At 37.5% G+C, this 288,358-nt stretch overlaps 8 protein-coding genes and 2 long non-coding RNA genes across 13 annotated transcripts in view; 5 read left to right on the top strand and 5 right to left on the bottom strand.

Annotated features, from left to right (window-relative positions):
• LOC588109 (transmembrane protein 65) overlaps positions 1–13,857 on the bottom strand; it is a 35,945-nt gene extending 22,088 nt beyond the window's left edge. The window contains exons 1-5 of the mRNA XM_787810.4: positions 13,330–13,857; positions 12,268–12,327; positions 10,890–10,957; positions 10,292–10,346; positions 9,487–9,529 (exon numbers count right to left, since the gene is read on the bottom strand). Coding sequence (XP_792903.3) covers positions 9,487–9,529; positions 10,292–10,346; positions 10,890–10,957; positions 12,268–12,327; positions 13,330–13,702 — 599 coding nt within the window. The 5' untranslated portion in view covers positions 13,703–13,857. The remainder of the gene's footprint in view (positions 1–9,486; positions 9,530–10,291; positions 10,347–10,889; positions 10,958–12,267; positions 12,328–13,329) is intronic.
• An 826-nt stretch (positions 13,858–14,683) lies between these two features.
• LOC593102 (UDP-glucose 4-epimerase) lies at positions 14,684–32,412 on the top strand. Its single transcript, XM_030982772.1, has 9 exons — positions 14,684–14,760; positions 19,027–19,169; positions 23,417–23,532; positions 24,768–24,881; positions 25,868–26,047; positions 26,907–27,087; positions 28,183–28,346; positions 29,089–29,203; positions 31,474–32,412. Exons 2-9 carry the CDS (start codon positions 19,046–19,048, stop codon positions 31,518–31,520), a joined length of 1,041 nt encoding a protein of 346 aa, XP_030838632.1. The 5' UTR covers positions 14,684–14,760; positions 19,027–19,045; the 3' UTR covers positions 31,521–32,412.
• Positions 32,413–37,820: 5,408 nt separating this feature from the next.
• LOC593119 (O(6)-methylguanine-induced apoptosis 2) lies at positions 37,821–44,911 on the bottom strand. The gene is made up of 9 exons (XM_792609.5): positions 44,759–44,911; positions 43,856–43,977; positions 43,096–43,197; positions 42,198–42,374; positions 41,749–41,860; positions 41,240–41,343; positions 40,576–40,640; positions 39,518–39,708; positions 37,821–39,060 (listed from the first exon to the last, which is right to left on the bottom strand). The coding sequence occupies exons 1-9, from the start codon at positions 44,835–44,837 to the stop codon at positions 38,984–38,986; spliced, it is 1,029 nt and encodes a 342-aa protein (XP_797702.1). The 5' UTR covers positions 44,838–44,911; the 3' UTR covers positions 37,821–38,983.
• A 9,461-nt stretch (positions 44,912–54,372) lies between these two features.
• LOC763165 (nuclear inhibitor of protein phosphatase 1) lies at positions 54,373–63,382 on the top strand. The gene is made up of 7 exons (XM_030982771.1): positions 54,373–54,401; positions 56,093–56,157; positions 56,389–56,541; positions 58,054–58,280; positions 59,442–59,583; positions 60,383–60,447; positions 61,199–63,382. Exons 1-7 carry the CDS (start codon positions 54,376–54,378, stop codon positions 61,553–61,555), a joined length of 1,035 nt encoding a protein of 344 aa, XP_030838631.1. The 5' UTR covers positions 54,373–54,375; the 3' UTR covers positions 61,556–63,382.
• Positions 63,383–69,380: 5,998 nt separating this feature from the next.
• LOC105441767 lies at positions 69,381–74,140 on the bottom strand. The gene is made up of 2 exons (XM_011673210.2): positions 73,697–74,140; positions 69,381–70,324 (listed from the first exon to the last, which is right to left on the bottom strand). Exons 1-2 carry the CDS (start codon positions 73,827–73,829, stop codon positions 69,771–69,773), a joined length of 687 nt encoding a protein of 228 aa, XP_011671512.2. The 5' UTR covers positions 73,830–74,140; the 3' UTR covers positions 69,381–69,770.
• A 2,775-nt stretch (positions 74,141–76,915) lies between these two features.
• Positions 76,916–86,183, bottom strand: LOC574667 (UPF0573 protein C2orf70 homolog A). Its single transcript, XM_796718.5, has 4 exons — positions 85,942–86,183; positions 85,236–85,509; positions 84,622–84,734; positions 76,916–78,555 (listed from the first exon to the last, which is right to left on the bottom strand). Exons 1-4 carry the CDS (start codon positions 86,010–86,012, stop codon positions 78,399–78,401), a joined length of 615 nt encoding a protein of 204 aa, XP_801811.1. The 5' UTR covers positions 86,013–86,183; the 3' UTR covers positions 76,916–78,398.
• Positions 86,184–86,511: 328 nt separating this feature from the next.
• LOC592857 (radial spoke head 10 homolog B) lies at positions 86,512–158,557 on the top strand. Its single transcript, XM_030982770.1, has 18 exons — positions 86,512–86,781; positions 98,677–98,752; positions 99,708–99,776; positions 100,223–100,396; positions 104,516–104,722; positions 105,152–105,328; positions 106,621–106,768; positions 108,443–108,579; positions 110,770–110,956; positions 111,537–111,648; positions 131,655–131,832; positions 139,957–140,118; positions 142,050–142,217; positions 142,630–142,746; positions 153,004–153,097; positions 153,843–153,983; positions 155,245–155,399; positions 157,219–158,557. The coding sequence occupies exons 1-18, from the start codon at positions 86,561–86,563 to the stop codon at positions 157,429–157,431; spliced, it is 2,736 nt and encodes a 911-aa protein (XP_030838630.1). The 5' UTR covers positions 86,512–86,560; the 3' UTR covers positions 157,432–158,557.
• A 5,101-nt stretch (positions 158,558–163,658) lies between these two features.
• On the bottom strand, positions 163,659–251,778 carry LOC584048 (eyes absent homolog 1). 4 transcript variants are annotated; one of them, XM_030982767.1, is made up of 15 exons: positions 250,247–251,778; positions 226,438–226,562; positions 213,132–213,207; positions 207,280–207,449; positions 206,737–206,862; positions 205,541–205,623; positions 204,868–205,027; positions 198,697–198,920; positions 197,358–197,441; positions 177,360–177,449; positions 169,656–169,714; positions 169,119–169,279; positions 165,345–165,459; positions 164,704–164,926; positions 163,659–163,817 (listed from the first exon to the last, which is right to left on the bottom strand). In XM_030982767.1, exons 1-15 carry the CDS (start codon positions 250,252–250,254, stop codon positions 163,737–163,739), a joined length of 1,785 nt encoding a protein of 594 aa, XP_030838627.1. In that variant the 5' UTR covers positions 250,255–251,778; the 3' UTR covers positions 163,659–163,736. The 4 variants fall into 4 exon arrangements, with proteins under 4 accessions (XP_030838627.1, XP_003730081.1, XP_030838629.1 ...); XM_003730033.3 differs by having other exon boundaries at positions 198,697–198,923; positions 250,247–251,777; XM_030982769.1 differs by having other exon boundaries at positions 198,697–198,863; positions 250,247–251,777.
• Positions 166,094–169,007, top strand: LOC105439159. Its single transcript, XR_004063694.1, has 2 exons — positions 166,094–166,458; positions 168,578–169,007. It is a non-coding gene; the product is annotated as an uncharacterized LOC105439159 (long non-coding RNA).
• LOC115922958 lies at positions 205,380–207,474 on the top strand. Its single transcript, XR_004063695.1, has 2 exons — positions 205,380–205,619; positions 206,733–207,474. It is a non-coding gene; the product is annotated as an uncharacterized LOC115922958 (long non-coding RNA).
• Positions 251,779–288,358: the final 36,580 nt, after the last annotated feature.

Raw genomic sequence — 288,358 nt, 5'->3', positions numbered from 1 at the left:
AACCTCCCAAAGCCACATCCCCCAACACACAGGTGTTATCATATATCAGCTGGTGGTAAAAGGGTGTTGTGAACCCACATCACACAGCTCTCTCCACTCTTCTCAAACATGACAACCTCCCCCTGCCTCTCCCCCCCCCCCCCCTCCCCCCACAGATGTAATCATATTTCAGCTGGTGGTAAAAGGGTGTTGTGAACCCACATACACAGCTCTCTGCAATCTTCACAAATATGACAACCTCACCCCTACACACAGGTGGTATCATATATCAGCTGGTGGTAAAAGGGTGTTGTGAACCCCATCACACAGCTCTCTGCACTCTTCTCAAACATGACAACCTCCCCCTGCCTCCCCCCTTCCCCCTACACACAGTGTTTATCATATATCAGCTGGTGGTAAAAGGGTGTTGTGAACCCACATCACACAGCTCTCTGCCATTTTCTCAAACATGACAACCTCCCCCCTGCCACCTCCCCCCTACACACAGATGTAATCATATTTCAGCTGGTGGTAAAAGGGTGTTGTGAACCCACATCACACAGCTCTCTGCAATCTTCTCAAACATGACAACCTCCCCCTGCCTCCCCCCTCCCCCCTACAAACAGGTGTTATCATATATCAGCTGGTGGTAAAAGGGTGTTGTGAACCCACATCACACAGCTCTCTACACTCTTCTGAAACATGACAACCTCCCAAAGCCATCCCCCAACACACAGGTGTTATCATATATCAGCTGGTGGTAAAAGGGTGTTGTGAACCCACATCACACAGCTCTCTCCACTCTTCTCAAACATGACAACCTCCCCTGCCTCTCCCCCCCCCCCCCCCCCCTACACAGATGTAATCATATTTCAGCTGGTGGTAAAAGGGTGTTGTGAACCCACATCACACAGCTCTCTGCAATCTTCTCAAATATGACAACCTCCCCCTACACCACAGGTGTTATCATATATCAGCTGGTGGTAAAAGGGTGTTGTGAACCCACATCACACAGCTCTCTGCACTCTTCTCAAACATGACAACCTCCCCCTGCCTCCCCCCTCCCCCTACACAGAGGTGTTATCATATATCAGCTGGTGGTAAAAGGGTGTTTTGAACCCACATCACACAGCTCTCTGCACTCTTTTCAAACATGACAACCTCCCCCTGCCTCCCCCCCCCCCCCTACACAGATGTTATCATATTTCAGCTGGTGGTAAAAGGGTGTTGTGAACCCACATCACACAGCTCTCTGCAATCTTCTCAAACATGACAACCTCCCCCTGCCTCCCCCCTCCCCCCTACAACAGGTGTTATCATATATCAGCTGGTGGTAAAAGGGTGTTGTGAACCCACATCACACAGCTCTCTGCAATCTTCTCAACATGACAACCTCCCCCCTGCCACCTCCCCCTCCCCCCCTACACACAGGTGTTATCATATATCAGCTGGTGGTAAAAGGGTGTTGTAACCCACATCACACAGCTCTCTGCCATCTTCTCAAACATGACAACCTCCCCCCTGCCACCTCCCCCCTACACACAGATGTAATCATAATTCAGCTGGTGGAAAAAGGGTGTTTTGAACCCACATCACACAGCTCTCTGCACTCTTCTGAAACATGACAACCTCCCAAGCCACATCCCCCCACACACAGGTGTTATCATATATCAGCTGGTGGTAAAAGGGTGTTGTGAACCCACATCACACAGCTCTCTCCACTCTTCTCGAACATGACAACCTCCCCCTGCCTCTCCCCCCCCCCCCCCTCCCCCCCTACACAGATGTAATCATATTTCAGCTGGTGGTAAAAGGGTGTTGTGAACCCACATCACACAGCTCTCTGCAATCTTCTCAAACATGACAACCTCACCCCTACACACAGGTGTATCATATATCAGCTGGTGGTAAAAGGGTGTTGTGAACCCAATCACACAGCTCTCTGCACTCTTCTCAAACATGACAACCTCCCCCTGCCTCCCCCCTTCCCCCTACACACAAGTGTTATCATATATCAGCTGGTGGTAAAAGGGTGTTGTGAACCCACATCACACAGCTCTCTGCCATTTTCTCAAACATGACAACCTCCCCCCTGCCACCTCCCCCCTACACACAGATGTAATCATATTTCAGCTGGTGGTAAAAGGGTGTTTTGAACCCACATCACACAGCTCTCTGCACTCTTCTCATACATGACAACCTCCCCCCTGCCACCTCCCCCCTACACACAGATGTAATCATATTTCAGCTGGTGGTAAAAGGGTTTTGTGAACCCACATCACACAGCTCTCTGCACTCTTCTCAAACATGACAACCTCCCCCTGCCTCCCCCCTCCCCCCTACAAACAGGTGTTATCATATATCAGCTGGTGGTAAAAGGGTGTTGTGAACCCACATCACACAGCTCTCTGCAATCTTCTCAAACATGACAACCTCCCCCTGCCTCCCCCCTCCCCCTACAAACAGGTGTTATCATATATTAGCTGGTGGTAAAAGGGTGTTGTGAACCCACATCACACAGCTCTCTGCACTCTTCTCAAACATGACAACCTCCCTCTGCCTCCCCCCTTCCCCCTACACACAAGTGTTATCATATATCAGCTGGTGGTAAAAGGGTGTTGTGAACCCACATCACACAGCTCTCTGCATTTTCTCAAACATGACAACCTCCCCCCTGCCACCTCCCCCCTACACACAGATGTAATCATATTTCAGCTGGTGGTAAAAGGGTGTTTTGAACCCACATCACACAGCTCTCTCCACTCTTCTCAAACATGACAACCTCCCCCTGCCACCTCCCCCTACACACAGATGTAATCATATTTCAGCTGGTGGTAAAAGGGTGTTGTGAACCCACATCACACAGCTCTCTCCACTCTTCTCAAACATGACAACCTCCCCCTGCCTCCCCCCCCCCCCCCTACACAGATGTTATCATATTTCAGCTGGTGGTAAAAGGGTGTTGTGAACCCACATCACAGAGCTCTCTGCAATCTTCTCAAACATGACAACCTCCCCCTGCCTCCCCCCTCCCCCCTACAACAGGTGTTATCATATATCAGCTGGTGGTAAAAGGGTGTTGTGAACCCACATCACACAGCTCTCTGCAATCTTCTCAAACATGACAACCTCCCCCTGCCACCTCCCCCCTCCCCCCTACACACAGGTGTTATCATATATCAGCTGGTGGTAAAAGGGTGTTGTGAACCCACATCACACAGCTCTCTGCCATCTTCTCAAACATGACAACCTCCCCCCTGCCACCTCCCCCCTACACACAGATGTAATCATAATTCAGCTGGTGGTAAAAGGGTGTTTTGAACCCACATCACACAGCTCTCTACACTCTTCTGAAACATGACAACCTCCCAAAGCCACATCCCCCAACACACAGGTGTTATCATATATCAGCTGGTGGTAAAAGGGTGTTGTGAACCCACATCACACAGCTCTCTCCACTCTTCTCAAACATGACAACCTCCCCCTGCCTCTCCCCCCCCCCCCCTACACAGATGTAATCATATTTCAGCTGGTGGTAAAAGGGTGTTGTGAACCCACATCACACAGCTCTCTGCAATCTTCACAAATATGACAACCTCACCCCTACACACAGGTGGTATCATATATCAGCTGGTGGTAAAAGGGTGTTGTGAACCCCATCACACAGCTCTCTGCACTCTTCTCAAACATGACAACCTCCCCCTGCCTCCCCCCTTCCCCCTTCACACAAGTGTTATCATATATCAGCTGGTGGTAAAAGGGTGTTGTGAACCCACATCACACAGCTCTCTGCAATCTTCTCAAACATGACAACCTCCCCCCTGCCACCTCCCCCCTCCCCCCTACACACAGGTGTTATCATATATCAGCTGGTGGTAAAAGGGTGTTGTGAACCCACATCACACAGCTCTCTGCATCTTCTCAAACATGACAACCTCCCCCCTGCCACCTCCCCCCTACACACAGATGTATCATAATTCAGCTGGTGGTAAAAGGGTGTTTTGAACCCACATCACACAGCTCTCTACACTCTTCTGAAACATGACAACCTCCCAAAGCCACATCCCCCAACACACAGGTGTTATCATATATCAGCTGGTGGTAAAAGGGTGTTGTGAACCACATCACACAGCTCTCTCCACTCTTCTCAAACATGACAACCTCCCCCTGCCTCTCCCCCCCCCCCCCTACACAGATGTAATCATATTTCAGCTGGTGGTAAAAGGGTGTTGTGAACCCACATCACACAGCTCTCTGCACTCTTCTCATACATGACAACCTCCCCCCTGCCACCTCCCCCCTACACACAGATGTAATCATATTTCAGCTGGTGGTAAAAGGGTGTTGTGAACCCACATCACACAGCTCTCTGCAATCTTCTCAAACATGACAACCTCCCCCTGCCTCCCCCATCCCCCCTACAAACAGGTGTTATCATATATCAGCTGGTGGTAAAAGGGTGTTGTGAACCCACATCACCAGCTCTCTGCAATCTTCTCAAACATGACAACCTCCCCATGCCTCCCCCCTCCCCCCTACAAACAGGTGTTATCATATATCAGCTGGTGGTAAAAGGTGTTGTGAACACACATCACACAGCTCTCTGCACTCTTCTCAAACATGACAACCTCCCCCTGCCTCCCCCCTCCCCCTACACAGAGGTGTTATCATATATCAGCTGGTGGTAAAAGGGTGTTGTGAACCCACATCACACAGCTCTCTCCACTCTTCTCAAACATGACAACCTCCCCCCTGCCACCTCCTCCCTCCCCCCTACACACAGGTGTTATCATATATCAGCTGGTGGTAAAAGGGCGTTGTAAACCCACATCACACAGCTCTCTGCCATCTTCTCAAACATGACAACCTCCCCCCTGCCACCTCCCCCCTACACACAGATGTAATCATAATTCAGCTGGTGGTAAAAGGGTGTTTTGAACCCACATCACACAGCTCTCTACACTCTTCTGAAACATGACAACCTCCCAAAGCCACATCCCCCAACACACAGGTGTTATCATATATCAGCTGGTGGTAAAAGGGTGTTCGTGAACCCACATCACACAGCTCTCTCCACTCTTCTCAAACATGACAACCTCCCCCTGCCTCTCCCCCCCCCCCCCCTACACAGATGTAATCATATTTCAGCTGGTGGTAAAAGGGTGTTGTGAACCCACATCACACAGCTCTCTGCAATCTTCACAAATATGACAACCTCACCCCTACACACAGGTGGTATCATATATCAGCTGGTGGTAAAAGGGTGTTGTGAACCCCATCACACAGCTCTCTGCACTCTTCTCAAACATGACAACCTCCCCCTGCCTCCCCCCTTCCCCCTACACACAAGTGTTATCATATATCAGCTGGTGGTAAAAGGGTGTTGTGAACCCACATCACACAGCTCTCTGCCATTTTCTCAAACATGACAACCTCCCCCTGCCACCTCCCCCCTACACACAGATGTAATCATATTTCAGCTGGTGGTAAAAGGGTGTTTTGAACCCACATCACACAGCTCTCTGCACTCTTCTCAACATGACAACCTCCCCCCTGCCACCTCCCCCCTACACACAGATGTAATCATATTTCAGCTGGTGGTAAAAGGGTGTTGTGAACCCACATCACACAGCTCTCTGCAATCTTCTCAAACATGACAACCTCCCCCCTACACACAGGTGGTATCATATATCAGCTGGTGGTAAAAGGGTGTTGTGAACCCACATCACACAGCTCTCTACACTCTTCTGAAACATGACAACCTCCCAAAGCCACATCCCCCAACACACAGGTGTTATCATATATCAGCTGGTGGTAAAAGGGTGTTGTGAACCCACATCACACAGCTCTCTCCACTCTTCTCAAACATGACAACCTCCCCCTGCCTCTCCCCCCCCCCCCCCCTACACAGATGTAATCATATTTCAGCTGGTGGTAAAAGGTGTTGTGAACCCACATCACACAGCTCTCTGCAATCTTCAAAATATGACAAGCTCACCCCTACACACAGGTGGTATCATATATCAGCTGGTGGTAAAAGGGTGTTGTGAACCCACATCACACAGCTCTCTCCACTCTTCTCAAACATGACAACCTCCCCCTGCCTCCCCCCTTCCCCCTACACACAAGTGTTATCATATATCAGCTGGTGGTAAAAGGGTGTTGTGAACCCACATCACACAGCTCTCTGCCATTTTCTCAAATATGACAACCTCCCCCCTGCCACCTCCCCCCTACACACAGATGTAATCATATTTCAGCTGGTGGTAAAAGGGTGTTTTGAACCCACATCACACAGCTCTCTGCACTCTTCTCATACATGACAACCTCCCCCCTGCCACCTCCCCCCTACACACAGATGTAATCATATTTCAGCTGGTGGTAAAAGGGTGTTGTGAACCCACATCACACAGCTCTCTGCAATCTTCTCAAACATGACAACCTCCCCCTGCCTCCCCCCTCCCCCCTACACAGAGGTGTTATCATATATCAGCTGGTGGTAAAAGGGTGTTTTGAACCCACATCACACAGCTCTATGCACTCTTTTCAAACATGACAACCTCCCCCTGCCTCCCCCCCCCCCCCTACACAGATGTTATCATATTTCAGCTGGTGGTAAAAGGTGTCGTGAACCCACATCACACAGCTCTCTGCAATCTTCTCAAACATGACAACCTCCCCCTGCCTCCCCCCTCCCCCCTACAAACAGGTGTTATCATATATCAGCTGGTGGTAAAAGGGTGTTGTGAACCCACATCACACAGCTCTCTGCAATCTTCTCAAACATGACAACCTCCCCCCTGCCACCTCCTCCCTCCCCCCTACACACAGGTGTTATCATATATCAGCTGGTGGTAAAAGGGCGTTGTAAACCCACATCACACAGCTCTCTGCCATCTTCTCAAACATGACAACCTCCCCCCCTGCCACCTCCCCCCTACACACAGATGTAATCATATTCAGCTGGTGGTAAAAGGGTGTTTTGAACCCACATCACACAGCTCTCTACACTCTTCTGAAACATGACAACCTCCCAAAGCCACATCCCCCAACACACAGGTGTTATCATATATCAGCTGGTGGTAAAAGGGTGTTGTGAACCCACATCACACAGCTCTCTGCCATTTTCTCAAACATGACAACCTTCCCCCTGCCACCTCCCCCCTACACACAGATGTAATCATATTTCAGCTGGTGGTAAAAGGGTGTTGTGAACCCACATCACACAGCTCTCTGCAATCATCTCAAACATGACAAGCTCCCCCCTGCCACCTCCCCCCTCCCCCCTACACACAGGTGTTATCATATATCAGCTGGTGGTAAAAGGGTGTTGTAAACCCACATCACACAGCTCTCTGCCATCTTCTCAAACATGACAACCTCCCCCCTGCCACCTCCCCCCTACACAGATGTAATCATATTTCAGCTGGTGGTAAAAGGGTGTTGTGAACCCACATCACACAGCTCTCTGCAATCTTCTCAAATATGACAACCTCACCCCTACACACAGGTGGTATCATATATCAGCTGGTGGTAAAAGGGTGTTGTGAACCCCATCACACAGCTCTCTGCACTCTTCTCAAACATGACAACCTCCCCCTGCCTCCCCCCTTCCCCCTACACACAAGTGTTATCATATATCAGCTGGTGGTAAAAGGGTGTTGTGAACCCACATCACACAGCTCTCTGCCATTTTCTCAAACATGACAACCTCCCCCCCCCCCCCCCCCCCCCTGCCACCTCCCCCTACACACAGATGTAATCATATTTCAGCTGGTGGTAAAAGGGTGTTTTGAACCCACATCACACAGCTCTCTGCACTCTTCTCATACATGACAACCTCCCCCTGCCTCCCCCCTTCCCCTTACACACAGGTCTTATTATATATCAGCTGGTGGTAAAAGGGTGTTGTAAACCCACATCACACAGCTCTCTGCCATCTTCTCAAACATGACAACCTCCCCCTGCCACCTCCCCCCTACACACAGATGTAATCATATTTCAGCTGGTGGTAAAAGGGTGTTGTGAACCCACATCACACAGCTCCCTGCAATCTTCTCAAATATGACAACCTCCCCCCTACACACAGGTGGTATCATATATCATCTGGTGGTAAAAGGGTGTTGTGAACCCACATCACACAGCTCTCTACACTCTTCTGAAACATGACAACCTCCCAAAGCCACATCCCCCAACACACAGGTGTTATCATATATCAGCTGGTGGTAAAAGGGTGTTGTGAACCCACATCACACAGCTCTCTCCACTCTTCTCAAACATGACAACCTCCCCCTGCCTCCCCCCCCCCCCTACACAGATGTAATCATATTTCAGCTGGTGGTAAAAGGGTGTTGTGAACCCACATCAAACAGCTCTCTGCAATCTTCACAAACATGACAACCTCACCCCTACACACAGGTGGTATCATATATCAGCTGGTGGTAAAAGGGTGTTGTGAACCCCATCACACAGCTCTCTGCACTCTTCTCAAACATGACAACCTCCCCCTGCCTCCCCCCTTCCCCCTACACACAAGTGTTATCATATATCAGCTGGTGGTAAAAGGGTGTTGTGAACCACATCACACAGCTCTCTGCACTCTTCTCAAACATGACAACCTCCCCCTGACTCCCCCCTCCCCCCTACACACAGGTGTTATCATATATCAGCTGGTGGTAAAAGGGTGTTGTGAACCCACATCACACAGCTCTCTGCACTCTTCTCAAACATGACAACCTCCCCCTGCCACCTCCCCCCCCCCCCCTACACACAGGTGTTATCATATATCAGCTGGTGGTAAAAGGGTATTGTGAACCCACATCACACAGCTCTCTGCACTCTTCTCAAACATGACAACCTCCCCCTGCCACCTCCCCCCCCCCCCCCCTACACACAGATGTTATTATATTTTAGCTGGTGGTTAAAGGGTGTTGTGAACCCACATCACTAAGCTCTCTACGCTCTTCTCAAACATGCAGGGGTGATAGTGAGCACTAAAAAAAAATAGGTTTTTTGTTTTCCCCTCATCCACGCCCCCCTTGAGTAAAAATAAAAAAAGAGGATTCGCGGTGAAAAAATGGCATACAACAACATTCCCCCCTTTTCGAGTAAGAAAATTGGGACAAAATTGGGAAAAAAATAGGGCAAAACATGGAAGAATAGAGAAAATAAGAGGGAAATCGGGAAAATCAGGATAACATAGGGAAGAAAGAAAAAATTGGTAAAAAAAAAAAAAAAAAAAAATCTGGAAGAAAGAAAAAAATTGGGAGAAAAGCAGGGAAAAATATTTAAAAATCGGGAAACCGATTTAAGTCGGGTTTTTATCAGGCCTGTGATGTGGATTTCATGAAAAGTCTAATTGAATTTTCGCTTTTGAATACCGGTATATTTTATTTTAAGGCTACAAATGGCTCTCCATAATTTTTAAGTCCAACTTAGAGTCAAGTTCGACTAAGGATCTTTGTGAAACACCCCCTGGTGTACAGTATATAACATTGCAAAACTCACCCGATCCCTGCCACATCAGAAATCATATTTCCAAAGGCTGCAGCTGTATATACATAAAGTGAGAAAAGAATTAAATCACTTCTTCATATCAAACAATCATTGATGTAATAATAATCCAACTGGATTGTCTAGCTATTAACATATTCATACAAAATTATGTAAAGCACAATGACAAATATTATCCATAAATGTAAGCTTCTCTTTTCTGAGACTATATACTTATTGAGAAGGGGAGGCATGAAGGCTCAGTGGTAGAGCAGTGCATGGTCTCGTAACCAGGAGGACCCAAATTTGAAACCAAGTCGATGTGCTATACTGCCCTTTTGTAAGGCATTAATCCAGCGGAGAGAACTGAAAGCCGTCGGTCCCCTGGTTGCTTACTTAAAAGCATGTTTTCTGAGTATACAGGTTGTAAATAACCATCACTATCATATTAAAAGAAAGTACAACATGTTATCTATACTAAGGATTGTAGAAATGTAGGCCTATGAAGGGTTATGTTACTACCGGTAAATGGTGTATACCGAGAGAACACTACTTACAGGCAAATTTTAAACCAAGAAACTGAAAAGTCTACAAGTGTCTACAAGTATCTAATTTGAAAGAAAATCTGTATCAGGAGCGAGATCAAATGAATTTCAACTAAGAGACTATGTACACTGTATGCTCTACCGGTAATTCATCCACAAAGGCTCTATAATATAGCTGCAAGAGACTTAATAGACTGGTATTTAAGTGTCAAAATTACAGTCTGTGCCTGCAGACTAAAATATCCTTGTGTACAAATGAAGTAAGAAACACTTACCAGCCATTGTAGATATACTCAGTGCACCTCCTATCGTCACATCAATGTAATCACCCTACAGTAATACAAATATACGATTTGCTGGATTTATTTAATTAATACAGGTTCAATGCACTTCACTCCATATAAAGTGAGGATGTCACATATATGCAGAAATACAGCACTCACCAGTCACCAGTAATAATGCCAGAGAGAATGAGTCGCAAATTACATGCACATGTAGTAGTACCAAGGTAGTGGTCCCTGAAATGGTAAGTCCTTGGTTTAACATTGGATGAAGAGGGGTCTAAAAAGTGAGAGACCTCTATAATCAGGATAACCGTTAAATCTGTTATTTCCCTAACATGAAAATATTACAAGACTCTACATGTATGTCGAGACCCTGACCTTTATGTAGGAAAATAAAAGAACTTTCTGAATTTTATTGTATCAAGTTACACTTTTTAGTTGATTTCATGCAAACAAGTTATATTTACACTAAGATTGGTCCCCTTCAAGAGAGAGAGAGAGAGAGAGATAGACAGACAGATAGAGAGAGAGAGAGAGTTAGAGAGAGGGAGAGAGGGGGAGAGAGAGAGAGGGGGGATGTATGACTTACTGCAATGATCATGATGGCATTGTCAAAGAATCCAAATCCAATAAATGGCAGGGCATTGCTGAAGGCAACTAAAATAGAAACAAATAGAAAGAAATTAATGTAGGTACTTAAAAATTACTTTAAAGGGATCCTGTAACTTTGTCTCAGATTCTGAAACAAAATCCTGAATTTAGCTCATGCTGCATTCATAATTATAAACCTTTAGGTCAGTCAGTAACCCTGTGACTTTTACAAGCCGATTGTCTGTCTGATTATCAAGGTATTTATGATTGGAATTACAAATCATAACACTACAGTCTATTGGGAAAAACGAGTATGGTAAAATCGGTCACTCAAAGATTCTTACTTTTTTGAGGCACTTCTTCAATATCACATTATATCACAGACACTGATAACATGTAGGGTCGTGCATCTCAGATTTAACATTGTTAAACGATGCCTTTAAGAAGCTCTACCACAGGCCATCTTTAAAAAAATATTCTTACAAAAATTCAAAACACAATTAAATTCAACTTCTCAAATATCTAAATACCTCCCATCATGATTCTACCCTGGCTCCAACCCTAAAGAGGATCAGGTTATTTGCTGTTCTCAGATTTACTGGTGAAATACTGAGAACACATTTGTGGAGCTCAGGTACTATTAACACATGCAATTATTTTAAGATTCTAGCACAAATATAGCATGTCCATGTAATTTTGAGCCTACAAAATTTGATGTATAAGACCCCAACAGGCTTTGGCATTACATTTTGATATGATAACATTTAGGTGACAACCTGTAGTTTCTATGTCAAGATTGGGTTAAGGCCTAGCATAATTAGTTACCTGTATATATATATATATATATATATATATATATATATATATATATGCCCCTTTAGCTATTCAACACAGATATATATCGGTAGTACATGTTTGTCACTCGTGAAAGAATGCGAATCATATTTTATGTAGTGGTCACATTTTTTTTCTCAATATTTTTGCAACTTTCAATAGAACAATAAAACACATACGATACTTACAACAAAATATATGACAAACAACTGCAAAATAAAATGATGCAGGAATACAAATCAAGTCCATAAAGAAGAAAAAAACACTTAAACCAAATATTTAATCACAAAGAAATTAGGGTTCAGAATAAATGAATAAATGAATACCTGTACCCCAACCCCCACATATACAAGGACATTTCCCACACTGAATAGCAGTGAGAAGAGAAGAGAGAAAAGAGAGAAGTGAGGAAAGAGAGAAGAGAGAAGCTGCATCTGCTGTTATTCTTCAATTAAAAAAAAAAAAATAATAATAATAACATCGAGATGATGTAATAATTTTGATGCTATGATACAGGCTCAGTCAGAGAGTGTAATACTCACCTAGTCTTAACTGCTGCCGAGTTGGATTGGGTACACCTGCTGCCTCTGGAAGATCTGTATCTGCAATAGCAATGGAAAGCAAGATGCAAAATAATTAATAAAACAAATTCCTATGCTTGATATGATAACCTTAGAAAAACTGACTTTTATGTCAGTTGCTGCATATACCGATCTGACATAGAATTTTGAGATCAGGATATCTCCAGAATTCTTTGACAATTAATTTTCTAGTTGCACCATGTGTACCGTAGTCAAAAAAATTGCCGTTCATTTGGTAGTAATTGAAGTCAAAAATTTGTTGTGAAATATAAGAAAAAATGGATAGAATATATCACATTTCCTAATAATTTTAAAATCTCTGCGAACTTTGGTCACCCCGTCATACATTATATGGTTTAGCGAGGGGAGGTTATGCAATGACGTTTAGGTGTGACAGCTTCAAGAAAATGGAGAGATGAGCTGAAAGTAAGTCCTTACATTTTGACGTCTTACAATTATTCTCATATTTGACTCATACATAATAGACCCTACATCATCATGTAAAACTATGGGAAAAATTTTCACCCAATTCCAGCGAAAATCACTAGACCTATAGACCTAGTTAATCCCCCACCTTTGCACATGCAGCAAGGGTCACCTGCAGTCATGTAGGAGAAAAGTTGACAAATTAAAGAATTCCCAATTGAGACTCGAGTCTAGATGGTTATTCCTGTCAGGCTCTGTTCTCCCTACTCCGGGTCGGAATTAAGTACCGCTTTCGCGTTCCCAAAATCTCTGGTAACCGTAAAGCCAAGGCAAGGGGTATTTTTCATGGCCCGTAATCATGGTAAAATGGACACAAAAATCCAGCCCATATTGACTTTACACACCGAATGTGTATGGGGTGCTTTCAAAGGTAGGGACGAACATGCATAATACGCTTTCCCTAAATAACTAAATAACACTGAGTGGGGGGGGGGGGGCGGGACCGAGTCTCCATGCCCTCACACATCACAGCTCATACTCGAAATCACAAAGACAAGTTACACGCAAGATTTCATTCAAGTGGCAACACCGACTTACCTAGATTAGTTTCAGTACTGGTTTCTACTTTCTTTACATTTTGATACTTCAATAATTCAGCTAAAAGTGTTTCCCTCTCCAGGCTCCTCAAATTCGAGATAAACTCTTGAGATCTTTTGGGCAGATCTAGCCTCCTATTCCGAAGCCGAGTTGAATGTGTGAACTGAAAACGTTTATGAACATTCAAGCCCGCGACTGGATTCACAAATAGACTCTGTTTTTCACTCAATACATTCCATACGCTGTGTTTTCTCAATCCGGTAACTGTAAAATGTCCAGAAAGACAGTGGATGTGGCATTTTAATACTGATTTACACGTAACATTTCCAATCCTGCCTGCCATACTCAGGATAGGCCTACTTGTTACTGCCATGGGCGCTGCATTTTTACATTATTGATAATGTGCGATGTTTGACGAGTGATGGCGCTGTGTGTATGATCGAATCTCTTTGTTTTCTCATCGGATATCACTATCTTCTCTGTTTAGTTCTGTAAATCTTTCTCCTCTTTCTTCTTTTCCCCTTTTTCCTCGTCTTCCTCCTCATCCTCCTTCTTCTCCTCCTCCTCCTCGTTCTTCTTCTTCTTCTTCTTTTTTTCTTCTTTTTCTTTGAACTTCTTTGAACTTCTACTACTACTACTCCTCCTCCTCCACCTCCTCGATCCTCCTCCTCCTCCTTACTCTCTCTCTCTAAAAAAGAGTGAATTTTCACTCTATCTTCACTTTCTTGGGAGTGACGTCCGTGATCACTTGTTTAGGAGTGAAGATCGATTGATTTTAGAGTGCTCTCTAAGAAGAAAAGAATGAATGTTCACTTTATTTTCATTACATTTTCATTCTCCAGAGGAGTGACGTCCATGCATGATCACTCGATTTTTTTTAAGATAGATATCCACCACCCCCTTTTTTTTTTTTCCTCGACCCTCTTCCTTTTTTCCTTTTTTCCTTCTTCCTTTTCTTCTTTTCCTTTTAATGATGAGAGGAAAAGAGGATACATATTAGATGGAACAAAGGAGTACGTGTCAAAGTACAAAGGGTAGTTCTCAAAGTTGAAAATGGGGCACTTCTTACAAAGAGGCACTCACCAGGGATGAAAAAAGGGTACTTATGAGAATGGGAAACGTGCATTTGTCGACGGAAAAGGGGAACCCATTATATTTTAATAGGGGGATTAATAATAGGATAAAATTAGAGGCATTTATGAAAAGGGGAAAGGTCTTTTATTGAATGAAAGGAGAACGTATCATTGTTAAAACGTCAAAGCTGTCCAGTCACACAATTCGCCACTTCAACGCCACTGCACTGTCGAAGACTAGCATAAATGCATTTTATGCACGGAGCGCGCGACGCGACTACACATAAAGTACATGCACACACTATATCGGTCGACCGTAGAGCTGAGCTGAACAAACTAACTTTCCATTGAAGAGAGGGTAAGTTAGTATTTATATGTGTAATTAGGATTTAAGACATATATTAACGTTAATAAATATGACTAGAATCTTAATGTTACTGTAGCACCAGTGTTGCATTCAATAAAGATAAACTAGTTTATGCTACATTTAGTATTATTAGGCCTAGATCTATGCCCAGGCCCAGTGCAGTCGCAATCGAGTAGTCAACGTGTACGTGGCCACTTGTGCTGCCGTGGCTGCCGCCGTGCGCTGCTGGTACTTTCTTCTTCTTTGCTTGGCTCCCTCCAGTTTGGAGAACTGCATGCAGTTGGTGCATGTTGCAGGTGTTGGTAGTAGTAGTAGATCTAGTAGGCCTACTCATAGACCTATAGATCTAGTATACAAAGAATTGGTTAGTTTACAGGGACATCACATATGATAGTGGAACGTTGAACGTGGAGGTCAAGTGCGAAACTGTGAGAGATTGTGAAGTAGGCCTAGACGTCTAGTCTATATCGCGCGCCCAGTATTCGGTCACTCAAGCCATCACTCATATTTGAAATTAAATTTGTAGTATTGTACCTCCTTCATTTGGCAATCTACCCATCAAAAAGACAAGAAAATTAGTCCTCTAACAGGATTTCAAAGTTACTTAAACATAAAATGTAGAATGATGCTAAGCAAAATATTTCTGAGAGAAGAAGTCAAGAAGGAGCAGTTTTCTGCCCAGTATTCGGTCGTGCCTCCCACTCCAGCAAAGCGTATTATTAGAGAGTCCATGCTAATGCGTATTGACCTCTAGCACTGCACTATGTGTAATAGACAGCATTTGCTCACATTAATAGTCAATACACTTATAATACACAAATGCACACAATCATGCCGATGCAGCTGTCAGGGGCCCGTTCCACGAAGCCAACGACAAGACAGTCATAACTTTATCCGCCAACTACGGAGATGTCGCTGATCTTCCTATACCGTTTCACGAAGAGCCTAACTAGCTAAACATCTTGTGAATTGATAATATCGGCGAGATGAGGAGCCATGACATAGCCTTAGTCGCAATTCCAGCGGATTAAAAAAAAGTAGTTTTAGGAAAACTGCAATTATTTAAATGAATTTGGATTAAAAAATATTGAAAATGGTACCAGAAAATAAGAGATGTAATATACCCTAAAATTTGAGTAAGTTATACCAATTACCAGAATTACTTGTAAAATATAATAATGAGTGTTTCATTTCATGACCGGTGAATCAGTTTTGTTTTTTAGATTCTTTGTTTTTTGTTCAGCTGCCTGATTTGTGCAAGTTTCGTGGCTCATAAATTATTTTTGAGATTATTACAGCTGTTGAAACGGCTTTCTGACCGAATACTGAAAATTGACCGAATACGGGGCGTGCTACCCTATTACTATTTTATGGGGTCCAGACAACTCGCCACAAAGACAACCCGCCCCAAGACAACCCGCCACAATACCCTGGACATCCCGCCACAATACTCTGGACAACCCGCCACAATACCCTGGACAACTCGCCACAGCCTTTTCGGACAACTCGCCACACTTTTTCCTATCATGATTTCTAGATCTAAAATGAAATGAAATTGTCATTTTTCATGATTTTCGTGCTTTTATAAACACAGTCATTACAAAGAATAAAGAATAAAGTTGATTTCCCTAATTGTAACAATAATATATATTGAAATGAAATTGTCATTTTTCATGATTTTCGTGCTTTTATAAACAGTCATTAAAAAGAATAAAGTTGATTTCCCTTGTAACAATAATATACTTTTGATCTAGAGGTCTATAACAACTGCATTTTTCTGTCCCAGAATTTTGTTATGGTAGGATACTGGAAGCACTGGCGTACTGATGGGGGGGGGGGGGGGGGCAGTTGACCCGCGAAATAAAATTGGAATGTGGTTTATTTCTAGATTTTCTGGGTTAGTTTCGTCAGAGGCGGCATTCTTGGTTGGGGGGGGGACACTGTGCCCCCACTTTTCCAGGTTCCCCTAAAGTGCCCCCTTATCCTTTGTACATGTCCTTTTCCCTTCTGATAATTTTTAATGGTAGGAATTCATGGAAGGATAGGCCTACTGGAAGCACTGGCGTACTGATGGGGGAGGGGGCAGTTGACCCGCGAAATAAAATTGAAATTTTGTTTATTTCTAGATTTTCTGGGTTAGTTTCGCACTTTTGCCCACAGTCAAAGGCGGCATTCTTGGTTGGGGGGGGGGGGGCACTGTGCCTCCATTTTTTCAGGTTCCCCTAAAGTGCCCCCTTATCATTTTGTACATGTCCTTTTCCCTTCTGATAAGTGCCTACTTTTCTTTCTCAGATGTTTTAATTATAATGTTACTCATAATTACATAAAAGAACTTTTCAGTCTTTCTTCATTAGATTGTCTTTAATATTCATCATGTAATTTTTCAAATGGGACCTTATACTTTTAGCTCGCTTGCTCGAAAATCGATATTCAGTCCATCACACCAAATTGCGAAGTACGTTGCTTAAACAATATGTTGTTGATTCTTGATTCTAGTGATTCTTGTTGCAAGCGCAAGGAAAATCATCTTTATTCTTTAGAACAGCTCTCAAAATACTCACAATTTCCATGTTTCCTGTCATAACTGTGTTTATAAAAGCATGAAAATCATGAAAAATGACAATTTCATCTAAGATGAGGGATTTTAGATCTAGAAATCATGAGGGGAAAAAAGTGTGGCGAGTTGTCCGAAAAGGCTGTGGCGAGTTGTCCAGGGTATTGTGGCGGGTTGTCCAGGGTATTGTGGCGGGATGTCCAGGGTATTGTGGCGGGTTGTCTTTGTGGCGAGTTGTCCAGGATTCCTATTTTATTAGTAAGGCTCTAAACTCTAGTCTAAGCCTAACTAAGAATGTTGTTGGAATTGTAAGTCTAAGCCAAGGCAGTAAGGGGTTGATCCAGTCGAAAACAGAGGTGTGAGAGCAAAAGCCAAGAAGTAAGGTTAGTTTTGTGAAGCATTCACCCTTCGTTTTCGTATTAAAATAATGCGTCTCATAGCATCTTGGCCAGTGAGAGAAAAAATTGGTTCAGTCTATGTACATGTATATGATTTAAATAAATGATATCATTGGTTGTTCTGCTGAGACTACTTTTGGCTCTACTGAACGCCTTTATATGGAGAAGGGTGACAAATGTCAGTTTTTATTAAAGAATTCCCCATATCAGATGTTCGTTTGTGTCTCGCTGAGGAGGGGGGGGGGGGGTTAAAGAGCATTCAGTTTTGTCTACTCAGCACACCCACCCCCCTTGAGCAAAAAGAAAGAAAACAAATTGAGGGGGGGGGGTAACCCGACCCCCCCCTCCCCTCTCCGTACACGCCTGTGCATGCACATTAATTGTACATACTCCGTGGCAAAAAGGAAGTAAGCGAGGGAAAGGAAGGGCAATGACAAAAGAGAGGGGGGAGCCTTTGGCCCGGTTCAAATTCAGTTCTCTTTAAGTTATTAGACCCAGTACTGATGATCATAATTTTATCTACCATGTGATTGCCATGTGAACGCCACACCAAATAGCACCTCATTTTTGTTTATTGTTATAAAGAACTTATTGGCATGCACTCAGTAGATTTTCATCATGTGTTTGATCTTGTTATTGAAAACAAGATCAAACACGTCATCATAATCTACAGAGTGCAACCAAAAATTTCTTAACAACAATTGAAATTTCTTTCAGGAAGCCTAACAATAAAAGCTGTTTTTGATTCAAAGAGCATCTTAGAGACGATGAACAAAATAGAATAATAATACAATGTCGCTACGCGTGAGACCGTTCACTTCTATCTCTCCTCGCCACATAATCCGAACAAAAGAATCAACCAAGGGGAACTGCTAAACGAATTTATCATGAGTCCTTGAACAATTAATTAATACTGCTTGTCATAGTATTAGTGAGGAGCAGCAAAGGACGATTGTCGCTACAAGTCAGAAATCTTTGCTTGGATTGCTTTTCCCTCAAAATTACCATGAGATATCAAGCTACATAGAACTATGATCGACAAAAAAGATATTGTCTTGAAAACAGTCAGAAAACATTAGGAATAGGAATGTATACTTTCAAAGTTATGGCAGCTGTGTCAACAGTGCGAGTGCTTGTCGCAGCCTTAGACTGTCTTCACATTCACAGTTTGACTACTCTAACGTAGACCAGTCCAAAAAGTGAGTGAGAATACATTTAGGGTTGTACATGTAGTCATAAGAGGAGTATCTTTGTCTTTTAAATCTGTAAGATAATTGGACAATTTTTTTTTATCCATTATGCTAGAGATACTTTGAAATCCAGAATGGCAAACTATACTGTACTAGTGACTGGTGGAGCAGGCTACGTTGGCAGTCATGTAGTTGTTGAACTCCTCAATCAAGGCTACACACCTGTCATCATTGATAACTTCTCAAACAGTATTAAAGGTAAGAGCTCTCTCATTTTATCTGCGGTCATTTTCTTAACTGAATTCCTAAATTCAACCCTGATTTAAACACTATTATTTACCTGACCTTAACCCATGTATGGATCCAGCCGTTATGAAGGGGGGGGGGGGGGGCAACGTAGTGATCCAAGAGACACATCAGCACCATTCCGTACTTGAGCCAGCAAGGGGATATCTGTGGGGGGATGCTCCCCCCCCCACACCCACCCTCAGGTAAAAATGCAATTCTGTTTGACTCAATCTGCATGATTTTGTGCACAATTTTTGCATATTTTTAGTTGAAAATCCACTTATCCATTTCCAATATTTTGATATAATTTTTTTGTGAGAGAAGTGAAGTTTTGAACAATCTACAGACTTGAGATTTTTAGTTGGGGTGGACCATTGTTGTAACAAGTTGAGTCATTGACTAACTTGAATCTGGACTGGAGTAGACTGGAGTCACATTTTCTATGACTTGACTTTACTCGAGTCGGGATACTACATGTAAATGATTTGACTTGACTTTCACTTAACAATTTGACTTGACCTAAGTCGTAGCAACTTTATGTGAAATTGTCAACTCTGTGACATATCTTGCGAGCTCCTCTCCCATTTGCTCGGTACAGAAAATTTCATAAACTTTCATCTTCTTAGTTGTTGATGAAGGGATAGATTTGTTTCATACAGGGGTTGTAGAAAAATATATTTGCAATTGTTATATCATTTTAAGGTGAATGTATAAAACTGAAAACTTTCTTTAGGGAAACTATAAGCTTTTGCAGTTTTTTAGTACAGGGGAAATGAGAGTGGAGCTTGCCAAATTCTAAAATTCAAAGCTTTCTTATTTTTAATCAGTTTTTGCTCGAACTTTCACTGACCTGTTCCTCTCATTTTTCTGCTTAACTATTAAAACCAACTTAATATCATGGTGGTCTACTATCCACACGGTCTGATATTCATTTTTCTACTTACCATTTGGTCTAATGACTATTTAGGCTAATGATCATTTGGTCTAATCTCCAGCAAGTCGACTACACATTAGGTCTGTTGTTCATTTAGTCTAATAACCAGTTAGTCTAATTCCCATTTTGTCTACTCTCCATATGGTCTAATAATCATTTAACTATAAATGATAATCATCAAATGATTTTTAGACCATATAATAAGAACAAATTACTATTAGCCTAAATGGTTATTAGACCAAATGATAAGTAGACAAAATGATTATTAGACCATGTGGATAGTACGCAGGCTGGGTGTAGACCACTTTGCAATAGACCAATTGGGAAGTAGACCAAACAGCAATTCACTGAGTCAGTTTGGTGGTGTGATTGAAGTGTATGAGGGAGTTGAGCATCAAGCCTTGAAAGAGTGAATTCCTACACGGTAAGGTGTAGTAGGACTATGGTTTGTCTATTCAGGGGATGTTTCACAAAGATCTTAAGTTAAACTTATCTCTAAGTTGGATTTAAACATTATGGAAAGCCATTAGGATCTTTGAAAATATTTTGTAAAATTTTCTACTGTCGAGGAGATTTCATGTTCTTAATGTAGAATTTATGAAAAGTCTGAAATACTTGAGGTTTTGCTTTTGAATATATTTTATTCTAAGGCTACAAATGGCTCTCCACAATTGTTAAGTCCAACTTATTAATAGGATTTTTGTGAAACACTTCCTCTGTGTGAAAGGCACTGTCAAGCAGATCCTTTGTTCTGTGAAGTATGGGCAACATCTTTACATGATGAACAAATACCTGTACCCCTGATATATATTCTAACTGGTACCCTCATAGAGTGATTTACATGCTTTATGATTTTGTTTTGAGTAGGATTGTAATATAGACCTACCAGTAAGCTGTATAATTCTCAGTAACTCATTAAGTTATCAATTGAAGTGCTAAACTCCCTCTTTTTAGCATTTCTGGCTGTAGTCTTATTGTAGCTTTGGCTATCAGTATATTGTTCATATTCATTCATCCTTAGTCTAATGTTTGATATTATAGCTAGTAGGTGCTAAACTTCACCCCAAACAATGTACATGTCTATGTAAATACCTAAAGTACATTGTATATAACAAATATTAATAGGGCACTTCCTTAGGTTGGTGGACATGACCTAAATATTCAAATTTTATATTTCTCTTAACTAGCATTATTTTGGGTCCTTGATAACCTGTAAAATCCTGTGCAAACATGTCTTCAGTGGTTTACTTTTAAAAATGCAGGATCAAAATACACGCCTGTAGAGTTTCTATTCTCCCAAAGGTGCATTACAGAAAATAATAGAAGTTTAGATAGGTTTTGCATCTATTCAGATTTGTGATATATGTTACCTACGGTATACATGCATTTTAGATTGTGTGTATCCATATATCCAAATATATATCCAATACCTGAAACATCCAATACCTGAAACATCCAACATTTTCCAATGCATGGGCATTCATGTTGCCTGATATGTTTTGACATTTTATGTTGGAGAGCCTATATGTATACATTGTGATAACTAAATCTGATTTAGCTTCTTTTTTTTAAAGTAAGGAGCTAAAGATGTAACTAAATAGTATACCTCTCCAAATGTAACGTGAATAACCATGGAATTGTCAATAGCTTTTTACTTATGAATGGAAAAGTGGGTTGCTTTTTTACCATTTTAAAAAGTAGGTTTGGTTTGAAGATTATTACCCCCCCCCCCCCCCCCCCCCCCCGCCTGTTATGCTTCAATATGGTGTCTAGTGCGTTGACACAATTCCCACGCCCAAATTGGATATTGGGTTGAGTACCGGTACCAAAAAAATCTAACATAGTAATAATTGGGGTGGAGAATATATATGAAGGAGCTGGTATTGAAGAGCTGGCTTAGCATTTCAGAATTAATTCAAAGAAGTGCTTGAGTTAAGATACTTAGATATGTTTGCTTTTTAGGTGTGGTTCCACTTAAGTACTGTACATGTAGGTGTGCAGTGATCTGCGAATGAGGAATCAATACCTCTTTTCAGCCAGCTTCCATGTATTGACATTTCATTAATTCAGCTTCATTCAGGAGAAAGGTGCTGGAAGAAAAAATAATAGAATTTGAGCTAATTTCATTTTTTGAGAAACAATGCCACCATTCAAGGACAAGTTGAATATAAGTGTGAGAGTCTTAATAATTTCAGGGATAATCTCTTTGAAACAAGAATGACTTGATCCATCATGGCCAGCACTCATCTTGCTAACAAGGTTCTTCACAAGTTCAGGCACTAGTTCAGGTACCTCATGTTGTACTACTTGAACAAAAGATATCGACTCAGAAACCCGATTGTCTAGGAAGTCAACAAATGATCGATTAGAATTAGAAAACATTTCAGCCAGATCATGACCAATATCAGCAATTTTTCTATTGTCTTCTGTTATATTTCCTTCAAATCATATTTTTTTAGAAATTTGTTAATCTGGAATTAACAAGTTGTACCTGTTACATAGTACTACATTATTTTGAAAGTTGATTTTATTTTCCCTTTATTAAAAATGGATGTATTAACAACATAGTTTGAAGTCTCCTCGAGTGGTTGTGCAATTGTTCAGCTAACTTCGATATAGGAAATTATATTAGATCACTAATGCATCATTAGTGCATTGATGCATTGCTTTAGTACATGTAGGTTTTCATCACAGGGGCATGCCACGTGTACCAATCTAGCAAACACTTTAGTGATATGTTTACTCGCCATTTAGGAGGTAAATAATACAGCACCATCTGTTTCAATCCCTCTCTCATTCCAACTCTCTCTCTCTCTCTCTTATTGTTTGTCTCTACCTGTGAACTTTCTCTTCCAAAATAATCTTACATTTTTGTTTATGCCTCTCTCTCTCTCTCTCTCTCTCTATCTCTTCTTTGGGGGGTGGGGTGGGGAGGGTTGTGTGTGTGTGTGTGTAATTGGGTTTTTACAAACGTTAATCAATCAGATATGATCTGTGTCTGCTCCTCATTTATTCTCTTTCAAAATCACCCTGCATCTTTTATTCCAAGTTATGTGGGTTTTTTCTCTCTCTCCCTTGATTTTCTTTTTTTATTATTTTGCATGTTGGTCTGTCTTTGCCCTCTCTTCTATTCTCTTTCAAAGTCCCCCTCTCTCTCTCTCCCTCTCTCTCTCTCTCCATCTTTCTGTCTTTCTGTCTTTTGCTTTTGCTTTGTTTGAGCTCTTTTCTTCTATAATGCTGGTATAGAGGATGATGTTCTTTTCATATTTTGTGTTTCTTCTAGGATCGGGTAGCAAACCAGAGGTGTTACTAAGGATAGAGCGCATTACTGGAAAACAAGTCACATTCTATGAAGGAGATATACGAGACAAGCCAACTCTTCAAAATGTCTTTAAAAAGGTAAACTTTCACCAAATGCTCTTTTAGAAAGATCTCATTACATGTAGAGCTCAAATTGAGTTCTGGTTTGACTTTCTTTCCAACAAAGTTAATGAATTGTGAAGGCATATTTTTTCTCTCTCTATCTGTTTTTAGTCACATGCTTGAATTTGTTTAAAGGCTACATGTATTAGCAGACTGCAGTCAACATTTGGTAGAAAATTACCCAACTGTTGAGTTTCATTACACATACACTTTCAAATTTTACAATTTAAACGCCTTTTAACTCTCCCTTTTTTTCTTTTTCTTTTGTATTTAAATACATAATTTAAGTCACCCCCATAGACATGCAAGTTAAAAACATTAGTTGCACTTTTTTCTTCAATGTGTATATTATTCTCAGTAGCCTTGTGCACAGCTTTCCTAGGATTTTCACTAAAGACCAACATTGTCAATATTGTTTAAAATCTTTAAGTCTTCACACCCATATTCAACCATTTAAGTCTTGAGCCATATTCAATGAAATGCTCATGCTGTAGTTTCGGCAACATCATGTATGTCTGCCCTATTTGTCAGTACACTAACAGTGTAAGCTTTCACTCATTTGTAATACCATTTTTGCAATGTAAATTTTAGAATTTTTCATTTTCATTAAATGTTATCATTAGTTCAACATCCGATCCGAAAGGCCCATTATGAGTGTCTTACTCAGTGGTATATAGGGGTTGCAGAGGGGCATGTGCCCGGGCTGCACTTGAAGAGCTGCAATAGCAAAAATGGAAGAGAAAGAGAAAAGGAAGAAAATTATCATGACCCCAAAATGAATGGATTATAGTTTGACAAAAAAGCATTTGGTTTTATGATAAATGTCCAAGTCTGAAGAAATTACATTACCTCTTATTAGATCAAGGTAAAGCACAGGAAATGTCTCCTTTTTGAGATAGTGTCAACAATGTGCAAACATCTGGCTGAGCCATGAAAACACAGATTTTTTAGCAAACCATTCTTTAGAAACTAATTCAAATATAGGGAATAAGCATACATGTACCGGTAGTTGCATATTGAAATCTTTTGCAGGTTCATATTCAATGTTTGCCAAGGTATTCTTGGTGATATATTGTTAAAAGCAATCCAGGCTCACTGATATCTCTGTATATTTTAATGTTTTCTTTTTTGCTTCTAGATTTTATCTGATTGGGTAAAATAAGTAACTATTCTTTCTCTCTCTCTCTCTCTGTTTCTCTCCCTGGTGATAGCATTCATTCACACATGTGATACATACTGCTGGAATGAAGGCAGTAGGCGAATCCATCATTATGCCTATTGAGTATTACAACTGCAATGTGGGAGGAACCATTTGCCTTTTAGAAGTAAGTAAACAGTGATATCTACCTCACTCTCATGCAGAGTATACCCCCCCCCACCTCTTCCATTTTCTCTCTCTCTCTCCCCCTCCCCCTCTCTCTCCCTCCCTCTCCCTCTCCCTCTCCCTCTCTCGCCCTCTTCCTCTCTCTCCCTCTCCCTCTCCCTCTCTCGCCTCTTCCTCTCTCTCTCTCTCTCTCTCTCTCTCTCTCGCTCTCGCTCTCTCTCTCTCCCTCTCCCTCTCCCTGATTATAACATTTATTCACACATGTGATACATAGTACATACATGTAGTACATAGATACATAGTACATAGCACATAGATACATAGTACATAGCACATAGATACATAGTACAGAGCACATAGATACATAGTACATAGCACATAGATACATAGTACATAGTACATAGATACATAGTACATAGTACATAGATACATAGTACATAGTACATAGATATATAGTACATAGATATATAGATACATAGCACATAGATACATAGTACATAGCACATAGATACATAGATACATAGTACATAGATACATAGTACATAGATACATAGTACATAGATATATAGTACATAGTACATAGATACATAGTACTGGCAGTAGGAGAATCCATCACTATTGAGTACTAATACACATCTTGTAGTCGTAGTCCAGTGGTTTAAGCACTTCACTTGAAATGCAAAGTTCTTAGATTTGATCCTTGACATGGCACTAATGTCCTTTGGTAAGGTACTAATCTACATTTGTTAATTATCTGGAAACTGATCAGGCCCCTTGTCTTACATAGAGCAGTGATGGATCCAAAATTATTGTAAGCCCCCCCCCCCCCCCCCCCCATCAATCACAACTTACAATCTCATTAGGACAGCATTGCTAGTGATATCATAGTTGTGATAAGTTCAAGATTAATTGATCAATACAACAGATAACTTATGCATGTACTCTGCCTAACCAGATTATATCCCTTGGATGTATATTTTTCTTCAGGTGATGAAAGAGTTTAGCTGTTACAACATAATATTTTCAAGCTCAGCAACAGTGTATGGCCCACCTGACTTTCTACCTATAGACGAGACACATCATGTTGGGCGTGGTATCACAAACCCATATGGCAAGACCAAATATTTCATCGAAGAGATACTGAGAGACCTAACAACGGCTGACAAAGTGAGTAATATTCTTTACGGTTCTTGTAGTATGTCCCTATTATTAACTTAGACATTACATACACTGGCAATCAACCATTAAGGATGGTCATAATGAATATGCAATCATGATATAGGCATTGTCGTGAAATAGGGAACCATAATTCGCTCCACACAGTAGGGCTTCATTTTGTCTCGCACATTGGTCTCTTCTTTCCCACTCCATGTGTGTGTAAATGAATGATTGGTTTCCCAAACCATGATATATAGCCATGATATACTATATACCCCTGGTTTGTAAATCACATCATGTGGGCCAGATAGACCAAACAGTTTGAGTTGGCTAGAAATACATTGTAGGTGTATCAAGTAACACAAGTGATTTGATTCAGCCCATCAGACAGGGATGTCTTCTTTGAGTCTGCTCCAATTTACAATCTACTATCACTGCTTTAATGTTTGCATTTTGAACTTCTAAGCTCTTCTCGTGCATTAAAGCTCATTTATTGTGAAGTTACTGTGACAAGTTCAAACTTCTTTTCCTATTTCCTATGAGCTGTAAAGCGTTTCCTAGGCAACGCTCCTGGTTACTGTGCAGGCGTTGCTCAGTATTTTCAGTAAAGTGCGTTTTCTTTGCTTCATTGTGACATCTTTCTGATGTCCACAAACTTTTCACCAAGATATTTCTTTGGGCTGTAAAGCGTTTCTAAGGTAATGCGCCTTGTTTACTTTCTTGTAAACTATTTGCGTGTTGCCTTGGAAACTCTTTAAAGATTATAATTCTTCATTTTTGTCAGACTTATTATATGATATATCTAAATTTTTATTTCATATGTAAAATAAAACTAACAGACCAACCATCCGATTGTTTTTTTCCACAGAACTGGAATGTTGTCCTTTTACGTTACTTCAATCCTGTTGGTTCACATAAGTCTGGGCTCATTGGAGAGAATCCTCAGGGAATACCACAGAATCTGATGCCTTTTGTCTCTCAGGTAGCTGTAGGGAGGAGAGAGAGTGTGAAAGTCTTTGGGACAGACTACGATACACCTGATGGCACAGGTAAATTACATCAACACACATTACTAGCACAGTCAAACCTGCTTTAGTGACCACCTGTCTACAAAGGCCACATTTTGTTATGTTTCCATTGAAAATAGTTTTTCATTGAAACATGTACTAAAGAAACTTATCTACAATGACCACTTTTTGTGTTTCCCTTGGGCGGTAGCTACAGAAAGGTTTGACTGTATTTAGTTCATGTGGCCTGGGCTGGAATTATTACAATCTTTCAATAATAGTCAAAGATCATGCGAGGCTGATAAAAATTATGATTTTACTTCAGCTACATAAATGTTGTATCATACAAACAAACATTACTACAGGGATCAACAAGAACCGGGACATGGGGTGCCAAAGTCAAGACCCCTAAAATTTCAACATTTTAACATAGGACTCATGCGTACAGACACTGATAGTTTAATCTGCATCCCCTCAAAAAAAGCTAGTGTAGAGCCCTTCATTAATAAATTAAGATTTACAGTTTTACCATGAAGCAAATCTATCTCAAAGATAGGAAGGGGGATTAGTGAAAGATGGTGAAACTCGATCCGTAATGAGATCATGACAGAGATTATCCATCCTCCTTATTATAAGTAGCACAGGAGGGTTTATTGTGAGCCTCAGCAAATTCCTCAAAATATATATGAAATCTAGATGTACAGGTAGCCTATTGCACAATTCGTTGAATAAAGACTTCAAAAGATGTTAGGAAGATTATTTGGACTTGCTGGAGTGAGATTCGATATGACATGGTTTATCAATTTAATCAAGCAGTCATAAAGCTGAATTCTGTTTGTTTTGTTGAATTCTTATAAGATTATTATTTAATAAGATTTTGTTAAATATATGTAAAATTGTAAATGTTAATAAATACAGGAATGATAAATACTCAACCTAATTTTGAAATTATTATGATGATTACTGATTAGATTACAGTAGGCATTCCCATACAGACCGTTGATGTAATCCACTGGAGAATTAATGAGTAAATATTGATTCAGCTCTGAGCAGAGTTATTATGCTGTCAAGATGTTATTACATACAATGTCCCTTTGACTAGAGAAACGTTATTAACCTCTTTCATTAATTTTGCAGGAGTACGAGATTACATCCATGTATTAGATCTGGCGTCTGGTCATGTAGCAGCTGTGAACAAAGCTTCTGAGGGATGCGGTCTGAAGCTTTATAATCTTGGCTCAGGGAAAGGATACTCTGTGCTGGATATGATCAAAGCTATGGAGAAAGCAAGTGGAAAACAGGTAACATTTAGTCTGTAACATTTCCTTTTTATGTTACTGTTGTTACACTACTGTGAATACCCTCGTCTTGCCTAAATAAAACCTTTCTTTAAAGACCGTCAATACTACTGGGCCAGAAGGGATTAGACCACACAGCGAGGTCACTGACAGGTGGCTGTGTCATTTACTCAGCTCTCAACTAACATAAGAAAAAGAGGATCATGGGGGACCAACAGGCACCGAGGGAGCAAGTAGCTACAAGTAGGACAGTGGGGCTTTAAAGGTTTTTACAGGGGGTATTTTTTGTCATGACAAATACCAAAAGTGAATTTTCTCCTTTTTTTGTACAAAATTTAATGGCATCATTTAACAATGTTAATCCGAGATGCATGGCCCTACGTATTATCAGTTTATGTGACATGGTGTAATATTGAAGCCCTAAAAAATTGCTCTTCAAAATGATCATGAAGTGCCTCAAAATAGTAAAAATCTTTGAGTGACCGGTTTTACCATTCCGGGTACTCATTTTCCCCAATAGACTGTAGTGTTATAATTCGATTTCCAATCATAAATATCTTGATAATCAGACAGGCGATCAGCTTTTAAAAGTCATGGGGTTCCTGACTGACCTAAAGGTTTACAATTTTCATTGCAGCATGAGCTAAATCCAGGATTTTGTTTCAGAATCTGAGGCAAAGATACCCGATCCCTTTAAGCGTACCATTTGAGTAATTGGGTATTTTAACTATTTTTGATATGACAGATAGCGTATAATTTGGCAGGAAGAAGAGAGGGAGACATAGCATCCATGTATGCTAACGCAACACTAGCAGAGACTGAGTTACACTGGAAGGCTGAGAGAGGGTTGGATGAGATGTGTAAGTAGCACTTCTTCAATATATGTATGATCAGACACCACCAAACCACCAAAACCAATGGAAGTGGAATTGGTCTGGATGGTCAAGCGTTAGTTTTTAACATTTCCTGAAAGAGTCTTCTATCTTCTATTATCGGGTAATTCCATAAATTAGGGACCCACTTTGTGACATTTTTTGTGTTTCACTTACCCTACATAAGGAACCCACACATATTTGTGGCTCTGAGTAAAGACTTAAATAGTGGAGTGAGATTGTTAAGTGATTCTAGGTTTGAGAATGCAATATTATGCTTGAAAATCACTTTACAACTTGAAAGCTGATGTCTACTCGTTAGTTTGATACCAAATTCTTGCAGTGCCACAAATCTGATGATAAATAAAATGTGAGCGATTGTGAAAAATCCATTCTGATAAATGTACCCAAACTTTTGGAGGGCAGTGTATGTTTGTCTGATCTTGAGTTTGGAAAAGGAATTTTCATTTCTTTACAACCCTGGCTACTTATCATGATCTCCCATAAACTTTGATATTGGACAAGCTGTTTCATTAATGCTTGGACAAAATAAAGAACAGGAAGTGCTTAAATGGCGTGCAAGTTTTAAAAAAAGGACAATTTTGATAATCCCTTCACAGAAATTTCTAAAGAGTTCTATTGCTCCTTTTGTCACTTAGTCTTGAGAGTCAGAGTCCTTAAATAGACAACAGACTATGAATGTGCTTTTGTCTTTGAAGGTACTTTTTCTTTGAAGTTACTGTTTTAAGACTGGACCTTCTTGTCTTTTTCCCATAGAGTAAGAAACATCCAGTTGTGATAAGTTACATAACAGTTTAAAGCCGAGAACCCCTCTTTTATCATAAAGTCTCAACTAAGAAATATATATATATATATATATAGATATCTGGTGTATTTAGGTGGTTTTGCAGTGCTGAGTCTCAAACAAGGCTTGTAAACTGCACCTTAAAGCCAGGGCTTCTTTAGTTTCCATGCTAGCGATGTGGCTGTGAATAATGCATTCAAAATACAATGACAATGGTAGATTCATTGAATAGAGGTGAAGGTTCAAGGAAGCGAAATGTCATTCACAGAGTTGCTTAACCCTAATAAAGCCGGGGGGGGGGGGGGGGGGCCATTATGGCCCCCCCCCCCCCCCCCTCCACGATTTTTCTGATTGCTCGAGAAAGCATATGGATGGCGCCCCGCCACTCGCTGACTTTTTTCTTTCGAGTCTTGCGCAACTTTTAATTTTTTGAAAATCGGACCTACGGTTACAAGGTCACATAACCTTTTGTCTTTGCATGTCAGCCCGAAAATCGCTTATTTTCGTGATTTGTGTACAAAACATATGGAAAAGTCATTTTTCCTAAAAACAGATCAAACATGGGTTATTGGGTCTTGTTTAAAGTTTAAGTGGTTGTTTTGGGTGTCAAAATAGTTGAATTGTAGTAAGAAATGAAATAAAACAACAAAAACAATGAAATACATTAGTTAAAAAAACAATAAAATACATAAGAAATTATCAAAACAAGGGATAACATAAGGAATAAGCTGGCTCTTCCAAATGTTCTTGTTGTATTATTATTCAGAATGGTCTAATGAATATATGTAGTGAAAAAGAATGCCTAATCATGAATAATATATGATTTATGGGTAAAAATGTGAGTTTTATGACTTTATTTGCATAAATTACCATAAATATGCAAATGAGTGAATTTTTCAAAAAATTGAAATTATCATATTATTCTATACACTTCACTTGACATGCGTGCAAATTTTCGCGGCGATTGGCCGCTTTGCGGCCGAGATCTTAAGGGGGGGCCATAATGGCCCCCCCCCCCCCAACCATACTAAGACCTCAAATAGCCCGGCCTTATTAGGGTTAAAGGTAGATCAGATTTCCAGAAAATGCTTTGTTGTAGAAATGTAAGTGCCAATTTGCGTTAGGTCAAAGCTCTGTTGTGAAGGATTACACATGTCCTTTTGATCCCAAGATGTCCTCTATAGTATAGATCATATTTTAACCCTTGTTTGTTGTTGCTCAGAGCACATCCAGTATTAGATCATTTGTAATACCCACACAAACTATTAGGCTCATCATAATAAGAAATATCTCTGCAAGAAATATGTTTCATTTATTTCCTTGTATGTTCGCTCAAAAGGAAAGTGCATAGTCCTTTGGAGTGCTGCAGTTACAGAGTGCACAGTTGACAAGAATTCTCTCTCTCTCTCTCTCTCTCTCTCTCTCTCTCTCTCTTTCTCCATTATATTTACAGGTGAAGATCTATGGAGGTGGCAGTCTAGCAATCCAAATGGATATTGAGTCAACTTTGTTGACATTGGCAGTGATTATAAAGGCTTCCATGTAGCAGTGACTTACAAGTTACACTACATTATTCTGTGTCAAGGTTATTTAAGCATCATTAAGTATTCGCAATTTATTAACATCAAGCATCCATTAGAAAATTATCATCATTTAATAGGAAACTACACATAACAGAGCAGTAGATAGGAGTCAAAATATTTATTTGGTTTTCTGAATAAGAACAAAATATACATGTACATGTACTGTATGCTCTGTAGTGTGTAATCAGCCAAATAAGGGTGAAGAAGGATGACTATATAAAGTCAGCTTTTGGACTCAAATGAATTTATAGTCATAAATACATAGAAGATCAAATATCAAAGATATAAAATGTATAAATATCAGTTATATGACATGAAGTTTGTGAGATATGTGGGGACTTGTTTCAATGTAACCAATTTGGGCAATGTAATATTGAGAGAAAAGGGGTACTGTACGTCACCTTCCAGTCTTCCTCTTTATATGTGTTTGATAGAGCATGAGTAATTCTTACTGCTACCTCTTAATCTGAAAACATTGTTGAACCAATCCAATTGATAGCCCCTTTTTAATAGTTACAAAGCACTTCATTATAAATATGAGCCCCTTTTATAAACTGTGATAATCCACCTATAAAAAAGACTACTCTGCTATTTTTTATTAAATGCATTTAGTAATCCATGTTCTGCAGTAAAATTAATAAGCTTTCAAATGTTTATTGAACTGAACCATTGATGTAGCAGTCTATAGTTTGGTTATTGTCAAGAGGTTTCTAATTTGGACACCAGCTACAAAAGTTCAGGTATTAGTTTTAAAAAAATTAAAAAATTAAAAATAAAAATTGAAAAATAAAAACGATCAGATGATGAAAGAAAAAAAACCTATGATACTATAAAAACAGAAACTTTTGCAATATAGTTCAAGTCTACCAATCACCTGCAAAGATGATTTTGTATAGCAAATCAACCTAAAAAACAACTTTACCTGGCATTCTATGGGTTAAGGAGTAAGACTGAAGTAAAGAATAACAACCCTGCGAAAAGGGCATGCACAGAACCTAAGTCCGACCGAGAGAAGGTTAAGTTCTGGGGAGAGGTGAAAAATAATTTGTGAGCCTTATCATTGCTGTTATGCAAGTGTGGAAGAACATCAGAGAAAAATTGTTTCCTGAAAAACATGGCTCTTCAAATGCCTCCACAATCTAAAAATGACAAGTAACAGCTTAAAAATGGGGCCCGATTTTTATGCTACATGTTTGTCCAGTCCCTTATACATCTTTCTGTGAACAGTGCTTGTTACTTTACCAAGACTTGGCCAAATTTCTTATCATTTTGATGACTCCAGAACATTGCAGTACACACCAATGCTTATATTCTACATGATCAACTTTTTCTGATTAATTCCACATTGTTTCTTTCACAATGCAATCGCGTGACCAGAACCCAACTTTCTCTTTAAGGACAGCCATTATCACAGCAATAATTTGTTTGTCAATCTCCAAATTGAGTGTTGTGTCAATTATGAATCAGTTATATTACAGCTTAAAAATTGCACTTATCTGAACTGTTAGGAAAGTTCATGCATACAAAAGTTTCTAGTGTTTCAGTAGCTGCTTAGTGAGGAGTTGGTTTGTATTCATGTCATTGTGTTTCTGAAAGAAACTATATCATTCTAACGTCTCGCTAGTATCATTGACTTATGAAGCCTCAGGGAATGAGATCATGTAATAATTACTAGTCATCATGTTCATACCAAATATACCCATATCTGTCATTCATCGTACATCCAAGTAAAGCAGAGATTTAAGGTATAGACTGAATTGCCTCCTTTTCAGCAGTGAATTATTTGTATATCTGGCTCAGCATATTGAATGAGTTTATTGTCAGGGTTTCTAAGTTCAGGGATGAGATTCCTACGGCGAATGATTTCCGCCAAATTTGACATTTTAAGACGGAGGGGGACCTCACTATCTTAGCAGCTTTTGGGAGAACAAATATTTCTCAAATTTAGCATTTAAATGCAAAGAAAATGTGTCCTTTTACGCACCGGTAAATATGTTTTTTCTGCGAAAAGGGGGGGGGGGGCTTCTATTCCCACCAGGGACGTTGTCCCTGGACCCCCTTTTAATCATCCTCCTTTGGGGGAATTTCTCTGTCTCATCCCTGTAAGTTATAACATATACATATGTTCTCCCCATTGATCTTATGCTAATAAACCTGTATATATATATATATATATATATATATATATATATATATATATATATATATATAAATATATATAACAGATTTTAAAATATTTAAAAATATTAAAAAAGAGGATTGCAATGCACTATTACATGTACCTTGGCAAAGGTACAAGTTTCCACTCTAAATTTTGGGGCACTTAACATTTCATCAATTGACAATGATGCATTACCTTACAACCACATTTTAATCATCTCTTATATTTGCTGCAAGTACGTGGATATTATATATTATTTTTCTGTTTGTTTGTTTTACCTGACTGCTAAGAAAGCATGTGTATTCTTGTAGTTAAGCAACCAGGGGACTGGCAGCTTTAAGTCCTCTCCGAAGGACTTGGTAATAAGAATTATGCTTTACCATAAGGACAGAAGGGCATTGACTTGGTTTTAAACCCAGGACCTCCCGGTTACAAGAACACTGCTCTACCACTGAGCAACTGAAGATGAGCTAAATTTCATCTAAATGTCATTGAAATGGCAGCATTCAGAAATATTTACAGAAAATAGATAAAACACAACTTGTCTCAAAAGTTATTTCCAGTCTGTAATTGACAAGATTTTGCTCAAATTCTTTCTTTCATTGTGAATAGCTCATGTTAATAAATTATGCTTCTTTAGGTTGTAAGTGATAGTGCTCATGGTTCTTAGTATTGAACAAACTCTTATACGATATTTAATGTTTTTAGATCATTATGTGACCTTTGTGTATAACAAAGCAATAGATGATTTGAACAAACTCTTATTACGATATTTCATGTTTTCAGATCATTATGTGACTTTTGTGTATTAAAAAGCAATATATATTATGGGATTTAGATTGATTTTGGAAGTAATTATATTGATGGTGAAGTTTTGCTAATCACCTCAGAACCTTGAATTAGATGTGATTAAATTAGTTGTTTAGTTACCACTTATCTGTTTATTTGCTTTTTTTATGATGAGCATAGTGTATCAAGATATTTGATTATACAATCAACGTTTAATTGATTATGGAGGCTGAAATGTTTTTAATATAAATATATGGAATTGATTATATTTAGACATTTGTATGCAAAATATGAAGAGGAAATTATAATTGTAATAAAAAATAATGATAAAGCAATCTGTAAACACGTCTACAGTGTACTATTTATCTGTGTGTAAATTTTACAGTACTTCACAATACTACTCATTAAAGCCTCTGAATTACAGCTTAGAATCACCCCCACAGTCAATGAAAAGCCCAAATCTGTCGAACATGAATAATTGCCAAATTTAACTCTAAATCAGTAAGGCAGCTAAATGAGAGCAAGAAGTCCTGTAGTTCTCTGGGTTTTTTTTCTTTACTACACACTGCTCTCTGCAAAACATTCAGAAAATCAACATTTTAAACATCTCGACCAATCAGATAACAGGAAATGGACAGGGTCAAAATAATAGAATAGCCTGAGAGAGAAAGAGAACCAATGACAATGATTGAGAAGTGAGAGTAGGGAGGAAAAAATAGAAATCTATACAGGTGAGTGAGGAAGAAGGGAACTAAGTCCTGAATAACAATGAAGTCAAGGATAAAAGAGGCAATGATTAAAATAAGAAGATGAATTTAGGATATGGAGATGAGGGAATGTATGTAATCAAGAAAACCTCTGGCCTTTTCACAGAGTAGCAGGCCCACAAATAATCCACAATTTATTATTTTTTGTATTTGTAAAGCCATTAGGAACCTACATTTTAAAGATTTCAGGTCATCGTATCCTATGCTATCGCGATTTCTTCTCAAATCTGATTGCAGTTATAGTGTGCTTTGAGCTTTTTAGTTACATATCGTTAACAAGTATTTACAAGCCAGTCTAGAGAGGCTAGCATGAAATATGCCCCCATTCCTTTCCAAAGTAATTTAACATTGACATTGACGTGTGGAACCATATTCAATCTGGCAGCTTGAACTGGTTCAGTCAAATCTTGGCACAAAACAAGTCCAACCTGCTTCATTTTAAGACCACATTTTTTTGTTTCCCCGGAAAAGTTACTTCAGGAACCGGCTCAGTAAGACCACCTTTATCATCTCCCTTGTATTCATATATACAGGTTCTACTGTATGAAGAAGTATGGTATACATGTACACAACTACATGTAAAGTGGAACAGCTTTGTTAAACAATTAAGGTCCGTATAGGTAATTATTTTGGTATATTGGGAATCTTGTTATATCACCTTTTTTCTTTATCAGGATGAAAAATCTCAAAGAATGTAAAGAGCGGGTACCTGCAAACTAACCTTGTAACAGATACCTAGCTAGTTATATCATAATTTTTATTAACATAATTAAAGGTCAGCATGTCAATTGAATTAGCTTCCTATCCATTGAACTCGGTACAAAGAAGGATTAACTAAATGAACTTGGTCAGTTCATTGCAGGCATGTCTTGTCTTTTAATCTTACATCCCGGTAACATGGAGGCTAGGCCTAGAGAGCTCGGCTTTTAACTCCCGTTATTTGGAATGAAAGAATAAAGCAGATCAGTTTGGAGTTCTCCTCTTTTAAAGCCCCACTGCACTACTTAAAGCTTCTTGCGCCCTTTATATAGAAAACAATGCCCAAGTGGTGACCGTTGGTCCCCCATATGGTCCCCTTTTTCTCATGTTAATTGATTTGATGAGAAAACCACCTGTCAGTGACCATGCAGGGAGGTCTAATCCCTCCTGGCCAAACTAGTGCAGAAATACACTGACTAAACTAACAAAATAAAGGAAAAGTTTATTTGCATAATACTAAACAGTAGGTTTTAATTGAATAAAAAGATAATAAAATACATTTTCCATTTATTTGCAAAGGAAGATTTGTCAAAGTATCAGTGTAGTTCAATCACAAATTCGACTTTTGTGGTAGGACAAAGTTGATTGTTGTATAAATAAGTGCTACTTAAGGACGCAGGGAGAGTGATATGAAAATAAATAATCTACACCATGGGGAAGGAAGAAATCAGTAAATAATTCTCTTCTTTAACCCATACAACAAAATTTCACCAAAAAAACCTAAATTAGAATTAAATATATGCACATGGTCGTCCAGATATAATTAAACAAATTAGACAAATGAACTGTAACATGTTGTATTATATTTTCTTTTATTATTCTTCTTTACAAAATCCAAAATACATATACCGGTATATATATAAAAATATACACACATGTTATATGTCCAAATATATACACATAAAAGTATATACACATTTATCATAAATAGTCATGAATTGAAGTACAAAAAGAATGACAATAACATAACACAGAAGTGTGTGGGACACTTTGGTTATGTATAAACGTGAAATATTGCTATCTCATCTTACTAACAGAAGAACAATGTTTCTAAGGCAATTTGAACGGAATGGATGTTGTGCTAAATGCACATGTGTATTATTAATACAAAACTATGACAGTAATCATGTTCTTTGATTTTCAGATCCTATGAATACTGAAATTTATTTGTTCAAACAAAATATATTTCTCTTGACAGAAGAAAATATGAAGAAAACTGAGCAAATACTACCAATCTGATCACCAAACCTGCTTTTGTAACAAAAGCTTATAGATGTTCATGCGTGGGTATATATTCATTCGTGAAGTAGGCAACTTGGCAATCACTATACAACACTGAGCTAACAGGTATTACGCTCCTGTGCGTACATACGTGTGCTGCCCTCTATATACCCACGCAAGAGCAACTTTAAACTCAGGGTCATGTATGAATTTGAGTACAATCCGGACCTAGCTGTGACTTCAACATCAAGCCATTTTGTTCAGTGTATCGCATACACTACTGGTGCCTCATTAATAATAATAATAATACATATGATTTATAAGGCGCCAAATCCACTAGATAGTCAAATGCTCAAGGCGCAGCTTGTGCAAAAGATGAAATACATACATTCTACTGATTATTCATGTATTACCGTATACAGTTATCTCTGCATAAGTTGACTCTGGAGGGACCAAACAAAATAGCTTGAAATTAGGAAATGTAATGTTTTTCATATATAGTTTGGGAAGATTTGACTTGTGTGCCTTCAAGTTTATATGCAGAGTTAACTGTACACTATACATGACTAGAAAGATAATGGGCACTTATACTATGCCATCTTTCAACAAAATCTGTCAGGTATTTAGATGCTGGAGTTCAGAGAATAAAGCAGCTCATGCTCTCATTAGAAATGTTTGCCTGGATATTTCTGGCAAGTGTAGAATACACTTGGAAATATATTGTGGGTCATGTATCCTTTGTAATGTAGGGCTGCTGTCTGGGCTACTTACATGTAAGATTGAATGGAATCACATTAGAACACTTGCGCTAATAAAAAGCAGACCTTTGTTTTGGAGATGAGAAATTATTCTGAGAGCCCATCTAAACACAAAAATAGAATTACTAGATATCTATTGATAATAATCTGAGCACTTCTACATGAATAGTACTTCTTCTCAGTTCCATTCACAATGTTCTCCCATGTAAAAATTCAAAAATAAAAGTAACATGTCACTTGTTTCTTGCACCATTACTCTTCATGTCGTCTCCAATTTTGTTGATTTATTGCATCATAAAGGATAGGACATTACCAACACATATAGTTAGAACACTAATGGACTTTGTCAACAGGTCATTTCAGATAGTGTGTATAGTGTATATATTGCTCATACAGCAATATTTTTAGAAGAGATTATATCCATGACACAGGAAAATAAATTAATTGTAGATTTTTTATGATAAAGCTCTGTCTTCAGTGTTCAAAGTGTACAAAAATAAAGCTATGCAATTGAATTTAAGGTCTGCATGAAATGTGTCTGAGATTTAGATAGCTTCACTCATTATATTTCATCTTTGATCTCATACTTCTCTCAAAGCATTTAATGAGTTATAATACTTCTGTAGCATCTATCATTATAGATGTACTCATTGAAACGTATCAAGCAGATCAGTTTGTCACGTGTAGCTCAGTTCGTACCATCCCTGACAAGAGCAAGTATATATTCAGCCAGTATAGTCCACTTGTCAGTGAGGTATTCCAGCACTCGTTATCAGTGTGTCATCTGATCTTCATGCATTTGATCTGGATGTGCAGGTTTGTTCAAACCAATGCAGGCCAAACAAGTTTGTATTTGATGCAGAGTATCCATCAATCTTGTTTTCTATTATAGCTCTGAGAATGGTTGATAGTTTGATAGATCACTTCATGGAAGAGCCCATTTAGTCTGAGCGTTGTAGAGGAAGGATTGCTTTTTGTTGTGAGTCTGTGGTCTGTATGTAGCTGCAGGAAGATAGACAAAAAAAAAAAAAAAAACATGGTTAGAGACCTATTTCAATCATCATTCAAGTTATTACCTACATTAAATTATTATTTTGTTAGTACTTACAATTATGAAGGAGTCACCAATGTGATATATGTGGTACTTACATATAAGTATCTTCTATGTTTAAAAAGATTAATACTTTTTCTTAGAGATCAAATATATCGACAGACGAGAATTTGTTTCAAAACTTATAATACCGGTACTAACGAAACCATCTGTACAAAATCACTCAGGAAACAATCACCTTGAGATTGGAAAATGGGTAATCTAACTTTGGTTCTGTGTATGCATACTCAGAAGTTATTTTAATGTTGGTTGGGAGTGTCTTAAAACTTACAATATCTCTTCACGTGTAATAGATCAAAATAAGAAAATTTAAAAGAATGTACTTAAAGCAAGCCATGGATTACTAACCTGGTCCAGGGAAATCTGTATTCTGAGTTTCTCCGTTCCATCTACTGGAAGATGATACAAACACTGATCCTGACATGTAATGTTTAGCAGGTCCTTTATAGTTGACTAGCTCATAGCTACCTGGACCTGGATCTGGTAGAGGAGGAGGAAGGGGCATGGCTGGGGCGGATATACACAGGTAGTGCTTCTTCCTGCATGCATCAAAGGGAAATAATAATAATAATAATAACTAATAACTACTTATATAGTGCTGTTCACAAGAAATTTATATCAAAGAGCTTTACAACATTGATGCAAGTAAAGCTAAACAGAGAAATGACAAGAGAACAAAAGTGAAATTATAAAACATAATATAACAAGGTAAGGTGACAATTTAAGAACTAGGTTGAATATGCCTTTTCCATTAGATTGGTTTTTGATTTTGATCTAAACAAAGTAATATCAGAGATGCAACAGATGGAGGCTGGAAGAGAATTCCACAAACGTGGAGTAGCTAGAGCATGAAAAAGAAAAATACAACAATTGTTGTTAAAATAACAATATCTTAAAGAAATACAATCTCCACCTTGCAGATTATTCTCATGTCATGTTTGCAGTTTATAGCAATTATGTACAATTCAATTCATGTGGATTTTATTTAAGTTATTTCCATTGCTGATCATGTGTGGCACTCTAAAAAAATAAAAGAACCTTAAAATAATGTCACAATCAAGAATTTACTAGCACAATTTGCTAATGTATCCTATTTCTTCTTTATAAAAGGATTGATATTTCAATTCAAGAGAGTCTTTCTAAATTGTTCCTTATTTTCTATGAGAAAGTCTCGGCATGCATTTGAATAGCATCAACCAATTAAAAAGTTAAAGATTACATACCATTTATGACAGAGGAAATGTAGAAATTAATGCCTCAAGAATGACATTAAGTGATTACAGGCCTTGCCTACTACAAGTACTTTATAACATGGTATGTCAATTGTAAAAACGTATATTGCCTTCAAATGTAAAATCCGCACAATATGATGCGATACAACACTTTTCACAAATAAAGAAACTTACGGAAACAATGTTTTTGTAGCTTCCTCTACAGATTCATGAGGATGATAATGGCCTGGACCAGGATTCTGAAATAAAAGACAAAATAATCAGGGCTGAACTCTTAAAAAACATGAAATATCTTGACTGAGACTTAATATTAATGGAGTGAGATGAAATTTGTTTGTCAGAGCTGATAAATTGAACTGCTGCTTAATGCTGAATACCCTATCAAGGCCACTTTGTACTGGGCAGTAACAGAATCCGCACAGAGCCTTCATGGCATGATTTTGAATGGCACGTCCAAGCTAATGTTACACTTAAGACTGACATACATGTAATAAATGTAAAGTCATTGCTATTATATGAACATTATATGAACACCCACAGAAAAGAAGAAGAAGAAAAGAAAAACTCTTGCACATGAAAGGCGCACACATCAGGAGAATGTTGGTAACACAATAACTCTAAAGTTTGGATCCCTGCAACAAGAGACTTCATCAAGCTTCGCATAATAATAATAATACATTTATAAAGCGCAGAAATTATCCAACATTGAGTATATATTCTTAAGATTCTTTGATGTGCTTAGATTTACATACATGTACATTAGTTCATACTCCAAGTTTACGTTTGAATTTTTGTTTGTGGACCATCCTTTAATAGATTTTTAATAGTATTTACTTACACGTGTATTGTTTGGGATGAATTCCCTGTTTGATGTTGACTTGAAGCTGCTCATGGGTACTTTAGGTGCCTCTTTGGTCAGGGTTTCATTGATTGTATAATGGCCTGTATGGAGAGAGTGATGGAGAGAGAGAGAGAGTGAGGGGGGAGAAAGGGAGAGAGAAAGAGAGAGCATGTCATTAACCAAAAGAAATACAAAATAAGCATGATAAATACAAATAACAAGCATTAGTAAGGTCTTGCAAATTTGTATTACATCAATACCATTTGATAACATTTTATCTCTTTTGGGGCCAATGAACGTTCTGCTTTGATATACTTGATTATAGTTTCAATTATGAAAATCGTATTTTCTGTCCAAGAATTTGTACAACAGTGTACAAATAAAACTCTCTCCATACCAAAATATGTTTTGGTGAAATAAAGGTTTCAATTATTTTCTTTATTACTATTTATCTTAGATCAAAGCTAACAGTGTCTCGTTGCCATGTGAATGAGAATTTTACTTACAAGGTGCTGGCGCAACACTCTGTATTTTGTTGTAGTCAACTCTTCGAGATGTCGATTTGAAGGATGCTTGAACTTGGCTTCCATAATGTCTCTTCATTGTGCTGTCAGAAACCTGGTGAGATGACGTGAAAGATAAATGCTTCATTCAGATATGATGCAGTAAACAATCTTGTCCTACAAAATTATCATACTGCAGCAGTAACAGAGTATCAAGAAGCTTGCAGATCAGCGAGCAAAAGCTTACCAAAAACAGATGTTTTTTTATTTTTTTTTATTGGGGGGGGGGGGGGGGGTTACTGATTTAATTATTTTCCTCAACATTTAATTGCCAATCAGACATCTTTAGGAATATAAAGTTCATCTTATATTTATTACGGTTAAATACATTACATAAATTATAAAAACAATTTTAATTCATACAAACATGAACATGATATTAAAATTCTTACCTTATAATGATTTGGAGCAGGTAAGCTTGATTCCTTATCTCTAGGTACAGCAATAGGTGTGTGGAAGCTACTCGTTGCTGTTGCATTGTTGAAATCTTTCTTCGTAGTCAACATACTCGGTAAGGCATAAGCAGGACCAGGACCAGGGGTAGTCTTGTGTCTTTTAGCTCTCTTCTCCTACATCAAATAAATTTATACATTTACAATCTCTTCATTTTGTTTTTTTCATTTCCTTTCAAGGGATCTTACTCTTAACAATGTTTAGTCTCTGTTTTCAGCAAGGGATCTTCCAATTGTCATGACAAACCTGCAGGTTTATTCCAACTAATCATTTAGCTAATGTTAGCTCGTATATGGCTGCTTACAAAGATAATTTACATAAATGTCTGAGTGATCACTAATGAAAAGGGTTTACAGAATATTTCATGTAATTCAGATTTGTAATGAGACACATATACTGTATAATATTAAAAGAACAGTTTTAGAATACAAGGCACGATAGATTCAACAACAAAAAAGAATACCACTGATTTCTGTCTGCATGAAGAAAGCCCATATAGATCTAGATCAATAAATTAATAGGCTATTCTTGCTTAATCAGTACTTAGTTAAATATTTATTCACCACATGTAAAGTGTAAACAACATAAAGCGTACAAATATTGATTATATGAATACTATGGGGGGGGGGGGTAACAAGGATTTGAAGAAATTTCAGAAATTAATTGTACAAACAAATTGCATTTTATCCTGTATAGACAACATTTTCATGATACAAATTGTAAAATATTTTAACAAATTTGAGCTGTTCCACATGTAACACTATTCATGAAACCACAAGTTATCATTTCAAATTTTACAGTAGATATGTGCTGGGCTACTTGGATAGAGAGACTTACCTTGGATACGAATCCAACACCCATTCCTTTCTTTGAGAAAGATGGTTTAACAAGGATAGGTTTGTTTTGTTCAACGTATGACCCAGGGCCAGGATTCTCATTCTAAAAGACAAACGATAACATTCAATACTACATTAATTCAACTTCTTTTTCTTCATTCTATACAGGCAAATCACATACAATAATAACAAATCAAATCAAGTGTGAAACGTTACATGACAAAACTTGATGCCTCTTGCTTTAATATAGACAGTTGTGTTTTTGAAAAGTTTAATAAGTCAAAGCATGTGATCATGAACACCCTGTACATTTAGGCTGCATGAACATAAAGTTGCATTTATTATTTTCCAGTTGAGTTTCAATGAAATTTCTCATGCAAGAAATATTGTACACTGATATCCTAACTGGTCTAGATAAACACTGGCTTGTTAAACAATTTCATATAACCTGACATCCACGCATTCTGCACTACGTCTTAAGTCGCATACTGACAATTGAAATTATATCTTGGAAGACGACCGGGAGACCTACAGGACTTCCTCACTCCCGTATAAATCGATGATGATGATGATGATGATGATGTTTCATATTGATCGATCAATTAAGGGAAATAATGACAATTAGGCTCATAACAGTCATCCACACACCTACTAACGAACCTACTTTTGAATAGAGCTACATGCATGTACATGTGTATTTAGTATGAGGTGCAACAGGAAAAAGGGTGCACTGTACAGTTGATCAAACTGATTATACTTACAAGTGTCATGTCATGGTTGAATCTTTTAGAAGTAGCACCGAATCCTCTTTGATCAGCATTGTTGGTGACAACAGTTTGGTATTTACTTGGAATGGAAGACGTTGCTGCTATTACTCCTTGACCTGGAAAAAAAGTGAAACAAATGATATTTTATTGACATTGACAGAATGATGTTTCTCTACAGACAATTGTCATGTCAATTACATGTACATATATGTCTCGCTGTCACTGTAGCAACAACTTAAAGTAAAAATTGTTTTGGAATGAGCTTGATTTGCTGAATGTAGATTCTAGACTAGATTCTAGACCTAGATTCTAGAGGTAGAATAGATCTATTAATAAATCATGACTTTTTATTTTTATTTGACAGTTGTTCACAGGGGAATATGATCCACAAGATTAGAAATAGAAGACAGAAAACACGTACACAAGCGGAAAAGTGAAATTTAGGTCACAAATATTCACAAAATGGACAAAATCGAGATTTATGAAGGGGTAACCAAAGTTCGCGGAGATTTCGACAACATTATAAAATGTGATAGATTTCTCATATTTTCCACAAATTTATTTATTTTAATTATTACCAAATGGACGGCAAAGTTTTTTACTACAAATTGGTTCAACTGATCCATCAAAAATAAGGTAATATCATAATTTGCAAGGCAAGATATCATACAATCAGTTGGTACCACTTTTTTTCTTACATCGGACATCGTTATCGGGTACCGCACCATGCACAGGCCATGTACAGTAAGTACCGGCCGGACGAGAGGGCGGGCCGAGCGGCATGCATGGTGGAGCTGGAGAGCCAAGTAAACTGGATAAATTATAGCCCGACGTCTCCTGAAAATAAACCATTCTTTGATGAGATAATAATACATATTTAGTCTGAGTGAAACTAACCTTTATACAATCGTCCTGATCGTACAGACCCTGCAATTCTTCTGTAATTAGGATCAAGAACTTGCACACAATCCGCCATTTCAGTACGAAGTTGGTATTCTTGTTTGATGTGTTGCCTTCAAGCCGAAGCTGTAGTTGATTTTGCCCGGCCGTGTATTGTTTACGACGTTGCTAGGATCGATGCTAATGCATCGTCAAGTCAAAACTCAACTTAAAATTCGGACTCGGTCAATCGATGACTCGACCACTCAATGTATTTGTATGAGTAAACTTCCATATTATCTTCATCTGACGTAAAATATGCATTTCTTATAAAATATTACAACATTTTGTAATGGATGAAATACTCTGTTTACATTTAAAAATATTCGACTACTCCCCCAAGGGCCCCAAGGCGCTACTTTGAAAGGGACGGAATTTTTACATACATGAGTTGTGTTGGTCGAGATACCTCAGTCCCGCTTGTTCGTCGATTATACTTCACCAAAGTTTCATTTACCAGTAACACTCCATAATGGGGTACATTCCCTCCCACTGCACCCCAGCTGTGGATCGGTGCATCTAAACATTAATGTCAGATCCAAATTATTTTTAAAAAGCTGACAGAGGTAAAAAGTGCCAGATGTAAAAATGCCATTTGTCCAAAATATCTGAGGTAAAAGTATCAGAGATAAAAATTCAAGAATTAACCAAGAGCCAGAGGTATAGGATAGAGACATAGGCCTATAATTATGAGGGGTAATACATTGTATGCCATGCAGCGGGTAAAAACAAATGCCAGATGGTCATGTATAAAAGGCTCTTCTCCATTAATTTCGATATACATGTTCAATTATTTCACCTTTCCTTTTCCCTAATTCAACTTATTCATATGAATGCCAATGCGTCTACATTCTTGCGCGGTTTAAGAAAAAAATACATTCCATTTGTGATGGATTACCAAACAGCTAATGTCATGAGCTTACCATCATAAATGATGCGTTATTGTTGATGTTTTCATACCACGAAAACGAAATATTGTTTTAGGTGTCGTTTATAGGCCTCCACGAAGTAATCTAAATCTCTTTATAGATGAAGTTCAGAATATTCTGTAAAATCCACTCCTTAATATCAAGACAATTTTTCTTATGGGTAATTATAATCTGAACTGGCTCCCTTGCGATGGAAATAACTGTATTGATGACTTTTTGAACCCGTTGGTGTCCTTTTGCTTGATGCCTTTAATCACTAAGCCTACAAGAGGATAATTCCTCTACTCTCATTGACAATATTACAATCCATTCCAGATGCTGGCATCATAATTTCTGATCTGTCTGACCATTTTCGACATGATTATTCGACTGAAACATGTCTAATTCATTTGACTGATTATTTGAGGAGAGAAACTTCCCAAGGGCGCTTTGTTGGTATGGTGCTCCTTGATCTGCAAAAAGCTTTTGATACAGTTAATCATTTCGTCTTATTGAAGAAGTTACAACTAATGGGTTTTGATAAGGCAAGTTTAGATTGGTTTAGATCCTACTTATCTAATCGGCACCAAGTAGTGGCCATTCATGATATTCGTTCCAAACTAATGCCTATAACTTGCGGTGTTCCTCAGGGAAGCATTTTAGGCCCAATTCTATTTTCAAGTTATATAAATGATATGTGTATTTGTATAAAAGACTTCAAACTATTATTGTACGCAGATGACAGCGTACTACTCTATTCAAATCCTGACCCTAAATATATTGAGGAAAAGCTCAGTGAACAGCTGTCTACGTGTGTCGATTGGATGACTGATAATAAGCTTTCTTTACACTTGGGAAAAACAGAAAGCATTTTATTTTGTTCTAAAAGTAGTTCTAAAAAGTCATTTGAATTCAAAGTGACACACAATAATCAAGCAATCAAGAGAAAAGAGTCTGTGAAGTATTTAGGCATTGAGTTGGCTAGCGCAATTTCATTTTCATCTTTAGTAGAATCAGTTGTAAAAAAAGCAAATTCTCGTCTGAAATTTTTGTACAGATATCAAAGTTGTATGGATTTGAAAGCAAGACGTACACTCTGTTTTGCTCTTATTCAATGTTTATTTGACTATGCTAACCCTGCATGGTATAGTAACATAAACAAGTCAGATCAAAAGAAGTTGAAGATTATACAGAACAAAATGGTGAGATTTATCAACTGTTCTGGTCCAAGAACTCATGTTGGCTACAGCGAACTTTCTAAAGCTGGTTTTCTTGAAGTCGACCAAAGATCAAAACAACTCGTATTGCATCATGTGCATAAAATATATCATACTAGGTCGAATCATTATATTCGATCCAACTTCGATCTTGTTACTGACGTACATGATTATAATACAAGAAATAGACGATTCAACTTTAACTTACCTGAAAGAGTAGGTAGTATTGGAAATTCGTTTTATTACAATGCCATAAAACATTGGAATTCCCTTCCCAATGGTGTAAAAGAAATAGGAAACTATGATCATTTTAAGAGGAAATTAAAGGAATACCTAATACTTGACAGTCAGAGAAGAGAAGTGAATGACATGTTATATGATTGAAATTTTTATTCTTCTGTCGGTTCATACTTTTTCATGTTGTATATACTTATGTTTTCGTACGTTATAGAAATTCTACAAATTCATCATTATTTTCCTCTTCTTCCTTCTCCTCCTTTTCTTCTTCTCCTTCTTCTTTTTCTTCTTGTACTTAATATCATTTCTATCATCAGTTTATAAAAAATGTTGTTATTATTATTATCTTTAATAAGTAGTTCTTTTAATTTTCTTATCTGTCTGTAAATATTACTATTTTAACTTATTAATTTTATACATGTCTGTAAGGGACCCCACTGGAAATAAGCTCTCGAGCTTTCGTGGGTTATCCTGTTCAAGCTGACTTTTTTTGATCTGTTATTATTGTATATTATTGTATGTTGGAAGCTTGTCGAATAAAAATCAATCAATCAATCAATCAATTCCTATATAATTATAAATATATATCAATATGCCACTGAGCAAACCCTCTTAAACACGTTCGTAGGAGCAATCCCGAAAATATTGTAATGCATAAGGAGCCCTGATTGCAACTGACTGGAGTGATGTTATACTTGGTCAAAATGTTGATAGCTCTTTTGATTACTTCTTTAGCAAATTGTTATTGTTGTATGATGAGAATATACCTCTAAAGGGATAGAAGAAATTGCAGGAAAATCCCCCGAATGCCAACAAGATCGCTATTAAAATCAATCAATAAGAAATAAGTTATATTATAGATACAAGACAACTAAATCAGAACAGTCGTGTATGAATTACACTAGATATCGTAATACCTCAACTACAATTCGTCGCTGTTTTCACGAAGTGACGGTAGTGAAAAAAATTGCATTCACTTTGCGTTACGATTTTCCTCACTACCGTCACTTCGTGAAAACAAGGACGAATTATACGATTTTTAAAGAAAAATTACTATTCCATTCAATTTCAGGCAACTTGAATCCCGCCTTGATATAAAAGAAACATGGAAGGTTGTGATAATATCTCCAACAGTCTAGTTAAAAATGTAGCAACAGGAATTGTACAACCATTAGTGCATATTTTTAATCTGTCAGTGATTAACCCATGAATATAAAAGTTGCCAAGATTGTCCCTATTTTTAAGAAGGTGACCCAAAATTGTTGACGAACTACCGACCCATTTCCCTATCAACATCTTTCTCTAAAGTTCTTGAAAAACCTATCCACTTGAGAAAGTTTCTGTAAAGTTTCTCAATATACGAGTAATATTGTTCAAACTTTCAATTTGGCTTCCGTGACAAACATTACTACCACCCATGCCAGTGGCGTAGACAGGTTCGTACACCTGGGGGGATGACTCAGGGGCGGATCTAGCTTTTTGCTAAGGGGGGTTGACCAATAATGACGATGCGGAGCATCGTCCACGAGCCGCGAAGCGGCGAGCCGATTTTTTTTGGGGTGTTTATTTGAACCCAGTAAGTGATGTTTTCCTGGCATCTATTAACACAATGGAGACCATAAAAAGCAGTGCATGATAACGTCTTTTTAAATCAAGTAACAGTTAAATACAGTTATATCCAGAGTTATCATGTGTTTGGTTAAGTTACCAGATGAGTTGAATATCTTCTCACAATATTTGCACTTGAAAGGGTTTCTCTCCAGCGTGCGTTCTTTTTTCTTCTTTTTTTTTTCTTTTTTTCTTTCTTTTTTTCCCTTTTGTTTTGTTTGTTTTTTGGGCCGCCCAAGGGGGGGGGGGTTTAAACCCCCTAAACCCCCCCCCCCCCGTAGATCCGCACCTGTTTAATCTTGTGGTTATCTTGTGGTTTCCAAACCACAAGATAACCACAAAATACTTGTAAGATTTTCTTTGTTTTACCGTCTGAATTGGCTTTCACCGTGTGAATGCGGCTAATAACAACAAACACAATTACAATAATGATGAGGATTATTATTATCATCATCATAATTATTATTATTATTAATACTATAATTGTTATCATTATTATTATTACTATTATTATCATCATTATGACTTATTTAGGAAGCAAATATCATTCCCCAAAACCTGGGGGGGATGATTGTACATGCCATCCCCCCCCCCCCCCCCCCACCTTGTGAGGTGGGGGGATGCATCCCCCTCATCCCCCCGTTGTCTACGCCCCTGACCCATGCTATACTGCAGGTTCTCAAGTTTATCAGTAAAGTTTCTAATGCTCTGGACAACCAATGCACACATATTTTTGGATTACTCTAAGACATTTGATACAGTACATCATAAAATGTTGTTATATAAATTATCCTCAGAGCATTTTTACTTATTTTGTATTCTACTTTATTCTACCTTAATATATCAATATGGTGTGCTTAATTGCTTGGGGCAAATCTCTCTTAAAACGCATTTAGATAAGAGAGTATTCTTTTTCCAAAAGAGGGTAATTAGAATAATCTGCAATGCTGACTTTCGTGCTCATACAAATCCTCTTTTTAAAAATCATAGAATATAAAGGTAGGATATATTTATGGCTCCTTAATGTATGATCTCAACTCAAGACGTGTCTCTGCTTTCCATTTACCCCATGCAAGGACAAAGTTTACTCTTAACACTTTAGTTTGCACTGAACCAAGGTTTTGGAACTCTCTTGAGTCTTGACTCAAGTATTAGTTAGTCATTCTGTCTGTATATCTGTCTCGTAAACTGAAGTTATATTATTGAGGATATTTAGTTGATTCTTAAACGATGCTCCAAATTGTAAAGCTGCCGTAATTTATATTTCAACATGACTAGGAACTGCCGACTTACCTTTTCATTTTTCTTTTCCTTTCTCGTCTGTAACTATAGCTTTTTAATTTTATCGGTTTTTTCTTTTCTTTTTTCTTAACCTTCAGAGAGGAGAGAGAGGAGGGACATACTTTCAGTGAAAATAATTATGTCCTTTTTCTCCCTCCCCCTCTCCCCCCCTCTCTCTCTCTCTCTCTCTCTCTCTCTCTCTCTCAATCTCTCTCTCTCTCTCTCTCTCTCCCTCTTAATTTGTTACTAAATGGGGGGGGGGGGTAAGAGCACTTTTTTTTTTGGTCCCAAAAAAATTCGCAACGACTCAGCCAGGGAAATTTGAACATTTGGCAGACCCATATTTCGTTCAGTTAGGGGGGGGGGGTAAAAACACGTGATTTTTACCTTTTTTAGGGGTTGGCCCCCCCCCCCCTGGCGGTCAAGGGGGGGGGGTGCAAATTTTTAAATTTCCGAGGACCAAAAAAAAATGTGCTCACTACCCCTCCCCTCATCCCCTCATCTTGTATGATGATTATTGTTGTCTCGCCGAAATCTGACTCTCTTAATTTTCATTTATGTATTACATGTAATTAGGAATAATATGATTATTTAATTATGATCATTCCATTCCCTGCTCTCTCTCTCTCTCTCTCTCTCTCTCTCTCTCCCTCTCCCCCTCTCTCTCTCTCTCTCTCTCTCTCTCTCTTCCTTTCTCTCTTTGTACCTCCCCTTTTTTTCCCCATCCCCCCCCTCTCTCTCTCTCTCTCTACTCCATTCGCATTATCACTCTCACTTTCATGAGCATTAATATACCTTCCCCTGCTCTTGTCAGTGGCGGATCCAGGGGGGGGGCCCGGGGGCCCGGGCCCCCCCCCCCCCCTTGAGAAAAAAATCATGTAAAATCACGTGATTTTTACCTTTTTTGGGGGTTGGGTCGGAAGCAAAAAAAAAAAAAAATTGTGCTCTGTACCACCCCCCCCCCCCCCCCCCCCCCCCCACTGAGCGACTTTTCGGCCGGCGCGATTTTCAAATTTTCGGGAGCAAAAAAAAAAAAAGTTGGGCCCCCTCCCCTAAGAAATCCTGGATCCGCGCCTGGCTCTTGTTTATCTTCTGCTAGTACATCCTTTTACGTAATGTACCCGAACGCAATATAATTCTGCTGTATTGTCATTATGTTACAGATATATTTACTATGTTTCGTAATACTATTGTACATGAATCATAATTTACATCACTGTACCTTTGTAAATTGACCCTTTCAGCCTTGTGCTGCTGGTCGATCGTTATAATTATACCAATAAATTAATAATAATAATAATAATAATAAATCTTGGACCTGGTGTCCCCCATTGCCTGCACACATGTCTGATAAGACACCATTCATAATTTGCTGTGCAACACCCATTCACAACATAAAATGGCCATAAGTTTTCTGTGATGGTTGGCACACTTCATAGACTTCATTTAAAAATACTTTTCAAGAGCCACCCCTAAATATCTGCATACACCTCAACATTCAGTGAAACTTGTGTTTTTATATCAGAGCAACATTTTACGATCAAAATTGGTTACCTTGGTCAATTTTGCCAATTTTCTCGGAGAAAGAGCACATTGTAGTCTTCGAAATGAATTGGATATATGCAGTAGTGTTGTTAAAGGCCACAAATGGCGCTATAGCAATATTGGAGCCAACACGGACAGCCAGAGAAGGGTTCAAGCTTGGTGGTCTCCAATTCCCTGCGGTCTCCAATTCCCTGCACCTACCCTACAAGTAAATATTCAATCATGAAAAAATACAATTATACAACATACAAATCGTGTAAATATCAAAAATATAACACACAAAGTCAGCTAGGGGCGGCGAGTCTTTTCATAACCGAGGGGGGGGGGGCGGACGAAATGCAAGATTTTTTTTACAATATTTACTAGTACATTTTGAAGGAGATAATGCGAGGGAGCGTAGCGACCGTGCGAGAAGATTTTTGCAATTTTATGAGTCTAAAGGCTGCACTGTTGGACCCTCAAGAGCTTAAATAATTGTTGCAGTCTTTAGTCAGTATTTGCTTTACCTTTTTTTTTTTAGGGGGGGGGGCTCTTTTACACATTTCCGGGGGACGTCTCCCCCCCTAAAAAAACTTAAGGGGGACGTATCCCCCCGGATCGCCGTCCCTGTTCAAAGTACAAACAACGACAATGCTATATTTCGTTTAAAAAACAATTTTTTTTTTAAATTACCTTGGCCTTATTTAATAACATAATAATATATATATAATATGTTGAGGATAAATTATTCTAGCAAGATTGTTATATATCGCAGCTTTGAATACGTAGCTTGAAAACGATAAAGAGCTTGGAAAATAAGACTTTTACTTATATTAGGGCCAATGATTTATATCTATACCTGTCTTCAACGGTGTCGATTTGTATCCGTGGTTGGGGGGGGGGGGATGATAGGTGCCAAAATATTTTCGGCAATGGATCAAAGCAACCAAGAGGTAGAAGCGTGTGGCAGGTTGCACCCCTCCCTTACAAGACTTTTTCAAGTCACCCTCAATAAAGATAAAAATTCCGAGAATATAGGACCCATGTGGGTCCCACATGGCTTGTAACTTTGGTAGCGAATCACTTACAGAGCGCGCGAAGCGCGCGACCTAGGGGGAATGGGTGCAGAGAGGGGGTTTTCCCGTCCCGCGCAAAGCGCGGAAGCTTTAATGTTTTATTAAATTATTAGAGAAAGAAGACGATTCGTTGTACCGTTCTCGACTCTTAATCCTTGTCTAAATTTAGTTTATTTTGACGTTTCATTAAATTATTAGAGAAAGAAGACTATTCGTTGTACCGTTTTCGACTCTTAATCCTTGTTTGAATCAAGTTCCCCTTCCTCCGCGCGTAGCGCGGAATCTCTGACATTTCATTAAATTATTAAAGAGAAGAAGACGATTCGTTGTACCATTTTTTACTCTTAATCCGTTGTCTGAATTCAGTCCCCCCCCCCCCCCCCTCCCGCGCGAAGCGCGGAAGCTTTATTGTTTCATTACATTATTACAGAAAGATGACGATTCGTTGTACCGTTCTTGAATCTTAATCCTTGTCTAAATTCAGTTTTTTTTTACGTTTCATTATATTATTAGGGAAAGAAGACGATTCGTTGTACCGTTCTCGAATCTTAATCCTTGTTTGAATTCAGTTCCTTTAAGTTTCATTAAGTTATTAGAGAAAGAAGACGATTCGTTGTACCATTCTCGACTCTTAATCCTTGTTTGAATTCAGTTTCTTTTGAAGTTTCATTAAATTATTAGAGAAAGAAGACGATTCGTTGTACCATTCTCGACTCTTAATCCTTGTTTGAATTCAGTTTCTTTTGAAGTTTCATTAAATTATTAGAGAAAGAAGACGATTCGTTGTACCATTCTCGACTCTTAATCCTTGTCTGAATTCAGTCCCACCCCCCCCCCCTCCTCCCGCGCGAAGCGCGGAAACTTTGACGTTTCATTACATTATTAGAGAAAGATGATGATTTGTTGTACCGTTCTCGACTCTTAATCCTTTTTTTTTCCTACGTCCTCTTCCTTTCTTCTTTCTCTCTCTCTCTCTCTCTCTCTCTTGGGCCTGCGTTTTTTTTTTCTCGTTTTTTTTGTTTTGTTTTGAGGGGGCAATCGCCCCCCTGGCTTAGCGCCTGTATCCTCTCTGTCTCTCATTATCTCTCTCTCCCACTCTCTACTTCTTTTTTTTTTTTGCACTTTTGCGCTTCGCGCTTAACATTTAGCTCGTTGCTTTTCAAAGCTGCGGATTTGCATTTGGCGCACTGCATTTCTATAATGCCGTTGATTGAATAAATTGAATAATCAATTCCTGATGAAGCCGTATGAGCGAGAATTCCATTTATTCTTGTCTCATATACGGTTGTCTCATTTACATATGTTTTATGAAAATGAGATAGCAAAATGTGTATATTGATGGTCATCTTGCGAGTAATAACCATTAACTACTCTCTTCGGGCTCTCATCATTAATTTTTCTCTTCATTTTTTTTTTTTTTTTTTGATGGTGAATTATTGGGGGGGGGGATGATTGTACAGGCCACCCCCCCCCCCCCACCTGAAATATTGGGGGGATATATCCCCCCATCCCCCCCCCCCCCCCCGGGATCGACACCCATGCCTGTCTTACAAAATGCAATCGCATATCTTTTTTAAGACAGGCCCCAGATTGTTTTCTGATTTTAGCTGATGTACCTTACTAGATATATACTACTTCTCTATGACCTTACTCAAACAAGAACGACATGGGCGCCGTAGATGGCAGCAAATCGAAACCCAGTAGCGTTCATCTAGCTTGTCAACATGGCGAACTTCGATGTGCCTTCATGGTAAGAATGATGTCGGTGTTGAGCGTGCATATTTTCGCTTTGCTGGTTGAAGAATTCCCGTTCAATTTAATGTATGATGTGTTATTATTCATGGATGTTTGCATAATTGCATAAAGCGGTACATTCAAAAGTGAACATGATTTTTGGTTGACGGGCCTGGGCGACCAGGTCCCAGCAAATTGGTCATTTTTTGATGCAGTGCAGTGCAGTGTATCACTGCAGTGAAATCTGTATGCGTGAGGCAATCATGATCTTTCCTCATCCACTACTGTAGGCCCATATATGATAATTTGTGTATGTGGGAGGTGGGGGGGGGGGGGGGTCTTTTGCCCTTAGATTTAATGAATAATATCAAATAGCTTGCATGGTTGATAATATTTTCCCAACACAAGTTGTAAAAGATTCATGAAATATTGCTTGTAAACTTCTGCATATTGCTATGTTTAATTACATTTTTAAATCAACTGTCTGGATGTCAGGGGGGCCTGCGCCTAGCCTAGGCCGCGCAGGTCCGAGAATAAGGATCGTCCGCACAAACTAGGATCGTCTCTGTGAACAAAGACAGACGCGTCCGCACTTCGCTGACGATTCTCATTTCCGTTCCGCGCGTATGCGATGCGAAAAACTGGTTCAGCAATAATTTTCTTAATGCATTTTACATTGACTTTGTATGTAGATCTAGTTTGTACAGAGACTTTCTTGTTACGAGTGATAAATCCTTGGGAAGACGGACAACTCATGAAACTAAACGGTGAACTGGGGGTATTTTATTACATGGAATCCACGGTTCAGGAACCCAAAGCCCACAGAGCCCACGTCTGCAAAATGCGGACGATCCTCATTTTTCAGGACCCATTTTATCGGGTTAAATATACAAGGATATCCTCGTCTTTGTGGATGATCCTTATTCTCGGACTATAGTGCCCCTACTGGGTATACACAACCTGTCTGTTCAGACACACAATGTCTGGGAAAATATCGGTTTCAAATTTAGAGCCGAATTGATTACAATTTTGTAGCAACTTTAGAATACCCCTCCACAAAAATTTACTAGGGGGCCGTTTCTCAAAACCATCATAACTTCACAAGTCTAACTTCTTGGACGTCTTTCGAAAAACTGGCCCCAGACATTCGTCAATGGAGCTACATCTAAAGACTTTTTTAAAGTAACACTAAACCTAGTCGTAAGGGTCATTCCCAGCAATTCACCCAATATGGTTTTACCGGTAACCCAACCATTTAAACCGACTGAAGAGGCCTGAAGCCATTCATCCTGTTCACACTTTAGGCCTATATGAACTTCTTATTCTATTTCTATTCAAGTGCTGCTGACATTTAGGATGGATATATGACTAGAAAGAGCTACTAGTATATTATTGTAACTAATCATTAAAGTCTCTAAATTGGCTATTTGGTGTAAAATTATGAATATACAAATTCACATTTTCTTTCACTCTGGTTCATTTGATAACAAATATTTTTTTCAACTAGGAAGGAATAGAAAATATGATTAAATGTTGCCAATTTGAGGAGGTAAAACTGATGAATTTAGTAAAAAAGAAAACACTGAACTGTTTTACATGTAGGTTAAGAAATAGGGTCACATAAGTGTTATTAAGAAGCCTTTTTAACCATTTCATACATGTACATGTACAGTATATGAAACATCATTGTGATTGTTTGATTTCTAGGGCTGGTAAAGCTCCTGCTGGACTGCATCTTGATGTCATGAAAGATGGCAAGATGATAGAGGTGAGTAAATTGTCTTGGATGATTGATGTTAACCTTTGATATTATTGACGAGGTCTAAATCATTGGCCAGCTTTCATTAGTCTTCAACTGATCAAACATGAATTTTAGAGAAACATACTTGTATAATTTGGGATATCTGAAGTAAAAATTGTTAAGAAGTAGAAATGATATGTATGGAATCAGTTGTATTTGCATCCCTTTAAATATTCAACATTCTCTCTCCTTTTTTCTTCAGAAATGATGGTTGATGAGAAGAACTGTTATTACTTTGGACGTAACTCCATCGTGTGTAACTTCATCCTTGATCATTCGTCATGTTCCCGTGTTCATGCTGCACTACTCTGGCACAAGAATCTTAATAGATCATTTATTGTGGATCTAGGAAGCAGTAAGTAATTCAATGAAGAGGTTCATCTGATTGGGTGTACAACTGAAACAAAACAATAACCAAGGACAAAAAATGATGTCAATATACCTCTTAAATAGGCTGTAAGTGTTCTGTAAGTTTCTTCAGATCAATGTGTGGGCTTTAATACCTCAATCATGCTGCACCACAGTACATGTACATGTCAACTCCAAAATTACTGATTTCTTGGCCATCGGGGTGATTAATTTTGTTGTTTGGTCTGTTAGTCTTGTTTGTGTGACTATGGTATTATGTACATGAAGACTCTTGGTTGTAATATTCAATTGTCTATTTTAATAGATGACATGTTAACATTGTGCCAAGGCATTGGTCAGAAGAAGTGTGCTAAACAAAGCTCATCTGATGATTTTAATTCACTGATTTCTTGAAAATAAATCTTTGCAATAATGTGCTCTGTTTTCTACCAGTAGCCTCATGATCAAGGCGTTTTATACTGTCTCTCATTGCTAGTAAAGTAAAGCACCTTGAGAAGACATCAAGGCGTTGAATGTTAAATATGAGGCTTGACATTCAAGCTACAGCGTATTCTTGTTTTAAGATAAAAGTATTAGCTTTCCTTTGTTTAAAACTTTTTGATGAAGGAAGGATGCAACCCACATAAATTTTGCCCTAGAATGCTTGCATTTTCCAAAGAGAGTCAAAATGACCATCTTACAATGTAATTATTATTGTAAAAGGACTCCACACTAACATTTTTGGAAAGGGTTTTGATTAAACTTTTTCCAGTCTGTATGCATTAACCCTATGTGAAAAGTTCTAAATTTGGGAGGTCCAGACTTGGATTTCAGGTGCCTTATGTCTCCCCGGTGTTAAGCAGTGGAATGTTACAATTCATATTGGTGCAATTCGAGGGGTCAGTGACACAAAGACTTAACTCTATTTTGGCCATTTTGAGAAAAAGTGGTTTATGTGTCACTGAGCACTTGGGCCTTAACGAGTTAAGTCTATGTTTCACTAGCCATTGACTTCGATGGGGTGTTGGGTGGAGTTAAGTCACTGTGTTTCCTGGAAAGCCCACATTTTTCTGAGCATTTTGATATCAAAAACTCATTTTGGCAAAAATATGGAGTTATGTCTTTGTGTCACTAAACCCTTGAATTGTTCTTCCATTGTTAGAAAAGGTTGTATTCACTGTTATCATGGTTATTATTGATGAAGAGGTGTCGTGGTCGAATGGATATGTCACCGTGACCGGACTGTCTATCACAAAGTCCGTGGTTCGAGTCCCGCCGCGGCACTAATGTCCTTTGGCAAGACATTGATCTACATTTGCCACACTCAACCCAGGTGATGTAAATGGGTACCTGGCAGGAATTAATTCTTTGAAATGCTAGAGCATCGTTATGGCAGCAAAGCTAAAGCCGGGGTAATAATCTCAAAGTTTGAAGCGCTTAGTGATTGTAAGAAGCGCTATATAAAAAAAGACTGAGTATTATTATCATGGTTATTATTGATGTTATTCTTCTTGTTCAGCTCATGGAACCTTCCTAGGTTCAATCTGTCTTGAGATCCAGAAGCCTCAGCAGATCCCTGTAGACAGCGTGATCAGGTTTGGTGCTTCATCTCGCTCATACATCCTAAGAGAGAAACCACAGACCACTGTATCTGTTACAGTCAAACCATCTGATAGTGATGTCCTGGATAAGAATGAAGATGACATGTCGAGTGGTCTATTAGGACTACCGGAGGAAGAGAATGATGTAAGTAGCCACAAGTAAAAAAAACAGGAGTATAATGGTAGACCATTTAAGCTACATGTACACACTTTGTTTTCTTAGGATTAAAGTGCTTTACATGTAAATGAGTGTTTTAGGACAATTTCATGGGAACATTGCACTTTGTCAGAGCATGTGAATGGGTTCATTATATGATCTATTAGCACCTACATTGGGGGTGGATGTATATATCGTACAAAGCTGTCAGGCTGATTATGATAGATGCATGAACAGCCTTAACAAGAATAGATAGATCCTGTAATGAACGAATGAAACATCAATCATTTGTTTTATACCAAATCCTTGTTATTTGAATATTATATTTGAATTATATTTGAATACAAATATTAATTTCATGAACGTTTCATGTCACTATTACTGACAAATAAACCCCAAGTTTAATAGGCTTATTTTAGCACACACAGAAAAAAGTGCACTTACCTCTACACATGTCAATGTGCAGAGGGACGCACGCACAGTGTAAGCGCATAGATCTCTGCACACACACAGCGAGTAGTCTATTCACATGTCACTTAAGTAATATTGTGTTTTTAATATAACCATGTGGAACTCGTAACATACCGGGTAAAGAAAAAAAATACATATTGGGAATTTGAACACTTTAATTTACCATTAGGCAAATTTTTTAGTGCTAATAATGTGACACAGAAGATGTTTTATATTATGAAGTCCTTTGCTACTATTATGTACTACTATGTAGGGTGCTGTCATCGGGAACCAACGTACAGAAGTTGTTTGTTGTTTGTTTTAAAGGGGGGAAAAAGTAACTAGAAAAAAAGGCTTAAGCTCAGAATACATCAACCATTTTTCTGCTGCTTTTTTAATTTACTCTTTTCTCTCTTGTGTTAAACAAGGTACTTGTTAAAAAGATAAAATTGAAAACCATCTTCTTTTGATAGGATTAAAACATAATGGTTATCAATTAGCTTGTTATAATAACTCTTGAAGATTTTAAGTCATTGAGTTAGATTAATTTATTTATAACTTAGAAATAATGAACATATATTTGTGTTATTGCTACCCATACAATTTCTGAGCTGACTTGAAGGGATGGATTGTAGATTGTAGATAAATGTACGTTTGATGTAAATATGTGCTGTCATGAATTATTTCATTTTTCCTCAGAACCTGACTGAATTCAATACTGTACATAACAAGAGGATAGGAGCTATAGGCTTTGATGAAGCCCAAGAATCACAAAGGACCAAGAGGAAAAGAAGACACTCACATGTCTCTTTCGGAGAAGAAGATGAAGTTATTAATCCAGGTAATGTATTAATCCATTGTTGCCTATGGGAGCCGTATGGCTCCTGTGTAAACTCCTTAAAGGGCGATCCAACCTTTGGAATAATTTCATCGTATAAGAGCAGAAAAATAAGAGAAACAGAATGGCGAAAGTGACATAAATCAGACAAATATTAAGAGGGTAATGAATTTTTGAAATATAACATTATTTTTCTATGCGATTCTCAAATTTGCTCTTTGGTCAGAGGATTTGTGACATAGTCCTAGACAACTTCTGTTGTCTGTTGTACAAAAAGATCTTTGATTTCTGGGTTTTTTTTTCCCTCCCATGTGCCTGCACTCATGAAGTATATGGATAGCGTAGTGTTATAGATTATCTCAAGAGAAAAGACCCTCCTGAGCCGTACAGTTTGAAAAATTTACAGTTTGGTAATTTTCTGCAAATGGGATAGTTGTCCCGCATTAGTAACATTAGTGACATTACCAATGCAGCCAAAAGCCCATAGGTGTCTAAAAAGTAAGGTGGTCCAGAGTGTGCCTAGGCAAACCGCACCATATCTTGACAAGCGCCTGAACGCAAAATGATCTGTAGCATAGCATGTACCAGAAGTGATCGAGCATGCCAAATTGCAAACGTTGTAGTTGTACCAAATTAGTAGGCCTGGACGTTTGCAGAATGAACCACCTTGCACCATACGCACTGGAGCACCATTGGTTGGTAGAGTACGATTCGCTTTCAAAATCGCTTGAACATACCCTAAGATGCCTTTACCTTCACAGGACTATACTTCTGTATTTCCAATTTCTTTTCTTTTTTACAGAGGATGTAGACCCATCGATTGGCAGATTTAGGAATCTTGTATCTGTATCAGTGATCCCGATGAAGGTAACTTCTCAATGTGTATGGCATTTAAATAAGGCAACAAATCATTTAAACAAATTTAATCAATGTATCTTGGAATGGAATGGTGGTGCACATCTCAATAATGACATAACTTCCATGAACACACTTACATGTACATAGTTCTGTGTTGGTTGATTTCTTAATATAAGATTCTCATATAAAGCAAAAACTATTTTGATATGGGCACCAACGTTTCATTCCAGTTAAGAAATTGGCAGCTCTGTGACGTGTCTTACGAGCTCCCCTTCTATTTGCTCTGTATTGATTGACTTCCCCTTTCACCATAGATTAGAAATTAGAGAAGTTTGATTGCTCAACCAGCCCCACTCACTTGTAACCTGTAATTTAGAAGAAAAAATGTCAACTGTCCATATGCAGATTACAATAGTAATACATGATTTTGTTGAGGCAACTACAATACAGATCCGTCATCCCAGTTCATACATGGATGCTAATTCTGTGTTATTTGAGTTTTAATTGAGTTTCAGTCCAGTCAAAATGCATAACATGTATGTAAAACCATACAAAATCTGGCTTATGATAATTTTTATTATTCAAGCAATTTTAATCTTCATTGCAGACAGTCAGATACATGTATGTAGTTGGAAATTGAATGATGCTTTGGGAGGACTTGAAAATATTGTTGTTCTCGTTATTTTGTTTGTTGGTTTTGTGTGGTTGGTTTTTCCGCAGCTTTTCTAACAAAATTCACTTCCTTTTTTAACTCTTACAGAAGAAAAAGATGGAGGATTCATCCGGTCTTGTTGGTGATCCGTCAGTGAAAACAATGCAAGGATTTAACTATGGTCCCAATCTTTATGATAACTTACCTTTGTCAAGTGGTGATCCTAACTCAGAGACACCTTTATCACCATCATCTATGACTCCGTTTGGATCAAGTAGTACCCTAGGACTGTTCAAACCTCTCAATCTGGCTCCAGACGTAGAGCAAGCACCTCCCATGCCAACCATAAACATTGCACCTACACCTGTACCTGTGGCTAGCATTGGACCAGTAGGACCCAAGAAGAAGAAGTACGCCAAGGAGGCATGGCCGGGAAAGAAACAAGCGCCCTCGCTCTTGTTATAGTGAGAAGATCGCCATGGCAACAGACTGATTTGTAAATGGAATTCATCATTTCTTGGCGGGACACACTCTTGTCATTTGTTTCATTCAGAATTGTTCTTGTTGATGCTGCAGTAAGGAGTGTACATTGCGCATGTGAAGGTTTTGTAAAATGTGTATTATTTGTATGCCATAGGAGGTATTATTAGAAATGGTTCAATCAATTTCAAAATAGCAATTTTGATTTTCAAATGGTGTAAGAGTAACCAGATACTTGTAGCTAGTCTTTCTCTGGGACATCTTTCAAACTACATGTAAGTCGGTCAGGAAAAATAGGAAAAACACTAAGCACATTAATCAATCTCACTGGAGCTAAATATTGATATATTGCTGTTCTTTGTGATACGTTTGCATACTTTTACTACTGTATGATTTAGTCTGTATACAAACACAAGGTTTAACCCTTTAAGGGGCAGTGGAGGGGGCAGGATCAGCCCGCTTTCCCATTTTCTAGTTATCACGATATCTCAATAACAACTTGAGGTATGAACTTCAAATTGGTGATAGTGTGTATCAACTTAAGAAGACAATCTGATAAGATTTTGGGGTAAGCAGGTGAAAGGTCATAGAGGTCAATATCCACAAAATGTCATTTTTTGCCGTGTTTTCGCAATGTCTCAGGTGCGAGTTGAGCCATGAACATGGTACTAGTGTACATCACCATAGTGAGACAAAATGATTAGATAATTGGGTAAAAGAAGGTCAGATGTCAAAGGTCAGCAAGTCATGAAATTAAAGATTGTTTTACCTTGTTATGACCAAATCAATGACTATTCTAAGCTATTTTAGTTGTGAACTTAAAACCTGTAACTAGTATGGATCACTTTAGAGGGACAAGTGATCAGATTTGTTGATTGTCAGGTCAAAGATCATGAAGGCCAATCAGCATAATATATTAGTATAGGCTTTTTGCTCTCATCGTGATATTCCAAGAATAATTCAAGCCAGGATCTTGCATTTGTCTTGTTTTTAGTAAGTTTTGGGACAATCCATCAGATGTAATGTAATGCTTAAAATAATCTTTAAAAAATCTTTAAATTTAACGAACTCTTTCTTTTTTATGATACCAGAAATCTATCTAGTACTTGAATCACAAATTGACTCGGCAAAAAGCCTTAATTATCTTTCCTACTTTCCAAGACACCCTTTGCAACCATTTTTGACTGAATAAGATTATGAGGAATGGCAGATGTGAACAATTTGTATTGTGCTTTGAATTCATGTTAGCAACTGTCCTTATGTATGTGTCATCAAAACATACCTGAATAGTTACTTCTTAGGCGGTATCGATTTGGAATTATTTTACAGTTATCTTTATTAGCAGTGGTACAAAATAAATTTTGTGTGGCACATACAGAATACAGAGATTTTACAATCCTACAAAGTGAAAGGCATACTGATGCTCACTGTGTGAAGGGGGTTATAATGCAGGAATATCAGATTGAAGGCTATTGCCTAATTTCAAGTTCGGTTTCCTCTCTGTTTTAGGCTTTATATTGCCCAGAATATTGGAGCTCTAACCTGTCTCAGGCTATTTTCAGGCTTATTGAATTAAACCAAGGATATCCCTGCCCAACCAATGCTACATTCAGCTACACAATGCGTAAAATTTGTCATTAGAGTTAGTAGTTTGTCTCATATTCTACAACCTTTACTTGTGTTTAGTGTTGGAATCTATAGTGTAGTATTTGGGGCTTGTTATGTACATGTATTTTAAACTCTGTAATATTTGCTTTTGCCACAACAGGTTTGTAAAAAAAATAATAATAATAAAGATGTTACAAAGTGCAAGATTTTTAGTTACAGTAATGTTGTTTTTTATGGAGGTTGTCATTAGTTTCATATGCTTAAAATACCACATACTTATAGAAATTGCTTATTTTGTGCAAACATTTCTTTACTCACACAAAATCATTAAAACACTAATGAAATTGGAATTACCTAAAGTGTCCACATGGTTATTAGTGCAATAAGTTATCTCTTAAATATAAACAAAACTCGTTTTATACCCTTCAAACACCCCCAATGTACACCAAACAGCAGATATGACAATTAATTTATTGATTAATACTTGCCCTTAAAACAAAAAAGTAACTCTAGATTTCTCTGAGTGATTTATTGATGAATGTCTAACATGGAATGGCCATTTACATAATATTACAACATCTATATCTAATGGTGTAGGAATTATCTATGAAATGAAAACAATTTTAACTAAACAGATTCTGTTCGTATTGTATAATTCAATGGTACATCCATATATTAATTATTGAAATATTGTTTTGGCAAGTTGCATAAACAAAACTAAATCCCATCTATTTTTTTGAAAAGAAAAAGCGTCCTCCGCCATTCCACAACACGTTTGTTATAAACTCTACAATCCATTCTTATCTGACACAAAACTCAGAACTGAACTTTCATTTGATAAACCCCATATTGCTAATTGCTTAAACCTAACGGACACCATGGCCCTGACCTATGGAATAGTCTCCCAAGTACTGTTAAATTATGAACTATGATCTATTCTTCCAAGGCTAGCATGAAGCGTAAATTGTTATCAGCATACAATTACAAATAATAAAAGTCAAGGTTTCTAAACGCAAGCACTCGCGCACACAGTTGCACATGCACATACATAAACAAGAACATAACACGTTTCACAAAAGACATAATTATACACAATTAAAGTTGACTCATTTCATTTTAAGCCTTTTTAGAACATCCATTTCCTTCATTATGTTGCTGTTATAATTAATTTCTTTCTGATTATATATAAAGGTATTGTATGTTTGGTCCCCCATATTATAGGTTCCTTTCCTGAGGCTGCCATCACGTTCCCAAACTCTAGCTTAAGATGGCGATCTCCTGCATTTTTCAACTATATTTTGTTTGTTAATGTATGATTATTTAATTGATTTATACTATGATATGATTTAAGATGTATTTTGACTTGTGTTAATAATTACAATTATGTACCTAGTTCGTATATTTTCCCTTGCCAACATCCAATGCAGTTTGCAAAACCATTGATGTAGCCCTTTGTTAAAGTTGACAAAAGCACTGTGCCCAGAATGTATAAAGCCTAGTATTATAATTCATGGTTGTTTGAATGAAACAACTTTAACCTGTGTCTGGAGATTTCGATATACAGTGCGTCCCAGAAAAAACGAAACCGAGAATTATCAATGGTTTATCATAACTTAATCACAATTATAATTGATAAATGACACATATTTGTTAACCGTAGATCCTCTTTCATTTGATGCGACTCATATGATACACATTTCATGCATGAGTGATTAAAAACAACTGGAAGAGAGGTTACCAAAAAGTCATTTGATAGTTCTGATGGACTCATAGTTAATTTAGATAGTTTGGTTTGGTAATTTTTGCTCAATCAAGCTCCACTTGACCCCCCCCCCCCCCCCCCCCCCCCATGAACTTTGATGTGACCTTCTTGGGTTTGAACTTTCATTTGCACTTGACAGTGTTTTCATTAGAGCCAGACCAATCCAATTCTTGTTTGGAGGCATTTCCTGAAATGAACCTTGCGCAAACATTAAGATAACAATTCTGTCGTGAATGGATGTGAGAAACATTGCTTCTCACTTGAATTTGACAGGAAATTGAATATGTTTGCCATTTACATCGCAAATTATCTTTTCAGTAGTAACTTTCACTGAATATGTAAGAAAGTTTAAGGACAAGTATTATAGCAGGCATGATTGTTTTGCCAATCAGGGTACTAGTTCAGGAAAACTTTTGGACTTGTTTCCAAAATATTTTCATATTTAAATGCCTAAGGTATGAACTTTCCTATACTTCTTCTATATTCATCGGTGAGGGGTTGTGCCTGCATATAAGGAGAGAACTACCTTTCTGACTATTCATCATATCTAACAGTAACTTGTAGTGTCACTTGTCCTAATCATGAAGGTTTCTAGTTCACCGTCTCTTTAAAACTTGGCCAGCTTAATGAAGCAAATACATAATGGTAAAATTCCATGATTTCATATGAGTTATAAAAAATGATAGTAATAATAGTAATAATGATAATAATAATGACATGAATTAGATCAATATATATTTATATATAGTGCAGCTACTACATGTATATGAATATTCCCTTCTTGGCTGTGATGGAAACAAAAACTAACAGTGCTACATTGAAGACACACGACCAAAATCTATTCAAAAGCTTCTGAACACAAGTGCATTTTTTAACAAAACTTTGCAGAAAGCAACAGATGATGCAGTCTTCAGAGAGCCAGTCGAGCATTAACATGTTATTACTTTAGAGATCCCTTCTGGCTCACTAGAGTCAATATGTACTGAACAGTCCTTTTTTATAATTATTTATTGTGACAGCACAATACCTATGTAGAAATGTGTAAAAACCTGTCAAATAGCTTGATCCCCTTATCAAACTGACAATAGGAATTTGTATATAATAAACTGTATTATACATTTGGTACAAAATAGTTACATTGTTTTACTTATCTATGTTTCATTGTGGAAGATATAGGGATGTGTATGTACACTTGGGGTGATATTCTCGAAAGCGGACTAACTTTAGTCCATGGTTTAATCCACCGACTAAGTATGGAATGCCAAGTGTCCATATGAATATATTTTTGAAATAATTTGATATGTCCCTCAATTACCATGATAACATAATTATATCATAGTTATATTGTTGTTTATTAATTATTTTATTACATTTTATTTTAATTTAGTTACAGATTAAATTATTCAAAAACATATTCATATAGACACTTGGCATTCCATACTTAGACGGTGGATCAAACCATGGACTAAGGTTAGTCCGCTTTCGAGAATACCACCCTTGAAGTTTATATTTGTGAGAAAGAGTTGGGTAGCTCATCCCCCCCCCCCCCCCCCATAAAGATGAATGGTCTGAGAATGTACATTTTCCCATTTTCGTTTGGTTTGGGGACCGCTCCCCCCCCCCCCCATTTCCCCCTCCATTTTGCCATTATGTCTTTGTACAAGTATATATTATTTTTTTTGCTGTTGTTCTTCTGTTGCCTGCTTGCTTGTTAGAAAATTTTGTCCTGTTCCTCCATTCAAAACATTGTAGCGTCGACCTTGTGTGCCTACTACATCGATCACATTATCTTAATTGACTCATTCAATAAGATCTTAGCGAAACTTGCTAATGTCTTTCAAGTACCTAGTAAGAGAAAGCACCTTAATAATAAATATATCCACGCCACGAAGTATGCAAGCACTTGGCGCTACTTTTGAAATTATGAAAAGAATTCTATGTCGGTAACATTACAAATATCTAAAAATATTTAACCAAACATGAAAAGAAGCTCGCATGCGTATGCCGTGAACCATTTTTTCCCTTTTTTTTCTTTTCGTTTTTCTTTCTCACATAATGTTGAAAAAGAGAATTTCTATGACAATGGGTGAACGACATTGCCATGACCTTAATGCCTTCAGGATCGGAGTAATTCAAAAGGTTCGGATTTTATCGAGGGAACTTTACCCCGTGTGAAACTACTCTGCTTCCATTAAAGGACAGATCGACTATGACTGGCCTTTGAATGAACCGTACTCTCAATCTCACTTTCTTTCCCCTCCCTCTCCATGTCTTGCTTGGCTCTCCTATACCGCCTCTGATACATTCTTTTGTAATTGTTCATTCAAAGTCATTACTACTCTCGTGCATCTCTTGTCATTAGATGTATATTGCATGACCTGATATGTGTCGCAAACATGAAGTTGCATGTGTCTTCGATATCTCATCTCAAGAACTATTAATACCCCTCAGAAAATTGGAAACTCAATTTTTATCGATTACATCATCAATAGTTCGTTTAATAAGTGTGTTTATTCCTAATTAAGATTATACCATATTTTGTATGATTTGCGGCCATGCATGGAGTAAACAGTATATTAAATTACGTGGCAGGCCGGGTCAATAGTGAAAAGTTGCAGAATCCACAAGTAGACACGGGTAATGTTATGCAGAGAACTCTTCTTTCTTTGACATAAGTGTGATTTTTCGTAAATGTCTGTGGGGCTAAATTATAAAGAATCTGAAAATGAAATTCTTGCACTATGGTGACACGTTGGGCAAGATTAGCTTCTATCTGGTCATCAACTTTCTGAGGCAGCATGCATCATTCAACAAATGTTGAAAGCAGGAATTCTATAATAATATGTTAAAGCGCCTTTTTTTTCGACAGAGATGAATTCATGTGAAATGAAATGTATTTCGTGCTTGTTTAGTGCTTGCATGTTTATTCAACGTTATACTTTATGCATGTTTGTATTATTTCAGAGTGTATGTTTCTCATCTGTAAACACAACAGCCCTTTACTTTTCAAAGAAAGAAGAATGCACAGCCGAACAAGAGCAGTGCATTTTCCAACTTTTCGCTTTTGACCTTACTACTTATTATGAGCTACAGAAGATTCCATGCCTGGAAATCCCCCCGAAATTGGTTAATTATTTCTTATTAATATTTCATCTTCCCAAGTACAGCAGCACCCCCTTCTCGGTATAAGAGCAGCCTTTCAAATCGGAGTACCTGGGAATTTAAACAAAATTAAATAGATGTTCTTCAGCATTTCTGGTGCTCCAGAAGAAGGAGCTGAAGGATATCCACGAGGAGCTGGTGGCAACATAGGGAACAATGCTTGCCTACTCCACAGTAAAGAAATGGGTAGCTCTCTTCAAAGTCGGGCTATATGAACTAATTGAACGCTCCTCGTATAGGCCTACGAATGTACCTGCCATAACCCGGATTTCATAGCTGTCTCAAAGAGGACGTACATGTACATGTAAGTTTATTCTAACTGTTCATATTAAACTTTTCAATGTGATTTTTATGGCTTATTCAAATTGCCTTAGATAATAAACAGAACAGATAAGAAAAAATTATCGGTAACACGGAAAATAGTAAGAATATTTTGAATGTTTTATTGTTACGGTTTTTCACTAATATGGGAATCTCATGCAACACAAACGATATCAAAATAAGCATTTCGCACAACACAATTTTCTCAATGTCATGAGTCATGAAACTTCTTTAAAGTTTGACTAAATATAAGTAGGCCTACAGGTTCGTATAAAAATATAGTCCAACAATATAAAACAGCAAAAACAATTCTCTGCAAAGCGATTAGCGATTTTCCCTCGATATATCATTCTCGGGCAGGTGGGGGGGGGGGGGGGGGGGTCTTTAAAAAAAAAAACGGCTCACTATTGGATTGTGTAAGCAATATTGTGTGAATTTTAGACCTAACAAATTCTTTATTTTTTCTCATATATATATATATATATATATACTTTTCAAAACTGCGAACTAAAGAACAGTTGTGATTATGATGCATTTAAATGCTAATTGTATTGGAGGAGCTCGCGCCTTTGAATGTTTTCTGAAACAGATATATGGCGCCATACAAATGCTGTTCATCATCATCATCATCATCATCATAGAGAGTGGAAATGTAAACATCATTAGGCAGAGGGTAATACTTAGGACGATAAAAGGCTGTCGCTAGCGTGTGAAAAATTATTGGTATTCTACATTCGTTCACTTGTTTGGTCTGAAAACATGCTTTTATGAAAACATTCCCACAAAAGGACCTATTTCCTACTTTCTGAATGTCATTCCTTGGTGATTTTCACATTCTTTTGACTTGGCTTGTTCAAACAATTTAGAGGTAATTATTCCTCATTCTAACTGAGAAGGTTTCAAACTGTGTAGGTAAAAGCCAGTAAGCCCCCCCCCCCCCCTCCCCCGCCGCCCGCTACACATACGATACAATTTATAGAAATCAAGCAACTTCGCGCGAAAGAAAACAAAAACATAGCGTATGGAAAAATACAAAATCAAAGTTTAACCCTATCGAAGAAAGATTATTCTACATTTTACTGCTCTATATTATATCTGATGTTTTTTTCATTCTCTGCTACACAATAACTATGAAAACAATTTTTTGTTGTAATATTGGTAATGAATATTTTTTCATAATATTGTTAGAAAGTAGGCATAACAATAATGAGCGTCGATAAGTGTTTCTACATTGATGCTGAATCTACTGCTATCAATTATCTAATCATTTAAGGTGCTAACAAGTATCTCAAAAAATGCCTCCCTTCACTTTTTATACGTATTAATTTATTTTTGTTTTCATCTTTGTCACTCATTTCTCCTTCGAACCTTACTTTTTCTTCCTCTCCTTTTAGACTTCCCATTTTTTCTCCCTTTTTTCTTTTCTTTCCCTTTTTTCTTTTCTTTTACATTGTCATCATCGTCATTTGCATTTGCTATGTTAACTGAACATTGATTATTAACTAACTTATGAAGTAGCCATTCTGTAAAATGATGACAGTTATTCCATAAGAGATGGTATTCATGTTGAGCCTGTTGTATAGCAGCCATGTCTTCGGCCTCCTTCATAGTGCACTTACTCTGTCCAATACGGGTCCATGTAACCGGACAATCCTCAGCCATCCTCCCGACACCTCCCCTTGCATACATCAAGTCATTACCCGGGCCAAACTCAAAGCACTTGCCACGGAAGAGAACGAGAGAGTGATCGAGACTGTACTTGTTGATGTCGACATCGTCTAAAGTTTCTCGTCGTCGCCGTCGTTTATCTTCTGGTTCGTCGGAGTGGTATGATGATTCGGGTATGCCGCACCAGAAATTGATGAACTCCACAGACCCTTGCCATACTTCCAAAAACTCTCCTTTATGCAGAAATGGAAAAATTGAAATATACATTGATTTGAGAAATTATTAGGTTTAAATGATTTAAGGCATTATTTTGCTACAATTCATTGTGATTATTAAAAAAAAACGTCAACACTCACTATTTCATCGTTCTCACTTGCTGTATATACTCTTCGAAATCAGTTATTATCTAATCGTCACAACTAACTATCCAACCTTCACCACTATCTCACTCTTTTCATCCCTGTCTAACTCATCGTCATCTCTATTTATCTCATCGTCACCACTTTCTATCTGCTCGTTATCCCTATCTACTCATCGTCACTACTATCTAACTCATCGTCTCCACTATCAACTCATCGTCTCCACTATCAACTTATCGTAATTACCGTCTAACTCATCCAGGGGCGTACGCAGGATTTTTTCAAGGGGGGGGGGGGGGGGTTTTGCTCCCGAAAATTTGAAAATCGCGCCGGCCGAAAAGTCGCTCAGTGGGGGGGGGGGGGGGGGGGGGGGTAAGCGGACACTTTTTTAAAAATTTTTTTGGAGTCCAAAAAAAATCGCAACGACTCAGCCAGCCGAAAAGTCGCTCAGTGGGGGGGGGGGCAAGCGGACACTTTTTTTTTTTTTTTGGTCTCGAAATTTCAAAATTTGACATTTCCTTCGTTGGGGGGGGGGGTTAAGGTCACCTTTTTTAGGTTAACCGTGGGTATAATTTTTTTTTTTTTTTTTTTTTTTTTTTAATAATTAAAAAAAAAAAAAAAAAAAAAAAAACCAAGGGGGGGGGGGGGGGGGGTTTTGGTTTTTTTTAGGGGGGTTTACATACATAAAAATACCAAGGGGGGGGGGTTTGAACCCCCAACCCCCCCCCCCCCTGCGTACGCCCCTGAACTCATCAACACCACTATCTAACTAATCTTCACGAGTATCAATTTCATCGTCATCCCTATTTATCTCATCGTCATCCCTATCTATCTCATTCTTACTACTATCTAACTCATCGGCTCCACTATCTAACCTATCGTCACCACCATCCAAACCATCATCACCACTATCTAACTAATCGTCACGACTATCCATCTCATCTTCGTCACTTTCTATCTCAGCTTCATCACTATATATCTCACCGTCACTATTTACCCATCATTGCTAGATCTTCATCTATATCTATCTCGTCGTCACCATTATCTATCTCATCGTCACCACTATCTAACCCTCGTTATCCCTACATATCTCACCGTCACCACTATCTCACTAATCATCATCACTATCTAGCTCATCTTCATCTACATCTATCTCGTCGCCACCATTTTCTATCTCATCGTCACCACTATCTAACCCTCGTTATCCCTACATATCTCACCGTCACCACTATCTCACTAATCATCATCACTATCTAGCTCATCTTCATCTACATCTATCTCGTCGTCACCACTTTCTATCTCATCGTCACCACTATCTAACCCTCGTTATCCCTACATATCTCACCGTCACCACTATCTCACTAATCATCATCACTATCTAGCTCATCTTCATCTACATCTATCTCGTCGTCACCACTTTCTATCTCATCGTCACCACTATCTAAAACATCATCATCACTATGTAGCTCACTGTCACAATTTACATATAATTACTAGATCTTCCTCGCTATCTACCTCATCGTCATCTCTATCTATTTCTTCGTCACCACTATCTATCTTATCTTCACAACTATGTAGCCCATCGTCACCACTATCTTACTTATCGCCACCACTATCCTACTTATCGTCACCACTATGTAGCCCATCGTCACCACTATCCTACTTATCGTCACCACTATCTTACTCATCGTCACCACTATCTATCTTATCTTCACAACTATGTAGCCCATCGTCACCACTATCTTACTTATCGCCACCACTATCCTACTTATCGTCACCACTATGTAGCCCATCGTCACCACTATCTATCTCATCGTTACCACTATCTTGCTCATCGTCACCACTATCTTACTTATCGTCACCACTATCTATCTCATCTTCAACACTATGTAGCCCATCGTCACACCTATCTTACTCATCGTCACCACTATGTAGCCCATCGTCACCACTATCCTACGTATTGCCACCACTATCTTACTCATCGTCACCACTATGTAGCCCATCGTCACCACTATGTAGCCCATCGTCACCACTATGTAGCCCATCGTCACCACTATCCTACTTATCGCCACCACTATCTATCTCATCGTCACCACTATGTAGCCCATCGTCACCACTATCTTACTTATCGTCACCACTATCTTACTTATCGTCACCACTATCTTACTTATCGTCACCACTATCTATCTCATCGTCACCACTATGTAGCCCATCGTCACCACTATCCTACTTATCGCCACCACTGTCTACCTCATCGTCACAACCATCTGACTGACGCATCGTCAACCCTATTCAGCTCACCGTCACTATTTACATATCATTACTTAATCGTCATCACTATCTATCTCAGCGTCATCTGTATTTATTACTTTGTCACCAATATCTATCTCATTTTTAGCGCTATCTATCTCAACGTCATCACTTTCTAACTCATTGCACCACTATCGTACTTATCGCCACTACAATCTAGTTCATCATCGTCATGCCTTTCTAACTCATCGTCACCACTATGAAGCTCACAATCATCACTATTTACTCATCATTATTATATCGTCATCACCACTCGTTAATCATTGACTACGACTTCATTTGGATTAGAAATTGAAAGAGAGTAATATTTGGACTTTCATATTTGTATCCTTTTCCTAATTGAGATTCTAAATTGAAATATCGACATTTTCGGGAAAGTTTGGGCTTTCCGCCATGTTTAGTTGGCTAAAAGGCTCGATCGACTCAAATTTGAGATACCACACAACTAGTCACTATCTGCTAAACGACTGACAGCCCATTCCCCGAAATTTAAAACAAATACTTAAAGATTCCTTTGTACCTCTATAAGGAAGAACTTACATATTTAATTTGTAAATATAATCCTGCTGCAGTATCATTCAAAATCCGTTCACATTCAATTCATGAGGGGTGCCTTGGCCATATTGAATGCTGAATCTATTATTAACCAGAATATTCTAATATAGCAATGTTGAAATTCGAGTGTTACCGCATATGTAATTATTTTACTAACGGAATTGCGGGGGAAATACTTTTCCTCCCTCTTTTAAATTTAAGATGATAAATCTGTCCTCATTTCCAGCGCCTGTATATGGATATTTGATATTTCCTATCATCAAAATCGACAACTTCATTATGAGATTCAGCAAAATAATATTGACGATTCTTTCGGTGTCTACTGTAGTTATTGAATAAAAAATATCAGCAACTTTGATGAAATGAAAAGAAATGATTTACCATCACCATCGTAGGAGTTGGGTTTCAATGTAGAGTCTGTACTCATTGAAATGCATCCGTGTATGACAGCGATCGTAATCATCGATGTCGTGATGAACATCGCTAGTGACATCGTGCTCCTGTACGAAATCATTGTCGTTGATGAGGCAGTATAACTTGATTAAGTTTTTATTCCACTCGGTGATATTATTCTCAACCAAATCTGGAGTTGAAGTTGATTATTAAATCATATAATCTTATGCCACATATACGTATCACTATGCAGGTATGTAGAAGGGCGTTAACGGAGAAACGTTCCTGTGCATGTAATATAAGAATAATACCACAATCAAGGTAAATAAATGACTCTTGTAGTCACCATACCGGTCTCACACTCATGAACTCATGAACTTTTCATTACCTCTCTCTTAATGAAAGTGCGAATAGTTTCTAGGAGTTTGATTGACCCGAATGGCAAGCTCAGAGAAGCTCTAAGCTTTCTATTCTGTTTGAGAGGGTAGGGTGCAACTTCCATAGTGCATAGCAGGGGCGGATATAGGGGGTCGGTCCCCCCCCCCCCTTGGGCGGCCAAGTGAAGAAGAAAAAAAAGTGGGAATTTTTTTTTTTTAAATATTTAAAAAAGTAAAAGAGTAAAACGGCACAATTTTGGGAAAATCCATGAGCCACTACTGGGTCAACCCCCCCCCTTGCAAAAAGCTAGATCCGCCCCTGCATAGATATGGCAACAAGTCTTCATGGATTTTGCGCGGGTCGGCTAATATTGTGCTGGGACGTTCTTGGTAATCAAATGCAGCAAACCAGGCGCGGATCCAGGATTTCTTAGGGGAGGGGGCCCAACTTTTTTTTTTTTTTTGCTCCCGAAAATTTGAAGATCGCGCCGGCCGAAAAGTCGCTCAGTGGGGGGGGGGGGGGGGGGGGGGCGGAGGTACAAAATACAATTTTTTTTTTTTTTTTTTTTTTGCTCCCGAAAATTTGAAAAAACACGCCGGCCAGAAATTCGCTCAGTGGGGGGGGGGGGGGGGGGGGGGGGGGGGGGGGGGGGGGGGGGGGTAGTGAGCACATTTTTTTTTTGATCCTCAAAAAAATTTCAATTTGCACCCCCCCCCCCAAAAAAAAGGTAAAAATCACGTGATTTTACATGATTTTTTTCTCAAGGGGGGGGGGGCCGGGCCCCCCGGGCCCCCCCCCCCTGGATCCGCCACTGAGCAAACATCTTTTTCATCGCTTGAGGTAATGGGAGATCGTTAATAGTTGAAATTCAATGCACTAAAACGGACTCTCTTGTCGATTATTCCTCACTCTAAAAAGCAAAGAATAAGACTGGATGACGCCCCCCCCCCCTCACTGGGGTCTAAGTAGCACAAAGTGCACTGTTATCTTTCTATTTAGATTATATGTATTTAACTATTCCCCCGTCTTCTCTCCACCATGCAACGCTCTTCCCCAACCCCTATCTTTCTCTTCTCTCTCACATGGCTCTCCCCATTGACATCTTCTCTCTCTCTCTCTCTTTCACTCTCTCTCTCTCTCTCTCTTCCTCTCTTTCTTTTTTCTATCAGTCTCCATATCTCACCTGTCCCTTCTTTCGTTTTCCTCTTTCTCCATATCTCTGCCTCTCGTGTTCTTTCTCCTATCCCCTCTTTCTCTAGATCTCTAGTTGCGCTCTTTGTTTCTCCCTCTCTTTAGGCTCACCCCCCTCTCTCTTCCTCTCTTTATCCCAATCTCTTTATCCCTCCCTCACTCATATAGCCTCTCTCTCTTACTTCTATGATAATATAACTTAATTAGTTTTTCTCCACCTTTTGTGATATCGCAATAATTATGAAATATAATGCATTTGCTTTCATCAGAGGGCGTCCTAAAGCTTCGTTAGGCAAGACAGAATGTGCATCATGTCCAACCGGTCCATATATGCGTATAATTGGGCCGGTTGATGTTTATGGAAAATGGGAAATAATTGTCACTGATTTTGGCCATTTGTCAAAACTTTCCACCACTCGAATTTCTTAGAAATGTTGGCATGTTATTCGGTGCATTTTTATGATACGTTTCTGTTGTAATAAGTGGGAGTTTCCTTTGAAGAAAGACTATCAGTTTGCGTGATTGAAAAAAAAAATCACTAAACGCGATATAAATATTGACAAATTCCTGGACAATTTTTTTAGCTGATGGAGGGGTTTATTTCGTAGTCTATTATCGTAATATGGATTTATTTTGAGCCAAAGCCATAAATTCGTTAACTCAACTTTTTATAACCTTTTATGATGAAACCAGATTTTCATAGCTATTTATATTCATAATAGATTGTTTAATGTAAAAGAAAAAATGAAACTCGAAAACAAACGGATTTGTGAAAAAGAAATATAATTCCTTGCTTTTCATAACGCCGCATTGATATGCTTTCAAATGATTCATTGATGAAATTAATCCATACACGCTTTACTGAGCCAAATTATCTTGATAGGGGCATATCAAAACCCACTTGAGTCAGATTTGGGTTAAAGAGTGAACATGGTTGAAAACGTTACTCTATCACACGCGAACATGATATACCATATATATGTATAAGCTTTAACACCGAATGATAATATTGTTTTAAAAATGAGGGCAAAATTGCCATCATCCTGAACTAAAGGATAGAAGAGATATGGTCGATGATGAGGGTAAAAAGGGCATATTTTATACTTGAATGGGTCTGCAATCGACATGAACAGTAATGTTAGCATTTATTTCAGAACTGCAACTTTTTTTAAAAGAGCAAAGCAGACAGTCTGTTGATATTTTCACAAAAAACCTTTCATCTTGACTTGTTATAATGGGGAAAAGTGTGGTATAATGGGTTAGGTGGTGTCTAATGGGCATCTGAGGCAGAACATAAACCATCAGAATATGTAATTTTTCCTCTCAGGCCGGGTGGGCATCATTTTCAATCGAAATTAGAGACAGACAGACACACAAAGAGAGAGAGATAGAGAGAGAGAAGAGAGAGAGAGAGAGAGAGAGAGAGAGAGAGAGATATTTATCATGATCGTCATCATAATTATCCTAATCATTATCATCATCATCCTCGTCATCATCATCATAATCATCATTATCATATTTGTCGTCATATTGTCTTTACATTCATCACCATCATCACCATTATGATTATTATCATCTTCGTAATCATCACATCCATGCCCAATGCTACAAGACTATTATGACCGTTCATGGTGACACATTGTTACAATCGTACAATATTTTATTTACAAGCTCATTCTAAATAAACAATACGATGCATCAATGGCATTGCTTCTGAAGAACTACAAAATGACAAATTGAAAATCTGCATAATTTCCTCTTCATAATTGATTTGATAGCATTGGACGGAAAAATAAATCAAGCTCGAATTGGCATAATGTACTACATACAATCTAAAGTTGGTACAATGCACATGTATTGCACATTAAACGAAATAACCACACTTTAGGATAATGGCAAAGAAACATCGGGTAGAAATATTGTATATTAAACAATGATGCATGTTATCATTTGAGTATGAATCCTAGATATACATGACTGGAATAATTTTAAGTATTGAAATGTTACCAGTAGAAATTAGAATAAATTCAGATTACTATATCGCATCAAACAAACCAAAACATGGAAATAAAATATTACATACAACTATCAAGGAATTCAAACAAGTTCAAAATCAATTAAATATTATTATTGCATTGCATTCAATATCGATTAATTCCATGGCAATCCAATCAGCATAATTCCCAATTTGTCTTTGTTATAACCAAAATAATCATTGACATATATATTCCATCTAGATTGCAAAACTCAATTCTGTTAGGATGGAATAATATCTATAAATTCAATATCAGAAATAAATATATCAAGGGGTGATTTGTACGCAAAGAAACACTAACACACACACCCACACGCACAATCAGTCGTACATTTTTCATTATAACCTCAAATATACATGTACATTCTAATATAGAATCAGTTATCCTTTTTATTATTTATCTAATTTCTATTTTTTTTTTCAGTGGTAGGTCTAAATCGTTTGAAAATACTCAGTTCAAAAAGATCATGCAAAGTTATCTTAAAATTCTAGACTTTTGAAATGGTAATGAAAGACTTATTCATTGCTTTAAAAAAATGCGGTGTGTGTATGTGGGTGTTGATATGAAGAAGTAGATTCTTACAAATAAAACGACGCCCCTTCATCTCAAATACAATCACACACAAATAAAATAATGTTTCTAGGGTAAAATCATTGCAGCTTTAATACATACTGTACATCTTATCGCTCTATATACTGGCTCTGGTATTTAGCCGTTTGTTTTTAATATATCAGTCGGCCAGTAGAGTAAATTAAATGAACATAAGACCAACATTTAGAAATATTTCACTTTTCATGACTCTCTTTATCTAAATATGTCTTTAAAATATGAAGAGAGCTTTAATTAGTGTCCTGATATGGAAAGATAATCTTTGTATCCCCTCTGTATACGTGATAAGGTTGAAATATTATTATGGTTTGTATACCAATAAACCCTTCATGGAAATCAAAGGCTTTAAAATAATATATGTTATCGTCTCCGTCTTTTTCCCTTTCATATTCAGTGTCCTTTATTATTAGTGTCCTATTCTTAATTCCTATTTACATCAACAAGTATACAGACTATACGTGGCAGCATATTATGTATTAGCGGTGCTCATAATGGACATCACGCATTGCTCTATCACGAACTGTTGATGATTTACTGAATGTCCTGATGGGAGGGATGGACATCCGCTCAACTGGGATGTTCCTTGCCATGTTCGTCGATGCTTCCTCGCGCATATCCACATGCTCGTCGATTCTGTCAATGATCACAAGAAAAGAAAAAAATAGTAATGGATGATAATAATAATAATAATAATCTGGATTTATATAGCGCTTAATACGAAATACCGTCTCTAATCGATAAACAGATATCATAAACCCGGTCATCAGATTCATTCACGCACGAAATATGCACCATCTCCACTCCCTGGGGAGTATTCCTATTCCATATGGTCACCATGAGGGCATAAGCAATTAAACACAGCTGTTGTCGTCATCCTACCGGTTCCCCATTTCACTCCTGGGTATTGAGTGGCAAATGTAGATTAATGTCTTGTCGTGTCGGGGATCGAGCCACGACCTTTGAATTTCAAGTCAAGTGCTTAAACCACTCGACGACTACGACACTTCTACTGGGGCCCTGCATATAATACACTTCATGAATGTTTTAGATCATGGGTGTAAAAGCACATTTTTTGCGAGGGTTGGGGGGGGGGGGGGCTGACACACAAATGACCGAAACTACGTACATTATTATAGGGCACTTCCTGGCCGAATGTAAAAACTATCCGGGCACCTCACTGCCCGACTATAAGCCGGGGGGGGGGGGGGAGGCTGCAGGCCTCCGCCTCGTACTTAAATGGTTCTGATTCCAGACAGGGGTAATGTCATGCCACCAATGCTTTGTTAGAAACTGTGTATTGGTATATGGCTTTATTAACGGAACTTCCCAGTACGGCTCAAGGTGGGTCTCAGTAATACCATGACGGTATCATTCCGCCTGCAGTCATTTTAGACACAATAATTTTGGAAAATAACGCACGTGTTTAAACAATTTTGCATGATAAAACCAAACAAAACGAGTGATATCAACTACATTATTAGGATCAAAGGGGCTGACACCACCACCCCAACATTAAGAGCATTATTAAAAAAAAATAATAATTAAGAGTTGTTCTGTGGAAGGGACGCTTCACAGCATTGTGATGATCATGGAGATTTAATACTACTGTGATATTAAACGCAATATTAATTGATATTAACAATGAGGTTAATAAGTGCATTGAAAATGTTAACACAGTCCACAAAAACACGAGAAAGAGCTCAAGTCTAATAGAAGAAAAAAAAAAAAACGATTGCTTTTTAACTGCAAATACAGATATTGAATGGTAAATATCTTACCTTTTGCAACACACGCATGCGTATTTGATGTTATTTCATATTCATAGTAAAAGTTCATGCTAAAATCATAATACAGACATAGATATTTTTGAAAGAGAGAGAGAGAGAGAGAGGGGGGGGGGCGATGTGCCCAACAGAAAAGAGAGGATATAATTGCAAGAACAGAGAGAGAACTAGACAAACAGAGAGGGGGTAATAGAGAGAAGAAAGAGAGAGAAAGAGAGAGAGAGGGAGAGAGAGAGAGAGAGAGAGAGAGAGAGAGAGAGAGTGGAAGGGGGAGAGAGAGAGAGAGGGGGGGGGAGCGGGGATGAAAGACTTACATGGTTTTTACACCTGGACACGGTTAAAGTTGGGTAGAGTGAACTGGGTCTGCCTTTAACTTTTTTGTTTTTGTCCAGAGGTATATTGTTGGCGTCCTCACAAAACACATCTCCCATCGTATCAGAGAGTTGACATCACAAAGTTCGTCGAATCAACGTTTGAAATGTTTTATGGCAATATCGATGGAAAGTATGTCCATAGATCGAACCCTCCCCCCTCCCGGGTCATTTTGATTAACTTGCTATTATGAGAAGGCATGATGGCTCGGTTAGCGTAGAGCAGTGGTCTTGTAACCGGGAGGTTCAGGGTTCAGAATCGAAACCAAGTCGATGGGATCATGCGCCAGTGCCATTATGTTAAAGCATTAATCCTCATTACCAAGTCTCTCCTAATGCTTGTACTATTTGTAGAGGACTTCACAAGAAAGCGTCAATGGCGAGGCGTACATGCCAGTAGATCGTACAACTATACATCCGTAGAATGGATGTATAGTTTTGACCAATCAGAACACAGGAAACTATACAACTATACATTCATCGAAGCACTGATGAGAAGGAAGAAAGTGCACTTATGAGAAAGACAACCTGTCGAGCCTTAGACTTTTTGGATTGGTCCCTATTCTTCTTCTTTGTATAAATTCATTTAATGTACATTATATTTTATCTCTTAAGTGCTTTAGTAAATAATTTAGTATTTGTATATTTTATTTTAAAACTGGAGAATGAATAAAGACTGAACTGAAAAAGAAATACCTGGATTCATTGCGTTAAAGGTAAAGACCAGTTATGGTCATGCGATTGCATTGTGAAAGAGACGTTGTGGAATCGATCAGAAAAGGTTGATCATCTAGCATCTAGCATCTGCAAGGTTCTGGAATCATCAAAATGATAAGAAATTTGGCCCATTCTTCGTAAAGTTACAAGCACTATACACAAAAAGATGTATATGGGACTACCCTATATCTCTCACAGACCATGAGAGAAACAAATTTACCAAATATATGAAATAGTAGGCTGTTTCCCGGCAAATTTGTTATCATCATGTATTAGTCAAAACATATTCTTTCACATGATTAGTAATGAGAGCTTCCATTTCATTTTTTGAAATTGGGGCGTTTCCAATACTGGTCTTTACCTTGAAACTTGATATGGATGCATCCGATAAAATATCATGTTATTAAAATGCCAAGAACCTATTAACTACATCATCTACAATATCTAATCCCAATTCTGTTATGAGATTTGCGCTGCATCGTCAACCACTATCACGAACATCTTTTGGACAAATCTGTACTGTTTTTTTGTTTGAGGAGGGGGAGGCATATTTTCGAGATGTATATAGTTATATATTGTTAATTAATGTTTGTTTATACAAAGTCACGAGTGTTTGAACGGTACAAAATGTTATTTCTCTTTCTGTTCAAAACGTCAGAGATTGCGCTAAAAATCATTGACAGTTTATATAATTCAAAGACTTTTATTAAATTTTCATGTACAACATTTGATCATCTATACTTCTGAAGTCATATACTTTTTAAGTATTAACAACTTTATTAGATCAAATATTAAATATAAATATATACTAATGTGGTCCATTTTAACTTACACATATATGAAAGTCTCCATAAAACTTGTCAATGAGTTGTTTAAACATTTCAAAGAAACATACAATAACATTTACATAACAATAACAAATAACATGTACAATACTTGCAAATTAAATATGATCAACATGTTCATATAATTACCAATTACCATACCAATTAGTTCAAATGAATCTACCTTGTCTCACTCATATATGAATTTAATAGGTTCTAGTTTAGACTGTCAGAATATATGATATAACAATATAGCTTGGACGTCCGTTCGTGTCTCCTTAGATCAAGATTAATGTAATCTTGATCTTCGGAGTAGTTGCTACAACCGGCCGTGTCAGACACGTTGCCCTGGGGTGCGAGATAGGACTCTTGTAGCGTGCCCCCATTTAAAATTTAATTAATAGTATGAAACTATTAAAATTACTCTCATGTTACGGGTAAAAATATTGCATATATATTATGAATCAATTGATTTGGTCGATCCAGTTCGATGGCACAAACATGTACGGCACTACTGGACAGAGATCCTAATAATTACAGAGCTTGGTCTTGTTGCTCTGTTCGCCAGATAGCTTGGACAGTATATCATGATTCAAAATGTTTAACAATGATATAGATTCTAATAAATGCTGTCTATTGTGTCTCCAAATAATATTATTAAAGATCCCGAGAAATCCTACAAATGTTGCTTGACATATGGACATACAGTACTATAATAATATAAATAGTGTTTACAGTATATAGCTATGGCAACAAAGTAGTTAAAGGGAAGACAATCTTGATAGAAAATTACAATGTACTTTAAAAGGAAAGCAAGAAAAAGTAGGCAGTAGCCTGGAGAAAATTTGAATGAAATATGAAACAAAATGAGAAGGTTATAAAGTTTTGAAAGTTGTAATCACTATAGGTATGGGCTCTTCAAATTGGCTGAATCGGTAATGTCTCTGTGATGTAGTGGTGGACAACTTCCCATTTATCCCAACACACAAAACAATTTTTTTTTTTTTTAATGTATGACTCAGGAGCATCTTTTCTCTTTAGAGAACCTATAATAACATGCTATCCATAATATTTTTCGAGTAGTGCCCTAGGGTTGAAGGCACATGTAGGACAAAAACAGAAATTAATTATATATTGTACGCTACAAATAGGAGAGTTATCTGCGACTTTGCCACAATCCACTGACAAAACTACCAATTTGAAATTCGTATAGACTTAGCGATATCATATTCCAAACTTTCATAACTTTCTTATTATTGGTCTGATATATTTCAAACTTTTGCCATTCTTGTTTGTCTTATTTCGTGCTTTCATGCAAATGAACTTATCACAAGGGCGGGATTGCCCTTCAATAATGTACATGGACATGGGATTAAAGTTGAAAATATCATGATGCAGCAAATTTACAGATGATATGATTACATGTGTCTTACTAACTTAACAAATATGATTGAATCTACAAAATTTACTTGTATTATCTCTACCACAATAGAATGCTGTGAATTCAAAGATACATGAGAGTATAGAAATGTGAATGAATAACATTGGTGTCATGAGATATTAACTTGGTATATGATGAGTAATTACTGTTTTCCTATTTCTTTAAAAGGTTTATGAGTATCAAAACTGTTAATTCAACAAATCATGCTCAGGATATCTGAAAGCCCACATGTACATTACATTACATTACGCACTTGTACATGTATCTACTGAATATAATAAGTACTGCCTTCCTGTAGGGCGGGTACATGTACGTACCTTGATTACAATCTTAAAAGATCAGCAAACAAAAAAGACTTGTCAAACTACCTTACTTCTTGAAAGTTATCATTTGATGCATCAAGATTATTGAAAAACCTACTTCTATAACTTTAATCTTATGAGTTCATCGTCTCACATGGTACATTGATGGTTCCAAAAACTTCCATAAATACAAATAATGACTATAAAAATTCACTATAGATTACAAACAGACATTAAAACATACCAGTAAGTCCATAATAACATATCTGAATAGGCACTAATTACAATCCTACAATACTACATGTTCATCTTCATGTATATAGGAATTCATCAAAAATCAAAGTGAAGTGTTAACGAACAGGCAAATGATGTTCAATGACAACACAAAACTATGCAGATATGATTACTGAGGTACAGTACATGTAAATATATACAAAGAGAATATTTCAGTATGAAAAGAGATAAATTAGTTTCCATCACAACAAAGAAATCCACACAATGCAAGAAAATTACAGCTGTATCCATATTCACTGCTCATTTCATTCTCTTGACTTGTTGAGAATACATCTTCTTTCAAAGTTGAAGAGTTTTCATGTGACCAAACACTAGCAGTTATATTATGAATACATCTGTAAACACACTATCAATGATGAGGACCAGGGACTCCAAATGTTACAGGTAGCAGTGGTTAGATTTACTCATACTTGTATGATCATACTGTAAAAGTAGAAATATTTGTGGTACATTAATTTTTGCAGATTCCGCGCTAAGATCAACAAGCACAAATTTTAGAACTCACAAAAATACAAGCATGATTTCTGATGCATGTTTTGAACGGCCTGAATTGTGTGCAATGTAAATTTAAGAACCTGCAAATATGTTTTGGGGTCGCTCGGCCTGAAAAAATTAATCACGCGATAATAACAGCGTTTACAGTACTCATTTATGTAAGAGTAATTACTTGCTGACTTTCTTAAAATATGACCATTATCACATTCCTTAAAACTGAAAATGACACAAGAGCCAGTTTCGTATTTTGAGCAGGCATAACGACGGTTTAAATGCAGGCTTGAAAGTCTTACAAGGTGGTTGGTATTCAATCAAACGCACTGCTAATCTGTACAAATGAGCCCTTAAATCAGCCAAGTAATTAATACATGAAGAGAAATGAGGGTTAAATATATAATGGCCCAAGATGTGCAATAGATTCAAACTGTGCAATGTGCGCCCTCATCACTTCAAACCGTCACACTAACTTACAATGCGCTATCCTGGTGATACATCTCTTGAGCGGAACGGGGAATCAAGAACTCATTCACACGGCCGACTGTTCCTGTTCTGTCCTTGTAGTGTTCCCTCTGTTCCTGAGCAAGCTAAATGCAGAGAGAACAGTCTGATTAATAATACTATTCAAGGGGTCTTGTATCAAAGGCATTACAAAAAACTGCATGTTGCATTGATAGCCCAACTGGTTGTAATTTTTAGAAATAAAATGCAATGTACATTTGTACTTCCACAAAGATAGAACATTCATCTGGCTGCACAAGTGTTTTGAACCTGCTGCAGTTGTCTTATTTGGGACTTGGGAGTGTTGATATTTTGTAATTTTCATTTAAATGTTCTTCAAAAAGAACTCCTGATTTCTAACACTGAGTGATAGTTTTATGACGGAACCCATTTAGAAGTGCCAATACTGAGTAAGCAACAATTTAGTTTTGCTGTCATTTAGCAGCATGAGTTTTATTTTGAAGCATCCATCCACAAAAATAATTAAAACTGGCAAGCATTAATTGATCGACATCTTTAAAGGTCTGAATACATTTAATAGGAGAAAACAATTGGATAAGTCTTTATATTACCATACATGTACATACCTTATCAAAATGGTTAATATCTTCTTTCCTGTCATGATTAACGTTGCTGAGGGAATATTGTGGTGTTGTTCTGAATCTCTCCCTAGTCCTATCCCTAGCTCCAATCACTTGGTCTGGGTTGTGTGTGTAGACTGTTGGGAACTGGCCTCCATTAGAATAGTTGGTCTTGCTGTTGTTCAGGGTTGTGGATCGATAGTCTTGCAGACATTTAGCAGTGGCATTTCCATACGTTTCCCCATAGTCAAACTTCATTGTAGGGCAGTGGCCTTTATATCTGAAAAATTGGAACAGCTGTTAATGACTTTGTATTCATGCAGATTTGGGGCTCAGTTATTAATTATTCTAAAATAGATGGTATGAAATATCTGCAAAGATTAATGCAAATCTGTTTGATAAGTCTCTAGATCTAGTACGGAGTACTAGATCATCCACAACACAAGTCACAAGTTCCAACTTATTTTGATAACTAAAAATAAAATTGTAAAATCATTTTGTTTGGTAAATCTAAAAAAATAAAGATCTGTCATCTAGATCGACATGTACATGTAAATTCTATAATGAAAACGTGTATGCATTTATCTAATATTAAGATAAACAATGTTAAAGAATACATACATTTCATTGAAAATCATAAATAGACCTAGGCCAATTATTGTTTGCATTGCATTGGCATTGCAGCTGCAGCATTGAGTTGACATTCACTTACCCTGGCATTAATCTGGGAGGGATATATGTTGCCTGGTGAGTAGTTTGAAGAGTTCCTGCGCTTCGAGACATCTTTATTTCTTTAGTTTCACCGATAATGAAAGAGAAAATAAATGTGCAGAATATCTTATCTTAATTGTAGCCTTAACAATAAAATGCCAATGGCAGCTGTTACTCGATGAGCTTGTTGTATTCGCTCTGCTTCTGGCACATGTGATGGTTATGTTGACAAGCCCATTTTACTTTGTGTACGTACAGCGGTACGGTAGCTATGGAGAACCCGGAAGTAACAGCTAGTCTTTTATTTGAGAAGAATACAGTATACTATAATTTTTTCAGACTTAATAACTGTTTATAGATACCAATAGAACACATATTTCTATGCAATACTAATATTGAGTCATAAATTTCTTATAAATATCTAGTTGAGTAGATTTTCATATGTTTTAATCCAAAAATATCTTAAATCTATTAATCCAAAAATTAAGTTGGGCTTTGAAAAAAACTGTTCTCGTGTAGCAACTGTTGTTATGTCAATATCTGACAATTATACAGCAGTAGCTGGCGCTACATCACAACATAAAATTCGTGAGCGATAATAATCCTTAAAAAATTGGATCATGGCATCCAAAAAGGGTAGCAAAAAAGGCTCGAAAAAGTCGGTAAAGGATGTAGAAGAAGCAACTCCACCGGTGGAAGATAAAAAAGAAGAAGCAACAGAGGAAAATTCAGATGATAAGCAGCAAGATGCATCCTCACCAGAGGAACAAGAGCCTGTTAAAGTACCAACTCCGCCTCCAGAATACGACGAGCCAACTCTGGCAGAATTAATCGTAGAACAGTGAGGGAAATGTCTCCTATTCATAATTTCAATATTCTTTTAATGTATTAGTTGTCGGAAAGTATTCATTGAGTACATTTTGTTAAAAGTTATGATGTGAGATGGATAATGGACAATATCTAACCAAAATTACCTTGCTTAACTTTAGGACCTATAAATAATTTGTAGTGGTCCCACATATCAATTTTGATGATGTGACTGTAACGTGTGAGTGTGAGTGTTCTACGTGTGAGTATGGTGGTGTGACCAAAGTTCGCTTTCTCAAAAAAATCGGTAAGATTTCGAAAATCTGATATCACCAATGGAAAGAGGATCATAAAGTTAGCCAGCAACGATTTTTTGTTGTTGGAATGGGGTGCAAAATTATGAAAATATTGACAAAAGATTGGCAAATTTTGCAGTTATTTGCGTAGACCTAGGTCTATCTATGGTATGTTCCCAAAAATTATCAACTTACCAATAAGGGTCTGGAAATCTTCATTTTGAGAGCAGATATCCTCGAAATTGTAAGTAATGAGTGGTACAAGACCAGAATCAGAGCAACAAGACCAAGCTCTGTAATTGTTAGGTTTCTCCAATGGTAGGTTTGTCCAATAATGCCGAGTTTGTGCCACAGAACTTAGTCGAACGAGTCGATTATATTAATTTTATGTTATACGTTTTTATATATCTTTTTTTAAATTTTTTTAAATTTTAAGTCTTAATATAGTTGCAACACGCATAACTTACAAAGAAATTCAAAATGAAGCAAGGCACACTAACTTTTGTGCCATCTATTTTTGTTCTAGTAGTTGTGGTATTTGCCGTCAATATTTTTGCTCAAAAGCGCGTAGGTAGAGCACAATCTATTAGTAATGTTTTCCAGTATCGAGACGTACATAGTTTTGTTGATGAACGGCCTTCTCTGGCTGTGTTAGGCGGAATTGAAAAATATGAATTAAGGACCAGCTACGTCAATTGGATGTCCACACACGGACGAAATAAGAAAAACATTTTGGAAAGAAAAGGAACAAGTATACTTCTATTGATAATTATATTAGGAGGAGATTTTGAATTAAATCCTGGACCGGTGAAGTTTCCCTGCTCTGTTTGTAATCGGCCTGTTGCAAAGAACCATCGATCTGTGCAATGTGATCGCCAAGAATGCCATAAATGTGGAGGAATAACGTCTGATGAATATAATAACATACGGATACAGTGTCCTGATAGGAGAACGGTCTGGTTCTGTAATAAATGTGAAGATATGAACATTGTTTCTAATTCTGATCTATTATCCATGGACTTACCGATCAACAACTCTTTCTCTGCACTCTCTGATATAGATACATTATCCTTTGAAAGTCTTACTTCCTCGAACGAAGACCAGTGGAACCACACAAACCCACGATCACCTAGCCCTGTCCATTCCGGACCTAGTAAGTTGTCTCATAAGACTTGTAAGACACCACTCAAAATGGACAGTAACCCTCTCCCCTCGTTGAAACTCACAAAAATAGATAATACCTGGACAATTGTTGGGAAGGATGGAAAGACTAGTAAGAGTAAAACCCCAAGTCTCATCGATGGAAATACACCTAAACCTAGGCCAGACGCCCAAAAGCAGAAAGCCCACCGAAAGGTCACCGATCACATTGGAATTCAAATTGCAATTATAAATTGTCGTAGTATAAGGGGAAAAACTGCAGGTATTACTTCACTAATTGAAACTGTGAACCCTGATATCATTATTGGAACAGAATCTTGGCTGGACCCATCAGTTAAGTCGGACGAAATTTTCACTCCTCACCTTCAAGTTTTTAGAAAGGACAGAAATTTGCATGGAGGTGGCGTGTTTATTGCCATCAATGACTCCATTCCTTGTTTTGAAAGAACTGATTTGAGTACCGACTCTGAACAAATTTGGTGTCAAGCTACCCTTCAAGGCCAGACGCTACAGATAGGAAGTTTTTATCGCCCACCTGACTCAAAAGTCGCACCTCTCCAGGACCTGGACTCACAACTTTCTAAAATAAACTCTTCGTTGCGCTCCCCACTCATCATCCTTGGCGGCGGTTTCAACGTCCCGGGTGTAGACTGGTCAGACGGAACACAAAGTGAACCTAAAGGTGCCCTCCAGGATGCCCTAGCTCAAGTTCTTATTAATAATCATTTGTCTCAAAAAGTCCCCTTTCCTACTAGACGTGACGAGACAAATGGTACAGAAAACACCCTTGACCTGTTGTTAACTTCACATCCAGACTTAATTTCTGAAGTCTCCTCTCGTACTGGAATTAGCGATCATCTTGTCATCCTAGCAAAACTTCATACTAAGACCACGGTTCCTCCAAAACCACCCCGCAGAATTCCCCTTTGGAATAAAGTAGATAAAGAAGAATTCAAAGTCCGGGCAAGACAGCTTGGTGAAAATTTCTTCAAGCTTCAACCAGGCACTAGATCCGTAGAAGAAAACTGGACCCAGTTAAGAGACACATTAGAAATTATTGTAACAAATGATGTTCCCCACAAGACTGTAAAGGGCCGAGCACGTACTCCATGGTTTACATGGAAATTAAAACGCCTATGTAACAAAAAGGAGAAGCTATATATTCAAGCCAAGAGAAGTGGTGCACAACGTGATTGGGACAAATTCACCAAAACAAGAAAGCAGATCGATCGTACCATTAGAAACGCCCACAGACAACATGTCTCTTCAATCCTTGAGGGTAACAAACCGAAGGCCTTCTGGAGGTACGTCAAATCAAGACGGACAGACAACACCGGTGTCCAGATGCTTAAGGTAGAAGGCAACCTAATCTCCGAAGATCTGGAGAAAGCTGAAGCTCTCGCCAACCAATTCCAAAGTGTATTTACCCGTGAAGACAAGTCACTGTCATCGCTCCCTGACCTTCCACCCAGCCCTTTTCCTGATATGCCTCCCATCCGGGTTGACGTTGAAGGTGTAAAGAAGTTACTACTTAACATCAATGTAACGAAGGCTATCGGCCCGGACCAGATCCAGAACCAAGCTCTCAAAATTGCAGCAGAAGAACTAGCTCCCATCTTGCAGTTCATCTTCCAACAGTCGCTCGATTCTGGTGGTCTCCCACTGGAAAGGCCAATATCACTCCACTTTTTAAGAAGGGCTCTACCACCGACCCAGCAAATTACCGCCCTATTTCACTAACGAGTACCTGTTGTAAACTTTTGGAACATATTATTGATAGTAACCTCATGAGCCACCTTAGCGAACTAAATATTCTTGCAGAAAATCAGCACGCCTTTAGGAGATGCAGATCATGTGAATCTCAACTTATTTTGACAATTAATGACCTGGTCAAAGAACCTGGATGAAAAAGCCACCACAGATTTGATAACACTTGACTTCTCTAAAGCCTTTGATGTCATCCCCCACCTGAAATTACTTCACAAGCTAGATTATTATGGAATCGGTTCAGATAACTTAAGATGGGTGACAAATTTCCTTCCAAAACGACTACAACGCGTATGTGTTAACGGAAAACATTCCGACTGGAAGCCAGTTCTAAGTGGAACCTCACAAGGAACTGTGCTCGGTCCCCACTTGTTCTTGCTCTTCATAAATGACATTCACAACAAAGTCAAAAGCACCACTAAGCTTTTTGCAGACGATTGCATGCTGTACCGTCCAATTAAATCAGTAAACGACGTGGACATCCTGCAACAAGACCTAGATGCAATGGTGGAGTGGTCTCAGAAATGGGGCATGAAATTCAACCCAAAAAAGTGTGAATCAATGCGTGTCACCAGGAAGAAGAAACCGGGTAAATCTTCATACAACCTCCTTGGTGTCACCCTGGAAGAATGTAAGCAGACAAAGTACCTTGGTGTTGTGATCTAGAACGACCTCCGATGGAATGGCCAAACTCACCTCGCAACAACAAAAGCTATAGGAGTATTGAGTTTTCTGAGACGCAATTTTCATCACTGCTCAACTTCCATAAAGGAGAAACTCTACCTCACCCTCGTTAGACCACACTTAGATTACGCAGTTGGTGCTTGGGACCCATACACAGCTAAGAACATTTCTTCTATCGAACGAGTCCAGAGGCAGGCAGCCCGTTTTGTCACAAGCACATATCAGAGAGAAGCAAGCGTCACCCTCCTTCTAAATTCTCTTATATGGAACTCTCTCAGATGCGAAGCTCACCATCTAAGCTGTTTCCACAAAATGGCCAGCTGGACATAGATGCCCAAACACACATTAAACCTAAACCAGATCGTAGCAGACGCGGGCACTCAAGTCAGTTCGAAATACCATTAACCAGATTAAAGGAAAAAAACTCTTTTTTCCACGTACAACCAGAGCATGGAATGATCTCGATTCGACATTAGTATCCCTGACTGACTCAGCAAAGTTTAAAGTAGCACTCCTTCCAAAATAAGTCCACCCTCTGCGAACAACCTCCAGTTTAAATTCCACTAGGAATCTTTTGGAGGAACAACAACCAAGTACCAAGTACCGACTGGCTGTATGATATTTTGCCTTGCAAATGTCGTAATACGGATAATGCAGCAATAGAGAAGTTGAGAGCAGCTTGAGTGTAGGTTGGGTGATGAGCCCATTTATTGACTAGATCAGCATATATCAGCGGTAAAAGAAAACCCCAAGGTCTCTGAAGATACAAGCCGGAGCAGTCCCAGCTAGACCACACTATAACAGCTTCCAGCAAACCTTGCTAGCATGTCATTTCTTTCAAAGGTGTAAAAAGAAACAAGGGCGTTGCACGCTAAACAGACGGCCCGACACACGCATAACCTCCTTCGCCCATGACAAGATGCAATGTGTACCTACGTATCTGCTATGTCAGGCAGATTCCAGCGCCCACATACAAAGACCTATCACAATTCTATAAACAAAATATCCTTCCTCTTTTTGCTATTCTTGTACAAACACCTTTTGAATGAAGTAAAAATTAGTTATTACACATTATATGCAATCTTATTCCTTTTTTACATAGACTCACAATATAACAATTCTTCCTTAAGATAACAAAACGAACTTATAAATCGAGGAACTACATTTCATTCTCCGTATTTTTAACAACAGTTTTATGCAAATTTGACAAATTCATTTGCATAAGAAAAAACACGTATAAATCCAATTTCCTACATTTTCCCCACTTGGAAATCTTTTGCCCACAAAAGAATAAAATGAATTACAGGTAAATTTCAAGTTCATCTCTGTTTACAAACATACTTGTATATGATATACATTATTATACATTGCTTTCCATATGTTATACACATACCAGTTTTGTTTATATATACATGTAGTTTACATTCCAAAACACTCTTAATACAATTTGCTGCACTCAGATGACCTGGAAATAATCTGTAATCCAATATTAATACCTGTATGCAAACATCTGATAAAACGATATTCTTTTTTTATGCATTTACACATACAAATTTAAATGCCAATAGAATAAGCATACATATGCAAAGTATCATCAAAACAGTGATTTTCTTCTCTTCTTCTCACATACCCTATAGTTGACATACATTGTTTCAATACTCAAAGCTAAACTCCATATTCATCAACTCCACAAAATACATAAGGTATTGAATTTGAACGCAAATATTTCAGCAAATACGAGTCAAACCTGTCATAAAGAAAAATGCCTTATTTTGTTTCTAGGCAAAAAGGATAGGAAAGGGTAGAATATGTATAAACCTAACAGGTCCAAGCTCTTCCCTGCTTGTTTCAGGATACAAACTTCAATTCTCGACAATGCGCTACCTAATTGACGATCTGGGTAGATGATGAGGATTACTGTGAGCTCCCTTGGACGATCTACTTGATCGCCTTGACCAGGTATCTCCTGATTTATAGTTACTTGTGCCTCTTCTCTTTCAGGTTGACTGTCGAATATCCATTTAAAGTCATTCTGATCATCCTCATCACTACTGTCATCATCTTCATCACTACTTGAGTCACTTTCTTCGACATCATTCTCCTGATCATTATCAATATTGTCTCTGCCATCATCTGGTAGTACTTCATCTAGTTCATTTACTTCTGCTCGAGGATCCAAAATCAACCTTCTACGATTCACCCATTTAGGTACTCCTCCCATGGTAGGTCGTATCTTGAAGAAATCATTCTCATCATTCTTCTTGACAATAACGTAAGGTATCTCATAGAATTTGTCTTCTAGCTTGTGTCTCTCAGTGAAAGCATTTTCTTCAGGAGCACTCTATCCCCAACTTCCAATGCAGGATTAGTGATGTGATCATCTTGCGCTCTAGCTGCCTTATCAGCTGCTTCACTCAGTCTATCTGAAACAATCTGGTAGGCCCTGTCGATCAAGTCTGCTTGTGTCTGGATATAGTCTTGTTCCCATTCATTGGACACATGGTTCAAAAGTTGATCAATAGGTAGGGTCGGCTTCCTAGCAAACATCAAAAAGTAAGGTGAGACCCTGGTTACCTTATGAGGGGTGGTATTGTAGATGTAGACAATATGCTGCAAAAGTTCTGGCCATCGACGTTGTTCCCCTGGTTCTAGAGACCGAATCAGCCCACACAACGTCTTGTTAAAACGCTCGCACTGACCATTACCAGCAGGGTGGTATGCTGTAGTGCGTGATTTCTTCATACCATACAACTTGCAAAGTCCCAGAATAATCGCATTCTCAAAAGACCTTCCTTGGTCGGAATGGATTCTTCCTGGAATACTGTGTAAACCAGGAATCACGCAAAGTCTTGGCCACTGTCAACGCTGTCTGATCCCTGCAGGGCACTGCTTGGCAATACTTGCTAAATACATCTGGGATTACTTACACATCCTTGTAACCACCTCTGCCCTTATTCAGCTTCAGAAAGTCAACAGCTACTATCTCCTGGGGCCGAAATGCAAGTAGATGCCTTTGGGGAGGGCAGATAGCTGGCGTAGGTACCTTTGACATAGTACATCTGTAACACTTCTTGATGTAAAGTCTTACTTCCCCACTCATTCCTGGCCAATAGCATCTGTCTCTCAGTAGGTTCACTGTTCTGTCCACTCCTTGGTGGCCCCATCTGTCATGAGTCAAATTCAGCATGGTTTCTCTCAACACTTGGGGTACTAACAACTGTCGTACCTTGCCAAGAATGGCGTCATCCACCTCCCTATACAAAACCCCTCGATATTCTCAATATCGTGACCACTGTCTCAGCCATCCAGATAAACACGGCATCGAGGTATCGAAGTCCTGACCAGGCGTCCATCCCTTCTTCCACAAACGCGAGACCTCTTGAAGAACTTCATCTTTCTCTTGGAGATCCGCAAGCTCAGCATAGCTGTAAGAGGGTAATACATTGACTCTGTGCTCTTCACTAACCCTTCTCACCTCAATCTTCTGACGTCCACTCAAAGAAGATTGATCATTCTTGGGTAGCTCCGTAGAACATGTCACCTCACTTAGCACTGATGCGACTTCTGCACTTGACATGTCTTCTGGTCTCCTACTAAGAGCATCAGCGCATCGATTACTCTTACCTGACCTGTACTTCACCTCTATATCAAAGGGTGCCAGTTGTGCGACCCATCTGGACTCAGTGGCTCCTAACTTCGCTGAGTTTAAATGCGCCAAAGGGTTGTTATCTGTCAACACAGTACAGTGAGCTCCCATGAGATAGGGTGCAAACTTTTCCGTCACAGCCCATTTAAGGGCAAGTAGTTCAAGTTTGAAACTGCTCAAGTCTGCATAGTTCTTCTCTGCCCCTCGCAAACTCTTGCTTGCGTATGCGATAGGATGGGGTCGACCATCATCTCCTTTCTGAAGTAAGCATGCCCCTAAGCCTTTCAGGGAAGCATCCGTTTCCACGATGAAGTCCTTGTCAAACTTGGGGTAGGTAAGCACTGGAGCACTAGTAAGTCGCGACTTCAAACTTAGAAATGCATCTTCTTGTTCTTGTCCCCACTCAAAGTCTGTCTTGCTGCTTTTCCCTTTCAGAGCAACCTTATGAAGAGGACCAGCCATGTGAGAGAATCCTTCCATGAAGCGACGATAATAGGATGCTAATCCTAAGAACGATCTAACTTCCTTGCCATTCTTTGGTCGTGGCCACTCCTGAACTTTATTCACCTTTTCAGGATCTACCCTGACTCCTTCACTTGTTACTACATGTCCAAGGTACTTGACTTCTTGGCGGAAGAATTCACACTTCTTGCCTTTCACCTTGAGTCCGTTCTCTTTAAGTCGTGTTAAGACCAAGTCCAACCTCTCCAAGTGCTGCTCAAGAGTAGAAGAGAACACCAAAATATCATCCAGATACAATATAACTTGGCTAAGATTAAGATCTCCCAGTATATACTCCATCGTTCTCTGAAATGTACCTGGACTATTACATAGTCCTTGGGGCATCCTGGTAAACTCGAAAAGTCCCCAAGGAACTCGGAAAGCCGTCTTGTCCACTGATGCGGGGTCCATCACTACTTGGAAGTAGCCATGTGCTAGATCCATTGTGGAGAAGTACTTGGCATCTGTCAGTGCATCCAAAGTTTCCTCTATCCTAGGTAATGGAAACGAATCTCTTACAGTGCGTTCATTAACCTTCCTGTAATCAATGCATAATCTGAGTGATCCATCCTTCTTCTTCACAAGAACAATGGGGCTTGCATACAAACTCTTTGATGGGCGGATTATCCCTTGATCCAACATTTCCTGGAGCATCTTTTTAACATCATTGACCAATGTTGGGGGTATGCGCCTGTAAGGGAGCCTTATCGCAGGTCCTTCTGTCATCTGTATCACGTGAGGCACAACACTGCATTCCCCTAAATCAAAGCTTCCTGATAAAAACACTGAAGCATGCTTGTTGAGCAACTGTGTCACCAACATCTTAGCTTCGCTGGAAAGTCCGTCCAACTTGACTCCAGTAGGAAGATTTGGAAGACCGTCATCTGTTTCCTTAATGTCAATATCCGACATTACACTTTCAGATACCTTGTCATCTTCTGCTTCTTCTGCAACCACATCACGAACAGAAACCAATATCTTGTCCTCCTCAAGGTCAAGATAAACCTCTTTCCTTCTTTGGACCATTACTGCTTCTGCTACCTGAGTGTGAGATGGTAAATGGATAGTGTTCTCTGATCTGTTGGCCAGCAGCACTTCCACCAATTTTCCTTCTGTTTCTTGGCATCCTTCTATGGCATTGATTGCATAGACTGGGCATGTCGTATCTCTCACCAAAATCTCTCCAATTGGTGAAGGATGACCATCCGTCTCTATTTGACATCTGACCCTTCTTATGCTAAAGGGTTGGAGGACTTCAACACACCCAGTCTGTACAGGGATAGGTGAACAGGAGGCCGCTGTTCTCTCATTCACTTTCTGCTTCGCAGACTTCAGAACATCAATTAACCCTGACGGACCGATAGTGTCAAAGATATTACACCCTATCAGGAAAGGATACTCCGGTGTAGTTGCTGTTGCATTGTGGTATGCCCTGTCCACTGCAATCATAAAACTTCCAAGGAGGGAATGTCCTTCCAGGTGTATTGGGACTTCGATGTAGCCTTCAATTGGGATATCTATCCCACCAATTCCCACGATATCTAAAAATAGTCCAGACATTGAGTGCAGCTCCCCCAGATGTACCTTCAGCTGTTCATGGTATACAGAAGCGGGTATTATGGACGTTTCCGCTCCTGAATCTAGTTCACATCCTATGTCCAAGCCCCCGATGGTCACCACCGACTTTGGACTTTGTGATACAAGTCTCTTTATCAATGGATCTACTGACCCCTCCTTCTGACCTTGGATCAAACTGATGTTTGCTTGAGAGTTCTCTCGGGTGTTCTCTGTACTCTTGTTTAAGGGACAGTCCTTCTTAAGATGCCCAGGCATCTTGCAAGAAAAGCACCTTCTGCTAGATGAACAATCATTCCTGTGATGGCCCTTCTCACCACAGTTGTAGCAAACGAGCTTTCTTCCTTGCCATTCCTTCTGTCCACCACTGTATTCCTTCTGTCCACCACTGTTCCTTTGTAAACTCTTTACAGCCTTTACTAATTCACTCACTTGTCTCGTTAAAGAAGATAGGTCGTCCTTCAGTTCTCTGACTTCATTTCTCTCTGTAGTTGAGGGGGTTGCCACCAGTGCTTCCTGGACTTTCACTTTTGTTGAGGGCTCCTGATCCCTGAAAAGATCCAACACTTCCTCACGCATTTCCAGGAACTTTTTTCCTTTAGAGGCCATCTCTATTCGTCGCAGTTCTCTCTTTATCCAGTGTCTCTCACTCCCCGTACAAAGTTTTCCTTTAGAGAACTGTCGCGAAGAAGCTCAAGGGCCCTCCGCTCATCTGTAGAGGAGGCTGCCTTTTCCATGCGTGAATACAGTCGCATCAATACATGACTATAATCAGCAAGACCTTCACCTTCTCTCTGGATTCTCGTGTGAAATTCAGCACTCAGTGACTGAACAGATTCTGCAGGTCCAAACAGTGAATTTAGCACATCTACTAGCTGATCAAAGTCCTCTCTTACAGACAGATCCCTGCACAGAACCTCTTCCTTCACGACACCGACAAGATGATCGATCAATGCTTGAGCCTTGTCTTTCCCTTCAAGCCTGTACCTCTTGGCATAAACAGCAAAATCATCCAGCCATTCCTTTAATGAAGGTTCACCTGGGGCTCTTGGGGGACCTTTATATTTCTGTAGTTTAATCTTTGGTGCAGGAGTTGTCTGTCGTAGAGATAGTCCTTGCATGACACCTGTCAACGCCTGCAGCATCTCTGCCATATTCGTATCTTCAGCCATCGTTACAAAGGCTAAATGAAACTAAAACTGCAAGTACAAGTTAGTATACAATTGGCAAAAATTGACTATGTTTACAACTAAACGTACACCAATACTTGTCACTGCAACAAATTAATATTGCATGCAAAAAAAACTTTGACTCGTTAAAGTCCTGTGACACTCCAAGTGTCTTTCTTGACCAAGGGGTTTTCCTCCTTCAGCTGATGAACTCAGTCGTATAAATCAGCTGTAAACCCCCGTGCGTGAAGCTAGGTCTTCTTGTTTTTATTACTTTTTTAGATGCAACGCGCACGCACAATTGGACATCAAATTTTAAGATCGCGATATCTCTGAAATCCTTCTACTATAAATTTTATAGTTGAACCAATTGTAGTAAAATACTTAGCCGTCCATTTGATATTAATTAAAATAAATACATTTGTGTAAAATATGAGGAAACATGGATCGAATATCACATTTTCTAATATGTTCTAAAATCTGTGGTCACCCCTTCATACTGAGTGGACATCATTTTGGTAAAGTCTCTGCAGCTCTGCTCAGATTCAGAGGCCCGTTTCTCGAAACCAACGACAAGAAAGTCATACTCACAACTTTATCCACCAACTATGGAGATGCCTCTGATCTTCCTCACTCCTAAGCCGTTTCACGAAGAGCTTACTACTAATTATTAGTATTACTGACATCTTGAAATTGTTACTAAAACTAAAAGATGATGATAATGATAATGATTTTACAGTGTGGAAATAAACATTTAGACATAGGCCTAGGGCTATAATTAATTTAATTACAAAAAATATTTGTAATTGGTTTTGTTGTACAGAAAAAGGAATTGTTAGGACGGAAGTAGAGAAGATTACAAAAGAGAGAGAGAGAGGTATCAATTCGTGTGTAGAGTCCTGAAAGGACTGGTGAATGAGGACATACCAGTTTATGAATGTGGAGAGGGAGAGAGAATGTAGGGTTCAACGTTCCTAAACACATTGACTGTCACATGACGAACAGTAGAGCCAATCACTTTCTCTCAGCGTTCCTAACCTGGTTCACCAGTCCATTTTAGGATTCCACACCTGGTCTGCATGGCCGTAGGTTATGTCTATTGCTAATAATTTTCTTTATTTACTTCATAGCTATGAAGGAGAGAAGGTACGTGGTCTCTATGACAATGAGGGCGTGGCTTACTTCAGTGGCGGACATTGCTATAAGGTGAGAACATTGATACTAGGTCACTTTTTCAAACCTCCAGGAATCTCTTGCATAAATTGCAATAATTTTACAACTTCAAAATTTAACTGTAAATGGTCTCATGTTATTGTCATTATTGTAAGTGAAATCTTGTTTTATTTTATAGTCCTGTTTGATTGTTGTTTATTGTTGTGTTTAATTGTTGTTTATTTTTGTGTTTAATTGCTGTTTATTGTTAAAATCGGTTTCAGGATCACATCTACCGGAGTGTTGGCTCAGTCAGTAGAGCGTCCGCCTCACAACCGGGAGGTCGTGGGTTCGAACCCCGGCCGCGTCATACCAAAAGACGTTAAAAGATGGGAGTTGTTGCTACCTTGTTTGGCGTTCAACAATAAGGGATAGAGCAACGTCGATCTGGCGCTGCTCAGTGGCTGCCGGGCTCACGATCAATTGGGCAAAAAGAATTTACGTTTCGGTGTAATAAAATTTGGAGTGGACTATTGGGCTATTATTATTATTATCTACAAAATGTAGGTGCTCTAATGTAGGTGTAGATCAAGAAGCACGTAGCCTGAAGTTGCAAATTGAATGTGCTCATCAAGCTAGTATGCTGCTTATGAAATAGATCTTTGCCTTGTCTTAGAAAGAGTAAAGATTGATCCGGGATGATAATGAGTCCTCAAGTCAATCACAAACATAGAAACTCCTCTCGTTTTAGTAGAGTATTGAAATTGATATTAAGTTTTGAATGAGTTGAATCATTCACAACTCTGTATAAGATGGGGCCTTGCATGGTATCAGTATTATCTATATGTAATGAATAAATAGAGTGTTTAGCAGGAATATCTTAATACCATTTAATCAGACAATAACACTCATTCAAGGAAATAATCTGATACTTTCCAGTATTACTGATTAGTACATGTATCTAGTAATTACTAATTATTTTGTACATTTGATTGTTTTGTTTTCTTAGGGTCAGTTTTCACAGGGGTTGATGCATGGCAAGGGAACATATGAATGGGCAGATAAAGTCAAATATGAGGTAAGTCAACATTTTCTTAAAATTTGTCTAAAGAACAGAATCCATGGTCCTATCTGTTTACTTAAACCTGATTTTAATTTGAAATATTTTGCTTATTTTGTCACCCCTGATATATGAAATTAAATTTGAAATTATATTTTTTGCAACCTTTTCCAACTTGAATATATAGGAACATAGCCTCTCATTTGCATTCAGTGTGGTAGATAATAGGGCTGTTGTTTCATCAGTAGTCCAACATTTTTGTTTGTTTTTTTAAGTGATATTTTATTTGGTACTCAAAACAATTTAACATGATATAATATAATACAGAGTTGTGACATGATTAATAAAAACAATATTATAAAAGCATTCTATTACATCTTGTAAAACATAACATAGGAAGTCCAACCTTGGTATTTGAATTCCATATTATACATTCAAAGTAATTGTGTCGTTTGTTTATACAGGGGGATTTCAATTTGAATGAGATAACAGGTAAAGGTACGTATACGTGGCCTGATGGGAGTATGTATGAGGGAGAGGTAGAGAAGGGGCGTCGTCATGGTCATGGTACATTCCGCTGTATGTCATCACCTTCATCATACACAGGACAATGGCATCAAGGTCTTAGACATGGCACAGTAAGTATACATAAAGACATGATACATTAATTACATTTGCTTTATAGCGCCTAACACTCGCTTTATCGCGCCTAACACTCGCTTTATCAGAAGTCTCTAAAGCGCTCTACAATAATGCAGCATAATTACCCTGGCTTTTGCAATAATGATAATATATAGTACATATATACATAGTTTTTTTTTTTATATATACATTTTTTTTTTTTTTTTTTCTTCCCCCGTAGCATGAGAGTAATTTTAATTGCTTCATTCTTGTAATTAAGTGAAATTTTATTCGTTATTGTATAATTGTGTTAAGTGGGGGCACGCAACAAGAGTCCTATCTCGCACCCCAGGGCAACGTGTCTGACACGGCCGGTTGTAGCAACTACTTCGAAGATCAAGAGTAAGATTGAGAATAATAATAATTTAGACTTAGACTAAGAGTAATATTAAGACTACGATTAAGATAAAGACCAACATAACATAGTGAAAATGCCCAATAGAGCAGCATCCCAGAGCAATTCCGCTGATGGACCCCTCTCACGACCAGCCCTGACAGTGCTATCATGGAACGCCGAAGGTATATCAGATGCCAAGGAGGAAGTCCTTGCACATATTTGCAAACAAATGAACTGCGATGTGCTATGTCTTCAAGAGACTCACCGCGGCAGCGACAATCCACGGCCCAAGGTCAAGGGTATGAAGCTTGCCATCGAGCGGCCACATCGCCAATATGGAAGTGCTATCTTCACGAACAAGAAGATCAGACCGGACTCTACATCTTATACCCACAATAACGACATCGAAGTGCTGAATGTGACAATCAAAGGACTAACGATCTCCTCCATCTACAAGCCACCAAACATCAGTTTTTCGTATCCTTCCACCACTACCAATAGGCATATTGTAATTGGCGATTACAACAGCCACAGCACACAATCGGGATATAATACCACTGGAGATGATGGAGCACTAGTTGAAACATGGGCCCAAAACAACGACCTAAAACTAATCCACGATGCAAAGCTCCCAAAGTCTTTCGCCAGTGCCCGCTGGAAGAGACGTTACAACAGGATCTAGTTTTCTGCAGCAGGCTGCTTGCTCCCACCAGTCGTAAGTTTGTAGCTGAGCCGATTCCAAGATCCCAACACCAACCCATCGGTATTCAACTGACTGCAGTTATCGCACCAAACAAGACCCCTTTCAAGCGCAGGTTCAACTTTGCTAAGGCAGACTGGCCTGCTTTCACCGAACACCTTGATCATGCCTTAACACATCTCCAAGCAGATCCAAAGAACTATGAATCCTTCATAGATATAGTCAAGAAGCTGTCACGTAGACATATCCCAAGAGGCTGCTGCACGACATACATTCCAGGCATCGATGAGGAATCAAGTCAGCTTCTGGCAAACTACACCACAGCCTATGACACAGATGCCTTCTCAGAGGACACCATCAACCTTGAAGAAGAGCTCATATCAAGGAAATCTCAACGACATAGGCAGATGTGGCAGCAAATTATTGAAACAACCGACCTAAGACACAGCAGCAGGAAAGCGTGGGCCACCATACGCAAGCTCGGAATTGACAGCACCAGAGCTCAACAGCATTTTAATGTTACGGCAGACCAAGTAGCAAATCAACTGTTGAAAAATGGAAAGGCCCCCAAGACGACTAATTCACACAGGCACAAACTACCTGGAGTTGACCAGAACATGTCTCTTTTCACAAGACCCATTTCTGAAGAAGAACTACAGAAAGGTATCTCCACGCTACGGTCAACAAGGCGGCAGGCATCAATGACATCAGATCGGAGCAGATCAAACACATGGGCTCTGTAGCACAGATATGGCTGCTAGACATGTTTAACAACTGCATCGAGAACACCTGTGTCCCAAAACAGTTGCTCCGAACCAAAGTCGTCGCTATCCTCAAGCCAGGAAAGGACTCGAACGAAGCCAAGAACTTTCGACCGATCTCGCTCCTGTGCCAAACATACAAGCTGCTTGAACGCCTTATTCTCAATAGAATTGGGCCTCACGTTGACAGCCAACTAAACTGTGAGCAGGCAGGTTTCCGACCAGGAAAATCCACCACGGGACAACTTCTCAACCTAACCCAACACATCCAAGACGGTTTTCAGAACAACCTCATCACAGGTGCAGTATTTGTGGATTTATCTGCGGCTTATGACACTGTCAATCACCAAAGGCTACAGACAAAACTTCATGACATCACAAATGACCTCAAACTCACCAGATTCATTCAGAAGATGATGCAGAACAGACGCTTCTTTGTCGAACTTGATGGGCAGAAGAGCAGATGGCGGAAACAGAAAAGCGGTCTCCCCCAGGGTGGCGTCCTGGCGCCAACACTCTACAACATCTACACTGCTGACATCCCTTCAACAGAGAACACTCGAAACTTCATCTATGCAGATGACACCTGCATCACAGCCCAGCATAGTACCTTCGAAGCTGTTGAACTCCATCTCAACACAGCGCTCGCAAACCTTTCGGAGTACTACAGGGCAAATTACCTACGGGCAAACCCATCCAAGACTCAGGTGTGTGTTTTCCACTTGAAGAACAAGGAGGCAAAGAGAGAACTGAAGCTAAAGTGGAACAATGTGTAGCTTAACCACTGCGAGTATCCGGTGTATCTAGGTGTCAAACTCGATCGCACTTTATGCCCTCTGCATGTCATCCGCAGAATATGCTTGCCCAGTTTGGAGCACATCATCCCATGTGAAGAAGCCTGACACCACACTCAATAACACATATCGAAAGATAACAGGCTGCCTGAAACCAACAAAAGTTGAGGAGATATATCACCTCGCTGGCATTGGATCTCCTAACCAAAGACGCACTAACACCTTCCTAAAGGAACGGATGAAGCAGGCGACAGATGACAGACACATGCTACACGGATACTTACAACCCCACAAACGACTTATATCCCGACACAGCTTCCTCGATTCTGTCCCACCACCTGAACAGAATCCTCCACCATCAGCCAAGCCCGTACTCATCAAAGGGCTTAACCTGAAGTGGCCGGAGTGGCAATGCCTAAATCGAATGCGGACAAGAATGGGGCGGTGTAAGGTCAATATGGCAAGGTGGGGCTATGCCCATGAAGGAGATACTCTCTGCGACTGCGGAGAGACTCAGACGATGGACCACATCTTGCAGTGCGGCGGAATGGGTTGCACAGATGAAGACCTGGCCCTTGTTAATGAAGCAGCCATTGCAGCAATCGGGGGATGGAAGAATTTAATTTAATTTAATTTACTTTTAATTAAGGAACTTTACATAACTATCTTGATCAAAGGAGACATGAACGAACGAACGAGCAGTGCAGCTGTCACATGCTCTGCGTTTCAAGGAATAAATTCCCACCAGGTCCCCTATTTGCTTCACCTAGGTGGAGTCTGACAAATGTACATGTAGATCAATGCTTGCCAAAGGACATACATGTACATGTATTAGTGGCGCGGCGGGACTTGAACTGCAGACCTTGTGATCGACAGTCCGGCGATGTATCCACTCGACCAAGACCCCTCTACATTAGGCATGGTTCAGTGTCTACTCTATTGTTTGTTGTTTCTGCACAACCTTTCTCACCCTATCAACTGGTTTGGACTGACTCACAAATCTCATGTGTAATTGACTATGTGTAGTCCAATCCAGCCCCGTCTAGGAATTCGTAGCATACCAATATCTAGTTGCCTGATCAAAAGCACGTAATGAGACTGAAAACTACTGAAAATGGCACCCATGGTTCACCTGAGAAAGACTGGGGCAGTGGCTGATTGTAGGCGATGGCAAAGCAGTCAGAACTATCCAACAAATACTTCACCCTTAGGAGCAGAAAGACATTTTCTTGTCTCATATTCCTATATTAACTGTTCCCTTTAAAAACAAGAGTCAGTATAAAGTCATTCTGTGTCTCTGAGAAAGATTTAAAAAATATACTTTCAACTGCCAGATACTGAGACTTTTTTTTAAATGATAAATTGAACATAAATTGTCACATTTTATTTTACAGTGTGACATAATTGCTATTCTCATGTGAGTAATACAGTTTAGAAATGAGTCAGATTGTTTGAATTTGTCATTTGTATGTCTTCTTGTCCAGGGCATCATTCGCTATGACACAGATGGACTGTCCTTTTATGAGGGTGACTGGGTGAACAACAAACGTAGCGGATATGGTGTGAGGCGTTACCGATCAGGCAACGTCTATGAAGGAGAGTGGGCAAATAACAACAGACATGGACAAGGCATGATGAGATGGGTGGACCTTAATCAGTCTTTCAATGGACAATGGGATAATGGTGTTCAGGTAGGATTCTATTATTTAGATCTTCATCAGTCTAAATATATATGGTATTCTATAGTAATTTCCCCTTTGGAATAAAAAAAAATAACCTCCTCTGAAATGAGCTTTGAATTGAATTGGGATTGAATTTGAAATGAATTGAATGAATGCAACCAACTTACAGTTTTTAACTTTAAAAAAATAGAAGATGCACAGTAAAGGTAACCTAAATGAATAAATGATTCTAAGTTTAAAAGAATACTTGAAATTGAATATACCCCTATTAAGTAAACATTTCTAAATGCTTATTTCGATATTAGTAGGAACTGATTTTAGTTGTATTAAAACAAAATAATCAGGTGATTGTGGCATAAAGGCTACAATATTTAAACTATATAAAGCTTGGAGATGAGATGATCTAATATATATCAATTCTTGTGTCATTCCTCACAGCATGGTCATGGAGAGCATACATGGTACCTAAAACGTCTTCCTGGTTCACAGTATCCACTACGCAATCAGTACATCGGTGACTTTGTTTACGGTAAACGTCATGGTTACGGTGTGTTCCTCTATGCTAATGGAGCAAAGTACGAAGGAGAATGGAAGCATGATAAGAAGAGTGGTAGGGTAAGTACATTAAAATTCTGTCTACTAGTTTGGCCAGGGGGGGGGGGGGGGTTAGACCTCCCTGCAAGGTCACTGAAAGGTGGTTATCTCATCAAATCAGCTCTCAATTGAAGATGAAGTTGAGTTCTGGTCATGCGATTGCATTGTGAAAGAAAATGTGTGAAACCGACCAGAAAAGGTTGATCATCTAGCATATAAGAATTTGTGTGTATTGCAAGGTTCTGAAATCATCAAAATGATAAGAAATTTGGCCAAGTCTTGGTAAAGTTACAAACACTTGCACAGAAAGATGTATATGGGACTACATGAACACGTGGCGTAAAAAGCCGGCCCTCCGATTTTTACGATGTTACATGCATATTTAGAAGCATTTGAAGAGCCATGCTTTTCAGGGAACATGTCTTAACTGATGTTCTTCCACAATTGCATAATAAGAATGAGTAATGCTCACAAATTATTTTTCACCTCTTCCCAGAACTCAACCTTCTCTTTAACATAAGAAAAAGGGAATAATGGGGGACCATCATGCAAGCACCGATTAGGCATTGTTTGATATAAAGAGGGCGCAAGTAGCAGTAGCAGTAGTGCAGTGGGGATGTAACTCTTCTTTGTAGCCGCATCAGATAGGGTGTGGTGAACCATGGCAGTTTTGTTTATGCCTTCGCCACTGAAGGTGGTGCTAGAAGCATTATGTTTTCTGTCCGTCTGTCTGTCTATCTGCCCTGGGCCCCGTCTTATAAAGAGTTACGTTTGATCTAAATCAATCTTAAGTCCTCCAATCAATTGCAAGTTTGCAGTCTCTTATCTCTTATGTACATTGATATAAATTGCAAATAAGTTACGATTGATATCAACTCTTTATAAAACGGGGCACCCCACTGCTTGGACGAAGTATGTATGAGCAAGTGAAGATGAACTGATTAGCTTTTGAATGTACATTTAAGAGGTCAAAGATGAAAGATCACAAGGTCATGAAATTGTTAACAATCCCAGATGCTATCTTATTACTGTGATAGTTTAACAACATTGAAACCAATGCTGACCACTCCAGCTCAAGTACATTTGAACATAAAAAGATCAAATAAAGCAAAATTAAATTACTACATTTAAATAGAACATCTACATGTAATTGTCATCACTTCATACTATTTGGAACCCATTCCTCTTTATACGGTCTGAAAATGTGATTAAGATTTTTACTTTTATATGGATAATACGTGTATTTCAATCCACCCGGGATGTATCTACAGCTTTGCATTAAGACCTGTGAATTGATTACTTTTTTTTCTCAGGGTGTCTTCACCTTCAAGAATGGACGTATCTTTGATGGGATCTTTGTGGATGATAGGATGGCAGAGTACCCTCAGTTCACTATGGATGGAACTAATACTCCTGACATGTCAGGAATCAGGACCAGGACTCCAGATCCAGCAGGACCAGGTACTAGCACCAAAATAATTATTCTTTGAAAAGTTTTAAGCATCATCATATTAGAGTGTTTTATTGTTTCATTCTCTTTTTTTGAATTATTATTGCCCTTGTACTAGTATGTGAAGGAATCAATTTCCCTTCATGTTATTTTTGGCCTATATTTTGAAAGTCTACTTGTACTGTGTTGTAACCACATGACAAAATACAATCTTTACACCCAATTATAAATGTGTAATAACCATGCGATTTATGAAAAAAACTAAAATAAACTAGAAATTTAATTCGTCATGGGGACGAATTAGGTGGTCTGTCTTCACTTTTTATGATAGATTTGAGAATGGGAGAAATTATTTAGACATATAAACAATGATGATCATGATGATGATGATCACGATGATCTTGCTCGCGAAAGACGGGAATGTAGAATCCAGTTGTGAGAAAAAGTCATGTCCCATAGAGAATACACGCAAAATGTGAAAAATTGACATGCCTCCTTTAATTGCAAAAATACCCCATGATGCATTTGTGAAAATGAAAAATTATGAATACTGTACTCGTAGAGAATTGTCTCAGCTAGAACATATCCAAATTCGGAGGAAAATCGATCTATATTTACAGAGATACAATCAATGTTCTAAAAATATGCTGACGTCATAATAAGCAAATAGAAATTTTTAGTTCAGAGGCCATTATGATGACGTCATGAGTTCATTGAGGGTCAAATGAGACATGAAATCATAACTACAATTCATACTCTATCCAAATATGAAAATAAAATTAGTGGTCAACGGGCATCTTAAAGAGCTACAAAAGATTTTGTATAGGCATGTTCTTGCCCATATATGCTATGTATTACAAGAGTTCACACGCAAGTACATGTATCTTAAACGGACGCTCATTCCGTTATTAATGTTCACAAACAGGTAAACAAGGTATCAAAATGCTGTGAAAAATGTGCCAAATATGATGACCGAGAAAAATTGGCGATTCTATGTTGCAAAATGTCATGACGCGCGAAAACGCGCGCGCACGCGTGTGTACGCGTTTTTTTCTTGAAATGCTTAAAATGACCTGATTCGTACTCTCGTTAAATAGTTAAGTGATTTTGAGCATTTCAAAATTTTGATGCGCCCGTACCCGCAGGTCATGACCTTAATTTGACCTTTGATGACATGACCTGTTGACCCTTGACCTGAAGTATACGTGATATGAATATGAATGACCTTTGATGACACGTCATGAAGATATGATGGATAATGTGATTTCACAAAATGGCGCCTGGATGACGTCATAAAGACTCAATGACCTTGAAAATGTTCCTGTCACGTCTCATGACAAGGACCTATAACTGTGTTAAAATTGAAAGAAATTAACACAACCGATCGTGAGTTATCCTAGGAACAAAAAAGGGGGAGAAATAAAAGTAAAGAATAAATAAATAAATAATAAATAAATAAATAAAGAAGAAAGAAAATTCTGACAAAATCAATAGGCTTCATCTATTAGGCTTCACCTAATAAGCTTCATCTATTCCTGATGAATTTTAGGTGCTGATCATCATGACTAAAGAGAAGCTTTCTAAGCACTTGATAATCAAGAAATTTCTTAGGCATATCCAAGATAGAATGATATTATCATGTGACACCTTTTTAATTAGTTACGTATTCTTGTTACACCCCTCAGCTCCAGATCAACACGTAGGAGATTTGACAGCAAGAACTGATGAGAGTCGTAACACTCTAGGCCCTTCATTGACCCTTGACCTTCAGCATTTACTTGATGCATTCAGCGCAGAGGAGAAAGAAGAGGAGCTTCATCAGGTAAACCACTCTCTCTCATCACGAATGCTTTTAGTTGATGGAGGTTTGGTGGTGTAGTGGTTCACTCACTTGACTCTCAATCCAAGGGTTGAGGGTTTGAATCCCAGCCCGGTATTAACGTCTTTGGGCAAGACTCTCTCCATCTCCAAGACTATTCTCCATCCAGGTGTTAAACGGATACCCGTTATGATAAGAAATTTATTGTAGTTTGTTAGTCTTGTGCGCATCTGTAAAATGGTGCCTGGCTGAAATGCTCACCATGGAGTGGAGAATGTTCAATGTCTGTGGGCATGCCTGAATTTAATAACTATAAAGTGAGTAGAATCATGGTCCGTTTATTAAGCACTATAGATTTAAACCCAAAATTATTATCAGTAGTAGAAGTAGAAGTGGAAGTAGTAGTTACTGTAGTAGTAGTATACTACTGTTTGAAGGGTCTTTTTTGAAATTTTACATTTAATGCAAGAATCAAATGTTCAGTCACAAAACATAATTTGAATCATTAGTTATCGTTTGATTATACATTAAAATTTCAGCTAACAGAACAAATGCTGGAAATTGTTTGCTAGTATTGATGTAGGAAAGGAGTATTGTCATGTAATGGACAAAAAAAAATCAAAGTCGGGGGTGCGTCTTATACACGGTACACCAAAAAAACCAACAAAAATGCTCAGTAATCGGTGTGTTGACTCACCACTTAGAAACTAGAACAACACTTAAATTTGTCTGTCATCTTGGTTTGAAAGTAATCTTTCTGATAGATCTCAATATGTAGTTTATAATAATCATTCCTCAAATTTTTCTTCTATTACACGGTGTACCACAAGGTTCTATCTTAGGTCCTCTACTGTTTTTTAATTTACATTAATGATCTTGCACATACCTCGCAGTTAAATGAAAGGCCTTCCCGCATGGGTTTTTTTAACACGGACCTGGCTTGCTGCCGACAGAGTTTTATTTTTTAATTTTTTTTTATATTATTTTTTTTTAGGGCGAAAAAGAGGGGTACGATTAATACACGAGGGCGGTTTATACACCGTTAATTACGGTACTGTTTGTCTAAACTGTATGGACTTTAAAGAAATTTGTTGGAATACATTTCCTTTTGCCTTTATATAAAATCCAATTTTAGCAACAGAAGTTCAGAACACATGCTAGAACGTAGGAAAGTAGTTTTGTTTGTCATATTGTGGAATGCTGTATATGTATACCGGTAGTCTTTTAGGTTTTGAATAAAACTTGAGCATATTCCCTTCAGCTGAAAAGAATGATAGAGTCCATTATAAGATGATGACGTAAATCCTAATCAAATGATTGGTTGAAAGCGTACATGTGACCAGGCATTTATTTTGCTTAACGCGTAATGACCGGTCATTACCTAATGGTAATGCTAATGGTAATGACCGGTCATTAGTACATCTACATGTAGCTTGTTGTTGCTATCATAAGCATTGAGATTTCATCGTTTTACTTTTACTCGCGAGAATGGCTGCCGCGGCATTTAAAGTGCCTACGTTTGAAATCCTTTCAACTGCACAAATGCAAGAGTTATTGAATAGGACTGATTCTGGTGGTACCAAGAAGAGCATAAAGTTTGGCTTTGCTAGATTTGAAGCTTTATTTAGATGTAGACTGATTAATGTGTGGACATTAGCCCGAATTCACAAAGGAGGTTTTAATTTAACCCATGGTTAAACCCTTATTTACATAACCCATGGTCTAAAATTAGCGCAAAATAAGTGCGACCCAAGTCAAAGGTCCAATATTAGACGCGCGCAAGGCAAGGTACGCCTCAATTTGCGCTTATTTTAAACCATGGGTTATGTAAATGAGGATTTAAACCATGGGTTAGATTTAAACCTCCTTTGTGAATTCAGGCCTTTGAGTTTGAGATGTGAGGGTGATTGATTAAGTAGCAAGGATCCACGTCATAATGTTATAAAACAAATAATACACATGATTCTGTTCGGGCATTAGTAAAATTATGTGACCCACACTCGGTACCTTTGGAAAGGTCTGACACGTGTTAGACTTTTCCAAAGGTACCGAGTGTGGGTAATTCTTACAAAGGCCCTCACTGCTGTGTATTATTTGTATAATGTTTCACTGTTGCTTCTCATTTGGCAATATAAATGGATGTTTTCCAAAAAGGCAGCAATAATTTAGACAAACTTTATCTTTCTTGTCTAGGTACTGTTTGTGATTCTGCGTCACATGAGCGCACTGAAGAAGGTGTACTCCTACTATAGTGGTCTTGGACATGATGCATCACCTGATAATACCTTCATCATGACAAGACTTCAGTTCTGGAGATTCCTCAAAGATTCTCGCTTCCACCATCTTGATGCAACACTAGCGGAGATGGATAGAACTCTGGGTAAGTCACAAGATTTGTCTTCCAACATTTTGATGTGACAGTGGTGGAATTCATGCAAATCAACAGCTTTTTTTCATATTTATTTCATTTTTGGTATTGGGTGGGGTGGTATAGAGGGGGGTGGGGTGGGGACCCCACCCCCCTCCCCCTCCCCCCCCCCAAAAAAAAAAAAAAAAATTAATACAAAAAAGTTGGTCTGTGTAAATTAAGGTAAATACCAATCTAAAATGTTTACTGGAAAGCAGACAAATAGTGAGGAGGAATTTTGGTTATTTTGTTGCATGGTTACTTGCTAAATACAATTTTACAAGTCGTTCAGACGTTACTATGTTATTATGATTTTAACTACCATTGTTTTATTTATACTTTCGGTTTGGTATTGTATATTGATTTGTCCTAAATTTCCATGTTTTTTATTTCCAAGAATCAAATTTCCTCATTTTATTATGCATGTATACGAACGCATCTAATTTCCCCTGACATGACATATGAAAATTAATTACTTATGAAATCTTTTATTCCAGTGTGAAATTGAAATCTCAACTATTTATTCCTGTTTGTTTGATATTCTTGTACTCAGCTGCAGACAAGACAGCGACTGATATCCACTCTCCACTTGACAAGCTTCTGATGAGAGAATTCCTCAACCACATCATCACGCTCTCTTATCATCTCTACAAAGATCATTATCAGTGAGTTTTCAATACTACTTCTTCTCCTTCTTCCATTGGAGTACATCCCTGTTTAAAGAGTATTGTCGTACTTCGTGCAGAAAAAGGTGTGCGGTTGCAGGAACACGTGCAAGGGAAGTGCGGTGATGGACAAATAAGAAAAACTCAAAGATAATGTGCAAGTAAAAAAGCAGCATCTGTCACTTTAATAGCGAAGAGTGACTGAAGAGAGGCGGCTCTTGAAGACCTCGATAGACGGGGTCGACATCGCTGTAGATGGGAGAACAATCCTAGTAATTTGTAGTAGCTGAAATAAACATCAATACATCTGAATTATTTTCATATTGTAACGGGGACTTATATTGTTCGACAATAGGAAGTAAAAGTCCCAAGATATATTAGCCCCGTTATATGTTGAAGTTTAGTTGTTAGGGATGGCCGAGATTCAGGGAGAATAAACACTCGTGAGGCAGAAATTACAGTTGAGGAGTTTATTACAGCAAACCCAAACACATTTACAAGGATGGATAAAAGAGAATGTCTTGCGAATCAGAGAGGCAAAAAAATGCAGCAGGCATTAGAACAGGCTAAACAGATAGACTAACATGACTGGAGACCATTTCTGAACAGGATGGCTCTCTATCCCATTCGTAGAGTGCTCTCGCTTCAAACACCGTGATGACAGGATTGTCACAATAACTGACACAATTAACTCTCGACAGCTCACAAGTTTCACTCTTAACTGTAACGGTCTTCACTCTTCACTGACAGATTCTTCGCTCCTAACTGCCTAAGATACGAATGCAGTCTGTCTTATATACCCTTCGAGGGAGATGGAGAAAGACCAGTCATGTAGGTCGCAAGTATCGCGCTGCGGAGTATTTAGGAGGAGGACGGCATTGAGCACATAAATACAGAGCTCAAAGTCATATTGAGAGAGAGGATACAAAGACAGGAGAAAGTCAAGACAAGAAGCAAGCTGAAAGGGCTGAAGGACAGTGGAAAGTTGAAATGAGAGTTTCGGGCAAGCAAGAGCGAAGGGAAAGAACGAGAGCTCTGAAAGTCAGGCAAAGTCAAAGTGAGAACGGACAGAGTGAAAGTTCTGAAAGTGAATGCAAGGTCAAAGTGAGGAGAGAATAGAACTTTGCTATATGCAAAGCAATTGGGATCGGGCTGGCTGGATTTGTAATAGCGTAACTATAGCAAGACATCCTTAACATAGACTGGTACAATAATCATGGATAGTTGTAGAGTAGACTAAAGCATGGAATAAAATATATACATAATATTACATCAAATATCTTAACCAAACTGCGTGACACTATCCTCCCCCTACGGAAGATATTGCTGTCCCCAGCGATGAAAAGGGAAATTAGAAAGAAGAATAGAAGAGAAGGATAAGAAAGGGATAGGAAAGAAAAGCGAAAGCAACAGTAAAATTATGATAAATAAAGCAAATATATAAAAACGAATTCGCAACATGCACCAGTATAGTAAAATGTAGGATATATACAAATGTCCTTAAAGTCGAACTCTAGCAACAGACGCAATGATACAAAAGCATAACTTAACATCTATAGTACAACAAACAAGTCATGGGGAAAGGAAACCAAAGAGAGACTATAGGAATGGAGAGAGAAGAGAAGGCAAGGTGATGACGGCGAAAGAGACAAGAGAGAAAGAGATAGAGGGAGAGAAAGAATCAGGAAAAGAGAGGGAGCGTCGTTTGTCAAAAGGAGCCTTGCGTACACAACCAACAAGTTCAAGTTTGTTCCCTACCGTATAACAATGCAAAGATAGCATGGAAGAAACAGGCAAAATAATTAAGCCAATGGCCTCTAAGAAGATGTATATACATTACCCCCCAAAAAAGAAGACTTACAAAACAAAGGAATGTGACCTTTACTCATATATTAACAGTTGCAGGTACACATGTATAATGAATTAAAGATAAACAAAGATACAAAATACCATCTGACCTAATCTGACTATTAAAAATGCATACATAAAAAATAAATGAGTACATCATGCACTATATGGCGCAACAAAACAAAAAAATGGTAGCAAAATGTTACCAATTAAGAAAGGTAAGAACCATGAAATTGACAACAAGCAGTATAATTTCATGACAATGTGAAGGAACTTAAAACATACCGAAAACAACGAGTAGTACATTTGCCCGCACATAGATGATAGAAAAATGCAAAAGTTAGGGCACACCCCATGTAATTGGGCAGAAATTAAATAGCAAATAGTGTAAACCATTGAACATAATAGCATACAATCTGAAAGAGTACTAAGAGTAAACACAGTGGCAATAACTCCACACAGTCACATAATTTTCAAATAGATGACAAGAGAAAAAGACAGAGAGATAGGCACAGAGAGAGAGAGGTAGGGAGGTTAGATAGAAGAAACGGAAAGTGCAGTAGAAAACAGTCAATGGCAATGTACGAACAATATACCAATTGAAGAGACAAAATAAGTAGATCCAAATAATTATAGAAAGTACACATGGTTATCATTATAGAGCTCTCATAGTTCCATTAAATATAAAACTGACAGTTCGTCCTAAACAAGTCCTCCGCTAAGGCACTCAATGTCCGCAAAAGAAATATAGTCTGGGAAAAGTTATTTATCGTCAGCCAACAGTTCGGTCAGGAGTGACGATGCCTGGTGTATTTTCTTCTTTTGCTTTCCAAGCAAGGAAACCAGGTGGTTCACCCCCGATGTGAAAATCGACTGGATATGTTTGGCGTAAGTCCTGGAGTTGTCGTCCCTTCCTTCTATGACGTCAGCTAAATTTTGGACGCTTTTCTCCATCGCTTTTATTTCGGTCCTAAGCCCAGCAATCTCGGACGATAGTCGGGGTTCCATGTTTGAAATTACTTCTGAAAGTTTTGTATCGGGGTCGGTTTTTCTCTCTGATGAATATGTCCCTCTCCTTTTTGCTGGCCTCTTCCCATTCGGAAGAGGCGTCAGCTCGAATGCACTATTGGCTGCTTTTGGTTCCCCCATGATGTCATTAAAGTCTGGAGTTGTAAAAGGGGTAACTTCCCCAACGTTCGAAATTGGAGAGTAGCTCTCGTCCAATACGGGTGTATTTTGTGGTGGGTACTGGACAAGTGAAAAAGCATCTCCGATGCCGTTAAAATGGGTAGACATGGTGCTATAGACAGGAAAAGTATAAAATTAATCCAATTAATCTCTAGATGATCAAGCTAGACAATGTTAAATTCCAGAGATTGGTCCAATTAGAGAATTTGGAGATACGGCTGGTAGAAGGGAAAGCACAATATAAAGTCTCCACCAAAATCAGACAGGTCTCTCTTTGGTGATAAAATGAAGCAGAAGTGACAAACTGGAGGCCAGCACACCATTTCACTAGGCATTTAGAAGGAATCAACAAGTTCATGACTGGAGTATGTTATCTATGGTAATTTAGTATACAAATCTGTCAGGGGCTATAGATCTTCGTGAAGAGCGGCGAGGGGAGAAAGTGTCTTTCTGGCTAGTCTGGGTACCAGTAGTACAAAGTATTAGAAAAAGAAACATTACTACAAACTTTCTTAGATTGTTCCCTTACCCATTGTGGAATGTCATTACTTTTGAACGATTTAAGACGACCATGATGCAGGACTTTAACTTTTCCCTTTTGTTGCGCTTTAATCTCAAACACTAAGTCACTCATTTTCCTGGTTACCACACATGGACCAACCCAGAAAGTAGACTTCAGTTTTGGGGAAAGTCCCTTCTTTCTAGTTGTGTCTAAGTAGTAGACTAAATCCTCTGGTCTGTAGGTGTTTACTGATAGTCTCGCATCATAATCTCTCTTCTGTCTCTGAGTTTGTGAGGCAAGATGCTCACGAGTTAAGTTGTATGCTTCCGTCATCATTGAGACGATGTTGGAGGCGTAGTCATGATACATGTAGTCCCGGTCATTGATGTCGGGCTTGTCTACACCAAGTGCTTCAATTTCAATTGGGGTTCTAACCTCATGCCCCAACATGAGAAAATTTGGTGAAAATCCAGTAGTCTCATGAATAGTGCTTCGATAGGCTGATGTCAAGAGCGACAAATTTAAGTCCCAGTTCTCCTGCTTTTTGTCAACATAAGCAGACATCATTGTTGTGGTACTATATGAACAACACCAATAGTTCATTGATGTGCGTAATGAGGCCGCGATTGGCGGAAGGATACCTGAATAAAGCACTTTCAAGATGGCCACTTATACATGAACATTGTCTACAGTGATCTCTTATTTATCCGTTCATCTGATCTTTCAACATGGTGGCAGCGGTCAAAAGAATTGCCATATCTATTACTATGGAACTGCAGATCACATAGGGCCAGCAATAATCTTGAATGACTTATGAAAGATTGATAAGGGACGGTTTTTGAACTGCCGACAATCACACTGCACAGCCAGCAGAGTAAACTCACAGCCGCGTCTCCAATATGACTTTGTGTCTGCGTAAGGTTGCGCACTGTATTACGCGGGCAACACTACGAGTAGACTAGTGTATTGACTGTCAGACTAAAGCCCTACATTCAGGACCAGAACTGATGCGGAGGCAGAACCAGAGCCTAGAGGCTCGCCAGGAGCAGAGCCTAGAGGCTCGTCAGGAGAAGAGCCTAGAGGCTTGACAAGACCAGAGCCTAGAGGCTCGACCGGGACCGGGAACAGTACAGCTATAGGCCGCTACCTCGGACTTCCAGCCCTGCACTGCCTTTTGGTTTTGGAACTAGCCTAAGCCACTCGGACCCAGAGCGTCGTGTTGCGGACCGTGCAAGTAGATCCAGGACTGATTGCTGGACTTGGTCGGATCTGATTGTGGAATGAAAACTAGATTAGACTCTTAATCAAATGGACTATAATCTAAGCAGACATATAATGTTTGGACTCGGTTTGAAACAATTAAACCATAATTAAGATGCTTTGTCGTATAAAACTGGACTAGTCTAGTCTAGGGGTCTAGATCAAGACCTAGCCTAGATAGATAGTCTAGACACTTTTTTTCTAGTCTAGACTCTACTTATTTATGGATCTAGACTAGACTGAGTATGAGAATGAGTATGACTAAGAAGGTGTAATTTGATCAAAATCTACTGTCACCTTGTTCTATATTACTGGACCTGGTCTAGATCTAGACTAGATCTGGACTAGGCCTAGTCTAGATTTCTAGAGAATCGGGACTGAGCGCGTAACAACAGCTCTCATCCCCTCTCAAGTGCTATCTCTTTTATACTGAACCTACTGCATGTTATCAATAATCTTGGAACTACATCTATTATTCAACTCAAGGATTCTACAGGACCGTTTTTGGGAAAGGATTCATCCTTGTTTTAGCAACAGATATGGAACTTTGAAAATGAGATCTGCCATGTTGAGTATGTGAAAGCTGTAGCCATTTTCTACACGGGAAGTTATTGATCACTCAAGCGGACCCTGCTAGCCAGACTGATAATCCCAGGATCAAATTTCACAATGAAGGCTTTGTGTTTTTTGTGTGTTGTTCTTTTGACAGCCACCAACCTATTCATTGGTGGGGTACATGAGAACTTGCTTCTAAGAAGCCCTATTGTTAGGAAGCCATATGCTATCGGTGCTAATACCAAATCCAAGAGCATCTTCTGTTGTAGAAGAATTGCATACTACAGCAACAGTGACTGCACATTTAGGTTAGAACTTTTGAAATCAGGCGATATTCAATCTAACCCTGGTCCTGATGCTGGAAATGAAAAATCAGCAAATTATTCTTGTGCTACATGTATAGCCCCTCGAACATCACCACACCAGTGTTGTCCTAACTCAGGACCTTATAAACGTCAAACACTTTTGGATGTTCGAAGCCGTGTTAATTATCGGTTAGAAAACAAAGTTTGGGCAAATATCAAATCTCTTGAAATAAATGCAAGACCGAAAATTAAACGAGGTCACAAAGGAGGCAGGAATAGACGCACAAAATGTGTAACTGTAGATGATAAGTCCGAATGTCAACTTGGACTATGGAATGCCCGCTCTATCAACGGAAAAGTGAGCATGGTTTGTGATCTCATCATTTCTAAACAGCTGGATATCCTTGCCCTCTTGGAAACATGGCTATATGGAGATGATAGAGATAATAGCCCAATTGCAGATCTTCTGGCCACTCTTCCAACTCACACTTTCTTGCACATCCCCAGAAAGAATCGAATTGGTGGTGGTGTGGGTGTATGCTTACGTAAAACTCTTAGAGTTAAGCAAAACATGCATCGACTGCAGGAGTCATTCGAATATATTGATCTTACAATATCAGAAAGTCGTAGAACGCCCCTTCGACTAGTCGTGGTTTACAGGCCGCAGAGAACTCAGAACCATCAACAGACAGCGTCTTTATTCATTCACGAGTTTTCATCATATTTGGAGCTCCTTGTGTCTGATCCGAGTAGACTTTTAATCACTGGCGATTTCAATTTTCATGTGGATGATGAGCAGAATAGGAAAGCCCAAGCATTCATGGAGCTGATCAGTTCTTTCGACTTAGTACAACATGTCGCAGGTTCTACTCACGAACGGGGGCATAAACTAGACTTGGTCTTGTCACGTGCTTCAGATGACCTTGTCAGCAATGTAGCAACCACAGAATACTTACCATCCGATCATGCTGCTGTCACCTGTTCACTGAGCACAAGAAAACCAGATCCTGTCAAGCTACGAATTACCACACGCAAAATAGATGCGATTGATGTTGACACATTTTGTAGGGACATTCTTGAGTCAGAATTGTATACTCATCCTTCTTCTGACTTAAACACTCTAGTAGATCAGTATGATCATGTTCTTAGAGATCTTTTGGATAAGCATGCTCCCCTCCTGTCGAAGGAAATAACCTGTCGACCTAATGCACCTTGGTATAATGATGAACTACGTAAAGCTAAACAATACCTGAGACGTTTAGAGCATAAAAAACGATCTTCTGGGCTTGAGGTTGATAACCAGAACTTTAAGTTTTTTAGTAGCCAGTACTGTCACCTCATACGAGAAGCTAAGAAAAACTTTCACGTCAACCAGTTCAGAGATTGTGATTTTCGTGATCTTTTCAAGAAAGTTCAGAAATTATGTGATGCTAATCAAACCATGGTGCTCCCTTCCACTGATTCCGATGAGTTGCTTGCTGAGCGTTTCTCCCAATTTTTCAAAGAGAAGATAAGCCGCATCATTGATAAATTGCATACAGCTTCATCAGCCTCTGCAGACTCACCTTCAGATGACCAACATGCTGACCAATGATCTAGTGTTGCATTTGTGAAGTTCACTCCAATTTCAGTACAGCAGGCAATTAAACTCATTGCTGATTCTCCGTCATCTACTTGTGTACTTGATCCAATCCCCACTCATCTTCTAAAACGGTGCAAGAGTGTGATCGGTCCAATTATTGCACAGATCGTCAATCTATCGTTTGATCAGGGACTGTTTCCTGATTCCTTGAAACATGCACAGGTCAAGCCACTTTTGAAGAATAGTAAATTGGATGCTGATGACCTGAATAGTTATAGACCGATTGCTAATTTGAAGTTTATCTCTAAAGCTCTTGAACGTGCAGCAGCCTCACAGATACAGTGTTATCTGGCAGCGAACAACTTGAATTCTATCATGCAGTCCGCATATCGGAAAAATCACAGTTGGGAGACAGTTTTTGCTGAAGGTTTGCAATGATCTCCTCCTTGCTGTGGACTGTGGTCAAGAAGCAGTTCTGCTGATGTTAGACTATTCAGCAGCCTTCGACACGTTGTCCCATAGCATCTTACTCCTTCGGCTGCGGAACAGATTTGGATTCAGTAGTGCTGCTTTTGATTGGATTGAATCATATATTAAGGGTCGTTCTCATTCTTTCGTCATTAGAGGGAAGACGTCGGCTAATCAAGAACTGCTGCGTGGAGTGCCACAGGGCTCGGTGTTGGGCCCTATTCTTTTTACTGTGTACTCCTCTCCCCTTGAAGATATCATTAAGGCACATGGATTTGGTCACGCTATGTATGCTGATGACACCCAGGTGTATGCTATAGTGAATCGTGATGACTGGCCTAACGTGATTCCCAGATTAGAGGCGTGCCTGCAGGAGATATCATCATGGTCATCGGAAAATGGCCTGTCAATTAATGAGGGAAAAACAGAATTAATACACTTGGCTTCTCGACATCGAACACAAAGTTTGCTACCTCCTCTCATTTTCAACAACTCAAGACTTCAGCCACCAAACTGTGCTCGGAACCTAGGGGTTGTGATAGATAATCAATTAGCAATGTCAATGCACATAAGTAAAATATGCCGTAATGCTGCTTATGGACTATATAAGATAGGAAAAATAAGGCCTTACCTTGATCAGGATACAACAGAAAGACTTGTCCACGCTTTTGTAATAAGCCATATTGATAGTTGTAATGGTTTATTGTACGGTCTGCCCGATACACTGATTTGTAGACTGCAGCGAATACAAAATTCTGCTGCTAGGCTCATTACTAGAACACATTCACGAGAATCAGTTTCCCTCATGCTTCGTAATTTACATTGGCTTCCAGTTAAAGATAGATTAATATTTAAACTGCTTATAATAGCATTCAAATGTCAGCATAAATTGGCTCCTCTCTACTTACAGCAGCTTCTCAATGAGTATCATCCAATTAGGCAGCTTCGTTCTAGTTCAAGACAGTTGTTTATCCCCCTTACGGTATCTACAATATCATATGGGCATAGAGCATTTCAATATGCAGTCCCTCAACTATGGAACAAACTTCCTATTAATATCAAAGAATGTTCTTCTCTTGATATATTCAAGCCTCTGTTAAAGTCTTACCTTTTTCAAATGTAATTTTGTACCATTCTTTATACAATACAATGTTTTATACATGTACATGTAGTTTCAGTTTGGATATTCATCATGCTATTATGTTCTTATCATTTCATTTCTTCTGTACTCACTTCTTGATTTTTTTCTATTTCCACAGCGCTTAGAGACTTAATTGTAATTTGCGCTATATAAAAACTGAGTATTATTATTATTTATTATTTTAGACCTTAACAAGTCCAATTTCTATGTGTGGACCTGTCCTAATTAAGTGAATGATACACACATATCTCTTACATGTATGTAGACTAGAAGTGCTGATGTAGTACTACTAGATCTAGATATAGATCTAGTGGTAGACTCTACTGGTACTAGACCAAACAGTGGTCTGTGGTATCCCCTTAAAGCGGGTCCAGGACCAGTTGTCTATGTTAGACCAATTACACAAGGGGGTCCAATGGTCTATGGATCTAGACTTGATATATTTTGATACATTTGAACCTGCATTTTGAAGTTGTACATAGAGTCTATAGTGTAAATGCTAATTGCTCTGTAGGCCTACATGTCGATCTAAGTCACAATTCATGTATTACATGTAATTACAGGGAATAATTTCCAGCCAAAAATTTGCATAGCAAATCTGCTACACAAAATAATTTTTGCATAGCAGTTGGATGAACTTGTATAGCAATTTTTTTTCATGTTATAAATTACAGTGCAAAAACAATGACGTCACAACATCTGGTCATGAATGCATACTTACTACATTTTATGTTATGTACATTGATTCTGGTGTAACTGTGGACTCACCTTTATTCATCAAGTGGATATGGCCGCTTGTTGCTACCTTGGTATAGGTAGGGTTGCACATTTGGTTTGCGAGGTGTACAGAAGAAATTCTTAACAGCACATTGTGGATTAAAATCAGTGGAAGATGGTCCCTCGATGCTGATCCTCATGAGATGATCTAGAGTGCGAGCATTTAGTCTACATCTCCAGTCTGTCTTAATTCGGCGCATTGTACTAAATCCCCTCTCCACCTTGGCATTACTGATGGGAAAGGTGAGTAAGACCCTGATGAGAAGACCAAGGTTGGGGTACTTGCTTGTTGAAACCTTGACAAATGCTCTCCAAACATCAGAGCTTTGCAAGTCCATCAGACTTGAATTCCAGTATGACTTGAAGGAGTTCCATTCCATCTGGATGGACTCTGGCTGGACTTCCTGGAGCAACCCCTTGAAATGCTCAAACACTGTGTTAAGCTCCTTGTGACCAAACTGGTCAAGAGAAGGCTTGTCCCTTGGCCAGGCATTAGTGTCCAACACCTTGAATGCTTGGAAAAGCTGTGAATTAAAGTCAGAGAATCTTGCATCGACACACTCTCTGATCTTCTTAACATATACCTTTCTAGAGTTCTGAAAAGCAGTGAAAACATCGCTTCTCACGTTGATCAGCCTGACATTCTTGTACTCCACTTCGGCCTTGCCATCTTGAAAGGTGATGTCACGGAGGAACTTTGACAGTTCTGAGGCATCCTCTATGTCCTCGTGCTCTGATTCAAGGTTTTGCATGGAAGTGTGGAATGACTCAAGACTTGCCATGGCAAACATAAGGTCCACTGACTCTCCCTGGAGATTGCAGGAAAGGGCTGCCAAAGGCTGCAACATAACATAGAATAGCAGACAGTGCATCACAAACTTGAAGCTAGTCAAGACCTGCAGGTATCCACGAAATCTAGCGCCATCTGCTGCTGACGATTCACTGGCCATAGATTCAAGATGTGCAATGATGACTGGATATGACCGCAGAAGGGTGGCAAGTGCCCTGGACTTGTGCTGTAGCCATCTTGTCCCATGAGCCTTCTCTGGCTTAGTTACAACTTCCTCCATGACTTCTCCCAGAGTCCTTAACTCTCGCAGGCGTTTTGGGCTCTTCTGGTATACATAATACATGGACAGAAGCATTTCACTGATCTCATCCATGTACGTTTTCTCAAAGGCATTTTTTGCTGCCAGTTCCAATCTGTGATTCAGACAGTGCATTCCAATTAACCAGGGCATTTCATGATCTTTCCGTAGAAGAGCAATCAGACCTTTATTTACTCCCATGTTCACTGCAGCACCATCAGCACAAACGCAGACTAACTTTCCTTTCAGTGACATATCTGCATCAGCGAATATTTCATCCAGCCCATCTTTCAAGCCTTGTGCTGTAGCATGCTTAACATCAGTAATACAAAAGAAGTTTGACTGGACCTCACCAGTTTTATCATTCACAAAATGAACATACACAAGTTCTTGCTCCTTAACACTGGCATCTGTAGAACCATCAACCATGATGGAAAAATACTGGGCTTCCTTCAAAGCAGTGAGCATTTCACTCTTCATTGTATCACCGATGACACCAATAAACTCACTGCACTTTGCTTCATGTGTGTATGTGTTGCCTAATGGAACTCCATGTTTCTTCTCTAACTCGACGAAAACAGGGTACTTGGTAAAAGGCAGTTCTTCTTTTGCGATAGCATATGCAATGTCAAAGAGTTTACTTACTCGTTTCTCTTCCTCACTTGATGCTCCAGCTAACGCTTTCCCTATAGGCGTTGTCTTGAAGATTGCATCGAGCGTCAGTTTAGGCCTTGAAGAAAGAGCAATTGCTTTCTTATGCATTTCACTGCGAGAATGTTTCACAACATTGTCCTTTTTCAGGGCCGACCCCGTAACTCCATTGATAAATGCCTGGTTGAAATTACGTAGCGATCTCAGTTTCGCTTGATGTGCTACACACATCTTGCACCTAATGCAGTTTAATCTCCCAGCACTTTCTTCGTACTCGATCCATTCCCTTTTCTGGTCTAAATCCTTAATCCAACCTTCCACAGTAACTACACGAATTGACACCATGTTTTGAAAATGACAAAAATATCGGTCCAACAATAAATCCAGAGACGAGTCGAGTCTTAAATCCAAATAAATCCAGTAACTTTGAATCGTATCGAGGGTAAACAACAACACGTAGTATTAGCTCGCACATGAGCGCGATTGAGCCTGCCCTGGATATATAATTAGTTCACCACGTGCGTGCATTGTTGTCTGCATCGCAACAACACTCACGGCTAAAAGGTGACCGTAGACACTCATCGCCGATAGTGCGCTATGTAGGTGTGTGTAGCTTCACGGTTAGAAAGTGACTGTAGTACGCTAATATCGCTCAGTGCAGGCTGCGCTGGCCTAGCCTGCTGTACATGCAATGTGTGGATTGGCGGTCTGTGTGTGAGTACAGTACATAGCTCGTGCATTGTTGATGCATGCACTGCATTGTATGTACATGTAGTTTGTGGATTGGCGGTCTGTGTATATATGAATGTACGTTTCGCTTGCATCGCAGCAATTGCGATTCATGAAAAAAGATGCGTCGCAAATGGCTGAAAATACATCGCGAATTGCGATGCGATACCGGGAAAATTATTCCCTGAATTACCTGTGTAGTCCAAGACCCCATTGTAGAAACCAGGACCATGGCCCGCTATCCAGAGATGAAGTGGGACTCTCAGTGTGGTCTCGCTGAAGAATTCACGTTATTTCAACAGCGAATGGAACTTTGCCTTCTCGATAATGAGATAATTGATACCACGATGTTGGCGACAGTGTGAGCTGTTTGATCAGGAATCCCATAGGCCTCGATCCATTTGGTAAATACGTCTCTCACTACCAAAACATAACGGTTACCTTGGTTACTGATGGGAAATGGACCCATGATATCGAGAGCGACACGATCCATAGGAAATCCAGAGTTATATTTACCAAGAGGGCCCTTTGGTTTCGATGTCGGACGCTTGCGGGCACCACATGTTACACAATTATCAATATAAAGTTTTACAGATTCTCTCATGTTTAACCAGTAAAATCATTGCTGGATTCTACTGAAAGTCTTCTTTACTCCGAAATGCCCTGATAGCACAGACTTGTGATTAGACTCCAAGATCTGATCGCGCAGTGTGAAGGGGACGACGAGTTGTCTAGTAGTAGTTAATTTATGATTAGTGACATGCCGTTTGTATAGAACCCCGTCAATCAATTCAAGCTGAGTCCATAAGAGCCATAAATTCCTGACAATTGGGCTTTTGTCATAAACTATGGCTCGATTTGGTCTTTCAGGAGACTCCGAAATCCATTTGTATATTATGCCGACGTCGGGGTCATCACGTTGCATTGTCAACAAAGTTTCTCGGTCAAAATTATTACGCAGGACTTCCCGCTGCCCAGAGTTCCCTCCAGCGATGGCACCTGTGTCCGAGACGCAGGGCAGGTTATCACTCGCTCTGACATTAACCGATGAATGTTTAGTTCTCGACTTCAATCTCGATGTCGACGCATTTCTCACTACTGAAACTCTAAATGGGGATGGCAAATTCCCTCTCTTCATTACATCAAATCCATCTCTCACATAACGTAATCCTCTAAGCTCTAAAACAACAACATATAAGATAGAATCCAAAACAATCCTCGGAAGTCGACAAAACATCTTAACAGCGAATCCGATTACGAATAGCATCATGGTGACAATATTAGAGAGTTGACTTGAATGGCTTGAGTCCTCTGGTTTCAATGGCGGCGTCTGGTCGCTGTAGTCACTTACTGATTTCAAGCGTGTTTGCTGCACTCTCATATTAGTAACGGGAACGGCATCGTCGTCCTCGTCGAAGAACTGTGACCAGGCCTTGTGCCGCTTCACACATGTTGTACATCCACCGCATGGCAATTGTTCAATGATAGTTTCTTTGTCATAACAGTCACATGATTCTGGATCACATGGTATTCGAGACATTGCGTCTGCATTACCATGATTCCTGCCAGCACGATGTTCGATGTCGAAGTCGAACTGGCTGAGAATCTCGATCTACCTGGCAAGCTAGTCTGTAGGTTCGCGAAATGACATAATCCATCTAAGGGAAGAATGATCTGTGCACACAAGAAATTTCCTCCCAAGTAGGTAATGTCGAAAATGGCGATTGCCAGCAATTCACGTCGTGTAGTGCAATATCGGCGTTGAGATTTTGTCAATGTCCGGCTAGCAAAAGCGACTGGTCTCTCAACTTCTCGGTGGGTGACGTCATCCCACTGGATTTGAGATAAGACCGCTCCTATTCCCGAAGAAGATGCGTCGGCATCAAGAATGAACATGGCGTGGTCATCGGGGTAGGCCATGGCGTTGTCGCTAACCAGTACGTTTTTCAATTGTTCCAAGGCTGATTTACAGTCGTCATTCCACTCGAATTTACTAGATTTTTCAAGTAGCCTGTTCAAAGGAGCCACAATTGTCGAAAATCCACGGATGAACCGGCGATAGTAGGAGCACAAACCAAGGAAAGAACGGATGTCGCTTATCGATGTCGGTGTCGGCCAGTTCCGCACTTGTTCAACTTTTCCTGGGTCAGTTTGGAAGAGATGACACTTACTTGGCTTTAGCTTAAGTCCTGCTTGTCCAAGGCGCCTGAGAACCTCGTCGAGACGGTAGATGTGTTCCCCAATAGTCGAGCTCAATGATGTCGTCAAAATATAAAATCAAGGTTCGCCACTGAAGGCCTTTCATGATGAGTTCCATTGCACGCTCGAATGTGCCAGAAGCATTGCATAGTCCAAATGGCATCGTGACATATTCGTAGTGTCCAGTCCGTGTACTAAATGCTGTTTTGTGACGGTCCTCCTCTTTAATGTCTATCTGCCAGTAACCTGACTGTAAGTCTAAAGTTGAGAAGATTTGTGCACCTCCTAAGCAATCTAGGCCGTCTTCTATGTGAGGTAGTGGACAGGTATCCTTTCTTGTGACGTCATTTAGTTTACGGTAGTCAACGCAGGGCCGGGTCATGCCGTCACGCTTCTTGACATACACAAGCGGGCTCGACCAAGCACTTGTTGATTCCCGAATGATGCCCATTTGCAGTTGTGTCTCAATTATTTTCTCCTCCTCATCTATGAATGCTCGAGGGGGGCGAAGGGGTCGCTGCTTGATTGGAGCTGCATCTCCAGTGTCAATGCTGTGCTGAACAATGGAGGTTCGTCCAATATCAGTAGAAGAAGATGCAATTGTAGATGAATGTTTATCCAGCAAGGCAAATAACTGATCCTGTGTATGCGGGTCTAATCCTTCACATGATTTCTGATATAATGTCTGTAAGTCATCTGGCCAGCTCTTTTGCGAAATCTCTTTACTCGAATCAGCCTTTACTGTGCGAATGCTGGGGTTTGAACTCTTGATTACATCATTATTACACATATCAAATACATCACTGATTAATTCCATTGAACCTATTCGCATTCCAGCATGAAGATTAATTTCTTCACTTGATGTGTTAACGACTTGCACTGGTATGTCAATATCATTCCGAGTTACATCGATGAGACATCCCGCGACATGAAGATTCTTTATATTCCACTCATGAGCAGTTTGCTCAATAATAGCACATGCTTGGGAATCAATATCACAATTGTCTATCTTTCCTGGTACAATGAACTCAGATCTGGGCGGCACCACAACATCATATTTCACATAAACTGCACTTATAATAGAATTACAGTCCTGAAGTTCGATTGGATTAAAAATATTATCAATATGAAGCCCTTGTCTGGCCTCGAGGGTACAATTAAAATAGTGCATAAAATCAAAACCAATCAGACCTTCATCACTTATATCTGCAATGTATGCATTCCATTCAAAATCTTTAGAACCAACATTCACAGTTGCTCCAATAATTCCATGTACATTTAGAATTCCTTTATCCGCTGACTGGAGCTGAACATGATCCGACAAGGGAATTCATTTTGGGCGAGTTTCGATGGGCATTTGTTCATACAGTTTTATCGACATAACTGTCACTGCTGCCCCAGAATCGACCAAAAGTTTGCACGAGGCCCCATTAACATTTCCTGTGATATACGCTGTTAGTCCGTTCGATTCATCAATGCAAATTATTCTAGGGCACGATTTAACTCCATGGCCGGCCTCGACCTGGTCGATGAGGTCGGCCCCGTTTAGTTTCCCGAAGTATTGTCCCTGGCTGGTTCTGCAGCCTGTTGTTTCGGTGGTTGGGGCTGGAATGGTACGTGTTGCTGCCATTTTTGGGGTGGCAGGAATTGTTGCTGCGGCGGCTGCGGCTGAAAAGGAAGAGGTTGCTGCCATTGTGGAGGTTGTGGCGGTTGTTGTGGCACCCAGTTCGGTCGACTGCTAAAATACTGGGGTGCAGGAATTTGGCCACCATTTTGGGGTGGTACACGACAGTTACGGGCAAGATGACCAAGCTTCTGACAATTATAGCAACGAGGTGGTGGTCGATCACGAGGTTGCTGCTCTCTTGGCTGTCTCGCTGGTCGTTCTGGATCATCTCGTGGCGGCTGCTGAAAAAGTTTAGTTAGTTGTTCAATTCGCTCATCAATGGAGATGATGCGGCGCCTTAACTCAATATACTTTTCATTGTTCACCGCGTCATCTGACGTCGCTGACACCAATCGGATTTGTCAAGCTCCTCTGCTGGATTCCTCTTGGAGATGGTGAAATCGCTCAGCAATCTCCCGAGCTCCCTATCGCAACCCTATAGCCATAGCCATAGAGCTATCACCAAGCCCTCGAAGAAAATGGCGGGTCCTGATCATCTCCCTCGTTGCAGCATCCGCCGTCGGGTAGCCAAATGTCGTGAGGCGGCGAATATCTGCAGCATAGTCAGCAATTGATTCCCTCTGACCAAGACGGCGTAATTCTAGCTGCAACACAAACGTAGAAGGTGTCTTCCTTGCAGCAAAATGATACTCGAGCGCAGATATCAAATTCACGAAGTCGGCGATGTCGTCTGGGGCGAGCTGCTGGAAGACAAAATCAGCTGCATCACCTCGGAGACAGGCGAGAAGACGAACACGCTGCTCCGACTCCTCCCAGCCACAAGTAGCCGCGAAGTTTTTGAAAGACAATACAAAACTCTCCCATGATCGTCCTGTACCATTATACGGCTCTTGGGGTGGTAATTGGACTTTCACTCCAGTGTGAATGGACACCTCATTTCCATCTCTCCATTCAGTATTTTCACTAGCATCATTGTCATTGTCGATATCATTCGGCTCGCCGATTTGTTTCTTTTAACTCCCTGATCTCTCTCTCAAGATCGGCTTTTCGCTTCCTTGGAGACATTGTATCGTATTTAAAGCACGTGTTAAAGTCTGAATCATTTCATTTCATTTCATTTATTTTCCACATTAAAAACCAGATAAATATACAAGGTAAAAGATTACATTATACACATTTGACACATAGAGCAAAAGAAAACAGATACATAAGCATAAAAGAACAATGAAAATCTACATCAGTTAACAAAAACATCAACATTAAAACATAAAAAGGTGAGTAATGTAGATGGGGCTAGAAAAAGCGAAGCTTGTCGAGTCTAGCCCCGGTAGCAATGAAGGGGAAGTCCACCCTGAGAATGTGTGTGGCCAAGTAAAGGCGGAGTAAACCCATCCTCAGGGTGGACTCTCCCTTCAAATGTCTGGTTTTATAATTAGATTAAATTGACCTGATGATAACATAATTGCGATTTGAAACATAATAATAATTGTTTTTAAATTGATTTGACTATTTAGAATTGCAGAGATATTGTTTATATTTATACTTAAATTGTCGTAATGATGCAGATTGTTTGAGACTGTTATCTAAAGTAGACCATGTAAGGTAACCCTGATACTTAACACTTCTTTGGCCAGTAGCAGTTCTGTAATAAATGCTATGCAAATTCTTGGAGTTTCGAGTGTTATAACAATGTACATCACTGTTGCATCTAAACCAGTTTTGAAGTGAGTTTGGTAATAGTCCCTTTTCAGACTTGTACATAAATTCTCCCAGTTGTAACCTACCTAATTCATATACAGTCAAAACCCTTAATTGTTTAAAGATATTGTTGGTATGGGCCAAATAATGAGACTTGGCAATTATGCGTATTACACGTTTTTGCAACAAATGTAAACGATTTAACAATGTATTTGATGCATTTATCCATAGCATATTACCATATTGTAAATGAGGGAGAATTAATGAATTGTATAGCAAAAGCAGTACCTTTGACGGTAATACAAATTTCAGTTTTGACATAACTCCAGTAATTCTCGAGATCTTTAATGCAATATCATTAATATGTAAAGACCATGATAACTTGTCATCAATATTAACTCCCAAAAAGCGGGCACTATGTACTTGCTTTAAGGGCTCCACTGAATCAACAAACTTAAGAGTAAGTAAGTTCTTATCATATTGTTTATTCAATGGTGCAAAATGCATAAAATTTGTTTCCCACTTTTGACACCAGTGTAACGGCGACTTATATTGTTCGACAATAGGAAGTAAAAGTCCCAAGATATATTAGCCCCGTTATATGTTGAAGTTTAGTTGTTAGGGATGGCCGAGATTCAGGGAGAATAAACACTCGTGAGGCAGAAATTACAGTTGAGGAGTTTATTACAGCAAACCCAAACACATTTACAAGGATGGATAAAAGAGAATGTCTTGCGAATCAGAGAGGCAAAATAATGCAGCAGGCATTAGAAGAGGCTAAACAGATAGACTAACATGACTGGAGACCATTTCTGAACAGGATGGCTCTCTATCCCATTCGTAGAGTACTCTCGCTTCAAACACCGTGATGACAGGCTTTTCACAATAACTGACACAATTAACTCTCGACAGCTCACAAGTTTCACTCTTAACTGCAACGGTCTTCACTCTTCGCTGACAGATTCTTCGCTCCTAACTGCCTAAGATACGAATGCAGTCTGTCTTATATACCCTTCGAGGGAGATGGAGAAAGCCCAGTCATGTAGGTCACAAGTATCGCGCTGCAGAGTATTTAGGAGAAGTACGGCATTGAGCACATAAATAGAGAGCTCAAAGTCATATTGAGAGAGAGGATACAAGGACAGGAGAAAGTCGAGACAAGAAGCAAGCTGAAAGGGCTGAAGGACAGTGCAAAGTTAAAATGAGAGTTTCGGGCAAACAAGAGCGAAGGGAAAGAATGAGAGCTCTGAAAGTCAGGCAAAGTCAAAGTGAGAAGGGACTGAGTGAAAGTTCTAAAAGTGAATGCAAGGTCAAAGTGAGGAGAGAATAGAACTTTGCTATATTGGGATCGGGCTGGCTGGATTTGTAATAGCGTAATTATAGCAAGACATCCTTAACATAGACTGGTACAATAATCATGGATAGTTGTAGAGTAGACTAAAGCATGGAATAAAATATATACATAATATTACATCAAATATCTTAACCAAACTGCGTGACAATATCATATTTGGCAAAAAAATATTCTCGTACCTCTTCTGTATTATCCTAACTGTTACATAATTAAAGGTAATACAAAGTTTTGGTATGGGGTCATGAATTTGGTTCAAATGAACATATTGGAAGCATATGCGATCTTACAATATTCACTGATCGTTGTCGCGGTCGAAATCGACTCTAAAGTTATGAAATTGTTAATAATAAACACTTCATGTTGTATAGCTCCCTCTCAAGGTCAAGATATTAATTAAGCTATAAAACAATGTTTCTTGACTAAAATCGACCGATTCCCGTTTGGTAATTATATACCACAACTACATATTCTGAGATTTCCATGGTCGCAGCTACCATTGTACGGCCCTAGGAGCTATTTGAAATTGAATAACATTTACCGGGAGCACCGGTAAATCTTTATATTAAATTTTTCTCGAAAGCAGAAGTGTTTTAGGGGCTAACATTTCTAGTGCTTTTAATACATCCACAGGGGCATCCAAATCTATCAAAATTGTAAAGATTCACTATCCACCCATTTTTCAAAATTTCCCTAAACTTTGTATTACCTTTAAACTTGATTCAATTTGAAAGAGTATTCCAAGGATGAATATGTGCTGCTTCTTATATTATCAATGTTATAATGTATTATTATTATTTACAGAATTCACTTGTAATATCTACATGTCATGCCTAATCTTAATTAGAATTAAAACAATTAACAACTTGTCATGCAATATTTAGATGAATATCGTCTTGCCAAGGGACGTTAGTGGATTCCAACCCCATGCCTGGTGGTTCACAGTCTGGAGCAGGGCTTGTCCACTAGACCACCACTTTGGTCTGGTGTCCTTTCAAGACCAATCTAAATTCCACATTTTCTATCTTGTTATTCAGGTCTGGATCTGGTCCTGTTCTAGCTTGGTGTCTTTCTAAGGCCATCACAGAGAATATTGTACCCTTTGGGTGTGATGTCCAGGGTAACTTCTTGTATGATGAAGCACATGCTGTCAACGCTCTAGGATATATGGATAGATGCTATGCGGTCTACCAAGATATCAGCAAACCTTCCAAGGTATGTTAAAGATACATTGAAAACTTGAATACAAGGTGCATATAAATGAAGAAAAAACTAGGATCAACCAACATGGTTGAAGTACCTTCGTATGGTCTTGTTTTGCGCTGTAGCGAAAGTGCTGATAGTCTCAGTTCAGGTAAAAAAGGTAATTATTCTGCCGCGTAACAAATACGGGAAAAATAATGTCATGCCTTGACATCCCAACCCCCTAAGCGTGACGGAATGTCACAAAGAAATACAATCTAACATGATTTAAGACTAAATGGAACACTTATAAGATCAAAGAGAAATACAATGAAATCACTATCCACTATAAATTGCCCATTAATAGCAATTTTCCTTCATGCTGTACAAATGTCCAGTAATCGACAGTTCTTGAACCTTTAAATGTCTGAATTTTTCTTCAAGCTGTTCAAATGTCCAGTAATCAACAGTTCTTGAACCTTTAAATGTCTGAGGGTTCATCTCACTTCATCAGGGATACAAGTTTTGTAACCGGCCTGGTGGCACGCGTCCCATCTGCGTATTTCACTTCGACGACTCTAACAAGGCCATCCTGTCCAGGCTGAGTCCTGACTACCTCCGCCATCGCTTTCTGTCATCACCGATGAAGAGGACGATATCGTTCTCTTCCACGTTGTCTGAAGATCGTTGCCACTTCTGACGTGGTGCCAACTTGTGGGTGTACTCCATCCATCTACGCCAAAAACCCTCCACCATGGTATTACACAGTTCACGACGTTTCCGTAGATCTCCCTTGTAGTCCTCACAAGGAATATCAGGGCAGTTCAAATCTCCTCTCCCAATGAGAAAGTGATTGGGAGTCAGCGGTGGATGATCGAGAGGCGACGATAACATCGCAGTCAGGGGACGGCTGTTGATGAGCCCTGAAATCTTGCAAAAAACAGTCTCCCATTCTACGAAGGTAAGACGGTCAGCCTTCACAAGGTGCCTCATAGCTTTCTTTACTTCTTGGACCATGCGCTCAACTGCCCTTTGGTGGTGGGGTCCTCCCGGTGGTCCGAACTTCCACTCAACCTTATAACGTTGACAGTGCTCCCGGACCTGTGTTTAGTTCAGCTTAAGGTTCAGCTCATTGATCGTGTTGTCAGCCCCTCGGAAACAAGTAGCATTGTCACTAACCATCATGGCTGGTGCTCCTCTAATACTGACAAACCTTTCCAAAGCTTGAAGGAATGCCTGAGTTGATAGGTCTTGGACTACTGTCAGGTGGACAGCCCTGGTAACCGCACATGTGAATAAGGCACCATATCCCTTGGTCGTGGTATTACGATTCAGCTTCACCATTACTGGGCCTAGGTAGTCCACCAAGGTAGTCTTGAAGGGTGGCGAACATGGGCTGACTCGAAACTCTGGTAAATCAGCCATCCTCTGGTGCATCGGTTTGCCTCTATGCCGTCTGCAAGTGATGCAACAGCGTACAACATGTCGTGCAATGTTTATGTCCCCCACTATTCAGTACTTCTTCCGAACCTCATTTGCTGTCCGCAAATGACCACCATGAAGGGCATGAAGATGTCTATCGCATACGAGGAGGAAGCTGATATGACTCTTCTTCGGAAGAAGATATGGATGGCGAATGTCATACGACAGCGGTGCTCTACCTAGACGTCCACCAACACGGTACACTTCACTGTCCTCATCGAAGAATGGGTCCAGCTTCTGTATATTGGAATCTTGGAAGTTTATCTCCTTCTGAGCTAGTCTGACCCAATACAGTTCTGCCTCTTTGATCATTCTTTGGGATGGCCATTCAGAGATCTGCCGGAGGAATTGTTTCAGCCATTGATTCCGGGGAAGCTCCTTGAGGGATAACACCCTCGCCGTGACCATCTGTAGCTTGGACCAACAATCGGGAAATTCTTGGACACAGCATTCATCGTTACTGAGAGGGTCTTGGTGTTTCGGGAGTAAAAATTCTTCCGTTCAGGATCTCCCGGTTTGACAGGAACATTCTCTGGTGTCCTTGGCCAAGAATGAGGAGGTAGTCTCAAGTACTTTGGGCCCTTAATGACCTCCTGCATGTCTGTAACAACGCCTCCTCTGGAAATGAGATCAACAGCATTTTGATCTGAGGGGACGTAGGCGATATCCCTGTAGGGGTCAAATTTAGATGTGATCTCACCGACTCTATGTGCGACGTAAGATTGGAAGGTCTTAGACTGCCCTCTAAGCCAACTAATCGCTGTCATGCTGTCTGTCCACATCTTCCATCAGACTATGCTGAAGCGTAGAGCATCTCTGATGGTGATCATCAGTCTGGATAGAAGGAGAAGAGCTTGTAGCTCCTTCTGAAGCATGCTTGTCTGTTTCAGAGGTGTCACTCTAGATCTGGCACAGACGAAGGATAGATGAGCTTCTTGGCTGTCAGTATGTGACCATCTCAGCCACACTGCAAAACCCATGGCGTCCTCTGAAGCATCACTGACACCATGCATGGACACTATTGGTAGGGGTCTCGTTCTCCTATAAGGCTCTGGTATCAGACATCTTGGGATCTCAATGCCGTCCATCTCATTAAGGTCTCTGTTGATCTTACTCATCATGGAGTAGAGCTCACTGCCTTGGTCAAGGGGGGAGTCCCAGTCAAGGTCCAGCTGCCACAACCTTTGAAGAAGAATCTTGGGGCGTACCAACAGTCCGGAAAGCATTCTAAAAACATCGTAATAGGATGCCGTTTGAGCAAGAATCTTCCGCTTGGTGAGGGTAGTATCCTCGGAGGGTTTGACCTTCTTCACTCTCAGTGTGTCCTTAGATAGATCCCAGCTGGTACCTAGGACTGTAGCAGTGTCTGTGTATTCTGTCTCATCGCAGACCTTCTTGACATTAGACTGCCACTTCCTTAAGTTGAAGTTTCCTTTCTTCAATGTCTCCATCAGCTTGGACTTCAACTCTAGAGCTTCCTCAGAATTACTAACTGACTCGTTCAGGTCGTCCATATAGAATTGCTCGACGATTACTTTCTGTATCTTGTCATCATCGGGTGCATGCTCACGAGCCACATGTCTGAGGGTGATGATTGCTGCAGTTGGAGAGGGTTTATCCCCGAAAGTGACTGTTGTAAGCTCAAAGACTTGTATGGGATGGTTTGGATTCTCTCTGAAAACGAATATGTGGAACCGAGCATCCTCTGGTGAAATCTTAATAGCCTGGAACATCTTGGATATGTCTGCGATCATGCCCACTTCATTTTCACGGAACCGGAGGGCTACCTCGAAAAGATTCGAGTTAATATTCTCTCCTTTGATGAGACAGTCATTCAGAGAACGCCCTTGGAACTTCGCCTTACCATCGTAAACTACCCGGACTGGAGTTGTTTTTGAGTCTTTAACAACCCCAAAGTGGGGAAGAAACCACATCCTTCTGCCTACATCCCTGTCTTGTTGCTGCTCTTGTTAATGTTTCTACAACCAAATTCTTGGGAGTGTTTATTGATGAAAAATTATCATGGAAAACTCACATCGATAATATATGCAAAACCATTTCACGAAACATCGGTATTATCAATAAACTCAAATACTTTCTTCCTTCTCGAACTCTTCTTACATTATATCATACCTTAATATTACCATACATTAATTATGGGATTATAGCATGGGGATGTGCAATACAAACACAATTAAATAGGATCCTACTGCTGCAGAAAAAAGCACTCAGGATAATATTTCAAACACAATTCAGATCTCATACAGATATTTTATTTTTCGAAAATAATATTCTCAAAGTGAAAGATATCTATGTGTTCCAACTCGGCCAATTTATGTTCAAACTAAGTAAAGACGACCTCCCCGCAATTTTTTCCGATATGTTCTGCAAAAATGCCTCTGTACACAATTACCCGACTAGACAACGGAACTGTTATCACTTACCCTTAACACGAACATTATTTGCACAGAATTCATTTGTCTTCGCTGGATGTGCCTATTGGAATTCTCTTCCCAACGATATAAAAGAAGCCCCTAGTCTTAGCAATTTTAAACGTAAACTTAGGAAAACATTAATCAGCCAATACTCCCCACCAACAAGCCAAGCTCAAAAATCTAAACCTACGGAAAGATAAAACAAATCTTTCCTTTTGTTATTCCTCCTTTCCTCCTTTTTTGTTTCTTTTTTAAGAATAATCTAAACAAGCCTAACGACCTGGTGGTGTACCTGCCTCCTGTCCCCATCTCCTTCTTCCTGCCTTTCTCTCGCTCTCTATTTCTCTCTTGCTCTCTCCCCTTTCTCTCTCTCTCTCTCTCTGTTACTATATTTATCTTACTTTTATTTTTACTTTTACTTTTTCTTTTTTTTTGTATTCCCTTTTAGTGTGTTTTACTGGTATTAGCTTTCGACCATAATTATTTAAGCGTATCCATGTAACTAAGTCAGGGGCTTGCCTCATACAAGCTCTGCTTTTTTAGCAAGCCCCTCCGTTTTGAATTACTTCATCAAGGTCATTTTTTTTCTATTGTTCAGTACTGTTTTTTCCCAATATTTCTTATCAACTAAATTTTGTTCTACATAATACTGAATTTACTTTGTTTATATTATATTTGACTGTATTATATTATGTTTGTTTATATTTTGTTTGTTTTGAAACGGAAATAAAATCTGAAATCTGAATCTGAAATCTCATCCTGTGTAACCTGCCGGGAGACACCCCTTTCCAATTGGTCTCTCATTTGCCGGCAATAGACTTCCCACTCATTAGGCCGGTCTCGGAACTGGTTCTCCAGGCTCTTCTGCCTTTTAACTGCGTAGTCATAGTTGTCTGGTAGTTCATCCGGAGATCGCTTCCAGGGTAAGCGAACCTCATAAGAGCCATCTGGTAGTTGAGTAACACTCTTCTGCATGGATTCAGTTCCTTTCTCGTCATCAGAGAAGCATTTACATTTCCTGGGCTCCAAACCAGCTGTCTCGAGTCCAATGAACTCCTCCAGGGATCCTGAAGCAGCTACACTGACGTAGTTGAGGAGTGGTGCTGCATTAGCTGCTGGGCCTCCTTGAACAAACCAACCTAGAGGACATTTAACTGCAACTGGCTCATCTGGTCTGCTTCCCCTGATGTATTGTTCCCATACCATAAGGTGAGTATTGTCCACTCCAAGCAGCAGATCAATGACTGGTGATGGGGCCACATCAATCTCTACACCTGTCAAGTGGTCATAGGACTGTAGATGCTCAGGGAAAATGACAGGTGTATTCCCACATGGCTTATCTATCTCAGTAGCTGTCAACGGATAAGACCAACTCATTTGTAAATCCTCAATCTCACAATCAAGGACTCTCAGCTTCCGCTTGATATTACAGGGGAGGACATATTGTAGAGGACATCTCGGGATATCACGATCATATGAAGGAGCCTCCCTCCATACGGCTGCAGTCAAGGACTTCGAAACTCTCTTTGGCTCCATACTATCTGCCATGCTGGACTTGGATTTTTCCATAAGTATTTGCTGCCGAAACAGCCATTTGCTTAATCCTGAAATGGATTCATCTGCATTATCCTCCCGAACACTTTTGTAGTAGTCCATTCTGTGATCCTCTGGGAGCTTCAGTTTTATTTGACTAAGCATGATTCTGCTGTTGAGCTCCCCAGCCAGGCCGATGGTCTCGGCCTGGCACTCAAAGTTCTGAAGTACCTGGATGAATCGCGCCATTGCTGGAAGATTCACCTTTCCTTTATACTCGTATGGCTTGAGACCATCCAAATCTTGTAGCAAACTGTCCACCACTCGGTCCTTGTCATCAAAACGTTCATCCAGCATCTCCCATGCCCTTGCTACGCTTGAACAGCTTTTGACCAAGTTTCTCTCCCTTTGAGATACCATTGACACCGCTAACTGGAAAAAAAACTCAATTTCTGACAATTCCCTTGTGCAGTGTTGGAACATTTCCTTGTATCTCCGGTAATCTTTGATGTCACCATTAAATTATTGTAGTTTCAGTCTCGCCATTCTAGGCACCTGCAGATTGATTCTGAAAGAAGGTGCGGAGAGGAGAGCTAGGGAGTGTCACGTTCTGCTGTTGCTCGGATGTCTGCTGTACTGATGGTGGCGACAGCTGCTTGTTGAGAACTTTCCTACCAGCATTTAACTTCTGGACAAAGTCTGTCTCGCAGTTGGTCATTCAGACTTCCTCAGCCTCATATTCCTCGTCATTCTCTATGACCTGCACAAGCTGTGCATGCTTCCCTTCCACCTTTACAAACTGTTCTTCAGCCTTGCTGATGTACTGCTTTAGAAGACTAAGGTCTGCAGATTCATCGGAGAGATTGACAATGGATGTTAATGTCCTCGTCTATTGTCCCTTCAGATTTCTCCTCACCAGCTTTAGAGTCTTTATATCAGTCATCTTCAGTTGATGTTATACAGCCAGATTGTTGAAGAATGTTATAAGACCGTGTCTAAACTTCCACGTTGTTATAATAACCACACCGGAGGCGTGAACTTGAATTAGCTTCCCTTTAATAGTTGTGGCGCTGTGAAGCACATTCAACAATCGTGTGAATCTTGTAAAGAAACAAAGATAAACAAAGAATGACTGTTGATTCAAAATACCCAAATTGTCCCTTTTTCCTTAGATTACATTCTTTGTATGCAAACTAGAGTAAATACATGACCTTCAAGGGTGTATTTAAGTTTAAGACTATAGAGTAAAGCAACTAGAAGTAAAGATTCACATTCAAACTCTTATCAAATAACTATTCATTTCACTTCTATACTCTAATAAATAGTGTCTTCTTTAAGCAAAATAAAATGTGTTGTTTTGTTTCATTCCTGAATTACATAAAAAATCCATTCAGCATACTATAAATCACATTACAAAAATCCATTCCCCTTTTCAAGTATTAAAACGAATAACGTGATATTACCTAGGGCAACATAAACAAGACTAAACGTAAGGCGAATCACTAAAACTGGCGTCTAAAAATATCCCTCCGCTATATAATCTGTACGTATAGGTAACACAATTAACTGAAGTCCTAAAATAGCGTAAGAAAAATAGGTCTCACGTGTCATCCCGAATTGATGAAATATGACACCAAAAACAATAATGAATGTCTCCAGATAACTTATCAACTATCATGAGACATTTTAGCATCTCTTACACTTCCTTGAAGTATATAACCAAGAATTATTTTACAAATTATCAATCACTTTCACAAGTACCCTAAGCACAGTCAATACCATTACGGACTTTTACCACTATCCACACTTCAAAAGAGGCCTAAATTTGTCCTACAAACCTCAAAAACATTAAAGATACACGTACAATCCTAGCATAACATACACTTATAAGAATAATAGCACGGAATTAAACATACCTTCAGTTTTTGCATATAAATGAAGAAAAAACTGGGATCAACCAACATGGTTGAAGTACCTTCGTACGGTCTTGTTTTGCGCTGGAGCGAAAGTGCTGATAGTCTCAGTTCAGGTAAAAAAGGTAATTATTCTGCCGCGTAACAAATACGGGAAAAATAATGTCATGCCTTGACATTAACTTTTATCCTGCCATAATGAATACAGCCTAATACCACATGGCTAATTGTGCCAAGCCTCAAATCCCCCTGTGCCAAGTTAATTTTGAGATAAACGGATTAACGCGATGCTACTTTCAATAGCGCGTGCGAAACACTAGTGCAATGGGCATGAATAATAACTGCTATTATGAATGCAAGCATGCATGCACAAAGCAGATAAGCAGTAGCTCGCTCGCATAAATGAAGCAACCAATCGATAGCGCACACTCGTGTACAAAGCACTATAACGGTAGCGTGCAAGCAGCCTTATGGCAGGATATGAGTTAATGAGATAGTATGAAATTTTTTTCAGATAATGCAGCTAATGCAAGACTTTATCAATTTGAAAGATACATTTGAATAGTAGTCAGTCAAACTATTTTAGAATGTGCTGAGCATTTCAGTTGTAGCCTGCCAATCTGTAAACAGTTCATGTCATGAATTGCGGAGATTGGCTTATGCGGCACACAACTGTACTGTCCTGTACAAAGGTAAGGTTCACTTTTTCCTGCTGTTAGCAAATGAATCTTGTTATGACAAAGTTTACTCTAATGAGGTTCATTTTTTCTCTTTTATTTTTTCCTTTCCTGCAGTACAAGCCACATGATTCCGTGCTAAAGATGCGTGAGTTCCTGTACACACTGAATGACTATGGTTTAGTGAATGAGAACCTCTCAGCAAGGCGTATCTTAGAGATCCTGTCCTGTGATGATCCAGCTGTATATGACTCTAAAGACTGCAATCTAGAGCTTGAGGTGAGCTTGCATTTCAAATAAAACATCAGGGGGGGGGGGGGGCGTTTAACATATAATGAAAATCAGTGACAAATCTGCTGATAACCAATTAGAAGCAAGGATTTCAGTAGCTTATAACACAAATTGCCATTTGTCACTGATGACAAGTTTTGTGAAACGCCCCCCTGACCATGATCATCATACATTTCATTTATAATGCCACCAAAATTGAAATTTTTAATGGAACATTCTAATGCTTAAAAGCTTCATGAAACTGTATCAAGATAAATGCATACATGCCAACCGTTCCGATTTTAACGGAACTGTTCCGTTTTTGAAGTTTTTATAGCCCTAAAAAACGGAACGTTCCGCTTTTGGGGAATTTGGCTTTCCATACATGGCATTGATCCAATCGAGTGCTGAACGGATTGCATTACGCAAGGTGTGTGCAGCGTGCACTGATATGTATGTACAGTGGCAGCGTGTTGCTGCGCGCCACGTGCACTCTGATATGTGTTTCCGTACGTAAATACTTGCGCTGGCAAATCTCGTAAGTATAATTTCTATACAATTGCATGCGCATATCAGCATGCATGCATTCGCTATCGCGGCTAGCGCACCGTACAGTATATGCTACTTTGTGATTTGTCTCGGAAGAAAATCTGTCAAAATGAGCGGAACAGCAGCAAGACGAATTCAGAAGTACAAACAGGAATACAAGGAACGATTTCCCTTTATTAGAGCAAGCACAAAAGGGGAGGAATATGCATAGATTCTACTGCATTTATTGTCGGCAAGATGTCTTGTTCTGCTGACATTGATTTTGACAACCTCATTTACATGTAGCTCAATGAGTTACAATAATTTTGGATTGTTGACTGTTGTCTGGAAAGTTGAATACCATTATTGCCAGTCTCATTTTATGCATAGATCTATGTCATGTATAATTCTTTAAAAAGTAACTAGACTTAAATGCATCACTCTGCATGAGTGGCTAATTAAATCTATGTCTATTATCTGCTCTGCCTCTGCCAAGGATAAATTAAAATGTGGAATTCACTTCAATCACTTTTTTGTTTGGTATGACACAAAAATTACCCATAAACTTGGGTTGAATTTTAGGGGAAATGGTCCCTAAAATAGGCTCAGATTGCACCAGAGAGCATCTGGAAACCCAGAGCTTCCAGGGCCCTAAAGCGGGCCCTGGACCCCGGCTAAAAGGACTTCGCACTTGTGATGTGCGCTTCGCGCACATAGTGTACAGATTTCTGATTTTCAAATGTTGGCATGTATGTAAATGATTAAAAAAGGACCCATAATTATGGGTTGACATCTTTAGAGGGATGATCCCGAAAACTTTTACTATATAACAGAAATAAATTGATTTAATTGATAAAAATAATAATAGTTTGTTCTTTATAGCGCATTTCAGGACCACAGGCCCTCCCAATGGGCTTTACAGACATATTTCATTACCCTGGTCATCGGATCAATTTTGTAGAAAAAATAATGTTTTCATCCATATTGCATCTCTGCATTATTGCTATGTGGTTATAATACATGTATACAAAGAACCTAATGTACAGGATCTGTCTAACAGATTAAATAATTTCTGAATAAGTCTGATGAAAGACAAAAGCTTATTTGAACAGACGTACCCTGCATCATGAACATGTATATAAATGTATGTGTAAATGTGTTATAAAACATATCTTTCAATCTTGTAAGCGAAAGTCCTCTTTTATAAAAACTTAATAGTAGAGTGTGATGTCACAGAGAATGAATACAATATCCTACCGGGTCATCTATCTTCATATGAATAAATGAATTAAACCTTGTTTCAGATGGTTATTGGAGAAGAAACAAAAAATTTACTTGTGAAATTCTAAAAAGGGAGATAAGAATGAAAGAATAGCACTTTTGAAATGTAGTGTTTGTTTATTTAATTTCAGATGACGTTCTTGGACTTCTTTGAGGCTGTGATTGGATGTGCTATGTACTATGTGACAGAAGAAGTGATTAAAGACCCTAGTACTCCTAGACCAAGTACTGTTATCTCTAACCATACACATACTAGCTATAGCTCAACTACGCATGGATCTACATCAAGAACTAGTCATGTAAGTAGTATAATCACTAATCATACATGGTTCATTGCTATACGGGATCTACTTCTATAGTAAACCTAGCCATGTAACCTGGCACATATATCCCTAAAAGTCATTAATTGCTGCTATTTTATTATAAATATACACACACACATATACAGGAATACATTTATATTCCTGAACCTTTCCTGAAACTTGTGATGTTGGTCTCCTCTGATCCATTTCATTACATTACATTACAGCAGACCAATGAGTGTAACATCTAATAGTTAAATATGTATGCTCCAAATACCAGTATTCATGATACTAGTTAATAGTCAACCATAATTGTCAACTAGGTAATAATTATGTATGTAAAGTGACAATGACACTAATATTCAACTTGAGATCACATAACAGACAATGTTTGATTATCTGTATACAGCACAATGATGATGGTGATGAAACTGCCTCTCCCCGTACATCTAACTATGGTTCTCCACCGCTACGAGCGATGTCTTCATCTGAGGTCGTAAGGAAAGCATCTGATGCTAAAGTTGAGGTGAGAATCTAGGACTGTCTCCAAACATTGATGGTACAGTCAAACCTGCTTTAGTGACCACCTGTCTACAAAGACCACCTGTCTACAAAGACCACTTTTTTTTTTCCCCTTGAAAATGGTTTCTCATTGAATCATGTACTAAAGGAACCTGTCTACAAAGACCACCTGTCTACTTAGACCACTTTTTGTGTTTCCCTTGGGTGGTCGCTATAGACAGGTTCACTGTAGTGTTAGGTCGGGACAATCAACTCACATTGGCCCTTCCACAACTCTCATTTACATTAATATATAAAGAAAATCAAGACGATTTGGTTACCTTTGATCCGTTTATTACTCTCAACTCGAGCAACATCTTGAAAATTAACGTATTGATAAAAATCCAATTTGCATATTCGTAACATATCTCCCCCATAAAAGAAAGTTTCTATCAGTAGTTAGAACTTTCTTCTGAACAATAGTAAGATCTAAAGGCGAGAAATTAACCACACAAAAGGTATAACAAGATAACAAGCTGGCATATAAACATCATTCTTCTAATATTGAAGACAGACCGATTAGTCCTTTCATTTCAACATTCAATAACAAAACACAAACTGCAGAAAAATGAAAACAACGATAGATAACATTATACATGTATGTTCTCTTCCTGAATCCTGGAAGTAAGTACCAGGACATTAATCAGACACAATGCCTGTATTTTGTAAAGAACCACAAACTGTGGTGGTCGAAACACATCTTCACACATCACACATAATGAATATATGAATACATGAATATATGAGTGTAATAAGCATGCGCAATAAATGAAACACTGAATATTCAGCACAGGCGCCGATATCCTAAATGCGCACAACTACAGTAACAAATAATTGCATATTCATATAATGAACGCGCACAACGTAGTCACATGACGCATTGCTATGACGACACCTCATTACTATGTCGGAATGCGTGCAGAGTCTCATTAAATATGTAGGTCAACAGAAGCAATATGTTATAATGATCCACATAACTGTGCACAGCTCGATTTGAAATATTTCTGACATTAAAGGTAATACAAAGTTTTGGGAAATTTGAAAATTGGGTGGAAAGTGATTCTTTACAATTTTGATATGTGGATGCCCCTGTAGATGTATTATAAGCAAAAGAAAAATTAGCCCCTAAAACACTTCTCCTTTCGATAAAAATTGAATATAAAAACTTACCGGTGCTCCCGGTAAATTTGGATAAATTTCAAATAGCGCCTACGGCCGTACAGTGGTAGCTGTGACCATGAAAATCTCAGAATATGTAGTTGTGATGTATAATTTTAAAACGGGAATAGCTAATTGGTCAATTTTAATCAAGAAACATTGTTTTATAGCTTAATTAATATATTGACCTTGAGAGGGAGCTATATAACATAAAGAGTTTATTATTTACAATTTCATAACTTTAGACTCGATTTCAACCGCAACAACGATCCCTGAATATTGTAGGATCGCATATGCTTTCAATATGTTCACTTGAACCAAATTCATGACCCCATACCAAAACTTTGTAATACCTTTAAATGCAAGAATAAGGGTACATACATGTACATATTTTGTGTACACCTTACATGAGAAACATAACCGGTTGAGTGACTGCTACAAGCTACATGTATAAATTGGAACTTGTTTAAATACAAACAAATAAACAAGACTTATCAAGTTAAATCACAAACACATACATATGCAATACTGGCATTCAACAATCTTTGAAATCGGTGTAACAACATTACGCAAGTTGTGATGCTACACTTTTGTTTTGCTTTAAATTTGTTTTACACCTATAACATTGATAACAGTTACCTTTTATGCAAATTATTATCATAATTATTTTGTTGTTGTTGTGAAATGGTAAATGCATTAAGCTTTGCATTGCATAGTTAACAGTGCTGGGTATTAACAATAACTGTTCCCTTTTTATCAAAAGAAAACTATTCTAAATAACGAACAAACAGAATCAAGAAAAAACATGAAACCATTATACATGTAGGCCTGTGCCTACATGTATAAGGAAACAATGACATACTGTATTGTGCACATTCTCCACAGAATATAGTCCATTATCCATACTGGCAATTTCCTGCTAATAGGTGAAATGTTCATACATGATCATTCATATCACTGTTCAAAATTATTGAATTATCTGATCCATCAGTTCACAGGTTAAAAGACAAGTACAGATACAAAGCAATACATCGTGTGTAGCTTCCTTATGACGAATAAAGACAAAATATTAAAGTTCTAGTTTCTTCACAATTTGTCGAATGTTCAGTAGGCTTGTTTAAGCTCTAGAAAGCGTGTCTGCGATTATATTGTCCTTTCCTTTGATATGAGCCACTTTCAGTCCATAAGGCTGGAGAAACAAACTCCAACGAAACAGTCTCTGGTTTTTGTTTCTGAAGCGCTCAAGAAAGGTCAATGGATTATGATCTGTGAATACAGTCACCTCTGAAGAGTTGCTAATGTACACGTCGAAGTGCTGAACTGCCAAGACGAGACCAAGGCACTCCTTCTCTATAGTAGAATATCTTTGCTGGTGGGGGTTGAGCTTCTTGGAAAAGTAGCTATTGGGTTTCAGGAGACCCATGTCATCCATCTGTAGGAGAACAGCACCAACACCTACATCACTGGCATCAGTGGCAAGCTGAAAAGGCTTCTGGAAATTGGGAGCATCCAGCACTGGTTTTGACATTAACACTGCCTTTAACTTCTGAAATGCTCTCTCACATGTGCTTGACCACTCAAACTTAATTCCCTTCTTGAGAAGGTCAGTGAGGGGTGCAACAAGGTCACTGAAGTTTGGAACAAACTTGCGGTAAAACCCGCACATCCCAAGAAATCTCATCACTTCCTTCTTGGATAAAGGGGCAGGAAATTCCACGATAGCTTGGACCTTTGCTTGCCGCGGGACAACATGTCCCGTCCAACCTTATGGCCCAAGTATGTGACGGTGGCTTTAACAAGACCAGCCTTGGTCAGTCTGTCAAACAAATCTCTCAGGTAAGCTAGGTGATCTGACCATGTACATGTATCACTGAAAACCAGGATATCATCAATATACACCACAACATTGTCAAGTCCCGCAATGACATCAGTCATAAGCCGCTGAAACGTTGCTGGGACATTTCTCATGCTAAAGGGCATAACTCTACACTGAAATAACCCTTGGGGAGTCACAAAAGCAGAAACCTCCTTCGCCCTTCTTGACAGGGGTACTTGCCAGTACCCTTTCATGAGATCAAGCTTTGTGATGAACTTCGCACTACCTACTTGGTCTATGCAATCCTCAATACGGGGTAGGGGAAACGAGTCAGGCTTAGTCACAGCATTAACTTTCCTATAATCCAATGCAAAAGCGCTGACTCCCATCAGGCTTGGGGACAAGGACTACAGGTGAACTCCAGCAGCTCTGACTTGGCTCAACGATACCACAGTCTAGCATATACTGAAGCTCCGTCTGCACCTGATGTTTCTTTCTAGGATTCAATCTATAAGGATGCTGTTTGATGGGCAAACTATCTCCTACATCTACATCATGTACCGTTCGTAGAGTACAACCTAACTTATCTTTACACACTGCAGGGTACTCACATAGAATCTCTATCACATCATGCTGTTCCTGCTCAGACAAATGACCTAATACCTCAGCAGGATTTGCCATCACCTGGGAATTGTTCACCTTACCAGACATCCCAGATCCAAAATCTGCTTCCTGTGTGAATTCAAGCATATCTGGATCACTGTTAACCATTTCTTCACACACAACAGCAACTGGCACTCTATCCTCACGGTCATAATACTTCTTCAGCATGTTAATGTGACAAACTCTCTTACTCTTCCTCCTATCTGGAGTCCTCACAAGATATGTCTCCTTACCCAACTTTCTCTCCACCATGTACGGTCCACTAAATTTAGCTCTGAGTGGTTCACCTGGGATTGGTAGCAACACTTGAACTTTGTCACCATGCTCAAAGGAGCGAGATTCTGCCTTTTTATCAGCACGAGCCTTCATCACAACTTGAGATGACTTCAAATGTTGTCCTGCTAACTCACATGCCCTCGATAGTCTTTCACGGAATTGTGATACATAGTCCAACACATTCTCACTCCCTCCTTCATCTCAGACAACAGTTGCTCTTTCACTACCTTCAATGGTCCTCTTGGTTAACACAAGTTCAAAGGGGGCGAACCCTGTGGAGTCATTAGGAGTATCTCTGGAGGCAAACAACAAAAACGGGATACCCTTGTCCCAATCTCCACTATTCTCCAAACAGTAAGACTTGATCATTCTCTTCAAGGTTTGGTGGTACCTCTCAAGGGCACCCTGTGACTGCGGGTGGTAAGCAGATGAGTTAATCTGCTTGATTCCAAGTTGATACATCACTTCTTGGAATACATTTGACGTGAAATTTGAGCCCTGATCTGACTGGATCTCATGTGGGAGACCATAACGTGTGAAAAACATCAGGAGGGCATCAATCACTGTCTTGGCCTTGATATTTCTCAATGGGAATGCTTCAGGAAAGCGAGTTGTTGTATCCATGATAGTCAACAAGTACTGAGAACCAGTCCTAGTCTTAGGTAGAGGGCCCACACAATCTATCAGAACACGACTGAATGGTTCATGACTAACGGGAATGGAAATAAGCGGTGCTGGCTTGATTCGATGTTGAGGCTTCCCCACCACTTGACAGGCATGACAAGATTGACAATACTCAGATACATCTTTGCGGAGTCCCGGCCAGTAAAAATGAGCCGCAATTCTGGCAACAGTCTTTCTCACACCAAGATGTCCTGCCACTGGAATATCATGAGACAACCTTAAAATCTCCTGTCTGTACTCTGGGGGAACTACAATCTGATTTACCACTGCCCAGTCCTCATCTGCTGGACACCACTTTCGCATTAACACATCACCTTTTGTGAAGTAGCACTGTGACACCTTTTCAGCTTCTGCTGCTGGTAGAGCAACATCAAACAACTTCTTCAAGTCCTCTGCTGCTTTCTGAGCCTCAATCAATGCAGGTTGACTGAAGATAGGCTTATCGTGAATCTGGTCATCTTGCCCTTCATCCAACATTCTGAAAAAAATGTCACCCAAATTAACTTCACCATCATTGTCACCTTCTTCTTCTTTCTTTTTCATAGCCTGGGCTCTAGTAACTACACATGAAGGGGAAATACCAGGAATTTCATTTTCCAATTCCTCTGTCTCGAAACTCACCTCAGGAATTTTACACACAACTGGTGATGGCAACACCTTACCTCCGGCTAAATCATTGCCGAGCAACATTGAAATTCCCCTCATAGGCAACTTAGTCACAATGCCAACAGTCCTTGACCTTGACCTAAGCCTTCCGCACCATCTGGGAGATGTGTGATGGCTTCTGCTTCATGACGTCAAGCCAGATCTTCCTGTCTTGTGATGTTCTGGTTGCTTCTGTGAGGGATCCCAGACATCTAGTAGCACAATCGGCCTTTACACAATCTATCCATTTCTTGGCTGGTCTGCCCCGGGGTCTATCACCATGGATATCAGAAGTTAGGAGTATCTTTGGGTATCGTGATGGTCTCATCCTGTTAACGTGGCCAAAGAATCGTAGCCGTCTTTTGGCTATTTTGTCCAGAATGCTTTCATCCAGTCCTAGAGTCTTCCGAATTGTTGTATTCCTTATTCTGTCTAGTCTGGTTACCCCCAAGATTTTTCGGAGGCAGATCATTTCGAAGGTAAGGAGCCTGTTCTCGTCTTCTTTTTTCAGTGTCCATGTTTCTGATCCATATATAAGGATGGATAGGATGAGTACCTTATATAGTTGAAGTTTTGTAACATCTCTAATGTCTTTGGCTGTCAATATGCTGTGAAGACTTTGAACAGCACCCAGGGCTTTTCCAATTCTATTCTCTATGTCCTCTGTGCATTTTCCTGATTGAGTGATGGTACCTCCCAGGTAAACAAACTTTTCCACCTGTAGTAGTTTGGTTCCACCTATGCTGATGTTAATGTCTTGCTGCTGTTTACTGATGACCTGGACCTCTGTCTTGGCAATATTGATTTTGAGGCCAAAGTTTGAGCTCCACTGTTGTACACAATCTACAATGGACTGGAGATCTATTTCGTTGCATGCAAGAAGAACTATGTCGTCTGCAAAGCGGAGGTTGTTGATCAGATGGCCTTGAATGTTTATTCTAATAGGGGTGTCATAGGTGGCATGTAACATAACCATCTCTAGGATGATGTTGAATAGCTGTGGTGATAATACACAGCCCTGGCGTACACCCACAGTTGTTGGGAACCAGTCTGTAAGTTCGCCATTTACCCTGACTGCACTAGCTGAGATTTTGTATAGTGCTTTTAGGAGACAGATTGTCTTATTGGAGTAGCCAAAGAATCTCATAGCTTTCCAAAGTCCTTCCTGCCATATTGAATCGAATGCCTTCTCGAAGTCTATATAACAGCAAAACAGACTTCTGTTCTTTTCAAGGTGCTTTTCTGCAATTTGTCTTAGAGTAAACAGTTGGTCTATGGTTGATCTCCCTGGTCTGAAACCTGCCTGGGACTCTGATAAAATTTCCTCTGTCTTCTTCAAGATTCTTCGTTGAAGGATTGATGCAAATATCTTTCCTGCATGGCTAAGTAAGCTGATTCCCCGGTACTTTCCGCAATCAAGCCAACAGTCACTGGTCCAGAAACTAATCCACTGCTAAGCTCAATGTTATATAATTGAACCGGTTTGAAACCATCATTCACATCTTGAATCAAAACTTTCTTGCCTGTGAAATTCTGTGTGTCCAAGGACGACATATCAGCAATAAGCAACGTCTTCATAGAACCATGCAGTATCCCTTAAAATCGTGATAGGCAACTCCTTAAAAAATCTAGAAATCCTTCATCAATCTCCTCATCATGTCCACCATCTCTTACTTGATCACTTCTTTGTGTTTCATTGTGATCATTCATTACATGTTTTTGCATGTCAACCGCCGCAGTGCGCACAAAGCCACTAGGCTGAGTAATTTCTTGTTCAAGTTTTTTTCCTTTAAGTCTTGTACATTGAGTCTTAAGGTGGCCCTCTTTCTTACAGTATGCACAGAAAAGTCTGCCTTCACCGCTATCCTGATTAGTACCTGTATTACTGGACTTCCTCTTAGCAGTAGGTGACCTAGATTTGTCGCCATTCCAACTAGAACTACTAGTAGCCTGGGTAGGGTTCCAACGCCTAGTAAGTGGTGACCTACTCCCTTTATGTGTCAATTCATACCCATCTGCCAACATGGCAGCCTTTCGCACATCAGCAACTACATTATCATTGACATATGTCCTAACCTCTTGAGACAGACATCTTTTAAGCTCATCAATGAGCATAATCTCTCGAAGGGAATCATATGTTGCATCTATTTTCAAAGATCTGATCCACTGATCGAAGGCAACCTCTTTTCTATGAGCAAATTCTACACAGGTCTCTCCAGTTTCTCTCCTGAGATTGCGAAACCTCTGACGGTAGGCTTCTGGAATCAACTCAAATGAATGAAGAATAGCATCCTTCATTGTCCAATAATCAAATGCCTGCTCATAACTCAGTGCAGAAACAACCGACTGAGCTTTACCAGAAATCACTTGTTGGATGAGCAATGCCCCTTCATTTTCCGGCCACTCCATTCTCTTGGCAACCCTCTCAAACATAAGAAAGAATGAATCTAACTCATGTTCATCATATCTAGGAACAAGCTTAACCCTAGCAGAGAACCCAGCTTCCATTGACCTCCTGTCTCTCTCACCAGACTACCATGAGAAGTCATTTCATGATGACGCATCATTTCAAATTCCAACCTCTTTCGTTCCATTTCTCTCTCAAATTCCAATCTATTTCGTTCCATTTCTCTCTCATGCTCAGCAGCCTTTATTCTATCTCTTCTCTCCTCTAGCTCAATTTTAGCTAAATCAAGGTCAACCTCATCACTGGTAGCTTTTTCTTGGTTATTAGTACCATCATTATCATTAAGTGTAGGCGCCTCCACTCGGGCCGCGGCCGTCGCAGCGCTCAGTCCTGCATGGGCTGTAATTGCATCAACTATTTCTGCCTTGCTTTTGTGACCATTTAGATTTACCGATAGCTTTGTTCCTACAGCTGTTAAATCAACCTTTCGTAGCTGACGTAACCGGCCAATGGTCAATTCCTGACTCAAAAACTGTTCAATATCAAAGTCAGCCATTGTATAGATCTAGTCTATGCAAGTTACACAAGTCTCACAAAGTAGGTCAATTGTCCTGACGACTGGAAAGAAAATCCAACAAAAATGTTGAATGTGAATCAACACAGAGTACAGGTACTAGTCCAACAACAGATCAAACAACAAAAATTGACCAACCGACTCAGCAAAACAAAATTGATCAATTAAGCATCAAACTATCACCAATTCTGTGAAATTGCTATACATGTCGCCATGCAGCAGATGGTTATATTGAAACTCCACCTCCACAACTCAAGTCAATTTCTGTTAGATTTTATCAACTCTTACACTTACACGTATAGATCTAGTCTTAATATCACACAAACACACATGAAATATGGAATAATTTCCAGAAAGTCCAGTACCCACAGTCCTACACTACATCAGATGTGTAGCAAACTAGATTGCATGCAAACAACTAATCTAGACCATTAACCTAGAAGTAGAAACGAAGCCGAGGCAAAGTTAAAAGTCAATCCGACCAACTCCTTCAACGACTGCCATGCAAGAACAGGCAAAACCAGGACCAGAATACCAGACAACCGCAGCAGATGTGCAGTGAATTTCATACCAATGAGACTATATCTAAGGGGCATAATACCCAGACAAGACTCAAGCTATCATGCACTGTGTAGGCTTAACCCTATTATGGACGCTACACTACCATGACTACAGCACAGTCACAGACATTCCACAGACATTAAATGTGTGCGAAAACCACACCAAAACCCATGAATGGGACAAAAGGCAAACTCCAAACAATACGCATTTCGGATCGGAAAAGTAACAAAACAGCATATGTTACTATATCTAGCTCTTGAGACAAGCCCCCAATCTGTTAGGTCGGGACAATCAACTCACATTGGCCATTCCACAACTATCATTTACATTAATATATAAAGAAAATCAAGACGATTTGGTTACCTTTGATCCGTTTATTACTCTCAACTCAAGCAACATCTTGGAATTCGCATATCAATCAACATCTCATTTGCATATTCGTAACAGTAGCTGAATTTACACATCAACCAAAATCATCAATTTTTTCTTCACAATGCCAGTGTTTCCGGTAGTTGCTATGCAAATATGCTGAAAAATCTACCTCTGGAGTGTGTTTTCTTTTATAAACGCCTGACGGAGTTCCACAGATTTTTGCAGTTGAAAAGCAAACTTTGGTAAGATACTGATTTTTGCTCACTTGCTAACGCATGCTGGGCATAAATGCGCAATACCCACCCCAAAATCGGTATGAAATCAACAATTTTTCTTAACGGTTTGGGATGTGTAAATGGGCCTGATGTCATTACTCTCTATTTTTTTCATATTTTGATGATATCGGTTAGATGAATGTAACTTGATAGTAAGGCCAGATGGAAAGACAGGCGGACTGATGGGCCACTAAGTCGTGGTTCCCTTTATATATATAGTAAACTACTTTGTTTTTTAGGCCAGTATTACCTTACATTATTAAAGCTGAATTCTACTGTTTAAAAAGTAAAGTAACATAAAGTAACACAGGTATGAAAACACTTTATGCCTCATTTTCACATGTTTGGGGATATTAAATATTTTCTAACAGATAATGCTTTTGAAAAGAATTGACAGTCTTTCATATACTAAAATATATATCACTACTAGTTTTAGGGCACAAAAGAAATTTGTGATTCATGACCTTGAGCAACATCGAGAATGTGATATACTACTTTCATTTCATCCTCTCAATAGTCATTTCTTGAGATTTCTTTATTTGCTTTTGAAAAAACCCCATCAATCATTCATTGTCTTTGAAACAGGCAATGGTTTGAACTAAGAATTGAAGAAATCATAATAATAATAATAACAATAGTCACATTTGTGTAGTGGTTAATGTTATGTTTCTAAGCGCTTTACATTGTAGTTATTTACCCTGGTCATTGGATTCAGTTGCTAGCTACTCCGCACATGATAGAGCACACGCTCCACTCCCTACTCATTTTATTCTCTGTTTGAATTTATTCAGGTACAGGGGTCTATTGCAGTGACTGACAGCATGCTGACTGAACAGCCTCCAGAGGGCAGCACAGTGGGTGTCAATATCAAAACCTGTAAATCTGGTGAGAATTATATTCTCAATATGAATTTCCCATAGAAGTTTGATTTAAACATTTATCCTACCAAGTTTTCCATTATAATACAAATGTTTCAATTATTATTAAGTCCTTAATAATGAAGTGTGAAGTTATACATTATTGCAGCAGTTATCTCTATGAGATCAAATTCATACGTGAATAACTGGTAGCTGCTTTTAATTGATACAATTTCCAGAAATATCCATATACTGTGGGTCTGCCCAAAGTTAAATCAAATGTCTTGTATATTGAAAATAATATCGCTATAGTGATCGACATTCGTTTGTCTCGCAATGTATTGTCAACAAGGAATCAAAAGATCACGACGTTTCGTGTGCTGCTACAACACTTCGTCAGGTGATAAAATATATTGTAAGCAATCGTTTTTTATACTCTACGGGTGGACCGGCGGTCAAATAATTCAATCAATAATTAGAAAAATAACGGATAAGGCCTATTGGCCGAAGCACACAGGTGCTCAACCAATCAACCGTTGGCTCGGCTCAGAGCAATGGCGTGCTCAACCAATCAACGGGTATTCTTGTATATTGCTTGTATCTTTTTGAGGTTGATCTCAGTAGACTAGTTTACATTTATCATACCATCAATTTCAGACTTACATGTACATGTACATGTAGCTGTAACACATTAAGGCATTGTTTGAGAAACTTTACAGAATTTTATGATTTCACTTTGAGTCTGATTTAATTTGATTTGATTTGATTGACAGATGGAGGTACTGAAGCAGGAAAGGGTGTGTCTCTAGTATCATTACCAGCAGGAGAGAATCTAAGCAGTGATAGTCAGACCCATCTATTACAATCTGTGTTATCCTTGGGTGCTGAAGAGATACAGCAACAAGAACCACCAGGTAGGAGTCCAGCTCTCCATATACAGGGAATAATTTTCCTCAAATTTTTTGATTAGCATTTTCAGCCGATGGATAAATATTTCAAATGAAATTCTGTACATTTCTATGGAAGAAAACTGCTACACAAAAGATATTTTGTATAGCAGTCATGCAAAAATGCATAGCAAATTGCGATGCGATACCAGGAAAATTATTCCCTGATATACCATACAAATAATCTCCCTGTGCCATGTTGTATTTAGTGGTGGTTATTTTACTTGACTGCTAAGAAAGCATAAAAGGCTTGTTAGTAAGCAACCAGAGGACTGAGGGCTTCAGGACCTCTTCGAGAGACCTGGTAATGAGGATTAATGCCTTACTAGCGCATAGCCTTGGTTTTGAACCCGGGCCGCTGGATTAAGAGACCACTGCTCTACCAACTGAGCTATTGCACCCCCTTATCGTGGGATTGAAATACCAAAGGCTTCAAGATTATTTAACGGTTTCCAGCGTATCATTAATCTATACAGGTGTTAATTAAGGGTAAGCTGATCAAGACAGGGAATGGGTACTATTGCAAAGCCATTGTGTTGCTCAAAGCTAATCTTCTGTCAATTGGTGCCTGTTGTTTTGTGCAAATTTGCATATGTGGCAAATGAGTGATTGTGCAGAGAGGCAAAGAAAGCTACCATTAACGTGTTGCCTACTGGAACCATATTCAATGGGTCAAAATCACTTTTTAAATTGAGATTGAGTAGTCTGTCTTTACACTTAAAAACAAGCCTGGATAATTTCATCAACAAATTTTCTGAGATCTATGAAAGGGACCTTATCTATGAGTTGAAGGTTGATAAATAAGTTTGATTATCTGTATACTTTAATAGTTAGGTAAATCATTTGAAATAGAAGGTTTTAAAAGGAGACGGATATCAATAGAAATCTAACACTCCAAGTGAAGTTGAGTTACAGTGATGACAAATACTTCAGAACAAAACAGAAGAATTCATTCTTATCAATCTTTTGTTGTTTCATAACAGTGTGTACATTTTATCTGTTTCAGATACATGTAAGTTGGGCATTAAACTAAAATAAAACAGCATTGGTTGCTAACAATTTTTAGATTCTAATGCAGAATTAACATGATCAGAAAGTTATAGAAGGCCATTTTTTGTCTCCTGTGCATTTGATAGCTTCTATCTGTGTGTATATTCAAATTGTATGGCTATAGTGATATTTTGATTTGTTTCTCTTCAACGATTCATTTCTATTCTTTTCTGTTTAGTTGAGGAGATGGAGGAAGAGATGGATGAAGAGACTAGAAGGTTTAATTTTTGGACTCATCAGATCAACATCTTCTTCCTGCGGAAACTCTTTCCAGCTCATGAACACATGAGGGACGTTGAGAGCAAGAGACTTATAGTCAGAGACGAGAAGAGGGTCAGTGTTCAATATCATGTGCATATTCTTCCTATTGGGTACCCTTTTACTTCACCTGGGTAGAGAGTAGCAAATGTAGATTAATGTCTTTCCAAAGGACATTAGTACCATGGCAAGGTTATTTGAATCCAGTACCTTGTGATATATAGTCCAGTTACTATCCATTAGACAATGGCACCCTCTACATGTATCTGACTATCTGTATTGTGAACTGGTCATGGATTTCATGGAAATTAATTATGGATGGGAGCTGTGGCAGCCGTCCAGTTTGAACTGACAGTGGGCATGCTATTCGTACGAAGCATGGATGCTAGAGGTGTCGTGGTCGAGTGGATATGTCAACGGACTGTGGACCACAAGGTCCATGGTTCAAGTCCTGCCGCTGCACTAATGTCCTTTGGCAAGACATTGATCTACATTTGCCACTCTCCACCCAGGTGTTAAATGGGTACCCGGTGGGATGCGAAAGTTAATGTGGTTAGATGAGCAAGTGTGCGTTTGTAAAAATGACGCCTGACAGGAATGCTCCACAGGGAGTGGAGAATGTATATATATCTGTAAATTGCTTTGAGAGGGCCTGCGGTCCTGAAATGGGCTATATAAAAACAAACTACTACTATTATTACAACCGTACCAAAATGGTACTTATGTAGTCATGCAAAAATGCACAAATGGGCCACGGAAAGTCATGGAATTTAGTTCTCTAATTCAAGTGGGAATTCTATCTGTGTCACTAAGCTACTTTGTTGGCAATATTTTCACAAAAGAGAAATAATTTTTATCAACATTCAGAGAAATGTTGTCAGTTATTCCATATTCTTCATTTTGTTATAGCAGAAATGCTCCCCTGTCAATTTGTCTTTACATTTTTACCTTTTTTAAAGGTAAAGACCAGTATTGGAAACGCCCCAATTTCAAAAAATGAAATGGAAGCTCTTATTACCAAACATGTGAAAGAATATGTTTTGAATATTACATGATGATAAAAATTTTGACGGGAAACCGCCTACTAATTGATATATTTGGTAAATTAGTGTCATATACATCTTTCTGTGTACAGTGCTTCTAACTTTATGAAGACTTGGCCAAATTTCTTATCATTTTGATGATTCCAGAACCTTGCAGTACATCTATGCTAGATGATCAACCTTTTCTGATCGATTTCACAACGTTTCTTTCACAATGCAATTGCATGACCATAACTAGTCTTTAGCTTTAAGGTCTCAAACAAATTATTGAGCTATGTCTGAAATGATGTTACAAACAAACAAGAACTAACATTTTGAACATTTAGGTAATTGTTGAAATACATGTAATTTGTGAAAAGGGCTTTTCATTACTGAGATACCCATCATCACATAGATTCTCATTGCTTTGAAAGTTGAAATTCAAATATCATAATTAATAATAATCATAGGCATTTCTCTATAGGGCCGTCTTTCTAAAAATTCTATTCCAAGGCTCATGAAATATTACCCGGCTTTAGCCTAGCTGCCATTACAGCGCTCTATCATTTCGAGGAATTAATTCCTGCCAGGTACCCATTTACCTCGCCTGGGTCGAGTGTGGGAAAAATATTATCTAAAGATGATAAATGAGAGACAAATAGTGACAAACGAGTGGCACAAGTCCAACTTATAGTCGATCTTAGTCTTTGTGAAACACGCCCCTGGGTAGAGAGTGGCAAATGTACATGAATGTCTTTCTAAAGGACATGGCAGCTGTCCAGTTGAACTGACAGTGAACTTGCCAAAGGACTTTAGTGCTGTATCGGGGATCGATTGGTAATCAACAATTTTTTTTGTTTTTCACATTTCAGCTTGCTTGTCTCCAGGCCGAGCGTGAACGTGAAGAGCGGCAAAAGAAAATTCAAGCTCTACAGGAAGCAGAGAGACAAGCTGAAGAAACGAGAGCATTAGCTCTAGCTGCAGCAGCATCAGAAACAGGGGCTGGTAATGAGACTATTGATGGATCACTCAGTGAAGAGAGAGTTGAAAGGTCAAAGTCAAATAGTTCCACCAAAGGAAAATGAGGGTCTTTCATGGATTCATTTCAGTGTACCAATCACCTTAAAACTGATTTGTGTGTAGCTAGAATGTATCAAATGTACCTCAAAAAACATTACCTAGCATTCTATAGGCTACAGTTCAGGAGTATGAAGAAAATAAAGGATGATATTCCACTACTCTGACTTATTTCACATGGAGCCATTTTGGGTTTGTTCATTCCCAATTCTCATCAGCTAATTTTCCTAACTCTATATCAGAACTTCTCAAACATTTTGGTGATTGGTACACTAAAGTAAAGTATGTATATAAAGTGCCTACCAAATGTAATGTCTATCTCAATTTGTGTGAATATTGTACATTGAAATTTCTGTATATAATGTACAAGTGTATTATTATGTATATTTATAGCATTATTGCCTTAATTCATAAATATAAAGCACCTTGAATTGAAACATACTTTGTTTTTACAAATGGACTGAAGAATGAATACTTCCAATTTCATCATTCTCTTTGATAAATCTTTTTCGAAAATAACTTCTTTTTTGGGGGGAGTAATTTTGCTTGGACCCCCCAAAAAAAATAAAAGTAATTAACCAATTGTCTCTTGGAGCCTTGTGGATCCTGTATGAAGCCTATGGGAATGAAACAATTTAGTAGTCAACAGGTTAATTAATCAAATCTTAGCACAACTTTATTGTTTAAAGGTGAGTTCCAAAGTATAAGTTTTCATTTATGGACTTGCAAAAGTTTGGATCATTCCATTCCACAAAGCTAGTAAGGTACTTTCAAAAGTGATCTTATTAACATTTAATTTTATTGTCTTATTTATTATTTGACCCAGAAGATCAACAGAGCAAACTGATTTATATATCACAAACATTTTTTGTTGCGTTTATAAAATCTAAAAGGTACAGAGTATTGTGGAGTGTGGAAGTGAAGATATCTCTGTTGATATGTTGTGATTCTGTCTACAATCTGTCAATATATCTTTGGATTGAAACGAAAACACAATTATTCATAATGAAAAGATTGAAGTGTTATGTTCACTATGTTCATTAGAAAACCATATTTCTACATTATTCACATTGCTGTTTGTGTTTAATAAATTACTTTCAGATACGTGTATATGAATGTAATAGCTAAAGCAAACTAAAAGCATTGAAATTGGATAATAAATTATTATTGAAAATAAATATTTAATTTTCTGAGTCTCTTTATTATAAATGAATGTACATGTACTAAACGACCACATCATGGGGGAACAATAACTTTTAGAAATGATCTGAGGAATGCTCAACAGCATGAACATTACAAAAGGTTAGAGGTTTTACAAAGTATTTCTCTTCCTCTCTTCTTCTATCCCTTTTATCTCTGTACATTAATTATGCTCTTTGTTTACGCCTGGCCGACTTTTAATTTTGGACATGTTCAAAATTTTGAGAGTGTGACAGTGTACTGATCTATACGCTATGTATACATTGAGCATTCTCTTTTTGAACATGTTGGGTGCAAGTTTCTTCTTCGTCTGCTCTTCATCCAAATACATCCAACCCATCTGCAACTTTGCCACAGCAAATGCACAACATATACATACATGTAGCTTTGTCTAACGAAGGGCTAATGAATGGCCAACTGTTTTCTGTCGCCATTATGATCTTTAAATAATATTTTTTCCTTCAATAATGAATTATCAAAAAATATAAATTCTGTAGATTTGTGACCATGATTTGTATGTCCCTTGAGAGACAAATGCCAGTAAATGGTGAGAGCAAACAGTGGCATGAACAGCCTGCCATAGTTGAGTCCAATTTAAAGTTGGTCTTAGTCTTTTTGAAACACTCCCCTGCTTAGTTGGTCATCAGAGAATGAGATGGAGGATGATCAGAAACTCTTGATTCAATATCTTCTGGCCATTCATCAACGTGAATACGACCTGAACCAGCTTACCATCGACCAAGTAAATGTACATCCAAGGCAGAAGAGGACAGCATGGCAGGTCAATGTGGATCTGGACAACTACTCCCCAGACAACTACCCCCCCAGGACAACTACCCCCCGGACAATAACCCGCTAGGACAACCATCCTCTACGACTTCCCCCCTAGGGGGTAGATATGTCCCGAAGGGTGGTTGTCCTAGGGGGTAGTTGTCCAGGAGGAAGTTGTCCGGGAGGAAGTTGTCCTACAGGATGGTTGTCCTAGCGGGTTATTGTCCGGGGGGGTAGTTGTCCTGGGGGGTAGTTGTCTGCTTCTGGCTTGGTGGATGTGGAGGGTCATGTGATGGTTCTTCAGTGTTTGCGAGTAACAACATTAATATCACCTAAAACAATGAGATGAGAAACAAACTAAACAAGAATTCAGACTTCATTTTGTCTTCATGTCAATCAGTTTTTAATAATCTTTTCAAGAAAGAAAATGAAGAAAAGAAAATGACTTGCTTTAAAAGTCTTTCCTCAAAAAGCTAACAGTAAATCTTCAAAAACACCAAAAACACACATAAATACAATACACATTATAACTGAAAACAGAAACAGAAAAAAATAACAACAAATATGTTTCCATCTTTATACAGACTGTTAACAAAGATTTATATACCAATCCTTCTGGTATTCCAAATGACCATATATATATTTCATATATATATTACAACCATATTCCAGACTTTGTGTAGTCTGTGGCAAGTTACCATCAATCTTCTGATTTGTTTCTCTCTCTGGCATTTCTATATTATGTTGAAGATAGGATCTTCAATGAGTTTGTATAAGCACACTTTCTGAGCCGATACACCTTGAATTTATCCAATTCTAAATGATGAATTTGAATAAGCGAGATTGCATTGAGCATTAAAAATGGCAAGATCTTACCACATAGAAGTTGGCAACAATTCAAATTTAACCTAAAAGTGAAACGGTGAAAATTCCTTTTCATTTCAAAACCAACTTTAAGATTGAGACTAAAATTTTGGCTGAAGAATTTGGATTAGAGCTTTTTCATGCACATAATTTTTTTCTTTCCATTCATCATTTCAAATCACCAGGAGATCAATCTTCATCACACATCAAATCATTTTCCAAAAATGTTCAATTGTGGGATGTCTGGATTATAATAGAACTTTCTCCTAATATTCATTAAAATATTTCACATACAGCAAAAAAAAACAATACTCTAACCTTTTATAGGAAGCCAAAATAGATCTTGAAGCACACTTAGTCATTTTATAAGAAAAAAAAGTTCATACTTTAATGAAGAATTTTTAAAGAATCAATGCGTTGTTTGCATGGAACTAATGCTTTACAAACAATATATGTAAAGGCAATACACAATGTTGGTCAAAGTGCCAGTGGATGGCAGAAAATGTAAATATCTCTAATATTTTTTTTATTCAGAAATAACAAATGTTTATATATAATGCTTTGCCTTGTATTTTTAGTGTACATGTCTCCCACAATGATGATGTGTTACACCTGGCTTGCTTGCAGTTAACATACATTTACAGTTAGATTCATGTATGAATCTGAGAATAAAACCAATTTGAATTCTTGAAGCAAGTGGATTTAGAAGACTAGGATGAAGCCTGTGTTCAGATATGTGTAATATGATTCACATAACTGATTCTTATAAAACAGAGCTCGGTGAATACATGTAGGACCTTTGTTAAAATACAGTTGCTTTTCATTTACACAATCATTTAAAAAACCCACATGGTTTCAATACCGCTTCATATCTGAAATAGTGTTAAGTTTTTCCAAGCAAAATAACCCCAACCCCAAAAAGCCCTATAACAGTTTCAACATTATATGAGGAGACGAAGAACCTCTGAAATTGATTTCTGTCACATTCCTCCATGCCCTTGACTAACAGTGTATTGCCTTTATAGACACTAAATCAATTATGCACCCTGCAGGTATTGTTATTAAAAATCCTTTGGCAACTTAGATATGTTAAAACAAAGATTAGCAACACAGAACTTGCTACAAAACAACAATATTTGTCCGCAATAGCATGACAAGATCAAGAAACATAGCACGGCTTGGTTAAGATCACATTTGATACAAATCACTACACATTTTGGCAAAGTCTTCACAAAATTTCTTCTTACTTTACAAATATTCAATTTATATTAAACTTCACATAATAATAATAATAATAATAATAATAATAATAATAATAATAATAATAATAATAGTAGTAATAATACCTACATACAAACAACATGAAATCATCTGCAATTTATGAACTATGTAAACACTTTATACATATAAGTATTGTCTTCTTTTACATTTCTCTTTGCAAACAATCAACAAAATAATAAGAAAGAAAACAATAGAATTTCTCTTCACATACCCTTGTCCCCAAACAACAATATACATGACCATTTTTGAGCATGATGCACAAGGAGTAGGCATTGATTTTCAACAATAAGCAAGTAATGTATATGAAACATGAATGCCAAACACCTAACATACAATGGATTGAATGCCTGAGGGGTGCATCAAAAACCACAATGCACGTTACTTTCTGACCAAAGAGACAATTAAACAAAAATAATCAAAGAGACAAGGTTAAAATTATTTACTGAAAAGACGCATTTATCATTTGATATAGGTTAAAAATTGTAAGGTTTTACTAACCTCATATAAAAATGATTTGGATCTGCTTGTTAAAATCTAAAATACTACATTCAAATTCCCAAATGATATTCCATGCAGTCAAAAAACTCAGGATACCCATAAATGAATGTTCAAAAAATACATGTAGAATTGTATCAACTTTACAAAAGTGATGCAATATTGACATCTTGAGGATTATGTTTGGAAGTGGGGACTATTGATTCTCTGTATCTATTTTCTAATGAGAACAATTTAACCAACTAATCTATGAACACAATAGATGGACAGAAATCAACAAGGCCTTTTTATGTTTTCATAATACTCTTTCTCTTTGGTATGTCATGATAACCACAACAACAACAAGCCAAATATATTAAAACTAAACTTTGAAAACAAAATATATTCATCTAACCATCATCAACATCATTCACAACATAATTTTGTTCTCAACTTTACAAAAAAATGAATTCACACAGACTAATTACAGTCAAAACCAGTTCATGATAAATAACATTCAAATTGGCCACTTTCATGATCAGCACAATAAGGGAAAAAATGTTACAAAGTTTGTAAATCATTACACTCAAAATATCTCAGTTCTGTGATATGCTTTTCTGATTGTATGTAACCTGTAACTTGTCTTCATAAAACAACTACTTTTCTATTTACAATTCCAAAACATTTCATTTGTTTTGTCCTGATATTGTACAATAACTGCTGGACGTTCTATAGCAAAATGTTATCTTCATGGAAGATAACATTCTAACTTCATGTTACGGGAAAGATTTTAAAAATTCTTGCAATAAAACATCATTTTGAATTTTACAATAAACATGCTTTAATTCAACTGCATTCACAATTCTGCTTTTGAAACTCTTTGGAAATTATTTAGGAAGAAATAATGACGTTTCAGTACGTCCGCTATATTTTCTATATTTCTGAAAAACTATTAGAATCATTACACTTCATCCATGATAATAATTTCTTGGTGAAAAAAAACAATATCACAGATATTATCATTTCTGGAAATACAATAAATTAAATATACACCTGAAAATTTTGCAATTATGAAAAAGAGAATAATCAACCTCAGGAGCAGCAAAAATCTACATACGAAATTCCAAGAGACAGTAGAATGACTTACACAAAAACAAAGCTAAACAATTCCATCTTAACGAGAAACACACAGATGACTTGAAGTCCTGAGTGAGTTCTGATGGTTCATCATAACCCTTCATCATAATCCTTCACAAAGAGACCAATATTCACATATTTGAATAGATGTTCACTGGTTACTATGGAAACAGTAGTTTCATCTCGATGAGTATTCATCATGTTCTCTTTGTTCTCCAAACAATGGGTCTACTTTGCTGATGCAACTAAGTTAGCTGCCGGCTAATGTCATTCTTCTCCTGTCCTTCCTTGAATCTCTTTATTTACATCTGAATGTCATCATCACTATGGCAAGTTCATCAAGTTGTTTGGTTTGTTTCTGAGTCTTTCTCACATATTTTTAGCACCAATGGCATATTCCAAGAGGTGAGTTGTCCGGGGTACAAGGGGTGAAATTAGGATGAGGTTTGAGAGGAGGCAAGATAGAACGAAGGTGCAAAGGTAGTGTGGGGAGGGGAGGGGAGGGGGGGGGGGGGGGGGGGGGAGGGGTTAAAATCAAGTGTAAAGGGGGTAGGGGAGGGGTGGATAGCATCAATAGGGATGGTTCTCAGAGGTATCCAAGATCAAGTGCATGATGTAATGCTGCTAGGTCTGAATGACTTGTTACCCGCCAAAATGGAAAGTCCAGCTGAAACAAACAAACAAACAAACAAACATCAGAGAATATATCATCTGAAGTACTCTCAAAATACTTTGATACGATTCATAAAAGTACAAAGTGTGATTTTACATCTGCACTACTCAATCCTTTATCTGCAGATAACTTGTTACAGGTATTCACTTACTGTTTGTTAGATTCCAGAATCTTAGAAAAAGAATTATACTGGTTTTAGATAACAATAACCTAGTGTCAAGGAGAGGTTACAGCAGGCTGTTTTGCTTTTTCGATTGAATTATCACTAAATTTTTGAAAGCGAGGAGGAGCTTGGGTGTGTTTCAATATTTTACTTGTACTACCGGTATACAAATCCTGTTGGGGCAATTTTTACAAAATTTTCTTAATAAGAATGTAAATGTCCATGTACTTTAGAGGCTCTGTAAATTAAATTATGCTAGGAATGATGTCACCATTATTGTATCAGATTCTCCCAAAATTTTTCTTCATTACATGTTTAATCAAAAAAATTAAGTGAAAAATGGAATTGAGTCGGGCTGAAAAATAAATCAAGTGGCTGTTTCAAAAAGATTCTAAATCAAACTTAACTCTAAGTTGGACTTAAAAGTTATGGAGAGCCATTTGTAGCCATAAAATAAAATATAATGAAAAGCAAAATTTCAAGTATTTTAGACTTTTCATGAATTCCACATCAAGAAAACAAAATCTTGCATGCTACAAGAAAATATGAATGATTTGAATCAACATTTTATGCCTCTTAGTAAAATAACTTATACTAAATATTTTCAATGATGCAAACGGCTTTTCATAATTGTTAAGTCCAACTTAGGATCTTTGTGAAACACCCCCCAGGAGTAACTAGCAATCAATTTTGATTGGTCTTCGGTCCTCTTCCTACCTGTTTGGCAGCTGTTTCCTCATCCTTTGCATCACCGATGGCAACATACGTGACCTTACGGCCAAACCTGGCTACGATTCGCTCAAAGCAGCTCTCCTTCCCAACCCTTGTTGCGCTGTATACATTCTCAATGTTAAACACACCTCCTAGACCATAGAGCAGAACCTTGGCAACTGCAGGGACAAGCTGTGTAGTGGTCACCAACACGTTGATGCAGTTAGATCTGAGGTGGGCATAGAAAAAGAGAACTCTTACTGAGAAGGACAAAAATACAAATCTATTGGCAGTATTCTGCTCTTTATTTGACTCTTTTACACACACATATATATATATATATATATATGCAATAAACAGTTTTATTTGTTACCATTATTAATGCATAAAGGGTGTTTAATCTTAATAACTACAAGCAAATGGACTAAATAGGCTGATTGTCCATAGCAAACTACAATGTAGGAAAGACGTCAAGCTTATGGAAATCATTGAGATATTATCTCAAGATAATAACTTGAGATAATACTTTCTCTAAAGGACATACTAAATGCTCTTTCAAATTAATCAATCTTGTTGCACTAATTTTGAGTTGAATGCAACGTATATATATTTAGTTGTAGATTGTGGTGCACTGTGTTGTTCCTTACCTGGAGTGAATGATTGAGAGTGATTTGAGAGCGATGGTGAGCCACGAATCAGTCATAGCTTCAATCTCAGCTCGTAGTTGAAGCCATTGTTCTCTCTTCTGAGGTCCAAGTAGTCCTAAAAAATAAAATGCAAAGCAGCCACATTACTTCAAGTCTTTGATAATTAGGAAGAGGTTGTACTTTACAAACTCTCAACATTTAACTTATTACAAGAATTTACAATAGTTTTATTTACTGTATACCTTTAGGATATGTACTGTATATTTACATGTATTTGCATAATAAAGATGGGTATTGCTTAGTCTAGATGTATGTTTTGTTTTATTGTAATATCCTTTCATTAATGTTATTGATCTATGAACATTTTACCTATGAGATATCTATCTTTTTCTCTATCTACATGTATGTACGTATACTATATTCATCTATCTACCTATCTATCTACAAGTATCTATCTGTCTGTCTTAATCTTTCTATCTATCTATCTCTGTTTGTCTGCCTGCCTGCCTATCTATCTATCTATCTATCTATCTATCTATCTATCTATCTATCTATATAGTCATCTAACTTTTGTATCATAACCTGAAAAACCCTATGGTCGAAAAATTGTTACTCCACTTGTTGTCAGAAAAATTGTTACTCAAATTGTTGTCAGAATCCGTCGCAGATCAATATCTTCTCCTATCTATCTATCTATCCATCCATCCATCCATCCATCTACATGTACAATGTATCTATATATATTTGTAGTCATGTGAGATTGTTGCCTCCATAAGGGGGGAACAGAGAAAATGTATTGAATGTATTTTTCTTGTGTGTTTTGCAATTTTGATTTTATTGTTAAATTAATGTATTACCCGGTAATGTCATTAATTGGGGGGAAATTGTAGTAATGTGAGATTTTTGCCTCCTGTGGCTGGACCTGGCTATTGTTCAGGCAGGCTATTGTTCAGTGTGCACTCAGGCCTCTCTTGCAATGGCTTGAGTGCACGCTGGACAATGACCTGGGCTTGGGTTCAGTTGCAGGAGGTGACAGCTTTCACATTACTGGAGAAGACATTACTGCAGAGAAGTCACAAGTGGTGCACGTGCATAGTGGGCAATTGAGTTACATGTGAGTTAATCATTCGATTATCCTTATAAATTTTACATTTATTTATTGTTATATATATAATACATGTATCCTACTTATATGCTTGTTGAACAATTATTGATGTTCCTATGGATATTGGCAGAATTTGAGTGTGTAATGGGTTCTTGCAATTTGATCCTTTTTATAGTATTTGAGTGGCGTATGTGCATGAACACAAAGTGAAATCCTAAACTCGCACTTGTTAATTTTATTGGTGGTACTAAGCCCAAGTCAAAACGGGTCTCCGCCCGGGCCCCGACCGTCGAGCTGATACCCGGTTTTTGGTTTTCGGGTTTCGGGTTTTTCAAAATTAAATTTCACACTGATATTTTGAAATATAGAAATAAAAATATGCAATTCACAAACTTATATTTCAATATAATCAAATAAATATGCTTTAAAAATAAATGGATATTGTTTCAGTTGACGGTAGGTGTTTTTATCGCTCTAAAATAGGCTGCAAGAGAGGAATCACGCTTCGAGGTACCGATCGAGTGCATTCAGAAACGGAAGTGGAAATAGATCTATGACCCACTGAAGACAGAGCAAGAAAGTGCCACACACAAGACTGATCAGACTATTGCAATTAAATCGCAATACTAAAGGCATTAATTTAATTGTCAAAATATATCCACAACATAATGGTTTACCCTTGATAGTTTGATGAAGGAAAATAAATTTAAGCTCTTGAAATAACATCGAAGTGCCTTTCGTTCGTTCTTAAAATGCGTGTATAAAATTAACGGCAAGCAGAAGTTACGAGTCAAGCTTGATATGCATGTTTACATCCCTACACGGTCATCCGAGCTAAACCAATTAAAAAACATCACGTAAGACTTTAAGGGACTCCAATTCAACAAAATTACCATAAAATAATAATTTGCTTTGACAAATAATACTATAGATATTCATAATATCTTACAGAAATAATGATATTTCATGAGCTACGTACTCGATATCGAGTTCAGTTAGCCATCATTTTGAAATGAGACGTAGTTGTCATGCAGAGAATGCGGCAGCTCGCAGAGAGGGAAAAAAATCCCGTCATAGGCACGTGAATATCACGTGATCTCAGGCCCGCGCTTTTTACCTCTCTCTGCTGCATTACCGCCCTCTACAGTCTACTGCATGACAACTACGTCTCATTTCAAAATGATGGCTAGCTGAACTCGATATCGAGTACGTAGCTCATGTACATGTAATATCATTATTTCTGTAAGATAATATGAATATCTATAGTATTATTTGTCAAAGCAAATAATTATTTTACAGTAATTTTGTGGAATTGGAGTCCCTTAAAGTCTTACGTGATGTTTTTTAATTGGTTTAATGCTTAATGTTCCGATCAGCTTGGATGGCAGTGTAGGGATATATGTAAACAAAACTTGACTTGTAACTTCAGCTTGCCGTTTATACACGCATTTTTAGAACGAACGGAAAGCACTTCGATGTTATTTCAAGGGCTTTAAATTATTTTCCTTCATCAAATTATCAAGGGTCGTAACCCATTATTTTGTGGACATATTTTGACAATTAAATTAATGCCTATTATTTACGATTTAATTGTAATAGTCTGATCAACATTTTAGTCTTGTGTGTGGGGCTTTCTTAACTAGCTCAGTCTTCAGTGGGTCATATTTCCACTTCCGTTTTTGAACGCACTAGGTACCACGCACGAAGCGTAATTCCTTTCTTGCATCCCCAATTTTGAGCGATAAAAACACCTACCGTCCACTGAAACGATATCCATTTATTTTTTAAAGCATCTTAATTTAATTCAATGGATTATTTCATTGTTTTGAAAGCACTAACTGTCTTTTACGTCGCATTATTAGAACAGCAACTTAGTCTAACTCCCGCTGTTGCATGCACACGATTTTTAGTGTCAGTGCAGTGGTGAAAATTTCGGGTACCCGGTCCCTACCCAAAATTTTCAAGTCAAACCCGGGTTCGGCAAAACCCGTGATGACTCAGGCCTAGGTGGTACGATGTTTTACGATTTTATACAGATTAATGGTCTATTATAACTGAATTGTATGTATTTATACCTTTGAATTTTGCTGTATGTTAATTGTAATATATTACGTTTTATCCCTCATAGGACCACAAAGACTGTATTGTACAAGGGCGTACGTTGAAGTCAAGCCTTTTTTTTATATAGTGTGGGCGGTGAGTCTTATTGGTTTTTAATTTGTATTAAAAAAGATATTGTTTGCATTATGTATTGAATGAATCTGTTGTTACTTTTTACACTTCAACTGTAATTTAGGTTTTGCTTAAGTGATGTAAGGCATTATATTGTGAAATGAAAATAATAGTGATGATTATTTAGTTGATACAATGTTTGAAGCTGGTCTATAATGGACTTATTTACTGAACACCTTCTTTGTTGCTGATACAGATCATGAAGTATATAATTATGTCATTGGTTATTTGAATATTATGATGTTTTTTAATCTACATTTGTTTTTACTCTTGTGTTTCTACAGGGGCTGTTTTGTTGCCTTCAAAATAAAATAACTAAACATCAACTGCAAAGCGTCTGAGAGTGAATTCTTTGGCCTTTCTTTCATATTCATCTATCTGTCAACTGATCTTTCTATTTGTCTTTCTTTGTATTCATTCAAGTGAAGTATCCTTACCTCCAACATTGTTCTTGTATGAGCTGTATATCTCCTTGATCCTCCTATACCGGTACGCTAGCTTCCTCATCCAATCCACGCCACCTCTTACACCAGTAGCAAGACATAGGTTAGCACTGGTAGCAGCAGCATGAAACCCGTCCGTCTGGAAGTTGTAATTACTGTTTGGAGAGAAAAAAAATGAAATGTATTCCAAACATGTTGAACATCAATAAATAAATGTTTCCATTGGCAAATATTCCTTGATTCACTCAAATAATCCATCAAAAAATCAGACTGAAATATCACATACAAAAGATTATTTCTCCCAGGATTTCTTTAAAGTTCATGGAGCAAATCAGCTCTTTTTGGTCAGAGGAATCATGGAATAACGATGCAAAACTAGTTTACAGGAAAAAAAATGATACAGCAGATGTAATACAATGCAAATTGCAATAAATCAAGAATGCACAGTACATTCTCAGAGCCTGCTTCAAATCACTGACAAAAAATGGTCACAATACAATACAATGGTCTCAATACAGCTATGTATCATACCTCAAATCTTGTCCATTGTCATCGGATGCTACATCGTCTATGTGCACCTGATCACATTCCTGAAATAATACAAAATATATATTTTTAAAGAGTTTATTATTCAAAAATGTCAGAAAGAAACACAAATATCACAGTAAAAAACAGAATGAGAGAAAGAGATGAGGAGAGGAAGAGATGAGGAGAGGAAGAGATGAGGAGAGGAAGAGATGAGGAGAGGAAGAGATGAGGAGAGGAAGAGATGAGGAGATGAAGAGATGAGGAAAGGAAGAGATGAGGAGAGGAAGAGATGAGGAAAGGAAGAGATGAGGAAAGGAAGAGATGAGGAGAGGAAGAGATGAGGAGAGGAAGAGATGAGGAAAGGAAGAGATGAGGAGAGGAAGAGATGAGGAAAGGAAGAGATGAGGAAAGGAAGAGATGAGGAGAGGAAGAGATGAGGAGAGGAAGAGATGAGGAGAGGAAGAGATGAGGAAAGGAAGAGATGAGGAGAGGAAGAGATGAGGAGAGGAAGAGATGAGGAAAGGAAGAGATGAGGAAAGGAAGAGATGAGGAGAGGAAGAGATGAGGAAAGGAAGAGATGAGGAGAGGAAGAGATGAGGAGAGGAAGAGATGAGGAGAGGAAGAGATGAGGAGAGGAAGAGATGAGGAAAGGAAGAGATGAGGAGAGGAAGAGATGAGGAGAGGAAGAGATGAGGAGAGGAAGAGATGAGGAAAGGAAGAGATGAGGAGAGGAAGAGATGAGGAGAGGAAGAGATGAGGAGAGGAAGAGATGAGGAGAGGAAGAGATGAGGAGAGGAAGAGATGAGGAGAGGAAGAGATGAGGAGAGGAAGAGATGAGGAGAGGAAGAGATGAGGAGAGGAAGAGAGGAGGAGAGGAAGAGAGGAGGAGAGGAAAAGAGGAAGACAGTAAAAGAAGGGTGGGAGTGAGGGAGTGACAGAAAGAGAGAGAGAGCTAGAGGGGGGGGGAGAGAGAGAGAGAGAGAGAGAGAGAGAGAGAGAGAATGAAGATAGGGTTAAATGAAAAGCAGAACAAATATATAGGGGTAGGGAAGGGGTAAGGAAGGGGGCAGATAGAAAGGGTGGATGAGGCAAAAGGGAGACCATGGACCTTATTCTTATTAGGTCCATGGGGAGACAAAGGGATAGAGAGAAGGGGGAAGAGGGGACAGATAAGAAGGGGAGAGGGGGAGGGGAGGAAAAACAAGATGGGTAGAAAGCAGAAAAGAGAGATAGAGAGAGGGTGGGATGGTGGGATGAAGGAGGGTAAGGAACATGATGAATGGGGTGATAATTTGTGATGAAGTCTGGAGTTAATGAGATGAGACATGATCAATTCTGTTAATGGTGGTCCCCCATACTGACTAGAGGGTCCCTAGTGGGCCAGGGATTGGTGATATTAGATACCCGTCTAATCAAGCTTGGAGGCCACTAGGAGGCAGGCTCCAGCACTGTGTTTATCAAAGCACAATTAGTGAAGGACTCTCCACAATTCTCTAGAGATATTTAGAAGTGAGCCCCCACACCCACACACAAGAAAATCTAGTCCTACAATTAAAGAAAGAAAAAGAAATATAGGCCTAAAAGTGGTTTTAGGAGAATACATGTATAGATGCTATGTAAATTTCCTTTCAGAGCACTATGTCTGCACATTTTTAATAACAAACTCATTGATACATTTTTAATAATTGTACCTTATTGTGCTTGAAAAAAACTGACATTATCTTGACCATCAAGCAAAACATCTGATATTGCAGTGGAGGATAATGTTAACATTAAACTTAAAGACATACGCCAAACACCATGTTTTATACGCTGTCACATTTATGATTGAATTTTATTATTGAGTCAATAGATTTCTAAAGTAACCACAGCAGGAAATGAAATTATCATTTAATGTTTTATCTAGCCTATATGATTTGTATTTTTGAAAGGGTAATTTTCACTTTCAGTTCAGCTCATTAGAATACTTCAAAGAAAGAAGTACTTATTGTATTGTGTGCTAAATATATATCATATAGTTGTTGCACAATATAGATTGTTTTCCACTTCTGAATGTGGGTGTGATCAAGTCTGCTCAGTAGTTTGAACACTTGTTTTGAGAGGAAATCAACAGCTGCATTATGGTCGCTCTGTCTCATTGTCTCTCCCTAGCCTCCCTCCATCTACAATTCTACATGTAGTTCTCTCTAGGCCTGTCCTCATCAGCTCGAGATTGCCAAATAGCCGGCTATTTCTGATTTGGGAAATAATCCTGAAGTTACAAATCGCGTCTTCATCAGCTCAAGACTTGACCTGGAAACTTGAAACTTGAGCTCAGCGTTCGCGCTTAGTGCGAGTCTTCGGGCTGGTGAGGATGCACCAGACAAATAGCGGGATATTTTGCAAACTAGCCAAAGATATCTTGGGATGATTGTCTCGAACAAATATCCCGCTAATTGCAACTTTGGGCTGATGAAGACATAAATTAACTGGATAATTTGCGATCGGGATAGTTCAAATAGCGAGATATTTGGCAATCTCAAGCTGATGATGACAGGCCTTCTCTCTCTTTCTCACATTATTATTCTCCATTCTTTTGTTCACTGGTAATGAGAGTGATTTTGTATCTGGGTCCTGCAGGCATTAATGATATGTGCTGCTAATTATTTTTGATGCCAGGGCTTTCAAGCAAAGCGAGCAGGACGTCCCCGATGCCTGATAAATCCAAGCAATGCTCACAAAACCCATACACATCTAGTTTAATAGATTTCTCTTCTAGATCAGTGTAGAATGGGAAGTTTCCTACCAAGGATTTTAATCTCAATCTCGTGATCTTTACCATGGTGGTTGTAACCTTGGGTAAAAATTCACATTTAATTTGCAATTACTACATTATTAAGAGGAGTGTCAAAATATCAATTAACCCAATAATCATCAGAACAACCTAGTATTAAGAAATCATGTATTACAATCATAACAGCCCAAAAAGTGTTGTCAAGAATTTGAAATATATAGAAGTGGTGGTCTAAATAGTCAATTGTATGAGATGGGGATTGTATGATAATACTAAGTGCACCCATAAATATATAGTTAAATATAATGAATAAAAATAATAACAAATGAAAACAAACAAATTACATTTTCACAGGCTTAGAGCGCGTTTATCTAGGCTTGCCACTAGATATGTACATATCGTACCCCACTATCGAACCCCACTATCGTACCCCACTACACGATCGTGATTTGCGGGATGTCGCGTTTATCGACCCTTCACGATTCAAAATCCGGGTTCAAAATAAAGGCCTTGTGTCTGCCCAGCTGTTTTGACCCGGGAAGCAGACAGTTTCTCGGAGGTCAACTTCACACGTATGCTTGTACACAACACCTGGGTGGTCATATTTGTATGTGAGGTTCAAAACAGCTTTGCGTTTATCGATCTCTCAGAAACGTGATTCTGGCTGTATGTCACATTCAAAACGCACCTTTTTGCGTCTTTAGATATGCCCATATCTAAAGACGTTTGAAAAAGGCTTTGCGTTTATCTACTTCTAAATTTGCCTGAAAGACGTTTGAGAAACCTGATTCTAGCCAAAAATTTGCTAGATAAACGCAACCATAGATTGTCCCTTTAGTTTCTGTTTGCATCGTCCGATATTGGCTTTCTGTTCATAATTGTGCTTTACTCTGATGAGTGCAAGAAAACAGCATGTCTCTTTCAAAGATATTTTTCTTTTTTCTTAATAATAGTAGCCTAATAGTCCACTCCAAATTTTATTAAACCGAAACAGAAATTCTTTTTGCCCAATTGATCGTGAGCCCGGCAGCCACTGAGCAGTGCCAGATCGACGTTGCTCTATCCCTTAATTGTTGAACGCCAAACAAGGTAGCAACAACTCCCATCTTTTAACGTCTTTTGGTATGACGCGGCCGGGGTTCGAACCCAAGACCTCCTGGTTGTGAGGCGGAATGCTCTACTGACTTTGTAGCACTTAAATCACTAATTTAGATTTAAAATATTATTGACCCATTTATCCTTATCTACATTTTGTGAGATTATTCATTATACATATCTTTCATTATACATGTAGATCCCACATTTGACAGTATATACCAGTGTTTTCCAAACTTTTTTCACCCCTACCCAAAATTCATCGCAGAAGTTTTGTTTTGCATCACTCTGGCACAAATCAAGTTCCATATATACAGGGCACATTTTCACAAGGGGAGAGGGCTGTAGACTCTGGCCACAATATCAACCATTCTGTATCTAACTTTTGCGAGTGAGTGGAGCAAGCGAGCAAAACAAATGAAACTTTTAATATGGTTGACGCAACATACTCTAGATAAGATACCAAATTCATTATCTGAGCACCATGCTGCTTCAATTATATGTATAGACAAAAGTTATTGCATCCATGGTGTATAAAGTATACCATTAATAGCGGCATCATAGCAAAATAGAAAACCATGATACATTTGGTAGATTAATCTGTGACAAGCTTTTGTGTTGGATTTCATAAATCTAGTGTAAAATAACATCCCCCTCTTTCTTTCTGTCTCTTTATTTCTTCCTTTCTGCCCTCTCTCTCTCTCTCCTCTCCTCCCTCTCTCTCTCTCTCTCTCTCTCTCTCTTTTTCTCTCTCTCTTTTCTCTCTCTCTTTCCATCTTTCCAACTCTCTTTATCAACAAAGTGAGAGGGGAGAAACTACATGTGAACGATCAACTTTCTATTCACCTTCCCTTGAGAGTTCTTTTAAGAAACTGTTGCAAAATCTTTCTTACTTGCTACTTGACTGTGCTAGATTTGTTGACTGTTGCTCATATAAATGGGAATGCCTGTTGGGCATCTTTAACTCTCCTTCAATTCAGCTCCATTTAATTCCACTATATCTTTCCTCCATATGTGCTACAAAGAAGTATAATCCTACAAGACATATATATATAGTCCAAACATCTAGCATTTTTAGCTAGGAAAATTTTCCTCTTTTCCCCTGGAAGTTTTTGAGATCTTAACACTTTTTAAAGGTCTAAACACTTTTTGATGATCACACATTTTCCCAAACTTAATACATGCTTGTCATAAACAACAGGAGTAAATAGCAGACTTACATCTAAATCAAAGAGGGCATACAGGCTTTCTACGGAAATGTAATATTTCCAAATTGGATTCACTTGTACAGCTTTTGGAATTATTATTGAGAGTACCGTAGCAGCCAGCCATTTTCTTGTTGTTCAGATATTTACTAAAAATTAAGGTAAATTTTACATTTAGAACCCTGAAACTACGAGCGAAGATTTATATAATATAATGGTACATACCAGGCAAAACTGTTTACAATTCATGTTCTATGCAATACAAAACAATATAAATGAAGGAAAAGAAAAGAACATTGATAGGTATGTATTACTGTTTTCAAAATCTGGGGATTTCAGCTTTAAACCACAAGAGTAGAAAAGAAGTAAGTGAAAAGAAAAGAGTGTGAATTAAAGAAAAGAGAATAAGTAGGGCTCTAATGGAGTAGGCCTTTGAATGAGCTCTCTCTCTGGGGCCAAGGATTTTGGCCAACGGCAGAAAAGGCTCTGGCAGCTTTGGCATGTTTAGACGTGGTTTAATTGCCTGTCTTAGAAATGTTTAGAATAATAACAGGGAATAAAGGTACACCACCTCAGGCAAACTTCTTGTGGTATTTATTCTTTCTTTCCCAATTTATGGTCATTTTCTTCTTGCATTCCTTTGAATTCCTTGATTTACTTTCCTCATTTCTTTCTCATTATTTCTCATCTGGCAGGCTAAATGTGCTCTTGGTTTTTTTTCCTCTTTTCTAACGTCCATAGAAGATTCTTTATCTCTCTAGTACATCCACACTCTCTCCATCTATTTCTGAATTGTCCTTGTCTTCTTTTAACTGTCCTTCCAACCTGTCACTTTTCGTAATTTTCATAAACTTTGATTTTCTTAATTAATGATGAAGAAATAAATTTCTTTCAAACAGGGCATGTATAAAAACACATTTGCATTTGCAATAATTTATATTAAGGGTGAATTTATGATTTTAAAAATTCTTCAGGGATTTTTTTTCTTTTTAGTACATGTATGGTAAATGAAAAGGACCTTGCAAGAAATGTCATACTCATAGAGATACCAAATTGTATTTGATTGATCGCACCTTCAAAGATTCATAACTTTCTCATCTTTAATCGCTTTTTGCTCAAACTTTCATAGACCAGTTTCTCCCATTTTTCTGCTTCTAATACCAACTTATTACAATGGTGGACTTTCTCTTAACAGTTATATAAATTACTATTCTTGGTTTCCTAATTTTGCATGATTAGATTTTAAGGAGAACCATCTTTAAGGTGGTAATATCCTGGCTAGTGGCTTTCCTGCCTGTTATAACACTTTGCATTGATTATCATTTTGAATCATATCCCATTATAAAACAAATAATACATTTACATTTGTCCTATTTCCTTCATTCTCAATGTCTACTGCCTTGAGAAGAGATATTTTGAACTAAAATTGAGTGCAGGAGAGAGGGGGAGAGAAAAGATGAGAGAAATAGAGAGGGAGGAAGAGAGAGAGAGAGGAAGAGAGAGAGAGAGAGAGAGAGAGAGAGAGAGAGAGAGAGAGAGATGAGGAAAGAGATGAAAAAGAAATATGAAGAAATGGGATGTGTCAAACCAATGATCACATCAAAAATGAAAATTAGATTAGGACGACAAAAATGACAAGAAAATTTGATTAGTTTTTCAAGATGTAGGGGAGGAATGGGCTTTGGGGGTAATTCCCTCATGTCATTCCTCTACGTCTTTCCCTTACAATTTCAACCAATTTCAATCCCAATTTCACTGCTCGCCTCGATTGAGTCAGGGCTGTGATGGAGGGAGCGAGAAAAAGGAAATCTATTGAGAAGATGGCAGGAAATCTATTGAGAAGATGGCAAGGTATTCTACATTGCTCCAGAGAGTAGGAGAGATAGAGAGGGAGAGGAAGAGATAGATAGAGAGAGAGAGAGATGAAATAAACCTGATGTAATCAGAGTAATAATTGCAAAATAAGATGAAGAGTGAAAGATTTCAAGGTTGCAGTAAGAATAGAGATGGACAAAAATTGTCTGTTTTGGCCAATCTTTGAGTGCATGCTGTTTAATCCTCCCGGTAATCTCTCCCATCTCTCAGCGAAACAAAAAGCTTGCGTTGGAGTACTCCTCACATCATCTCACCACTGCTTGGAATGTGGGATTCCCTCTCCGTCATGTAATACTACCCCCTCTAGGGACAAAGATATGCCATGTTTCCCATGCTTCCTTCTAGTGTATTTGCGTCCTGCCCTGTTAACTTCAATTATTCACCAAATTGACACAAAACATACTTATTTGTTTTGAGGTTTTTCCTTACCACTTGCATTGCATCCTTTAAATGTCCATGAATCATTTCAATAAAACCTGTGTTAGTGGTTTAACAAACAGAATAATCTTTCTATCTCCAAAAGGACTAATCCTTTCAGGTGGTCATACCCCCCCCCCCCCCACCCCCTAATGCTTTCTGTTACTATTCATATTTCCCCTCAGTCTTTGTACAATCTAGAGAATGAAGAGATCCCATCTCAAATAATGACCCTGTTAATTACAATTAATAGGATATTCCATTCTCATATGATGCACAACATCCTTTTGCTTTTCCAAAGGGCTTTGTTAATTATTTAAATAAACTGGAATACTCTCTTACCTCTAAGTCATTGAAAAACAAATGCATGTCTGCAAGGTTGAATATCATCTCCTCCATGCGTAGACCTAATGATACAGCTGCTGGAGCATCCTGGGTAATACAAGAACAATGATAGTAGATAAAGGTAAATATTTGGATAATAAATATCAGAAGCAGATAATCATAACTTGGTTTTAATATTAATAGAAAGAGTATAGATATTACATTTCATAAAACAAAAAGGTATTTATACCACAATATTGCTCCTAATTTTCATTGTTAAACCACTGTGGCTACAGTAGATGTACATGGAAGCATTTACAATCCTCTCATTTTAACAAAATGTGTTGTAAGAAAATATAAAAATCTATCATTGAGTATCAATTCATCCTAAAGATCTAAAACACAAAAAACAGGGAGAGAGATTAGAAAGCAACCAGCAAAGCATGAGAAGTTATTTCAAGATACTTTCAACGCCCGCAGAAACTACAAAACTATTAACCTAGATTTCATCTGCAACATCTTACTTTTGGGCTTTATTTTGAAGGAAGAAACTGTACTTTTGCAATAAATCTGAGAGTAGAGAATGCAATAACCATTGGATTGGTAGACCATCTAGATAATGAAAGGTTCTTTCATTGCGCTCTTTTTCTACTTCATCTTCTCTTCTCTTTGTTAATCCACAGGGAAAGGGAACGAGAGACTACTATTCAATCATCAGCACTCTTAACCTTTTATGCTGGTGACTTCTTTCTTATGCGTGTGGCAAGCCGCACAGGCCAAGGGGTTAGGTGGAGTGAAGGGTGGGTGAGATAGGGAAAATGAAGGCAAGAAGGATTAAACTGTCTGCTCTGAATCAGAAAGGATATTTACTTGAGTTTTGAGAACTATAGTGCCTGTTTGATGTTTTAACTACCAAGTTTAACATCAATCTATACATAGCTCCTTCTACAAGCTTCCCTTGGTCAATGGATGATTATGTTACTGATATGCACTGGAATGCATTGACTTTGATTCGTATCATAAACTACAAACACAAGTGAAACACACACAATAAATCGTCCCTATTTTCACGAAGTGACGGTAGTGAGGAAAATCGTAACGCAAAGTGAATGCAATTTTTTTCCACTACCGTCACTTCGTGAAAACAGCGACGAAATGTAGACCTACACATAAAGATATTAAAATGTGACACCTTGCTAACATAAAGACACTGAAAAACATAGGCCTAGAGATGGTACTAGGTTTAATAAAGTGTGTACGAGAATAGCTTGGCAGCTAGTTGGTATCTAGATTGGCAGCATCTCACAAGTAACTTCTCAGTCTCCTCAAATGCATCCATTTTTTGAGTGATCGCCAACCCTATTCCCAATGAACATCATTCCATAAACTCGCCGGCAAATAAGGGAATGCGCAATTCTAATCTTGCTCACACTAACCCAGCATGAATATGCTAACTAGTGTAAGGCATACTGGGTTCTGTCACTCGTCTTACTTGCTACCTGTTGAAACGGACACTGAGCAGGAGCTAATATATACGGCCAATGTTTGAAGGCCCTTACAATCCTGCTGTAATACCCTATTGGACACCTAACACGATTCTTAATCTCTGGACTATAAATGGAGTGAGATATATATATAAAGAATGAGAGAGAGAGAGAAAGAGAGAGAGAGAAAGAGAGAGAGAGAAAGAGAGAGAGAGAGAGAGAATGAGAGAGAGAGAGAGAGAGAGAGAGAGAGAAAAGAGATAAGAGAAAAGAGAACGAAGAGAAAGAGATGAGCTGAGGTGATACGAGGTGAACTTTGTATCGGGACCATGAAACTTGAAGAGGACAGATAATGACATACTTTGTGTCTTTCTGTAGCATGCGATACATTAATGTGTATAGCACTATTGTAGTAAACATCCGTGTGAACAAACTCATTAAAACAGTGGATTTCATAAACAGCTCTCTTTACTTTTTTCTTTAACCCCCTCCCCTAATTTGAATACAAATAAAAAGAGAGATTCTTTGGTCCAATGGCCCAATTTTTGAGGAAAGTAGGTCAAATTTGACATTTACATCTTGTTTCACTATGATAGCTATTTGGTTTTACAGCCAAGGTTTTGCCTTTTGGGAGGAGTTGAAACTTGATTGCAAGGAGTCCTACATCTGAATACCACAGACATTGTAGTGATATAACCATGATATTTTGTTCAGATTATTCATATTTCCCACAAATGGAATGGATGTTCTTGTGAAAACATCTTTACATGTGCCATTCTTACATTTATTTACAATCAAGAAATATTTAGGGGAGGGCCTTGAAAATGAATACATTAAAAATTGGGTACAGATTGAGCCCCCCCCCCCCCCCCCCCACCTGAACTGCTACTGATCTATTTCTACTCAGATCTCAAAAGAAAATCATATCAAGTTTGCAATGAAAAAACAATTAAAATAATTTGCAAAGTATCCTGAATTCTTAAACCGGGGTGAGAGTACCAACATATTACAATATGGTAGACATGCCTCTATTTCTCTATAATGGTGTTCATTTTGCATTTCATTAAGACTATGCCTGTTTTAATAATGTGAAGGTTTGCAATGTTTACAAAGAATACAACTATAAAGCTTATACTTAAAGCTGTAATGCTTACATGTATACATAAAGATAAAGTTGAGTTCTGGTCATGCGATTGCATTGTGAAAGAAACAGAGTGGAGTCAATCAGAAAAGGTTGATCATCTAGCATTTAATTATTGGTGTGTACTGCAAGGTTTTGGGATCATCAAAATGTTACATGTTACTGTTACTGTTACATGCCATATTTAGAATAATAAGGCATTTGAAGAGCCATGCTTTTCAGGGAACATTTTTGATCTGGTGTTCTTCCACACTTGCATAATGCAATGATAACACTCACAAATTATTTGTCACCTCTTCCCATATAACTCAACCTTCTCTATAAGACTATACTGTCTAAAGTAGATGTTGAAATGGAACATTGAAATGACAATACTCTCATACATGATTTTTGAAGGTAGATAACGTATTACACCAAAGGGGGTTGGGCATGACTTTCATTTTCATCCTATCCAGGTTCACATATCATCAAATTCAATTTGCTTGGAGTTCCTTTCTCCTAATTCTTCTTAAAACCTTTTCTCAACACCTGAAGATCCAAGAGAAAAACTTCCCAACCATTTACCTAAATACAATAACAAGCACACATGTGCTCTCAATCAGACTGGAGCTTTTTGAACTTCAAATCTCCAAATTGTTGAAGGGGGTGATGGTTTGTTCTGCTACACTTACTCAAATATCTACTCAAGCCAAGTTCACTTGCACGAGCCTTCTTAGTCATCAGGTGATGTTCACATGAACCTAATGCTAATGCGCACTATAATACATCCTCTTTTATCTCATAATACTAAATTTATCTCTGGTGCTGTTCAGAAAAGATACTACAAACTTCAACTTCAATGAGCTTTGAAAGAATATATATTCCTACTTGAAAACCAAATTTTATCTCAGGATTCAATATGTTGATAGTGTCTAGCAAATTCTTAGTAGAGTACACATCAACATATGGTAACTACTCACCACAGAAAGATACACATTAGATGAAGTCTTGTGTATAAAGCAAAATACCACAAGTCACAGACATTTGCACGATGAAAATCAAATCAAGACAAGAAAATCACATCAAAGCAAGGAAAGTGCTTTCTACTTTATTGATAGAATCTGTCTTCGCTGATTTTAATTTTTGATCATTCTTGCAAGCTTCTACGATAAAATAAATCCACCTACATGTACATTAAAAGCAAGTTGCTAAGTCATACTATCAATATTTCTTGAGCAACAGACCAAAGCCAAACAAGTTGTAGCCTTCTAAACATATCCTTAGTAAAAAGCTCATGGCCTGGCCCCCGCTAGGGAGCTGCAATACATGTATCAATCGGCAGCTTGTAACCGTTCGGCTGCATTAGTAGGGTACTCCTGCAGTAAATTGGTCGGTTAAGAGACCGCTACCCCTCCTATCAAACTCAAGGTGAAGGTGACGAGACACTTGGGGGATTGAGGGAAAGTGGGAAGCCTTATAGAGTGAGATGGGAGAAAAAGTGGGAGAGGGAGAGAAAGATAGAGAGAGAGAGAGAGAGGAAGAGAGAGGGGGGTGGTGAGGAGAGAAAAAAAAGGACAGAGAGAATTTGGCTGCGTTCAGAAAACCACTTTTTAACTAGAATCAGGAAAATTAAACACTGATAAAATGTGTGGATCCAAAATTTAATTTTAGAGTCTTGCATTCATACCTTTCCCACTCTACAAGGCTATCACACACATATTGTGTGCTTGTGTGTTATCAGAGAGTATGTGTTTTTTTTAAACACGTTTCAAAATGCATCTTTTTCTGCATTTCAGATCAGCAATCTCAGCTACATTTAAATTTGCAAATGGTGAAAATGCATGAATGCAAGTCAATATTTTAAATAAGATCGAGTTCCAACTAAAACAAACTTGGCCTTATTTCACTACATTGACCCAAAAGAGAGTTGGGGGGGGGGGGGGGCGTATAACCTACACAATTATAAATATGTAAAAATTAAATTTAATAACTGAAATAGAAAATGTGAAAATGAAAATTATGACATTTTGACCTAATATCTTACTGGTCAACACACTGTACTGGTCAGTACACCGTACTGGTCAATACACCGTACTGGTCAATAAACATACTTAATATCTACTGAAGATACATGTTCTTGGTGTACTAACTTTAGTCCAGGTTAAAACACATCGCAATGAAGTGAGCTAGAGGTTACAAGATTTATGAAACGCTAGATATCAACCTCTTCCACCTGCACATGCTACCATAATTCTTTGACTAGTTATGAAAATCACTTGGCACTCCACTGATGTACACATCTGTGGAGTTAGGTGAGCAAGATTTAACTTAATCTGCTTTTATGAGTACAGGCTTTGAACTTTACTCCAGCTGTATGGACCTTAATGTCTCCTCATCTGGCCTATACCATTTACCATTTGACCATCAACCAATCTGTTATAGCTCGCCTCATTCTCACAACCTTCCATCTTACATTCGACAAATCTGTTCTAACTCATTTAGTTCTCCAATTCTCCCAATCTACATGTACCATCTCCCTTTCAACCAATCCATTTTAAACTCATTCGCTAGCTCCCCTCATATTCTGCGGATCTGTTCTAATCATTTGCTAAGCAGTACCCATCCATCAAAGATTCCATCCAGGTATTATGCTAGCTTTCCTTCCATCCATCTTTCTACCTTCATCCTCATTTTCTAATCATCCACCGTCGTTCCTCTACCCTTCATCCATCCCGATCTTCACTTGGCTGTACCGCGCAGACTGTTGTCATTACGAACCCCGACTCAAAACGAGGTTTCTCCAACGCCTAGGGACTAGCCTCCAATAATCCCTGCCATTCCCAGTACTGTGCACATTTGTCAACAAATTTTCTCCCTCCATTAACAAGAGGTCAAAGGTTGTTCAGCTGACAAGACCGCCAAAACTCCCACGCTTGACATATCTATATTTATCTCCTACCTGTCCTCTTCGACCCAATCATGTTGCTATACTTCACTGCTCATCCTAACAGTAAACAAACAAAACAATATCACTCTTTTCCCTTTTAACTATTATAATCAGGACATCTACTTGTAAATGCCCACCACACGATTAAAAAAAAGTTTAGAAACATTTACTCTGAATCACAATTTCTACTAGATACTCAAAAAAACTATTTTCATTCTAAAAAGAAATGACTTTGGTTGTGATAAGATTTTATTATTTCTGTTGTGTGTGGTGCTTATTGTTTCAAGTCTGATATAGACTATTGAATGAAATACGGTTTCAATTATCCGCTAGAGCAGTGAACAAATTTTCTCCTCAGATACAGTATGAATTAGAACTGAACCAATTAATCATCAGTGAATGCACTTTGATTTTAATGCTTCTTATAACATATTATACAGAGGGTTGAAATTTGTTGAACCGGTACTTCTATTCACATGGACAGAGAAAAAACATAAAATCTAATGCTTCTAAGTGTATTTTGAACATGTGAAACTGTGTGATGCCTTAGCAGTGGAGCAAAGAGATGAGTAAGAGAGATATCGATGATATTAAGAGATGTAACTAGGAAACCTAAATAAGCCATGTTTCTTACAACTCTTCTTAGCAACGGATACTACATCTGAATGGTACAAGCGTCTTTCCTTTCCAGCTTTTCTTTTCTCCCCAGTGTTTCCTTGTAATCTGGGCTAGATTGAACTTTGACTTGTGACTAACTAATCTTTCACTTAATATTCTAGAAGCATTAAGTCCGTATGAGGGTAAATCCCACCCAGATTGGCCTAAAAGCTTTCAAATTTCAATTGGAAGACCAAAAGAGTGCAATACTTTCCCTCTCCAAAAATTATGCAAATCCAAATGCAGCAGATTTTTTAGGGCAAGTTAGAGATACATGCCGCGGTTTTGGAGAATTGAAATAGAATATAAGAAAGATTGGTGTACATCATATACTTCAAAACAATTGCATGGATCTGAGAAGTATCTTGTTCCATTATCCATTCCTCCTTGGTATTATCTATCTGACCTGATAACATCTCATCAGATTCACTATTTGTAGCAATGGAGATCGGAACAAACACAATGGTCATCATATCGTCGCTGTTTTCACGAAGTGACGGTAGTGAAAAAAAATTGCATTCACTTTGCATTACGATTTTATTCACTACCGTCACTTCGTGAAAATAGGGACGATATAAACAACACATACACTCTACATACAGGGCAATCCAAATCTTAAGAAACTCTTTTATGATTCAAAAAGAATACATGCCAAATTCTATGTTTGTACGTAATGCAAGATAAAAAGAGAGCTTTATCAGCATCGATCCATTTTTGCATGAGATATAAAGAATGTTTCAAATCACTTTCTGACATATCTGATATAAATCGAAACTGATTCTCTCTCTTTCATCTCTAGCCGTTGTGACCCTTCAGGCAAAACACAGTTTTCTCTCTTCTCTCTTCTTCTACAGGGTGGTGGGTACATGCTCTTCTATGCTAGGACATTCACAGATGACACCTACAATAATACAATTTCCTACAATGGAGTCTGGTATAATTTGGAGCTTGGTTTCTATATGATGGGTGCAATAATGCCCCCCTACCATGGGCATGGGGGTGTCATGCTGGGCCTTTCCCACAAAATGAGGACTGGAAGACATGGAGTAAGGTGTGGGCCTGCCACTTACTACAACAGCTAGACAAAACAATGAAGAAAGCTAGACCCTGGCTGGCTGGCTTACCCCTGTACTGGCTACTGAACTCTTCTTCCCTCGTTCTATTTTCACCTTTTCACATTTACGGCCTACATGTTTAATGAAGCCGGCACACTAACCTTATTTCTAGGTCTTAAAAAATGAAAACTTACTCGATGAAATAAGGGGAATAAAGGGGAATAGGGGAAACTGCAACTTGGCAATAATTTAATTTCATCAAAAGAATAGAAATAACTAAAGGACAAACACAATTTAAGGGACATCCCACGAAATAAAAAAAAAGAATTTAAATTCCAAAACTTGTGATCAATCAATAAAATATGGGCAATTCCATTATCTTTCCCTCCTCTATTTTGCACAAAAATATAATTTATCCTTTATTTTACTTCAAAGAAAATATAACTGTTTAATCACTCACAATTTTTCTCTTATTGCTGTTATTGTAAAACAAGGAATCTCACATTAGTTTCATGCACCTTTAAATATATTTTTGAATGTAAATATTCTAAAGAAGAAATGAGTTAATGTCATCCACACTCACTGATTTTATTTCTTCTTCAATTTCCACCACAGAACATGTGTAAAATAATCAACAGGATATGCATGCTAATTAATACATTGTGATTTGCTACTTCCAATGAATGCTGGGGACAAACATCAATACACATCACATACACACATATCCAACCAGCAACTTGGATAAAAGATGGTTTTTCCAGAAATGTGTGTTTTCATGGTCTATCTGAGCCATTAGGTGCTGGTATTAGACCATCTTGTCTTTGTTCTTGCTTTGTGAAGCATGACTAATGTATAGGATGGGAGAGTCCCTCCTATCACACTCGATGGTGGAGCTCATACTGAGACTGTACGTACAGTAGCAGCTAGCCTCATCATAACGTGTCCTCTAATGAAAATAATGTCCCATACCTTATAAGAACAATGATTGAATGATAGTACAAAGTGCTTAATTTCCTGTTTCATTGTCAAAACAACATTGCCTTAAAGCATTACGTGATTAAGTAATCTCAAGTTCCGGTAATGACTAAAAATAAATTTCCTAAAAATTAAACAAACATTACAGCAAATGTTCTAATAGTTAAATCAATATTTGCAAAAGAATTAAGTTATAAGCTGTTAATCTGCTTTGTAATGAGTAAGATAAGACACCAAAGAAATATGGAAATTCATAAATGGAAGTTAATAGTCCCTATCCATATACATATATAGGCAATCTTTTCATGCTGAAAAGGATTTCAAATTCTAGTAACTTTTTCATTTTTTCATTTTGTTTTGTTTTGCACACAGCGAGTAGCTGTTTATGAAAATGATAGCACATGATCATCTTAACTAAAACTAGCATTTTTCTTGAGATTCTTACGACCTTGAATTGTTATGTCAAAAAAGGAAGTAATCATTTATCTTATTTTTAAGGTCCTACATTAAAAGAATTGTCAAAACGACAGCAAGACTCAATTCTCACTCACTTCGCTGGACCAGTTTATGCTAGACCGATCAACTAGACTGATCCACTAGACCGCTCTAACATAGATCGGTCTAGTGTAGACCAGTCCAGGAAGTGAATAGGCTTGTCATATAGCGGTCTAGTGTAGACCAGTCCAGGAAGTGAATAGGCTTGTCATAGAGCGGTCTAGTGTAGACCAGTCCAGGAAGTGAATAGGCTTGTCATCATTAGCTCGACATTGCCAAATAACCTGCTATTTTATCCTGCTACTTTACGTCTTCACCAGCCCGCAGTTGCAATTAGCGGGATATTCGGTCAAGATAATCATCCCAAGATATCTTGGACTAGTTTGCAAAATATGATCCCGCTATTTGTCTGGTGCATCTTCACCAGCCCGAAGACTTGCACTATGCGCAAACGCAGAGCAAAATATCTCGAGCCCGAGTTTCAAGCTGATGAAGACGCGATTTATAACTTCAGGCTTATGTATTATTTCAGAAATAGCGGGCTATTTGGCTATTTGGCTATTTGGCAATCTCGAGCTGATGAAGACATACTTAATGAGAATGGGGTCCCAGTTTCAAGCTTGTTAGTGACCAACTTACCATATGGTTCGCTAATGACAAAAGCACATGTGCATGTCTGATTTTTAGATTACAGTTTTCTACTTGTTGTTAATGAGAAAATAAATCACATCTTCTAATTAGCTCTGGATTCTTTCATAAATGTTTCATGGATAGTCTAATATTTCAGACTGCTTTCAAACTATCTCCAAGTCCAGCTTTAGTTCAGTAAAATACATACCGTATATGAAGGTATAAGAAGACAATTTTCTAGAAGTAATTTGTTTTACCCCCCCCCCCCCCAAAAAAAAAAAACCCCAATAAAACAACAACAACAACATGTTAACAAATACTAATCCTCCTATCTTTGAAGATAAAATCTTTATTTAATTTTCTCTAACCTTTATTCTTGTTATCCATTTCTCTGATTTTCATGTTATTACTAAACTAATTCTTTTCAACTGAGCTAGCCTCTAACTTTATTTTTAAGATACTAGTATGGTAACAGTAATGTTTGTGGCAGACTGCCATCTCTTTAGCACACCTCATTACCCTCCAACCAGTGGTTTTAAACCAATCACATTTCCAAAGTCATATAGTTCTTTACAAAAAGCCTGAATATATGAATTGAGGCAGAGTTGCAATCTTAAAAGGTGTTTGCGCAAACATCCATTTAGGGCTCTTCTAAAACCTATCATAATAATCACTTCCTCTATTATACTACAATGTATGATTTTAACTATTATCTACTTTTGAGTTTTCCACAAAATGTGAAAATGAAATTTCTCCTGGATTTAAAACCTCATGGTTATAAGTTCTCTTTTTGACACATTAGCCATTGAAAAGGATCAGAGAATGCCATTAAAAAGGATCAGAGAATAACATTAAAAAAACAATCATATTCATTACAGGGATATGGTAGCTTAAGTACCTACTATTCTAGCAGCATGCAAAACATGGAAACATGTGAATAAACAAACAAACAATACACATACTAGCTCTCATTGAAAGGCCATGTTATCTACATTATAAGGAAATCATATTCATAATTAAGCTAACATCTAAAGGAAATACATACTGAGAGCTCTTTCTTAATAAGTTGTTTACAGACAGGATCTGGCTGTCTAGAGAGAAGTCTTTTTTAAATAATATATCATAAACACAATGAGGGACGAATAGGATATTTATCAGAAATGCCAATACAAACATCCTCTTGTATTTATTCAGCATAAAGTATGGTAAGTTTGTATAATATTGGCACATACTACTACTACACAAATTATAGTAATATTTGAAAAAAATGAGCACTAATGCAGTACCACAACTCACTTTATTGAAAGAGCTCTGAATTCAAAGGGGCAATAATACTTTGTCACAGCAAGAAATAGACTAGGAAAAGTATATTAAAGTGCAGTATAAAACTAAAACAATAGGATTTCTACAATTTGATGGAATAAACTTCAGCTTAACACATTGGGATGTCACCAAACCCAAAGTGATAAATCTAATGAATTAATGATTTTTGACAGAGATACCTGCAGATGACACGGAGTAATGAAGGTCTAATGAATGATAGAAAGCAAAGGGGATCTAGCTCCGTGGTGTTTAAATACACATGGGATAGAGACAAAACATATGTCGCTATAAATATGCGGTTAACAATATCTGGTCAAGACCCGAGCATCAGGATCAGGTATGCAATCATGGGACGCAATACCATCTTTTGGGTGTTTTCTCAAGACGATACGTCTGCTCGAACTTGTGGCGTGGCGACCTCTACTGCCGGTAGAATCTCACGTTTCCTAGCCTCCATGAAATCGGCATAAACCGTTAATTTCCTCACTAAATGTTAAGAGAGTTTGCCGATATGCACCGGAGAGTGGCAAAGATCTGCGTTTGCCGCTTTTTAATTCAAAATGGAAGCCCAAGAGAAAGTTTTCTTCGTCTTCATTTCCCATCCAAGTAGATTATAGAATGTAGGGTTGATTAGACGAACACCTCATCCATAGGGGGCAGTGACAGGTTCCTTAGAAAGAAACTCTGGATGACTTTATTACTTTACAATGAATTATTCATTTACTCAATCTAAAATGAAATCATTTTCCATTTTTTCATTTTCTGTCTTCTCATACTGCTAACTTTCTTCCTATCTCCCACTTTCTTACAAACATACATGAGACAACTAAAAAGTATTGAATCATAGGTCTGACCATTACCATTACAATTGTAAAAACAGAGGCATTCTTTTATATCATATTAAATGCCATATTTGTAAACAAATTAAATATTTTTTGGATAAGGAAATCAAAATTCACTCTTCATAGTAGAAAGAATTATTAAAATTTTGAATTTTAAAGATAAAGACCAGTTGTGGTTATGCGATTGCATTGTGAAAGAAACGTTGTGGAATCGATCAGAAAAGGTTGATCATCTAGCATATCAGTATTGGTGTGTACTGCAAGGTTCTGGAATCATCAAAATGATAAGAAATTGGTCTCGTCTTGGTAACGTTACAAGCACTGTACACAGAAAGATGTAATGGACTATGCACACTCGCGCGACACGTGCGTTTATCTCTCACACACCAATATAAAATCTATTTTACCAAATATATCAATTAGTAGGCAGTTTCTCGGCAAAATTTGTATCATCATGTATTAGTCAAAACATATTCTTTCACATGATTGGTAATAAGAGCTTCCATTTCATTTTTTGAAATTGGGGCATTTCCAATACTGGTCTTTACCTTTAATCAAAACCATGTCCTATATTCCACCAAACCAAACCTATGATTACTGTACATAAATATGAAAAGGAAAAAGAAGATAAACTATGTGATTCTAAGAATTGCAGGTCAACATGGCAGAAACAAGGCAAACCTGTATCATTCTCAGATAATCTAATTGAATTCTATTGAATAAAAATTTAATGAACTCTACAGAAATACAAATATTACACACAAAGGAAAAAAATACAGCCAGGTGTTGTTCCATCTCTTTGTGATGACAGTCATTACAAACTTGTTCAAACTCTTTGATCTTTTCTGCTTGCTCGATTCAAGAACAGTTTGTAGAAAATAGATTTCAATTGTGATTTTTCTTTCTTTTGAGCTACCCAGTTTATTGTAGGAAAAAAGAGCAGTGGGGGAGAGGAAGGTAGCTTCTAAGAGCTCCGAAAAATGTGAGTGAAATCCTTAAGGATCAGAAGGACTTAAGATACAGACTGTGAGGTGTGAGTTCAATAGCAACCAAACATATTTCTCTTCATCTTTCTCTTCACATCAGTTACCTACTACTTGTTGTGATCAGAGACAAACACTTCTCTCTTACAACCCTCTATGATCATCCCTCAAAAAAATCTTCTTTCTAATAACTGCTCTCAAACCGAATAAATTGCTGGTGAAATAATATTGCTCTCATATCATGTGTGAACAATTCAGCTTTAAAAAATCTCATCTGATTTCGTGTGTCCCATGATTTTACATCATCATACACAGAAATAGGGACTGTTTCTTCTAAACTCTAAATACCAATCTACAGCTCTATGTAGCTGGGGTTGAAGGCGGAGAAACTCTGCTGAATTCTGTCTTCGCAATATTAACACCTCCCTGCTTATTTTTGTATTCAATATCCGTGAAGGATTTGTAGCTGCTCTAAAAACTAGGTAACATGATTCATCAGAAAATAGAGTAATGCATATTGGAAGTAAATGCAGGATAGTTCAGTGGAAAGGGAAATTAAAGACTTTGTGTAGTGGGTTGAAAGAAGACAATCACTTAAGCCTACTGCTGAGCATGTTATGTCCTTTAAGATTTTGGCCTATGTGTCACCCGTAGGGAACGAAAGACTGGATTTCTGATGTTCTACTTTTCCGGCTCCCCACAATTAAGCATATATTCCGTCACTCAATGAGACATTATGCCTACCCAATCTTTCCTGTTGTGTGCTTTTGTCCTGCAGGCATGCATGGGAGCAAGGCTGCTACAGTATCCATAAATCTCACAAATTTGCTTTCTCCTTTACACAAATAGCACAGGGTTTTCATGTCATATTTTTTCTGGATTGCTTTTTGTATATCAATCGCTCTTTTGTTACAATAAAAAATATAAGATAATACGTTATTGTCAAATCATTCAAAATAAATTAATTTTTAATGGTATAGGCTAATATACGGGCCTCCTACCTGTAAGATACATTGTAGAGTGGTTCAAGAATATAATTATCAACATGGTTAGAATTTTTTGGGAATATATACATTTATGAACCTTATAAGGAAAAGGTAAAGTGTACATAAACACCAGTAATGACAGACAACTAATATTATGCTACCCTGGTACATGTAAAATTGTTAGATTGTGACCCACTTCTTCACATCAAAGATTCATTGAGTGGAAAAGTGAGACAGAAATCATATGAATTAATTCTTGGAGTTATACAGCAAAACTTAAGTAATGAAACAACTTAAAATTGGGAGACAGAGATATGGATAGAGAGAGGGAAGAGAGAGAGAGAGAGAGAGAGAGAGAGAGAGAGAGAGAGAGAGAGACGAACAATGAGACAGAGAGAGAGACAAAAAGAGGGAGAAAGAGAAAGATGGAGTCAAAGGGAGAAAGAGAGAGAATGAGATAAGAGAGGTAGGAGAGGCACAAAAAGTATGAGTGAAATGACTGATACTATAGAAGATATTAATGTTGTTCAGTTCAACAATAATTCAAGATTTCAAGAATAAGCCAAAGTAAATGAAGAGCAAAGGGAAGTGAGGAATAGAAAGAGATGAAACATCGCCATGTAGCAAGAGGATGAAAGTTCAAGATCACAGTAACCGTGGCAAGAGAAAAGACGGATCTCAGGCGATTGATTGATTTCACTGCAACAGGTGTATGTTTGATCTACCGCTGGGCTATGAGAGGCTACTAGAGGTGATAGAACAGTCTACTATATACGTGCTAGGGTACAAGTAGGGCAACCAATCTACCGCTGGGCTAGGAGAGGGTACTAGGGGTGATAGGGTGCAAGCATGGACCTACTACTACTACGATAAGTCCATGGTGCAAGTAGGGCAACCAATCTACCACTGGTCTAGGACAGGCTACTAGAGATGATAGGGTGCAAGCATGGACCTACTACTACTACGATAAGTCCATGGTGCAAGTAGGGCAACCAATCTACCGCTGGGCTAGGAGAGGGTACTAGGGGTGATAGGGTGCAAGCATGGACCTACTACGATAAGTCCATGGTACAAGTAGGGCAAGCAATCTACCGCTGGGCTAGGAGAGGGTACTAGGGGTGATAGGGTGCAAGCATGGACCTACTACGATAAGTCCATGGTGCAAGTAGGGCAACCAATCTACCACTGGGCTATGCTTAAGAGGCTACTAGAGGTGCTAAGGTACAAGTAGGGCAGGCAATCTACTACTTGGCTAAGACAGTCTACTAGAGGTGCTGGTGTGCAAGTACGGCAACCAATCTACCTCTGGAATAGGACAGTGTACCAGAGGTGCTAGGGTACAACAGGGAGATGGTATGGCAAGCAATCTATCGTCGGCTAGGAGAGGCTACTAGAGATGATAGGGTGCAAGCATGGACCTACTACGATAAGTCCATGGTGCAAGTAGGGCAACCAATCTACCACTGGGCTAGGACAGGCTACTAGAGGTGATAGGGTGCAAAAGGGCAAGCAATCTACCACTGGAATAGGACAGTGTACCAGAGGTGCTAGGGTACAACAGGGAGGTGGGAGGGCAAGCAAGCAATCTATCATCGGGCTAGAAGAGGCTACTAGAGATGATAAAGAACAAGTAGGGCAAGCAATCTACTGGATCTGATCGTAATAAAGGGTTTAGAAAGTATAAATGTGGGTGTGATATAGACATATGACTCAGGTTGAAGATGGAATGGGTACACCATTCATTTTCATATCCTTTGATATGGGTAATTTCAGTTAAGAAAACAAATATGCTACAGAACTATATGGGTTTGTCTGGTAGGTGAATGTACATGTGGATAATAATGTTTTTCAAAAATGATTTTTGTATTAGTTATCATCTTCTACTCTTGTAATTTCTATTATAAATCAACCAAGTGAAAACAAAAGACAACTAATTCATTTAAAATATGAACAGTAATGTATTAATGAATTGTTTTTCTTGAAATGCAAAGTGGAAAACAAATTGAATGTCTACTCATCCCAAACTGCTACACAATATTATTATTATTCCACAAGGGAGATGAATATGTTTACCTTCCTTCCAACAGAAAGAGGAAGGAAGGAAAAAAAGGTGAACGAGAAAGAGGGAGAATGTGAGAGAGAATGAGAGAGAGAGAGAGAGAGAAAGAAACAGGGAGAGCCAAATGCTACCTAACCCTGTTCCTCATCTTTGCAAGAGACACCATGCCGTAGCCTTAGGCATCTCCTAGCCCACAGCATTGAAAACATGGTGGAGAATTCATAATGGGTGAAAAGCAGGCCAAACTGAAGGCTCTACATAGCGAGCAAGCAGGCAAGCTAGAGAATCTTATCAATAGTCAGCTTTCTCTCAGGCTCACAGCAGAAGTTGCCCTCGGGCAAATGCTGGCCTGGCATTGGGTTGCCCAACACACTAAGGTTATTAACTTCTAGGCCACCATGCATAAGAAAATCGCTTATATCTGCTTTTGCTACATCACTTAAAGGGGAAGTCCACCCTGATATAAAGTTGGTTTTAATAGAAGCAGAAAAATGGAAGAAGCAGGTCAGTGAAAGTTTGAGCAAAAAACGATTAAAAATAGAAAAGTTATGAATTTTTGAAGGTTTAATCAATCAAATACAAATTGGAACTCTGTGACGTATATTGCGAGCTCCCCTCTCTTTTGCCCTGTACTAAAAAATAAATTGAAATCATACATTCATCCTAAATATAGTTATTGCAATTGTGTTTTTTATTTAACCTCTGTTTGAAACAAAGCTATTCCGTCATCATTAAGTACTACAATGAGAGTTCATGAAATTTTCTGTATGGAGCAAATTAGAGAGGAGCTCTCAATATGCGTCAATGTTGCCACTTTGTGTTTCACTTGTGAGAACTTCAAAAAAGTGTGACTTTCATTTTTTTTTTGCTTCTATTATTACTAACCCAATATGGGGGTGAGCTTCCCCATTTCATATTATAATATCTATTGGAGGTACATGGTTTTTTTTCTTTGTCAACAACAAATGATACAAAATAATAAATGTTTAAGAGGATAAATAATTTGGATGATTGACCCGAATCCATTGATGATGAATATAAAATGATTGATAAAAGCTATAGCAATGAGACAAAAGCAATATCATTGCACTACTTGTTTTAAAACTGGTACCTACCAGGTTTAGAATTATCAAATATTAAATTTAATTTTTCCATTTTAACTAAAAAATTGTAGGTGGAAAAGATCACATTACAGCACAAAAAATCAATGAGAGCCAAAGGGGACAGATATGAGGAACGGACAGATGTGGACGGGAAAAAGAGGGAGGAAATGGAGAAAGATAAAAAAAGAATAGAGAGCAAAAGAGAAGGGAGAGGGTATGAGAAAGAGGACAATGGAGGGAGAGGACAGTGAATATATGAACATATATATATGTAGATATATATTTACAGTTTTTATAGAGAGAGAGAGAGAGAGAGGGAGAGAGAGAAGAGAGAGAGAGAAAGAGAAAGAGAGAGAGAGTGAGAGAAAGAGAAAGAGAGAGAGAGAAAGAGAAAGAGAGAGAGAGAGAGAGAGAAAGAGAGAGAGAGAGAGAGAGAGAGAGAGAGAGAGAGAGAGAGAGAGAGAGAGAGAGAGAGAGAGAGAGTGTGTCAGGGACTCAGGGTCCCCCTATTTTTACAAGCAGGTAAATCCATTTCCAACCGTCTAACAATATCACAAGCTTTATCAACAAAAAGGTAATGAAACACATTTTTAATCCTAATCATTTATAAGTGCTAAGACAAGAAAACTGAATAAAGGAATTAACAAAAAATATATTTTGTGTATAGCAGATATTGAGAAAGGAGAGAGTTCTGGTGAAATAGATGGGATGAAAGTCTACAGGGCAGAGAGTATGTTAGATTGACAGAAGAAAATACTGATTGGGAAGAGAGAACGGAGAGAGATTAATAAAGTGAAGACAAGGGAAGTTTGGACAAGACAGATGATTAGAAATGCCCTGAGCTATTTTGATTCAAAATGCACTAGGTTGTTATCTAGCAAGATCATTTTGTGATTACAACCCTCATATTATTATTCTGTTCAATACATGGGTTGAATCACTCATAAATAGAACCTCCTCGGGTGACAAACATACCCCACCCTCCCCACTTTACACCCACCCACACAAAACCACTCACTCACACACACACGCACGCACACACGCACGGGCAGAAAAATCGTTTTTCTCTGCATACAGGAAATAATGCTTGCCTGAATCAATATACATCCAAATATTCAGGTATTAACAATTCTCACATTCGTCTTTATTCAGATATTAAAAATCACTAGTAGAGAAAAGAGTAGAACCAACATTCACCAATATTTAAACTTCAAATCATAAAATACAACTCACATTACAAGATAATGGCTTTAGGAATGTTCCTTTTATATCAATATAAGCTAATAATTCAAAAGTAACTTAGCAATGTAACATGTCACAAAGTAATCCTCATCATCATTTTACCTTGAAATCACATCATCAATACTCAAATACTTCAACATTCTACGAGTCTACGTGAATGTCCACCAGAAGACACTAATCTTACCATTAACAGGAGGGTAGAAAATCTTCCATCACAATTATCTATTTTTCAGATCTTAGTTATGCAATACTTTGCACTCCAATTTCATAGTTCACCTTTGCATTGCAGGCTTCTAGATTACATAGTTAGGCCATCTCAAATATCATTTTGTTGAGCCTGCTTTTCTACTCACAGCCTTCCCCAAGAAAGGAAACTGGCTACAGATTAAATCAAGGTGTTTCACATTTCTTAAAAACACTACAAAAGTGGGAAAATTTGCTCTTAATATTGCTGAAAATGACTAGCTTTCAAGGTTGGGTGAGTGGTAACCATTTTGATCTTGTATTACACTACCTGTCAAATATTAAAACATTTATAACCTCTCACTTCCTTTCTATTTTATTCCTTTTCACTTCAAATTATATTCTCTATAGTATACTTGTCTTGCTATTTCCTCCTTTCATCTCTTTTGTAAGACATTTTAACTTTTTGATGATAATCATAACATCTGCATGCAAACTTTCATGAATTCTTTCTTCTGAAAATTAATATGGTTTTTCCTACACCCTATTTCCTGATATTTTATACCTATCACTGATCAATTTTGTTTTTCAGTCCTTCACTTTTTAAACATTGATAGATTATTTCTTATTCCTCTTCCCCTTCCCCTTCTCTCTCTCTCTCTCTCTCTCTAGCACAATTCTTATTCTTGCATCAATTCCCCCACCACATTCTTTTTGTCCCATTTCACTTTCTCTCTTTCTCTCTCTTTTAGTCTATTCCCCCCCCCCCTTCTCTCTGTCTCCCTCCTCCCTCTAACTCCCTCACTTCTCACTGTCTCTCCATAATATTTTCTCCCGCTCTCTCTCTTACTCTGTCCACCCTTCCCCTCTTTCCTCTCTCCCTCTCTTCTCTCTTTTGCTCTTCAGTTTTCTGATTCCCTCACTTCCCACTGTCTCTCCATCGTTTTTTTCTCCCTCTCTCTCTCTCTCTCTCACTCTCTCTCTCTCTCTCTCTCTTCCCCCTCTCTCCCTCTCTCTCTCTCTCCCACTGTCTGTCTGTTTTGCTCTCTCTGTCCGTCTCTCTCTCTCTCCGTCTTTCACCCAATAATCAGAGGAGTATATTGAGAAAGAGGGGTGAATGACAGAGGAGCGTGTATTGGATGCCTGAGGCCATGAGTTTTAGATTGCAGCACATAGCGCACACAGATGTCTTGCTCTTCTCTCATCTACCCCTCAAAATTGACAGATATTTTTTTCTATCGCGATTATCCACGGAAAAAGAGAGAAAAAAAGCAAAATATAAGAATTTGAAGATGGAAGATTGAATTGAACAAGTCACGGAGGATGAAAAGGGGGAAATAAATGAAGCGGTTTAGCAGTTTACATCCTCTCTACTAGATGGATAACATAGCAATGGTTATCCACCTAATTAAACCACAAACCCATGATATATAACTACAAATAAATATCTGTTAAATTGTAAACATTAATACACATGATTATTCATTTGGTATGCCTTGCTAAGTTTATGGAAATAGTATGTAAGAAGATACCGAGGGAGTAAAATGGAGGAACATATAAAGAATAATCAGAAAAGAAGACAATCCAGCTCCCCATAAATACAAATGAAGAGAGAAAAGGGGAAGGGATGTAAAGGACTAATTAAGATAAAATCAAGATTTGGAGAAGAAAAAAAAAGGATATTCAGCCTTTCATAGGCTGTAAAGTTTAGTGGCATAGACACAAGTAATTATATTTTCATAAGAGGATTATCTATTTATCATTCCCAGTACAAATATATAATGTATGTGTGTGTTCATGCTAACATGTTAACACATTCTTTAATTTCACTTAATACTCTCCAGTCACAAACAAAATAAGGAAAGTGTATTACAATGTTGCATGATTCAAAGGATTTTTTAGGGAGAAACAAACAAGAAAACTTGATCTTACCTTTCCAAACCTGGTTGCATATGACCCCGTTAACAGTGAGTGGAAGATGATTATGGTTTCATCCAAATCCCAAACAAATACTCTCTGTGAAGAATAGAGCAAGATGGAAACATAATCTAAATAAGAGAAATGCAACATTACAAATACTGACAAACAAACCCATCCATTTATTCACTCACATAAAGAAAGGCACATGAACCTGTTTGTGTGATAAGAAGATCTAAACAAATCTATCAGAAAATGCATTTAGTCAACATTTATGCTGAGTAAACAAATAGTTAATCATATGGATCATGGACAAAAAACAATCAAACTAAATGCTACTCATGGTGTATGCTTTATTTCATCACAGCTAAACAGTCTAGATTAAGAGGCTGTTTTTTTGTTGACGTTAGTTTTTGAGACATGGCCGATTATAAATGTAGGTTGGAGTCACAAAAGAAATTGACAATGGGGAAATGTGACAGAAGCAGAACTTGATCAATATGATAATGTGGTCTTATTTACCCAGAGTAGATAGGCCTACATGAGAGCTAATTCTGCTCTTCCTTCAGGCAATGTAATTATTATTACCCTAGCAATGCTAGCTACCCATAACACCCATCATTACACAGTGGGCAAAGAATCCCATCTAAGATTGTAAGCACTGAGCAAGGATTGAACCAGGGGTGTTTCACAAAGATCCTAAGTTGAACTTATCTCTAAGTTGGTCTTAACAACTATGGAAAGCTGTTAACATCTCTGAAAATATTTTGTACAAGTTATATTAAAAGGCATAACATGTTGATGCAAATCATTCATATTTTCCATTATCAAGGATATTTCATGTTCTTGATGTGGAATTTATGAAAAATCTTAAATACATGAATTTTTGCTTTTGAATATATTTTAGTTCAAGGCTACAAATGGCTCTATGTAATGTTTGAGTCCAACTTAGAGTTAAGTTTGACTTGGGACCTTTGTGGAACACCCCCCTGGGATGGCTTGTATGGGAGTCAGGAGCCTTCACGAATATTGCTCCCACAATCCACTGAAAGAATTGTCTTTCTTGCAATTGGTTCATATCAAGTGTAGATTTCTACCTTACAGGGATTTGTCTTCATTGACTTCTAAAATAAAGAAAATGGATCGTATCTACCTAATTTGAGTAATTTCAAAACAAATAGGCAGTTACAGACATTTTAATGCCAATAACGATCTGCTTAATGCAATATCACGTTCGTGCATAAAGCAGAACATTGGAATACGGTGCACCCTTCTGCCAGCCACACAATTATATATTAATAATAAGTGCTTAATTGATAGCATGAGTAATGAATAATAAGGTATTGATATTTACCTCTAAACCATCTTCTGGAGGTGGTGATGGATTATTTCTTCTACTTCTTCCTGCTGACTTGGTTCTATTACCATTCTTGGGACCTTGACCTTGACCTTGACGCCCTCTTCCAATACCATTGGCATCATCCAGTTTGATGGAGGCATCGGTGGTGAAAGTATTCTCAACTGCATGAGAGAGAGATGGAGTGGTGGAGGGGTCAGATTGTGGCGGAGTTGGGTCGACTTCTTTAAGATAAGTGAGAAACAACGAGGAAAAATGCCATGTGATGGAGTATAATGGGGGTATATTTTGCATTGGGTGTATGATAAATGTACATGTATACTGAGAAATGCTATGTTGATGGAGTGTACAGGTGGATGCTTTGAGTGGAGTACATGATAAGTGAGGTACATGTAAGGACTTTTTCAGATGGTGCCAATCAAAATCTTATTGCATTTATTTTGAGACATCCCAAATGAAGGTATCATTGAATTTGACAAAAGTATATTGAGAAATGTCAGGTTACTTAGTAGATAAATAGACCCATTCACACAGCCCAAAACCATTTTGTAAACCATCATTTTGTTACTGATATTTACACTACTTGAAAAATCCATAGAAAAACGTCAGTGTTTGCTCATTCTGTTTTTTGGGTGAGTAGTGCACATGCCCAACATCGCTGCTCTGCATGTGATCACATGGAAGTGAGAAGAGTCACATGACCACAAACTGGAATCATTCATCAATGTTTTGAGAGCGAGCATTTACACTGCAAAAATCTGTGAAATCTCTGCCGGCTTTTTATAAAACCACACTCCAGAGGTGGGTTTAAGTTTTTCCGTCCTGTTTGCCGATAGTAGCGACTAGTATGCAGCTCTTGTGTCATTTTTAGTGAATTCTTCAAAAAAGATGAGTGGTATATATGGTGATATGATTTAAATCTTTACAAGAGGATTCTTTACACCGAGGGGGCAACCTGTTCATAAGGAGGAAAATATATAAAAGATTTATTAAAGCAGATAATGAAGATTGAAGAATATAAATGAAAACGGGGCAAAGAAAAGAAAGTGTGCTTTCTATTTGAGATGTAAATTGGTAGCTCGATGTATTAAGTGAGGGTTCACCTTGTCTTTCACCTTGAAATGATGTCTGGTTGAGGAGGAGGTAAACAAGCACCTTGCAGGTTAGGAACCTCATCAAAATGCATTGCAATCTAATGCTGATAATTTAGACATCGACTGATAGGTTTAGGATGCATGTTCATGCACGCATTACCCAACACGAATAATGTGAAACCAAAGGAGGCTAAGCGCTCAGTGAGTTAACAACACTTAATGCCATGGATTGTAAACCTAGATGAGCAGTTGATGAGGAACCAGGAGGGTGTCACCAGAGGCATATCCTTTAACCTGTTGAATGCCATATCTTAAAATACCTCTCCCTCAAACACTATGCATACCGAGTGAGATACAAGGTAAGTCAGGCTATGTGGTATGGGATAGCAGGTTTTGTGAGCTGGTTATGTGTGAATTGTGGTGAATAATAAGTATACAGATACAAGTAGATAAAATCAAAATATTAAAACAAAATGTAATACTTCTGTTCCATACAAATATATATCATAGAACATTACAACAAGAAAAGTAAGAATGGATATATCTCCCTTCATGCAAAATGACCTTACAATAAAAGAAAACTATCAAGCCTTGAGACCTTTTTTGACAGTTTTGATAACAATTAAACAGTAAGCACACACAAAAAAAGGAATACCCAATTTGTTTTCATCCCAAATATAATTGAACATACGGTAGTAACTTTACTGAACTTCAAATTCATCCAGTTATTTGAGCAGTGTCTTCTGACAGATATGCCTGTGTACATCTAGGCAAAACAGAAAAGCGGGTTGCCAAAGCAGTCGCACACAGAGAGGGGGACTGTAGAGAGTCTCTCACCAAATAAACCTTAAGACAGGATACAATTTTAAATCATTCTAGGAGAGAGGGGAAAATTTGGTCAAATCTTGTGCATCTTGATGACAAGCTTCCTCTGGCCGCTAGCTTGCTTCACTGAGGGCGACATGAACGTTATGGAGATAATTCCAATCGCCTCGTTCCTCATCAGCTCAAGTAGTTTGGCCCAGAGGCAATTGGCGCGAGGAGCGCTTTAAAAACCGTTCAAGAAACGGGGAAAGAGTATGGGAAGCGTAACCATAGACGCCAGATGAAGTGAGAGGGGAAAGGGATAGTCGGTCGGTGTGCAGTCGGCGAAACGACCGGTGTAAAGGTCTCTCTCGAAAGGTGAGTCGCAGATTGAAGTTGTTGGAGGGGGTCCCTGTCCTAGGAGCAGGGAGAACTTGATTTGGAGAGTGTTAGTGATATGCAGTGACCACTCCAATCAACCCTACATAGCACCATTCTTACCTACCCCTCTCAACCAGTCTTTAACTCAGTGACTACTGATGATCTATCTATCACACACTCCTTAACCATCTACTGCATACCTTTACAGCCTTCACCCTCCCCTTCACACTCCCTTTGAACTAACAGAAAAGAAGGTCTCAGCATCATGTGCCTTTCATTTCCAAAAAAAAAAGAAAAAAAAGAAATTCACTTCACTTCACTCTGTTACCAAATTTTATAACAAAAAGGATGCAAATCAATATTAACCTTTCAATCACAATTTAAAATAAGTAAATATGTGTTTGGGTTTATCAGAATTTGAAATCAGTGTATTTGTACATGGTAAACTGTAAACATAACTTCAATATTGTAGAATTTGTGCCAAGCATTAATCATTTTCAAGTTTAAAGATAAAGTTGAGTTCTGGTCATACGATTGCATTGTGAAGGAAACCTTGTGGAATCGATTAGAAAAGGTTGATCATCTAGCATAAAGGTATTGGCGTGTACTGCAAGGTTCTGGAATCATCAAAATGATAAGAAATTTGGCCCAGTCTTGGTAAAGTTACAAGCACTGTTCACAGAAAGATAAATATGGAAATACACAAACGTGTGGCATAAAAATACATCCCAATTGTTATGATGTTACATGTCATATTTAGAATATCAAGGCATTTGAAGAGCCATGTTTCTCAGGGAAAATTTATATCTGATGTTCTTCCACACTTGCATAATGCAATGATAACGCTCACAAATTATTTGTCGCCTCTTCCAAGAACTCAACCTTCACTTTAAACCCTGTTAAGAGATTGCCCTCAAGGACTGGAGGAAAAGAGAAGAGGAAGGTGGAGTAAGGGTTATTCAGAATGAAGTTCTATGAAGAGAAATCAGGGAATCAGAAGAGACAAGACAAGATGGAGTGAGATTGGGAGATACAGGGGCACACAGACTGTGTATGGGTACAAGGTACACAAAACGAGAGGGAAGGGGGGAGAGAGAGAGAAGGGGGGGGAATAAAATGGATTAAACTTTAACCTTTTTAAAGTTATCTGACACAATTTAGTATTACAAAGTTCATTACATTCCTAAACAATGCCATTCCCTCGTCAGCTGGAGACTGAGTTCCCTACCAACCATCGTGACTTCTTACACTCTGATTCTATCACCCCTTCCCTACCAAACGTCTAGACTGTTACCATCCTGATCTATAACCTCTTCCCTACCGAACATCTCGACTTGTTACCACTCTGATTCTATCACCCCTACCGGTACCCTACCAAACATCTAGACTTGTTACAACTCTGATTCTATCACCCCTACCTGTACCCTACCAAACATCTAGACTTGTTACAACTCTGATTCTATCACCCCTACCTGTACCCTACCAAACATCTAGACTTGTTACAACTCTGATTCTATCACCCCTACTGGTACCCTACCAAACATCTAGACTTGTTACAACTCTGATTCTATCACCCCTACTGGTACCCTACCCAACATCAAGACTTGTTATAACTCTGATTCTATCACCCCTACTGGTACCCTACCAAACATCTAGACTTGTTACAACTCTGATTTTATCACCCCTACCGGTACCCTACCAAACATCTAGACTTGTTACCACTCTGATTATATTAGCCCTGACACATATATAATGGTCTCATTTCAGGCAAGCCCTCTTATTATCCTGCTGTCGTTCTATTCAGTGCCACAAAGGTCATCTGAGGTCATCATCTGTTGCCCATGGGTGACAGGCGCAACCTTGTGACCCATAAACAATAATGGTTGGGGTCACTCCACCCCTATTTCATTCCAACTTTAATTTCTGCAGGCAAATTAACTTTCATTCATTTATTCATCATAAACTTGTCTTCTTTCAGCTATTTTCAATCCCTACTTCTCCACAATTATCTATCTTTCAGATGTGTTTCACAATTATCCATCTCTTCACTCCGTAAGTCTGTCATGCCTTTCATTTTTTTCAATTAGCCTGATTTTTTCCTGACCATTTTGTTTGCTAAATGAAATTCATTTCTCTTACCCATGTTGAATTCATAACCACAAATATTTTATACCAGTAATCATTCATCTTCCATTTTCAGTCCTTTCTCTTCTCTTTCTTCCTCCTAGTATATTTCTGACCTTCCCGGGTTCTTTCATGATTGAAAGTTGATGAGAAGCTAACTCTCTATATAGCTCCAAGATATTCTTTTGGTACATATATCAGGGGCTGTTTGTACAAGCTTCAATAGGCCGCTTTCTCTCATTCGCCCCATTCTCTCTGATAATAGTATGCATTGAGTACCAGCAGGACTATAATTGTCCATAACATTTTATGGCCCAATTTTCTAGATTGTCCCTAATCCCCTGCGGTAAAAATTCACTTTCTCCCAAGTTTAATTGAGTCTTTTCTCTCTCTCTCTCTCTCTCTCTCTCTCTCTCTCTCTCTCTCTCTCTCTCTCTCTCTCTCTCTCTCTCTCTCTCTCTCTCTCTCTCTCTCTCTCTCTTTCTCTCCCTCTCTTCCATAATGGTAACATTGTATTTCTGAATACCCCTTCTCTCTCAACTGAATGTAAGCTCAAATCCTTGGTTGATTCTAGTCCCATTTACAGGTCATTTCCATACTCATTACAATAGAAAATGTGCATTCTAAAAAGGAACAATAAATCGGGAAGAATCTTATAATTCGTCCAGTACTATTTGATACTTAATATCAACATCTAAGCAACTTTTATTTGCTATTCTAGACACAAGTACCTATGATCAAAAGAAAAAGCTAAAAACAAACAAACTGTAGTGCCATTTCAATCATTTAAAATCAGCCCTGCAGAAAAATCTCACACCTGTTTAAATGAATTTTAAAATAGTGAATAATTGAGTAGAATGGCGCGCGTCTCTTGACAAACACAAATCAATAACACAGCCTTTAAGAAGCTTCTTCCAAACCAGCAATGTGATGCGTCACATCAATTTCTACGACCTGCGAACGTGACTTCACGCTTGTATTCAAACAACTAAGAAAACTAGAGAGAAATATGCAGTGGTTTAGCCCTGGGGGAAAGAGAATCATTCGGTCTTCACAGGAATGCATGCTGGAGACCAAGAAAATGACAGAAAATTCGCCAGGAGGTAAAGGGATAAAATTGTCAAAATGGGGGAAAAAATACAATTTCGAAAAGCTACAGCCAGGCATACAATGGTTATTTAAAATCATTTAAAATCAAGTCATTGTTTGTATCTATCATAAACTGAGTACCTAACTATTGAGCAGTATGAAAGGTTAAATCTCAAATGTAATTTAAGTTAAACAAATCAACATTTCCTCATATCCTAACTCTTTCCATTACCACATGAGATGTTTATGGTCTCACCTGTTTTGCATTATCAAATTATATCAAGCTTATTAGGTATCATTTGCCCTTTGTCATAGCCTCTTATCATGAGAGAAGTGTTGCAGATCGAAGGCAGTAAACAGAAATAGTGCAAAGAAAATATTCATTACCAACATATTGAATAATGTATTGCTCTGTTTTAAAAGCATTTTTATATACCGTTGAGTTATCCAGTCCACAATTAATGATAAAATGGTTAACTCTGACTTGTAAGCAGATTGCCAATAATCTATACGTTCAACCTAGCTCAGGAGATATATCTCAGCGTTTCACAAAATTTGAGTGAAATTGGATAATCATCACAATCACATAAGAATTGCATAAATTAACAAGATGAAATTTGTAAAGGATGACTGATGAGACGAGGGAAGATAAAATAGTAAATATCTTTTTACTCACTGTCACTTGGTAACGGCGCTAACTGGTATGTTGTTGTATTAGGTAACGGCGTGCTAGCGCTCAAGCTATTTGACATAGAGTAGGGACTGTAATTTTGTGAAGCATAGTACTGGTTGAAACCGGTTTGACTGTAGGCCGTATAAGAACCATATTCTACACCCTGTAAAGAAACAAGACAAATAAAAGTAAGATTTCATGATATAAACTTTGACACAAATCAACCTCACCAAAGCACTTCTGTGCAGTGCCTCGTAGTAAACAGGACTGAAAAGAGATCTTTCAACATAATACCAACCATTTTGCACTAAATTTTATCAGGTGTGTACCTTCAGAGAGTAGAATAAGATTTATGCCAAACAAAAGTACTACAATTCTCTGAATTTGAATCCTTTTGAATAACAATAATAATATATAATAACGTTTTATTTACCCAGGGTAGCCGCTTCAGTTATAACATAACATAATATAACATAATATGTTATAACTAACCCTTCTCCAATCTAATATGCTGAGCGCCTAGCTAGAAGGCAGAAGGTCCCATTGTTACAAGTCTTTGGTATGACTCGGCCGGGGTTCGAAACCACGACCTCCCATTCATGAGGCGGGCACTCTAACCACTGAGCCACCATGCCCGGTTATGAATCAGTGCAATTATAAAATAATATTTACATACCTGATGTGTACTGTTGAAACCCTGTGAATTTGTTGTTGTATTGCTGGTTGATGGGTATGTGTAGCCTGCCGTTGTAAACGTACCTGGCAAACACAAACAATACATGTACAAGCATTAGACAAGATGAATAACTTACACCAACTACCAACTAACTACACCAACAGTCCATTTCAGGACTACAAACCCTCAAGAAAGATTACCGAGAGTCCTTTTCAGGACTCCTCAATCCTCCCTCTCTCTCTCACATGGTGCACCCGCAAGCCTACTGTATGAATAACTTAATCGTGGATTTTCTTTCAACCTCATCTATTATGAAGATAAATTGATATTTTACATAAAATTTGATGGAGAAGTGTTAGTAAGGTTCAGGAGGTTGAAATACTGAATTGCTTCAGATTCTGATTTTGGTACCCACTAAATTGGGCATATCTCAACCAATACAAAGTCCTTCTGGAAAGCCTACTTTCTGACAGAGGTGTAGTTGAAATGAAGATGAACATCCCCATTACTTAACTTATTCAGGATTATGCAATTTGAAATAACAACATGATTTTCTATTAAATGGCGTTCATCCCAATTTATCTCACATTCAAAAGTGATTATGAGAAAAACAAGGTGAAAATGGTAATTATCCTTTAGGGAATGCTATGTGTTTCTTTGATTTACCTGTATTGGTCATTTTCAGTGACACTTTAGTTGCTTCCTTTGCCTCTCATGCGATTATGCACAAAATAGTGGGAACTACTTGATGCAGGACTGCATTATACAAAAGAGTGACTATGCAAAATTACCCATTTTCTGTCTGGATTAGCTCCAAGACAACCATTTTAAAACCTTGATAGATTAATCTTGCAATGGAAACATTTCTTAAAGGGAAAGTCTACCCTGATCTTCAGTTGGATTTAATAAAAGCAGAAAGTTGAGAGAAACATGCCATAATGAGGGTTCTGTGAGCTACTGAATGGATAAAGAAAGGTACCTTGCAGGCCATAATAAGGGCTCTGTGAGGTACTGAATGGATAAAGAGAGGTACCTTGGATGCCATAATAAGGGCTCTGTGGGGTACTGAATGGATAAAGAGAGGTACCTTGCATGCCATAATAAGGGCTCTGTGAGGTACTGCATGGATAAAGAAAGGTACCTTGCATGCCATTAATAAGGGCTCTGTGAGGTACTGAATGGATAAAGAAAGGTACCTTGCATGCCATAATAAGGGCTCTGTGTTGCTTGCGGACTACCAGTGAAGCTTGATGAACCATATGTACTAAGATACGACCCTTGACCTTGTAATGTAGCCGGGTCCGACTTTAAAGACTTTGCTCCTGTAAAATAATAAAATTAATGCCCACTTTGTTAGAAACATGGATGGAACACCTGGCATATTTTAGGTACCAGCATATATTTCTTGTCATTCACAAATATTTATTTTATTTGTTAACCAAAATGTTGATCATACCGCCGTGCTCATATTTGGATAATACGTGTAACGCTTTTATTAAGATAATTTTTTTGGGGTGCTAAATGAGTGTAAAAGCAATACGTTTTTTTAATTCAATAATTGGAACAAATTAGAGCAAGTATTCTTGGTGACTATACTAACTTTAAAAAAGAAAAGAAAGAATCTAATGACTTACAAGTTTTGGATTGCACTCAGTTCCTAAATAATTCAAATTATGCCATAGGACATAGTTACAATTCCTATACTAGCCCATAAGTGAGATATAAGGAAGTGATCTTACCATAGGACATAGCTTGTCCTACTAGCCCATAGGGCGAGGGTGATGTCTGAGTAGAGTAGGGGTAACTGGAGGCACTCTGAGAACCAAATGTGCCTTGTGTTTGTGATCCTACTGGTTGAAAGTTGGCGCCCTGAGCCGTTGGAGTAGGCAAGATGTGTGGGTATGCTTGACTGTAACAAAAACATTAAAACAATTTATTCTACTTCTCCACTCAACTGGTTATTAAATAAATCCTTAAGAACATTCAAATTTTATAACATATACCTGGCAGCAAATACATGCTACACATATCATTAGAAGGGATTATTTCAACCAAAATTGAAATTTGGTTTTGTGATGTTGCCACCATGTTTACGACTGAATATCAATCTACCCCCCTGAATGTAGCACTCCTATATGACCTTCACAATGGTGACTATGGTCTAATGAAAAATAGCTCAGTTTATTTGTTTGGTGCAGAGGTGTCACCCCCATCTAAACTCTGCAACCAAAATCAAAAAGAAAGACTGAAGCTGGAATTCAAACTGATTCTTTGATGCTACCATTTGTCCTTAGGCCTTGCACAGCAGGGGACTCAAGGCTAGGGTCCAGAAACTGGGCACAATTTCTCTCCCCTCTCTCTCTCTCTCTCTCTCTCTCTCTCTCTCTCTCTCTCTCTCTCTCTCTCTCTCTCTCTCGCCCATTCACACAGCCCAAAAACACTTTTGAAAAATCATTGATTTTGGGGGACTACCATTTACACTACTGGAATAAACCTTTAAAGGTAAAGACCAGTTTTGGAAACACCCAAATTTCAAAAAATGAAATGGAAGCTCTTATTACCAATCATGTTAAAGAGTAATTTTTGACAAATACATGATGATACAATTTTTGCCGGGAAACCGCTTACTAATTGATATATTTGGTAAATTAGTTTATCTATTGGTGTGTTTGAGATAAACGCATGTGTCGCGCACGTGTGCGTAGTCCCATAAACATCTTTCTGCGTACAGTGCTTGTAACTTTACGAAGACTAGGCCAAATTTCTTATCATTTTGATGATTCCATAACCTTGCAGTACACACCAATGCTAGATAATCAACCTTTTCTGATCGATTCCACAACGTTTCTTTCACAATACAATCGCATGACCATTACTGGTCTTTATCTTTAAAAGAATGTTGGTGTTTGCTCATTTAAATTTTCAACAAGTAATGCGCATGCGTGACTTGTCTCTGCTTTGCATGCGATCACACGAAAACCAGGAGGAGAGTCACATGACCAAAATACAAAATCAAACTAAAGTTTTGAGAGCGGGCATTTACACTGCCAAAATCAGTGAAATTTTGGCAGGAGTTTCAAAAATACCACATTTCAGTGGTGAATTTTTGTATTTCTGTTTTACGTCCTGTTTGCTAGTAGTACCGATATAAACCACATAATGTGAGAAAAATCAACCATTTTTGCTTACAGTGTGAATGCGGCTACTCTCCTTTTTGGGGAGAAGTTCCTCACATTTCCAGTTTATCACAATGACTGATCTTTTTCTCAGTAAACTTTTGTATCATGTGTAAAAATAAAAGTAAGGTTTACCGAATACATAGCAAATGTATGAAGACATGACAAAAGTACCGGTATGTTATTACGTGTTAACCACAGAAATCTCATGAACACAGCTAAAATAAAAATGGTTCATAATCCAACACAATTTGACTAGTCCTTGCTTGCTAGAGTTTACCTATTTTAATAATTCTTCAGATAAGCTGACAGCTTTTGCCAGTAACTTGAATTTATTTGAAAAAAATTCTTATGCAATATGAATCTACTTTTATTTTAGATAAATTTGCATTCTTTACAATAGAAGTTGCACTTATTTGTGAAACTTAGCATCACATGTGACACAATGAAGACAATGACCTATAACCTAAGAACATTGCATTATAATCAAGATCGTCTCACTTCCCTTCTTGACTAAAAACCCCTAAAAACAAACAAGCTGAAGAGATCTTTTGATTGGTCAGGTACCACAGTTTCCTTCTAAACTTGTAAACTTCCTCTTGGTCAGATCAGGTGTTCGGAAGTCTCGTGGCATGACACGGAAACTTCTTGATATCCAATCAGTATTGCTTTCACTAATTTGTTCAAACTTTTCTTTCATTTTCTAGTTTTTTCTTTTGACTGTGATAGATTATTAGCTAATAAGAGTTGCTAACTTTTGTCAATCTCAATCTCAAACATTTTGTTAAGATGACTTCCTGTTGATGCTTATTCATTGTACTTTCCAATTCATCAATTTTCATTATCATTTATACTATAAGGTTCAATATCTCAAGCCCAAACTGAACTTAAAACATCTTTTTACCTCTACCCAAATTCAAGGCAACTTATCATCCCCCCCCCCCCCCCCCACACACACAAAAAAAAAAAACATAAACTAAATGCATCATCTTTAAAAAGGAAAAAAATAAGAGATACCTACAAAAAAAAAATCAGATTACATAAAATGGGAAGGGAGGGGGCACCAAAGTATTGCAAAGGACTCCTCTCCACTCCTAGATGCATGTCCTTCCAATATATTAAATTATTGATTTTTTTTTAAGTCTGAAATGTTGTGAAAAACAAAATACAAAATCTGACGTAATTGCTTTCTCAAAAGAATGAACTAACTACAGTCATATTGATGTGTAGCCAAACATAAGAATAAAGAAATGTAAGAGAGAAATTATAGATTGGAACACTTCATCAACACTTTCCATTACCACTTTAAAATACAGGTTTCACTTAAGAGATGAAAAAAACCCATTAGATTGTACCTTTTGAGGTTGAATGATCAATCTAATAACCTTCCTTTCAGCCATTATTTAAAGAAAATTAAAGTTGTCTTCCTAGAAGTTTGATTCAGAGATGCCATTGACATCTTAAATAGTACAAAATAAATCAGAATCTGATGATGGAGACACCATAGGAACATCGTGCAAATAGAATGAAAATATCAATAAATAATAGTTATCACATTTATTCAAAATATGAATATCTTCCCTCTCTCCACAAGTATGTAATACTGATGTGAAGTAATAGCAAAACATTCTCCCTTTGCACAATTAAGCTTATTTTTCAGGATTTGTTTTTCCTTAGAACTTGTGACTCCTTAAAAATTGTTTGATGATAGTATTATTTTAGCTTCCTGTTTTGAAGCTGAATAATTATGTAAAGACACAGGAAGGGTGGAGGTGTTCATATCCCCATTCACCGGATATATCATCAACCACACAGGAAAAAAATACATCCACCTTTAATACATCCTCTACCAACAAATGGACCACAGCTTTCACAATAACTACTTCCTATCATATATTTTAAAATGTGGGAAAAGGACCATTTTCATTTCTTGGGGTTGTTGTTGTTTATTTTTTGGTGGGGAGGATTTGAAATGGGAGATCACTTTGATATAAAATTCCATCTTAAACATTTTAAAATTAAAAGAGATATGAAGCAAAACCAGTCCCTCTAAAATGTTTTATAATCAGCAAGAGAAACAATAAAATGAGCACAGAATAGACTCTTTTTTTCTTCTTCAATGTACCAACAAAAAAGGTATCAATTCTCACACTTTGTTTTCTAAAGCATATGCCAATGAAATCAGGAAAACACAAGCACTGACAATTTTTTTTGTTTCTCAACACTGCATAATATTAAATTTGCTTGCTTTTACTGTCTTTAGGATTTTTCTCTTTTTTACTTTTGCCTTTTCTTTGTTTCTTTGTTTGATGTTTTTTATCACTTAATTAATACCAAGGTTCTCTGTTAAATGTTAAATAATATATTTCTGTGAACAAAGCAGCAAATTATCATACTCATTAGGATCGATTTAAAGATGATGGAATTCATAAATAAAATGTCTTTAAATAAGAAATATGAGCACACTACAATTTTAATTGCAGAGATCAATAAATGCACTATCTTTAAATCACTTCACAAGCAGATCATGATAAACTGCACGAACATTTTCAAGTCTATAATTAATGTAATATCGAGTCCTTAATTTCTCAAAAGTACTAGTAGAATGAAAGTCCTAGTTAACCTAGGACAGCTGAAATTCGAAAAAATAAATGTATACTAATTTTGAATTTATATGTTAAAAAGGTTCGAAAGGTGATGAAAACAGAATTATATATTATATTTTAAAATCACCCTTTTTTTGACGAGATCTATGAGTTATAGGTTATTCCTAATTTAGTATGAAAACTACTATCATAAACAATGCCAATATGATTATAGGGCCCTCAAGAAACAGTATTAATACTGATGAGGCTACCCTGGGAAAACAAGATATATCATTAATATTGTCATTATTATCATTCTAATTATTATTATTATTATTATTACTATTAGTTTTCTTGTATAGAAATGTAAAAAGTATTAGGTGGCAATATACAATAAGATCTTCCAACATAACTTAAAATCAAGTTTCTGATAAAATAAACAACCCTTTGCGCAATGACTAAAAATATGAATTGTTCATTTTGCTGCTTTATGCAATCCTGCACAATAATCACTGTAATCTAAAGAGCATTGTCTATTTCAATTTCAAACCACCACAAGTAAATATAGCGAGAGAAAAAATGGGAGAAATTTATCCATAAAAAACAATCAGAAATTAATTTGATTGGTAATTCATACGACTGTCTGGCTACTCAATATGACTAATTTCTAAAGACAACCCTGTGAAAGGCTGGTGTGAAATCCTTGCTGAATTCCTAACGGGTATCAAGCGATCAGTTTCTCATTTCTCTACTATACTAATCTGTAAGAGAGAAGTGTTAATAGACTGTCGGGTGTGGATGGTTTACAAGCCAGCTAGCTAGCCCGGCCTTGCCTCTCATACTCATATCAAATGATAGGATTATGTAACAGAGACCATCGGTGTGGATTACCACCACCTCTCATAATTAGCTAATCCAGATTTATTTCTATCAGACAGCTAGCATCTATTCCTTCTACTCACCTGTCTAATGCAGCTAAGGTATTAATCCTTACAGCGCACATCATGGAAAATTAAACAATTAGTTCCAGATTAAGCTCTCATAGGCAGGCACTAGTAAGATTGTACAGTGTGTTCAATAGATGGCCACGCCACCGTCACAGGAGTGTAATCAAAGGAAAGTGATATCTGAAGACAAATGCCCGCATTTCTGGTTGATCAGGACTCTCGATGGTCTCTCTTGAGAAATCTTACCTACCAAGCCAACCTACCCACCAGCCTAAAAACAAACCTTCTCTCTACCATCGAGGAAATACAGTATCTCCTATCTTTCACCTTTTTTCTCCCTCATTTTTGTCAAGTTAATTTTTTTCCTTCTTGTTCATAAAAAGGCAAGGGTCATGACCTGACATGGTTTGAAGTGGCGAATGAGGTGATGAAAATATTTGCATACAACTCGTACATATTCATGTCGTGAAGTGGTGATCAGGTGATGCCCCATTTGCATACCATTTATGAATATTTATGTTTTCAAACATGACAGGAAGAATTTCCTTATTTCCTTATGGACTGTCACCCCAGACAACTCCACCATCACCCCCCCCCCCCCCCCCCCCCCCCATTTGTTATATTTTTTTAAAACAGGACAACTACCCTTGTTTCTTTACGGGAATGGCTAAAATCACGACTCCAATTTTGACCAATCATATGGCTATATTTCTAAAGAGAGGTATATAATATGTAATATATTCCTTCCACTAAATCGTTAGCTACCAAAAATATGATATGATATGTTTAAGAAACCAAGAAAGCTGTACATTAATTTGTCATATGTTTACATTTGAAATAGTGAAATCATTATGGCTTATGTGTGAGAGATAATCAAGCTTACCTGTAATACTGAGAAGGGAACTCGGACTTGGGCTGACGAAGGTTCATGTCCAATGAACTTTGACCCGAACTTGACCCTATAATAAATACAAAAATAAAATGACATTTTTTAAACTACTGCGATATGATTTTAAAAGAGAGAGAGAGAGAGAGAATCTGAATATGCACCATCAAATAAAATGCTCAATTTTGTTAAAGTGTGCTCTTGTAGTTTTTAACCAAATGTTTCTTTGATTTTTACAATCATATTCAAAGTGACTTACTCTGGGGCAAAATCAAGTTCAACTTCAAAGAGACTAAAATGACCTTGTTATGTATGACTCTCATCACATATCATCATATCAAAAGAGGAAAAGGATATTTGATTTTTCAAATTCTAACAAAATTTTTTTTTTTTTTAAAGGTTCAAATCACATGCACACAACACCAACAAACACTGCAAATGATTGACTTATTATAAGTTCATAGTAGATCTACAGGTTATGTGTGATATCCTTTTGTTTTCTTTTTATATTTCAAAACAAATTTTTGAAAAAGGTCATACTTATGTATATAATCACAAAGTAACTTCCATTTAATATTGATATTCAATGATTCCTGTAACAATGTTCTAACTATATATGAGAGTCTTCAATCAATTTTTTGAAAATCTTCATGAAATTTTGCACTTGCATTTCTTATGAATGAAAAGCTAACTTACAACATTCTGCAAAATGGTTTTCTGGCTTTGATTGTTCTTTTATATAATAATGTTTATTCATGAGATGACATAGTTCTTATTACACATCTCTAATACACAAGCCTTTGATAAAAACATTTCAGAAGTACTGATAAACTTTCATATCATGAGGCTTCTTTTAATTGACAAGATAGAAAACTGTCCATGAGCAGTAGCTGATGGGTAGCTAATGGCCAGTTTTATTACATTTACAATAAATTTTAATTACATACATAAATATTTTTACTTTCACTAGCAATTAATATTGAGAAAATGGCAGCAGCATCCAAATGATTCTTCATTCTGCAATGCTGCAAACAATCACATGTAAGTATTACAAACGCAATTACAATATGTGAGTGATTAAAACTTTTCATGGTATATTTTTGAACAGTTTTGAAAACAATTACTGGTATCACAATTCACCCATAGAAAAAGACTTTGATGGAAAAGACACTGAGGTGTTAATGTTCAAGAATACATGTATGTCTGCAACTTAACTTTATTAATGGATTGTAAATTCAGAATGAATAAATGGTTGATTTAAACTACTTGAGATGACAAACAAACATGGTTAAGGTCTACACACACTGGGCACTTAGTAGTAAATATATTAGGCATGCAGAAGCATCTGCAAAATCCATTGTGTTGGTAAATTAAAAGTCATTTACACAATAATATGTCACTCATCTGTTCTTCTTCACTACACATGAAGGTGAGTCAGACCACTTTCCCTATGTTTTCAGTCACATACCCTAGTTATGATTTCATGGATGGATTGGATTATGTCAAGCATTAATTATTTGTTTATTTCATAAGGAAAGCTTCTTGGGTCATAAAAACAGTGCTCATTAAATATGTATCATAATAAACATTCCATTATTCATTCAGATAAGTAAAGATTCTAGACACAGTTTTTATCAGAAGGAAACAGTCCTTTTTTCAGAAATTCTGAGTGAAAATATAGCCTCTTGATTACCACTTGAGTATATATAGGGTATACTGGCATACTTTATAAAATAAATATTTCACTTGGTATATTTGCAATAGATTGCTACTTGATTGAATTAACAGTAGCTTGGCATCACTACTAAAATGGAAGAATATTGATATATTCAAGGTTTTTCATATTGTCTTTACTCTTTAGTCTGGGAAACAGAAGTTCTAAAGAATTCAATTATAGTTTACAGAGTTAGACAAGATACTTTGGGTGTTTGTATTATTTGAAAGCTATCACCAACAAACCAATGAATATAGATTAAAATAGATGCATGGGTGTATATTAAATAAAATTCAAAGAAAGAACATGCAAATAATGTATGCTGTTAATTTGAGTGGGGGTAAACTGATGAGAAGAGATTTGAGATTGCCCGCTCACCTGGAAGTGTTTCTATAGAGGGTGCATATCTACTATCAGGACCCATTGGGAGCACACTAAGGGGCTCACTTTTAACTGGACAAACACATACAGATGATTAGAAATCAAATCATTATACAATAATAATAATAATTATAATAACAACAACAACAGCTACCAGAATACTACTACTACTACTACTACTACTACTACTGCTACTGCTGCTGCTGCTGCTGCTGCTGCTGCTGCTGCTGCTGCTGCTGCTGCTGCTGCTGCTTCTGATACTACTACTGCTACTGTTACTGCTACTGCTACTGCTACTACTACTACTGCTTCTGATACTACTACTGCTACTGTTACTGCCACTGCTACTACTGCTACTGCTACTGCTACTGCTACTAATGATGATATTAATAATAGCAAATATAGCTGTTGATTGAATACATTTGATTAGTAGGATAAACCCACTTGGTAAGAGCGGGAAAGAGTTAGAAATTGAAAGAAATATCACTAACACAATCATTCAAAATTGTAGCTTATATAGAAAAGCAGTGTTATGTTAGTAGGCCCTACATTTAAATGTTATTTATTCTGCTCACATCTGCAACATATCCAGTTTAAACAATTTCCCATAATGCATTAAAGAGGGGAATCCTTTATGCACACATTGTCTATGCCAACTTCAAGTATTATCTGCCATTCAATGAATTTCTATAAAATGACAATTTTATTGAATATCTTTCTTAATGCATAGAAATGAATGAAAGCGATACTTAATGAAAAAATATGTTAAGAGACAACTTTGGTTCATTATTCTAGACAGATGGTATGTACGTCCTATCCACAACCAATTTTCCTTTTCAATTGCAATTTCATAAAATCTAAGAGAGTGTGCATAGCAAACATTGAGTGCTTCATAAAACAAACACAATTAAAGTATGATAACACTTGGCTAAAAATCAATGTCAATAGCAACTTGATGGAATGTCAATACGTATATATGCACACTGTCTTTTCTCAGACTTACATCATCAATTTTTAGGGTTTGGAAGAAAATGCAACAGTAAAATAAGAATAAAGCTCTGTTTTAGTTCTTCCCATTAGTTCCTGTCTCCAAACTGTCAGCTCCCTATCTACTCCTTAGTATTTACAAATATTTTTTCCCTTCCGATTTGTTATTCTTCAAATAAAACAGAAATTTCTTTGTCTGTTTAATCTAGACGACGTAATGCACATATGTGCTGGGATGTTCAAATATATAATGTAACAATGTGGATTAATCTCATGATATTAAAGTGTTTCAAGCTATTCTCTACCATGACAAAGTAATGATAATGATAATGATAACATATACAAATTCTAAGCATTTTGTTAGTTTCATTCTCATAAAATATCATCTTTGTACCCTGCATACTTGAATTAAAACTACCACATTTTTATTAATTTCAAATACAACAGTCCCCCGCTCTCTATCTACAAATCAACCTGCCTCTCTCCGCATGTGTTTGTTTTATGTCTGTGAAAAGAGTGTCAATTTATTAGATGGAAGAAATTTTGATTGAGAGTGAAATTATTGATGTGTTTAGAGAGTGAGGAAGAAAGAAGTTTGCATGGGCCATTACGTACATGTCAGGGTAGGTCTGTATGCTACACAAATATAAATTTAAAGGTACTCCTTACAATTTCTTCCTTCTTTTTCGTAAAATATGAAAGTAATTGTAATGATTATACATTTATGGTACCAAAGGGGTTTTACAAACAAAGTAAAGAGTTCTCATTAAAAAGATTATTGTTTTGTAAGTAAAACATTTCTCTTTAATATGTCTCTGCATTTTTAGTTCACTTTCTAAAGGCACTTGAAGAAAATCAGGTTTTCAGATATTTTTTTCTTATTTTAAATCCCTAAAAATTTGTTCTGTAATTTCCTTATTCAGTTAAACATGACACTGTGTCTAAAGTCACATTTTAAAAAAGCAACAGAGAAACCTTGTTAAACCCCATTTTCAAAAAAATCTTAAATCCAACGTCATGTTTAAAATTAAGTAGAATATGGGCCTTTGGATTTCCCAAATGATTAAATAGTGTGTCAGCTCCTCATGAACTCTGTACCTAATAATCAAATGAGACAAATTATAATTGTGATTTTCTTGACAGTATTTGTAACAGTTGTATAGATGACCTACATGGATCTAAATGATCCACAGGCTGTCGAAAGAATTTTTCATTCCATATCAATTCTGCTGTTCATCAAATACAGTGTGTATAAAGTTATAAACTCATTTGGTTTTGACCATTTGAAACAAAACGTAAACCTTAGGTGGTCAAATCAGGATTAAAATAAGTTAGCAGATTTGAAATTCTTCTACAGAATGTGTAAAAATTATATTTCCACAAATTGTAATTCTAACAAGTAAATTTCCTTTTGGATGTGATAAAATAACTTTAAAATCATTAAATTTCCACAATTGTTTTTGCTTTTAGAACTTCATTGTAAAATGACTTGACAGGATAGGAAATCAGCATTATTCAACTTGACTTTGAAAAATTGTTTTTTATTTCACAAATTTGTCTATGAGGCAACAAGAACATGATGAATTTCCAAAATTGTCCATACCCATGATCATGCCTTAATACAGCCAGGAAAGTTGTCAAACAATATTTTGAAATATGATATAATCTGCCGCATCATCTATTCAATGCCATAACACACAAGTCATAATGTTGTCATTCCATAGACAAAAATAGAACTTCCAATCTAAATAGAATACCAGGAGAAACTAAATAATGAAGTTTGACTTGGGTATAACAGTTACGAGTGGTAGTAAAAAGTCTGCATACATGTGCTTAATTCACTACAAAAGAAACTGCTGAACTCAAGTATTAAAGCACTACAGTACATCATACAGTATGAAAGGACACGTTACCAAACTCTATAATCAGGATCCAATACCAGGAATTATTCATTGATACTATATCATATCATCTTGTCTAGTAGGCATATATCATCCCTTCACTGCAGTGTTTGAAATGATAAAATAAGATGATGTAAAAGATTGTAGATTAAGGATGGAGTGGCAAAAAACAAATGTTGTAGCAACTGCACAACAACAAGAAATTAAGAATTGAGGTCAGAAAAATGGATGGACACAGAGAGAAGGGGTGTGAAAAATCGAGATAAATGAGTTAGAAAGAAGTGAATTAAAGGAGAGAGTTGAGATTACATTCAGGAATGTGACTACATTCCACCTGTTCTCACCTGCTTTGCACCCCACTAAGATTGAAAAAAGAGATGCACCAACGAAACTCAGGAGGGAAAAAGTCAAACATTGACAAAGAATGAAATAGTGAAGTAGAGAAGGACTAGACCTAATGGTTAAGACAATGTGTAGCTGCATTAAACTTTTGCTTATATTTCCTTTAAGCAACCAGCAAAACTGAAATAAAATGTAATACAAGATGAACTACATGGATCTATGTTTGAAATTCAAAGAAAGCTAACATAAAATAAAGATTCATATATAGGAAAAGCAAATGAATGATGAATGTCAGTGAAAAAAAGTAAGACAGCGAGAAAGAGTGAAAGAGGGAGAGAGAGAAATATAGAGAGAGAGAGAGATATAGAGATGTGTGTGTGTGTGTGTGTGTGTGTGAGAGAGAGAGAGAGAGAGAGAGAGAGAGAGATGAGGGAGAGAGAGAGTCAGACTCTGAGTTGGGATGTTAGGGTTCAATCAGGGTTTGTTACCATGACAACAAGGAAGGGGTGGGGGAGAATGATAAACTTTCTTTGCCTACAGGTTATATATGACGATTGAAGAGAAAATGTGATTGAGAAAGATGAAGATGGGGGGGAGGGGGCGTGAAAGAGAGAGAGAGAGAGACAAAAAAACATAAAGGTCTTCATCCTCATCATACAAAACATATTTAATGTACCTTATCCAACACTAGCTGTTATGAATTTAGTTTACTTATATTGTAACTGTATATGATTATGATTCTTTCTCTAATTGATCTCTGTAAACTTTTATTAGTGAAAAAAATATCTTGAGTGGACAATAAATACTTAATTTCATTTTCAATTTCAATTTCAATTTGAAAGATAGAAAAGTGAGAGCACAGAAGAATTTTCTAGACAAAAAAGAGAGTATAAGACAGGAGATAGGAAGGGAAAGGGAGGAGAGATGAGCTAGGGATCAGGGAAGAAAGAGAGGAAATGATGTATTTATATTAAGAGACAGATAGAGAGAACGAGACATCAAGATGGAGAGAAGAGAGAGGGGGGGGGGGGTCTGAAAAAAAATCACTTTCATGCCCAGTGAAATGCCTTGAAAGGGAACAGAGAATAACAAGAAATAGAGCTATATTGAGGCCACAATGTTGATTGATGTATTGATATTTCTACAGACTTGGCTTGTAAAGAGACAGGAAGATAACTCATCTAACCTAACCTTTCTATCTTCATCTTATCTAACTTCTAGTTCAACTGAAAAAGATTCCTCTTCAACGTCTAGGCCTATATCTCATTGTAACACATTTCAAACATTAGACCATTCCCACCCACATTAGTGTCAGCAAGTAGTTAATATATTTCATTTGTCTAAAATATGATTTCTCTAAAAAGGAAATTTTGCTAGACTTCAAATATGTTTTCCTATAGTGTATTCTAGATGGAGAGCTCCACATGTCTACATTCGCGTCTACATTCGCGTCTTCAGTCTCCACCCTTCTCTCAAGATCTCCTCCTCTCTAATTTGTTTTTTTCCTCGTTCCTTCTTTCTCTCACTGGTTTCCTATCTTTCCTGATGTATTTTCATATATTTTGTTGTTCCTTCTTTCCTAGCTGTACATTGCATTGCTTTGTAGACTGTTTATCCTATCTTTCCTTATGTAATGCTTTGTTTCATTTCATTCACAAGCTAACCTCTTTTGTACTACAATTGCCAGAATGCATATTGCATCATATGAGTTGTTGGTCTTCTGGGGTTAATGTTTTGCATAAAAGAAATAGGTTTGTCAACTGCAATATTTTTGTATTTTTCAATAAATGAGTTACAACTGTTCCCGTTATATATTTATCGTTAATTATGATTTTCAACTTTTCAGCTATGATTTTTCCACATAGAAAAGTAAAGGTTTTGTCATTGAGTTCAAAAATATTTCTAACTAAAGCTTGCTGCGTGCTACATGTACAAGTTCACCTGGTACGTCACATTATCTGATAGCTGGGCCCATGTCATGCTAAAATGCATTACATTATGAAAAGGATATCTTCGCTTATATATCTCTTGTACACTTTTGTAAAGAATATTGCATATCAAGAGGCAGGAATAGATCTCATCTATCAGCATACCTTCACTTATTCTTTGGGGTGACAAGTTTGGTATTTATACATCTAAACAAAGGAATAGGGTAGATCCTAGCTCTCTATATTGTCATCTTAAAAAATAGAAATGTGGATCTATGCAATACATATACATGTATATTCTTTTAAAATGATTTCTTATTGATAATACCTTATACCTTTTGTGATTTTGCCGTGTTCCTTATGTGGCTCAACTCGCTCTTTGCTAGGCTACTTTTCCCTCCCTCTCTCTCTTTATACTTCATGAATATCTTAATGTATTACGACAGAAACAGATCAATAAAATCCAATATTTCTTGTTACAATAAAATAGTGTAGAAATAGCATACAAACAGGAGACCCTTTCACCCAAGAATGACACATTTTCACTTTATTAAAATTGTCCACAAAATGTGTAAATATTAGCTCTCACTCCACCACCCCGCCCTTCTCTCTCTCTCTCTCTCTCTCTCTCTGCCAGCATTATTAATGATAAACACACACCTTCACATCCACTAGAATGTCTTTGTATTAGAGCTACAATAGAGTGTGATTCAATGGTACATATCTCATTAGCATAAATTTGATAAAAACATAAAGGTATCTGTTTGTGAAAGAAATTTTGAATTAAAAAAAGAGAATAGACGATGAAAATACTACATGAAGACAAAGATATATATGTGATGGTAGATGCCAATGAAAAACCTAAAATTGGTATAAGGACAAAGAAATATAGAATCAAACTAATACCCAAGAGAGAAATGAGGACCTGGTAGGATGATGAAAGCCATCGTGTTAGTAATTGCCATTTATGCCCGCACAGTTACCATATGATAGGAAAACTCCCCAGGGAGTAGTAGAGATGGTGCAAATTGTCAGTGAATGAATCCGATGATCAGGGTAATAAGATCTGTAAAGCGCCGAGAGAGGGTATCTCCTAATAAGCGCTAAATAAATCTGGATTATTATTATCATTATTAATTGTGATATTAAGCAATTCTAAAAAAAAGTTTTTGTGATAACTAAAATAAATAAAACTAGATTATTGCATGATTCTTTTGTGCAATATCACTTTGAATCATATTGTCATAAATATTCAAAGTCCCTGATGGTTTTCATGTGTTTCATATGAAATTGTGAACCCTGCATAATATAAAGAGTCTGCAGTGACTTAGCTTTAGAACTGATTATGAATGCATAATGTGACATTCTTCATCAAAAGATCGGTCCTTTTGTCTCTATTTATACAAGCAAAAATTCATATAACAGGAAAGAAGCGCACGCATGATGCTGAGAGGCAGTCGAATGAGGGTGGAACTCCTCTCTCTGTGTTAAACCATCCAGATTATCAAGTGTTGTGTCTGTCTGATGGACATGTGTTGAGTGATAACCACTCTCAACAGAAGCTCAAAGTAAACCCTAACTCAAACAGATGCACAACTATTAAAAGAGAGCGACACTTAGATGATGGTTACAGCTGACTAGTTGAAACCAAGTGCTGGTTAAGTGATTGGTGAGGTGGCACTAGGTGTGGTGTAACAGACTTATTGTTCATGGGGGTTGGTGGGGCCCCCAAAGGGGTGCATGGGGTAGTTAGGGAAAGGAGAGAATTAACAGGAAAAAGACTAATTGATCTCATAGACGCTGGTGGGGTAGTTAGGACAAAAATAGGGTAAAAGGCTGATCGGTCCTTTTGGGTAGGTCTGGGCGTAGTTAAGAGAAGATAAAAATAGGGTAAAAGACTGGTGGTCTTGGAGGTTGGTGAAGTAGGGCCTATGGTGAGGGTAGTCATGAAAGAACAATAAAGGAGTAAACAAAAATAACAAATAAATAATACACAACATAAACACACTTTGGAATACAGCATAAGCAGGGATCTCTGCAGCAAGATTTGAATTGATCAACAATCTAATATGGGGTTCTATTTCCACACTCTCATATCTTGACCGAGATGTTGAGGATAAACATAAGACAATTTAATTCTGTCTCTAAGATTAGTAATGCAAAAGATAGAGATTGGAAATGTAGAAAATAGGGATATTATAATATCAAAGAATCACTCTCAGCTTTTGAGTATTGTACAACCAAAAAAGAAAACAAAACCTAAATTTGATGTTTTCAATCTTTTTGAGTAACTTTATATGGCTATGAAGTCTAAGTAAGCGTTGGGTATAATTGTTTAAAAATATCACTATAACAGTACAGAAGCTGTTGTCAATGAGAAAAGAAGAGAAGACATGAAAGGGTGGGCATTTGTATTAGAAACCAATTTTTGGAATGGCAAGCATCAAAACTACTATCTGTCTTATTTCCTTATATTTCTAAACTTCAAGCAACTAATTGGTGAAATTATAGAGTGGAAAGTGTCCATGCTGTTTGAATAGCGGAGGAATGTAGAGTTTAGATGTAGGTCACCTTCTCTCTATGTGTCACGTATAGGTGAAATGTTACAGCTGCAATATTTCAGCCATTGCTATTAATATGCTGAAATCATTATAAATAAATTAAAAATAATCATGAATCAAAATTTTATGAAAGCAGCAATATATCTAATTGGAAAAATCACATGCCAAAGGGCTCCCTGTCACAGCAAGGATACATTTTCTCCATTATCTGCATATCAAGACAAAGTTTAGAAATATTAATCAAAAAAATTGTTCATGTCAGAGAAGGAGCATACACCTCTTTCCACCCACGATTTTGGCTTTCAAATCTTTCCCTTAAAGAATCTGACACAATTTTGATCTAAATCCCGTCCTTTTCTTGTAATGCTCCATTAAACCAGAACCTCCCTAGGTAGCTATCCTTCATCGGGTCGTTATTCTCGCTTTGTTTTCTTCTACTTGGTGTTTTAAGCCTGCCCTCGCTTGATCTCACAACAAAAGGGGTGTGTTCATAACCTGGGTTTCTGTTTGGACTACCTGGGAATGGAGCTCCAAATCGGCGGTATGTTCCACAGAAGGTTCATGGTACAAATTGGTGAGAAACACAGGTCTGATACATTCACAGCAGATCATAAATATGTGAAATAAAAATAGTAGATTGTAGAACATGAAAATATCATCCTAACCAGACAATTTCATCTTGTTTGCCTGCCATCAGGTCTGTTACATCAATCTAGATGATTTCATCAGTCAAACAGCAAAAGGCAGTCATGGCTTCATATTCAATGTGTATTCAACAATTATCGCATTGTATATCTATAAGGCTATTAATACATGGCTTAGTTTGGGATGAGACGTGGTGTATCAAAGACATATATCTCCCTTTCATAATCAATTCCAAATCGTATCGATGGTATGAGAATTATGCTGTCTGCTGCACTGCATTCAAAAAGTCTTGTAATAGTACCTTGCCGCTCAACCATAAGCTATAAACCTATATATATAGTTATATACAATATTATAACATGAATGGCACAGGGAAATTGTGAGAATGAGGCAGGTCCTGAGTGAAAACCATAGCAAAATATGGATGGAAGATTCATGTGCTCTGGAAGCCTTATAATAAAGAAAGAGAGAGAAATAGAGGTGGAGGGAAGGAAAGATTGCGACAGACAGAGCATCACAGAACGACAGAAAATGGTAAGAGAGGGACAGAAAGAGAGAGAGAGAGAGAGAGAGATGGGCAGAAAGATGGCGGCAGACGGACAAAGAGAGAGAATGAAAAAAAGAGATGAAGAGAGAGAGGAGATAGAGAAAACTGAGATATTGAGTATAACAAAAACAGGTGCATGAGGAAGAGTATGAAAGTGGAAAAGTGACATCATACCAAATTAAAGAAATAAAAGTAAAGAGAGAGAGAGAGATTTCTGTTTGAATCAACAAATATGATCTTGATATATCGTTCATCCCTTCCTCTTCCTCAAAGCAATTTCTGTTTCTCTTTTCATTCAATCCTCTCTCCTCTTCAAATAAAGCTTTAAGGGGGAAAAAAAAGTCATCCTCATCAAGTTGCTAGCTTTTGGTATTACTGTACAGACTGAGTTTCTGCCTAGTTTCTTATACTGTTTCATGCCCTGTAACTATACAACATGATACTCAATATTCGGTATCCACACACTGCATCCCCAACAACGTATCTTTCACATTAAGGAAATTGCACCCCTACCATTTTCATTTCCCTTTCCGCATTTGTTCTTTCCAATGAGAATGGTTGAAACACACACCCACAAATCTATGTATGTCATGTATTTCACTTTAACATCAAACTACTGATCAACTGTAATGACTGGCGTGATATCTTTCTATGACGGCCTTATTTGCTGTAGTAGACTTGAACAAACCACCCCCCCCCCCCTTTTTTTCGGTTGAATATGCCGTTTTGTGGCATATTTTCATTAAGGAAAGATGTTTTCACCTTAAGCAAAGAGAGAGTGAGAGAGAATATCAAGGAAAGAGAGTGGATATCCAACCCTCGTTTCTTCAGGGTCTCAGTCATAGGGTGTCAGTTAATACCAAAGCCTTCCATTAATACTGGCTAAAATCACAAAACACAAGTGTCATTCTTCCATCATCATTTTTTGTGATGCCCACTATGATAAATGTTCTATAGCCACATACCTGTAAAGTGTTTCTCCGTAGAGACATTTCCTCTATAAAACTCAGATTATATTTGTGTTGCCTTGTTGTTATTTTCTGCCCATTCATGTTCTCCTCTTCAGTGTAGCATGGACTTATAGCACCCCAATGCCGTTCATACTTCAACAGTGTACCAAGGAGTACTGAGTAGGATGCAGCCCTGTTCATACTTGAACCATTAACTGTGCTATCTGGAACCGATTCACACTTTAAAGCCTACTTCGGATTGTTGCCCGATCGTTGCTATGCACCTTACAATGCTTCCATATCTGCATTTTATTTATCACATCCTTACAACGTTTGCCAGATCTTTGATTAAATCAAAATAATAAACTTGTAAAACAAAAGATTTGTTATCAACTTCTTTATCATGCAACTCTTTAGAAATGGGTCACTTTAAAAAGTTCAAGTTGCAAACTGCTCTGGAGTGTGTCAGGGGAAAAACGTGGTTTACAAGGAACCTTAGCGGAACCGAAATAAGAGCGATTCCGCTATCGTTACGCATGAATGCTCACAGATAACACTTTGGGGTGAAGGGCGAGTCAAAATCATTTAAAATGGTCAAACTTATCCCAAAATAAATTGCATTTTATCACCTCATGTGATAAATCAAGCCCAGTTCATGCCTGACAAAAGTAATAAAATAAACGGTGCCCATTTAGAGATCATAAAGTCAGGATCAATGACAAGGAAATAGGAACAATTTCTGGTCATGTTCTGCATGACTGACATAGAGGAAAAAGATGTAGTCGAGGGAGGGTTTGTTGAGTGTTAGGAAGGACTCTATTCCTACACCTTGTCTGACTGTATGCTGATGCTAGCTGACTCACTCTACCACCAGCCCCACCGACAAGGCAATCACAAGATATTAAGATATTTGATTTTTTTAAATGATAAGGACAAACAGGAGGAAATCTAAATGTGTTCATTAAGTCACTTTGGGTTGGAAAGTATAAAGGGTTAAAAGTTCAATAAAACAGTTTTACTTTTAGAACTAAATTTAGGTGTTTTACTGGGTAAAACAAAATAGGTAATAAAACTAAGTGATGCATTCAAAGTCATTTTTATTTGATGGTTTCAGCAAAGTATTTTGTGTCAGTTTATGATTAAACAAAGTACCTATGGATATAAGTCATGGATGGGACTGTAAAAAGGCTTAAAATATGTGCTATAAGTAAACCAACACACAGAAAACTTCAAGTTGCCAAGCAAACAGAGTATAACTGTTATATATAATACTAAGAATTGTGAATGTAATATTGAATATTGATTTGGTTAAATGTACAGATATGAGTAGAGAGAAATAGAACTTACTGTCGGTGCCGTTTGAAGTCACAGAGCAGTTATTACTATCAGGTGAGTTTGCATGCTGGGGAGAGCTCCCATTAGCATTAGATACTTGGCTGTGCGGACTCGACAGCTGCTGGATTTCGAGAGACCTGTAAAATAAAAAATTTAAAAAAACTTGTAAAAACTTGGATTAAATACTAAATCAATAATTAACCAAAATAAAACATTTTGAAACCAGATGGTTCCTTGAAAATTAGAGTAAGAAATACATTAGTATTTGATATTTTCAAGATCATTCAGCATGCAAATAAACAAAATTTTAAAAAAGGAAGTGTAAAACAACAAAAGATAACAAAAAATAAAACATTTTATTAAACCTTATTCCCTGTATAACAAGGAAATAGATTTGTAGAATATACTCTTTCATGTTACACAATACATTTGAAGTATAAGAAACATTAAATTCAAATGATATTATTTTTCTATCTTTGTTTTTCTTGTTGTTACAGACACTTGGACAGAGCCTTGTAATACTGAAGATACAAGGGTAATAGAAATGGGGAATACCTTATAATAATGATCCATTAGTAAAGCAGCCTTAACCTAGTTTGAAGTTGTCCTGCTGTTTGTACCATTATAGCACGACCTACATCTCATACCACATGGTGCGCCCCACATATCCCCATGTATCCTATCAAAATAAAAACTAGATTTTTGTTCCGATTTAACAGAGTATGACCAAAAGAAAACTACATAGAGATAACAGCAGGGATTACATTAGTGTTCTAATTCTGTTAGCAAGTCTTTCGATTTGATGATGTTCTCTTTCGATAATTGCTTGTCAAAGCAAGAACTCGTGACCAGAAAGCATATTAATATGGGCATGTATATTGTGAGTGACTGGACTTAAACTGAATTACTCCTTAAATAGTTAAAGGCCAAGGGAAGACACAAACATATCCATCTATAATCCATTGTAAATCTGGAGAGATAGATTTGCTGATGATTTCTGATTAGTTTTAGTCACTTTTGTTTCAGAGGTGTAATGGTATTACATGTACAATGTGTGAAAACAAGGATTTATTAAATTCAAGTCCAGTCTCTTTAACATCACCAATATCTTGGTTGTGAGATGATAAAACCTTAAGTTCTCAACTGTCTGAATCTTGACTTGTTCTATTCCAATATGTTAAATATCTACTAATTGTACTCATGAAGTTGGTCTGGTATCTTCTATACAGTGATGAATACATCTGAAAGTAACCATCTATTAATAGCCAGCAATAATATTTATTTAGTGAAGAAGAAGTACTGTAGCCTTTAAAGCAAATAATATCCTGACCACACTCCCTTAAAGCCTCTTATCATAAAATCAAATATTGATATACTTTGAACTTCTATTGCACTTTTCCCATTCATTCCCAAACCTTTATCTGTTCTTGTCATCTTAATTTGGGTTTTCTTAATACCACTGTTATTACTTGGAAAAATATTACCATGACAACAAGATATCTATATCAAACGTTGAAAGGAAATCTCTTAAGACTGTAACAACCATGTTTTAATCCAATTAAAAAAGATTCCAAGACTACTGCAAATAATTTCAATACATGGTAGATTACAAATATATATAATTAAGCCTACATTGTTCTAACTTTCAAATTACAGTACTATATTTAAATAAAGAGGTACTGTCTCAGCAATATGATTATTTGAGTGAGGATAATGTAGAGCATAATAGACTTTAAACTTTATCAAAAGCTCTTTTTCAAGAAATGCACTTCATATATTATGTAAGCTATACTTTCAGACTCTCCATTGAGTCTTTGGTAAAGACTGCAGGCATGTTGTATAGCTCTCTCGGTGAAGAGAAGAGAACAATGATTTACTGTGTTATATCTACACATTAAATGGAAGGTCTAACCCCATCAAGGTGATTTAAGCTAGACAGCTCTACTAAACCTGAAAGAATCATCTCTAAATATGATTTACTTTCCTTCAAATTACTTTACATACATGGGAGGACAATTACAGAGTTCAAAATATAATTGGCATGGCACTTTGCCAAATAGCACATTCAATAATTTTTTTATTAGGTAAAAAATATAAAAAGTTTCAATTTTGATTGGTAGCATAAATTCTGTGAGATTGTAGATGACAGTTATTGTTGTCATTTTGAACTTGAAATAATAAGTCTCTCTATTCTTCTTCTTTCTCTCCCTGAAATATATCTCGTGTATAACAACTTGACAACATAAAACAAATCAATAATGTCTATTCGTGATCAAGTACTTTTTAATTAAAGAATTTGGATTGTAACAACACAAAACTGCCAGCTTTGTGGCAGATATACATCATATACTGTAATTAAATGCTTGTTGACAATTTTTTTAGAGTGGATCTGAATAAGCCCTTGCAGTATAACATTTGATTCAATTTCATAATTTATCCAAACTTCCAGTTTTGCTTGGACAATCTTCGGTTTCCTTTTTAACATAATGCTATAAATATATCTTTTGTTGAATCTTTAAAAAAAACCTGGATTGTCTAACAACTTCAATTGATTGCTACACTTCATTTTGATTATATTTGCCTGTAGGACAACATATAGAAAATAATGCTTGTTAACCATGACACTGTTTTAGGCAGTTTTGACAGCAACACCTTGTCTCTCCTAAAATACAATTTATTTTAAAAGGGCCTATGTCATGACTGAGTCACTGAAATCTTTCTATGCCAATTCTATTCTCCTAATTCTTGTTTACCAACCCAATATTGTCTTTCATCATACCATTCCAACTTTCTTGGTAATAATTTTGAAGTTGAGTCATTCCATCGTTCACTCATTCATTCCTCCCATTGAGCCTCCTTTCATCCAATCCCATTCTCTTACTTCCAATCCTGACATTTGACCTCCTTCAGAGTGCAACTTGTGATCAAACTGGGTTAAGCAATTTACAAAAACTTCGGCTCAAAATGCCCCGCAAAATATGACATTTGGCCCCTGAAATATGTCAATGAATAGGGAGGAGAAGTAAAGTATAATTGCTCTTTTTAGATGTCAAATTCTGATTGATTTAATCAGTCACTGCCATCTCCTTTTCTTTTTATGTGACATGTAAGAGATTGTGAAGTCTTGAGAAGTATATTATACATGGGGTCAGAGGTTAAATGTCCCCATGCGACTCTTACAAATTGAAGTTGCTTTGAAATGTAAAAGTCATGATTGCAAACAAACTTTAACTTAAAGGATTTATCTTTAAATGATTGAGCTTAATGAAATATCATAAAACTTAATGCAGGGTAATGGCAACTTAATGGTGATAAAATATAATTAGGATTGATATTACCTAAATCACATGGAGTACAAGGTCATGATAGCATGACAATGATAACAAAGATATAATAAATCAATTCCCTTTTAACTTAAGAAACATGGTTAAGGTATGGGCAGGTATATTAGAAATGTTTATCAAATATAAAATAATTATAATTTTGTGACAAATATAGGTAAATAGCAGCACAATACTACCAGTACCAAGGGCGGAGAACCTTCGGTACACTCTAGTTCCTCTGTTGTATTTATCTACATAAATGACTACCCATACTAAATCCAATATTAAAGGTATAACACGTTTGCAGATTATAAGCACCACTTTATATATTTTAAAAAGATCCACTAATTTTCTGTGATTGTTTTAAATACTTATTTAATCCGAATCAATCAGGTAGGTGAAAAAATGGATCTTAAAGAAACCAAGGCATTAAATTATATTACAAATTTAAAACATGATTTAAAATTGCGGGCAATTTTCAATTTGTACTATCAGACAATTTTAAAAATAATCCAAGGAACACAAAAGTATTACAGGGTGTTCTACTAGTTATAAATGGAAACAAAATCCACTTTGCACCACTATGTCATTACTGCCATTAAAACATTACAATAATTGGTAATTTGACAGTGTATTTAATAAATATTAACATACATGCTGTACCCGATCAATCACTTTACTAGTGCTACATTCATCCATGACATATTCATAATCTAGAGTGAATCATCCATAGGCCTACCAAAACATTATCAGCGACAGATGAATCCTACAAGATGTATACATTCCAAAGCAAACGTATTTGTGGTTGTGTTCTACTCATGTAGTTGTATACAAAAGTCAGAAAATTAAGGAAGGGATTGAGGAAATCTATTTCTGACTCTTCTCAGTTTTACGAACAATGTGCATTACCTTTAATTGTCTTCTGTCTTGATTTCTCTCTATCTCTTTGTCTCTCTCTCTCTCTCTTTCTTTCTCTCTCTCTTCCTCTCCCTCTCAATTCCATTTGCAGTGTTTCACTGCCTCGCCAAGGGAAGAGATATTTTGGTTGTGGCTCAGCTCGTTTGTGGTTATGGCTGCCGCTGAGAGGAGGCTGAGTATCCGACCGAGCCGAGGTGTTGACAGGTCGGCTCCTGGCCCCCAAAAGCCCCCAACAAATTGTCCTCACAGGAGGGGGCCCTAGGGACTAGTCCTATGCGGAGCGCGTCCCCGGTTAATATGGAACCACTCTTAAAATGTGTCCGCAAAAGTCACAAGTCACACATTTACAAGCAGGAACAACATTTGAAACAAAGATGAGATTAATCCTACACTTGTTAAACAAAAAGGATATTTCTGGTTTCGATCAAGATATTGATGTTCAGAGAATTATTTCGTGATGTTGATGAAATCAACAATGAAATCATGACAATGCACAATTGTTCAGTCAAAGTGTAAATGAACAGACATACAATACAATTAGAACCAGTCATGAATACCTCATCCCCAAATATGGGTCTTCATCTAGTTCTCATTTCAAATGATGCCAAAACCTCTGTTTGACTTTAAGGCGTTTCATTGTTTTAACATTTCACAAGATCCTGTTCATAAAAGTTACTTCGGTGAACATCCCATACGTGTTAAAGATGAAGTTGAGTTCTGGTCATGCGATTGCATTGTGAAAGGAACGGTGTGAAATCGACCAGTAAAGGTTGATCATCTAGCATATAAGAATATGTGTGTATTGCAAGGTTCTGGAATCATCAAAATGATAAGAAATTTGGCCAAGTCTTAGTAAAGTTACAAACACTATACACAGAAAGATGTATATGGGACTACACGAACACGTGGCGTAAAAAACCTACCCCCGAGTTTTACGAGTTACATGACATATTTAGAATATAAAGGCATTTGAAGAGCCATGCTTTTCAGGGAACATGTCTTATCTGATGTTCTTCCACACTTGCATAATAAGAATGATAACGCTCACAAATTATTTTTCACCTCTTCCCAGAACTCAACCTTCTCTTTAAATAACATTTTGTCAGCTCTAGATTTATTATAGTACAGAATATTGTTCTATTAGTGTATGGGTCTCTCAATGAGGGGGGCGGGGCAAATAGAGAGAGGGAAAGAGAGAGAGAGAGAGAGGGAAAGAGAGAGAGAGAGAGAGAGAGAGGGAGGGAGAGAGAGAGAGAGAGAGAGAGAGAGAGGGAGAGAGAGAGAGAGAGAGAGAGAGAGAGAGACAAGCTTGAAATTTAGATATTAGACCAATTAGCACTTCTTGAAAATTTAATCTTTAAAAAAAGACGACCAATCACCGTTTGCTGGAGGAAATGTCTCAGTAAGGCTCCAGTATCAATACATGTACACCTACTAATTAGCCTGCTAATTGGTCAAAAAGTGGGCTACTTCACTTCAAAGCCAAAGTCTCCTTGGAATTATTGATCAAGGTAATACCAAGTGCAACAGTAAATAGTCAGACATTCCTGCCTTCACTGTGAAGTAGCTCAAGCTAATTGTGATCAAGCTAATATTCCCAGATCAGAACAATCAGACCGTTTTAGAACTCCGGCTAATAGAAAACAGGCCCATGCATAAAGGATAAGTATGTTGAGGTCATCCACAGTAGTACTGGCTGGGATGAGTATTGACAATGCTCTCTTGGGTTCAGAGTAGCTAACCCACCACAAGGCACTTGCGAGTATGGACATCGCTACACTCATACTTATTCATTCACACTTTTTATGAAGTTCATACCGATTAAACCTGTAGATCTATTTATCATTAATCTCTTTAAAAAAAAAAAGATATACCATTTCCATACCGTCTACAGAATGAAAGCATATCTAATTAATGCATCTCTATGCTGCATTGAAAATTTGTGCCGTTGTTTCTTTTTTCGTACAGAGGATTTTCAATGTGTCTATTTGAAATAATAGCTTGTAGGTCTACATGAACACAAGAATGACTCCAAGCACAGTATGCAAATATTAATAATATTTTAGATATATTTGATTGCCTTTGTTCTAAATGTTATCAACCTCAAACAAACAAAATATGATCATTGCCATCAGCATCATTATTATCATGGTAGTCATCATGAACATCATTATCATCATCATCATGAACACCATCATTCCAGACTCAAATGGCCTGACAATCTTCCAAATGACAATACATCATTTTATCCATCTAGTGAGAAAATCTCCTATCTCTAATGACCCTACCTCTAAAATCCTCCTCCTTGACAAAGGCTGCGTTCATGCTTAAATTTTGAAGGCAGAATGAGCGATCTGAAACGCTCATCGTAAACGCTCATCGTGATCGCAGTTCCACGATGTAGTGTTCATGCTTACTTCTCTGGCTCCCAAGGCAATTCTACGTGTGTGGCCTTAATTGGTCTTCCAGCTGGATTCGCAAACCTTCACTGTGCATGCTACGTAGACCTACTAGAGGTCAGTGCGTTGACCCCATTTAAACGCGTTTACAAATTGTAAACGCATCTTTTTGTGAGTTTACGATCGGCGATCGTGATCGCCGTTTTTCGGTGATTCTACAAAAGTGAGCTAAGACGCAACGGTGTTTTAAACTAAACGCGTAACAGATGCCTGATTCTGGCCGTCAAAATCAAGCATGAACGCGCCCAAAGTCATCAATCAGTGATTATCTTACACAACCATTCCCCTTCCTCTTTGTCACTCTCCCATCCCTCCCCTCTCTCCCCTTCCCCTCCTTTCTTGCTCTTTCTCCATCTTATTTCTGTTCTTCTATTCCTCATTTTTTTCTCCTGCTAAACCCTAATTTCAATCTTTCTCCCTTGTCTCACTTAACCATTTCATTATTTTATTCACAATTTTGTTCTTCTTACTTTTCTTTTCTGTTTTACTCGTTGAGTTGAGTGGCCATCGTGCCAGTGGTACAAGAGCCAACACACCAAAAATATCCCGGAGCTTAATTCAATTGTGCTAGCTCTCTCCCCGACCTAATTTCTGAAATTCTTGGTCAATACAACAAAAGGTCAGAGAGGTTAAGCTCTTAAGAGTGATTGCAATATGGATGGATTAATGTCTTAACTCCATCTTCTCTTTCTTCTTGGCCTATCAATATTTGAAGGAAAGCCTATCCATAGGCTTACATCTATCTTAAAGGTAAATATTCATATTTTCAAATAAAGTGGCAGTGATTAAATTGTGTTCACCTCTAAATTCAAGCAAGAAAATTCATCTTGGAAAGATTTATTCAAAACTAAACCACTTTCACTTGTACTATAAAATGTTAAACAACAAAATTAAGGGCGATCCAACTTTATCAAATATTTAATAGTATGGCGAATAATTTAAGCCAAGCCGTGCCGTGCAGGTCCGCGTCGACACGAGCATGTACTGCATTCACAACGCAGCCACGCAAAATATACCTGAAACGACGTGACCACCGTGCTATTCAAGAGCGTATTTGATGGGACGTGATACATGAGGGTATTTTTGAAATATAGTGGCGATATACAGGGAGAATTACAAAAAAGCCCTGTAATAAGTTAAATGAGCACATAGGACCTCTTTTCAGTATATTATGAGAATGCATTGTAAATATATAAAATAAAGGTTGTAAAGGCTATAAGAGTGACAAGGTAGACACGGTTTGCTACATAGTGAATGAGTATAAAGAGAGATTTGAGAGATGAGAGAGCAGGTTGAGAGAGGATGGAGGGTAAGGTGGAGGGCCGCAGGGGGAATGCTGAAGGAGTGCTTGGAGATGACATGTTTGGTCTGGGATACGCTCCCTCTTCACACAAACCCTTTTCACATTCAACATCTAATATACAGGTTCACTTCCCTATGCTAACTTAGTGAAAGGCAGTAGTACTTAAAGATTGGAATACAATCTGTGTTCACATTTACCGTACCGTTTTCACAATTAACATCTAATCTATACAGGTACACTTGTTTATGCTAGCTAGGTGAAAGCATGGTGAAAGCATGGTGAAAGGCAGTAGTACTTACAGATTGGGATACAGTGTGTGTTCACACTTACCCTCTTCAAATTCTGTTTCTCTTATTCTTCTGCATTCATACAAATGAGCCCTTTAATGAAAATGTCATTCAGTTTGATTAAATTACACTTGCTGCAATTTTATCCAGAAATATGCTCAAGAACCTAATCAGTGATAAATGTATGTATTCACAGCCTTACAGGATATGTTTCATGGTGCAGATCATAAATCTACAAAAGAGACAAGAATGTTGCAACTTTGCAAGAGTTGACACAAAGTAATTAATATTGAGTGGAACACCAGCCTTTATACAGCTTGCCTAAATATATTCAAATGCATGGATAAACAGATCTGGACACAAATGATCATTCATTACCTACATTATAAAGAAACAAATAGCATAATATTGCCAACTGAATTTTTCAAGCATGTTATTCTTACATCAAACCTGACAGACTATATTAACACAATGTTCTACCATGTCTTTGTTGATGCTGCATATATCTAGTATGGTAGATGTTTATTTCTAAGACAATTTACACAAATAAATGTAATGACAACAGTGTGACGAGTGTGTGAGTTTTCATGAGACATTCTCCTCATTACTAAGCCCAGGTCAATGACCTTAGCTTACTCATCTGAAGACTCAATTATTCCAGCATCTCAATTCATTAGCATACTGGCCTGCAAACAAAAGAATTCTCTTCTTCCTAGTGAGACACTTCTACACTGTCTCATCCTTTGTTTCCATCCATCTACTCCCTTCTGGCTCACTATTTCTCTCTCTCTCTCTCAACCTACACACACCATATCATACTGACACACAGTTCATCTTCCTTCATTTCTTTGTTCACTCCATTTTACCTCTGTATCAAACAACTGGAATAATCTCAATCTGTATATTTATATAATTAGTTATTATTATTCTAATTATTATCATTATTTTAATTTTATTAATTTGTTATTTATTAATTTATTATTATTATCATTATTATTATTATTTTATTCTTTTATTTATTTATTAATTTATTTATTTTTTGGGGGGAGGGTTCATTGTGATACTGGTATATCAACAACAAAATCTACTAAATATTTCCTGTCATTTTTTGCAGTCCTAGATCATATACACCTCTGTATTACTCTCTCTATCAAGTATCATAGGCTCATGTATCTCCTTCTCTCTATCTCTCCTACCCCCCTCTCCCCCCCCCCCTCCCTCCCCCCCCCCCCTCTCTCTCTCTCTCTCTCCCCCCACCTCTCTCTCTCTCTCTCTCTCTCTCTCTTTCTATCTCTGGTGCACAAACATGACATAAGTGCCTCATGTCACTGATTATAAACAAAATAAAATAATAATTACTTCTATTCAAAGCAAATAAACAAATCACTCAATGTACTCACATGGTTCTGCTGATTTAAATGCTGGAAATATCCCTTTATATTGTCAATACATGCTAAGCCCCAGTTGCATAGAGCTAATGAGGCTAGTAGGGTATGGTGGCAGTGTGTGATTACCCGCTCAGTATCATTTACAAGTTGCTATAATTTCTTAATCATTGAGTGGGAGGTAAAGGATCATAACGTCTCCAAATTTAATGCTCGCGAGCGCAAACAATTCTGAACTGACTCGATTCTCTATTTGCTCTTAATCCACAAAAGTTTAGAAAAGTATTTCACTTCCTTGAGTATATGGATAGGAAAGGGGGAATTCATTTCAGCTTACTCACATCAGAAGCATATATAGAATCTCATGAGATTTCCTCTTGAAAAAAAGGATTTAATTGTCTCTATTTATATTAGCATGAGCCATATGTAGTTATTACATCGTATTGTTTCTAACTTTGTATAAGATGTGATAAGAAAAGTTGTCTAGCTTTTTCTAAGAGAGATATTGTCATGTGATCACAATCACATAGGAAACCCTATGTGTAGGGACTGCATGACCTGGATTCAAGAAAAAGCTAAAACATACGCCTTAGTAGGACATGAAAATACCTAAAAATATTCTTTAAAATGTTGCAGCTACATTCAGGGAAGATAATATCTTCCAACTTTCCAGGAACAGGATTGTGACATAAAAGGACAATCTTTTATCAGGGAGACATTCCTGAAAAATGAGGAGTCATGGGCAATGCATGGGCAAGAATTAGCCTTGAAACCCCCCCCCCCCCCCCCCCTCTCCACTGCCACCCTAGACCTAATGTTGTAATCGTAAAAAGTGGCAGGTTTACTGTGGGTCATTATTAGTTCATAAGTTGAACACTTATTCTTTTACCTCATGTGGTCACATAACAATTCTGAAAAGCAAAGTGTGCAATTGTGACTAACAGGGGTAGTACTAATCCAATATGTATTACAATTAATCCCCCTCATGAGCATTCACACAATTTTAATCACAATTAATAACACTTAATCCTTAAAAGAGAGCATCACACTAAAATAGCAGTGCATCAATAATATCCAATCACTCATGTACCCTTCTGTCAGTAATAAATGAATATCTCTCTACATTTCATCGCCAATTTTAAACCTTTGCTTTTGATTTTATTGCTTAAAAGAAAAAAGATACATTCCTCACCCTCCTATCTTTGCGGAATTCACAGTCTCTTTTGGTTTTTTTTGCATGCCCTTTCATTGAGATTCTGTGTCCAACCTCCCTCAACCCCCTTGACAACCCCTCTCCCCCTGTCTCTTAGCCTAATGTAAATGTGACTGAGATTAGTGCTAGGGGGATGGCACCATAGGCTCAGCGTTGTCATGGTAACCCAGAGATTAGCTGAGATGCGGGTAAGTGTGAAGATGCGGTGATAAGAGGGGATGAGAGTCCATGATGACTCGTTGTGCTTGGTATCTCCTTGGATGAAAGGCTTTTAAGATATGATAAAAGCAATCTCACCTACCTTCCTCTCTCCCCTACTATTCATCCAGCTTTCACTTCATTACTAAACCATCTTCTCTCTCATTCCCTTCAACCACACTTCATTTTCACTTCAACACTACTTTTCCTCTTCAGAAATTCATGTAATAAATCAAAGATTTAATGATATGACATAATAAGACATTAACAAGGATTGGAATCTAGATAAATAGAAACTATGGTGCACTCTGTATATCAAAAGCTTACTCTCTTAAAAAAAAGAGTGAATTTTCACTCTATTTTCACTTTCTTGGGAGTGACGTCCGTGATCACTTGTTAAGGAGTGAAAATCGATTGATTTTAGAGTGCTCTCTAAGAAGAAAAGAGTGAATGTTCACTCTATTTTCACTCTCCAGAGGAGTGACGTCCGTGATCACTCAATTTTTTTTAGAGAGTACATCATTATTCACTTTTCATAAAAATAATGAAAGTTCTTCTTCATGAAATCAACACCATAAGTGTAATTGGCTTGAAAGCATTTCTGTGAAATTGTTGTATTACAGTAAAATAATATGGGAAAACATTTATCCATGAAATTTCTTCAGACTTAAGACTGAAGAAATATCCTAAATCTAATCTAGGTCTTCCACTCTCTTGTGCATAATGGGTGTGAGAGTGACCTGTAATACCTATATGTGAGTACTGAGTTAGTCTTTACGAGGTCCCTATTAATTAGCATTCTCTTCATGACTTTATGAAAAATGCATTTTGCTGAGAAGAGGCCCCTTTGCTCTGTTCACAGAAAAAGTCACAGAATACTGGAGATTATACCCGCAGTGAACTTTAGAGAGAGAGAGAGAGAGAGAGAGAGAGAGAATGGGGAAGAGGGGGAAGTGAATTTTTTTCTCTCTTGCCCCACTCCCTTCGAAGCATTCCCTGAATACGGGTCATGAATAAATGCATTTTATCTCAGCTCGAAATCATTTGATAATCACTTAAGTCAGGGGATAATGAAGTAGGATTAACTGAGATTGTGGAATGTGACATTGTCAGTTCGCAGATAACCATCGCTTCTAACTTTTCTTTAGCTGCATTTTCTCGCTTGTAATGCTAACATGAGCTTGTTTCAATATGAAGTGAAAGAGGGGGGTTCAACTTATACAACACCATGCTTGTAATTTTCACTACAAATCTTGTTTCCTTGAATGATGATCAGCTAAAATAATAGAAAACAGTGAACTAGACTAGATTCATTTGATCATCTATCATGGTAATAATTCTATGTTTTTTCCTTCATATTAGACCTGATAATCACATAATTTTCTCTTTTAGGGGGGAGGAAGTGGATTTGTAATAATTTTATATTGTGCATTAAGCAGTGTTTATTTTGTAAAGAATACAAATGTATTAATCAGATGAATGAACATCAATCAATTATTGAGATACAAAACTGATGATTAACTCTGGTAACCCTTTTTTCTGAACTAGATAATCAATGGTCCTCCTCATCCCGGCCCTGAAGCCACATTCCACCTGTTAGGTTCCCACTGAAATCCATACATGCATGGGCACAGTCATTTTCATGGTATACATGTAGGTGGGCGTGGTCATTCTACCAGTACCACTAAAAGGGTGTGGTGATTTTACAGCTGCATGTATCAAGGGTGTGGTTGTGTGTAAATATCACCTGCCTTTGTGTACAAAACCATACCAATATTCTTTTCAAGTAGCCTCTGTTTACTAATGAGCTTTACAATTGTAATAATAATATCCAGTGCTTTTTTTCCAGCATTGTGCCAGTCTATATTCCATATTAATTGAGTGATTTTCAATTTTACTCTGTTGAATATAACATATGTTAGGTGTTTTCACTTTCCAGAAAAAAAGAACAATGTAGAAATAAAATGTAATGAAATTGTAGATACATAATTATAAACATGCCTAAGTTTTCCTCCTCAAACAGATAAAAAAAAACTTAACTAGGAATAAGGCATCTATCTGCATTGCTGTTCTCTCCACAATAGGGACTTTTAGATTTGTGTGGACTGATACGTGTGACATCCAGTCAAGGCAGTGCATTAAAAGGACGTCTATCGTAGCAATCCACGTTGTTGTTGTGCAAATCTAAAAGTCCCTAATGGTGTTAAATCAGAATCTGGTATAATATGAAATTAAACTTTGTTGCGGTTATATATAAGCATGCACTTGATTGTACAATGGCAATTGGATGGAATACTCTAAATAGAGACGAGACATGCAATGTGAGCTTGAGCAGCATGTTTTTCAAATGACATGATCAGGGTAAATGCTACATAATTGTACAAAGTGATTTAATCAATCATTTGTAATTTGGAAAGGTAGTACAAGTACATGTACAAGAAAAAGAATAATAAGCAAGTCCACTTATTAAAATTATTTAGCCTCACTTTAGCTAGGAGAAAAACTGAAAATCACTGGAAATAATACTTGCAGTCATTAAATACACTCTTAATTCTATTCTAGTACGATACCTGTCCTATTAAGACTATTATCATGCAATTTTCCATGAAATAGAGTCTTTCTTCTTGAAATTCACAATGGGTTGATGAATTCTGAATTATACCGGGGAACAATGTTCTAAACAGGATGAATAATGAAACTCTACAATTGAAAATCTATATTAACAAATAATCTTGTGATGGAAGGTTGTAAGCTTGGTGGCACCACAATAAAACAAAATTAGTAACAAAACATAATTCTCATATGGTTCAAAGCACATATTCACATCAATGGACGTTCTGATTCATGCAATATTCCATGCATAACATGACTGTGAGTGATATCGGACTACGACTACTACTACTGCTACTACAGTAATGTTGTTTGTAATCTACATCTGATTGATATTTGAAAGATGATTGCAAGGGTACATGTATATTCCTTTGTGTTTGATTGTTTGTTAAGAGTACCAGCACAGATGCTTAGTCACAACAACCCTCCTCAGAGAGTACCAGCTTATCTACAAAGCTACACAAAGGATCTGCAAACTGACCTAATATTATAAATCGTACAATGAAATCATGCAGCAAATCAAACATGTTGAATTGTGTAATATTTCGATCAAATATTGCTTTAAAAACACCCCAGAATTCTAGCTTCTAACCCTTGCAAAAATTGAACTTAAGTTTGGTAAAGACGCATATTCTTTTGTGATCACTAAAGTTCGCCAGTACTCAATTTTGAATAAAATTTCTATTTACAAAAAAACACAGGAGGCATTACATTCCACGTCTCTCCCCTATCCACACAATGCACGACAGGCAGGCAGAGCACATTGGTGTCTGATGAGTGCACGCATGCAGTTAGGTTAGATTATTGATGGGTTTTCTGACAATCTCAGATTTATTGTGGCTAATATCGCCCTCCACACGCCCCACAATTGTTGACTAATTGGTCTATATACATTCAATCATTCAATCATTCATTCATTCACTTATTCTTACCACAAGGCTGTGTGTGCACTCTACCCCATTTTGTATCAATGAAATACTGTCTAATAGTCAATCTTTAGATACCTACGTTCATTGCTTTGGGGATTCACATTCATAAATATATATCAGATATATCAGATTGACAAATCTCACAGAAATCTCAATTAAACCTCTCAAGTTATGTTACTGCAATGAAGCGCCGACAGTGAACATTTTTTATTTTGGGGCGTCTTCTTTCTTCTTTTTTCAGACATTAAGTTTGGCCTATATATATATGTAACAATTAAAGTCCTTCTGATATGTTATCAATGCAAAAGAACTCTCTTTAAAAGATAAGTGGCCGAGGAAGATAAATTCTCTGGTAAAATGTATTCCTTTATCTCAATCCTTTTGTTCTGAAAGCACTGCAAGACCAAGAAGAATATTGTCTTAACTGCTCAAGTATATCACCTGATCTTACAAAAGTGGATCCAGTCATAAGAATATATACGATAACTTCCCCATACTGTGTAAATCAAAGCAAAATATAGAGCAAAAACTAATACGAAACAAAAATAACAATGAAAATAAAAGAAACCGCAATAGAAATAAAACAGACATGCCTGCCATTACTGCTCTAGTGGAATTACCCAGATGTTTTCAAGTACATTAAATGTTCTTCTCCAAGTGCATGCACATAAAGCAGGCAGGTATATATTGAGGTTTTCTTCTGCCGTGGTACAAACAAAGGACCTCAGAATACATTAAATACAAAAACATTACAAAAAAAATGGAAAGCTATGAGAAATCAACATTAATGATTTGATTTAGATAAGGTAAAATGAGCATCACACATAAAGCATGTTGAGTATAATATCCAAGACATTAGCCGACATCACAAAGTAACATAATGCATATTGTTCACAAATATGCACAATATTAACATGTAGAATATTTCACAACATTCCATTTTCAAGGAGATGTTTAACTTATCACACAGCTTGTGAAAATTGGATTGATTGAAAGGTTTAACCTGTTGACAATGAATGGTCCTTTAGATACATAACACTATGGTCTATGGAAAATGCATGTTACACAAGAATGAAATCGCAATAGATAACTATGTTTACAAAAAGTATTTGATTTCACTTATAAATTCAGAGTTCTAAAAGATATCAGGATGAATTGATCAGATAACAGAATGATATGACAGGATTGCAGGGATACCTGTGATTTGAACTTTGGTAGGACTATAAATAATCACAGAAAGCACAGAAGTGGAAGAGAAACAGAGAGTGGAAACAAACTTGAGAGTGTTATTCACTTTGTAATGAAATATAATTGCTCAACCTACATTGAATGCATAATTGCTCACATTAAAACAAAATTATAATACCCATTAATAAATGATACTGACATAGGTTCCATAATGTAAGTATCATAAATGCAGTCAACAGAAGACTGGTACTAATATTGAACATCATAATCTGAGGAATATCTAATTAAGTGACAATCTTTAATAGTCCTCATTTTAATGAATTCAGACAAGGAAAAAAAAGACAAAGAGATGAAATCTAGGGAGATGCCCTTTTGGGCTGCCGTACGCAAAAGGAATGTATATTATCTAGTATGGTTGATACACAAGGCAAAGCAGTCTGGGAGCCTGCCAGCAACCAGCCAGCCAGCTAGGCACGCATACAGGCAAGCAACCAGCGGAGTCAGAGAGACAAAGAAGGAGAGAGAGAGAAGCTAGCGGAGGGACTGGCTTGCCAGCCAGCTAGGCAGCCGGAGGGTCAGGCTATCTTAGCTAGCTATACGGTCATGGTAAGCTGCCAGCCACTCTCTCCTGCATAATAAAGCAGGTATGCCTGCAAGTATATGGCCTAGCTCACTCTCACTTCTTTCAATGTGTGGAATCAAGACCATCTGGCTATATTAATACAACTTATCAACACAACATGTTGGTAGCAAAATCATTTCCCTTGAAGTATACCTTTATGGTTCATAAGCAGTGTTTAAAAAAAACATGCCAGGACCTTCTATAACAAAATAAATAAATAATAACATTATGAATACAAATATAATTTTTCAAAGTCATGTATCCAAAAATAATTGTTATCGCTCAGTTTGTTTAAAATAAATTTGCAGTATAATGTAGTAAGACTAGTCCTGAAACTTGGGTCATTTTATTCTTTAAAGGAAATAATTGTGCTGATAAACATTGCCTGCTGAAGTAATATTTCAATGAAATTCTTACATTTCCATTTTTTCCTAATCCCTCATATTTCGGCTTATGAAGACATTTCTTTCTATAAAAAAATAACAAGTACTCCTCATCAAACATCAAAACAATGTGCATCAGTTCGCAGAAAGAGAATAAATAAGCTTGTATTTAACAATCCTAATGAATTAGACAGTTTTCTCCTGAGCAATCTGAGGGGAAAATATGACCTTTAATTCCAATCATATATGTGAATATTATCACCTTTCCTCAACACCATTCAAATCTGAAGGAGAAAAGTGGCACCCAATGAGACAAAAATAAGAGTAAAAAAATGGAGGATAAATCTAATAAGGAGCGTTGAACTGGGGGCGACAAAAGATCAGGCGAGGAAAAAATTCCAGATGCGAAAAGCTTTGCTATTAAGAGACCATAACTCCCTAATGGAGCGTATATGCACGAGCATTTTCCTCTTTTTCTTCTCGGAGTGGACATGGTCGCATCAAAGACCTTCTAATTGCATTATCACCCTTTGGACGGGACCGCCTCTTTATCCAAGGCTTCCCTCGCTCGCTCGCTAGCTCACTCCATGCTCTCTTACATGCATTGTAAGCTTCAATTCAATTCATTTTAACTTTATCTTTAGTCATCATGTGTATGACAAAAATAAGAGGAAACTCTAGGATTTTTGTCAATCTTTTAGTTTTATCGTAGAAATTTGTAAGAGATAACTAAGCTTTGATTTGTTTTGATCAAAATGCAAGAGGAGAGTAAAAATCAATTGTTGCAATATTATTGTAAGTCTTGAATATGTCTTTGATCTTCATTTTTTATTTTTATTTATTGATCTGTATGATTTTATCATAAATACAGTAAATTTATGATTTTAATTTAAGTCAAATTATGATCTATTTTTAATTGAATAAATATGTATTTTTTCTGATCTCATTAGAAGAATTGAGCCTTTAAAACTTTAAACCTCCACTGTAGAGTACCTGTAAACATACTTTGTCATGGTAGATAATTTTGTGAGGTATTATTGAAACATTGTTTACAGTTTTAAAGTTGCGGAATATGTATAGATTTAGGGCTAGAAGGGCAATTATTAATAAATTACATAAGGTTTTAAAACATTGTTGGATCGAAACTCCAATTCTTTAGGATGTAAAATAGGATATTGCAATTTCTTTCTTTACAGATTCTGCATCAAATAATAGGAAAGCTATTTTTGCATTAAATTTACAGCTTAAAAACAGTAATCAGTCAAATTAAATAGGAAACAGAATAAAGTGATTATTCCTATCATCATTATTATAGACCTGGAATGATGATGACCTTGCAACAATAACTTTGATGTGACATTTGTTTTATCTAAAACAACCACCAAGAAAGCTGGAGTCTGGATATGTTAACAATCACATTCTGAACATAGCTTAATTTTGTGTTTTCACGCAATTACTACATGTATATGCCTCTTTCACATTTTGTAACCAATTTCGTTTTTACGAGCATCATTAATCCTAACATATGAGACATTGGATTTGATTTATCATTGTAAGCTTTCAAGCAACAATTATTGTGAGATGAGAGAACAAAGGTGAGTGAATAACTGGATGGAGCTTTATTTAATCACTTAATCCTACTCTCTGACTTAAAGGGGTATTACCAGTACGTATAAAGCTATGATGATATACACTCATATATGAGTGACCTAATCACCATTATATATGCTTAACATTTGCCAAGGTATATATATCTCATGAGCCCTTTACAAAGAAAGGTGGCCCTTTTGAGTATCTGAAAATCATACCATTTCTATCTTTACAATCTTCACAATTAAATTGAAAAGGGTAACCTTAATAATAATATGAATTTACTATCAGCGTGGTTGAGTTACACTGTACATGAAACTTTCAAACTATTAAATAAATATGATGTCAAAACTATTTTTTTAAAAGGGAAAGGGGCCTTTTAAGAAGTATTGGTAGAAAATGGTTATTATATTGTAAACCTGACATTTAACAATATCTCATACAGATAAATTCACACTTCAACAAATACATATTTTCAAAAAGACCTTGGTGAATGGTGATATTACTTTTTAATAATAAAATCATTGCATCTCCAGGGTAAAAGGAAAAAAAGTCCCCCTCAAAACTGCCAAAATGAAAGACAAAAAGGAGGGAGGACAAAAATGACAGGGCACAAGCAGCCTATAGATTTTATTGATCTTGCTTTCAATTAGGTTTAAGACGGGACACAGCAGAGAAAAGAGTGGTTGTCTATGCGCACATAGCTAGGAGTGTGTGGCAGGCAGGGCTATTTAATGCCTCTATTTATGTATGCCACTCACAAAATTCTCTAAGTTATCTGGCGCTTTAATATGAATATTTAGCACAGAAATCGTCTTTGGTTTCAGCGAAACATTTCCCCCCGTACTCAACCCATGATAGTCGTGTGTTATTTTGTGCAGCTAAAGAAGGCTTAGCCTGCATTTCTTATGCGCTTGATAAATGCATGCGTATCATTAAATCTGCTTTTGCCAGATAACATCCATAATGTACTTGAATAAAATGCAAGCCTGCCGAGAAAGATAAATACAGAGGTGTGGCGAGCAATCATCTTCTGGACAACTCAAAGAGAGCTCAGAAATTCAAAAAGAGTAGTGAGAAGAAAACAAATTAAACAAAATAAAGAATCCATATAATTTGTTATGATGAACTTTACTTATACAATGGCAATTAATTTGTTATTCTTGTAAACGAAAATTAATATTTACACTGACCACGATTACTTACTTAATTATTTAATTATGATGAAATTACTGCATGAGATTTACTAAATGTTCTAGCTAGTCTGACTAGCATGACAATAATAATAATAATAATAAAAACGTTACTTATAAAGCGCTTACCACCGAAGTCTCTAAGCGCTATACACATAAAATAGACTGATATACAATTACATCTTATACAAAACTAAAAATGCAAATAAACATACAAATTACAATACAAATGGAATACACGTCAAAGTGAACAGAGTTAATTAATCATCAAACGCTATTTTTATTAAATGTGTGTTGACAAGTTTGCATTACTAAGGAGGTTGTTGAATCAACCCAAATAATCACAAATCACAGTCCCATAGTAGTTAGTTAGAGACCAAATTAAAGCGAAATGAAGGTAATTGAAAGAATAGCATGCTTTTTATAAGTCTCCATTTTAATTATCTTCCTAAAAACTGATTTTTAAAACAATTCAAACAGTTATTGCTTTACAAACTGAAGCTTTAAAAATGAATTCGTATTCAAACTATCTTTCTTCTCTCTCTTCATTTCATTCAGATCAAATCATACATTATTTAATTTCATCCTTTCAGTTATATTTCCAGCATATCCAGTATGTTTCTATTGCCTGTTCTTTCAAGATTGATTTGTTGGGCCTGAATAAAGGGTTCACCGCAATATCTACAAAATAAAAACATAGTATGACATTCATTTTTGTTGTTGAAGGATTATAATTGTGGCTCTATTTCAAGAAAAATGTCTAACTTTTTACAAGCATGTGATCCAAATAAGTGCCTATAGCAGAACAACAGTGTGTCTTTGTGTAATGGTACAATAGCTTCTTTATGCAGGTACCAAGTATTAAGACAATGCTATAGCTATACAAGCACACTGATTATCAGGTCGATTGTTTACGCCTATGTTGAGAACCCTTGTGTCAACTCATTGATTAAGTACATTGTTTATAATGAAATGCCTTTTGAAAACAAATTACCACAAACAATGTGAATAGTGTGGTTCTTGAACAGAAAGCAAAAGCCTGTAATCAACAAAGAGAACTTGATGTTTGTTTCTGAACTAGTATTCTGTCTTCTTAAGGGCCATTAATTAACTAGTCTTGTTCAAATCCAGCAACAAAGGTTTGTGTATTCAACCTTCTTAAAGAAAATTCATTGTTTTACAGAGAAGAGATTGATTAAACTATAATAATCAGAGTTGATCACTTAGCCATGTTTTTAGACGAGCACTGAGGCAGTTGTTTTTTTTTATCTTGAAAGTTTTTATTTGTGAAAACATCAACATAAAAAAATGCAAAATGTGTTACATCTGTTTTGCAGAAAACAAACAATAATGTTGTTGTACACATTTACAATTTTAACTCTAAAGAGACATGAAAGTTATTTTAACACAATATATAATCTGAATTAAATCATTTTATGACCTATATATTTTTACGAGGCAATATGCTCAAATCATATTTGCACTTATACGCAACATAAATTAAGCTATAAACTATATATCAAGCAAGGAACAATATTGATGATTGTTACAGGCTATCATTAACCAATAACTAAACACATGTGACCCCACTTATAGTTGTTTAATCATTAATCAATAATAATATTATTAATAAATTTATATCATCCACAATGTGCTAAAAATCCATGGCAATACGACTGCAAAGATTTCTTATCATTCTATCATTGTAAAAGAAATTGAGAATTAAAATATGACTAGCTAGAGAGAAAATATGACTAGCTAGAGAGAACATCTAGATAATTTTAAAGATAGAGGAGAGTGAAAGAACAACATTATTGGTGGAGTTACGGTGTCAGTGTACTATGATGAGGTACTATGGCAGACAAACCTATGTTTACCCAATCAATTTGTTGTAGTGGCTACGCATTTTATGAAGCGCTCCGTAAAGTGGGACTTTTTTCTCTATCCACCCCTTTACTCAGCCACTACCTTTCTTACTTACGCTGCACTCTCCTCAATGCTTATCATAAAGCTACTTCATAATAATTCTATAATGCTGGTTCCTTCGTAACAAAAAAAGACTATGTATTGTAATTCAGCTTTAGCTAGCAAGCAAAAACATTAATTCCTTAATTAATATGAAATTGGATTGTTCCCTCTCTTCAAAATAATACATAATATTGCAGAATTCAATGAATTTGAGCATTGCCACATCAGTTCTCTTAATTGTGCAGGATAAGCTATCTTATTGACAATCCCATGGTAATTTATAGCCAATTCTATTAACATAACTGACAAATCTGTGAACAAGATGCCAAGGGAAATAAGTGCCCTCTGATGAATGAAATATAGGGGACACTTTACAACAGTGAAAGTGGAATTGTTGCATTTCTCACTGTCATTTGAAATGATTTACTAGCAATGGGTGACACTATAATCTAAGGGGATATAATTGGTGGATAAATTGTATTCCTACAGAGATGACTGCTTGATTTATATCATCCAAGTCAGCCTCATCAATGATCACAACCTTTTCACTCAACATATGTCATTCAAACTTCAACATTTAAATAGTCAAAATAAATAAAGACAAAGTTGCCCTTTCACTGTAAATATTTTACTACTGCTACAATGTGTGGCTGGAAGAGAAGATGGCTGTGGGAAACTTAGGAAAGTTAAGATTGTTGAAGAAAGAAGAAAACCCAGAATGACACACCTGTCAAGTTCAAAGACCAGTCAATCTCAGATGATATCAAAATCTATTACTATTAGCGATAAAGATGACTATAAACACATTTAGTGAGCAACTTAAGCATTTAAATGATTCAGAATTCAGAACAAATACAGTTACACATTATAAAGGAAACCATTTTCATATTCGAGAGAATCAAAAGGCAGAAAGAAAATAATGCAGATAAAAAAGGTAAATATAAAAAACACAAGAAAACACTTTACTTTAAAGTTTAACTATTGTGTAGCAGTGAGTAAAACTAAAACAAAATCAATTAAGTAATTAAAGAAGAAGGGTAAAAATAAATAAGAGACACATAAGCATGATGGAAAGAAAAAGAAGGAATTGGGATGCAACAATGTCTACCACAGTACAGTAAGGAAAGTAACAGAAGAGATTTAGAGAAAACATATCTGCACATTGGGTATGCGGATGGTGCCAGGCCCTATCTAAACTGTAGCGCTCTTGTGTAAACCTCAATGCGAGTACTCACGCAATCAAACCAGCGAAATTTTATATTCCGCAAAACCTAAGTCAATATCGGGGAGAACTGATAGCGGGGTGAAAGTGGGCGATTTAGTTTCTCCAATGGCCTCTGCCTGCACTACGCAGCAGGTCGAATCATAGTCTCATGCTCGCCACAATAGTTTGAATATACTTCCTAACAACGGTCATTCTTTATATCACTTTTTTTCTCAAAATGATGATTATGCTTGCATTGAAAGAGCTTAAATATAATCAAACATAAATCAACATGATAATAGGAATACAAGACACAGGTTAGTAGCTTGTGCATTTCTTTTTAATCTCTCTCTCTTTCTCTCTCTATTCTGTCTCTTCCTCTCTCTTAATATTTAACATTTAAAAGTGCATGAAATTAATACTTGAATGTACTCTTGAATGCTACTTTCTCATGCACATGAATGTGCACCATCTACATTCCCTGGGGATATCCACTAGACAAAGATACCTCTTATTATTTTTCTATTCTATTCTATATATCTCTTTTGTTTTTGTTCATTTGTTTGTTGGTTTGTTAGTTTGCTTGCTTCCTTGGTAGTTTTTGTTGTGTTTTTTGTTTGTTAATTAAATTTTAGAACGATAGTGTGGCATGAAAGCAAGATGTAGTACCTACTCAAACTTAATTGATTTTGTACAAAATTTATATGAATATAAATTAAATTGCTATACATGTACGTTGCTGTTCTTTGGTAGCTTTGCGCATCTAAACAAATGTACAGTTTAAAGGGACAGTCATGTTTGTTACTCTGTATCATAAATTTACAAGAAAAATATTTCAAAAGTAGGCATAGGTCTATGAATTATTTTTCCTTTAGGGTTATACTAATTTGAAACCCAGTTCACCTCTTCACTACTTCAGTGCATGGTGATGCATAGATATCAATTTAATTGTTTAACAATTATAGCTCTATGGTGAATGATGACATACAATGGGGATACAATCAAACATATAGAACTAAACATATAAATGCAAAAGATTGTTACTTACCAACCCATTCAAGTAGATTTATACAACACTCTCTGCCAATGGAGATTATATAGGAGCACAATATTGCTTCCTAAAAAATGAGATGATTTCTCTACTTCAATCCTGATCCAAAAGCAAGAAGATGAACAAAATGTGAGATTCTTCAGGAGCAGCTAAGCGTCTTTTCGATCGAAACAAAAATGCATGTCCAAACAATGCTGTGTGGTTACTTTATGTAAAACAATCCTTTGCCATCATCATCCTGAAGATATTTGCATACTGCGATGAAATCATCAAGTAGTCTTAAACTCTTTTTTTTTACAGAATCACATTAACAGCGACATGTAAGCACAACTGTCCCACTGTAACTGTCTTTGAAACATGAAATCACAGGTTCACTATTCAGTAGAGTACATCATTCGTTCCAAATTAGTGCCCCAAACATTCTGGATAAAACAGTGTTATGAAGCACACAAGCAATGGCCAGCAGGTAGAGAGAGACAACCTCACCAGCAGACAGGCAGGAAATCTTAGTGGGCATGCAGCGGTCTGGTCGTTAGTCAGTCGGCCGTCTAGGTAGAGATTGAAGTGATTTCAATACAGCGTGGCTGGCCAGCTGACCGGTATTCTCAGCTCAGGCAGTGAACCCGGACACGGCTCTAAGCAAGTCGTCGTCTGTGGTGAACCAACGGAGAGAGGTCTGCTCAGCTCAGCTATGGACAATGTACATGGCCAAGTCTTACAATTCCTCTCAATGACGTAAATGATGATGATCAATTCAATTCATTTTGCTTATGTCCACAAAATAAGGAAATACTTGAATTTGTAGAAATATAATTATCTAATAGTGTATTTCACAGTATGTATTTAAACTCTATCTTTAAACTGTTTCCATCCGGATGAAGCAGAACAAAAAGTGAAAAGGGATTCTAAGGTGGACAAGAATGAATTTAACTTTTAAGCAGAATACACAAATAAAAAGTCAATCAGACATGAAAAGTAGGCTGATTGGGAAATATATCTGTAGCAGGTCCACTAATGAATAGTCAATTGACTGCAATCGTATGACTTGAGAAGGAGCAGCACAGTGGGAGGGGGAAAATAAGTAAACAGAAGAGAGTTGGGTGAAAATGAGCTCGTTGTAGACCGAAGATAGTGTGACGAAATCAAACACCGATTGCGGTAAACGGAGAATACCAGAGAACGAATCAAACGGTTTACGTTACTCCTTTTCTATTCCGCTACACCTTGGCTACGAAAGTGAGAGCCTAAAACTGCAAGTTGCTATGGAAACGTGGATTGAAGGAAGTTACAAGAATGTCTGCTTAAGAAAAGCCAAATTTGTAATGCATGATATCAGAGTATCATTCAACCAGCAACAAGAAGTAGAGAAGAGTTTTCAAATGATGATGACTATTAACTGGTGATAATGAAAGAGAGGGTATGTGGTGTAAGTTGCTGGGCCGATAGGACAGGCACGCACAAAGGTCTCTATCTGGTATGAAACTACCGTGAATTTAGCAGTTCCTGCATTCAATTTCTTATATACATGGGACCTATGTGTGTGTGTGTGTGTGGAGGGGTCATTCAGTACACAAGATGCATGTCACGTGTAGGGGGTGTGTATGATTCTGTATTGTGAATGGAGCTATGCACACTGCACTGCAGACACTGCTCTGTGGAATGGAGAGCTGTGGACTGGAATTAACCAATCACAGTCCATGGTTTTGTCATGCAGATCACTTAGACACCATCTATCAGCCAATCACAGACTAGGATGTTTCTACCTCAATGAGTTGCTCCATAGTCCTGTACTGTTTGGATCCTCCTAACATCTAAAACAATAACTAATCATAGACATGGACATCATATCATTCAAACTTTCATTTCATTTACAGGTTTGGAAGTCATAATAAGTAATAAAACTTTTAAAAATCAGAGAAATGGGTAAGTGAAAGTCTGATTAAAACATACCAAAACAAAGTGATGTAGGGTAAGAAAATTTGATTACCAAAAATCATGAATTCTCTACACTATTTAGCAACTCTTAGGTTTTCAATCGGGAGATACTTTTTTGTCTTGAACATAACATTAAAAAAAGAGAAGAATGATAAGAAAAAAGAGAAGAATGATAAGAAAAGAGGAAAGAAGGACAATTCAAAGAATAATGGTATAAAAGCCAAGAACACTTGACAAAAAAGAGAAGATGTAATGATATACCATAGCTATCAAGACATATTGGTTATTACAAAAATAATAGAAAATGATTTCCTGAACCAAAAGAGAGAGAGAGAAAGAGTCAGAAAATAAGAGATAAGGGCCAAATTCATGAAAAGAAATCAGGAAATACCAGTTGATTGGGAGGAGTTGTATTAACTCTGACCCTAAACGACCTTTGTTCAATCACTGTTCAATCACAATATGTAGCCACATTCACATTTTAGATTGAGTTTTTTTAAAGACGATGTCACATATCATGCAGACATTCTCAGAAGTCCGAAACTTTTTGCACTGGCAGAATAGATGGGGCTAAAAAGTAAAATGAGGGGAGCCCGCCTATTTTTTAGCACCCCCTCCCCATCCCACTAGCAAAGCAAATGGTACCTACTTCTGGCCCTGAAAAAAAAGTCAATATATTAGCAATATTTGAGAATCATAGTATGGATATGAGAATTTTACCTATTGGTAAAAAATATTCTGACTACATATTATGCTGTATATTAGACCCTATTTACCTGGACAAAATGTCAAGTGTGAAAGAGGGTCTTGGAACACTTTAAATAACCTCTCCAAAAATGGAGCCGGTTTTGATCGTCCACAATGGCAACTAGAGGAAATGCAGAGAGGTTTGTAATAAGACAAGGAAGTGTATTGCATGGTAGCTTACACATGAAAATAAAGACCACATCCTCAGGTTTGACTTCAACAAAACAAGAAGAAGTCAAGCGGAAGTTTGCTGAATCTAGTGAGAAATGTCAACATCTTTGAACTTTCCTCTATTTAGCTGGTATTGTTATTTCCTTTATTAAATTCTTTAGCCAACCTACAGGATGATAAGAAAGATATCAACATGACAAATAAATGATATTTTGGTAGGTACTAAATATATCTCAACAAAGAGAATTCAAGCAGATCTCTCAATCTGTATTCATTGTGTATCAAACAAACACCTTTTAAAGGCAAATTGTATTTACTTTTTCTATTTAGGTAGAATGTGATCATAGAGATTATATTTAACTGCTTATGATTATGATGGTATGTATAAATGTGAATATTATTTGAAAACCTTATTTCCATTGTCCAATTATTTTCTTTATGATTTTGTATATTATTTCATATAATACAGTTCATGCATTTCAACTGACTATGTAGTAAATACATTTTTGTAACCTTATTTTCAGAATAACACTGCAACAATTTGTCAATGAGTCCAGTGAAATATCTGATTCTGTTGTCATATGAGCTTCAGACGTTCAGTTCTCATATTTTACTTGTGAAGTAGTCTCATTACATTTTCACACATTTCACCAGACCTCAAAATTCTTCACCCCTATTCAGCCTTCTTTTTTCCTAGCTCATCATGCAAAATAGTGAAATTCCCAGAGAAAATTGCTTTCTAGCTGGAGGCGGGTAGGTGACCTCCCTCTACCTTATAAGAAAAGAAAAGAAAAGGCAAGAATAAAATACTCTGCCACCATAGCTTCAGCCTAGAAATTTTTCTCTTTCTGTTGTAATTTATTTTTGAGCCTTAATCCATTTAGCACACAAATCATGGTACACAATAAGAGGCAGTGGGGTAGTGGAGCTAAGATGGAGAGAGGACGGGGTACAGGGAGGAGGATAGATGTGAGAGCCTTGACAGAAACTGCCCCCCCCCCCCCCCCCCAAAAAAAAAAAAAAAAAAAAATGTGAAATGGAAATAAGGATTAAAAACAATTGCAAATTCTATGCAAAGTGAGCTCTACTTTCATGCATTTTCAACGCTGTACAGACCACACAAAGGGAATTGGGACAAAAATAGTTGAATTCCTGTCACAAAATAGACTATACTTTGGAAAGAATTGAAGCATATTGAATCATGCCAGGGAATGGCATTCTTGTCATACTGAAGAACAACACATCGTGTAAATGTAAACCATATTGTGACTTTCAATGATACAAGAACTCCAAGACATATCTATGATATGAACTATATATGAAAGTAGACCATGCAATTTGACATTCATGATCTTGTATAATTAGAGGGCTTTCCTTTGATAGATTTGCTTTGGCTTCAATTATTTAAAAAAAATAACTCAAATTTCTTGTCTCTCTTCAGAGAGAAGAGAAATTGAGGTGAAATTTTGTTTGATCCATTGCTTTAATTCTATTCTTCTGGTGACCTAAAGCCTGATAGATTAATTGGTAAAATGGTGGCCATTCCTGAGACTAATTCAATTGATTTCTCATGAGACCTGATGAAGCTAGCCATCTAACAAAAGGATTCTTCATCTATGCTTCTGCTTTTCTCCATCACAAAGTACATCAAAATGTCCAATATAGACCAACCAAGTATCACAGAAGGGCTGTTCTTTGATACCCCCTCCCCCAAATCATAGGCATAGCCAGGGGAGGGGGGGGGGCATTCCCCTCCCTACACAAAGAACACGTCTTTGGTACCCCAGTTTAAAAAATGAAAAGGAGCAAAAGTAAATATAAAATAAGATACACACTACAAAATACATAACAACGCGAAGTTCCAATACTTCGATATATATATATATATATATATTATCTCTTTTTTCCCTTCATGATTGCTATTGAACATTCAGACAAGATTCTAACAAATAATCTAGACATATACAAGAATATTACTTTTTGTATAAAAGTTCTAGCTCATTCTCTCCAAGAAAAATGATATAAACAATTATTTATTTTCCCTCTTCCATTTCTAACAGTTGTAAGAGAATACATTGCTCCTTATAATCACTTAAGAATCAGTGATGTATTGAGGTGACAAGGAACAGATATGGAATACACCATGGATTATTTACCATTTTGTGGGTAAGTAGAGAGTGATATATAACAGTGTGAAGACACAAATTTCAGTGTAGTATGTGTGACGATAGAAGAAGACACAACTAGGGATGACACATATCATCAAGCCAAGGGGCATATAATGCATTAAGAAAGATTAATTAAACAGAGGCTGGATATGAGTGAAATCAAGGTCTTCATCGGGTCAGTCCTAAAAGGATTGCCTGGCCACTAAGTTGCTTTATAATGCATGCGGTCATTGATGACGTTCAGCCTGTTCACACTTTACAGTATAAGACAGTGTTATCTTTGATGTGTGAACAGTGCTAGCTCGGACGTCAGCTTGTGCACCAGAAAGAGAATATAGACGCTATGTGGCATAATCCAGCAAGCAATTTTCCACCGAAAAATCCAAAAATAAATTTGAGTAGGTATTTATAAAAAGCTAAGCTATAGTGCAACCCCATCTCCTAGCAATGTGGGCGATCACCACTTTAGGGTGAATGTAAAATACAGACAATTTAGAAGGGAAAAAAAGCAGAAAAATATTCCCCCATGGGAGCAAATTTCAACAAATAATGTCCCATGAAAATAGGCTAAAATCAAGAAATAATCGTAACAAAAGTGATGAACAACAATTTGCATCTGACACTTTCAAATGAATTCAAACAAGTTGAAGTGCATTAATGTGAGCCGTATGTTCATGACATGCATCGAACATGACCCCACCCCTCCCTCTTTAAGTTGTATTCATGTATCAACATTATGATTTATAATTATGAATATATTCCATAAGTAATTTAGGCCATGGATATTTTTTTCTATTAGAGGAATTATCAGCCCCCCTGCCCCCTCTCTCTGTTTCTGTCTATATGCATGTCTCTTCATATTTTTTGTGACTCAGATCTTTTCTCTTTTGATCACTCTCTGTTTCTGTCTGTCTCTATCATTCTCAATTGTAGATGTTAAATGCAAGTAAAAAGCAGTAGAGCACGCATTTTAAATAATTCTCTATCTGTCCAAATTTATTCTGGAATTATCCTGTCCATATCCCACTACATCCCTCAGCATCTATTGGTTTCTACCCTGTGAGTCTCAAACCAGATGCATGCCACATCCAAAAGGGATTTGTGTTAAACTCTGACCAGCATTCACAATTCTGATTTCTCCACAAGTTTCCTTTACTCTGACTCTTCACAGTCCCCTAAATATCTACAAATGATGTCGTAGTCTTCCGTATTAAAGGTAATACAAAGTTTTGGGAAATTTGAAAATTGGCTGGATAGTGATTCTTTACGATGTTGAAATATTTGGATGCCTCTGTGAATGTATTATAAGCACTAACAAATTTAAGCCCCTAAAACACTTGTGCTTTCAAGAAAAATTGAATATCAAAATTTACTGGTGCTCCCGGTAAATTTCAATAATTTTCAAATAGTGCCTATGGCCATAAATGGTAGCATAAAAATCTCAGTATATGTAGTTGAGTTTTATAATTTCCAAACGGAAATAGCCAATTGGTCAATTTTAGTCAACAAACATTGTTTTATAGCGAAATTAATATCTCGACCTTGAGAGGGAGCTATACACGCATTATTTACAATTTTATCACATTAGACTTGATTTCGACCGCGCCAACGATCATTGAATATTGTAGGATCGCATATGCTTCCAATATGTTCATTTGAACCAAATTCATGACCCCATACCAAAACTTATAAGAGGGTGAACAAGATATGAATCCATGGCCACAGAAGCCTAATCAATTTTTGGTCCAAGACAACAAAAAAGCATCCTTTCAAATTTTGGATGAATACCATTTTTTAATTTCCATCATTAATAATTGCTTAGCATTTCCTGTGCCAGGGAGGGAAATAGTTGAATTAATCATGACAATCCTTGGGTGTCTCCTACATGTATACCTGATTTGAATGTAGAGTTGTACCATTACACCAAGGTTTCTCCTTCTCTCTACAAGGATTACATTGGGATCTTCAAATATATAGGACAGGACTCTCCTATATACAAGGAACCTATAATTAACATCCTATCCAAGGAACCTCCTAGCCCATGTTTCGTGAATACGGGAGGCTGTATAGACTCGACAGGGAAGTCAAAATGCTCTCAGTATAAGTAATATCTAGTATCATGTAGTGCTTTCACTGTGATTGTAATGGTTCTGAAACCTCTAAATACACAAGAACTTTAATTTCTTACAAAATCAGCCTCTAAGAAAGCTTCTAGATATAAACTTCAAAATGAAATTCTAATACAAGTATTCAACCTCACCTTAAATAGAAGGTAGAGTTCTGGGAACGTTATCATTGTATTATGCAAGTGTGGAAGAACATATCAGATAAAAAAAGTCCCTGCAAAGCGTGGCTCTTCAGATGCCGTAATATTCGAAATATGGCACGTAACATCATACAAATCGGGACAGATTTTTATGTCACATATTCATGTAGTCCCATATACATCTTTCTATGTACAGTGCTTGTAACTTTACCGAGACTGGGCCAAATTTTGATGATTCCAGAACCTTGCAGTACACACCAATACTTATATGCTAGATGATCAACCTTTTCTGATCAATTCCACATCGCATGACCAGAACTCCACTTTATCTTTAAAGAGTTGAGGCTCTGATTAGTCAGGATGACTAATATACATGTCCGTTTCACTCATATCCATCTGGGATTCGCTAATGCAGCAATTTGAATTTTTCCTTGACTTTATATGAATATCTATACTAATATGCATCTATACCATATTTCTAAGTTTTTTCTCACTTGGAACCAAGGTGAAACCAGGAACTCTATAGTATCTCTATCATGAGATTAAAGTGACTCAGTAGCATTGCCTCAGATTCTGAAACAATATCCTGGATTTAGCTCATGCTGCAATAATAATTATAAACCTTAAGGTCAGTCAGGAATCAGATGACTTTTACAAGCCAAGCCTGTCTGATTATCAAGATATTTATGATTGAAAATTGAAATTTCATATTTTGTTTTTTTATGTCCTTGGGCAAACATATAAGCTACATTGGTCCTCTCCACCCAGGTGTTAATTGGGTACCCAGTATATAGGATGTGAATGAAATCGTGGTTGGATTAGCTGTGCACATCCAAAAAAAGGTGACTTGCTGGAAGGCTCCACAGGGAATGGAGAATGTGCACTGTAATGTGCAGAATTGTAACTGAATCCAGTGACTGGGGCGATAATTTTAATGTAATTAGTGTGGTCAATTAATGAAAAAGAGCTAAGAAACCGATATCATTATTATTATTATCATCATCATCACTATTATTATTATAATTATCATTATATGTTTGGTCTAATCTTATGCATTGGTATTCACACATCTATGACTTCAACATCTCAAAAATATTATTCAAACTGCATTCTTTCCTTTGGATAATGCTATATTAAAGATGCATCTGAAAAAGCATCAATTTCGGCAAAGACAACACCACACTATACAGACACAATAGATGGGCGAAGAGGGTTGCTGAATGGTCTTGTCTAGGCTATATAATGCCTAAAAAAAGAGAAAGTACAGAAGTGCATTAAAGGTAATACAAAGTTTTGGTATGGGGTCATGAATTTGGTTCATATGAACATATTGGAAGCATACGTGATCCTACAATAATCAGTGATCGTTGTCGCGGGTGAAATCGAGTCTGAAGTTATGAAATTGTAAATAATAAAACTCTTTATGTTGTAAAGCTGCCTCTCAAGTTCAAGATTTTAATTAAGGTATAAAACAATGTTTCTTGACTAAAATCGATCGATTAGCTATTCCGTTAGGAAATTATATATTACAACTACATATCCTGAGATTTTCATGGTCGCAGCTACCATTGTACGGACGTAGGCGCTATTTGAAATTTATCAAAATTTACCGGGAGCACCGGTAAATTTTATAACTTAATTATTCTTAAAAGCAGAAGTGTTTTAGGGGCTAAATTTTCTTGTGCTTATAATTCATCCACAGCGGCATCCTAATATATCAAAATTGTTAAGAATCACCATCCACCCAATTTTCAAAATTTCCAAAACTTTGTATTACCTTTAACCCTTCTGGCTCCAAACAGTCCATTCATAGCCAGAAGGGCGTTATATTATGAGTTAACATACTTCTACCTCTAAACACTCTCTCTACTGGTTGTACGTTGCCCTGGGTTTCTTCATTTTTAGCATAAGACAACATTGTAGTGCACAGCGCTATATGGTTAGAGGTGTTGTGGTTGAGTGGATACGTCACCGGCCTGATGATCGCAAGGTCCGCGGTTTGAGTCCCACCGCGGCACTAATGTCCTTTGGCAAGACATTGATCTACATTTGCCACTCTCCACCCAGGTGTTAAATGGGTAACCGGTAGGATGCGAAAGCCAATGTGGTATGCTTAGCAATTTGAGCCTAGTAGCTCTTGTTGGAATGCTCCCCAGGGAGTGAAGAAAGTGCATACATTGTGTGCGGGCAAGCCACAATCCGATGACTGGGGGTAATAATGTTAAGCGCTTAGAAACTTGGATATCCAACGTATTAAGCGCTATATAAGCAATAATATTTATGATTCAGTGCGTTTCTTACCTTGTTGGAGTAGGTGTGTTGCTATCACCCTCCGTCTCTGTTCTAGCTCTTTTCACCTGTTAAAATAATAAATATAACATCATCCATTAAATATAATTACTATACCGGTACACACTATAACAAATAAAAACTGGTACAATAACAGTCACTTACTCTGCATTAAATTAATTTTTTCGAGATAAAAAAATAATCCAAAACATATATATTTGCACAGTTATTTAGATGATAATGAGATTAATGACATTGCAGAATGGTAAATATGTAGATGATGATGGTAGCAAAGCTTTAAAACATAAAACAAAACTAGAATCAGATAGACTGTTTATATCTATCAAACTGTTTTCTTGTTATGTCTATTATTTTCTTGAATTTACACCCCCTTGCATACCCCTTGTTTTCTCCTGCCCCCCCCCCCCCTCTCTACCTCTATCTCTAGCATGTCCCTGCTCTATCTTTCTTTTTTTCATTACACCTTTCCCTTTTTTGTTTATCTCATATTGTTCCTCCCTAGCTCCCCCATCTTCCATCCCCTCTCTTCACCCTTCATTCTCCAGGCCTCCTCAATCAGCTTCAATGTACAAATCTGTAATGTAATATCACGCCAGCATTTGGGTAATTTTAGCAAAAACCTCCCCCCAACATGCTCATCGATCAGAAAAACATTTTGCCAAAGTCGATTGACAAAATTGGGCGACAAAATGACAAAGAGGAAAACACATTATCTGTGCAAATCACAAGAAGAAGAGCGGCGTAAAGAAGAAAGAGAATGATGGATTAGGGGTAACGCTGTCAGGGATGGTATGAAGTATAGTCAAAATGAATATATAGAGTCTAGAGGGAGACCTACAGGGAGACCTGGAGGAAATCCTTAGCAAGAGATCATCTATCTAGCTAAGATGAGGGGAATATATGAGTGAGAGAGTGAGAGAGAGAAAAGGAAAGAGAGACAAAAAGAGACAGAGAGAGAGAGAGACAGAGAGAGAAAAGAGACAGAGAGAGAAGGGGGAAGAGCGGCAAAAGAAACAAAGATAGAAAGAGAGAGGGGAATAATAAGGGTTCAAAGGAGAAAGTGGAACAGATTTGGAAAAGTACAAACAAAATCAATTGAAAAACCACTGACAAAAAGGATAGCTAGAACAAATGTTGAATTCAATTTCTGATCCATAGTTTAGAGTACATGGAAGAGTGTCATTATGCAAGAGCAACCATCAACATTTATCACAAAATATGATGCCAGGAGAGAATACTAAAAATACTTTTTCTATTGCTTATCATGATTTTTTTTTTTAAAGTGTTCTATGGTACCAATCTTTACTATTCATAATAATAATAATAATAGGCATTTGTATAGCCCCCTTTATCTAAACAATGCTATTCCGAGGCGCACAAGAAAAATAGACAGAATGAGTTTCAAGAAGGGAGCAAAAGTTTTAAGTCAACAAATATTGTTTTAAAAGGGGTGATCACTAATGCAGCATTGCCTTGTAAAGATAAAAACATGGACAAATCAATTTCAATTATAATATAATGTGCTTGATATTGACCTTGAGACTTAACTCTTTAGATGCCACACAAGTACTCTCCCTGTTCTACAATGTATTTATGATGGAATAGATTATCAAAGGCTTCCATATTATTTAACTATTTCCAAAGCAAGATTAATATATACTGGTGTTAAAACAATTCTTCCATCAATAGGTGTCTATCGTTTTGTGCAAACCTGCATGTTTGGCAAACAAGGAACCATGCAGAGAGGCAAAGTAAGCAACCAAAGTGTTAAAACAGCTTTGCAAATTACACAAATATTAGATTTAAAGAAATTATTACATGGGTGGGTTTATTGAATGGTTCATACATATGAACGTAGTAAAGTAACAAAAAATAAAGACTTTTAAACAGCAAGAAATGATGAGGACAATTTTGGAGAAGATAAGAGGTCATTTAGGCAGACTGATCTATCTGACATAAGGTCTGTAAATCTCTGACAATGACTAGGCTGTTCTAATCAATCAAACAAGAGACTCAACTGGTTCAATACCAAGCCAGAGATAGTGGGGATCAAGTCCATGCAAAAATGAGAATGATAAACAATTTAATTGTACCCCACAGGTTACAGGCAATATCTAATATTTATAAAACTCGATACAAAATGGGCATTCCTTGTGTAGGAATCAATACATTTTTAAAAGTAAAATAAACACATACTGAATTATTATTTATGTTGTTCTTAGATACTTTCATCTCAATATGAAAATATAGCAAATTAGCAATGAATACCAACTTTCAAAAGTATAAAAAAACATCTGTCAAATATTTCTGATGTAAAATATGTAAAAATTCTTCGTCAGCAACATGAACTAGTTGAGATTCTTTTTTCTTCTTCAAATTTTGAGTTGCATCCACTACCAGAAGAAACAAGATTCTTATTTACTTCATGATCACAGCAATTCAAATTTCCTGTGAAAACATATCTCACAGTTAGGATTTGAAATTAAATAGGATATGCACAGAATAAACTGCAATACCGAGAGTCCTCGAAAAAAGAAAATACCAACAATCAAATATATACAACATTTTTTTAAGAGTAAGGTGAAGTAAAGATAGAAGAAGATGGATGATAACATAAGAACAGGTGATGTATGAATGAAGCAGTGATGGCAGAAGGCTGTGCTACGCTAAATGAGGGAGAGCAAATTTGTCATTACTGGTAATGATGTTGATCGCTAGATTTGCAGCAAAATGGAGAAACAAGCTGGAATTGCTGTGAGGAGTGGTAGAATGAGGAAAGAGCTCCGGCAAACCATCAATCAATCAAGCTACACGCTCCATTCTTCAAATGACATTTATATAGTTTATATCAGGGTCCCCACAAGCAACAGCAAAGCTCCACTTTGTGAAATCAAGACAAAAAAGCAAGAAACAATCATCCTTTTCCTTTCTTTTCCTTCCTCTCTCTCTCTCTCTGTGTCTCTTTCTGTCCTGAATTTTCCTCTTTCTCTTCCCTCTTCTCCTCTCTTGCGATGTGTCTCCTACTTGTAATGTAAATGTCATTTGACTGATGGTTGTAATCTGGGGGTAAATTGAGGTTCAGATGTGTCCATTGAATTTGCTTCATCCATTTACATGTAGACTGATCCAATACATAAATACACAGAATCACTAGAGGAAATTACAATTTTCACAACATTTGGGCAGATAGATCTTAAACATGTATATGTTGCATGCATATATTGCATATATTTGCATGCATATATTGTATTTATTGCACGTTTTTTCCTTCTACATCTTCCCTTTCTTTCTCTATCTCTCTCTATCTCTCTCTCTCTCTTCTTTCATGCTCCTTTTCTCCTATTCTTTTTTTTTTCCTTTTCCCCGCATTCTCGTGCATCTCTCCCTGCTTTTTCTTTTGCTTATACCAAGTCTTTTTCTTTTCTCTTTGTTTTCTGAACTGTGCACACTTGGCAACTATTGCACACAATGTTTAAGTTTTGAAAAGCACTGGTTTTTAATAAATTTGTCATTATATGACAAAGGCTTAAAGAGAAGGTTGAGTTCTGGGAAGAGGTGAAAATTATTTGTGAGCATTATCATTGTTATTATGCAAGGGTGGAAGAACATCAGATAAAACAAGTTCCCTGAAAAGCATGGCTCTTCAAATGCCTTAATATTCTAAATATGGCGTGTAACATCATAAAAATCGGGATGGATTTTTACGCCACCTGTTTGTGTAGTCCCATATACATTCTTCTGTGTATAGTGCATGTAACTTTACCAAGACTTGGCCAAATTTCTTATCATTTTAAAGATTCCAGAACCTTGCAATACACACAAATACTTATATGCTAGATGATCAACATTTTCTGATCGATTCCACACCGTTTCTTTCACAATGCAATCGCATGACCAGAACTCCACTTTATCTTTAAAGCCGAAAATTCATATATTTTGTATCTCCTATAGTTGTTTCATTATTATATCTTCACTCATAAATATATATATGAACTACTGTAGTGGCACTGTTGGCTTCCTTTTTCCACTTCAAACACCGGGTAGATATCTCCTTCTATTGCTGTTTCTGCATGTGCAATGATTGGGATGAACATTTATTCCGATTTTTTTTCACTTGCAATGAATGATTGTTATAAAGCTGTACGAAAAATCTAAGACTGTTGTCATGAGATTTTCATAAAACAACTTTACATCTAATTGAGATATCTTCAGGTCCATAATGTTGCCCTATAGAATACAGTGACAAAGTTAAGTTATCCTAAAACTAGAATAAAGACGAAAGAAACACAAGACATGTGATTTGGTATAAATATGAAATACTGAATGTTCATAGTAAAACCTTACATGAGCACATGTCATAGGTCATGACCTATGTTGATATGGTCACTGACTGAGATCAGGATGGGCCAATGAAGGGGTGCAACAAATCGGACTGGTATTTGAAATGATATTTAGGTTGGGGCAACAGTCTGAATGGTATTTGGAGCAGTGGGAGCCAGAGAAGGCTAGTGTTGACACATGCACTCCTTTGGGACTGGACCAAGAAAGTAGGACATGTCTGGGCTAAGTGGAATAATAGTCCAACATTGTAGAGTGTGTCTGGACCAGGGGATAAAGCGGCTAACATTGAAGTATGTGTCTGGGTCAGGTGTGTCTTCGACCAAAAGACAGTATTTTCACCTCTAACCCCCCCCCCCTTCCCCCTTTCAAGGTATAGCATAAGCATACATGAATTATATAAGCACATCTTCACCCCTCCCCTTCTCCCAGTCATATCGCATAGTGTACACATCAAAATGAAGTTCATCCCTATCTCTTCTTTCCAGTAGTCCATTCTCTTTACCGTAGTAATCATAGGACAGCCATTGAGGTGTTCATCCCTTACCCCTCCCCCAACCCCCAACTCCCCCTCTCTCTCATATCATTGTCTATGATCCCCTATGAAGATTTAACTCCCATTCCCCTTATTGCTTCTTAACATAGTATAGGGCAGCTGTAAGAAATAAGCCTTCTTGCCCCATCCCTATCCACTTACTCATGTGTATTGTATATAGCAACCACTGAAAGAGTTGACCCCCATCCCCTTCCTCCGCACAATGGTGTAGAACCATACTTGAAGGTGTTAAACCCCCTCCATTCCCCCTTGTCTCTATCTATGGTGCTGTTGAAACGCGCCTCTCATCTCTGAGCTGTGTAGTAAGAGGTAGTCCCTCAGGAACCTGGGAGAGTGTATGGTAGATGGGATAGGGGCGCATATAAACATGATGGCCAGCAAATCAAAATAGATTGTGAAGTCATTAACTACCTCTGTAAAAGATGCTTTCTGGAGTACTTTAAAGGGCATATCCCTTTCACTGGCGTAATATATAAAATTGTCTTAATACAATTGTGTACAGAAAAACAAAAATACCCCTTCAGTAGGAATACAAGCGTTGGAATCTGGCTTTCCATGTAACAATTTTAACTGTCATATTTTAAAGAACTAACAGCATTTTACAACAAATCCCAATATATACATTATCTTTGATAAACATAATACCATAGCCATGTCTTATTGATTGTATTTGTTAGAGTTGAACTTGTTGTTTAAAGCCATTAATTACTTTTTTTGTTTGAGCCTGAGAATTGATTAATTACTTATCGATTTATTTACAAGCACAGTGATGAAATCTTTCAGGGCTTACAACCTTTATACGGTGTCTATAAAACAGACATATTGAAAGACACATTGATTATTTAAACAAGGAAAACAATTAAAATTATTGTAAATCTGGGACGTAATTTTGACCTTTAAAATTAATTTATCAACATCTCACTTTCCCTCAAATTGTCCGAACTGAAACTGCACATCATAAACCTGGATATATCATTAAAATGTATGCATTAGAAGAAATTGAGAAATGTTAAATGTCATCAAATGCAATGATTATAATACTGAAACAAATCAGAAAGGTCAATCAAGCTTAGAAAATGAGACATTCAACATGTTTACATTTATATTATACCATTCATAATAGCAGTGGTAATCTCTCACTTCTGACTTATTCCATATTCAGATGTTATGCACATGTTACTAAACTCATACTATCCTAACTAATTGGCTATCATTATAATGGACGATTAACAGACATTACTTTTAAAAAAAAGATTGCAAATAGAGCCTTTGCTTATCTTTCATTCAGGATTAATTTTTGTTTAAATTTCTTAATTAATCTGAACCTTCTCATTATTCACATGAAATGTTGCTGAAAAAGAAATAAATCCATATTGAAAGCTACACATTGAGATGTAGATTGTTGACTAGCAGTACACTAGGTTGATATATGTTTGATTCTCTAGTTCTCAGAAGCATGATTACAAACCAAGGAGTTGAAACCAGGTATATGAGGAAAGGGCGAGGACGAACAAAAATGGACAAATATAGTCCGTGAAAGAAGGAGGGAGAAGGAGAGAGAGAGAGGGAGAGTATAGGGAGAAGGAGAGAGAGAGAGAGGGAGAGTATAGGGAGCGATGGTGAGAGGAGAACAAAGTATAAGGCATATAGGACAAACAAGGATGGCATGGGAGATGAAGAGAAAATACAAACAGAGTTTAGAATAGTCGAGTAAAGAGATGAAGAATGATGAGGATGAGGGAGAGAAAGAAAGGAAAGGAGAATAAGAAATGGAGAGAGAGAGAGAGAGAGAGAGCGAGAGAGGGGGAGAGAGGGGCAAGTTAAGAGACAGGTTAAAGTAGTGATGAAGGAATAAGAGAGAGAAGATCAAGGGATCAAACAGGATATCTTGGTTGATTAGGGTGCAGGCAAGACGGAAAAGGAAAGGGGGAATTTCTGGTTGGCATGCATGCATGCGCTACAATCCACGCTTGCATGCCCAAATTAATTTTTTCTTTATATATTAGAGCTGTGCACTGTGCAGTGGCATGAACAGAAATGAAAAGCAAACACAATATCATTGAGTCATCCAGCAACGTTAATAATGCTAGTCATCTTGAATACCTCATACCTAATATCTCACTTAATTTTGCCCGGATAAAGGTACGTAAGGCAAGAAAACATGGCATAAATTTATAAAAAAAGGAAATTCAAGTTTATTCACTAAATTTCTGCTATTTCTTATTTTGTTGAGGAATAAATATACATGTACAACATATTTCTATGTTCCTGATGTAAGTTCAAATTGTAGACATCATGTATACTGTTCTTTTGATATTACTCAGAGACAGTTTGCCATGTTCTAAAACATTGACCCTTGCAGAACAATGCACTTTTCTGTATCCATTTTTCACCCGTCTTCCCTTCCCTCTCCCTCTCTCTCTCTCTCTCTCTCTCTTCCTCTCTCTCTCTCTCTCTTTCTCTCTCTCTCTCCTCGTACCCCTCAGTATTTACAATCCTTCAGTAAGAAACGTGCCCTCACATCTAAAGGCAGGAATAATTCGCTACAAAATTAGGCTTGCAGAAAATGGTGCGTTGCAATTCCTTCTTTTCTGTCTTTGGCTGGCTAGGCCGCGGGGTGAGTGCATAACGACCCCGTCAAATTGATTAGACGAGACCAAATATTTGGACGCCGATTGAAGCGCACTGGTCCGCTTCACAGAGCCTCCATAGATTTAAGGTTCCTGAACACGTAGTGACGTGGCTCTGTCACATTTCTCTCTCTGGCTCGACTGGGTTTTGTTTTGAATGGGAAACACTTCTCTATAATATATCTTATCCCACAGACAAATCTGCTTTCTTGATTTAATATAACTATTCTTCTTTGGAAAATCTATTATTTCATTATTATTTTGAGATTGATCATCATAAATAGAAGCATATCTCTAAATTCTAAGTTCAGCAACAATTTCCTTCATGATATAATTTAACATTTGAGAAAATTGCCATAAGACCTTTTACGTATAAATCCTATTAATTGACACTCCCTTAAAATGCAGGTGTTATGCAGTAAAATTCTTCAGAGAAAAAAAAAAAGTCAATCAATTGTTGATGCATGGACTGTCACAATATGTGTCTTACCTTTAATTTCATATATTATATGTGAGCATGGTCCATGGTTAATTTCAGGCTAGACTTCCCCTTTAAACTGGCACCAATTGGTTTCTCTGACTTTTCTGTTTTTCAGTTAGTTATTCGCAATTACGGTGGGAATTCCCTGATTATTTCCCTCATTCTCTAGGCTAAATCCACAAACCATCCTGTTCAAGTGGGCAATGGTTTAAATTATGTGCGCATATTACATAGCCTATTGACCCCCTTCCCATCCACCATTGCACACCATACCCCGACCCTCTGAGGCGTGCTGCCTTAACCTACAACCAAAATTAGAGTTTTTATGCTCTGCAAAAATTTACACGTCAGCACGGTCTAAGACAAAAAGGGTGATTGCACAGTCACGTTCCAATATGCCAGTGATCGACGTAAATACGTTTTATCGAGTCTATGTTTGCATTTGTGCAGATATATGGGTCTGATTCTGCATTTTTGGGGGCAACTTTTAGCTTCTGGCTTTTTCTAGAAGAGGGGAGGAAAAGATGATTATGTGATTGAGAGGAAAATGAGGATTGATCACATACATCTGAGTTCAAGCAAGCATCAATGACTGCTTCCATGAAGAACAAATCACCTTCCTTCTTTCTAATCTTTATTTCCAGTAGGAAAATTACTAATTGGTCAAACTGTGCACCTGTCAGTAAAAATATAATCTCATAAATTCCCTTATATACAGGAATAAAAGAATGGTCCTTTGTTTTGCCTACTATGGTTCATTGTGAATCAACTAAGGTACCAAGATTAACTGTAATGAAAAGTGGAAAATACGATATTTCTTATGAAAGCTGTAATCTTTCAATTCACTACATTGCAGCAATATATTTGTTAATAAAATAGTATCAAACACAAGAATGAAAAAGTTAAGAAATAAACATTTTTTGGTTCCTCTTCTGTATTTAAAGTACTTGAAGAATAAAAAAACATGGAAACATGAACAAGTAACCATCAAGTCTATGAGGAGATGGGGGAAAACCATTTTTGTCCAACCAATGAGCTTTAAAACAAAGGCAAATATTGCTCTTCATACATCCGCACCTTCCTAGCATCCCTGGTGCCAATAATTACATTGATCAAAACTTGTTGAGAGATCCGCTACAAGAAACAAAGACAAACAAAAGAGCATGGGAAAAAATTCATCATGAGACTTGCATAAACACTCACACTTTGATCAATTTCCTTCTCAAAACATCGCTCAGAATGCTTTGTCAAAGTACCATCCATTCCTCACTTGCAACATGACATAGCCTGCATTCCACTCATCAAGGAGATATTTACTAAGAATATCCTTCAAAATACTTATACTCTATTCCTATACATCTCATTCTAATGCACCCATGCACTTTCACTTTATTTCTCCCCTCCCCCCCCCCCCCCCCCCGAAAAAAAGGGCGAAGGGCGCAACAAAAAAGGTGAAAGATATTTTGTAGGTTTGTGACTGGTGCGGGGGATTAGTGTAATGTTTGCGATAAGGTTTAGTAGAGAGAGAGATGATTGTTACTCGAGACTAAAATCACAAACACTCAACTTCACCAGATTGAAAAAAAGTACTTTCCATGTGGTTCAAATGCATGAAGAGATATCTTGCTTTTTAATATTTCATATCATTATCCTTTATTACTTTTTATGTCTCCAAAATCACCTTTGCCTGCACCTATTCCATTTCTCTCTGCTTCTCTCTCTCTCTCTCTCTCTCTCTCTCTCTCTCTCTCTTTCTCTCTCTCCCCTCTCTCTCTCTCTCTTTCTTTCTCTCACTCTCTCTCTCTCTCCTCTCTCTCTCTCTCTCTCTCTCTACTCTCTAATATGGAGATGGGTAAGAGTATGAGGTATGGTGGTACCATGATCTCATTAATATGTGAGATAACATTTGTTTTCCTGCTGTAAAGCTTTTAAATATATACTACATAGAACATTAATTTTGATACAAAGAGTATTTAAATTTAAAATCAGACAACTAGTTTAAAGTGGAAAAAAGGAAAGAATAGTAGCTGATGTTGGGCTTTTAAAATGTCTGTGACACTTAAAAGGTTATTAATGTAGTCCAAAGATATCAGCAGTGGGTTTAAATTGAGTAATTAAATTTTTGTAATTGCAAAACAGCTAACTTATGACAAAGTGCTATTGCACATAAATCTATAATGAATAAAGAGTGCAACACTCATTGCGTACTTCTAACAATATTGTGCAAAAATTGAAAGGTCCTCCACTTTCGACAATCCAAATTTCTCTTTCACAAATGTTTTAATAACAACCTCAAACAAGATTTGATTCCCATCATAATATCCCTCTACTCTGAGTTCTATTTAAAGATGCATGCACTCCAGAATCAAGTATTTCCAGCCAGCCTTTCATAATTACCTCTTAGAATTTTGTCTCACGCTTTTCATCTTCTTTTTCAAGACCCCAAATTTCCAAATATAAAAATAGTTTGTGTGGTATCGAGAGAAGAAGTCAATCCTTGAAGATAATGAGTACATCTATGAATGTCTACTTGAAATCTTCAATCAAATCAATCTGTGTGGTAAATTAAAGAGTAGTTTTGGAGAGACATACATGTAGGTATGAGGGTCGCTTTTATATATTTAAAATAATAAACAGACCAATTGTTAAGTATGAAGGAAGTCTACCACTTCAGTTGGAATTACAGGAAATCTTTTACGAGTAAAATTTAGATGTACAAGTGATTGATATTAAGATCAATAAGTACATGTGTAGATTCATGGTGCAATCATCACATGAACATTAGGTTTCCTACTGGCACAAAAGTATCACATAAATACCTTTATTCCTCTGAACATCTATATTTATAACTTTACAACATAGTTATGATACCCGTTCAGAATCTAATACAACATTAAGCAACGTTTGCTTTGTCCCCCCCCCCCCTTCTTGTTGTATTTCTCCTGCTTCTCTACATAATTATCTTCCTTTTCATCTTAAAAATCAGTATTAACAGTCCATTAAAAGGAAAAATGTAATTACCTCTTGATTCATTATACAATTGTTCTGAAAATACCACAGAGCGAGAAAAGAAAAACAATATCCCTAATATTACAAGGATATCCTGGTGTATGCCCTCTACACTTTGTCTTCATACCCCCCCCCCTCTCTCTCTCTCTCTCTCGCTCTCCCTCTCTCTCCCTCTCTCTCTCTCTCTCTCCCCTCTCTCTCTCTCTCTCTCCCTCTCTCTCTCTCTCTCTCCCTCTCTCTCCATCACTCTTTCACTCTCTCTGTCCTGAGCAAGCTTTCTACAAATTCTATATCCTTGCACCATACAAAAGAGTGTATCAGCTGTTCCATCTAAAATGAGGGGTACTTTGGAAAAATAATTTTTGGTACAAAACATTGGTTCCAACTTGTAATCACTGATTTGCTGTTTTGTCTTAATAAATGGTCATAACGTTAAATATTAAAAACTTAAATCAGGCTTATCTAAAATTTGACATATTGCACAACCATTAAAGCAAGATAACATGAAACTATGGATGTAATGATATTTTGGTATGATGCCATAGATAGATCTCTTCTTGTTATCTTTCTTACTGCCCCGAGAGTAGGTCTTTTTGAGTGTTTCTCAGCTTGGTTGCGCTGGCAGCATGCAGGAAACCCGGATGGCCCTTAAGTGAGGTAGAGAAGGAAGCTAAATGTTGACTTTGGTTCTACAGATTCCCACACTTATTCTACACTGAGATATGATGGGAACACTCTTCACTGCATCTTCATTTAGAATACAAGTTCATATTTCAATCATTAAAGGTACTAGTTCAATAATAACTACAGAAAGAACGGATGCATTGACCGACTCCATTCATTCATTCCAATGATAAGAGGTGTCTGATTGGAGCCAGAACGACATTAAGTCATATATTTTAACACAAAAGATAGCACCCTTCTAGCTCTGAACACAACATTACAAAGAGAAAAATTAAATTTCATTCATGTGGCTCTTATAATACTTGTACTCTTTTTTAACATTTCAACTTGATGTACGTTGCAGGCAATATGAGTTTGTGTTGCTTTATTTGTAATAAGAAAATCAATTTGTCAATTTTACTTCAATTGACATCTACAATTTCCTATGTAATTGTGTATCCTACATCTTAAGATATGAGGATAATTTGCCTTCCCAGCATCTGATATTATGCTTTAAAACATATTTATAGGGAAACACTCAATACTTTGTTTATTCATTCAATTTTAGAAAATGTTAATGGTCATCTTGCCAATAAATTATGACCACAGAATCATTCCACCACGCAATGTTAATATAGGGTCTAATTGATATTAACTCATATCCTGCAACGAGACTGCTAGCGCGCTATTGTTATAGTGCTCTGTGCACGCGAGCGCGCTATCGATTGATTGCTCCGTTCATGCTAGCGAGCTACCGGTTGTCTGCTTTGTGCACGCTAGCACGCATATGTAATAACAGTTATTGTTCTGATATTATGCTTTAAAACATATTTATAGGGAAACACTCAATACTTTGTTTATTCATTCAATTTTAGAAAATGTTAATGGTCATCTTGCCAATAAATTATGACCACAGAATCATTCCACCACGCAATGTTAATATAGGGTCTAATTGATATTAACTCATATCCTGCAACGAGACTGCTAGCGCGCTATTGTTATAGTGCTCTGTGCACGCGAGCGCTATCGATTGATTGCTCCGTTCATGCTAGCGAGCTACCGGTTGTCTGCTTTGTGCACGCTAGCACGCATATGTAATAACAGTTATTGTTCATGCCCATTGCACTGTGCTGAGTGCTTTTGCAGCGCTATTGAAAGTACCATCGCGTGCATCAGATTATCGGCTTTGGATTACGCGTCTTTGTATACAACAGTCAGATTGGATTTTCTTGAGTAATTTAGCGATTTTTTTTTTTTTTAAAGATTTAAATAACACGCACTTAAACCAACCCTAAAATTAACTTGGCACACAAGAGATTTGTGGCTGGCACAATAGGGATTAGCACTGTGGCACTGTGTGCATAGTATGGGTGGCAGCTTAAGAGTTAATGTTTAGAGCTGGCTCTACACATCCTCACGAGATTTTATTATGAGGTTACTGTGAAAAATATATATAATAACTAGAAGAAAACATATTTCAGTACAAGTTAAAATCATAAATATTCATAAAGCTGGCAGTTTTGGAAAAGAAAAACTTGTTCAACAACTTGTATCAAGTTGTACCTTAGTAAAAAAAAAAAAAAAAAAAAAAAAAAGATGCAAGCAATAGATAGGTATTGTTCTGTTCAAAGTAATAATGTAATTAACCATAACCTCGGTTAGAACTTAATCTTATTTTACTACCGAACATTGTGTAAATTATGGAAGCTTAAGAGCAATACTTATACCAGTTTTTAAATTTTTTTTAACCATCATCAAAGGTAGATATGGACTTATTATGAAGAATAAAGCCTACTGCACACTTTACCACCTGAATACTGTTTTATTTTGGACGAATTTGTAATAGCATTAGTCACAAACATTCAAACATATAAATACTCATTAAATTTCAATATCTAATGCAACTGCAATTTCTTTGAAAATCAGATCGAGAAGGATCATCCTGTGAGCGGTGGGCTTAATTGAAATTAAAGCTACTTACATCGGCAGTCTCCATATTATCTGGTCTTCAAATGTCTGCTAAACAAGTAAAAACAGGTTCAAACACTCATCTCAAATCCTGTGTTACTATGTCAATCACTTCCTTCGCTGCTCATTATGTATTCTATCATAGATGATATTAAACTGAAATATCCTCTTGATGTTCACACTCCTTTCTGTTACTGAAAGTACGCTCTTTCAGAAATCATTTTGAAAATGAAGACAATAGAACTGTCTAATAGTACAATGAGAAAAGAATCATAGATGAAAAGGACTGGCAATATATATACAAGCTCCGCCGGAATACCATATCATACATTTTCATCTGCCAAATATAATCTTGCAGGGTTTTTCCCTTATTTAAAAAAGAGGGGTTGGGGGCTCTTGATTATAGGAGCATCTTATTTTCATTTCATTCAAACCAATCATCACTATATATGTTTTGATCTGCAATGACATCACAGATCATGTATTGTCTACATATTATTAGTTTCCTGGAAGATGTGTTCCTAAATGTTCCGGTTTTGTTCACACTCTATATACAAAATTCAATAAATTCGTTTTCACTACTTAGTTGTTCCCTATTCCTGATTGTGCATAATAGACAGTTTAATTATAACTTGTTCTATCTATTGAAAGTAAAAAGGGCTTTAAACTCTGTGTAATATCATATAAGTGAAAACTATTCTGGCAACAATAAGAATAATCTTTAATCCCAAATAGAAATATTCCTACAATATGTTTTAAGAGGAATATATTTCTTCAGCCAAACTATAATGTGAACATGCTACAATATAGACATTGAACCCATGCCAACCATACATCCTTCATACTATGAAGCTCAAACTTCTCTCATATTTTCATACTTTCTGATCTTTCAGACAAATCTTTGATTCTATTTGGCAGCCTGATATTTAAAGGGGAAGTCCATCCTAATAGAGAATTGGTTTTAATAGTAGCTGAATTATGAGAGTAACAAGTCAATAACAATTTGAGCAAATTCTGATTAAAAATGAGAAAGTTATGAAATTTTGAAGTTGTGATCAATCAAACAAAAATTGGCAACTCTGTGACGTATCTCATGAGCTCCCCTCCAATTTGCTCTGCACTATCAAAACAAAACAAAATCAGAAATATTAATTCTCCCTCAAGTAAATTTTCAACCACACATGCAACCTAAATTCAATTTTGTAAATTTGTTTCAATACTACCCCTGTATGGACAAAACCAATTTGCTCAAACTTTTACTGACCTATTCCTCTAATTTTTCTGCTTCAATTAAAAAACAACTTAATATCAGGGTGGACTCCCCCTTTAAGTTTGAAGTATGCAATGCATGTTAGCTAAGAGGGAAGGGGTTATGACACCATCTTTCTTATTTATTGATGGAAACTATGTGTTATTAGGGATTATAATGCATTAATTTCAGTAACTATTTTCCTTTTTTGTATAATAATAATACAGGTGGTTTCAGAGATGACCAAATCACATCTATGGCAACACTTAACAAAACTTCCTATAAATTGGTATTTGAAAATGTAGATAGATGTTCAATTGACACCCCCCCCCCCCCCCCCCCCCGATCCTTGTCAATATGAGTGCGTAGGAGAGAATAGAAGCATGAGACTGTATTAACAGTGATATGGAAGTCTGATTAAATCATTCATCATTTTATCAATTTTAGTCACTTTTCCCTCAATTCAAAATACAAAGTTAACTGGGTTATCAGATTGAGACGATTACCTCCAAATGCATTTTGTATTCACAGAATGCAGACATCTCTAGATTTTTCATTTTCCTTGAACTTTTTTTTTTGCTTGGCGAATTGCCATGTAAACCATGATGTCACAGCAAGCTAAAGACAACATCCTCCTCTCCCAAATCAGTTGGAAACACTTACACACTATTCCTGCTACACTAAGGCTGTCTCCATCATAATCCTCCAAAGTCGCTCATATTGCATCATACAATAGGTTAAATCAATCCATAATAATCCTCCAAAGTCACTCATATTGCATCATACCATAGGTTAAATCAATCCATAATAACCTACACTTCAATCAGAACCTTTCACATATTGTCAAATGACCATCAATTTCCTGGCAAGAAATTGTCACTACTTACAACAAATAATCTGATGTTGTAATAAATGTGACCACTCACACAACAGGCAAAACTGGTCTGGTATTGCATCATCTCCAGGCTTTGGGCAGATGATTAAACGTCTAAATGTCTTCTTTTACATTTGTTTACATAAAGACGGCATATTTACATCAACTTGAATGTAACACTACATAACCAGCAGACCACTATTTCCAGGGAACTATTGATATTAATAAAGCTCATCAGTTTATTCAAATTGTTCCAAAAAGTTTTTTAATTTCACCGATCAAATCAAATAAATTGATTTTACTATTTATCATGTAATCTATTATAACATGTTTATGTTCATGCACCTTTATGTTTAAATATGACTTTGAAGTAGAGCTGTTAGAAAGGAACATTCCATTGGTCAAGAAAAAAACTGTGTTTCTTGGCTTTCTGACCCTTTAGGCCAACTGGACGACACTCACAAGAATGCTGGTAAAGTGGGACTTTGATAAGGAATCTATTGTCACAATATGCTGAAAGCAAGGTTTAGTATTAAGTATAATATTTGATTTCATCATTTACTACCAACAGTCATGAAACATGGTTACACCAAACAGTTACACATCATATAAACATGGATAGAGAGAGCCATAGTTTGGTAAAAGGAACAAACAAAATCGCCTAATGCTAATCAACGTTAGTCAAAATAACATTATCCATAATTACTTGACATTCAAACATAGTTTACAGATGGCAAGAACAGTGTCATCTGATTGATAAATCAATGATAACACTCATCTTTATGCTTCTACACCACAGAGTTTTAAAAAATGCATGCAAAGTCAGCATCGTGACATATCAAATTGAATATGTCATCTTTACATTTTCACAAACTATTCCTGATTTGAAATCTTAGCTGATTACCATAATGTCCCCTACATTTAGTTGGTGTAGGTAATGCATTCAAATTGAAGTAGAACTGATTTAAAAGAAACAGCAAGACTTGTTTTGATCCAGCATTAGGCCTGAAGCTTTGCCTTTAGTCCCTGTTACAAAGATTGGTGTTAGCGTCACAGTCTAATGGGCAGTATTCAACAAGAAGCCCCAGGATAATCACATCTGTTAACGGTGCAGACGTTACGCTGACAGCACAGCTTCCCTACTATCACCCGCAATCATTTTTGCCTACTATGATGTCATCAGTGACACTGTTTGTCTCCAAGATTTGTAATGTAAAATAGCCATTGCTCTTAAATGTCATACATTTATGTTGTAGACAGAAGAAAAGCTGAAACAAATCATAACAAAATTTAAAAAGAGAATGTTAATTTCTGAGTGAAGATGTAAGTGGCTAAATTGTGCGTCTACACAAGTTAAGTGTTACATGTGATATTCGAAATCAACCTGGACTCAAATCTATATGCCTCTAAATGTCAACGAACTGTCTTGCATCAGATAAATGTGAATACTATATTGGCAGCCTACAGCTACATAGCTTACTGTAGCCAGCCTTGACAGTGGTTACCAGGAGATGATCAACCCAAAAAATCATTTCATCTTCAGAAGAAAAGGCTAGGTGACTAAGAAAGAAGTTGGGTGCAGTCAATACTTTTAATAGCATAAAGTGCACCCGTGCCAAATTTGTCAGTGATTGTGATGTAACAGTATACCCTGTGTCAGAAAGGCGACAAGTTCCATGGGCATTTCACCAATAACTTTTCCTTTTATTTCACCAGCCTTCCTCAACCCTCTCCTTCTACACCTACATCTATTTTACCATGCTCTCTCTCTCTCTCTCTCTCTCTCTCTCTCTCTCTCTCTCTCTCTTTCTCTGCCTCCCCCTCCTCTCTCTCCCTCTCTCTCTCTTACTATCTTCTTTCCCTCCCATGTCATAGTTAGTTTTCTTTTTCTTCAAATTTTACTACATACTTCTCCTTGTCATCTGAGTCACAATCCCTTTATTTCAATGGTATCTTATCTCCTTTCCATTTTCCTTTGTTGCAGTTAACAAGGGCTTACTCCTTATAAATCCATATCTATGACAGAACTATTATATTCACTTTCCTATAATAAGTATCATCACAATCATAATCATCATTATAATCATCACTATTGTAGTAATCTCCCTCATGATAATGAATATGATCGTCATCAAACTTGCTCTCTGCATGATCAAAATTGGTCAGAAATGTAGCTCTGAATTTGTATAGTTCCTCCTTCCCTCTATACCGTACCCTTTCTCATCATCTCTTCTCCATCTTCCTCTCCAAATTGAATCAATCCAGGCCCATGTCTCAGGCAGGGATGGAAAAAAAAATGTGTTTAAATTAGATAAGGGGGCTGAGAAGCTGGGGTAGCGGCGAGCGACACGTCGGTCATATGCATAATTTAAAAATGCGTTGGCTTGGGGGCACAGCAATTGAGTAAGAGGAATTACGCACAGCCAAACACAGCCGGCTTACTCCCTGTCTTCTGGCAAAAAACTGTTACACTTTCTACTTGTTTGCCAAACCGACAACAAGGTTCATTCTGTGAGTTCAACCTGGCTAGCTGGCTTGGAGTTAGAGTCTCAAGTACAGCACAACACTTTGTGGTTAAGGTCTGCCCAGAACCATCAAATCATTTGCTTCAATGTATTCACTATGAATGGAAATCAATCATAATGAAATAATAATAAGAAAATGAAAAGCAAAGTTAAACCTTCATCACTCTATTCATCAATTACATGATATACATGAAATTACCTCCAATCATATGGATTTGACTGAAAAAATATTAATAATTCTATTTCTGGTTATGACTAAGACTGCGAGAAGGAGAACTCCGATGCTTTTTGGGTCAAAAAGACATTGAGAGAGAAGTGTAAAGAGGAAGACTGAGAGCTATTGAGAAATAAAAGAGAGAGAAGAAAGAAAGGGGAAAAATCAGTGGAAAGAGAGAGAGAGAGAGGAAAGAGAGCAGGAGAGAAAGAAAGAGAGAGCAAAAATAGAGAGTATTTTAATCAATCTGACATCGAGCAAATTTAGCTTTGTGCAGAGATAAACACCATTCTAATGCCTTTATGAATTCCATCCATAAATAAATACAGACGATCGACCGTTTGTACGGGTCTCCTCCCGTCTTAGCTATTAGCATCTCCTTCTTTCCAAGCCTCTTCACCACCCCTCCCTCCTTGCACAAATAAATGCCGTTGATTGAATGAAAACTGAGGTTTGGCTCATGCTTGCTCTGTATAAACACCTCTCTGGCCCGATAGCTAGGCTCTGTCTCATTAGTGAATTCTATAAATCCATATTTCTCTGTCAATGTTTACCTTCTAAGGGATCTGTGAGGTGTTAGGCAAAAAAAGGCAATTTGGGAACTGTAACACAATTATGCCACTGTGTTCACTTCATCACATAAATGCCTGTCTACATAACTGTTGTGTTGGGTTTCCATAGTAACCAACCCAAGTTGAAACTACAAAGCACAGTACATATATAAGTTATTTTACACTGCACATTAACATTGGGTTTGCATGATGAGGCCCTTGCTTAAGGGCTATCAGAAATAGGGATATAGTTAATAGGGCCATAGGATTAAACTTCTAGTAACATGTTCATGGTTAATAGGATTATGGATAATGAAATTAATAGCATTAGGTTATGTGTGACAGGTTAAAGTAAATAATACTATGATCAATAAGGCAATGGGGGCAGCTTTATTTAATAGGGTTATGGTTCAGGCCATAATACTAATTTATAGTTTCTAGTCCACTTTTTTTTCCTGGTCCATTTTATTTCTGTTTTTTTTTTTTAATTTTTTTTTTTAACGTTTTTTTTGTGTGTTCTTGTTATTGGTTTCTTTTTGGTTCCATGTTGAAAAGTATTTGATTTTATTCTGCACATCCAATTGCCTAAGGGGCCCATTTTTCAATTTTGACCCCCGTCACATACACACACACACACACACACACACTCTGAATGTTGGATTACATTTCCATTTACTTTTTTGTTTGACCCCACCTATATGGCAACACAATTTCCCTTGTTTTTGCACTCCTCCGAACTTAGTACCATTAATTTTTCTCCTTTTTTCTCTTTTTGGCTGCACTTTCTTATCCATACCAGTTTTTTTTCTTCTTCTTTCTCCCTTAAAATTTTAATTATCTTATAATTACCAAACCAATAGTAACTCTATTACTTTATCCATCTGTCATGAAATGTTTCTTGTGTTTCTTATAACTTACTGTGGGTAAAACTAATGAAACACTGGACCATGAGGAAGCAACGCTGATTCAAACATTAGTGAGTTAACCAGCATTTTATGACTACAAAACCCACATGATATTTTTTAATCATTCTTGACAAAAAGAGTCTCCTTCTTTACGGAAGATGAAAACGGTATGGCCTTTCACCAGGAAACATGTCATGCATAATAAATCATTTCTCTCTAACGAAGAAGTGGTTTGCACTCATAAACTCCAGACAACCATGAACCATTTCCTTTCTAAAAAACTTTTGAATTTCTTTATCTTTTTCTCTCCTCTCATCGTCCCAGATTAAGAGCCAAGGAAAGAATTGTCTCTATCTAGCATATGACCTGATGCCTGCACAAGATAATTTGGACATAAACACTTTTTTGACAGACACTAACCTACAGTGTGGCATTGAAGCATAATTTAGTATAATCAGCGTGCAGAGGTTAAACAAGTTCAAAACAACACGTCATAGCTACACAATATCATAGGTAAGAAAGATATCATATGCACAAGTCTGTGAATAGGCACACTCACAATATGAACATTAACATTAAAATGTGATAAGAAGGAGATAGGCCTAGACAAAGTGAAGGGGTGAAAGGAAGATATTATTCTTATGATTTGTAGTCTCTTTGTTATAAAAGTCCATGGTTCTTCATTATGTGCATTGTGCATACACTTTTCATTTTGAATTGAAACTGAAAAGCAATTTCCAGAAAATTATTTCAGAGCTGACTCAAAAGGAATGATGTCATGTTTATAGTTATATAGACCGGTTTCCATATTTAAACTCACAAGCCAAGGCCTGTCCCCACTATCTTGAGATTGCCAAATATCCAGCTATTTGAACTATCCAGATCGCAAACTATCCAGCTAATTTGCGTCTTCATCAGACCGAAGTAGCAATTAGCGGGATATTAGGTCTGGATTGTCATCCCAAGATATCTTGGGATAGTTTGCAAAATATCCAGCTATTTGTCCGGTGCGTCTTCACCAGACCGAAGATTCGCAATACGCGCTAACGCTGAGCAAAATATCTCAAGCTAATTTCTCAAGGTCGAGTTTCAAGTTTCGAGGTCGAATCTTGAGCTGATGATGACGCGATTTGTAACTTCGGGATTATTTCCCAAATCAGAAATAGCGGGCTATTTGGCAATCTCGAGACGATGAGGACGTGCCTACTGTATGATCTTGGTGTGGGGGAGAGGAATAACAACTTCCTCTAGCATAAATCTTGTGTCCATCCATCCCCATCCTCTTACTGGTGCCAGACATTAAACTATTTCCTTTCTCTCCCATTAATATAGACAGAGAGGTGACTAAACTCTACCATATGACCTCATTCAAATGGCAGGTTGAGAAGAAAAAAGTATATAGATACTAACAGTGGAAAAAAATACACGGGGGCTCGGGCAAATTAGCCCCCAAAATGCCCAAAAGAGCCCCCAAATTTTGCATATAGTTCAATGCAAAACAAATTAAGGAGTGTTATTTTCATGCACTCAAGCTTGAAAAGTAGCCCCCAGAATTTTTAAAGTATTTTTCCCCCTGGATACTAATGAAAACATCCATGTACTAATTTATGTGATTCATGTTCTAGTTATACTCTCTTTCACATACCTGATATTGTTAAAAATTGGAAATTATTGAACAGATAAAGCAAGTATTTTTCAAAATTTCTCAAATCGGTCAAAATCACAGAAGGGAAACTCTTGCTGTTTTTGATTGGAGGGTGCTAGATCCTTCATATGGTTATAAAACTGACTGGTGACTGTTATGTATGGTGACTTAGGTATGATCTGCAATGTAGAAATACAAAGAGAAAAATCTATTCCACGGAAGATATGATAAAAAACAGCTTATGAATAAAACAATTGGTACGCCAAACTCTTGACAACGGGAAAGAGAGGGACAAAGATGAAAGTAGATACTATTTTGAATAGTACTACTTTGGTTGAAGCAATGAAAACTAAGATAATTATGTAGATATTACTGTCATTTCTTTTGATATAATTTCAGAGTGAAATATCCTGCCCTGTCTATGCAAAGGTGTTATTTTGAAAATGAGTACCAAACAGATATGTATAACAAAAAATAATATAGAACAAATCATTTATTGATATATCAAATGTTCATTATTGGAAGAAAAAAGAAAGAATTGCTTGCAGCCTTTGGTTTGTAGCTTCATCTTATTTCGCCGTCTTGCATTGTTTCCCCTGTCTTTTAATAATGTGCTATACTACTTTTCTTATAGAAACGAAGAATAACAGTGAATATAGACATACTATATCTGTGTAGCACTGGATCTTCATATATTACAATCTGATAAAAGCTAAAGAAAAGTTGTCTCATAACATTATTATAGGAGAGCGAACTGGTAACATGCTTGGACAAGAGTCTCTCCTTCTGTCTAAATCTCAATTGTTCCGTTCTCAGTTTAATTCTTAGCCGATAAACATATTCACACCAATGTCAAGCCTTCTCCCCGCGGCCTTCGCACCATAAGCAGAGAGAGCTAGCTGCATGGCTAGAGCGAGTGAGTGCCCCCAGGCTCTATTACTCACCCCTCTGTTGCACCTAATTAGTTGCTCCCGCCCGTCACCCTAGCGAGCGCAGACACAGAAGCTACCAGATTTGACAGCCAAATTATGCCATGATTCTGTCATTTCGGAAAAGAGCTAATTTGTCTTCTTTCTCCGTCTACTGTCACTAATTTTAAAGGTAAAATTTATTTCCTGTGAGGAAACTTTCAGTCTTACTCTTACCAAGAAGTTACTAGCCACTACTTGCTCTTACTGCTTTATTATGTCTAAACACAGAACGGTTCACCAATTAACACCATTAAAGATGTAACTTACAATTCAGTATAAATCAGTAATCCATACAGTATAAAGATCTACTAAATGACCAATAGTCTTCAATAATAACAACAACAACAAAACTTTCATTAAATGTATTTGAAGCATTTTTATGTACCAGTAGGCAGATTCTAACTGATTATTCTAAATGACCCAGGCCAAGTACCTATCATACTTATCATACCTACATATTGCCTGGTTATAAATCTACTAGCCTTTTGTACTTAAAGTTGATACTCTAAGACAATCCCAAATACTGAGATAATTACATAAATAGAAAGCTTTTAACCCCCATAATAACACCAAATGGTGTCCACCCGACAAAACAAGTTTAGAATAATGAATTTATTCGAGTAAACTCTACCAAAATATCTAAGTCTGAAACCCGGAAGTGCACGTAGAGTCGGGCCTCTATCCGTGACGTCACGAACGGGAGTCATGGGCTCAGTGAGAGTGAATGGCAGTGATATCCCTACGTAAATGCTATCCTGTCAGAGCTTAGATTTGTTGTTGTTAAGGAGTATATTTGATGGATTTTCTGTTTTCATTTGAATGAAGAATAACGAAGCAACATTTTCCAGTCGCTGATTTCTTTTTATATCCTCATATTCACCTATTTGGTAGAGATTTAAGACGAGTTTACTGCTTAGGAATTAAAGTTAAATCGTGCACTTATGAATAGGCGGATGCATTATATTGTCATCAGATGTACATGAGCAGTTTTGTAAAACGAATAGGTCTAGAACTATGATAGTACTTATCATAGATGTGTGTGACTGCCTCAAAAAAGGATACAGTACCAGTTAAACATTTTATGTTGTAAAATATCAAACTTGAACGAGATCATGCAAGCGCGCTTCCTCTATAATATTTTGGCGAGTGATGCGGCTCTTGCATGAACGTTCGTGAAGCGAGCAGAATCGGGAGGTAAGACCAAGCCGCTGCTCTAGGCGCTGCTTGCTTGTGATGGAACGTACGTGCGCTAGTTATATGTTTATCGGCAATTGCAAGAGAATGAAAGCGACGTTGCCAGCTAAGAAAAACAACTAACAAAGACTTGCTCCTGACTACCGGTGTCAGAATTGGTAGATATAAGATGTTCAGGGCCAAGGAAGGCGAAAGACATGGGAAAAAGGAAGAAGAAACCATCGGGAGATCGCTGTAGTGTATGGTAATGAACTGTGCATGGGTAGACAGCTACTGTTCACTCCGTGCCTGGGCCGATTTCAACACCAAAACAAAAATTACATGGTGAAAATATCGACTAATAGCACATCGTTGGCATGTATATGTCATAATTTTTAAAAGGGGAATTGATATTAATACTATGAAGTACTAGGGGAAGGTAAAGAATTGTACATAGAATTATGATTTATTAGACTTTTCAGCCTTTGAAACAAAAATATGCAGAAAATCGTATCACTCTGCACATGTTTGCTATGGAACATCCGGGTACGTGAATATACTCTCTCCCGGACGTGAGGTCATAAATAGTAGACCAGCGCCGTGACTGATTTTCTATGCAAAGAGAGGCGGATATTTTAGACATTTCAATTGAGGATTTCGAGTAGACAGAATTTGTTTGTGATATACTAAGTAATTGAAAAACTTAAAAATAACATATACTTGCCGTAGGTAACAAATTAAGGGACATTTATTTGCTTAGAGTATCAACTTTAACTATGTTGTTACTCCTTCCCTATAGACTGTATACACCTCTCCAACATTTACAAAGAAGGGAAAGAAAGATGAAGAATTGACTAGAAGCTCATGACTTGCGATTCTCTGCAAAATAAAACTCAATTTGAAGCAGGAAATGTCAGATAGGAGAACAAAAAGAATCTGGTGCAGGCTCACTACAGGAAATATCATGGGTTATACACACAAGACATTAGAGATAGAATCTGAAAGTAATTCATGATGAGACATTTCAAATCACAGAGTCATATCAGTTCTATCATGCTCCAATGTTTCATACAACCATCATAAGAACATTTGTATGCGTTTATGAAAGAGTTCAAACAGTTTGTATCTAGTATTAGTGAAGGCCATGGATGTGGTAGAAAGAAATTCTATGGATAGATGCTCTGAAATGGTAAATAATTTCAATTCAATCGATAAATGCACTGAAATGGTCAAGTAAATTTAATTCTATGGATAGAAAAACAATGCACTGAAATGGTCAAGTAATTTCTATGTAATCAAGACTACTTGGCCAATCAATACCACAGTTATTTTTAATTTAAAGGATAAAAGAGTCAAATTTACTAAGTGACAGGACTTGTCTTCAACTTTTGCAATTACTTAACAACATGCATACACTGTACATGCAATTAGAATTTCATTAGCCAACTGTACACCTGTAGGCATATATTAAAACATATTATACAACACCTACGTGGATCCCTGTCATTTGATTGGAGGATTGTTGGTCACATGATATTCAATAGATGGTATATTGCACGGTCGTGCATTTTTGGTTATATGCGCCGTGCATTTTTGGTTATATGCAGACTGCGTACCTCTCTGCCGTGCGCGCGCGTATCCCTGCGTGTATCTGACGCGAAGGCAATCTGAATGTAATCGAGAAGGCTTGAATCCAACTTGAATTTATAAGGAGTAAAGCATAATTTGTTGATTAACGTTCTATTAGATCTTCTTCGATGTTGTATAACACAAATAATGAATGTTTTTCATTCGTTCAATGGTGCGAATATTTTCATTCGTTGAAAGATTAACATTAATTCTATTCAACTCGGCTGACGCCTCGTTGAATAGAATGTTAATCTTTCAACTCATGAAAATATTCGCACTATTGAACTCATAACCATTCATTATTTGTATATTATAAGATGATGAAGCGGATCCTAATCAAATGATTGGATGAGAGCGTACACGTGACAAAGCATTTACTTTGCCTAAAACATAATTTTATTAATGACCTTTCATTAGTAAAATGATGCTAAAACATCATTTTCTAAAGCATTATCTTATAGAAACAAATAATTCACATCATTTTGTTCAGGCATGAGTACCGGTACGCATAATTATTAGCAACACATAGAACAAGCAAATGGGAATAAATTAAAATTAGATACATATGATAGCATTTCACGTAATCCAAGTTTGCATAAAAACTGATGTATACATCTATATAAGGTACTGCATAAATCTCATCCAGCTGAATCTATCTTCAGCAAAGCCAATAGAGACAATATTCTGGTAGCTATCCTGTGTTTTTACAGCTCAAATATTTCATGTAAATATTGACTTATCATAAAAACCTAATCCTATAACTAGAAAATTGATACAGACTCCATATGATAGTTTCACACCGAAACAGAATTTAGGCAAAGGACCGCTCCCTTTTTGTTTTCCCTACCAACAGCTGGGATTGATTGATAGCTTGTGTCTGCTTGTTAATTTCACATCTCATTTACCACCTTCAGTTTTGATTGATTTCTCTTGAGAAAGGTAAAGAGATATGGAGATTATTAATATACCATGGTGACACTAAACATGCCCACGTTATGGAAATCAATTCTTGTTAATATGCTCCACGTATCAGCAAACATGCAGAGGAAGTAAGTAATTATCATGTATATTTAAATAGAAAATGAAGTTTAAGAGCTACATGATAAAATCGTTTAATTGAAGTGATTAAAACACAGAAAAGGCTCAATTTTAATCTCTCTCCATCATATTTCCACTTACATCTGTAAACAAACTGAAATAACTTCCTTCAAAGCTTATAATCTAAGAACCGAACCATTTGTACCTTAATTAACAGCAAGATGCTCTTGAAAAAAAAACAGTCGTTGTAGATTTGTTAAATTTTGAACATACCAATTGGATAAACAATATATTTCAAAATAAATTCTAAAATCATTACACCATTTGGACATTTCAAATTGGCAAATTGGTAATGCTTGATCAGTGGCAATCAGTCCACTCAAATCACAGCAGAAGGCTAACACATAAGAAAAGATGATGAAGAAAAAGTGCATGGCTAGTATTAAGTCAATGTTATTGCACTGTGCCACGCTTTGCGATAAAACATCGTCTGAAATAGGTAAAGAAATATGAATAGAGTACACAAAGCAGGCACTCTACACATAACTCATTTTCTTGCTACTTTCACTGGCTCTGAAATTAAGTTTTGCATGACGTCAAATACAAAGTACAAAATAGCCAGTCATTTCATAATTAATCTAGAACCTCTCTTTCTGTGTGGATTTGGCAAATGAAACCATGTTTTCATACATGTATGAGCTGAATATCATTGGAAAAGTTGTTCCTTTTTTCTTCACTTGGTATAGGTATAAACACATATTTGTGTAGCTTTCCCTGGTAAGATTGGTACATTTCTAATATACACATGATCATGTCACTGCTAACACCATCTACCAGTAGTCTTACACACTAAATAGTAAATATATTTAGTTTTTTATTATAAACATAATTGTATTCTATTCATTTGTATTCTTGATTCCATTCCTTCTTTCTCATTCACTATCTTGATTGATTTAATGTCATATTATCATGTAGCCTATACGCAAACCAATGTTTTGGCTCTTAATCTATCCCACATGGTTTACTACATCATTCTTAGTCGTCTATCTCATTTTAATCTTTTATCATTAAATTTTTGAAGGAATTATGCCAATTTCAATATTAGAGATCAAATACATTATCAGGTGTGTTCACACTTCATCCAATCATAAAATAACAATTTAAAGCAACAAAATATCAAAAGCACCTTGGCTGTACATGAGCGCTATATAGTCACTGTATTATCTAAACACTACACTTTGTTTGCATTCACAGGAAATCACCATGTAAAAAGCATTCACGAAGACAGCTTACACAAGTCAAACAGTTATACATACTAATTGCATACATGTATCAAAAGATAACTGCATGTTAGTAAGAATGGTAGCGGCTGGTAGCACACTTTTTTCCCTTTCTTTTTCTAACTCCAAAGCTGGAGGAGAAAGAGGAGGTTGTGCAATCTATCTTTCTTTTTTACCCCAAATCATGGAACAAAAAGCACAAATCAACTTGATGATCAAGTGAACTTGAAGATGATGAATGAGAGAAATAGTGTAGCTATAGGTTGGGGCATACAGGGAGGTACTGTACAGAGAGAGAGAGAGAGAGAGAGAGAGAGGGGGGGTGATGCCATAAGAAGTGGAGTGAAGAAGAAACCACCAAACAAACAGTACAAGTCTCTTTCAAGGGTCCCTTTCCCCGCACATTCTTGACTTGAAGACAAAAGGACGTACAAACTTGACGCAAGCAAATAAAGATGAAAGCGATAGCTCTCTAAACATCAGCCAGCCACTGCCCAATATGAATACTGAGAGCCTGCACAAAGTTATACAAGATAGTAGGAAAAAAAGATATTTTCATACAAAATCTCCTCCAATTTACATCTCCATCAGATTCAAAGAACATCCAAAAAATGAATTATTGAACACTTGCAAAAAAATATCCCTTATTTCAAGAAAGAAAAGTATCAAGTTTCCACAGGTCCCATCAAATTTCAACCTGGGACATGTATGCCATTACAAGACAACATTTCAACATGCTACATTACATTAACAATACCGAATATGAATACGAGCTCAATATAGACCCATTTACATTGCAGAAAAACTCATAAA

This window comes from Strongylocentrotus purpuratus, unplaced genomic scaffold (assembly GCF_000002235.5).
Source record: "Strongylocentrotus purpuratus isolate Spur 01 unplaced genomic scaffold, Spur_5.0 spur5_scaffold_13, whole genome shotgun sequence".
NCBI classification, from domain to species: Eukaryota; Metazoa; Echinodermata; class Echinoidea; order Camarodonta; family Strongylocentrotidae; genus Strongylocentrotus; species Strongylocentrotus purpuratus.
Note: the sequence above shows the minus strand (reverse complement) of the source record. Positions and strands in the feature narration are given on the sequence as shown.

Excerpts from the sequence above, each read along its gene's own strand:
- LOC593102 (XM_030982772.1), top strand. The coding sequence starts at position 19,046 with ATGGCAAACTATACTGTACTAGTGACTGGTGGAGCAGGCTACGTTGGC. Across the intron at positions 24,882-25,867 it reads GAACCATTTGCCTTTTAGAA|GTGATGAAAGAGTTTAGCTG; the intron begins GTAAGTAAACAG and ends ATTTTTCTTCAG. Across the intron at positions 26,048-26,906 it reads ACCTAACAACGGCTGACAAA|AACTGGAATGTTGTCCTTTT; the intron begins GTGAGTAATATT and ends TTTTTTCCACAG.
- LOC593119 (XM_792609.5), bottom strand. The coding sequence starts at position 44,837 with ATGGCGGATTGTGTGCAAGTTCTTGATCCTAATTACAGAAGAATTGCA. Across the intron at positions 43,978-44,758 it reads ATCAGGACGATTGTATAAAG|GTCAAGGAGTAATAGCAGCA; the intron begins GTTAGTTTCACT and ends CTTTTTTTCCAG. Across the intron at positions 40,641-41,239 it reads TCATCCCAAACAATACACGT|AATCCTGGTCCAGGCCATTA; the intron begins GTAAGTAAATAC and ends CTTTTATTTCAG.
- LOC763165 (XM_030982771.1), top strand. The coding sequence starts at position 54,376 with ATGGCGAACTTCGATGTGCCTTCATG. Across the intron at positions 56,542-58,053 it reads TATTGTGGATCTAGGAAGCA|CTCATGGAACCTTCCTAGGT; the intron begins GTAAGTAATTCA and ends CTTCTTGTTCAG. Across the intron at positions 60,448-61,198 it reads TATCAGTGATCCCGATGAAG|AAGAAAAAGATGGAGGATTC; the intron begins GTAACTTCTCAA and ends TAACTCTTACAG.
- LOC105441767 (XM_011673210.2), bottom strand. The coding sequence starts at position 73,829 with ATGATTTCGTACAGGAGCACGATGTCACTAGCGATGTTCATCACGACA. Across the intron at positions 70,325-73,696 it reads CAACTCCTACGATGGTGATG|GAGAGTTTTTGGAAGTATGG; the intron begins GTAAATCATTTC and ends TTCTGCATAAAG.
- LOC574667 (XM_796718.5), bottom strand. The coding sequence starts at position 86,012 with ATGTCTCGAAGCGCAGGAACTCTTCAAACTACTCACCAGGCAACATAT. Across the intron at positions 84,735-85,235 it reads ATATTAACCATTTTGATAAG|CTTGCTCAGGAACAGAGGGA; the intron begins GTATGTACATGT and ends CTCTGCATTTAG. Across the intron at positions 78,556-84,621 it reads TATCACCAGGATAGCGCATT|AATCGACGAGCATGTGGATA; the intron begins GTAAGTTAGTGT and ends GATCATTGACAG.
- LOC592857 (XM_030982770.1), top strand. The coding sequence starts at position 86,561 with ATGGCATCCAAAAAGGGTAGCAAAAAAGGCTCGAAAAAGTCGGTAAAG. Across the intron at positions 108,580-110,769 it reads AAGAAGAGGAGCTTCATCAG|GTACTGTTTGTGATTCTGCG; the intron begins GTAAACCACTCT and ends TTTCTTGTCTAG. Across the intron at positions 140,119-142,049 it reads ACTGCAATCTAGAGCTTGAG|ATGACGTTCTTGGACTTCTT; the intron begins GTGAGCTTGCAT and ends ATTTAATTTCAG.
- LOC584048 (XM_003730033.3), bottom strand. Across the intron at positions 207,450-213,131 it reads TTCCCTTCTCAGTATTACAG|TCAAGCATACCCACACATCT; the intron begins GTAAGCTTGATT and ends TTTTTGTTACAG. Across the intron at positions 164,927-165,344 it reads CTCTCAATCATTCACTCCAG|ATCTAACTGCATCAACGTGT; the intron begins GTAAGGAACAAC and ends TGCCCACCTCAG.